This window comes from Cebidichthys violaceus, unplaced genomic scaffold (genome assembly GCF_023349555.1).
Source record: "Cebidichthys violaceus isolate CVI_PGR_0920_01 unplaced genomic scaffold, fCebVio1.0.p SCAF_14, whole genome shotgun sequence".
In the NCBI taxonomy this organism is placed as follows: Eukaryota; Metazoa; Chordata; class Actinopteri; order Perciformes; family Stichaeidae; genus Cebidichthys; species Cebidichthys violaceus.
This window is the reverse complement of record NW_027176307.1, coordinates 32219-257174: the sequence shown is the minus strand read 5'-3', so window position 1 is coordinate 257174 and position 224956 is coordinate 32219. Positions and strand designations below refer to the sequence as shown.

The 224956-nt window shown below is 43.0% G+C and overlaps 8 protein-coding genes across 11 annotated transcripts; 4 read left to right on the top strand and 4 right to left on the bottom strand.

Moving 5' to 3' along the window:
- Positions 1 to 9593: 9593 nt before the first annotated feature.
- Positions 9594 to 15497, bottom strand: LOC137870885 (cytosolic 5'-nucleotidase 1A-like). Its single transcript, XM_068708339.1, has 6 exons — positions 15299 to 15497; positions 14974 to 15141; positions 13021 to 13150; positions 12761 to 12883; positions 11778 to 11962; positions 9594 to 10980 (listed from the first exon to the last, which is right to left on the bottom strand). The coding sequence occupies exons 1-6, from the start codon at positions 15410 to 15412 to the stop codon at positions 10615 to 10617; spliced, it is 1086 nt and encodes a 361-aa protein (XP_068564440.1). The 5' UTR covers positions 15413 to 15497; the 3' UTR covers positions 9594 to 10614.
- A 6874-nt stretch (positions 15498 to 22371) lies between these two features.
- syt14b (synaptotagmin XIVb) lies at positions 22372 to 31744 on the top strand. 2 transcript variants are annotated; one of them, XM_068708337.1, is made up of 7 exons: positions 22372 to 24173; positions 24394 to 24531; positions 25541 to 25779; positions 26651 to 27088; positions 27872 to 28052; positions 28360 to 28416; positions 29084 to 31744. In XM_068708337.1, exons 1-7 carry the CDS (start codon positions 23291 to 23293, stop codon positions 29398 to 29400), a joined length of 2253 nt encoding a protein of 750 aa, XP_068564438.1. In that variant the 5' UTR covers positions 22372 to 23290; the 3' UTR covers positions 29401 to 31744. The 2 variants fall into 2 exon arrangements, with proteins under 2 accessions (XP_068564438.1, XP_068564437.1); XM_068708336.1 differs by having other exon boundaries at positions 25538 to 25779.
- Positions 31745 to 33977: 2233 nt separating this feature from the next.
- Positions 33978 to 58861, bottom strand: extl3 (exostosin-like glycosyltransferase 3). Its single transcript, XM_068708335.1, has 6 exons — positions 58678 to 58861; positions 37989 to 40599; positions 37214 to 37341; positions 36169 to 36313; positions 35923 to 36051; positions 33978 to 34867 (listed from the first exon to the last, which is right to left on the bottom strand). The coding sequence occupies exons 2-6, from the start codon at positions 40122 to 40124 to the stop codon at positions 34658 to 34660; spliced, it is 2748 nt and encodes a 915-aa protein (XP_068564436.1). The 5' UTR covers positions 40125 to 40599; positions 58678 to 58861; the 3' UTR covers positions 33978 to 34657.
- A 587-nt stretch (positions 58862 to 59448) lies between these two features.
- riox1 (ribosomal oxygenase 1) lies at positions 59449 to 64573 on the top strand. Its single transcript, XM_068708203.1, has 15 exons — positions 59449 to 59546; positions 59761 to 59907; positions 60115 to 60254; positions 60409 to 60508; positions 61180 to 61293; positions 61634 to 61740; positions 61848 to 61955; positions 62198 to 62232; positions 62433 to 62611; positions 62994 to 63098; positions 63188 to 63329; positions 63476 to 63596; positions 63780 to 63879; positions 63969 to 64055; positions 64321 to 64573. Exons 1-15 carry the CDS (start codon positions 59463 to 59465, stop codon positions 64378 to 64380), a joined length of 1629 nt encoding a protein of 542 aa, XP_068564304.1. The 5' UTR covers positions 59449 to 59462; the 3' UTR covers positions 64381 to 64573.
- A 42-nt stretch (positions 64574 to 64615) lies between these two features.
- On the bottom strand, positions 64616 to 66409 carry LOC137870759 (NADH dehydrogenase [ubiquinone] 1 beta subcomplex subunit 1). Its single transcript, XM_068708202.1, has 3 exons — positions 66302 to 66409; positions 65270 to 65414; positions 64616 to 64798 (listed from the first exon to the last, which is right to left on the bottom strand). The coding sequence occupies exons 2-3, from the start codon at positions 65407 to 65409 to the stop codon at positions 64762 to 64764; spliced, it is 177 nt and encodes a 58-aa protein (XP_068564303.1). The 5' UTR covers positions 65410 to 65414; positions 66302 to 66409; the 3' UTR covers positions 64616 to 64761.
- Positions 66410 to 66602: 193 nt separating this feature from the next.
- Positions 66603 to 75736, top strand: cpsf2 (cleavage and polyadenylation specific factor 2). Its single transcript, XM_068708334.1, has 15 exons — positions 66603 to 66728; positions 67098 to 67264; positions 67358 to 67517; positions 67621 to 67726; positions 67826 to 67955; positions 68052 to 68167; positions 68552 to 68739; positions 68891 to 69181; positions 69340 to 69440; positions 69777 to 69980; positions 70086 to 70238; positions 70384 to 70606; positions 70844 to 71158; positions 71860 to 71994; positions 75179 to 75736. The coding sequence occupies exons 2-15, from the start codon at positions 67116 to 67118 to the stop codon at positions 75269 to 75271; spliced, it is 2364 nt and encodes a 787-aa protein (XP_068564435.1). The 5' UTR covers positions 66603 to 66728; positions 67098 to 67115; the 3' UTR covers positions 75272 to 75736.
- Positions 75737 to 86516: 10780 nt separating this feature from the next.
- Positions 86517 to 120175, top strand: slc24a4b (solute carrier family 24 member 4b). 2 transcript variants are annotated; one of them, XM_068708333.1, is made up of 17 exons: positions 86517 to 87656; positions 94324 to 94431; positions 104901 to 104977; positions 107325 to 107399; positions 107493 to 107577; positions 107755 to 107858; positions 108318 to 108392; positions 108502 to 108527; positions 109302 to 109355; positions 111439 to 111533; positions 114502 to 114671; positions 114943 to 115078; positions 115546 to 115712; positions 116070 to 116184; positions 116771 to 116883; positions 117053 to 117118; positions 118035 to 120175. In XM_068708333.1, exons 1-17 carry the CDS (start codon positions 87494 to 87496, stop codon positions 118182 to 118184), a joined length of 1779 nt encoding a protein of 592 aa, XP_068564434.1. In that variant the 5' UTR covers positions 86517 to 87493; the 3' UTR covers positions 118185 to 120175. The 2 variants fall into 2 exon arrangements, with proteins under 2 accessions (XP_068564434.1, XP_068564433.1); XM_068708332.1 differs by having other exon boundaries at positions 114937 to 115078.
- Positions 120176 to 130057: 9882 nt separating this feature from the next.
- On the bottom strand, positions 130058 to 167068 carry tmem121ab (transmembrane protein 121Ab). 2 transcript variants are annotated; one of them, XR_011102739.1, is made up of 3 exons: positions 166708 to 167068; positions 131233 to 133122; positions 130058 to 130864 (listed from the first exon to the last, which is right to left on the bottom strand). XR_011102739.1 is itself a non-coding variant. In XM_068708201.1 (2 exons), the coding sequence occupies exon 2, from the start codon at positions 132236 to 132238 to the stop codon at positions 131300 to 131302; it is 939 nt and encodes a 312-aa protein (XP_068564302.1). In that variant the 5' UTR covers positions 132239 to 133122; positions 166708 to 167068; the 3' UTR covers positions 130058 to 131299. The 2 variants fall into 2 exon arrangements, 1 of the variants encoding a protein (XP_068564302.1); XM_068708201.1 differs by having other exon boundaries at positions 130058 to 133122.
- Between the last annotated feature and the right edge of the window lie 57888 nt (positions 167069 to 224956).

Sequence of the window (224956 nt, the reverse complement as noted above, 5' to 3'; positions counted from 1 at the left end):
GATGCCAGGACGGCAACGAGAGTACAGCCGAGCCAAAGTCAGTGTGTTGGGTTCGAGTGTGTGTGTCTTGGGTTAGGGAGGGAGCGAGAGAGAGAGAGAGAGAGAGAGAGAGAGAGAGAGAGGCGAGTGTGCTGTGTGGATTCTGTTGCAGGGTGTAGTTGTGTGTGTGACTGGCCTTATTGTTAACAACGTTAGCCTTGATGATGTGTGTAGGCTATAGCCTAGCTAACGGCCTTGGCTTACATCCATGAAATCTTGTATATTGGGTGCTGAGAGCTCAGCATAACACACTAGGTAGGCGGAGCTCCCGATTGCCACCAGGTGTTACTCACACTTCTCATGATGTTACCCCAAAGTATTAATCTGTTCGAAAATAAGTCAAGACTTTTCTTAAAAGCTGCAATAACTGACTTTTTTGGGGCCGTTTAGCAGCAGTGCAAACAAGCTGTGAACACAACACTGACATATTATCACCCACTGATGAAGCCGTTAGCAAACAGTTGCCTATTTACACATCCAGCAGATACGGAGCAACAACAGCATTCATTTGGAGAGGTTTTTTACAGCCACCTGACAAATACAAGTCCAATAGTCTCTCTCCTTTTAGCTCTGTTTTAGTGAACATGCTTCACTAGCAGTGTACAGTGGGTTTCTGAGAGTGTTTTCACTAAAAAAAAAAAAAACAGCTGCCTGCTGCGACTGTGAACAGAGAGGATAAACTCATACAGTAAATCTTTTTTTCTTTTCTTACACTAGAGTGCGTACATGTGCGTAAAAGTATATGTGGGGATAAGGGCTTGTTTGCCGTGTTTGTCTTGCAAGACATGAACATGAACAGATTGTGAAAACAAATTGACAATAAAGGCTGAGTTTCTTTATATGAACATATCTTCCTTTTGAAACTTTTTGAAATATTCTATGTTATTGTGTGGATTTTTCCTGTATGCTTTTGTTAAAATCTTAAAACCCCATAGACCGGATTAGACAAAGCACTAGTAACAATATGACTTGCCCATTTCTTCCTGTACCTCTTTACGCTCTGAATAATAAAACAAAAAAGCCCTAGAAAAATCACTCAAATCATCCAAACACTTGATTTATTCAGGCATCCCTTCAAAGTCTATGAGAAACAATTTCGGCTCCAATCATAACATATGTTCCGAGGCCTGGCTTTGATTAAAGTCTGGGATGACTTTCTTCACTCACCATGTTGATGCCCTTGGGCAGAGAGGCAGATCTGTAGGGGTATGTGGGGTAGTCGGGATGAAACTCCAGAAAGGGACTCGTCATCTTAAACCCTTCACAGAACTGTGGAGGAGGTGGAATCACGTTTTTCTCGTCTATCTCCAGCTGTAGCGGTGTCTCGGCTTTTACCTCCAGGTCAACTGTGTCAATGTCCGTCTCCAGATAGGTTTTCTCCGCCGGGTCAAGGGGAGTCTGCTTCCTCTCGAGTAAAGAGTCCCGCTGTTGGGCCATGGAGCAGGGTGGCCTGGGGTTCCACTGTGTCACCGCTTGAATCTCGTCTTCAGGCTCAGGTGAACTTGTGGTGGTGAAGCCGGAGGGAGAGACTTGTTTCCCAAATGCCTGCAGGCTGTTTGGATCAATCACGTTGGATGTCACCTCATCCAAGAACTGTGAAAACTTCACTTTGGCTACAATCTTTTCCTCCCGCAGACATTGTAGTTTTAGACTTTTAGCGCTGCCGTGGGTCCGTGTGGAGCCCCTCCCCTGACACAGCCCACCCCTCTCTGGCAGTGCGTGGAGTTTGTTGTGGTTGCTGCCTCTGACCTGCTCCGCCTGTGGATGAGCTCTGCCATGAGGCCCTCTGAAGAGACATTCTGCAAGCTTCCTCCACCTTCTCTCCTCTCTCAGTCGAGTTTGAAACGCTTCCTGGCTTTGCCTCTTGATAGAGCTGTGCAGGAGGCAGGTGACCCCTGAGCTCCAGCTGTACAGGCTGCCGGTGCCCTCGCTGCTGCATCCTGGGCTGCTGCTGGCGGCACTGGGGCAGGATGGCTGGCCGGGGGAGGACTGGTGATATGAGGGGCCTATCACCTCCTCCAGCCAGACCTGATCGCTCAGAGATCCGAAGGGGGCCCAAGATTTAGGCGATGGCTGGCCCGGCTTTGCTCTGCCTCTCTGGGACAGGGTGCAGGCTGTGCTGCTTGTCCCGTCCATCGGCATGAGTCCTGACTGCATGGATGTGTTCTTTCTCTAATTGTTGCAATTGGCAGATGATCCATGGTCCAGTGGACATACCCAAATTGAAAGAGTTCTACCCCAGTCTCATTATTGTGCAAGCCTGACCTAGAAGAGATCCAATACATTTCACTCTAGGCTGAACAGATGGCCTCCTTCAGTGCCAGAATCACCCCCTGCGATGTCAGGCAAGGACATCCTTGAGTTAAAATTGAATGCAGACAATTATGGAGACATCATATTAGGTCAGTCTAGCAAACAAACAAGTTTTTTGTGGGTTTTTTAACCCACAAACAACATATTATCCTCTTATCTTCGTTCTGAGGCCAAAGTCAAAGACAGAGAATTTCACAGCTTCTCTGCAGTTACTCTGCAGAAGCTTCAGGTTTGGATATAATGAGAGGGAGTTTTAGCACAATCCCAGCAAGTGTCTTTGCTAGTCGGGCAGAGCTTACTCCTAGGGTGCTGTTCTTAATTAGACCGTCCATTGAGAGCAGAGCAGCAAAGCTTTTACAGATTTTTTCCAGGTCAGTGGTCGTAGAAAAGCATTGATCCAACAGAGCACATGACAGCTGACACACAGACACACAGACTAATGGACAGGCTTGTTGAGTAATGGAATACGATAATCGTATCAATACCTCTCATTAACAGAGCAGTGGTGCTCATGCGAGCATTAAAAGACATAGTGTATGTCTGAAATGGAAAAATTTTCTGTAAAATAATTACTGACGGCCTGTCTCCAGTCCTTAGGACGGTTTACGTGCTCTATACTAGCAAATAATCATTTTTCCCAAAGTTTCAAAATATTCCCTAATGTAAATAAGGTACTAAATAAGGTGTTTATTAATATTTTTACAAGTTCTTATTGATTCCACAATCTAAAACCACTTTCAGTTTCAAACATAGAGTGTATATTGTGACTATCTAGTTATTGAAAGACACTGATAAGATCACCGTAACCCGTGACTCAACCAGACTCCTGAGCTCATTGCCTCCTGGCTACAGCTGTGTTCTTGGTATTGATCCTCTCGATCTATCGCTCAATGACAAAGTGAATAAGTGTACGTCCCAAAATTGCAAACTATTTTTTTGAATGACATACATGGAATTCGCTTTTGTACAGAATCATAATGATATTTTGATTCCTACTATACACATATAATGGAGTACATACATTTGTGCATTAACACACACCAGTCATGCACGCACTTTTTTTATCCGGGACTACAAAAGGTGTAGTTTGCTAACTTAACCTAATTGGCCATAGCTGCTGTAAAATACACAGCTTCACATTTTGTTACGCTTCGGGATCTTTTCCTCATTCTAAATTGAATCATCTTCATGATATGCATGCAATCTGTATTATGAAGACACGCACTGAAGCATGTATTCATATGGGCATACTGTAGCTCTAATGTTCAGCAGTATTCAGGTGGTTACATAACTCCATCCATAACACCTCTGTTAGTCTGCGCATGGGAGGAGTGAAAGAGATGGGGATTGGCAAGTGAATGGCAGCAGTTTGACAGAAATGAAATGCCACATATCAAGCCGGGCACAGCAGAGGCTCCTTAATGTAAGCCCCTAAACTAAAGCGCAAGTTAAAAAATGAATGCTTGTACGAAATCTGTACTGGAAACGAAGGCTCATTAGTCTTCGAGAATATGCAACAGGAGAAACCACCAAGTGCAGCATCCAGCGTTTTCTTCCTGTATTATTCCACCACAAAGACGCCTTCACCATAATAATCTTTTATACTCCAAGCCATTATGATCTAATTTGATGTCTGACCATAAGATCACAGAGGAGACCTTCAACTTGTCCTATATAGTCTTCACTTGGATCAGACCGGGATAATGTACTGTACAGTGTATATTGTCATGCAGGAGCCAGACTGTTTCGGTCCCCGGAGGTGTCATTAGCGCCGCATCTGATATGTAGGGTTTGAGCCATGGCTGGATGGCCTGCTGTGCGCATGCGTTCCTCCAGACTTGGGCCCCACAACCCGCCTGCTGCTACAGCCCAGCCGGCTCACAGGACACCCAGGGGACCACCCTGTCTGGTACCAGGGAGAAGCTCCAAGCCTTCAGCTCACAGACACATCTCTATATAATTTTCTCTCCGGTCCATCCTGTTTCCCTCTTCCTTCAGGCCCTTTCTCCATTGCGCTGCCATTTCTCACCATTTTCAGACTTTCCAGGCAGACTCGGGCCTCTTCTATGATGAATGTCTTTAATAATCTCTTTTCAATCTCAGGAGGAGGAGAGGGGTGGGAGCCAATTTAGAACTATCGCCCTGACGGGAGAGACAGTCAGCCCATGGCTCCCGGAAGGTAATGGTGCTGAAATGGATTCTTGCTACAAGCGCAGAGGTGGAGATAATTGGTGATGCTTGCTTGCTTGCTTGCTTGCTCAGTGGTTGCACTGCACTTTCCCTCGCTGGCTAGTTGTGTGCCTGCCCGGCTGGGCTGAGCCTCTGCAGGGGCCACGGTTTCTGCGTCCCTTACTAAGCCTGGAGAGCAGACTAAATGCCACATCTGATCAGCTCTGGCCATGAAGAAGTATGGCCTCGTGCCAGTCAGCTGTTTCTATGGCAATGCGTTTTGTCTCTGCTCGGCCTGCTCTTCTCATCAGATCAGCTGTCTCACCTGTCCACACAGCCTCACGCTAAACACCGGTTGGACACAAGGTCAGTTTGATGCTTCTTAAAAGTCAGTTTTACTTGTGGCTGAATTACAGACAAAAAAAACAACCCAGCATTGAACATATATTAAAGATGGCAATGACATAGAGCGGGCCAATCCCTTCCACACAGAGCAGATTCATCTAAAACGCTGGAAGAAAATGTAATTTTCTATTTCCACTCTGCACCATTTAATGTTTTTACCCTACAAACTGATAAAATGTGTCAGTGAATTAATAGCTTGTGTGAGAGGACCAGAAAGCCCGACCTAAAACTCAAAGCAATGCGCTATCAACAGAATCACTGCCTCTCTCTCCTGCTCGTCCACCGAAGCAACACGCAAAGCAACGTTTGATTTCAGATTGTTGGAATCATTACCAGGGAATCACTTAACCTGTTCCCATCTTTAGGTCTGCGTATCGGATGTTCGTGTATGAAGCTTACTAACTGTGTCTTGCACCATAGCCGAGCCCGTCAATAGTGGCTAACAGGTGCGCTTATGAAAAGCCAAGATGAGGAAACAGCGTGGCGTCAGATGCAGCATCAGTAATCCGTCTCATGCAGAGACACTTGTCAATGCCTCCGGACCTGCGGGGTCGCTTTCAGAGAACCACACTGTGCAATCAAATGAGAATGGACTAAATTGAATAAGGGCCAGCTCATTCTGGAGGTGTAGAGATAGGTTTCCTGGCAATCGTTGCAGAACACACAGTAAGGTGTGCAATAAAATCAGTCAGACAGCAATTACAATAGCACATAATGCATACCTGCAAGGGCGATGAGCATCTGTTTCAAACAGGAAGCCTGTTAACACAGGCAGAACCAGCTTAATCATTACAAAGCATCAACCAACCCCCTCTGTGCTACACCATGGACGTCTTAATATATAGCTTTAACTTTTGTGGGTTTGGAGTAGATGTACTCTAGATAATATTTCTATAAGGACTGCTACTGGGGAGGGGGACCAGCTGACCTCAATACATGTCATTATCATACCACATTTCTCTGTCAACAGAGCCTGTCATATCACTGTGTGTGTGTGTGTGTGTATGTGTGTGTGTGTGTGTGTGTGTGTGTGTGTGCTCCACAAACTCAGTCACACAACAAATGGTCACTGTAGCAGCATTGTGCCGCAGATTCACTGAGTTGTTATCACGAGTGTGTTGACAGACTTCAGAAACCCCCACTTAACAGAAGAAGAATCAACGGTATAGCGGCTTTTCTGTGATTTCTGGGAAGTCCAGTCCAAAAACTGCCAAAAATATACCAAAAACCCCCCAAAAACATGTATTGTGACCTTAATTTCTAATGTTGCCAGTTTAATAGGTACAGCCAAATAATCAAGTTTGACCAAATATTACAATTCATCGTGAGGAGAAAATGTATGTCAGCGCCAAATGTCATGGCAGCAAATATCCATGAAATGTGAACAACACATCCTCCTCTGGACACCATGTATAGGCTGTCTGTTGTATTTCAGTTGTTGAGACATTTCACTAAAAACAAGATGTTATGGCGGCGATAGAGAAAGAGTCAGCAGATCACAAAAGTCATTATTCTTCATCCTCAGAGGACCACGAATGTATGTTTAACATTTTATGATACAACCAAGTTGTTGAGATATTTTAGTCTGAGCGGATCAAAGTGGAGGACCGACAGACCAATATTGACTTCCAAAACGCCACACAGTCAGTAGCGTTTCTGACAACTTGAATCCACAAAGCTTCTGTACATCAACGTAAAAAGCTACAGTATATTAAATAGATATCAATTATCTAATTATGTTCAATAAATATTCCCAAGATGTTCTTTAAGCAGGCATCAAGGCACCCACCAAGGTAAGGTTGGCCCAAAATTACTATAAAAAACAATCTACCTACAAGTTTTTGGCCACCAACCAAGAAAACATTTTTAGAGCAAATTGCTTGTCAAGAAGACGAATGTCGCAGCAGAGTATGAGAGTACTGTTTCCGTGCTTATTTTCCGGTAACTTTTCTTGTGGTGTCCTCACACACACACACACACACACACACACACACTTACACAAAGAAAGGGTGCCAATTATAGTAACTGTGTGATGAGGTTTCTCATAGTGAGGCCCATGCTACCTTTGCCTCTAATCCTTTGTTATTAATTATATCTTCAACAAGCCTACACAGTTCTTGTGGTGTCAGCACCGAGTATCCATGGCAACAGCCGGTTGGTCCCCGCTCTCAGAGATGCACACACACACACACACACACACACACACACACACACACACAGACACAGACACACACTCTGTTGCCTGATAAAACCATGATGCCTCGCTGCAAAGATGCTCTACTGACAAGATGAATAACTCAACAGTAGTGAAATATAATAAAGATAAAATAAATCCTGAGTCTCACAACCTTTTCCTTCACAGAGTCTTTAGGCAGGAAACAATATTAGCTTCCATTACCATAGTGACCGAATTAATAAAGATGCCTGTTGCTCAATCCAAACATTGCACCTCGTGAAAGAAAGAAAGAAAGAAAGAAAGAAAGAAAGAAAGAAAGAAAGAAAGATGATGAATAAAAGATCTCTCCTTCCTGTATACCCAGAATGCCGTGGGTGGTTGGTTTTAACGCGATACTTCAATACAAATTTGAGGTATTTTATCATTTCCTATTTCAAATCCACCATATATGTTGTACGTATATGGTACGTACAACATATTTGACTTAATTACTTTAAACGTATCAAAGGACTCCATCACACACATTTTGTGTGAGGTCACAGTCCATAGAGTTTGGGAACAACTTGTTTAATTTTTAACATGACTTAAAAGTATTTTAAAAGCTCATTATAAGTCTTTCAATGTAAAATCTACTGAATACCACATTGTAAAAAATTACAATATTCTCTTCTGGCACATAAGTACCCAAGAAAAGTACCTTCACCACATTTCAGAGGAAAATATATTTTAACTTATGTTTGACACTACTAAGCTACATTTAACTAGAATTGGGATTTTATTTACACAAAAAAAATCTACAAATATTTTAGAAAATATGATACATTGTTACAGATCAACCTAACGTTACCAAATAGTATATTAAAACCAACCACAACATCAAAATGCTAGTGGCACATTATTGAAACAATAATCCAATGATATGAGATATAATACTGGAACACTTTCCTCAAATGCGTAACGTCACGTCGATGCCTCAAGCACATGTTGCTAATTCAACTTTACATTTTCAGTTGAAAGGGGAGACTTGGGGGAGTAGTACTGTAACGCAGGAAAAAAAAGGTGTTTAAAGTCATTCGTGGCTCCGCAGGGAGCCGCGCGAGACAATCAATTGCCTTGAGTGATTCATTGCCTTGACTCAGTCAGTTGATTCAAGACAAACGCATATGGAGGTATGGAGTTAGAAAGAAGTGAGTTTACCAGGCTAGATTAGCTGCTACTAGTTTAGACCACAGGCTTAGACACATCGGAATCGCGGAGCCAACCGTTGCAAGTCGAGTTGTTCTAAGTCCTGGGTGTTTATCTACAGTCTATGGTTTATACACAGCCCTGGCTCTGTAAATGGGAAACAAACAAAGCCACACAATACTACTTCAGCCAATCAGCAACAGTTCGTGCACAACACAGGGGAAAGACCATGGATGTATAAATACAATGGCAAAGCGAGAATAGAGAAATAAAGAAAAATGCAGTGGGAGCAACAGGGGCGTTAAATCTATTATTATTTGTTTGGGTGTTGAGTTCAAATATCAATAATCTTTTTTCAGAATAGCTGACTCCAGTTTTAAGCAAAGGATCTGACAGTCAACATACTTACTTACTTAACTTGCTATAAATACTTTATGCAATTTGCTATTTCTTCAGTCCAAGAAGGATAAACATCAGATATTATTAATATATCTGGGACCACACTCAGGATAGCTCATTAACTTCCAATTAGGCCTAATGCTAGTACAGAGAGAGCAGAGTGATCTGCATTTTATTCTTGCTGTGCTTTGCAGTAATATGTTGGTACCTGGAAAAAAAAAGTGGGCCGAGTGGGAGCTCAGTTATTTTCAAAAAGGGGTAAATATACCTCAAAGCATTGTGCATTGTGCAAGTAGTAACATTGTTTTTGTCTGTTTTCTTGAAATATTGTAATGCTTTAATAATTTGAATCCACTGTGATCTGTTCTCTTTTACTTTAAAAAAGCGTTTACACAGAAAGTGTGGTTTCTTTGGTTGTTGCTCCTCTCTGTAAAACCCTGATGTAGTTAAACAGGAGCTCTCTCTTGTGGCAGTGTTTAAAGCATCATGGTGGACAATTTCAGCTAAACAGCACCATCTACTGCTGAGATGAACAAAGAGCACTGGTGGAAAAAGGCTACTCAGATTCTTTAAGTTAAAGTGTCAAAACAACAATGTAAAAGTCCAATATTCAAAATGAAAATGCAGAGAAGTAGCCTATTATCAGAAAAAATATATTATGTAAATAAAAGTACTTGTTCTTCAATAAATGCCTCTTGTCACTGATATATTATCATATCTTACAGTATTAAATTGTTTGATGATGCCTCGATATGCATGTAGCATTTTATTGTTGTAGCTGGTTTACAGATTGTATCATAAAATGGACAAACTCAATTAAAGTAGAAGCACCTCAAAAATTGTAGCTAAGTACTTGAGTAAATGTACTTAATTACTTTCCGTCACTGACAAAAAACAGCCACTGGGGGTTCCTCCACATTCCTTTATTCCTCTGCACTCAACACACAAAGGCTGGATAGAAACCGCAGCATAGGAAAGTTAAATTGTGCACACATCACGTCATCGTGTACACGATTACAATCAGTTCAAAAACACCACACGATCCGTCGGCATCACCGGACATTTACAAACAAGTGTAACTGTAGATCTCCACAATGATGTATAGTTATGACAACATTAAAAATGAGCAATATGAAAATACATCAAATTCAAATTTGAAAACGTGAATAGTACATGTAGTCGGTCCTATATAAAAGCACTATAACGTGACAGAAAGGTGTCGTTACAGTGTGCTGCCTGAGAATGAGGTACAGTGTCCGAGCATAAACAACTCACAGAACACGAGTATTAAAAGTTTGAGGAGAAATATGAAGTCTAAGTTTGTGTGCATCAACAACAAAGAAAAACAGCGTAGTGTTCCCTGTAAGCCACAGACATTCTACCCTTATAAGTGCTCCTTTCAAAATAATAGTTGATACTAATATGCCCCAACAAATGAGAACAGTTAATAACAGAATGTTGGATATTTTGAGTTGAAATTGGCTATTTCTACCTGGCTCATGATCTTTAAGTTTATTAAAGAGCCAATGCAGAAAAACAACTACAGCCGATATACAGTATATTCTCCCACCCTGGTCGTAGTAATTATGCCAAAGGACCAATAGCTAAAACCAAGATACATAAAATTACATTTGTATAACACTGTAAAGAAAATGACGTAAACGCATATGTAAATGAGGAAAAAAAAAAAAGCTCTCTCTAAAGGTGAACAGGTACACAGTAAGTGCAGTTAAAAGGCCTCACAGGCCCCACAGTCGAAAATATTTTATAAAACCCCCAAAAATAGAAAACTTTGTCGACGGCATCAACTATTAATGACCTCAATCCTTTAAAACTGCTGGTATTCTTCTAACACATACATTTTCATAGATGCAAGATTGTATTTTGGAGCGTAGTGGACATTCAATATTTCAACCGGTTTCAGTTTGTTACTTTTGTTTCGCAGGCTGCTCAATGAGTTTCCCCTTGTGGTACTTCTGTCCGATCCCGTAGGGGACGTGTGCCGATATAGTTCCCAGCTCTCTGGCCCCCTCGATGTGGAACATCTGGTCGTCGAAGTAGATGTGCGGTTTGATTTTCTGCAGCAGGGGCCCTTTGGGAGCCCCGGCCAGGAAGAGAGCCTCGTCGATCTCCAGGCCCCAGCTGCGCAGCGTCTTCAGGACGCGGGCCCCGGAGCTGGCGGCGCTGCGGGCCGTCACCAGGTAGGTTCGGATGGGACAGTTCATGCGCTCGTTCTTGGCGTAAAACTTTCTCTGCAGCTTCCCCAGAGCCTCCAGGAAGCACTTTAAGGGACCCTGAAGGTGCCAAATAATCAAAGTTCATTTAAAATGTAACACGGGGACGGATAAACAAAAAGAGGAGAGAAACTAAATGCACACACACAAGAGGGCAAACAGGACTTTAAAACTCATTTAGAGCCAGCAGAGCGGGTTCCTAAACCCTGCAGACATTCTCCAGAGCCTTGTTTCACCCCATACAGGTGTTATTCTAACAGCTATTAGATTTGGGTTACTCATCTGTTCAGTTTGTTTGCATCTTATTGTCATTACTTTCTTTGCATTTTGCTGAATCATGCGTTATTTATCTCTCCTGTCACTTCTGTTTCCTGGTTTTATGCTTATGTATAAATGTGAATAAATAAAAAACTAAACTGTTTGCATGAGACGAGTCCCCCTGAGCACTGTATTAGGACTCTATCCACTGAAGGCAGATACATGCGGATGGAAAACAATGATTGTGGCCTGTGCATTTTGAGAGTATATTCTTGTCAACGTTGGAAAGCTTCTGAATCAGCAATGCGGCCATCACAGCCCAATGAAACTTTCCTCTGAAGCCCATAAAGATGAATTTGTTTAAGACGGTGAATGGCAGAGAAAAACACTGAATCTACAGTATTCAAGAAGAATTAACTACGAAGAAAAGAAATCTGTACGATTTGAAATAATTCGATTGGAGAGGAAGGCTCAGCATTGGATAACACAACTGCCTTATAATCGTGGAGATCAGTATGAGGCTGTGTTTGTATCGGTATGCTCTGGATACACATGAGGTGCCAGTGGTCTTAAAGTACATAGAAACAGGCATCAGTTACCTGTGCGAGGGGTTTGTTCACAAACTCCTTCTCGTGCTCAAAGAAGGAGTCCAGGCCCTGTTGCTTCACGATGATCTCGGACTCGTCGGAGAAGAGGACCGCGTCGCCGTCAAACGCCACCCTCAGCTCCGTGTCGCTCAACTCATTATCCACTTCTTGCATGAACATTGTGGCTGCAGCGATGCCTGACGGAGGGGAGGGGAGGGGTCGGTCAGAAATATGCTTCGGGATTCGCATCCATCGCTGTGTTTTATGGAGAAAGTTTGATACCCGGCAGCTGCAGACGTCCTACTTTGATAACGTTTTAACGGCCACGTTAGCGTCAGATTACGGATACCTCTGTCTTTCACTGAAGAGATTCAAATGTTTATAACACAGTTCAGCAAATGTGGTCTCACAGCTAACGCAACGTTAAACGAAAATTCTGAAAGATTTCCACAGAGAAGATAACGTATCTGCGCTTCGACTGTAGGAACTAGTTCCTTAAGGTCTGTGGATTATCTTCAGTAACCGGGTCATGATTTTATAGAAAGAAACATTGCTGTTGAGTTTATCAAATGTGGGGGTTTTTTTGGCACTTTGAGCACCAGGAGCAGAGAACCAGCAAATGTTTCGCGATTTTGCTTTCGATCGTCAAAGTTTTCCGTCAACTTATTCCAGCACTCCTTCTGAATATCAGTGTTTCATACGAGTTTGTTTCGTGTGTATTTGGACGACAGGGACCCGTGAATCACGCGGCCGTCTCCAACCAGCTCCTTCCTGCTGCACAGCGTCGGGTCGAGGTTTCCCTCAACAGCGTGAATGAGTCACACACACACACACACACACACACACACACACACGCAGAGTCAACATGCGAGTGTGTAAATATCAGTGAAGCACCAACGCATCTCGAGGCTGCTGAAAGCAACTCATGCATCAAAACAAGGTTGTGCGAGATAGAAATCAGCGTTACATAACCCAACAGCAGCAGCATCACTTACCTTCCTCTATGGCCTCTCCGACTTTCTCAGAGTCCTTGGAGAGGTACAGGTTGGTCATGTAGGCCTTCAGGTAGCCTATAGGACTTTTCCCTCCGGTCATACAGAACCTCTCTATGGTCAGATCTGTAAGTATAAGTTGGACATATGTGAAAAAGAAGTCCCCACCCCCCCCTTCATAGCGGGTAAGTGCCGTTTTTGATCGTGCCTGTTGCAGCAGAGCGCTAATCGATCAACAATGTCTGGTTTAAGGAGCAGCGTACCGTAGTGATTAATGCTGTTTATGAGGCGCACTCCAACCTGGGCGTGGTTGTTCGTCATTAAGACGATATCAAACAGCTCCTCGCTGTCCGGGTAGAGCTTCCTCAGTCGACAGTTGACGTTCATCAGCGCCTGCGTGAGAGGGCGTCAAAAAGCCAGGATGTTGCTTCAAGAGTGTCCAACATGAGGTTACGACACAAACATTACAACATTGTGCCACAGCTTTCTTTCAATTAAGCTTTTTAAAAAGGAACGTCAAGGCACTGAAACGACACTGCAACAAAGGAACGTGCTTTATAAACCACGAACGCCTGCATCAGGGCGTTCATGTGCATCTTTGTATGGACATGCACGACGCAGCTGGATACAGACAGATTAGAAATTGGCCGGGCCGATAAATCACATGATGTTAGCTCACCACAGATATACTGGAACCAGCCTGCAGTGAAGTAACAAAGCAATATGTTTGAGGTAATTTGGAAGATGTGATGCCTTGACACAGTTTGTCCACAGAGAGCACTGAAACATTTATTTTTCCAACTGTTATCTGAACATATCCTGTCATAATTCTTATTAAAAAAAAAAAAAGATTAAGGATCTTTAATTAAAATGTTTGTAAAAAATGTGCCAGATTTAACGATCAAGTATCTGCCTTAAAAATGTGATATTGGTCGGACTTTACTGCTGACATCACAAACTATCAACACATCTAATACAAAATTGTCTAAAAATACAAAACATACACAGCTCAGTTTTTAATACTGTTTTGATTTGATGGTCATTTTGGAAGCTGTAGTGTGATATTACATTTTACTGAGGACTGTTTCTGATAAGTCATGTCCACCATGATCATAATAATGAGAGTATGCAAATTATTGAAAGCAGCTTTCATTATAACCTATTATTATTCAACAGCACCACGAATTACAGCCTCTGCAATGGCCAACATGTCGAACCAACACCTCTTAAAATAAAAACTATTCTAACCTTCATGAAGGTAGGATTTATAACTGGACTTTATCTGTTTTAGTGTAGTGTAGTCATTTACAGGGATTAAATGAAGAGCAAAAAACGTTTCCTTATGGGCTGACATTGTGATATTTGCTGGTAAAGGAAGAACATGAGCGATGGAAATGACCAACGAGCTCCAGTGACTCATTGATCACTTTATATCCAACGTACTGTACAAGCAGGATTACTTTTGGAGAAAGCCAAACGATGCACTAAACCCACCGCGTCTGTTGCCAGCTGTGGTAGCAGGAACGTATGCTGTGTCACTGGAGTACGAATACAAGTCCATTTTACTATCACTCTTCTCCTGATCTATCCCAGGGTGACAAACCTCCGTGAAAAAGTTGCTGAACACGTCCAAGGTTGCACAATCACAGGACCTGAACATCATTCAACCGGAAGTTGTACAGTAGTTTTTCACCTCCTTCAATCCTAAAGATGTCTGTATTGTCTGGCTGAAGAATGGTGTGAATGAATGACTTGTATAACTGAAGAAGAACTTTTAAGGCAAATAGTTTTTGATAGGGATTTTACTAAGTTTGCCCTGGCACTGTGCACGTCCTTCTTAAACAGACATGTTTCACTTACACTTTACAGTTTTATGATTGTACTGGATCTGACGGGGCCAAAATTCAAATACATACTTTTACTTGACTTATTGGGATGTGGCCTGATGTGCAACATGGCTTTCAACCCACTCTATAGGTGGATGCATGGGTTTAAACGGACTCATGTAGTCCATTATCCGGACACACAATAGTCTTTTTTTTTTTTTTTTTTTTTTTACAAAGGGAGTTTTTCCTGGTGTTGGCCTGAGGCAACAACGTACATTCAGGTGACGCAATAACGTTACATTCCAGGAACCACGCCCTGCAAACGGAGAGCGTACCGCAGGTTAACACTACGGGGAGGGGAGTGGGGGTCCAGGGGGGGTCCAGACCTACCTTGACGAAGGGGAAAGCGGCTCCTGGCTTCAGCGGCTCTTCTTCATGCTCCACCTGATAAGCCACGTACTTCTCCACTCCTTCGTCCACGTAGATCTTACTCTCTGCCACCATGTTGAAGAGGGTGCGAGACGACACTGCGATGGTGACAGCATACCGGGGTTTGGGCTGCGAGTGGATGGGAGGGGACGCAACAACAACAACAAAAAGAAAAGTGCTATTGCAGCCTTGTTTGCACTTAGAAAGTAACAAAATTGTGCGCAAGAAAGCATGTGCAGCTAACACACACGATCACGGTAATACAAGGTTTCAGCACAATACTCACAGGTCTCGGCTTGTTTGTTTTGAGGTTGTCAAAGAAAGCTTTGGCCGCGGCCCAGTCTTTCTCCTCTCCGCTGTCTTCAGTTGGAGCCGAATCGTTTGGCTTGATTTCACTCATTGTTGTAAACTTCGTAAGTCCTAAAACGTCCCGTTTAAATGAGAGGCAGCTGATGCTTGTAAACTTTGCGGAAATGTGTTCAGAAAAAAAAAAAACCGGTGGTGTGTCCACGAGTTGTGACGTCGGCGAATCCCTGGTATTTGGTTGGCTGGTGAGGGAGAGCCCTCCCCTGTCTACACGGTTCAGGTTAATTTTGTTTTGATGCTCTTATTTATTTTATTTTGCCCTTTAGTTCAAATTAAACAAAAAAAAATGCAACAGCATACTATTATAGTGTGCTTCCCTTATTCCCAGATTTAAATAAATATTGTAGGAGCAATACTGGATATGTAGGAATACATGTTTTGTTTCCCCTTCTTTCTTCTGAAATGCATAGTAGTAATCAAGTAACAAGAAACTAAAAAGACTAAAAACTAAGAATATATAATCAACACATCACCATCATCCCCACATATAACCAGTGGTGGAACAGGTTCTCAGCTCCTTAAGTTAAAGTCCCAATAGAGCAAAAATACTCTGTTATGAGTAAAAGTTCTACAATCATAATCATTCTTAAGTAAAAGTGCAGAAATATTATCAGTAAAACGTACTTAAAGTATCAAACTAAAGGTATTGTGCAGTAAAATGATATATTATCATATATCACATTAAATTGTTAATCCTGATGCATTGTAGCAGAATAACAACAACTGCATTGGATCAGTAGAGGCTCATTTCATCCTTTTTATCCCACAATTTGAAAAATATGTTGAATATTAGGCCTAATAGCTAACATAGTGCCCCTGATATTAAAATAGCAAATGTCTACGCACACACACACACACACACACACACACACACACACACACACACACACACACACACCGTCCACTGGCACATGAATGATCGCCCTCCTCCTCCCTCCTCCATCACACCCCCAACACTTGGTAGAGTCCGGGACGGAGCATCATGGCGATTGACGGTAAGTACTCGGTCTCAGGTGTCCTGCGGGACTCGTGTGAAACTTTACTCGGGACGGAATGAGAATGATGTTTGTAAAAAAAAACAATAATAATCATGTTTTAATTCAGAATGTCTGTTATGCTGAGAGCAGTTTCTGCTTTAAATTACGCCGTGCCGCAGTGCTCCGGAGCTGGGACAGCTAGCGGCACGAGGCTGATGCTGTGAAAGTGCGGACACCCGCGCTGATGCAGGAATGTTGTGATCCCTTCATGGGATGCGCGCGTGCTCTCTCAGCCGCGTGAAGTGATGCTAAAGTGGACACGGATGAAGACGGTCCCGGAGCTTTTGATTGACCCAGTCACGTTTGTGCAACAAATATTCGATTGAGACACGCCTGTGACAGAGATTAAATATACAATAATATGAATATTTATTTAAAAATCACAGCAGGCTGCTACTGAGCGTCACATGACAACTTTCTTTTGCCACTGTGAAATAACTACATCACCTGGCGGATGCATATGGTGTATTGCTATCGATAATAAAATAAAATAAAATAACGGATGGAGTTCGAAAAGCAACCGCTGTTGTCAAAGAATCGTTATTTTTCGTGGATGCACGTGCAGTTGACAGTCTCGCTAAGCTGCATGGGTAATGTGTAGGCTACAGTCTCCTCAAGGTTTTAGTGAAAGTGACCGGAACACACATGACACCGAGCAGCGACAAAAGAAAAAAATGATGCAGTCAGCGTGAAGAGTAGGCGCGTGCCTTGCCCCTGTCCCGTCATGGGCACTGTTCTTTATTATGTCACGTGCAGCCATACGTGCAGCAGTGTTTGTTGATACACGTCACCTGAGAAAGAGAGAGCGAGAGAGAGGAGGGGGGGGCTTTATAAAGACATATCGGTGACTCACCAGTGGTAAAGGAATAATATACTTTATATCTGCTATATACAAATACTCAACCTTGAATTAGCCCATATATTCACACAGCAATGGTTTATTCTTAAAAGTTAGAATATATATTATCATTCAAAATATTCCCATCAGACTACAATATGTCTTCAAAGGTATTTAACCATCATCCAGTGGGCTCCATAGACCACAGAGCCCTCAGGTGCTTCATTCTATCGTTCCAATTTTTCAAGAATTTATCAATCAATTTGCTCCTAATTGCATCATATCATTGTTTCTGTCTTAGTTCGTGCTTTTAAAAAAACATTATATTGGGTTCTTGGGAGACCCAAGTCAAAAGCACCAAATTGCAGCCTATGCAGTTTATAGGTAGATACAATGTTTGCTGTGGGTCTTAACTTAGAGTATCACAGGGAGCAGGGGCACTGTGTCAGTCATTTTAAAGAGACAGACGCAGATTTCCTCATGGACTCTTTATATTTTCCTTTTACACAATATGAAAAATCAACTGCAACTTTCGTAAAATGTTTAGGTTTGTATGTAATTGTGTTGGTAGGATGAAGGTGAAATGTGAATCCAGTTATAGATGCACTTTTAATTTATTTCCTTTAGCAAAGTAAACGTGTCAGAAATCATTTTTGGAAGAATCACCTGAGAATAGATTTCTCTCTGAACTGATTTTATTTGTTTGATGGCTTCAAAGAACAAGCCGAGCTATTTTTGCAGCTTGAAGCTTTCGGTTTTACTTTAACCAATTACAACACCATCGCCACGAACAAGCGGTTCAGTGCTTTGATATTTGAAACATATACAAGTAGAGTTGGCCTACTCAAAAAAATATATATATATATAAAATAATCTTCTTCCCCATATACTGTAAAAAGCCCTCTTGTAAGCATACCTTTGATTTGAAGGATCTCTGTGACCAGTGTTAAACTGATTGCTTTTGGCAAGCTTTCTGTCAGTGAAAGAATAGCCGAGAGGTTCTCTAACATTTAGTGTCCAGAGAGTGTCTGTCATGCCGTGTGACACAAGTCGGCCTTTCTCTGCCTCTGTAGATACCTGAATCATTAAATACTGAGGTGACGAGCCAAGAGAGATAGTGTGTGAATCAAGTGATACGAGCGTCAGTGTCCCTCATTAAGTCAAGCCTCAGTGGGATTGTGAAGGAAATAATGGAGTGGAAATAGTAAAACCTTCGTGTATTTCCAGATAATGCAATGAGATCATATTAGCTGGTGATAATTAGGTGAAACATAACTTTAACTGATGATATCCAAACCGGTTGGGACATCGAGTTCAGAGGTCATGACTTTGTTATTTCAATCTGGGAATTTAATGTTTTCAGCAACTAGGGGAGAGTTTACATTAATCGCACACCCGAGTATTTTTTAAAGAATGTTATTTAGATTTTTATAAATAAATTTGACTACTTGTACACCAATAAACACATACATGAATTATTCAGTATTCAGAGAACATTTAGACCTTCATGTTAGGAAACACAATTATTCCTGAATTATTGCTTCTTATGAAATATGCATTGACGTAATGGTCACTGCATTTAATATGAATAATGTATAGCATGAATGGCCTTCATCACAGTTATGACCCATTCCAACAGATTCATTCCATTGAAAGATGAGTTCTTCTTTTAAGATGGGTACAGATAGCTTACAGTGTGAATGTCCACGCTGTTTTATTAAAGGAATACCTAGACATCTTATTTCTCCCTCTTTCTCTACCGAGAGTTGGATGAGAAGATTGATGCCACTCTCATATCTGTGCATTAAATACTGTATGAAGCTGGAACCAGGAGACTGTTAGCTTAGCTTAGCATAAAGACTGGAAGTAGTAGGAAACAGCTAGCCTGGCTCTTACCAAAGGTGAAAAAAAAATCCCAACAAGCATCTCTAAAGCTCAATAATAAGTCCATAAAGAACAAAACTCCCCATGAAAGAAAAACTGGGTATTTTTTTCACTTTGGCTTCCGTATGCTTGTAGGCTAGCTGTTTCCTTTGCTTCCAGTCTTCAAGCAAAGATAAGCTAAGCTAACCGGCTCCAGGTTTACATTGCTTTCACAAATATTTTACAATATTTTTTTTCCAAATACCTCCCATTTATGGCACATTTATGTTAACTTGATGTTCAGAATTAACCATTTAATTGGATTGAGCTTTTTTTTCTCTGTAGGTTCAAGCTTATCAGTTTTATAGTTGTTGGCAAAACCATCTGCCAGCCTCCCTAACCTGAGGCATGAACATATGTTTCTACCGTAGCCTACATGGAAATGGAATCATATTTATAACTTCTGACTCCCAACTTTCTCTCTCTCTCTCTCTCTCTCTCTCTCTCTCTCTCTCTCTCTCTCTCTCTCAGGAGGGGGGAGGAACTGTGGTGTTCATGAGCTCATCTGTGCTAGACGAGGTAAGGCCATGTTTCACGTTGCAAATTTGCAAAAGAGCATATTTTTCATGTTTGTTTTCATTTGGAGCATTATGGCGTTGGTGCTCGGCTCTACTCTTCGCTTTAAAAGCACAAAGATTGCCATGTCCAAACATTCAGCTCTATTCCTGTGAATTCTCACTGAAGTTTGGTGTATCGAAAGTGTCTGAATATGGACTTCACAAAGCATAACGTCTGCGTGTGAATTATGCATGGGATATCAAGTTTTGGTTTACTTCAGCAAAAGAAGGCAGCTGTGTGTTCATGATTTATTCAGCGCAGAGGTTTTGTTTCGTATCAGAAGTCCATGTGTAAGCAACATTTCCACATTGCCTACTTACTTTTTAAACAAGCATGCCCTACAAAGTAGAGCCAGGTTAAGTGTGCACTGGTCTAAAAACTTAAAAGTGGGATAAGTTATTACATTAGTGAATTAGTGGCGCTTATTATGCATCACAGCAATGTAGAAACACAACAGAATGATTTGTTTCTTTTGTTTTTATGTCACAAACACATTTGATCTAAATGAGCTCACGTTTCCTCCGAGGTTATTATTAATTTGCTGTTTGCACGTTGACTGGCTCAGCGGCTGTGTTTTCATGTTTATTAGTCAGCTTACTGGAGTCATTACCTCGAAATAAAAAAACAAAAAAGCTGATTGAATCCCGAGGCTCATTTCAGAGTCCTGGGTTCAGCCTCTGCTCATACGCCGTAAAAAAAACCCCCAAACAGATTAATTTTCTCGTGTGTTCTTTTCAGACACACAATTCGTACACGCACACGTTGAGAGAGAAAGGCCAGAGAAAGGGAAAGGGAAGTGGCTGAGGAGGATCCACTTCAATCTGTTCAGATAAACATCAGGTTTTCCTGAGAATGATGGGTATTATATCGAAAATAACCCGACGGCAGGGTGAGCTGTTTCTAAGGCTTGCTGCCGCTCCACTTTCCAGTGTACATTGAGGGAGGCCTCAGGTTACCTCAGGTGCCTAAATTATTCAGCTGTTGTTGACATTTACAGAGCGGGGGCCATGTATGAAGCGTTATCACACCCGGGGCACAGGGCCACGAGCTGTGTATATTTCGGCTGCAGAGGTCATTCTGGCACAATCGACACACACAACTGTCTGCAGTGAGAGTTGATACATAAGCCTGACAAGCGCTGGCCAGGGCCTGGGATTTATTACATGTCGGATTACTTCAGAGCAGAGACTACTTTGTTTTCCCCTCTTCTTAGATCGTTTACTATCTATAGCAGCAGAAATACTGATAGTGCATTTTGGGAACAGCTGGCTTTAAAGAGGATATTCGTTTGGAGAAGGTAAGCCTCTGCCGCCATGTCGGAGCTTCTTATCTCTCTCCTGCTTCTCTTGCCATTCTTGGGAATTTAGCATTCATTACTTTGGCAGTCGGCAGCAGCACATAGTTGTCAGGCTGCAGTGGTCTCTGCCTGTTGCCATGGTGAAACAAGTCCATCCGTAAGTTCAGTCTGTAGTCAGGAGGGTTGAGAAACTATGTCTCTCTTTTTTTACTCTCCTCCTCTCGCATTTGTGCTCTCAGTACCAGCGCCAGTGCCCAGCATCACACGAAGGAGACCGGCAAAGTGAGCGACTAGCTGGTGAACACAAGCTTTTATCAGTTGAAGAGCCAGATATTTTAGATATGGACTAACATTCGTTGGGTGGCCAGGTTACTACCGCGGTAGCAGGCTAGTTATCTGGACATGATAACTTCTGCAGCACATGGGAGAGCAAACACACACTTTAATGGATTCCTTACAATTAGTTTTTTTTGTGGTTATAAAAAGAAAGAGACACCCTCTTCTCCAATGTCTTTAAATGCAAAGTGTTGCTCTACAGCACCACGCTCACCACCTCAACATGTGGAGAAGTCCCCTGCTGCCCTTCCCGCTGTGGTCTTTAGAAACAGCCCACGGCTCACGCCTGCCGCTTTCTTCAGCTAAACTGCGTCGTAGCGTATTAAGTGCAGGCCCAGTGCGGTTTGGCTGGTTTACCGAGTCTACGTTTCAGTTAGATACAGCCCCTTTGAGGCTCTCGTAAAAATAGCACATCAGCAGCGCAGGGCTGCATGGTTACATGAAGTATGGTTGGCCTACATACACTGCTGTAGATTGTATCTGGTATAGCCTTTGAAGTGGAACAAGCTCTGACTGTTTAAAAGCACAATAGCTAATGCTGACCCCCCCCCCCTACTGACGAGGCGACATTTCAGGAGTTTGATTACAAAATGAAATGCGTATCATCAGATAGATTTATTTGTGGTATCAAAGCAGAGTTGTTTACAGCCTTAAACGCATTCTTTTTTTTGTTTTTATTTATAGCATGTTTTTTTTCTTAAGAATAAAGGACTTACATTTCCATAATCAGTATTATGTTTGTCTAATTTTTTTTGTTTTCTCTTTTCTTCTGTCTGCCCCCCCCCCCCCCCTCTCTTCTTCCCTTCCTCTTTATTTCTGTTCTTCTCCTCCTTAGTCTCTCCTGAGCTTCTGGGTGTCCTGTCTTCCATTGCAGCCTTCATGGCATTGATGGCTCTGTTTTTTCTTTACCTCAGCAACAAGCTGTCAGCGGAGAGTCCGGCAGGTCTGTCACATCTCAGTGGCTATAAGAACAACAAGCCAGGTACTCAACACACATACTGATCTACCACAGTGGCTGCATTTACACACAGGGTCACTGGCTCATTCAGTGCAAAACATTTCCTTTGAGTGAAAAGGTTGCTCTTATGCAGATTATGATCTGCTATGCAGTGCTCCCAAACTCAAAAAAATATCCAGCGATAATATACACAATATGTTCCACCATAAGTGGGCTCATTGTATGTGTGTATGCTCAACTGTGCTGCTGTATATCTGACTGTGTATTTCTCCAGAATAAGCCAAAGTACGTGTTCATGTTTGTTTGATTCATTCATAATTCAGATGCAGTTCTTATGAACAAACAATGATAACTTCAGAGCCACCATTTCCACAGATGATTTGCCTCATTACAGTATAAGCCATGCAATATTATTAATATTATAAGCTGCTTCCATAACAGGACAGTCGCTACTTTTACTGTCTCGTCAGATTAGCTCACCAATTAATAAAGGCTACAATCAAAAGGAGTGCTTCCTCGCTCCAAGAGCCTCGCTCCTCCTTCCTCAACGATGGCTGACCTTGATTTTATTTCTGGCTCACGGGCCGGAGGAGCGGAGGAGCGGAGGAGCGGAGGAAGCATAATCAAAGCACCCAGAGTCGGAAATGTGAACAGAGTTAAGTGGAGGCTTCACTCCTGACCGTAGAATTGATATTTTCCTTTCTTTTTGCAGTGCAGCATTGATTAATGTGCATATTATTATCATACTGTTATACTATTCTAATTTACAGACACTGTGAGAAAGCTCTTGTTACCAAACATGTATTATAATCTTTACAATCCCCATGTTGGCTTGTATGCTCCTGTTGATCTCAGCACACACTGTGATGCTGGCGCTTCACCCTTCTAACGACCACATGTCCGTGTCAGTGCCTCTGATGAGGTAATCTAGCGGCCAGCGCGGTGACAGGATCCCCGGCTGAGAGATGGCCTTCTTCAAGAGCTTCCAGCAGAACCTCCCATCTGTCAACATTTCCTCCCTCCTGGACTCGGTCACCAGCCGCGTGGATGACCTGGCCAACGCCGTCAGCGACGTCACGTACGCTGTCAGCGACCAGCTGACGGAGCAGGTCACCACTATCATCAGCAAGGTGCAAGACGAGGAAGATGGCGAGAACAGCGGCCAGGAGTCGGGTCAGATTTCCACGGCACAGGAAGGAGGAAGCAAGGCCGGCAACACAGCCTCGAAGACCAACCAGTCCGGTGATGCTAACGAGGCCGAGAGCAACCCGAGCCAGCTGGAGTGGGAATGGAGGGACGGATGCTGGCGAGTGAAAAAGACAGAAGCCGAGTTAGCGGAGGAAGAGAAGAGGAAGAAGGAGGAGAGGGAGCTGCAGGAGAAGAGAGAGCAAAGGAGAAAAGAAAGGAGGGAAAAGCAGCTCGAGAAAGAAGCCATGGCACAGAAAAACAAAGAGGAATCCCAAGATGGAGAGCAAGAAGAGGAAGCCGACGCTTTAGAGAAAAAAGACAACAGTAGTGGACAAGACAGAAAGGTGAGTGTCAGCGGAGACAGCTCCACCGCTCAACCACCTCCATCGCCTGGTGCTGAGACTGAAAGCGGGTCGTCGAAGCAGAAAAAGCCGGAAGATGAAGAAAAGGTAGAGGCGGCGGACAGCCGTGAGAGAGAGGGAGATGACGAGGAAGAGGCCGAGCTGTCTAGATCTTCCTCAACAGTGAAAAAGAAAAAGTCTGACAAGAAGAAGAGGAAAGGAACAAAGGAGAGTTCGAAGAAATTGGAAGAGGCCTCAGATGTGGAGGAGAAGAAGGAGAAAGGGAAGAAAAGCAAGAAGAAAAAAAAAAGAAAACAAGGTTAGATGGTGTGCTGCTTCCATTTCACCTTCTGGCTCTCTTCTTCTTCTTCACTCTTTGGAATCCTAACCTGAAGTTCTCACCCTAAAGACTCCGCTCTCCAGAGTGCTGTGTGCCAGTTTCAGCATCTGCATCTTTGTTCTTGCCTCACTGCACATAATATGGTTTTGTATAAGATAAATGAAATGTTTGAACAAGAGTCTCTGTGTGTTCTCTCCAGAGGGAGTTTTATCAGACAGCGAGGAGGACAAAGGCCCCGAGGCTGTGGCCCAGCAGAACACAACTTCTGCATGGAGCAACGCATGCAAACAGTCCACTGAGCAGGGAGGCTACAGCAGTGAAGCCTCCAGCGAACGGGGTGAGAGCGTGCATTGTTCTACACAAAACTTTATTTAACCAGGAGAGGTGAGCGGAGCGACACACACACACACACACACACACACACACACACACACACACGGTAGAAACTAAAGGTTACAAGAGACACACTTTGTAATGAATGAGATCAAATATGAGGGAAATAATTAAAGCTCATAACGTAAAATGATAGCGTAAGATTGATCGCAATAATCAGCGGTGGACGAAGTACTCAGATATTCTACTTTAGTGAAAGCAGTAGTACTACAGCAAAGACAAGTAAAAACAAGTAAAAGTCAGGCGTTCGAAAAATCTTACTTAAGTTAAAGTACAAAAGTATGAGCATCAAAATATACATCAATCATCAACTGCTCTGATGTTGAAGCTGGTAAACATAGGGCTATAAGCAGTCAAGTCTTTATCCATAATAAAACATCATCATTTATTTGTTGATTCTATTTTGGCTTATTTATCTCAATATATATATAATCTATGTATATATAACAAAAAATAGAATTATTATAATTATAATATATATATATATATAAATAAACACAATTTACCTAATACCTCAAAATTTGAAAATCTGAATTTGTTTTTATCTCAGCTTCTCAAATGACTGATTCAACACCTCAATTTAAAATGTGTGTATTATGGTTAATACCCTTATTCAAGCTTTGTCATAATATGTTGTATTCATCTTTAAACTCTCAGAAAGAAAGCAAACAAGCATATTTTCCAAAATGCCGGGGTATTCCTTTAGTTGTCGTTAAAATTTCATTGGACCTACATGCTGATCACACACAGTTTGAACACCTTTAGGCTGTTTCAGTTTACCAGGATGGGCTCGCCTGTGGGTCCGGCACAGTTTAAGAGGTTAACCTGACTCTGCGGTCGACTGTATGCTGCATACTTAATGAATATTTCTGCCGAGCTCAGTATGTCTCCAGTAACGCACCTCTCGTATCGCATTCCCTCTGCATCCCGCTCTGTCACTGTCGTGAAAGCAGCCAACAGGATCCAGAGAATAAAGAAGAATTCCTCCGTCGGTGAGCCCCAGCCTCCCCCGTACCAGGACGAGGGCCCGGCGGCACGCGTGTCCTCTCGATCCCGAGGGGTCAGGAGGGGGTCTTCCCGCTGTGCCAGTGAGGCCAGTGAGGCCAGTGTAGACCAGGACACCGAGAGCTACCTCAACAAAGGCTGTGAGGAGGACATACCCAGTGACAGCACCGCTGTGCTGGGACCTGAGGTGAGATCCAAGCTGCTCTATGTTCTTTAACCAACTCGTTATAGTTGTCTTAGTTTATAGTAGAAATGTATTTATATTTAGTTTATACCCCTGTAGTTCACCATACCTATTGTATAAAAAGTCCTCCTTTTTTTTTACCAATTAATAAGATATTAATGTTAAGACCACTAGTGTAATTAGATGACTTGTTCACTGTAAAAATGTTGCTATGGTTGCAGTGTCAGCTACAGTTCAAGTCATCTTGACATAAGGAGCTGTAAGGGTGGGTGGTTGGGTGGTTTAAGAAGGAAACAGCATTGTTATAGTTTTCTACAGAATATCTTGATATCAAATCTGACCCAGATCCAAGAACTATAACCCCGAAGGTGCAATATGATGGTTTACTTTTCAGTAATACATCACAGAATGTATCGGGTGATTCATTTGAACATTAAAAAACAGGTAAAAATTGGACTCTCAAAATATAATTTCCTCTGTAGCTTGATGATGTTTGTTGTTTTATCAATTTATAGTACTTGAGGGGCATTCATACGCTTTTTCACCTCTCTTTCTATTGTCGAAAACATTCTCTGACCTGTCATCATCACAACAAGAGAGGGAAACACAGCAACGTTTCAATGTGTTGGGACATAAAATCATTTTTTATTTTTCATTATTATTTTAGTAGTTTTGATACTTACACAATGTACAATCAGTGCCAGAAAACTAATACAAAACACAATCTTCCATTTTAAATGGTATTCTTTTATTGCCTTAGGCATATGTATTGCCTAATATTTGACCCACGTCTCTTGGGGACTTAACGAAGCTCCCTCTAACACTTCAGAGTCCCTCCTCCTTCATACCCTGATTCTCTCTCTCCTCCGCTCAGGACGGCTCCGGTCCTCAGCTCCCTACTGCCTACGAGCCAGAGCCACTGGCCAAATACGGCACGCTGGACGTCGCCTTCGAGTACGACTCCGGCGAGCAGTGGTTGGCAGTCACCGTCACTGCGGCAACAGACATCCCCGCTCTCAAGCAGACGGGCAACATCGCATGGCAGGTCCACCTGGTGCTGCTGCCCACCAAGAAGCAACGGGCCAAGACCGGCGTGCAGAAGGGTCCGTGTCCCGTCTTCACGGAAACATTTAAGTTTTCCAGAGTGGAACAGGAGGCCCTGGGGGACTACGCCGTTCGCTTCCGCTTGTACAGCATCAGGCGGATGAAAAAGGAGAAGGTCCTGGGAGAGAAGGTGTTCTACCTGACTAAGCTCAACCTGCAGGGAAAGATCGCTCTACCTGTCACCCTGGAGCCGGGCTCAGAACTCACAGTGAGAACACTTTGTGAATTTCTATCTTGCACTGTGCGTAGTTTTATCTGAAGCAATACATTCGTCTTTGGCTGCAACTGAGGACATTTTTCATAATCTATTAATCCTCTTCTTCTTTTCTCAATTTCCCTTGAAAACTCTTTTTAATGTCTTTTGTTCAAACCAAAATAATATTCAATTTACAAGGGAATACATAAATCACATTTGAGGAGCTGGAACCACAAATGTTTGTCCTTTTTTTTTTCAATTATCAAAATAGCAAATTTCCTGTGGATTGATTAATCGACTCATTTTTCGGTTTTAAATTAGCTGCTGTTCAAACACGATTCAATTCTTTTGTTACAGGAATAAGTTTCACTGCATCATTAAAAGCACTTTATCAGTGAGACCTTCACACAAAATGTCGAAAGATATCGATCATTAGATGGACGGAATAAACTATAAAAAACAATATTAGCACAGAATCTTCTACTTTCAGTACTTAATATATAGTTGCATTAAAAACAGTAGTGCCAGGTTGTCAGGCAGAGAAGAACATTAAACTACATGAAGCTAAGAAATCTCTTCAAAAACTCTGAGGCTGTACTTGAACTGAATGTTAAAAGTTTAGCATCTAAACATTTGCTAATTTGCGCAAAGATACAGTCAAAGTACAGCTAGATGTAAAGCCAGTGGATCAAGAAATGCTTCGGTCATTCTGAAGGGGGAATAAAAGTCTGCGCTATATTTCATGGCCCATCTAGTGCTCGTTCGACTAACTCCCTGTGTGTTTCCTCTGGCCAGGGTTGCGGCTCTGTGGTGAGCGTTTCTCGCAGTGCGGGAGCTCTGTCCTATCGCTCTACTGAAGACTCTTCCTTGCCAGAGATCCTCCTGGGTCTCCTCTACAACTCCGCCACGGGACAGTTATCGGCCGAGGTCATCCAGGGAAGCCACTTCAAAACCACAGCGTCCGACAAACCCGTCAGTACGTACCAAAGCACCCGAGTTAAATCGTTTTCATTCTTGGGGTTTGTGCCAGCTTGGTTTGAGGTGCTAAGTGGCGATGTAAGTCCTCCTAAGGCTTCCCCAAAGTGGGCTGATACACTGAGCAATTGTTTTGACAACACAGATGGGCAAGACTCCCAGCAGCTAACACATTAAGCCATAATGCTGGAGCAAGTGCTGCTTATCAGAGTTCCCATGAAAGCTGATCTTCTGGTGTGCATCACAATCTTTAAACTGCTTCCTGTTTTTCTTCTTTCCACCTTTGTGTGCCGTGGTGTGTGCCGCAGACGGTCTGTTCTGTTGTATAAAACACTTCGTAGGGGGGCAGCTTTATATCATGAGAGGTAAGTCAGCAGTGGATTACTAATCCAATCAGTGTTAGGAATCTTTGAATCACGTGTTTTCACCCCAAACATCACATATTTGCTCCGTTGGATTAAGTTCTGTCAATGCGCAAATAAATTATGAAATTTGGAAACCTCAAAATATTTGGGTAGTTTATCCAAATTCCAGAGCAACACATTTTTTTTCCCTCTTGTATCTAGTTTTGGTTTTATTTGCTACTTCTACTCAAAAAAGTAGAAGAAGTTTCATATTTCACCCACAGATATGAGAGTTGTATCGATTTTTGATGTTTGAATTTGAGAGACACTTGATGATACGTAGCTCGCTCTACTCGTTGATCCACCAGGGCACCCCTAAAATGTCATTATCAATGCTGTAAGCACCATCTACGAAACTGAAAATCTCAAACATCTCAGAAATCTTTCAAAAATATACACAAACAATGTGTGTTTGTGTATATTTTGTGTAAGAGCACCGGTCTTAAATCCTGGTCTTCACTGAGTTGTGGTTCAGGGTTACTTCATTGCACTGATTCTGCCTCCAAAGTTCAACCTGTTCTTTGATTAATGCTCAAGAAAAATGAAAAAAAAAAAACGTTTGTTGCAGCACTTACATCCCACCACTTGATGGCACTCTCTCATCGCTCTCTCCCACACCTCCCTGCAGACACCTACGTGAAGCTGACCATGCTGGACTCAAAGGGGAAAGAGATGTCCAAGTGTAAGACGGCCGTGTGCCGCGGCCAGCCCAACCCCACCTACAAGGAGACCTTCTTGTTCCAGGTGGCGCTCTTCCAGCTGTCCGAGGTGTCTCTGGTGATGTCGGTGTTCTGCCGCCGAAGCAGCATGAGGCCCAGGGAGAGGCTGGGCTGGGTCTCCCTGGGCCTCAACAGCACCGGCGAGGAGCAGCAGAGCCACTGGACAGAGATGAAAGAGGCGGAGGGACAGCAGGTCTGCCACTGGCACAGCCTTACCGACACATAGGAGGACGACTTAGGAAGACTGACATTGACAACATTCCCTGGACGGTCGGAGTCTGTGGGGAGCAGGAAGCACCTTGTGTGATGTGTGTGCGCGTGTGTGATATGTGTATATGTGTATATGTGTGTGTGTGTGTGTGTGTGTGTGTGTGTGTGTGTGTGTGTGTGTGTGTGTGTTGCATACAGGTGTGAGAGCGGGCATGGGTTCCCCGGTCTTCACTGCCAGGGACGTCATGCATTAATACCCTTTAATCTGCAGACTGACTTTATTGGTGGAGGTGGAGGTGTAAACACCAGCGCCAGCCTTTTTTTTATTGACACAAGGAGGCAGACTGAAAATGAATGATGTTATAATTACTGAACATACCAAGAAACAGAGGGAGGTTTTCCAGTAATTCTGCCTACAGCAAGATCAGCATGTACACTGTTTACAGGACAATGTGAAGACACTTCCAAACATTTCCCGTCTCTGAATCTTGGACCAAAGAGCTCGGTCCGTGACTAGCAAGACTCCTCCCCGTCTCTTCTGGGCTTCTCTGGACTTCAGCTGCCACCAGCATACCAGACATTTCTCTATCAGTCACAGCCATTGACAGAAGAGAAGGCAATGAAAAAGACTGTTACAAAAGGGCCTATAACATGCTGCAACTATGCTTACAAGCAATGCTTTGTACAGTTTGTTTACATGCACATGACATTATGCAAGATCCATTCATTCGGTTTCCCCTTTTATGTTTTTCGATTATCAGTCAAGTGGTTTACCGGATTTGTGGGCGTCTCTTTAGGGTATGTGCTGCACAAAGACAGCTTTCTTTTTCTTTTTTTTTCCTTGTGGTGTTGCATAACCCGGTACACTATGCATCCGACGCCACTTTCAGCGAGAGGAATGAAATTCTGTCTTGCGCTCGCCCGAGAGTCTCTTACAGAATTGGACACAGCTCCGCATGCCACCGGTATCAAAGAGCAGCGTCCTCTCCTTGTGTAATACAGATTGAGCCTGTTTCACCGTTCAGCCTTCTGACAACTCAGCCATGTTCATTCATGTAGAAACACGGTGCTTCCTGCTGAGGAGGAATATGCAGAAGCCAATTCCTCCTCCAGTAAAGCTGGCTGTCTCTCTGAGGACTGAGGCAGCGCCGATAACAGCGGTGCTGGCCGTGAATTGAGCTGGAGTGGCAAAAAGAAATTACTGCAAAAAAAAAAAAAGAAAAAAAAAAAAAAAGGAAATATTTTCTGATTTACAAGTGAATGGAAGATGGATTATTGAATAAAGGCTATAATAAGTTAAAACGTCCAGACGTGTGAGGAATCTGGTCTTCTGTTATCATCTGGAACAAAGCCAGTCTTTAACTGTCATCATAAAAATTAAAGCTATGAGTCAGAAAATCCCCCCAAAGACTTCTGAAGGCTACACAGCCACACCCCGTGTCCCAGTCAAAAAGTAGGAATACCTCCCTCATCTCCCTGCTGGCTGAGGCTCAAGGGTGTGGGATGCATTTGTCTTGTCCTCATCCCAGTGATGTCACATATGAACCCCCTCCTCTGGGTTTTTTTTTTGGGGGGGGGGGGTGCTGCAAACCACACCTCGCTCCGTCAGTCCTCCCGCAGGGCCACATTTCTTCAAAGTCAAATTGTATTCCTTGTAAAATGAATGCAAACCAGATGTCGAGTGTTGCTGCCAGATAAACAATTAGCTTTTGCCGGTTGCTAAACTAAGAATCATGAAAGTCTGAACTACTTTAAAATATATATATATATATATATATATATATATTACATCCAGCAAAGGGAAATCTCACACGTCCCATTAAACTGAAGCGTGATTGACGTTACGAAGCTGTACGCCATTATCTGTTATGAATGTTGTCGTCACTACCACATTGCATTGTGGGATATTTATGCAGGGGTAGTGTACAGTCTTTGCATACTGTAATATTTTGAAATAAATAGTATGCAATTTACGAACAATTAAGGTTTCGGACTACCTAAAAATCCCACATGGGCCTACTGTGTTAGCATTCTTAATATTGTTAGTATTGGAATGTAAGTGTGTCCCAAAAATACCAGGATGTGCCACTGCATCTGGTCACATTTAGCATGAGGCAAGCGATGATGCTTTTCTGGCTATTCTGACCCAACATGGATGGAATAAACAACACATAACACATTTCTTAATAGGTTTTAGAGGAGCTGGTGGGCGATCTCATTTCCTTCAGACTAAGTTAGCCGTTCCTATTCTTCATGCTAAGCTCTCTAGCTGTAGCTTCATCTTCACCAAGCAAACCACTGTTAACTCGACAAAAAAACAAACAAACAATTGAACAAGGCAGGAAGAACGAGGCCATCAGTCAAATAATGTTTTAACAATGTTGAGAGTTTTTATTTCCATTAATCTGGCCTTCAACGGTATGCTTGACGCTATCATCAGTCAACATCAGTCTGGCACAGTGCGAGCAGCGTTGCAGGTGGCTGGAGCGTCGCCCACGGTCGTGGATCAGACCCAGGAGCACATAGTTTCACAGCTCCTAACACCTAGCAGGGGATTTTATCCTGCTCTGGGCCACGGAAAACCAGCTGTGCCACAGATCCTAGATGAGGGGGGGGGGGGGGGGGGGGAGACCGAGGACGGGAGGAATGGGAGGCTTTGACTTCCAACACACCAGCTGACCCCATTTACGCCCCAGGACAGGTTTAGTCAGCCAGGTGATTATGAGGCCCCCAGAGCTTCAGTAAAAGTTTTCAGGTGTGACGAGGTTTTGGAAACAGGCTGTTTTTTTTCCCATCTCTGGTGCAGCAGAAGTGTCAATTTGGATTTGTTTCAGCAGTACGGCCATTTTACATCAGTGTAATTAGGAATTTGGCTCGTCATACATCCCGTTTAGCTAAACATGCCTAATCAAATATTTTCAGATTTCACTGGAGAGGCTGGAGAGCAGCAGCAGCAGCAGCCACCTGGAGCAGGTAGACGTTTGGCTTCAAAAGACACTTCTCTGCTTGCCAACTGACTGTTGCAGAAGCTCAGTTAACGCTCTTCCGTTTCAGGTCGACCCTCCTAACGATCGTCTATAAAAACACATTGGTCTGCCCGAGCGCTGCTCTCAGGTCAGTTAAGCTCCTCCTCAGGCATTCAGTGGCACCAGCGGGTTTTCCTCGGCGAAGAAATAAGCTCACGGCTCAGTCGGGTTGGAACCTCTTTTGCGATAAGGAATAATAAACTACAACGTCTTGTCATTTTATTGAATGTGTCATTATCAGTTTTAAAAAAAATCTTTTTTTTTAATAATATATTCAATAAATATACAGGAACCATAGACTTATGGGAGTTTCTGTGTCATAAAAGCATCCTCACAGTTAGAACCTTTTTGGAGGCGGAATAACAATAAAAAGACTAAACTTATCCAAATGTCTCTTTTTTAAAAAGGAACTCGTTCGGTTGATCGTTTTGTTCAGATTAGAGGTCAAATAAAAGGACTTTGGATTTATAACACATGATGGGGAAAAGGCTCCAAAAAGGATCGACTCCTAAAGAGCACCATGCGGAGTGGATGAGGGTGTACCAGACTGCATCCGGTCAGCAGCCGGTCACACTGTGCACCCTGCAGACTGTGCTGTAAAGCAGCAGACATCGTACCTATTTGGCAAAGAAAACATTCATCAAGCAATGGTAAAAAAAAAAAAAGAAAAAGAAAAAAAAAAAGAAAAAGAAAAAGTGAAACCAACACGGCGACACGGTAAAGTGACGTTTCTGTCTGAGCTGGGGAAAGAGGTCTATACAGGCAGGTGACACAACCATGGCGGGACAAATCTTATGCTTCTGTCTCAAAGCCGGAACTGGCAATATATTAAGACAATAGTTCAATAGGTGATGCTTATTTGGTCTCTGGTGGAGAGTTAGATGAGAATATCTGGAAACACAAACTTGTTTTTTGTTTTGTTTTTTAACGCGTAAAACAAACAAGATGTTAGTCAGTGAGCTTCAGCGGTTCCTGTTTCCCGGTCCGAACGCTAAACTAAGCTTCGACAGATTTTAGAGAGGCGAAGACTCTCATCTAACTCTCTGCCTGAAAGTAAACACGTTTATTTCCTAATACGTCAAGCTATTCCCTTTCAACTCTTTTTCTTCTTTTTCTTTTAAATCCATAATCCTAATAGTACATTTAATCGTCTTTATAATTACAACACATTTTGGCAGCTGTGATTCTTGACCTTGTTGCACTTCAGTAAGGGGACATTGTAACCGTCGATTGGTTAATATTATTACATTTAAACATGACTACTTCAACCTCGGACCAGTTTTACAAACATCAGTAAACGCCTTATAGCATTAAAAAAAACAGGCCTCAGAGAGTGCAGATCCTGTAAGCAGAACAAAAATGGTGGCTGGTTTTCATGACAAATTTGAGGCATTATGGTGACCGCTGAAGAGAATTCCTTCTGGAGAACGTAACACTGCTAAACATGATCGGGCCGACTCTTCAGTTAAGGTCCTGTCTCGTTTTCGGACCAACGAGCCGAGTGTCTGATCTCCCACAGGCAGACGTTCTGGAAAATGTTCGTTCGACAGATTTATACATTTAGACATTATTTAAAAAAAAAAAAAAAAAAAAGAAGAAAGATTGTTCAATAAAATACTTCTGACCATCAGTGCTTCTATCACGTCCATGTACAAGAAGTACAGTTTGTAACTGTTAAATGGAGAGGAAAAAAAAGAAAACGCAGTGGCGACCGGGTGCTGCTGCCACTTTTGCTCTACTTACTGAAACTGTCAACAAGCTGCTGGGCCGAAACGCAGCCCGACATCAGTCTGTCAGTGACTCGGTAACCGACAGCTCCAGTCAGGTGGAGTTTATCGCGGGAGAGTTTCTGTACACTGCGTACAACCGTCCTCTTTCCTCAGCAGGCCGGTGAGAGGTGCGAATGACATCTGTAGTGGTTGATGATCGAGCGTGATTGAAGAACGTGAAAACGGAGGAGGGACATCCACTGGAAAGGCTTATTTTGTTGGCAGTGGTTCCTTTCAGCTTCCACTCCTCAAATTGTGTCGAGTTGTGGATTAGACTACCAAGCCAACAGCTTTTAAGGTTAACTTGTCCCCCCCCCCCCCTCCCCCCCTTTCCTTCTGCCCGTTTATCCAGCAGTCCATCCATCCTCATGACTGCTCGCAGTGGGAGCTGCTGGTCTTATAAATGCTTCCAGTCCTTCGGTCCTCTCTGCTTTTTTTTTTTTTTTTTTGTCTCTTTGCTGGGCCACTCAGCCCGCTGCTAGATGAACTTGAAGCACTTGGTCTTGTCGTGGGGCAAACGAGTCTTAAACAGCACAGAGTCCACGCGAAACTGCGTGTACAGCAGTGGCATGTAGCCGTACACCTTGACGAAGAAGTTGATGCACTTGTGGCGTTCGTGGAAATGGGAGTCGTCGTGCGACAGGGCCTGAGGACAGCCGGGACAGCGGAACGTCCAGCGAGACGTTACCTAACACGGACAGAGAGAGAGAGACGGTCAGTCGGGTTGTCATCTGTGTTGTTATTGGTAGTATTAGTAACCTTTGCCAAACTTGTTATCAGAGATCGCGTTATGGTTGCCAAACACGTCATCTTTTTTTTTTTTTGCGATGTTAAAAGTGAGAACATACTGTGAAAAATTCGACCAAATATGTAAGCTTGTGAGCAAAATGGGGTCATTAAGTCATTAAAGGGTAAGTTCGGTTTTATTTCAACCTGGACCCAATGTTCAAAAAGGTTTTTTTTTTTTTTGCCATAATGTTGTTAGACAATAATTCACTTTTAGAGAACGTACATTGAGGGTAAGGAATAACTCCGAGTGATTAAACTGCAGCGTCATCCCTCAATGCTGGACCAATTTCCAAAATTGGGGATTATAGGGTCCAGGTTGGAAAGTACTGAAGTTACTGTTTAAAACTACGTAAATGTTGAAGAAAAAAGACAAATATCCCTAAAAGCAGAATTTGATTGTTGTGAATTCATCACCAGTGACGCATGAAATCAATCGATTTGCCGTTTTATTTGGGCTAAAAAGAGAAATACAGTCCGTCTCCATTTAGGCCTCCACATTCAAACTTGCCCCAAATTCATTATTCACAAGGCTTATTCCTAACAGCGAATTGCTGTCATGCAACACACTCCATCAAAGCAGTCCTTAATTCCCCTCTGAAACACCCCTGAATATTAACGCGCCACTAAATCAAAAAGAACTTAAACTGAGGGCTGCAATAACATTTTTTTTGCTCCAACAGCTTCCACGGCTGGATTGCTATAATTATTTGTCTAGCCAATACGCTCAGCTGAACAAATGTCCTTCCGATAAAAATCCAGTGGACAAATCAGGCATAAAGCACCGATTCGATCTTGTGTTTTGGATTTATCATTTGTGTGGAATATTGGATACGTCAGTTTGAGTAATGGCGAGGCTAAGTGGGCAAAAACATAAACACACAGGGCCCTGAGGGGGGGGGGACACACAAAGTTTGCGGGTGCTGAGCTGAGCACAGCATGTGCTCCGTCACTGACCTTGATGGGTGGTTTGCGGGTGATGTGAGAGACCAGGAAGTTCATGGCGATGTCCTCGCAGTTTATGTAGTCGTCCACCATGTCCCTGATGGCTTGGGGCATCACGTAGGAGTACAGGTAGGCGTAGTACTGCAAAAAAAAAAATACAAGACGAGTGAATGAGACGGCCATAAAGATCGATTCAGGTGAATGCTGTATGTCTTTTGGTTTTTTGTTTTTGGAGTGGTGAGGAGTATAAGATCTGACCTTATGAAAGAAAGCAGCTCCTGTCAGGACCATGGAGAGCTCACAGGAGTAGTTGGAGTTGTACAGCCAGGACTGGTGGTTCACGTCCCATGCGTGGTACCTCCCGGGGAAACCAACGATGCGATCTCTGGCCTCACGCCACACTCTGCGACACACCGCAGAACACAAAGTCAGCAGAATTCCTCCTTTCAAAAATCGAGTAATCAAGACGTGAGCGGGCAGAATGAATCAGTGTTTGTCCCTTTGTTTCTTTAATGGTCATTAGTTTGGTTTCCATGTGTCTGTCTGTTCACATCCATCTGTCTAAACTTGTAATCTACTGTATACAAGCAATGTGACAACTATTTGCCTCTTGGGAGCAATTAAGTAACCACTGTGTTGTCTTCTACTAGTAGATTTAAAACCAAATTGTCCCCCTCGGCTCATATTTACACATAATGGAGCCCAGTAACTGCAGGAATGTTTCAGTTAATTAGATTAGATACTTGGGAGTTTCTTCTGCAGACACAGACGACGCAAGAAATTTCAAAAAGCAGTCCAACGTCTCAAATGCGAGAGTCAGCTGCTGCGTAATGCTTCCTCTTTGGGGCGAGAGTGGAGGCGAGGAAACATTCCTGGGTAATTCTGGGAGAGTTTGAGATAATTCATGTCAAATGGAACCCCCCCCCCCCCCCCCCCCCCAACACCCACCCACCCACCCACCCACCCACCCACCCACCCACACACACACACACACACACACACACACACACACACACACACACACACACACACACACACACACCTTGCCTGCCTGGACAAGCTGTTACAGCACCAAGTTGTAGACGAGTCTGGGAGAGGCTCAACATGCTCTTTTAATTGGTCTGAACATGGCCTTCACATTCAGCTTATCTAGCTACAGTATAAGCAAATTAATCATGACTACGAGGAAACACGGTTCCCTTTTATTAAGTGGTTGGTTCGGTTTCTCAAATTTTCTCTATAGGGTGTTTCTCTTGAATATACGAGTCCCTCGGGCCGCGTGCATTCGGTCACCATCACTGACCTGAACCCGAACATGATCTCATCGTGGCGGAGATGAGCGTCGTCGTCAATCGACAGGATGGCCTCGGTCTCCACGGCGTCCCAGGGGAGGAAGCGGTTGTTGAGGCTGTTCTTTTCTGTGCGGACAACCTGCGGGCGCAGAAGACAACGGCGTTTCTGTCACACATTTTTTAGAAACGTAAAGTGTAGTCGAGTAACAGAGCTCTACTTTTAAAATTGTTCGTGACTGCATATGACTCGTGATTAAACTGCAGTAAGACTCATCTCAGCGCAGAGGTATTCCATACATGAGGTCGTCCTATAATCTAGGTTTACATGTGCCCTACAGAAGCAGTAAATATGCTGTACAAGCTCAGTGCCAGGTAACACCAAAGACTCGCCACGGAATCTATTTCTTCAGCTCCTCTTTCACAGCGCACCACATGTCCCCGTCACAAACTAATGGTGTGAATATGAACCACATGAATATTTTATTTTTCAGAGCTTAATTCAAAAAAAAAAAAAAAAAAAGCACAAATTGTATTATTCATGGATGTCAGACTCCTGCGCGTCTTTTTAGTGAAGCTGCTGGTAATTGGTGTGGACTCCTGCAGAGTTTCAAAGAGGCGCCGATCCAAACAGCTCAACGTGATGTACTTCAGCTTACTTTTTCTTTTCTTTTTTTTCGCACTTCAGAGAGACAGGATGTGACAGAGATGTATCCCTTGTAAAAGAAACCAACACCATTTAGATGAATGTGTGTACATTTGTTGAACTCTTTCTGGAGGAGCACTCACCACAATCGGCAGGCCGATGTCTGGCCACAGCAGGTCGTCCGACGGAGGCTTGGGTGAGTTCCACACCACCACTACCTTGTTGAGGTACGGCAGGCCGTTCAGTCTCTCCAGAGAGTTCATCAGCACCTCCTCCCTCTCATACGTCAGCATCACCACGGTGAATTGTTCTCGGGGCACATTTCCTCCCAGAGCTGCCTGAAACTCCTTCCCCGAGCCTCCCGTACCTCCACCGATGGGCCTAAAACCAGTACCTGAGCCGAGGAATTTGGCTTCGGAGGGCAGCACGGGGTCCAGAGGAGTGTGAGGGAACAGGTGGAATGGCCCCGGGGCCCGGTTCCACGTTCTATAAGTCTCTGCCGCCGTGTACGTGAAGTTGCGGAGGAAGCGTGGAGAGGCGTAGGGGGGCTCCGTCTCGACAGGACCCAAATCCAGATCCCCATTGTCGGCCAGGTTGGCGTCGGTTCCTGCCATCTTCCCTGCTTTGTGGGGGATCTCGTGGGCGGGCTCTTCTTTGATGGGCGCAGCAGGAACCTGGATGCCGGTTCGGATGCTGGCCAGGAGGGTGTTAAGAACATTCTCCGTGGTGGAGAAGTAGGTCTCCCACAGAAAGCGGCCCTGACGCCTCATCGCCAACATGTCGTTGTCTGATAGGCTGCGGAGCAGGAAGTGGAGCTCTGTGACGCGAGGCTTGGGGACTATAATGGCTGCTTCACTCCAGCGGATAAACTGGTGATATGGTAGTCTGGAGTGGTCCCCCAGCACGACTGGAATGGTCCCTACCTCGAGGGCCTCGAAGAGCCTCATCCCGCAGCCCGCTGAGGCCACCAGCTGTCCGTCCCCTGGAGCAATAACCAAGCCAAAAGTGGAAGCCTTGAGGACCTCCAGCCTGTCCTCCCTCTCTCCACAAAGAGCCCACTCGGTCGGCAAACTCGGCTGTGGGTTCTTGCAGGTGAACTCTACCAGCACCTGATCCAGGTGGCTGTCCTGCACCGCCTTTAAGGTGCCGATGATGCGATCGTCGTAGTCGGCCGGTGGGTCTCCTTCCATTTCCTCCTCGAAAGACTGAGGCGGCGCCTCCTGTAAGCTGCTCCTCAGTGACTCCACCCTCTCCCCCTGGAAGGTGAAGAGGTACTTCCTCTTTACGGGAACTTGAGGGGGCACTTCCAAAAAATTTGGCTCCGAGAGGGCGTGAACCAGTGGGGAGACGACCAAGTCAAAGCCCTCGCGGTACTGCTGCTCCAGGAAGGTGGACTGAGCGACCGCCGCCCGGCCTGTGCTCACATTATACAGGAAGTTCTGTGTCATGGACTTTCTAGAGAAATGCACCAGTACATGATTGTGTCCATCGGACCTCCAGTGAGGGAGAGCTTTAAGCTGCTTCTCCAGCTCTGAAGGTGACGGCGGCGGGGAGGAGGACTCCTGCAGCTCTCCTACCAGCACCAAATACAGACAAGCAATGCTGGGGTTATCGGTTACATAAATGTTGCTCTTGACCGATGCTGCAAACGCCTGCTTCACCAGCGGGTCGAGATAATCCGCCCATGGATAGGAGCCCGTGTCGTAGACGTACACGGGAAACCCAGAAGTAAGAGGGCAGCGCGCATAGTCGAAGCAGGAGCGCAGGCGGCAGGAGCGGGCCGACTTGGGCGGCGGCAGTCCCGGGTCCTCCTTGTCTGGCAGCAGCCTGACCGGTAGTGATAACTTGGGCTGGTTCTGGGCCATCAGTTCTTTATAGGAATGCTCCGTCTGGCTGATGACGTTCTTCAGCTGCAGCAGATCCTGCTTGGCGCTGTCGATGCTCCGCTTGCAGGCCTCGATGCGCAGGTTGAGTCGGGCGATCTCCCCGTTGAGCTCCTGCCTCTTGGCCTCCAGCTGCAGCAGCTCCTCGCTGACGGACTCGCGAATCCGGCACAAGTCCTGCACGTGTTTCGCCTCGCACAGTTCGCCGCCGGGCCGCGGCCCGAAGATGCGCTTGTCGGGGCCCCCGGCTTCGTCGATGGTCGTGAGGTAGTAGTGGGCGATGAGCGGGAAGAAAACCAGGATGAAGAAGAGCATGAAACTCAGCCAGGTGAGACGCACGCGCCGCAGGACCCACGGCTGGCCGCCGGCACCCCCCCCACCGCCGTTACGCTGCATGGTTGACTCTCTCAGTCTGCTCCTCGCCCAGCCAAGGAACCGTTGCAATGGGGATCAGCAGCAGCCATGATACGACCTTGTCAGCAAGGTAGTGGGATGGATACTAAATCATCAAAGCTGGGCTGTGGCTCCGTCCTTGCGTGAAAGTCATCTGAGGCTGTTTACCTCCCGTTAAGAGTCCTGTGGGTATTGGCTAGAGGTTCAGCCTCACCTGTATTCTAAAATGTACTCTGATGCGTTACTGCCCACACAAACCAATGCCATTTCTGGTTCCAATTCTTCCAAATCTATGTCAGAAAACAGTCCCGCGTCTCGAGAGGGGTTCCCCTCGATGGTTGATGAAGGGAGGGCATGGCTGCTCACAGCGCAGTGAGTGAGCCGGTTGGGACAGTTGCTTCTACTTGGGTTGTGCTCATTTTTCTGGCCCCCTTGTCAGGAATCCCTCTGGAGATGGGGCTTCAAAAATCTAGGAAACCTAGGAGAGAAAAACAGAAAGGAAACCCAATTAGTGACAATGATTAAATCATTATCTGTATATCAAAAGGGACTAATTAACTATGAGAATGAATGAGCTGGATTTAACAGGTGGAACCCACAAAGCAGTCTTATTTATTTATTCTGAAATGCGACACGGCTCTAAGGTGAGGTCCACAGAAACATTTATTTATAGTCAGGCCTTCCACAGTCCGCCACCGTACACGTTTCTTTGTAAAACAAGCTCTGCAGCTCCTCCACTGCATTATGTGCACGGTTGCTTAGTCTAGGAGAAATCCTCAGTGTGCTGCAGGATACCAGAGGGTGTATCTTTTTTTTTCCCCTTTCAATTTCTTGTCTTTCCAAGTCATAGAGAAAGAGAACAAAAACAGGGGAGAGCCTTCACTAGTGAGCTACACACACACACAGCAGGCGAGCCAACACCACCATCACCTCCAGTAAATCTCATTAAAAAGGCCTCTTCTGCACGCCGACCTCATCACTGACTCAAATTACTGCGCATCCCTGATAACGGTCCAGAGAGTGATGTGGATGTGGCTCAGAAGAGTAAAAGGCTCAGACTACTTTACTCTTGCCAGCTTCCTCACAAAGTTTTCAAGATGCTCCAAAAAGGCCAACGGAGGTGAGCTTTCAGGATATAAAGGGCTCGAGTCCCCTTAAACAGGCGTGAACGTCACCTAAAGAGTCTTACATCGGGAGCGTAATTAAACAAAAAAATAAATCGGCTCAGATCGCTTCTTTGCAGGGAAGCCTGCATTCTGAGCTCCACAGCTTTATCAGACCCGCAGCACAAGCCTGGAGGATGTTCGACAGGCCAAGTGCCAAACAACCCTTATCAAACACAAGCGCTCGCCCCACAATGCCGAGCGTGAGCCTCGATACAGCAGCGCCGCTCAGTGACGCGGTCGCGGAGGCGAAAAAAAAAGGAACGCAGGTGGTGTTTATCTTTTTTTTTTTTGCCGACATAACAGCTCCTCTTGATAAGGATTTTATTCCCACGACTGGTGCATTCAAACCCTCTACGGCTGTAACGTTTTCATTACTGCCAGGTTGGATCAAAACGTAGACAGATGCCATCTTTAAAACAAACATAGAGGGGAAAAAAAAGAAAGAAGCCATCTCTCATTCTGTCTCAGTCAAGTAATCATTTCTCCACGCCGCCTCCAGGGGACGGGCACTTCTGATGTTTAGAGATTACTCCCCCCCGACTCCTGAAAAACAGCATCTTGCAACACAGCTGGCATGTGTGTGTGAGTGTGAGTGTGAGTGTGAGTGTGAGTGTGTGTGTGTGTGTGTGTGTGTGTGTGTGTGTGTGCGTACGCCTGTCAAGCAGAGGAATGTAGAAAGGTACTGTCCAATCACATGGCAGCCACGTGATTTCCTCTTGCCTAAAATGACCGCCATCCTGCTGCTACTTGCCTCCTTGTAGCTGCACGTCTGAATGCACCTTAAACCTTCCATACTATCAGGCTACATGATGTTAAACCTGAAACACGGCTTTCTGCTGGCAAACACAGCGCAATGTCAAAACACACCTCTGCCTACATATTTTCTTTTTCGCAGTAGGATTGAAACAATTATTTTCATCATCCACCTCATCGATTAATAATGAAAACTATAATTCACCAGACCCCCAAGGTCTTCACCTTCATTATTTTGTTCAAATAATAACACAAAACCCAAAGATATTTCATTTACAATGATATATAAAGTAGCAAAGCTTCAGATTTGAGAAGCTGAGATCCGATGATGTTCTGCTTGACAAATATGACAGAAACGAATAGTCGAATATCAAAACAGCTGGATGTGAATCCTTCAGTCTTAAAAATATGAAAAATGCTCATCGCTGTTTCCAAGAGCTTAAAGTGCCGTCTTCAAATGTCCAAAACCCAAAAGATATTCAAGGATGGAAAAAAGAAAAAGCAGCAAATCCTCACATATGAGAGGCTTTCTCCTGTGATGAATGACTTTAACGATGAATCTATTATTGTTGATGATTGATTTCCTCGCTATCGACTAATCATTTCAGCCCTGGTGTATAAGCTTGATTTAAAGGTTGCAGATTCAGCGCCGCACTAAAATACCTTCGAGAATAACTGAAACGTATTGCCTTCTGAATCTGCAATTATCGCAAAGTTGCGTTTCCAGCAGCACTAAGCATGAATACTTCTGGATTAATCTGCATTTAAAAACACCACCACACCCTGACCAAGCTACTGACCAGAGGCCGGCTTTGCCAGAACCGGAGCATCCCGGGTTACCATTAGATAAGATGCTCTGGTCCTGAACAGAACCTACAGGCCAGAGGTTTTTTTAGTGACGTTAGACAGGAACATGTACAGTCAAAGCTCTCCCAGGACACGCGACCCTCCGAACGCTGACCCTCGTCCTGCTGCTTCGTGATGCGCCCGAGGTGCAGAGTGACCCGAGTGGCGGCTATCGCAACAGTCTGATTAATTGCTGCATGACTGCCAGTGTCACAGGAGTAATGGCAGACAGATGTTGGCAAACGCTGTTGCTGGGCCTAATCTGGAGCCAACAACACACGCTGGTTTAGAAAGTTCCGCCCGTGGCTGCTTCTGGGAAACGGAGCAACACACACACACACACACACACACACACACACACACACACACACACACACACACAAGGATAGAAACTAAATCTCAATCTCTTCGGTTGTAGCTTTCTAATCTGCAGAATGTCTCCTCTCCGCTGCGGCCGGCTTAATCTGACTGCTGTTTGCATGGAAAACACACAGGAAAGCATCGATCGCTCCGGATTTACTTCGTGAGGGATCAATGATAATGCCGCCATTACCTACCGCCGAGCTGCGAGGCACTTTGGTGTTAAGCACCTACAGGGCTGCCGTTGGAGCCATTTTCACTTGAAGGCTTTGGGCACAAGTGCAAAAAAGAGAGAGAGAGAGAGAGAGAGAGAGAGAGAGAGAGAGAGAGAGAGAGAGAGAGAGAGAGAGAGAGAGAGAGAGAGAGAGAGCGAGAGAGAGAGAGAATATATCTGAACTCAAAGAGAGATACTGATATGTCCTTGCCGTCACCTTTCACAACACAGTCTGCATTGACAATATTAAATGAAGCCACGGGGGAAAAAACAGATGTTCCAATGCCAATTTTTTTTCAGTTCGGATACCAGAGAATCAAAAACAAACAAAAGCATATCAAGAATATACGGTTGCTGGTGTTGAAATTGGCGACACTAGGTTCTCCCCTCAAAACCAAACCCTTGCATTCTTACATGTAGCCGTATTTACTGCTATCGGAGGCATTTCTGATACTGGCATCATAAATGAAGGACAACCAGCGCTTCACCCGGCTTCATCTTAAATAAAAAGGTGCTGGAAGAATCAAAAAGCTCAGACTGGTACCATAACAACTCTACTGTATGGCTGCAGGGAACAATTAACACAGATTATATTATTCTCGGCAAATATTCTGCCCCACTGAATTACATCCTTACATATGATGACTAATCTGTTTATCATAGTGTAAATACTCCAGTACTCATACTGAAAAATGAATGCAGATATGATGTAGGACCCATCCCCCCTTTTCAGAAGGCTAAAATCCTGCAACACGTTCAAATCAAGCGATCCGTGGTCTTTTCAGGAGAAGCTAAAAAGCACAGCCGCACCACTGATGACCCAGATAAAAAAAAAAAGCCTTTTGCTCGACCATGGTGAGCAGCACTGAGCAAGCAATGACTTAGTCAGCAAATTACCGGCGAGGCCTATGAATAACGCAGACTGTATTAGTCTAGCAGCCTGTTAATTTGATTTAGGAGGTATGGAAACTGACGAGTTGCATTTAACGCAGGTTTGAGTGTCAATAAAGATCAAGTTCTTCAGTCAGAGAGCGTGAGAGAATGTTGGGGTGTGCAGGCACTCAGAGATGCATCGTGTTGGGATTAACACCAAGAAGATTTGGGCAGAATATCTTCATCCGAAGTCAAAAAAGAACGAGGAGCTCAGAGCCCGAATGAAGCAGCGAGACGCTACTTTCCAGTTCCCAGACATTTGAGGGCAAGCGCTTGTATAAATGTTTGAACAGTCTCTCTGCACACTGGCTTTTCTGAGGCGGTCCTGAAATTCCTCTCTGAAGGAACGAGAAGAACAGAAATGACATCCGACTATAAACGGGCTTTTACTTTACGACAATCAGCGCAATTCCGGGGGTCGCATCTCGTGTGGGGAAGGCGGGGAAAGGCGGCAGCAGCAGCAGCTTGTGAGTATTGAAGTTTCTGTCTGAGTGATGGTGGTTTTTTTCACGTGTCTGTGAAGCATCTCACTGAGCTTTTGACAGATCGTAAGACGAAGTGAGGGATTTTAAAAGGCTGACAGGAAGATCACACAGCTTGTATTTTTAATAAGGCCCCGGCTAGCTGGGCTCAAAGACGGAAGGTACCGCGAGGGATGAAATATTAAGAAGATGGATCTTTGAATTTCCTTTTAGAAATATCTTCTTCTAATGATAAGACGGACTTCAAGAGTGATTTTCCACACCGAATGCTCTCCTCCACGGCTTAATCAATCAGAAAAATGAATAATAAACAAAGACAAACTGTCATAAAGCAATCTGTAATTTATCAGTCAGCCTCCTTCGTAATCAATTAGTCTGGTTGGGCGTCCTAAGTGGAAACACTGAATCTTTTTCTGATATATATATATATATATATACTTTTTTTTTTAATGGTAAAATGACAGAATCTAAAGCTTTTAGCTGAATGCTCACATCCTCATGCTAACTGGCTCACAGTGACAATGCTAACATCTTATTTATGTTCATCTAATATTTGCTAATTAATACCACAAACTGCAGCTGAGGCTAATGGAAATGACGACACTTTTGCAGGTATTTTGTCATAAATCAAAGTACTGAACAAACTGATATTTTTGACCTAATGATGGTGTACTTCGTAAAGACTCACAACACTGAAGAAGGCTAGTTTTAAATATCTGTTTTTACTCTTCGAGATTCATCTTGAGCCCAAATTGGCTCTTGATCGAGTCTTTGGGAAGCAACAACAGGACAAGAAAGATTTGTGTGTTTGTTGCACAATGACTGTCGGGATATTTCAATGAAAAACAAAAGACTTGAACCTTTGTGATGCCACTGGAGCTGAGCAGGACTCATCCTCTGGGGACCAAGAATGTATGAACAATATATTATGGCAATTTACTGAATAAATTGTTGTTGAGATATTTGACAGTGACTTCCAACTTTCTCTCATTTCAGTCATGGATCTGAGACACAACATAGCTGAGCCCACATGTGCCACGAGTCACAGTACATCCAAACCACATGGTCCAAAAGAACGCCGCCAAAGACGAAAGGTCTCTCTCTTGTTGTTACAATGCAATAAGTCAGCCACTCATCACTTCCACAGCCGCTGCAGGAAGGTTAAATATACTGTAGGGACCACTTATCGTAAATGCAGAGAAATCAATAAGAAAAATAACTTAGTGTTCTTTCTTTCTCTATAAATAAATGTTCCGCACATATATTATATTACAATAGGTGTTTGAGGGCAGCGAGTGTTCCTCACTTGTTATTTTTTAACCTTTTCTAATGGATTTTTTCTTAGCTGGTCAGGGTTGTGAATCAGCAGTCACAGTCATAAATTGTCTCACTAATGATTCCATTCTGTCACCAATGATCAAGCTGTACTAGAGCTGTCGATTGATTGGTGTGATTGCAGCCTGTGCTGTAAAATAGATTGTTATATGTTTCTAGCAAAAATGCCAAACCAGTCCTTATTCTAGCTTCTCTGATGTGTAGATTTGCTGCTTTGCTCTGTTTGTTTGTTTTTTTAAATCTATTTTAAATCGAATAACTTTGGGTCTTCAACTGTTTGGACAAAACAAGAAATTGGACGTTTTCACCTTGGGCTTCAGGCCCAGACGTTTGCTTTTACATATTCATTAGTTGCAGCCCTAAGCTCTACTCTTAAGTAGAACAAAGACACCAGTAAAAGAAAAAAAAGCATGTGAATGTTTTAAATCCACAATACACACCACTGTAGCTGACTGCAGCAGCGAGCACACGGGGCTCTGGAGGTGATGCTGCTGCACTTCAGAAACTCATCATGGCTTCTGGGACTCCAGGTTATCCTGATGCATTTCTCCCCTTAAGGGGCTTCTGGCTCATCGCGCTTTGCAGACAACCCTTCAAATAATTAATTGTGATTTCATGGAGAGGATCGAGGTAGGGCACTCCCCATGGAGGTGAAGGGGTGGGGGGGGGGGGAAGCAGCTGCAGGGGAAAGCACAGTCATAGGGTTGTGTGAGGGGAGCAGCTGTTTCAGCCACGGATCACAGCTTATCTGCAGACGGCTGACTGAGCCATCTCAAGGACTTTTTATTTTTTTTACTAGTAACAGAAGTGCCTGTAGGGCTGTGGAGTCGTTCTCAAAGAGTTAATGTAAAGTCAGAAAATGTGAGTCTTATTTTAGATCTAAGAATCTAAGAGAGAAAAAAAAAAAACGATGTGATAGTTGGTGCTGAAACAATTAGTTGGTTCACAAAATGCAAATAAATCGACAGTTATGATGATTCACTTATTTATTTCTTCTATCGCTTATATTGAGAACAGGTGAAGAGAGGGATCCAGATGTTTACAGAGATTGGGAATTGCCATTTTTAACAATTCCCTTGCATTTTAGAGTTTATAGGGTCCGCATGGCAAATCCTAGAGAAGGTGTTGAACATGATGTTTGATACTCGGATTGAAACACCAGGTTTATGATCGATGTCTGCAATGTTAACCCCATTATGACCTTTTCTTCGACGAAAAGCACGGTTGTATTTATGAACATTAACTACACCTGCACTCCACCAGGAGGAGGCCCTGGTTTGTGCATGCCGGCTCACTGAATAGCTTGTTGGGACACTTAATGGAACTGAGCCATCGTTAATATTACCAGTTTCACCTGTGCTTTTTAAAACCAGGGTAGTGTGCATGCTTCTTTTTCTTCTTTTTATTACATTTTTAGACCTGGCCTTATGTGCTTTCTCGAGAACTAAACACTTTGCCATACAGGCCAAATTAAAGCGATTTAGTTCATTACAGTTTAAATAACGGCATTAAACTTTAACCTGTATCAGCACTGAACACTTCCCAGAGATGCTGGTGGGTGCTGCTTCCTGCTGCTCCTCTAACGATCCAATAATGCTGAAGAGAGGACAGCGAGGTCGTTACGATCACCGGGAGTGTTTGGTACGGTGATGACCCGGCGCGCGAGCAATTAAGGTCGCCCTCTGCGTTGACCACTTCCTGCTCAGTGCAAAAGATACGAGTGTGTTCACCTTTATCTCTCAGAGAAGACAAAGACACACGGAGGCAGACAGGAAACGCACCCTTCACTGGAAACAAACATCACACGACGCGTCCGTGTATTTATAACTTTTATGAATACCATTTTGCAGGGCAGAGACAAAGAGAGGTAGCCAGATAAAGAGAGAGAGAGAGAGAGAGAGAGAGAGAGAGAGAGAGAGAGAGAGAGAGAGAGAGAAGGAATGAGTTCATAATGACAGATGGGCCTGGGTGCCTCCCAACCTCCAAAGCTCCTGCAATATGACAAAGATTACACAGGAGAGCAATTCAACTAAGAAAAAAAAGGTGCCCATGTCCTTGCGGGGGGGACATGTTCGACTTTTAAAAGACAATCCAAGGTAAAACATATAGAAAAACATGTACCCGGATAATTCTCCTGGCAACGTTATCACAACTGTCGACCAACCTGTCAGCACCTTCAGAGACGAGGCTCTGTGTTGAGCTGGGAGAGTGAAAACAAACTAAATGTATCGCACTGGCTTTGCAGCGAGTGCTAATCTGTCACTGAAGCCTCTGCTGTGGAACAAGCTGGAGGCTTCATCCTCCCCCCCCCCCCCCCCCCCACCACACACACAGGGGTGAGGAGAGAGAGGAGAGACTGTTGGTGAAAAACTGAGAGTGTGACGGCCAATTAGAGTCAGAGCAGACGTACAGACACACAGGACTCCCTCGTTTTTCAGCACACAACAGCTCACACTTTGCTAATGAGCTCCAACTGCAGAAAAAAAAAAAAAAAAAAAAAGGGATAAATTTTTAATTCTTGCTTGCTTTGTCCTTTGCCAGAAATTCACACAGTAGGCAAAAAATGTAATTGTGTGTCCTTTGGTTTCCCAAAACTGGTTCATTAGCATCGTTACTTTGCTCCTCCCTGTAAACAAAGGACAGGGTGAGCTTGAAGCTGGTTTGCTCCCTTTCATTTAATTACGGCTTTACTTCTGTTTTTAAAGTCAAATAAAATTGAAATTGGACTGAATCTATTTTAACCAAAGTGCACTAAAACAATTTGTCTATTTTAATGTTTTGTTTTTTTTTAAAAAGAGAGAAATACAGAGAGGTGAATGTGTTGAAGTTACAGAGTGAAGCTGCAGATGTAGGTGAGTTCAGTGAGCAGACTCTAGTAGGCAAGATTCACGACGGATTCTTCCTAACGCGGTGTGAAAGGCAGCGTTTGACGAGCATTTCTTGGCTTCTCCAATCCCTGCACAGTCTGGTGATACATTTATCTTTTGAAATTGTATTTACATATGAGCTGGAGTGCTAATGAGGTCATTTAATGGAACTATGAGCTCACATTGAGCATGCCTTACGAGTCAAATGTCTTTTTAAAGTGTCTCTGTTGAGGGTATTTCCTACAAGTTCTAGAATGTCGTCTACATCTGTAAAGGGAACCGCAGTGGCACTAAGGCTTAGACTGACTGAGGAGGATTACTTTGGACTATTTGATATTGATTTTTGACGGAGCCTCTCCCAGCTGCTAACAGACTAGCTAACGGGCTAGCTAGCGAGCTGTACCCAGCATGCCGTTCGGCGGTGTAATTTTATAAATGTACAATTATTAGTGTTACAAATTGTTTATGTGTCACAAACTGTTGTGTGTCGTGGTGTTGCCCTGTTAAAGAGAGTTAGTTGTGGGTTATTAATTGTTGTGTTATAAAGTTATAACTATAATTTAGGAGTCCCTCTCAATACACAACTAGCGTTAGCTCCGACCGTAGCGCTGCTCGCGCGAACATTATATTTAGCTGCCTATTGAAGAGTTACAGCAGTTGTTTCGGCTATGCACCGGTATGACGGTGTACGAAAAATGTATATCATACGGGAAATTTAAACCGGTATACTGGCCAGCACTACCTCCTATCAACATGTAATTTTCAGTAGGGACGGGGATGAATGATATTTTGGGACATGAAAATGTTCCAGCACCATTTCAAGGACACATCGTGTAAGTTCAAATGTTTCAGTTGGTTCCCCAAAAGGTATTAAAACTGTGCCCTGACTCAACTCACGGCTGCATAATTAACCTAAGATTAAATGCAATCATGATTTTTGGCTTCCCACAGTGAACATGACTGACTGTGATATTGCTGTTTAAACAGCGTGCTCCCGTCATAGAAGACTCAGCTGCATAGCAAATCAAGCGCTTCCTTATTATTAATTAATAATAGTCTTATTTTGACGCAAACATCTGTACAAGTAGCTCAACATCAAAGCGAAAGCGGTGCTCCGTTTATTTAAATCTGAAAGTGCAATAACGAAATATTGAATAATCATGATAAATAATAATGATCTCAAAAAAGATAAAAGATAATCTTGATTATCATTTTGGCCGTAATCATGGAGGCCTAACTAGAAACTGGTCTCGTTTCTCTGCAGAGTAGAAAAAGCTTTGTATTAACACTAAAATCTGCCAATATTTACTGAACAGCTTCAATATTCTCACATATTTGATGTTAGATGAACCAAAGTTCAAACAAGCTTCTCCTCCTTGTCCCGTTATAAGACATTTTACACAAGATATAAGACAGGGAATTTCTGTGCTCAAATGCCTGCAACTGGTATTTGACCCATTCATTACAAAAAATCTAATTACAGGCTGCCACATGGTACTCATTTAGCCATTCACGTCTCCATAATTACTTTAGGCTGAGATGAAAAGGGACATAAGGGTCTGAGACTACAAACAGGCCTGTGAAAGACTGGCAGAAACACATAAAGCGTCACGTAAAAACAGAAACTAAAGCCAGATTCAGGATGAACATGGCTGTGTTTATTATTATCATTATTATTATTGTTATTGTGTGGCTACTCTGTGGCTCAAGTAGAATGTTATTGCCTCAATACATTTTCATACTTGTACTGATCTCTTTACATCTATTGATGTTACTTTATCTCAAATAACATCTCAAACCAGAACTTAATCACATTGGACACACTGTAAAATATGGTTTTATTAGATTTTCTTCTTGGGTTGTAAGATTCAGGCGATGAAATCCAAATTTCCCTCATTGATCAATAGTCTTTTCCTACTTCGGCAGGATATGCAGTGTGGATTTCATGTTAGCATTTACTGCTTTATAATTATACTCTGATTTCAGCCAATATAAGACAGGTTGTCTGCGTTTTTCAAAGCAGGTCTATATAAAAGTGGTCATGCGACACAAATGCAGAGTTAAATTAAAGTAAATTCCTTTCACGAGACGCGATGTCACAACTTTGACGGTCAGGGTCAACCTTGATTAGTCGCCTGGGCTATAATCATGTTTAATCTGGAGCAAAGTGAATCCAGCAGGTCACAACCACAAGAACTTCGACGGCTCAAAGCTACAACAGTTTGTAGACAAGGAGCAGAATGAGGGCAGGAAGAAACAGGAAGAGTCCTTTTGTATTCAAGAGTGGAAGCTCATTGAAAACATCAAGTTCACTACAGAGGAGAGTCTGAGGAAACCGCTTTCTTTCTCTCGGTGAAGCAACATCCAAGGTAAATTCAAATAAAGGCACAATGTCCATCACATCCTGTCTTTCTATGTATAGGTAGGATACACAAACGGTTTAAAGGAGTACATGGAGGATGAGAAATCATAGACGCAACTGAACCTCCTCATCTCCATATTCTTTATTTCCTGAAGCCAACCCAATTTATTTATTTTGCAGGGACAATGCACACCAATCAACAGTGAAACTGTAAGTATTAGCTCTGTGGGAAAGATCTAGTACAAAACTGGCAAAATAGGAGATTTAGAGGAAAGCTTTATTGTCACTACTTCAATGCGTTTTATACACATTTGAATCATTTGAGAATCAGTTGATGGGTAAAACAACCAGTTCTGAATGTCTGAAAAGTCGAGGTGCGCCACAATGATGTGAAAATCTCATAGGAATCCAACACTGCCACAAAGCATTCCTGCCGTGGCCTAACAAGCAGAGACGTTGGTGTGTTGGCTACCACGGTATAAATGATGCGGCAAAGTCTCTCACTGGGGATGTCGTTGAACACCGAATCACTTAGCAGTTCATTTAACCGATTCAAAATATATTAACTGATAATGAAGACGAGGGACGTGAGGTGTAACTGTCAGAATATGATGTGTCGATTTGCTGTGGCATGCAGTTGCACCACGAGGTGGAGCTTCCTACTTTTTAATGAGATTGAGTGATTGGTTTGGTTTTGTGGCCCCTCCTCCGAAAAGGTTCACAAAGTGTAAATAAACGCACCTCCATGCCATCCGCAGAAGCAATACGTTGCAGCGCGCCTCGCCCTGCTCTCTGAGGCCCTCCTGTTGAGTGTAGCACACAGTTGAGAAAAAATTCCACGGAGTTGTTGTTTTGGTGGCTGTACAGTTTAAGCTATCTGAGGCTAACGCTAAACATGCATCTTGAACAGAAGCAGCTGCTCCTTTAACGCAGGCTGAGGGCTGAGTGTGAGGTAGCAGGACTCCACTATTACACACGCTTCCAACAACAACAACAACAACAACAACAAAAGTGATCAACCGTGTGAGCGACACGCCCCTGCTGAGTATGAATGCATTTTAGCCGTGGCAGTAAATGGACACATAAGGTGACATCATCGTTTGGGACATCTGTACAGCTGAGCAGCGGCTTCCAGCTGCTAGGCTAACGTTAGCTACAGTAAAACCAGTCAGACTGAAGGGGTTGGGGTAACCTGGTTTACATTTATTTGATAACATTACAGATATTTACTGTTGAAGGCTACAGCAATTGTGATTAAAAGTTAATTGTTAAATATGTCCAACACATCTGGTCTGATCTAATTCATATCCTCCAATGAAGCTTGAAGTTGCTGTTTGCTGAGTAACACTGAAGAACACAATTGTCATTATTTTGTGTTTTTTTAGTTTATCATTCAAGCAACTTTGTGTTTACTTAACCTGTTCTTATGACTCTTAATGTAACCTTCTCTGATTTTGTGTTGAACATCTGTCAACACGACAGTGATTAAACATGGAAAAACAGCCAAGTTATTTCAGAAATCATTAATGATTACCTGATTATTGATTGTTAAGGCGGCCGACTATCAGGGAGACAAATTTGCATCTCTAACTCTGACGGTTGACAATTTATAGCGTCTCACTTCCGTATCGTAACAGTGTCCAACCCCAGTCAATACGTGGATCATTAAAGGAGAACGCAGCAAAAAAAATAAAAATACTCCACAAATGTTAAAAGGAGAAAAGTTTGTAGCCTTTGCAATTCTGAATACTAAGTTTTGTTTAACTTTTCAACATATATTTTTACAGTTTTCAAGTCAATGATGTCATGTGTTGCTACACTGTGGAACAGATTATCTTATTGGATGGGGTGTGTAGAGGGAGAGAAATGTTTCATTACAACTTGACGGACACTTTAAAGAGGAACATACCAGTACCTTTACTGGTGTGATGTGACTGTGAGCACATTGGGAGACCGGGGACAAATAAAACAAACGTTATCCTCGGGATCACCGTGGCGAACAACTGTCTGCATACGAGAGAGAGCAACAGCTGTCTTCACCTGTTATCATCTCAACGTCTAGAATGTTCCACAGATAAAAGTCTGCCACACAAAACAAACATGCGACGGTCATATCAGGGCCCTGGCGTTGAGCGTTTACAGGTGAATGGAAGAGAGCCATCGTTAGTGTCATGACATACACCTGTGTTTGTCCTGCTATGATTAGTCTAAAAGTCTACTGTGAAAAAAAGCCGATTCGGAACAGAACCCCCCCGCCCCAGTATGTCCTCAAGTACACCTGCTGGTTTGCAGGCAGCGACACTTCCTCACTTATTTTCGTCAGTGTGGTATTACATCTAGAAATGTCAAAAAAAAAAATAAGTTATTGAGCCGTTCTCCTCCGTCTGCCCTCGAAAACTTGCGAGCAGCCGAGCGCTCTCAGCAGCCTGCAAATGGAAGTACGGCTCCAAATATTTGCCTCGACGACTGACTCCAATTCTGGAGGCCTCTGCCAATTCCCTCTCCCAGCATTAACAACCGCAGGGCTAGTTTGTAATCCACGATAATAGTCTGTGTCTGAGGAACACTCACAAGTAAGTTAAATCCATCGAGACCCGTCCTCATTCAATAATAAAGCCAATTTAAACATTTCACTTTGATGTCACTTGCATAAATATCTGGCAATTATTTTGTAGATATGGAACTGTTTTGAAAAGGATTGACTATGGATTTGAGTTAAAAAAAAGAAATGACACAGCTGACCCAAGACAACTGAATAACTTACAGTACATGGACATCATGAGCGAGGCATATGGAGAAGAACGTGCTCTAGTTATTTTCGGCATATTGCACTAAATAGTATAGTTTCTGCCGTTAATGGCTGCAACTAGAAGTTTATTTATTAACCAGTTTTTATTATCTTATTAATCTATTGATCGGTTTCACAATCATTCTAATATTTAGTCTATGAAATGTCAGAGAAGAAATGTCCATTAGAGGTGAAACGTCTTAAAAAGTGTTTGATTATTCGATATAATAACAGTATAACACAGGTGGAAGCTGCTAATCCTCCGTGTTTCCTTAACAGATGACAAAAAAACGATTAAAAAGCTCATCAACGATGTTTTTTTTATGTCCGCCGATACATTTTTTGGCTCCACTATCATACGTTTTATTGAAATATTGTGCTTATAAAACCCTTCCTCCTTCAACCCGGCTTCCCCCCTGCACACACACACTCTACAGAGAAAACAGCTAAATTAACACACAAACCCTGAAATCCTGCCCTCCTAACAAATAAATCCTCTTGTTATCTCCCCACAGCAGCGGCAGCGGCCTCGCTCGCCGTGTCCTTCTGGGAGCTCTTCCTCTCCCCCTCCTGTGCACGCTGGCGTCGACCGTAACAGATTGACTCAGCCCGACAACAGCTGCCAGAACCCCGCGAGCCTCGTCCTCCAGACACTGATGGATTGTGGGAGAGGAGCCAGGGTGATTAGCCCCCCCTGACACGAGAGAATTATTTGCAATGTACCACCCCAAAAGAGATCGCACCTGAGTGTCAGCGTAGGGCATTCGCACTACTTTCAGTCGTGTTGTTAGCGGCCAATCAGCCGTACAAAAACGCACTGGGCTTGAAATCAACGTGTCAACAAGTGGCAAGTGATTTTGTGTGTGTGTGTGTGTGTGTGTGTGTGTGTGTGTGTGTGTGTGTGTGTGTGTGTGTGTGTGTGTGTGTGTGTGTGTGTGTGTCACTAGTCAAACTCCTCTCTTGTTTAAGAGAAAGTATTGACAATCAAAATATCCACTTTCGCCCTGCAGCTAAGTTTATTTTTAACTGCTTCCTTCACATGAGGCACTTACCTTCAACTTGACAGTGACATGCACTGACTAAGGCCCGCTGGAGGGAGGCAAATGGTGCTTCTATTTGAGGAAATATATATCGCCGCTTGGAAAATGAATTAGCTGAGAAATCCTACCGCTCGACTAGCAGTCACGGCAGGCAGAGCTGCTGTTTGCTTACTGTGCCAAAAAAGTAAAACTAGTCCTGCCATCTCTCTTTTCCCAGCATTCGTCTGCTCCGACTGCCACATCTGTTCCAGTCAGTACTTTCATTCACGCCATCCGGTTCTCTCTTGCGTGTCGCAATAATAAAAAATACAAACAGAAAATCTTGCCGTCCTTCAATGAACGTACAGAGCGATCTGTCCTAGGTTAATGTAGCCGAACTGCTCCTGGCTCTTAAAGCAGATGTTCATTAGAGGAACACTCGGCTGTTCAAGTGGAGTTAAACCTCGGCGCTTTGTCAGACGAGAGCAGGACAATTTGACAGAATGCAAGTCGAGAGTCGGGCGGCTCGATTCGATGATTCATCCAGACCCTCGTTACAAGGACGTGGCAATTAACGGCCGAGCCTCAAAGTTCAACAGCACAGTGCAAATTATTCTCGCTCTGGACCGTGAAACTTTTAAAATCGGACTAAACCCACAAATCAGGGCTGCAATAAAGAAACATACTCCATCCCTGACACCTCTGCTTTTTCCTGCTATGACCATTCTAAATGTCTTCCATGTCTATTAGAGTAGAAGGATTCATTGATGAGTCTCAGGCCACGCCCACACCTTCTGTGGACCGTTATCAGATGATGCCTCACTGTCACACCAGACTAAGAACAGGTGTAACTGCTGACATTAATAATGGATGCACTTCATTTGCACCTGCACTAACTGACCTTTCTACATGTGGGCGGTGGGGAAGGTCCGCTGTTTGGTACAGCTACCTGCTGGGGAACGACCATAAGTGAGCTGTGACGGTGAATCAAAGCTGTCAAGTTCAGGCCGGAGAGCTAAACAATGATGTGAAATTTGTTTTAAAAAGGCCAAGAAAATGCCTTTCGAATTGCTATCTAGCAGCTCATGGGATTTCTTTGTTGTATTTCCAACTATTAACATCCTTCGCAAGACAAAATATTCTATTTTATTCATTATAACAGCACATATGTTGCCACTGGAATGGAATCTATATGAAAAATTCTGAAAATGAAAGCATCAGGCAGGCGTCCAATTATTAAATGAGGGCAGCACATCTACAAGCATCTTACCACATAATGAAACGCTGATTTTGCAATTATTCTTCATTGTGGCATTTGTTAAATACCGTGTGGCCACAAGTGAAAAAAAAAGAAACGCCCCTCTGAGAAAAAGATCAATATCCTCGTCCTCAATGGGACTCATAAAGTCATATTAATGCATGCTGTGGTCTAATCTAACCTAACCTAACAGGGGGCTTCTAATCACACATTTTTCTATATATATTAACAAAGTAATAACTATAAAAACCCATACGACCATCTTAGCTTTGGATAGATCTACATTAACCCCCCCCAAAAAAAGTCTTTTGCTTAGTTCACTGTATTACATGCTGCTGTTTATATCTCAGCACAGAACAGAATGCCTCCAACTACAAACACCCATCTGAAACCAAACCAACGCTAGCATCTGCTGCGATACGTTCACAAACTGTAGCACGGACTTTAACGACGAAAACTACAACCTACACCACTCTCTGGGGTAACACAGACACCGATCTAATAGTGCACCACAAATATAGCTGACAATATAACAGGAAAAAGAAAAGTTGAATCTTAGAACGGGAGTGAGGAAAGAAGATGCGATCCAGACAGTGATTAATCTGACTCGACATCTTTGACTGCCTCTATACCTCAGGTGAGTATTCTGTGTTTCACATAACCAGTTCCTTTCAATTGCTTCTTAGTTTTCTCTACATCATCAGATTCAGGACTCCACATATGTTCCTGCTCAGAGACTTTATTTTCCCCACCAAGTTTCAGGCTTTGAGATAATAAATAACAACAACAACAACAACAACAACAACAACATCTCGTACATTCAACTCATTATCCGTGATGCATTATGTGTTTTGACAAAAGCATCCCAGTAAAAAGAAAAGCACAAATCCTGCTCTGATGATGCACACAGCCACAAATACGCTGACCACACAGCTCTGGTATGGCCGCCGTTAAGTGATCAACTTTGGGCTCAGAAATCTTAGTGGAAACTGATTTACTGGTGACTGAAACGTGTCGTAAAAGAAAAGCCCCTGACAGGGAACCTCAGTGTTCCCACTAACATCCAAAGCATGAAGGCTTAATAGAGGCTACTGGAGGCTGGCTCACGTCACTCATCTCTTATTCTCTACCTTCAAGTAGGTTGTTATGGTCCAATCTTGGGTGTTTCTGATATTTAGTCAACTCTCATTTATACAGGGACAAAATAAAACTTCTCCTTTTTACATTTTAAACTATATTATATGGAATCAATACAGTATGAATGAGCAAAGTCAAAGAGAGCAGCGATACCTGATGATCTCCTCTATGAGTAGATCAAATACATTATTACAGTTATTGCTACCTTGCTCAAAGGCAAAGGCACAACGTGACTGACAGAGCAGAATGTCAAACGTGTTATCCACATTTTGAGAGACCCTAACCTTTGTCCGACCACAGCAAATAGATCATGCATTTCCAAATGCTTAGCTCAATAATGGAGTCGTCATTAATAATCAGTGTTCGTGTATTATTACCATGTGTCGCAGAAAACAATCGTCGGACTCAAGATGCTCGTTGTGGTTTTCATAATTTGTGCGCATTGTCATGCCAGTGTTTATGCTTGCCAATAATCAAGTCGACATTTAATTGTCCGTTTTTATGAATGGAGTTAGGCGTGACATTTTACTCATTATAAGAGAGCGGCACGTTATGGGGGTTGTGGGTTTGAAAATCCACATTAAAGAACATGTTGGGATTCCCGACATGTGTGGCAGCCACATACAGACTGCTCATAACGTCGGTCTGTGTCATGCAAGTGAACATCGCGGTAAAGCACCGACCACACCGGCTTTTGGTTGACGTGTGCCTCAGCCCGTGATCAAAGCAAAACAGACTCACGACTTGCAGCGGCTACGGAGAACGACACAACTGCACGAAAGTCTTGATAAAAACTATCAACCTTTTATATTCACACCTGTTAGAATATCCCGCATCTAAAACACAATGCGGACAGTGGATCCCACGACTACTGTGGTGGTTAAAGACCGGCGGGGGGTTGCAGGGGGAAAGACACAAGGGGCCATATGTCTCATCTGGCCAATTAGCTAGCCTGCTAGCCAGCACACGAACATAACAAAATGCATTTGCTCTCAACTACACTGGCAGACCAGCGTTAGCTTCGGTCGCTACTCACCCCAGCAGAAGAGTCGAGGACGTCCTAAAAAACGGAGTCACAGCCGCGTGGCACGTTTGTCAAACCGTTAAAAAAATCCTGCTGTGCTGAATTTGAACGACTACAGTCACCGGACAAGCCTGCGGTGTTGCTGCGTTTTTCAGTTCGCACCGCTCACAGCACCATTAAAAGCTGCATTGTTGGAGCGACGGCTGCACAAACAGTGCCGACAAGCGCGCCGCAAAGAATTGTGGGAAACGGTGTTTACTAAACGTGTCGCTCAATTACATGAATTATTGGGGGAAATGCTCCACCAAGTGGTCAACGTGGAAAACAAATACATGTATTTATCATTATGAGGTGTGTGGGAATTTGTACCAGAAGAGCTTTCTATATGAAATATAATATTGAAGAAATACACTTGAACTTAACGTAAGACATGTCGTATGAAACTAATGGAGGCTTTCATTTTTTTTAAATGGCAGTACATTTTGTAATTCTCTCTGAAAATATATAAAATATCTATATATAACATATATATAATATAAGATACAGGATGTGCTAATATGAGTACAGACACAAAAATCTTCTGTTTGTTAATATTAAGCAAAATATCTGTTATTTCTATAAAAACAATATTTTTGATGACAGAACGCCCAATAAGCTCCTTTTAGTCCCGAGTGAGCCGGAACTTGTAGTGCAACACTGTAGGCGTCAGTAGTGAGTCCGTTCGAGAGCAAATGTACTTAAATAGCCGTAAAAGAAGACTCGCCAGCAGTCGCAGGCTGATGACGCGCATTTTGAAAATGGAGAGAAAACACATGTCAGCTTTTGCTTTGTATCAAACGTTGTCAACAGACGTGCCTGCTGCTACGACGCCTTCTCGTCAGGTAATGTTGGATATTATTGAAATATTGTGGCGTAGTGCTTGGCGCTGTGCTCTGCGATAGACTCCCAGCAGCAGCAGGGGCAGTGCTGACACTAGCACAGTCCCTCTGATAGAGAGCTATTGAAACCATGCTATCTGCTCTATCATTGCTCCAGGCTAACCATGCATCTATGTTCACTGTGTTTAGCCTTATGGTCACTTGTATGATGTTCTAGGTGGCAGATAAGAAGAAAAGGAAAAAGGAGAATGGGGCCAATAAGGTCCACACAGTAAAAGCTCAATTAAAGCCTGAAAGGAAGAAAATGCGAAAGAAGCTCCTTAAGTCTCCACAAAGAGAGGAGAGCCTTAAGGGAATTGCAAAAGTAAGTTTGTACCTGCTAAAAAAAGATGGAAGCCATGGGGGCTATTTTCACATCCAAGAAGTTATGATCTGTTAATCTGACTGTTAACGTTATTTTTCTCAAATTCTTAATTGATGATTATTATTATTATTATTATTATTTATTTTGACGCTAAAACAACCATTCTGTTCAGTTATGGTTCATGGAGTCTTTATGCTTCTGATGCAGGACGAGGAGAGCGTAGATGGAGATGGTGAGGCTCTGGATGCTTTGCTGGCCGACCTGGGAAAAGTCAACAACAGCAGGGAGAGAGCGAGCAAGCTGTTCCAGTGGCTCATCAACCCCATTCCTGCCAAGGCCTTCTTCAGGTACAGATGATTGTTTTGGCATGGTCTCTCTCAGTGCACAGACTATAGATATATCTATAGATCAACACAGGTTGTTTTTTTTTAACCCAATATTACAACAAAGCAGACATTTTGCATAATACAAGGTGTCATCTTTTTTTTCCTCTTTCCAAAGAGAAACATGGGAAAAGAAGCCCATTCTTGTTCAACGTAAGAATTCCGATTATTACAAGGGACTGTTCTCCACAGCAGAGTTTGATCGCATATTAAGACGGGTAAGGATCTGAAACATTACCTCATCCGTTCTTACTTTATTCATAATTTCCATACCTGGTTATGTTGTCATTGAGACACCACATAATTATTATTATTATTATTATTATTATTATTATTATTATTGTTCTAGTAAAAATGAAGTAGGTACTGTCCTTCATTTAATGTGGGAATGTTTTTTTTTTTTTTTTTTGGAAACAATTCAAAGTATTGGAGACTGGTTACATAAACGACAATGCAATAGTTGTGTTTATTAGGACACTGGTCTCCACTTCCAAAACTTGGACTTGCATCGGCAGGATTTATTATCACTTCAATGGATTGCTCTCCGTTGGAAGAGTTAGAAAAACTGATTTTGCTGAATGGTTAACATTAATGTGGGACATTAGCTCTTTTGGCTCTGTAACCTCACGGACCAAAGATTATCATGAGAAGTTGTATTTTAATTGGTCTCATTTTTCATACAGAGAAAGAAACATAATAGGAAATCTATATTCTTATTAATGTGAAAATGAGCCGCCTCATTTTTGTTGTATATTATGTTTAGTTTTTTTTCATTTGCACCGTTAATCTTCATTATATATATATCAAAGAGCATAATGCAACACATTATGCTCTTTGATATATACAATGAAGATCTGTCTGACTGAATGTCTGCGTTGTCTGATTTAAGGAGGATGTTCAGTATGGAGTGAACCTGGACGTCACAAGCTACACTAATGGCAAACGGGAGACACACAACCCTGGGGGGAGAGCTCTGCCGTTCACTGTGTGGGACTTCTATGAGGTAAGGCCACACTGACGCAACCACCGTATTTCCATACAGTCTGTGATTATTACTAGGATTCTGTATTTTTACATTCCTTTATAATTGGACCCTTTGCAGCATGTTGGCTGCACTGTCTGTCTCTATGGGGGGATCATTATAGTTTCTTCTCACTTTTGAAAATTCCTAGGACCACCTTCATTAAAAAGCAATTGGATGTATGTTTATGTATTATTAAGCAATATGTTTTTTTTTTGTTTTTTTTTCTATTCTGCAAGCTAAAAGTGATTTTTGCGTTAAGTGCATTTAAAGTATCATTGCACCATCAGCATGTAATCGTCATCGTATCGCCATTTCCCAGAGCGGCTGCTCCCTCCGCATGCTGAATCCTCAGGCTTTCTCCTCCACCGTCTGGAATGTGCTGTCCATCCTCCAAGAGCAGTTTGGCAGCATGGCAGGAGCCAACGTGTAAGTATTTAGGACAGTAATTGTCTTAGATATTCACTTTGGATGCTTTCAGTAACTATTCAATCTGTGTATTTTATTTTATTTTTTTGTTCTTTCTTTTAAACCAGATACCTGACTCCACCTGGAACACAAGGCTTTGCTCCACATTACGACGACATCGAGGCGTTTGTGGTTCAGCTGGAGGGGAAGAAACATTGGCGAGTGTACAACCCCAGGTGAGACGCAGCAAGGAACCTTTTTCAAAGAGCAGCATCGAGTTAAACTCAGAAACTAGCAGATCGTTTCAACATTTTGAGATGGAACACATCAAGTCATGTGCACTTTGTAGCTAATCCAGTTTTTGCGCTTTACATTTACCTGATACCTAGTAGTTTGACATAAAGTTAGTAAATAAGTGACAGATGATTGATTCCACGAAACACTGAAGTTGTTTTTTCTGACTTTTTTTTTTTTATAGGACAGAAGATGAGGTCCTGCCTGCGCTTTCGAGTGGTGAGTAAAAAACATTTTTTTTTATTTATTTCATTCATAGATTTTTTTTTTCTTTTTCTTTTTTTTTTCTTGTGGAGTGAAAAAACATTTATCTCAATTTGGTTGGAAACATAAGTTATAGCTATATTTGTACTGTATGCAGAGCCATAAAGCGGACAGCCGCCATTTCTCAGACGGGACTGCTCTGTGTTTCACTCCAGGAAACTTCGACCAGACAGACATCGGGAAGCCGATCCTGGAAGTGGTGCTGGAAGCCGGCGACCTCCTTTACTTTCCCCGGGGATTCATCCACCAGGGCGACTGCCTCCCAGATGCTCACTCCCTCCACGTCACCATCTCCTCCTTCCAGAAGAACAGCTGGGGGGATCTGCTACAGAAGGTGAAACTCGCATGTTAGCAAAGGGCAGCATCAGTGCAAGGGTACATTGGCACTTTTTCCTGATAAAACATTACAGGCATAGTGCAATAACCGATAGCATTTCCCTCATGATGCTAATGTGAATTAACCAACAGCCGCTTTTGAAAGCTTTTACACGTTCTTCCTGTTGAGCTTTTATAACACGTGTGCTGCAACAATCTATCGAAATACAATAGAAGGATAATTCTAATCATTTTGTTGTGCAATATTCCAGTATTTATTTTGGCTAGGAATAGTGCAATAGATGAACAATACAAGTAACCACTTTATCTATGTGTTCATGTTGTATTTTTGAATTTACTAAAGGTCTTTCCACGTTTTTGAACTACCCGCTTTTTTTCAGGTGGCTCCAGCAGCATTGGAAATAGCAATGGAGGAGGATGTGGAGTTTAGACAGGGCTTACCTTTGGATTACCTGACGTACATGGGAGTCCAGAACTCTGACAAGGTAGTTCATCAGTTATTTTGGATTTATTTGTCACCTTTTCACCAATTACCCACTAATGACCTGTGTCCTCCTCATGCACACGTGTATAGGATGACCCACGCAGGACAAAATTCTTTTCCCGAATTGAGGTTCTGATGAAGAAGCTAGCAACTTACTCCCCGGTCGATGCTGCCGTGGATCAGAAAGCCAGAGACTTCCTCCACGACTGCCTCCCTCCCATGCTCACGCCAGGTATATGATGTATACGTCAGCTCTGGGAAGAAACTTTGTTTTCAGTTCACTTGTAGTTAGTGTTAATGATTGTAAATCGAGTTGGACAGCCTGAGATGCATTCAGTAATACTTCTGGTTGTAACGGTTTAATGCCTTCTCCCACAGAGGAATTGTCCAGCAGTGTGCAAGGAGCATCTGCTAGGTGGGAGTGTGGGCAAGTCATGGATGTAGGCGCACAAATCACTACCCAGACCCGAGTCAGACTTCTCCGTGCTGGATGTGCCAGGTAGTACAACTTTTTATTGCATTTCAGATAATGTTCACAGCAGGCAGGTTTGGAATGGTCTATTCAAAATGTGGAGTACAGTGTCTTTGGCTGTATGTTGTCAAGAACGCCTGATTCAATGATCCATTAAAGCAGAAATGGAAATTGTCAATGTACGGTAACTTCTTTTTTTTTTTTCCCCAGGTTATGCAGTGATGGAGAAGCTGTTAATCTTTACTACACAACAGAAAACTCCAGAGTTTACCACAAAGAGGAGCTCAAGAGTTTTGAAATAAAAGCAGAGGTAGATTGGAAGATGTTTGAAAATCATTGTTTCGTATTTGGTGTCCCAACGACGTCGTCACTGATTAACAATTGTTCTTTTTCTTTCAGCACACAGATGCCATTGAGTTTCTGATCCATTCATATCCCAAATTTGTGACTGTAGGAAGTTTCCCATGCAGTTCTGCAGAGGACAGGGTATGTTGTTGTGCATACGGTCTGTGCTGCTACTGCACATTCAGGCATACTGTATCTGTGTACAGCCGGGTTTTAGAAGGAGGGGGGTCTTTCATTTATCAATTGATTACTTCTGGTAATAGGTCTTCCTACCCCTTTCTTAAATATCCTGAGACGGATTAAAAGTCCCATTTTAGATATGTATTCTAAATTAATATTTAAGCCTCTGTTTTTGTGAAATCAGCTGTTCCTCATGCTTCTTTTTTTTCTTTTTTTTTATCCCCAGATCGCTTTGGCTGACTTGCTCTTTGAAAGGGGGATTATCCACACTGCAGAACCTCTGTAGTGGCCACAGATTCTTCAGTCACGCTGACTGCATGAATAGATTGCCTCTGTACAACATAATGAAAAAACACTTCTTTTCCCCTCCAAGTAGTCTTCATTAGCTCTACTGAACTGATCACGCTGAACAACCCATTTGTGACTTTTCTCTCTGTTTAACATCAAATAAATCAGTTTTTTTTTTTTAAAGAATAAAATGGTGTAATGTGTTATGCAATCAATCACCAGCAAGTACCACATTATTTTGATGAGAAAGGGCATGTTTATTGTCTGTTGATACAACTGAAATACATGGATACAGTCTTCTTAAATACTCTGATTTGAGGGACACCCATCAGTCATTCACACCACAGATGACGGGACACATTATCCAGGTCGGGGCAGTCTACTTCCAGGTCACCTCCTCTCCAGGCTTCAGCTCCCTAAAGAGAACAAAAGTCAGAAAGTTGCATAAGCTTTTAACCAGAGCAACACTGCCATTATATGACCTGCTTAATGTCAGGCAAGTTTTTGAAATGTTTATCAAAACATTTAAAAAGTTAATTGTACTCATGTTTTACGTTTATAGGTCCACTGGCAAATTGGCATGGTAAAACACAACTAGAGGCTTTTGGGTTCCATTTCTAATGTTTATTTGGGTCAAGTGGAGTAACTGTATATTGGATAGCTGGTAGTTGAGTATTGCAACACCAACCACATGTTTTCCTTTAATCACAGAGCATTCTGCTTACTTGTATTCATAGTAATTAGTTCAAAGTGGAGGTGAGTGGGTTTGCAGTAGCAGAATCATCATCACACAACTTTGAAATAAATGTCACTGGATCTTAATCCACTGAAAACCAAGGGTTTAACTTTAAGACAGAGCGAGGAAATAACTTTTTTTTAATTCTTACCTGCTAAACAAAACACTTTTGTTCCTGAAAGCTGTCAGCTTCTGGTCCTGTTGTTTGTCAAGGTACCATCCAATCACAAAGCCCATGGGCACCAGAATGTTCACCCAATGCTCCCGGGCGAGTGACACAAAGTTAACCATGGTTCCTACAGAAGTAAGCAGAAAACACATTGTAACCTAAATTCTGTGGCACATTTTAAACCCTGATCAAAGACTGGGTATACTAATATTTGCATTTGACACAATGACACTATTACAAAATGTACTATCACATTAATGATGCCATGCATTTTGAAAGGACTTTGTCCAGAGTTACTGTGGAAAGGGCCTATACTTCTTTGGAACAAAAAAGTGGTATCACAGGTATGCACAGTTAGTTGAAATAATGAGTAACTCAAAAATTAATGACGTAATATGTTTCCCCATCACATCTGAGGAACTACACAGGAGACAGGACGACCAATTGTTTTAGGAAGGCAATAGTTATTTAGACGAACTCGACACGACGTGTGACACTAAAGCTACTGCAAAAATAAAGATGACTGATATTCTGGTCATATGTACATTTCTGATTTGGGATTGATTGGATTACACAACTAAAACCATATGTGACAAATCATGATAGGTGATGACAACCTCTAAAACATTGTTTTTAGCCTTTGGACGACCTCATTTGCGTGGACATAATTTGGACTGAGAGAAACATAATGCAGCGTGTTATTTAGTCATTTCATTGTTGCTAACGTTTGTCAGACAGCGCTCTGAGCTAATTGGTGTGAGGTGAAGGTAATCTATAAACCTCATGTAATACAGTTTGATATTGCACATTGTAATTTATATCCAAACAACGCAGACCACTGCAACTGGTTAGCTAGCTAATCGGTTAGCTAGCTAGCTAGCATTAGCAATGTGTCAGGTTGTCGTTGAGAACGGTTTCTCAGTTAAAGCAATTGTTAGCTGTTTAGCAAAATCAACATCTTACAGTTCAATGATTGAAATATCAAAGACGCACAACGAATATGTCAAATATTACCTTCTGTTTACACCAAGCCGTGGTCTTTAGCTCTTCACTCAATAGGCAGAGGACATTGGACTCTACCAACTGTGACAATCGACGGTGTCATTTGAACAAGAACAAAAATGTAATACCTTAATGTCTTTCATCATGGGTAATAATATCAGTTGCAACATATTAATAAAAACATTTTCAGCACAGTTATTAAACCATACTACGATAAAATGAGCATTTGGTGTTAAGACGTAAAATAGTTTTTGTATTAACACCGCCGCACTTGGTACGCTCTTTTGCCCTTTCACACATGATGCAGCGGTAAACATGTCTGCCAGTCAAGTGTGCACTGTAAACGCTAGCGAAAATGTCTTAATGTTGGAATTATAGAACATTTACCAATTGTGTTTCTATATCAGCGGGAGGAAATTAGATTATCTCCTATTGAGTGGTAAGTTGCACCTTCCTTTGCCGACCCAAGTCAGTTAACGTTGCATCCACAAGCTAAGTGTAGCTAGCATGCTAAATAGACAGGCTGCCGGCTAACGGTTACTTTGTTAACGTTGCTAGTGCGAACTAGCTGTGGATAGCAACCAAACTGCTTTACTTTTCTAACGTACTTGTCAGCCACATATTAGCCACATACTTAACAACCAGTTAAGTGTCTATTTTTGTAGATTGAATTAATTGAACTGAATGAGTGCTCAGTCGTCGTCAAAGTTGCACAGAGCCACACCACTTAACGCTGGTGATTTAACTTAGTTTTGTTTATTCGTTGTGTGGTAAGCATAACCTCTTGCTAACTTAATTTTACTTTCAGCGCGACACCTGAAGAAATATGACCTCCATTATCAAACTGACAGCCGTATCAGGGGTGCAGGAGGAGTCGGCCCTCTGTTACCTGCTGCAGGTGGATGAATTCCGCTTCCTCCTGGACTGTGGCTGGGATGAAAGCTTCTCAATGGATATCATTGATGCTATGAAACGGTAATCGTGGTATCAATCTTCTAAGTCCATCACTTTCTCCCCCTCTGTTTTGCAAATTCAAACAAGTGTGTGATGTCCTCTTTTTCCCTTCAGATACGTTCATCAGGTGGATGCTGTGCTCCTCTCCCACCCTGACCCCATACATCTGGGAGCCTTGCCATATGCTGTGGGAAAACTGGGTCTAAACTGCACTATCTATGCTACAATTCCTGTCTACAAGATGGGTCAGATGTTCATGTATGATCTATATCAGGTAGGACGGGGGTGTGGGCGATGCACTGCATGTAAAGTTATTTGTTAGAGCTTGATCGCATATTTACCAATGATTTCTTAATCATTTCATTCTTTCCGCTTAGTCTCGAAACAACAGTGAAGACTTCACACTGTTCACCCTCGATGATGTGGACTGTGCTTTTGATAAAATCCAGCAGCTGAAATACTCTCAGATTGTCAATCTGAAAGGTGAGTTAGTCGCAGACCCGTTTAGGTCGGGACAGGAGTCACCACTGTTTACGTATCACAGACACCCATGTGTTTCACATCTTTCTTTTGACCTGACAGGGAAAGGACACGGTCTTTCCATCACTCCACTTCCAGCCGGTCACATGATTGGAGGCACTATTTGGAAAATTGTGAAGGATGGCGAGGAGGAGATCGTTTATGCTGTCGACTTCAACCACAAGAGAGAAATGTGAGCACACAAAACATTGAAGTGAAATTTGGATTTGTTTAGTTTTTAGCTCGTCTGTTAGCTCATGCCCATTTTTACTCCGTTTCTCGATTCTAGACACCTCAACGGCTGCACGCTGGAGAGCATCAGTCGTCCGTCTTTACTTATCACAGACTCCTTCAATGCTACATACGTGCAGCCGCGTCGCAAACAGAGGGATGAGCTGCTCCTTAGTAAGTAATCCTCTCAAGACTTTTAAGTAGTAATGTCTGTATTTAACAGTATATTTACTCAGTTGAATTCATTCTTATTTAACAAGTATTGCAGTCATATTATAACATGTCTTGTGGTGTAACAAAATAACCATGTAATCCTGCATGTAATTCAAGCAAGCAAGTTGTCATTTAAGTTCTCTCTTTCTGTCCAGTATTAGTTTTGTCTAATATTGTGTAAAGAATATCGGATACTGTTTGGTAATTTAGATCCTTGCATCTCAAAGTAGTTTGTTGAAGAAGGATTGAACTGCATTTTGCAAACTGCCGATTTTTCATTTATTATGATGAGAATTTTTTATTTTATTTTTTCAATAATATTTGTATATTTTTTTTCTCTCGCAGCCAATGTAATGGAGACCCTTCGTGGTGACGGAAATGTCCTTATTGCCGTGGACACAGCTGGGCGCGTGTTGGAGCTGGCTCAGCTCTTGGACCAAATTTGGAGGACAAAAGACGCTGGACTGGGAGCCTACCCACTCGCTCTGCTGAACAATGTCAGCTATAATGTGGTGGAGTTCTCAAAGTCCCAGGTATCAATCGTAGATTTTTACTCTTCAGAGGATATTGTACTGTTCCTTCCTTGTGACCTTTCCCAGGATAGTTCAGATTCAGAATCACTTTGTTTCCCAAATACAACAGATGTACACAATTGCATGAACTTAATCCGCTTTGTTTCTGAAGGTGGAGTGGATGAGTGACAAGCTCATGAGGTGCTTTGAAGACAAGAGGAACAACCCCTTCCAGTTCCGCCACTTGACCCTGTGCCACAGTCTGGCAGACCTGGCGCGGGTGCCCAGTCCCAAGGTGGTGCTTTGCAGCCAGCCAGACCTCGAGTCTGGCTTTTCCAGAGAACTCTTCATCCAGTGGTGCCAAGACGCCAAAAACTCTGTCATTCTGACGTACCGCACTACTCCTGGAACTCTGGCCCGCTACCTCATTGACAATCCTGGAGAGAAGATGTTGGATCTGGAGGTGAGACCGGCGGTCACAATGCTGATTTGTCATGACGGGGGGGGGGGGTTCAGATTGTCTCTTTATGCAGCGTTTTCCCCACGAGAATCTCTGTTCTCTCACATTCCGACTCCTCATTTGCACCATATATCCGCCTTTCACTCTTCTCATTATGACAGGTGAGGAAAAGAGTGAAGCTCGAGGGCAAGGAGCTGGAAGAATACCTTGAAAAGGACAAAGTGAAGAAAGAAGCAGCTAAAAAACTGGAACAAGCAAAAGAGTAAGTAGAAATAGACATGGGTCGACTGGGTGCTCGAGTTCGATGTCTCTTTTTCGTGATGCTTTATGCCTGGTGGCGAAACAAAACCTGTAATTTATTTTACCGTCTTTTAACGGCTAAAACAGGAAGTTATGTAAAAAGCCAGCAGAAATGCAAATGGTGCTCCAGATTGCAAATTTAAAAGAGGCTATTTAAATGGAAATCTGTAAATGGGAGATGAGTCACGATACTTTAAGGCAACATTTACACGCTGCAACTGAGCAACAATCTGTTGCTTGTCCATGGAAAAATGAAACCTGTATGTGTACAGTTACTGTGTATTTCATGCGCTTGCAGGGTGGATGTTGACTCGAGTGACGAGAGCGATATGGACGATGATCTGGATCAGCCAGCTGCAGTTAAAACGAAACACCACGACCTGATGATGAAGAGCGAGGGGAGCCGCAAAGGCAGCTTCTTCAAACAGGCCAAAAAGTCTTATCCGATGTTCCCCACACACGAGGAGAGAATCAAATGGGACGAGTATGGGGAAATCATCAGGTGCTAAAACCTTTAATACACGGCAGATCGTATAAAGATGCATACAGAGAATTTACACCGGCTGTTTGACGCCATCATCAATAAGCCGTTATTGTTCTTTCGCAGGCTAGAGGACTTCCTGGTTCCTGAGCTGCAAGCCACAGAGGAGGAGAAAAGCAAACTGGAATCCGGGTTGACCAACGGCGATGAGCCCATGGACCAGGATCTCTCTGTGGTTCCCACCAAATGCATCTCCAGTGTAGAAAATCTTGAAATTAGGTCGGTGATCCTTTTTAAATCCGTTTGCCTCTGTGACAAGAACTCCGCAGGTTTTAGTTTCCAATATGTCTCGTGAGGATACTAAACAATGTTTGACAATTCAGCTGAATTCACAAGCTTTGTGCAAACTTAACTCTTCTTCCAGAGCGAGGATAATGTACATCGACTACGAAGGTCGCTCTGATGGCGACTCCATCAAGAAGATTATCAATCAGATGAAGCCCAGACAGCTGGTGATCGTTCGTGGGTCGGCGGAAGCCAGTCTGGACCTGGCCGAGTCCTGCAAGGCTTTCAGCAAGGACATCAAGGTCTACACGCCCAAACTGCAGGAGACCATCGACGCCACCAGTGAAACGCACATCTACCAGGTCAGTAAAAGGTTTCATCTTTCTGATGATTGGATTTACAGAATTGTCGTACGTAGGTCTATCGCGTGTCCTTAAATGTGTTTAATAGATTCATGAAGCTAAAATATTCTGCTGTGAAACCTGATAATACTTTGTCAGTTGACAATTGCTGAAAGGTTGATGTCTTCAGCAAAGCACAGAAGAGAGCTTCCATGACGGGCGAACGTCTTCATCTTGTCTCATCTTCTCGCGGTACAGGTGCGGTTGAAAGACTCCCTGGTGAGCTCCCTGCAGTTCTGCAAGGCCAAAGACACGGAGCTGGCCTGGATCGACGGCGTGCTGGACATGCGCGTGGTGAAGGTGGACACGGGCGTGATGCTGGAGGAGGGTGTGAAAGAGGAGACGGAGGACGGCGAGCTGGCCATGGATGTCGCCCCCGAGCTCGACATCGACCAAAACGCCACGGCGGTGGCGGCGCAGCGAGCCATTAAGAACCTGTTTGGGGAGGACGAGAAGGAGGTGTCTGAGGAGAGCGACGTCATTCCCACGCTGGAGCCGCTGCCTCCACAGGAGGTAAGGCATCATTGTTTACGAATGTGAGTTTAGGGGTTTTGGGAAATGTGTTTTTCCCAGTAAGCTCAAAAAATTCTCTCCACCCTGCTTGTTTTTTTTCTACTGAAAAATGTAATTACCTTGTTAAAAATTCTTAAGATGACTCCCTTTCCCTGATTAACAGAATATATGAATATGCAAAGATTTTCATTTCAACGGTTTAAGTGCCGGTCAAAAGAAGTCTCCCACTTCACTGAGAAGCACATTCCCCTTGAATGACAAACTGGTGTTATTTGACCGTGATTATCTTCCACACTAGTCATGCTCATATAGACGCCTATCAAACTCAGACTGAAGGTGAGCACAGAGAAACTTCCCCCCTTCAGCACGTAAATGTGCAAACAGCCTTCTCGCGTCAAACTCATCAGCATAGACATCGTTCTACTGAGCGAAGGGCAAACATCTAAACGAATCAACAATGAACTAAAGGTAAACAATCTTTTTCATGCGCTAAGACTCCATGTTGTCAGGAAAGAGTTAGCCCAAGGTGAGTCGCAAGGAAGAGCTGTCACCAGACAGCCGTTGGGCTCTGATTGAGAAGGCATTATAACGCAGTTCCACCCTTATGTGTCCACAAGGACATATAAGCAATTCAGACAGCCCTCAGTCTAAATGACGCTCTTCTTCTTTTTTTTCTTCTTTTTTTTTTGTTCTCCCTCCAGATTTCTGGACATCAGTCGGTGTTCATCAACGAGCCTCGCCTCTCCGACTTTAAGCAGGTGCTGCTGAGAGAGGGCATCCAGGCCGAGTTTGTGGGAGGAGTGCTGGTATGCAACAACATGGTGGCCGTCCGCAGGGTGAGTTGTCCTTCCCACTGCATAGTTGATATATAGCCAGTTTGAATGAAATTAAAAGCATGTGAATTAAAGGACCTGTACAAAACACTTAAAATGATTAGTGGTCCAACAAATTTAAAGAACCTAAAAAGCTTTTGGATCATCACAAAAAAGATATCCTCTCACATATCCTGGATGTAACCTTCAGCCCCAGAAACACACAACCATTATTTACGACTGCAGCAAATAGGCACAGATTAAATACATTACCAACGATGTGAGTATTTATTGCCTCAGGTTCAGTTGACGGCGAGCCGTACAGCTGAAGAAGACGTACTAAAACTGTTGTAAAGCATTGTGACACATTGAGCTTCTCTCTTTGTTTGGTGATGGACTGCCGGGCAAGTTGTTTTAGATGCCGTAAATACAGCAGCCGAGTCTATACAGTAATATAGTACAGTAAACACAGCAGCCGAGTCTATACAGTAATATAGTACAGTATATACAGCAGCCGAGTCTATACAGTAATATAGTACAGTAAACACAGCAGCCGAGTCTATACAGTAATATAGTACAGTAAATACAGCAGCCGAGTCTATACAGTAATATAGTACAGTACATACAGCAGCCGAGTCTATACAGTAATATAGTACAGTATATACAGCAGCCGAGTCTATACAGTAATATAGTACAGTAAACACAGCAGCCGAGTCTATACAGTAATATAGTACAGTATATACAGCAGCCGAGTCTATACTGTAATATAGTACAGTAAACACAGGAGCCGAGTCTATACAGTAATATAGTACAGTAAATACAGCAGCCGAGTCTATACAGTAATATAGTACAGTAAATACAGCAGCCGAGTCTATAGAGTAATATAGTACAGTAAACACAGCAGCCGAGTCTATACAGTAATATAGTACAGTAAACACAGCAGCCGAGTCTATACAGTAATATAGTACAGTATATACAGCAGCCGAGTCTATACAGTAATATAGTACAGTAAATACAGCAGCCGAGTCTATACAGTAATATAGTACAGTAAATACAGCAGCCGAGTCTATACAGTGATGTAGTACAGTAAACACAGCAGCCGAGTCTATACAGTAATATAGTACAGTATATACAGCAGCCGAGTCTATACAGTAATATAGTACAGTAAATACAGCAGCCGAGTCTATACAGTAATATAGTACAGTACATACAGCAGCCGAGTCTATACAGTAATATAGTACAGTACATACAGCAGCCGAGTCTATACTGTAATATAGTACAGTAAACACAGGAGCCGAGTCTATACAGTAATATAGTACAGTAAATACAGCAGCCGAGTCTATACAGTAATATAGTACAGTAAATACAGCAGCCGAGTCTATACAGTAATATAGTACAGTAAATACAGCAGCCGAGTCTATAGAGTAATATAGTACAGTAAACACAGCAGCCGAGTCTATACAGTAATATAGTACAGTAAACACAGCAGCCGAGTCTATACAGTAATATAGTACAGTATATACAGCAGCCGAGTCTATACAGTAATATAGTACAGTAAATACAGCAGCCGAGTCTATACAGTGATGTAGTACAGTAAACACAGCAGCCGAGTCTATACAGTAATATAGTACAGTATATACAGCAGCCGAGTCTATACAGTAATATAGTACAGTAAATACAGCAGCCGAGTCTATACAGTAATATAGTACAGTACATACAGCAGCCGAGTCTATACAGTAATATAGTACAGTACATACAGCAGCCGAGTCTATACAGTAATATAGTACAGTAAATACAGCAGCCGAGTCTATACAGTTATATAGTACAGTACATACAGCAGCCGAGTCTATACAGTAATATAGGACAGTACATACAGCAGCCGAGTCTATACAGTAATATAGGACAGTACATACAGCAGCCGAGTCTATACTGTAATATAGTACAGTAAACACAGCAGCCGAGTCTATACAGTAATATAGGACAGTACATACAGCAGCCGAGTCTATACTGTAATATAGTACAGTAAATACAGCAGCCGAGTCTATACAGTAATATAGGACAGTACATACAGCAGCCGAGTCTATACAGTAATATAGGACAGTAAATACAGCAGCCGAGTCTATACAGTAATATAGTACAGTAAATACAGCAGCCGAGTCTATACAGTAATGTAGTACAGTACATACAGCAGCCGAGTCTATACAGTAATATAGTACAGTAAATACAGCAGCCAAGTCTATACAGTAATATAGTACAGTAAATACAGCAGCCGAGTCTATACAGTAATATAGTACAGTAAATACAGCAGCCGAGTCTATACAGTAATATAGTACAGTAAATACAGCAGCTGAGTCTATACTGTAATATAGTACAGTAAATACAGCAGCTGAGTCTATACAGTAATATAGTACAGTAAATACAGCAGCCGAGTCTATACAGTGATGTAGTACAGTAAATACAGCAGCCGAGTCTATACAGTAATATAGTACAGTAAATACAGCAGCCGAGTCTATACAGTAATATAGTACAGTAAATACAGCAGCCGAGTCTATACAGTGATGTAGTACAGTAAATACAGCAGCCGAGTCTATACGGTAATATAGTACAGTAAATACAGCAGCTGAGTCTATACAGTAATATAGTACAGTAAATACAGCAGCCGAGTATTTGCACGCGGTAGCTCAACTACATTACAGATCTGTTGGAGATTTAAATTTTGGTGCAATGGTTAAACTTAATGTTAATGTGGCACACTGATTAACAAGAAAGTTTGAAAAATGGAACATTAAACACAAGAGAAACAAATGCAGCCTGTTAAAGGAGGATTCAAATATAGCTACATATGAATACATCTCACCTCCAGAAGAGACCCGCAAAAAAAAAAGTAACTAAAGGAAAAGTTGAGAGTGAACCAGGATACCAACAACAAAATGCATAATTGACAAGAACCTAAAATAGACACAACCCAGAAAATGAGATCAAAGAGAACTGAGACTTTTAAAGGCGCGTGTGCTATTTAAGAGGGAAAACTTGGAGCGGATGGCTTCATTAGAAAGTCTGTGAACTTCTGTGGAAATGAATTGGACACACATTTATTTTGGAGGTCAGCAGTGGGCTGTTAAGTGCTTCCAATGCTTAAAAAAGGGGGGAACCGTGTCGCACAAAGTGTTAATGAATGGACCCATGTGACCTGTGCTTCTTTGTCCAGACGGAGGCCGGGCGCATTGGCCTGGAAGGCTGCCTGTGTGACGACTACTATAAGATCCGGGAGCTGCTGTATCAGCAGTATGCCGTGGTATAGCAGCAGCAGCAGCAGCAGCAGCAGGAAGAGGAGGAGGAGGAGGAAGAGGAGGAGGACACACTGCAGAAGAGCATACAGCGGCAATACAGAGACGATCCTTCACGAGGACTTTACCCAGAGGACAGGGGTGTACCACACTCTGCCTCATGGGCAGCTCCAGCTGTTTCACTGCAAACCCAGTTGTACATTTTCCCTTTTTATAGTTTTTCCAGATAACGATGTTTGTTTGTTTTTTGTTTTTTATATGACTGTTAGTTTACCTCCATAAAGTGAGAGGCAGATGCTTTCCCTGGACTGACCTCTCTGTGTGTGAACAGATACTACAACTCCTCCCTCTGTACAGTAACGTCCTGATGCACTGGATGAACTAAAGGATGTGTTTCCCCCTCCTATTCTGTCATTAAATCCTTTTCTTTTTTTCAAATATGCTTTGTCTCAGATGTCAACAGTTATGGCTGGGTAATGGACCTCATTACTTTTTGAGTAAAATGGGAAAGAATCAAAAGTTAGCATCAAATTCTTGATCCATCAGCTTCTTCACTCGTTCCCTATACTGTATAATAGACATAGACATGTACTCTTTAGTGAGCACTAAATTGAGATATTGGACACTTATAAATTATGACGTAATTTTCGCACCAGCATTGACGGGTGTAGTGTCACACTGTGATGTTCTCATCCATCTGTAAAGTCGTGTCCTTGTCATGGACTACTTTCATTATTGGAATTTTTGAGAGCAGTATGTGGTGGATGTTTCACACTTCATTCCAAATATAATGGCACAGGATAAATATATACTACAGGTAGACTATTCCACTACTATAAAGCCGTAGTGTTGTACTTTGATCATATTTTCAGGTTAACAGGAATTTTTGGTAATTTTAGACGGAATGTATTGAAAATGTTATTGTATGGCCACTTGTGCCACATTAAGAGGATGCTGCTGTGTTTTTATTATTGCACTTCCATAGAATTAAGGGCCCAGTGAGAGACCAGAAGCAGAGGCTGGAGTGTCCTGAGTTTTAGCTACTAGTTTACATCAAGTACTAAAAGAAATGCTGGATCCTATGCTTCCCAAAATGCATCTTTCATTCTGCCGTTCCCGTCTGATAAACGCCCAATCCTCCAGCTTGTAATGCAGGATACATTCTGTGATTCGATGTCTCACAACCAAACCAAACTAACCCTGATGACATCATCAGAGTCATTTTCTCTAAATTGACAAATTTCCTCCGGAGCCACAAGAGAAAACTGTTTGCCTAAGAGGCTAAATAGACCTCATGACAAGTAAACTTGGCATATTTTGCGCATTTTAAAAGTGAATAATCCTCAAACTAATCTATTAAAGTATCATTTTCCATGCAGAAACCGTAACGAAATGATACCCTGCTCTGTCCAGATTAGATTATTTTTATTTTTGCATGTGCTGCATTTATCAACACACATTTACTGCCTGCTAGTTCAACTAGTTAGCGCTGCAACACCAGATGGAGACATTTTTCAGCTGCATCTAACCGGCCCCTGAATACCCATATCAAATCTGCCCATGCGGCAGGACCATCTGTAATACAGTGGTGAGATGACATTGTCCCTGAAGAGATAACTGGGATTGAATATAATTCTAGCAATAAAAAAATAAATAAAAAAAAAACCCTCCCTGGCTGCTTGTGACAGGGTAAAAAAAAATAATAATAATGAAATGGTTCAGCAGTTTGTTTTCTTATCTTTCTCAGGCACACATGGATATACAGCCTCACCTCTGCTGTGCTCCAGTGAGGTCTAACCAGCGTATTAGGAAGTCGGGGTGATAAGAGGGGATGTTGCTGCTGTAGAGGATGGAGGGGAAGGCAGGGTGTCACTGCCGGAGAGATGTGTCCGCTGCAGCCGTGGTGGCACATTGACTGGGTTGATTAGGTTTGCAGCGCTGTGTGAATCCCGGGGGAAGATCCTTAACACGGGCAGCTGTGGAACGCCACTTTTACGGACAGACCAAACACCCCCCCCCCCCCCCCCCCTCGCTGCCTGCCATCCATCCCACAACTCTTCATCACCCAGAACTCTCCCAACATCACATGTGCAGCATAGTGGTGGAGACTCCTCCTACACTGATAGCCTGTTAAGCAATCACTGGGGGCCGCACACACACACAAGTAGGACAGTGAAAGCAGTGTGTGTGTGTGCGTGTGTGCGTGTGTGTGTGTGGGGTGATCATGCACATGGTTGGAGGAGTTACACTTGAGCACTGATGGCTGGCTGACGTGCAGGCCTGTTCTTACACAGTTGCATAACATACAGTTTTGCACTTTAGAAACATTAAAATTTAAATGCTCTTTTTTAATCCGTGGCTCACACACAGAGAGAGACACACACACACACACACACACACACACACACAAACTTTCATGTTCAGAAAGGCAGAAACGCCTCAATGTTGCCTTTTATTCCCCACCCCACCAGAAACCTCAGTAACCTGTGACAGACAGAAGCTGAGTGAGAGATAGAGAGAGAGAGAGAGAGAGAGAGAGAGAGAGAGAGAGAGAGAGAAGAGAGAGAGAGAGAGAGAGAGAGAGAGAGAGAGAGAGAGAGAGAGAGAGAGAGAGAGGAGCTCTTCTGTGCCACAGAGCATGCCAGCCCTGCCCAGTCACTGCTTTTCATTTTGATAATTGACCGGCAACGCCAGAAATGTCCATCAGCTAATCCTCTTAGCTTTCATAATGCTGACTCTGTCACAGAAGCCCCTGTTTTAATGTAACGAGCAGCTAAGCCCAGAGCACAGGGCAGAGTCTCCCTGGGGCACTGAGGCTCTGCCCCCTGGAGGCCAGCGAGAGATCTGCTCTCAACTCAACAAGTGACCCCCCCCCCCCCCCCCCTCCCCCCTTGCCTACCTGTCAGGCCACATCTAATCCATAAATCCATAACCTGGCTCCGTGTTGACCACCCCTCCGCTCTTCACACTGTACTCACTGGCACGAAGCGGTGCTCCGAAAGGAGAATCTTGGTTGTGTGTGTGTGTGTTTCCATTCATCTGTGTCGACTGGAGGATGAATGAATTTAATCCCTTTTGAATTCCCGGTCTACTCACTAAGCAGACCACTTAATGCCAATGACATCAATGTAATAATGCGAAAAGGGGACGAATTTCTATGAAACCTCACAATATTCAAACATAGCATAAGGCACGAAAATCCCATGATATACCCGGCACCGAAAATGGAATGTGTCACTTTGCCCAAATGGACATCACGTTGAAATTTCTGGAGCTTTGTTTTCGGTTGTTTTACAAGCTTAAAGCAAAGGTTGTTAATGAATGCAAAGCAGTCCTTTGAAAGAATTGCTAGATATTTAATAAATGTGTTGCATCTCTTGCCTCCGCACTTTTAACGTCATCGTTTACACTCATTGTTATGCTTTTATCTCACCATCTGAGAATAATAATATCAAAATAAAGAAATTATAACACCGTGCAATGTTTTAACACTCAAATTTCAACACTCATGCCAGTTTTGTGGTTGTAATTTCGAGTCTGAGACGTATCGTTTATTTCTAAATGTAACCGGCAGATATTTCTCTAAAGATCAGTTTGGGTGGAGTCGCCTTTTAAACACTCTGTTCGTTCCCTTTTCCGTTTTCAGCCTTTTTCATTTTGTTCCCCACTCCACACATCTTAATTCCCTTCCGAGGCACTCGCATGCTTTCTCCTCTATCTCTCCCACAATTCCTGCCTCTGTGGCTAATCCTCATGTGCCAGCATCTCCCTCTTGGTAATTGTCCTTCAGTAAAGGAACCGCTCCTGCCCACCCTCTCTTTAAGACTCGCACAGAAAGGCTGTGTTGAGCAGGAATCCTGAATTACACCATTACGGAGGTGATCCTCTTATGCAACCTGCTCTTCACACCCATCCACAAAGCGGGGACGCTCACGAGCACAAATCCACGAAAGGCTCTTGCTGCCAGATTATTCACAGTCCACAATACTGCAGCTGCCATGATTCCTTTTTGATGAAACAATGCGCTTTGTTGGGCGCATTCATGGCTGGGACTCATCCCGGCTGGCTCCCCACTGGCACAGACATGTGGGTGACTTAGCGATCATGTGTGTGTGACTGGATATTTAGGACAGATCACATGAGATTGTTTTACTTGGCTTGTGTACAAACAGCGCATTCTTCTCCTCCCAGAGCAAAACAAACCTGACCAGTTGGTTGTCTGTAACTTGAGGCAATGGGATCAGGAAACACGTTCTTGGATGAGGGCAGCATCCGCCTCGGAGCAAACTGCATTCAGGCTGACATGTGGTTCCAGCCAGTCAGCAGAATGCAACCTGGCTGGCCTGCTCTTTCCGCTCAGCACATCAGAGGGAGCCGGCCTCATCCGACGTGACATCGCTGACACCACCTTGAGAGCGATGAGGAGACCCTGCCGATGATTAATTCAAGCTCTGGAAAACACGACGAGGATTCGCTCCCTGTGTTTACCCCCGCAGACGTCTCTCCTAAACTCAGCGTGACTCTCTGGCATGACACGCGGTGCCGTGTAATAAAGGCTGAATCATCTGCAGTGAACGATGCCGACGTGAAAATGAGAAGAGGCCCGGACCGAGGAGTGAGAATCCAGAGAAGTGACTCAGCGCTACAACTGTTTATCTTCGTGCTGTTCGGTGGACATGCCAGCACTCAGACCTCAAACAGAATGTCCAAATTATTCCGCTTGCTTTAACTTTGTAGCACAACATAAAATGAGCCGCAACGGACAAATAGGGACAAGGTCCAATCAATTTTCTTTTAATGCTTTCTGTCACTCACATTCTCTTTTGAGGCCAATTCTAGCCGTCTCGTGCCGGATACAATAAGAGCCAGAGCTGTAGACTTGAGACTTGAGCCAGGTTTAAGTCACAGAAAAAGCGGTGACTTAAAACTTGACTTGGCTGACCTGTGGGAGAGTTGATATACTTGAGACTTAACCGCCTAAAGACTTAACATGACTTGAGACCTGAGAGCAAAAAGTTCTCAAGTTTTTACCTGGTAAAATCAGTAAAAAAGAAAAAGGAAAATCCCGTGAATATGTAATCATCAGGCATATGCATTTCAAGAACTCAAATACGTAAAGCCACTGTTAACACGTGAGCCTGGAAATCCCATTTTGACCAGTGTATGTGTGATAGAATGATATCGGCTCAAAGATCGACCCATTAGCTTTCTTTGAATACACCTCATAGTCATCAGCATAATTGAGAACCAAGACTGTGATTGTCCCCTCCCTTAGACCAAGGCTCCACTCACGGCTGAATTAAACCTATACGGGACCCCAGACCAAAAGTGGGCTATGGGCCCCTACTGATGACCCCTCATATGTGCGTGTTAGTTTGTGGTTATTTGATTAATGAAATGAGATAAGCTGATTAATAAAGGCTTTTAAAACTACATTTCAAATTAGTATCCCCTCTGCAAGAGATGCCTCTCGATTATGTAATAATGCAGATGTCACCGCAACCCAAAGGGATTTGTGTCGTGCTTTTTGTGCTGCATACTGTATTACCAAACAATTTTTTTTGCAATTATTCAAACTACCACAAACACAACGTGACCCTGGAGCCCCCCCCCCCCCCAGTGGGTTCCTGTATTCAAATGAGATAAGTGAGAAAAGCCAAATGGGGGTTTGGGGTGGAGGGATGTGAAAACTGAGTCAAAGAGGAGGTGAATTATACAATTTAAAAAAAATGTGACGTCTTCTGGGTTATTTTAGACTTTAAAAAGCTCCCTTCAGAGCCACAGCAGAGAGGACCCGGCTGTTTTTCACAGCCTGAGCGGTACTCTTCATGACAAGCTAGCTCATCTTCATGTGTAAAAAAAAAAAGGGGCGGGATGCCACTTTAAAAACATTTCTGATAACTTTTCCATCAAAAAAAGCACGTTCCAGTCCCCGTGCCTGCTTATGAATAATGCCACTACGACATTAACAACTCCTACTCATCCTCCTACTACGCAGTGCCTATAACTTTTGTGTCCAGCATGGAGGTGTGCAGGGTGAGGAAATCACACAGCAGGGAAATCTACTGGCTCACTGACTTTATTGCACACCCTTCCACCCCCGGCTCCAAGTGAATGAAGGAACTCACCCTCACTTGCCCTCTGTTTTTTGAGACCGCTGCTTGCCGCATTAATATAGACTTTGCAGCCTGAGCGTTCCAACTTTGACGCTATCTTTCCAGAATGAATGGGCCGCATGTTTCTGCTGGCATAACCTCTGTGCTCAGTCTGAATGGGACTCTCCACTATTCCTTGCGAGGGGAAAAGACGGCTCTTTGCCTGCCTACCCTTTCTTTTCTGCTCTGCAGACAAAAGAATAATGAAGTTATTTATGTGCAGCTCAATTACAGGAGGCTGAGGCTCTCCGATGTAGCCAATCACACGGTCCTGATGCTCATGCTCAAATGATTAAAACCATTCTTAAAAAGTCAAATAGATGTCTTGGGTCCAGGGGATGAAGGATGTTTGTAAGAGGGAAGTAAGAAAAATGGAAAGTAAGCAGGTTTGGACGAATTGTTAATAGAGTTTGTAACCTGAATAATGAAAATTCTAGCATTTTGTCATTAACAGAGGGTGGACAAAATAACGGGACACCCTGCAGTTTAAAGCAGTCCATGCAACACCGCAAAACTACAGCCTCAAATTGAACGTGAAAGTGCATTCTCGCCTTTGAACGGCAAAATTGTTAAATCAAGGTCCATTTACTTGCTTCTTCTGGAGCTTTCGACAACATCTCACACTCACCATTAGCGGATACAAGCAGCCACAGAGGTGAATGACCAATTTCTGCCACCATCTCAACAAAAAAAACAAAAAAAAACAAGATGAGCTAGCATATCGCATGGCTACTGTACTGGATTGCATAATATACAACAAGTGTCCCATTTTGTCCGCCTCGTGTAGCCACTGAAGCACCTACTGTGCACCTCTCGGGCACTTATCATGCTCATCGCGTTATGAAACTGAGGTGTTTTTTTGTTTTTTTTGGGAGAGATAAAGAAATAGATCGCAGCCAGAAGGAATGAAACACACGCATAAATGAGAAATGTGCTGTTTTCTGCACGTAAACAGCACCGCATGAATCACAATGTTTGGTGCAGATGCCGGCCGTCTTGGGTTGGCTGAGTTGCCTTATGTTGACGACAGCTGTATGTATGGCTGAGTTTTCATGTCGTGGAAGATGAAGAGGGCCGTGCAGGAGATGGCCGCTGCCTCTAGAATACACAGATTAGACTCTCTGTTGCTCCTCTCTGTCCTGTTTACTCTTCACACCTGAGCAGGCAGACAAATAAACCTTGCAGTGCTGCCACAGAATGCTCAACGCTCACGATTAATATTTCATTTTTCCTGCAGCTGACTGAGGAGCTTATGCAAGGAGTAAAAATCAGCAGGTCTCCAGAGACATTTCCTGTGTGCGCGTGTGTGCATGTACGCCAAGCCTGTACTGTACTATTAGTACCAGCCATTGGCTAAAGTGGGCTCTGCTATAAAAACGAGGTTCATAGGGGTCTTTCTTTCTCCATCTGTTTACTTGCTTCAGATAAATGGTGAAATATTAGTTACAGTGCCAGCAGTGCAATAATTGAAGGTGTCACGCGTTCTTTTTTTGGCTCAGTGGTCACCTCTATCCACCGCAAACATTACTCAGCAGAATCAGTCCCACTTATACATGGGATACCCCAGCGTTGCGTCGCCACGGAAGGACGTGCCCTTTTCTCCCTTTGTATCATATGAACATAAACAAAGACAATGAAAAGCTATGTTTAGAGTTATATCAGAGTTTTTCAACATTTTTGAAGGCTTTGACTTGGATATAAAATATCTTTATCTGAACATTAAAGAGGCAAAAACAGGACTTGAGAAAACTATTTCATTACAAGGTCCAATTAGTCCTTCAAATCAAACAAAAAGACGTACGACAACTTCACTTGTCAGCTGTCTTTTCCCCAAGATACTCAAGAGTTACTTTGAAGACATCATCTTTAGGCAACCTAGATGAGAGCGATGGGACAACAACTTCCTGTTGTTCTTTTGAAATAGAACCGTTAACAGTAACACAAATTGAGAAGAGTCACAAAGACATCAAGTTCGCCATAGCTAACATTAGCGACCAAAGGCTAAAGGTAAAGCTATAGCAGCAAAAGTGCATTTTATTCATCATTTGTACTAGGAAGGCTGTGTTAAACAACTATCAAATGTCACATAGTCCTTCTTTAAAATGCTCATGAAAAAATGGAAATTTAAATATCTACAATTTCATGACGACTGGGAAAAAAAAAATCTATTTGCTGATGGAAGATTCGGTGATATGATCAAAATATCAAAGAACCACTACTAAATAACCAAATGGGACAATTTGAGGGTTTTTTTCTGTCTTTCAGTCAGCACTTCAAATTGTATACCTCACCACGCTGTAGCTATGTGTTATTATTGCAAATAGCAGTTGACAATCATTCACTATCTGGCGACATAGACTCATAGCTTCATTCAGTGCATAACCATTGCACCTCTGAAAATCCATCCGCGGTGCATAGTTGAAGTGGGACACACTGTCAGTACTTGATTCAAAAGCCTATACATAGTAAATACAAATCATAATGTAAACTGTGCCCTGCTCCTGCTGGATCCCGATGCATTAAACCAGTGAATAAACCACATGAATCATCGCAGCACAAATGCAGTTGGAAGCTGACATGAGCAGCGCTGAGTCAATCGTTGTGCAACACTCACACAGTTCATTGTTAACACCCTTGACATCAAGTCATTAGCGATTCCGCAGTGCAAGGACATGACACATGCTTGGCATTTATATGAAACAACACATTCGCATTACACCGACTGCTCCTTTCGACATCTGCCCACATTAAAACACTCCTACAAAAGGCCAATCTCTCACCGTCTCCCCGGGCAGCTAAAACCGCCGTTCACACACGTTATATCGTCTCCGCTGCAGATCGGCGGCCGTTCGCCGGGTCCCCGCGGTAGGCAAAGGAGGCCATGTATGTATGTTTGACCGGGCCAGGGAGTGTAAAGCAGTGGCTAAATCTCTGTAAGCAGGCCCTGGCACTGCTCCCCAATTGCCTGCCTGCTGTGTGGACCTGGGCCTGGAGGGGACTAATCCCTTGGCAAGGCCATCGGTCACACATGTTGATGTGTATGTCTCTGTGTGTGTGTGTGAGTGCGCGTGTGTGCGTGCGTACGTGTGTGTGTGTATGCATGCAGAAGACCCAAGCTGCAGGATGAAGATGAGACCTGGCGCCAGATTCAGAAAGCCCTGTCTAATAACCTGCAACCCCTTCCATGCTTAACTAGCAGCCTTCACACAAAGTCTTGGATGCTCCTCAGAGATGAGGGGCAATGTTTGTTGGAGGTCTGCCTCGTACTGTACCGACAGGGACAGCCCCGCTCTTACATAACCTCAGTCTGTGAGAGATTGCGTCGGAGTGTGAGCCCTTTGACCCTTACATGCTGCTCGTTTTTTTAATTTATTTATTTTTTTGCTTAAGTGGGCATGTAAGAGCTGACACGCTGTTTCAACCTTGTCAACCTGTTGTGTGGAGATGGACAGTGAAGGTGACCCGCAGCAGGCCTGGAGCCAGCTTCTGCACTGCAGCCTCACAAGTCCCCCAACACATGCGTGTGCTGTTTGCAATTCTTAAGACAACACTGCAAGGAATAGTTCGACATTTTTGGGAAATATATAGATTTTCTCTCTTGCTGAGGATTAGATGAAATGATCGATACCACTCTCATGTCTGTCAAAAGCACCTCTAATACACATGTTTTATTATAAACACCTAGAAATAGTCCAGCACATGTACTTCTTATACTTCTGTCTTCTAAGGATTAAACGAATAAGATTTAGACGTGTTGGCAGGCAGAATTTGTTAGCCTCAAACAGAGCTAAGCTAGCTGTTTCCCCCTATTTCCAGTCTTTATGCTGAGCTAAGCTAACTCCTGAATGTAGTTTTCTACTTAAAGCGACAGACACAAGAGTGGTATAAATCTTCTCATCTAACTCTCTCTAACTAAAGCGAATACGCATATTTCCCAACATGTGGAACAATTTCTTTATAGTTATTGTAGGTGGAAACACTTCTTTCAATCTATTAAAGTATTACAAGTCCAGTAGTGGGAAGTTAATTGTTCCAGCAGCAGTCTAAACATACAGCTGGGTAATAACAGAGGAGATCTGCATTAGAGCAAAACAACAGGGCTTTTCTTCTGCACACTTCTGCAAAATGTGCTTTTCAAACAAATGTGAATCTCTCTTCTATGTGTTGTTCAGGCAGGACACAAGAACGACGGATAAAACAGATAATATCTCTGGAATATCCCTTCTGTTTGTGGCGCATCATTATAACTGGCTACTTATATCAAAGTACAACGCCCAGTCGCACATTAGTCACTCCATAGAACGTGCACTTTTGGCGTCCAGGGAACATAACTGTCCAATTATTTCCTGTAACACGAAGGCACAGCTCCAGGTGACAGCTAACACCAAATAATAGGTGAGCAACGACACCTGAGCTTCTCCAATCACCTGGAGCCTCCAGGGCTCCACGGAGTCCTCGGTTGGCCTGTCGGGTGACACATTTGCAGGGCTGCCGACTATCAAACACTAATTATGGGTGTAGTGGAGGCGAAATCCAGTTCCACTCAACATTCCACTCACGCTGACATATACGCTTGTGGGAAACTCACGGCACATAAAAGTGAAGTGACACTCGCTGATATTAATGCTTTCTCAATATACAGCAGAATTGACCCCCCTTTATAATGGTAATTGTTTGCCTTATGATCAATGACTGCAGGACATATTTACCCACATTTAATTTACTACTGCCACACTGACATAAAGGTCCCCATTACATTATTCATTTATAGTATGCGCAGGTCTAACAGCTCTGTTTGTGTGAAGCAATTCTCAGAAGGGCAAAACGTATAAACTATTATAATCTTGGCCAAAAAAAACCTTTAGGCAACAAGAAATTTCATGGTTCTAAATTTGAAAAGGGAAGGGGGGGGGGGGCAGACGCTGATGCCCGTGAGCCTGAAGATCTATAACCTCAATTATTCTGCATGATATCAAAATGAGGACAGCAGGTGACTCCGGAGTCATTGAAAAGGAGGACTGTGTTCGGGACCCAGAAACAGACATTGGCTTTGGTTTCATAACAGCAGTGGTGGGATACGCGTGACTCGTGTTGTTTTTGTGCAGCGTGATAGGGCATGCCTCGTCGCGCACACATCCAACCTGTGCGTTTGATTTTCACGGAGACGCGCAAATAACGTGAACAGGTTTCCACACCCCGCAAGGGTCCAGGTGTGATCGATGAGCAGCTGCCCGGAGAGTGTTTTTTTTATTATTATTTTTTTTTAAGGCGGACAGAAAAAGCATGTTTTTACTGGCCGTTCGCACATGCAGTCCTCGGGAAAGTTAAAGGGGCCCGGTCTCACTGAAGGTGGCAGGGCAGCAGCTGTGAGCAAAGGAAGCTGATGGTCCTCTCTCTCTCTCGTCAGCGCTGCTTTTCTGCACTGAGGAGGGATTCGTGTGAAGGGGGAGGCGCCCCGAGCAAGGCGAGCTGCACGACTGCTGGCCGAATTCGACAATTAACCTTGATGAACGCAGATTGCTTTCACTTAACAGGCGCAGGTGCGTGGAGTTCCCGATGCGGCGCAGCTGAGCGAGTCCACGTTTATGTTGCCGTACGCTGACGCATTTTAATGCCAAACACTGAAACTACACGGAGAAAGGATATTGCAGCTGATGGTTTCTTTCTTTTTTTTTTTTTTTTTGGAGAGGTTTTTTTTTTTTTGTCACGGGACAGGATACGTTGCAATGGGAGCCCGTCCGATATCCATCCTCGTGCAGAAGCCGAATTCAGGAGCGTTGCTTAAGTGATTTGATTTGGAGACCCTTATCGGAATTTGACCGCCGTGTCATTGGACAGCAGTCACGGTCCCGGCAGCTTAGAGGCATCTTCTGAACGGCCGAGACTAGAAGAGAGGAGGGGGGGGGGGGGGAGATACAAAAAACAAACTGTCCGCTTCACTACTCTCCATCTGCGCCCCTGGACGGCTTGAAATGAGGACCTCAACCCGGCTGTGTTCCGTGTGAAGAGGCAAGCGGGGGACGGCAGTTTCTTCGGCTCTCAAGGACGCAAAGAAGTGGCCGCCGGCCGGGCTCCGGAAGCATGGAGCGGGACGACACCGACACCGGGAGCGCGTCCAAAAAGACTATAATTGCGAAGATATTCAAAGTTCGCAAGAGGAGGGAGATGCTTTTCGTCCAGGTGTGCTTCGTCTGCAGTGTCCTCTTCGCGGCGTGGGGCATGTCGGCGTTGTTGACCAAGACAGGTGAGTGGGGATGGGAGGGGTGGGGAGAGAGACTGCTGAGATGCACCGGGGGCACAGGGAGCTCTGGACGGAGCGGATCTGCAGTGAAACCATGTACCCACGCGCACCAACAGTTCGGTTAATTGTAATCCCAGAGCATCGAGCCCAACACACAGGCCCACGCGCTCTCGTGTCAAGGGCAGGGGATCAAAGCGTTGTGTCCGCTCGCTTGTTCAAATCAGAGCAGGTCCAGAAAATGCGTGCGCGATGCCTCCGATAGTGGTTTTCTACCCGTTTAGATGAAGTGTGTGTAGTTTCTATTAATATGCTGTAAAAAGCCCAGGATGCGTTCGGTGTTTTGTTTTTTTTGGCCCAGCACACTCGGTAGCAAAGAAAAAGTCCACTGCACAGGTTATCGTCAGGTTACAGCATGATTCTTTTATCTCGGTGTTGGATACATGCGTCTGTTTGCCCGTATGTGCCGCAGTGTGCGCGCGGTGGCAGCGGCACGTTTTTTAATTTGAAAGAGGGTGGCTCATAATCACGGCACACGCACACCTCACGCTCCACATGCACACGGCGATCAAGTAACCGATCCCAGAACGAGCACAATTTGGTTCGTCTGCGCTTTTTTTTTTTCTCTCTCCCAAATCTGCCTTTTTTTTTTTTTTTTGGTTTGGCGCCAGACATATTGTCGGTCACACTACACTGGAGCTCAGGATGGTGGTTAGCGCTGGCATCATCGCGTCTGGCCCGGGGCTTCTCACACACACACACACACACACACGCGCACACACTGGATCACCTCAATCACGCTCGAGCATCATCACGCTTCCAGGTTCCGCATGGCCATCGAGGGATCCTGATTTTACGCAGAGACCGCTGTAGCTTATTTAAAGATGATATGCGGTGGCTTGCATCATGTTTGTAGCTTGATGCTCGACGTGTGCGCCGAGCAGACACAGCTCGGATGGCTGATCATGCGTTATGCGTGTGATGTTATGCAGGCACACACGCGCACACACACACACCCACCCAACAACATGCACACATGTCGAAACTCTCACCTCAGGCCCGTGCCAACGCTGACACGCAGAGCATCCCACACAGCCTCACATGCGGTTATGTAATCTAACGAGCAACCTTGACATTTTGCTGGTGAAGAATGATATCTGACACACACCACTTTGATCAGAGGTTAACTAGACAACCCCCCCCCCCCCCCCAGCACAGTGCAGTTGAAGGGAACAATAAAAATGTGCCAACATGAATTTCGCAGTCTTGCTGCTTTTTTATTTTTTATTTTTAAATCAGGAGTTATTGCAATATGAGCAGGGGAGAGAAGAGAGCTTGGTCTTTTTTTCTTTTTCTTTTTTTCTCTCAAAGTGCTCCTAACCCTAAACTTCAGGTCCAAGCCCTGTCCTGGGATCAGTCTGTCTGCAACCACTTAGGCCCCCCTGAGCTGAAAGCGGTCGTAAATTTCCCCCAAAACTACTGCCTGACTGTAGATCTCTAACTGACGTATCAGGAGTTTTATTAATTACATTAAAAACAACAAGAGGCTTAAAAGATTATTCTGAATGATATCATAGAGGCGAGTGCAAATCTCTTATCTCCAAAGGCAGGCACTGGGAGCCAAAGTAAGCCACCCTCTGTCACTAATGGCTTGCCTTTCTTTTCTTTTTTTTCTCTTTTTTTTCCTCTCTCTCTTTTTTTCATTTAATCAAGTCCTCCTGACCCACACGATGATTGTCATGTGGGGGTATTTGACAGAAGGCGTTTATTGTGAATTTCATCCTGTTTGACCATACGGTAGCAGCGGTGATGATGATGATGATGATGATGGTGGGATTTCAAGGTGACATGCAGGAGAAGTGTTTGTATAAGAGATGATCAGAAATCCCCTCTGCACCCACGAGACCCAAAGCTCGCCATTATCAGATGTGTGTGTGTGTGTGTGTGTGTGTGTGTGTATGTAATTGAATAGCCTTGGCCTTCTCATCTTTCGTCCGTCACAACATGGGACACACGCACACATTCATGTCACAGTGAAACCCCCCCGTGCCATGTGTTTGCCACCCGTTTTGATTGATAGTAGTGCGGGGGGAGTGTTGCTGCGCTGAATGGTCCAGATGGATGGGATTTGATGTACTACTCCTGGGTTACATCTCCGTGAAAGAGGGGTGGGGCGCAACATGCTGTCGTGCATGCTGATGGGGCTGCGTGCAATGGAGCTGCGCATGGGGAAGACTAGAACAGGTGTTTATGAGAAGAGGGGCAGGACTCGACTCTGACAGGTAGCTGCGGCACACAGACGGTGATGGTCTGGAGGGGGGGGGTCAACGCACCCGAATAAGGAGAGCATCTTCACCGCACGGTAGATTTAATGGATGCTTGTCCTTGGTCCATCGCCCTGTTGAGCTGACTGGAAAGAGCTGGAGGTTAACAACTGCTGTCCCTCTCCATAGTCTTACTCAAAATGTGCTCACAGCCTTTTTTTATATATATATTTTTTTATATCCCATTTGTACTCATTTTGTTTGTTGTGCTCCAACGTAGCAAGTAGATTTAATATCTTTTAATGTAACTGCAGTTGTCAGAATTTCAGGTTGGCCTTATTGCCACATTTAAGACGCATCTATAAATTAGGCTAAATTTAAGACACACAGAATGTTAACCTTCATCAACGATGAGCAATCTATGCTGGCGACATCTTCAAATGTTTTTATTTTGTCTTTTTGGACCAACAGTCCCAAAGATAGAGGACTAATAAGAAATAGTCACATTTAAGAGACTGGGACAAGACAATATGTGGCATTTGGATTGGGGGGGGGGGGGGGGGGGGGGGTAACTATGAATTACCTAAATTACTAAATTCACTGAGGCCTTATCACTATTGTCATAATGATATTTTAAATTCAAATTGTAACGCGTCAAAATGAATAATAAATGTATAGCCCAACTTCTCAGACCTCAAAGTGATTTCCAATTGTTGACATTTCTTATGAGCCGAAACATTCAGTGTTTGAAGATAAAGATACGGTGGCTTTGAATTTCTTTTTTTAAGCTCAAGATTCACTTTGTTGTCCCACATTGTAGAGCATTTGGATTGGGCTTTCACCAATGCAGCATCCACAAAAAAAAACCCTTCCAAATTCATCAATAAATAAACAGAAACAAAACACTGTTGGTTTCCATCTCAATTTCATCTTTTATTTTTTCAATCTGCTGCTGTTTAGATTTTGTATTGACGTAGGGATACGACATTTTAAATCTATTCAGTCGGCAACGTTGTGCTCCGTGTGTCGCACATGGGATGGGTCGTTATTATTTTTCTTGGCTTGCCTTTTCAGAACAGCCTTTTGGTAGGTCGACTGCAGGGATGGAAGCTGTCCTAAACCTTTTTATCTTCAATGAAGTCTGCATGGCGACCGCAGCATTGTCTGTACCTCTACTGCGCGCTGAACGGGACATGAACAGCTGACCTAGTTTCAATAGATTGATGATTTTCTGAAACAGTTTCAGAACTACAGAAGTCAAAGCAGCCGGTCTATAGTCGGGTTTCCTTACAGCATGCTTTGCATTACTCAGGTAGTTCATGGGCCTTATCGTCCTCGTTTAATATGGGACCATGTTTGTCTTATATTTCAAAGAATCCCACCGTTTTTGGGGTGTTCATTGTTGAGCAATGAGATTTTCAAACGTCTCCTCCTGGCGTTCCTTAAATTCCTCAAGGTCCCTGCTCCTAAATGCCATTTATTTTTTGAACTATGGATTTTTTTTTTTTAAATGTCTTTGGGAATAGAGAGTTTTTGTTTGGGTCCATAGTTGTCATCTTCTGAGTTAGGACATTGTCTCTGCAGAATTTAATACAGTCTCTAGTGGCGTCTGTGGCCTCCTCACAGATGAAGCTGTGAAAGTCGGTACAACTTCCAATGCCATCATTGTCCCAGACATTCTATTTTTATTTCGGGTTTACTGTTTTGAGTAAGGCCTTGTGGGATGAAATTACATGCACATTATGATCAGAGTTGGCTAGTGGGGGTGAGGCATCGGATGCGTACGTTTTAATGTTTATTGAGAATTCTGCTGAGGCGAGTCTTGCAGTCCACATATTGCTTAAATGCAGCGTTTCCACGTATTTGTGTGTTAACTCTTAGTTTGTCAACTATGCTCCTGAAAGTGGGCATTGCAGAGAAACGAGGATGACGCTGAAGTTGGCTCCCTAATTGCAGCTGCCGATTCAGAAGTTGAGGGATTCTTGCCTTCCATTGCTGAGCGACCAATGCATGTTTGACGTTTTAGAGGCAGGGCTCCTTCAAAACCCACCACACTCAGACTGGTCAAATCCGGACTAGAGACTCTTTCAATCACAGTTTTCCGAGTTGTGAAATTGGCAGCATGTGTGCCAACCACCGGTGTCCAGAAACTGTTATGTAACTTTTTTACTTTATTTACAACTTAATTAAATGGAGTGACTCTTGGCTCGAGTTCCCTGTCCACCAAAATTCCACTGAAAGTCCAGTTTTTGAGATTTCCTGCTGACAAACTAACGAGGGTTAATCAGGGGCAATCAAAACCTCCAAGCTTCTTCACGACACCAACACTGCAGTCATTCAACATGGAGACTAAGACAATTAATCAACGTGAGTCATGCCCACAACAGACTGCAGTCCTTATCCAACCCCCAGCCTCCCTACAAGTCCCGACAGAAATCAGTGTTTATCGTTTTTCATTTTCAGATGCTCGGCAGGAAGCACGCAGAGCCCCGAACCCCCAATGTTATCACAGGGACACAGAGACGCATGCAGTCATTTTCACAGAATCATTCTTTTAAGAACATAAGATGTCATAGTTGCGGTCAAGCGGTTCTACGCATAACAGCCTGGAGAAATCGCATTTAGATGGACTGTCATGCAGACTTTCCCAAAACATGTAAACGGTCCGTTTTTCCGAACGTCAAACAGCCCATGTGCTCTACACATGACTCGTATTGTCAAGTATGACAAAGCGATCATCTCTTGGCACAGTGTCCACATGTTTGAATCCCTCCCCTGGTCTTACATTGGACAGTGTTTCATTGTGAGCGGACAACGGTAATCAAAAAGGGGGGGGGTGAAACTGAGCCGGTTAGTAAAGGAGAACAGTTTGCAGTGATGACTGGATGGTTTGGTGTTTTTTTGGATTGTAAGAGCTGTGGGCAGCAGCTGCACTCGCCTTGTGTACAGTCTGTTTGTCCAGCGCCTGCTGATCATCAGGCTGTCCAACTGTACCGGATTAAAAGCCATTTAGTGACGCCATTTCGGTGTCGGTACGCCCAAAAAATAGCGTGCAGTCCAGGTAGATGACTTTATTCAAAGATTAAGTGAAAGGTTGGAGAGTAGACAATGATTAACCGTTTTTTTTTTTTTTGTTCATCCGGTGGGCAGAAACACGACTCCTGCTTGATGTGTAAACGGGCTGCTCAGATTCACCAACACAACCTTTTTAACGGTAGTAACATCTTGTTCTTTGTGTCGACAGCTTGTTCACTGCCCACAAACGTTCAGTTTACAACATTCAGTCACATCAAATTTGACAAAGATATGTACTGAGTAGGGACTGTTTTTTTTTTTATTTTTTTTTTTAAATTTACATCACACTAGGGCTGAAACTGTTAATCAGTTAATTGATTAATCTCCACAAAATTAATCTGCAGTTCTATTAAGTTTTAAACCGGTTTCCTTTTATCTTTCTTTGATATTAAACTGATTATCTTTGTTTGGTTTTTGACTGTTGCTTGGAAGAAAAGACAAGCAATTTAATGACATCATAAATTGTCGTGTGTGTGTGTGTGTGTGTGTGTGTGTCTTTCGGACCTATTCACATGGTCATGGGAGACATTTTCAAACTCGTGTGATCATGCGAGTCCACTGCTTCAAAGTCTTTCACCACCATTGTGTAACCTACAACGGCAAGCCAGACGGAAGGTAATCTGAACAAGTTGTACACAAAATAAACAGACAATCTGTCCTCAGGGTATTCCCTAGAGAACTGCTCATAATCGAGAATTCAGCAACACTGTGAAATCGTCCTGCTGCAAGTTTCTGCTGTCAAATCAACGTTGCGCTTGTGTGGTGACATCTTTATGAAAATTTGTGAGTTTTTTTTTTTTTTAAACGCCGCTCAGGTTGTTGGTGATTTTTACATAATAGATTTGGGACAGCGGGTTTTTTATGTCCTCATTACGGAGGCTTAAGAGCATTTTAATGAAAAATGAAAGTTGTATGCTCCTCCTCCCACTCTCCCAGCCCAAAAAACCATAATGGCACAGCAGCTGCATGTTGATGTGTTATTGCTACCGCCGGAAAAGAAAAAACGTCATGTCTACACAAATGAAAACTTTTAACGGATTAAAGAAAAGCCACCTTATTTGGATTAATGACCGTGATCATGGATGTTTTGGGTCATAAAACATGCTTTTGTGTAAGAGCAGCCATGTTAGTTTCCCTCGCTGTTCTTCCAATGTGCAAAATGGAGTTTCAAGGTTTCCCTGCGGCGACAGAAAAGGCTTTTAAACCGTTCCGGCGGATCTTCAGTATTAACCTCCAACACGTGCAGCAAACTTGCATACTGCAAATTTTAGATACTTTAATTCATGTTGAATGGATGATAAGCGAAGCTGTTTTTTTTGTTCTGTTTCCTGCAGGCCATGGGATGATCGTGGAGGGACATGCGGACATTGAACACTGGGGAAGACGGCTAATGGCTTCGGTACCAGACAACGAAACGGAGCAGAAGAACTGTTCAGCGCCAGGTATGCCATTAAAGATCCACTAATTTCTTTCTTCAGCAGAACCGCCATGAAAATCCCGCTGCACACTAACCTGCTCAGCACTAAATGGCAGACAAACAAAGTTAGCGACTATCTTTATTTAGAAGCTAAAGAGACCGATGTTTCCCTCAGGATATATTCTATATGATTTCTAAGATTTGATTGTCTTTATGCACCAATGAATGCACACGGCATGACTAATAGTCATAGATACACTGTTCTTGACAACTATGGGTATGTGTTCCAAGACGATCAATGAAATTGTAGGAAAAAACTCCCAAGTAGCACCCAGTAGTTGAGGAGTTTTTGAGTTTTTGCTATGCTACTTTAATTGGGCCTCTATTGTTCTGACTGGGTTTTAGAATACTTGCGCTGCAATAAGCACTGAAAGGGCTATTAGAAGGGTCAGGTATTGATTATGTTACAGCAGTGGTACACTTAAAGGAAGCAGCATTCTCCTATAGTTAGTTATACCGGACTCTATGCTGACAGTTCCACTGACACTGCTGACATCTGCATCAGGCAACGCAAGAAAAACCCATTGAAGCTACGTTGTTCATGATATTATTGATTTGAAATGTACCAGCAGCAATGGCAAGATGTCAGTTGAATTGCCTTGTGTTTTTACTACATCTGTTTCTTTTGAGCTTTCTGTGATCACCACATGACTCGCTGAGGAAAGCTCTTTATTCGAGCAGCAGGTTCAGAGGTGATATTTATTGGCAAACAGGATTTAGGGACTACCTGCTCTCCCCATTGAGAAAAACCCTCAATCTTAAGTCATGTCGTGGAAATGTATATATTAGAATATTAAATGAGAGCTCTTGAAAAGGATTGTTTCTGCCAAAGAAGGTCCAACTCGATATTGGGAATTGTTTTACTATTTGTGTTTGGCTAGCACACAAAAGATGACACCAGGGTGCAGATCATTGTGGAAGTAATTTCTTAAAAATATTTTTTAGTTTTTTTGACCCAGTACGGACTAACTGGCTATGACTTCATGACTGGTCACAGCAGGCAGCATCCCTCAGGGATTAATGAATCATTGGTGCCGTGACTTGCTATTGTGTTTATACATAAACGACCAAAACATCCCTTTTTACGCCGCTTGATTTGAACTATTCATTACTGAGACCATTTGAATATCACAGTGGGGCCCTGTTGAAATGAGCACCAAATGACAAGATTATGTGCTTGAAGTTTTCCTCCTAATCCTTCAGGATTACCTTTTCTCTTTTTTTTCCTCCCATTCAAACGTCTTCTGCACCAGAGTGTACTTCACATTCCACACATTTTTCACCGGCTGCAGTCCTCCTTCCTCCGATCCCACCACTGCTCTGCCCCGTCACTGTGAGCCGATCATATGACTCTTTTGTTCTTGGGTCATGGTCTTGTGAATAATCCAGTCATAGATTTCAGATTTCAGGCACCTCGGATGACCAGTAGCTGTGTTTGGGCCAGTTGTGGCCAGTATGAGTGACTCTTATTAGAACTGGGCAAGGCTTCAATATAGATGCACATTTTTTTTTTTTTACTACATTGATTTGGCCTTGACAATATATTATTCTGCAAAACAACTCTTTAACAAGTCATTTAGACTTATAGACCAAATTCTCTTAAATTGGGGGAAAAAAATATGACAGTTTAGGCCAATTATACAAAATATTTTTCTTATTTATTCTGCTCTTTTTATTCCGGAAACAACGCAACATTTCTAAAGTTGTTGAGGGGAAAAAGTAATCCAACATTGATCACTTGAAACGCTTTTCTCTGTCTGACTCTGTTCATGTTGCACTTGTCAAGACTATTTATTGCTCATGTTTCCCCATCACCAGCTGGACAGATGACATGAATCTAAATGGACGTTCATGGTCTTTCTAGTATGACAAACGTGTTTACCATCAGCACATTTGCCGAGAACTGAAAAGAGTTCTCGGTTTCCAACTCGCACAATAATTCCCGGTGCAGTTGTTTGTCCATACCTGATGATCCAGCAGTGGACGATGCCACTGGTGTGCCAAGCACTAACCGTGGCTGGACCCCCGCTCGATTGGATGAGAATTATTATTGGAGGCTTTTCGTTTTTATGCTGAGCGTGTGCAACATCTGAAGCTCAGTTTAATTAAGCCGCCGTTTGTGGGCTGCATAGATTACACTCGGCCAGCTTTGGTGTCTCTGCCTTTTCCTCCTCATTATTTCTGTGATCAGCGAGGGAGCCCTTTTCAGGGTTCACAGGGTGCTAATGTTGTTTTTGCTTGTCCTGAAACTTGTGCCGCTAAGGCAGCCATTCATCATAAGTGCCTTTTTTATTGGTCTTTCAGTAATAACTCCTGGAAAGCACAAGGTGCTGTCCAAACTGTTTTTGTTGTGCTCCTGCTTGAAGGGGCTGATGCAACCCTATTTAATAGTCGCATGCAGAACTTTAGATGCATTTTGTCCCTGGTAACAGGCCCATGACGAATGGAACAAATGCACTCTCACTTTTTCACCTAAATTTAACAAGTAACTCTGTGGATTGAAAGTGCTGGCAGTTTTATTTCCAAATCAAAATGTTTTATGGTTTCTCCAAGGTTGCACAGGAAGTGTGATCACAGATGTGTTTTGCTATTTGACTTGAGGTTTACTTGGGGACAGAGAAGATTAGATTCCCCATTTTGGGATCGACTGATGCCAACTGTGGCGCAAAGAAAATTGAAGAAGAGGGAGGGGGGGGGCAGAGCACCGTGGCTAATGTTCTGTGGGAGGAATAATTTATTTTTAATAAAGATGCTGCTAATACCATGTCTTTAAAACTCCCCTTGAGTGGCCTAATTGGCCCGGTGGAAGTCGACGACGACGACAGCAGCGCAAGAAGTAGACGTGAACAAACAAAGCAAAGGTTTTAGTATGGCTGGGTTTGTACTATGAAATAATCCGACAGGATTTGATTTGTAGTGGTTTTAGATATGCCTCTAATCCTCCCACGGGCAAAGGGGGTGCACATGTTGCATGTTTGACTTTAACAGTGGCGTGGGTGAGGAGGAACTGTGGGTGACTGTGGCCCAGAGTGGAATTGTCATCCTGTAAAAAAAAAAGCTTGCTGTGTTATGGTGTAAATGTTGTGGAGTGTGAGTTCTGCTGCGGGCGAAAACAAAAAGGCAGCATCCACTCGTTTGCCTAAAATCCTGACTTTCATTTCTTGGAGGGGGGGGGGGGTGGTATGGTTGGGTTTGGGTAGGCAGGAACTGTGGCGGCAACACGATGGGGTGAATCTGCCAGCGGGTGAAGGCAGCCAGTCCACCGTTGGAATGCGAGTTCGTCCACTCCAGGGAAACACCAGAAGGAGGCTTTTTAAAAGGGAATTACACAAGCGGGGATTATGCTGCTGTGCATAATGGAAACTGACCTCGCTTTTGCTTCTCGCTCGCATGCCAACGGTGGAACAATGCGGAGGAGCGGGGGCTCGCAGGCACGAGCACCTGCACAGAGCACTTTCCGCGCTGCCCAGTTCAAACGCGCCTGACCTCTTTTATGTATGTCACATTCTGTTCTGCTTCAGATTTGCAACCTCATACATTTCCATCCCCTTCTGCTTTTGGCCGATATAAACCGAGAAAAAGGGACATTAGGTTTAAAGGAGTGTGGGCGAGGCAGCTCTCTGCAGATCCATACCTCTCGCCCCTGAGGGAGCGCTCGGTACCCATTTGTCCAGTACACAGCTGAATGCGCACGTCTCACAGCGGCGTCCCCTTTAGGTTATTGGACCAGGTGTCTTCTGGTCCACCAGCTTGGCCTCTTTTCAGCAGCGACCGCTCGCTCATACATGAACACGGTCACATAAAGGGCTGAGGGGAATTCATGCTAAACGTGGAAGTGCAATAGGTATGCAAGTGTGTTCATGCAGGTGAAATTGCGTGTGTTCGAGCATGTGAGAGCAGTTGTACATGTGATGTTTGAGCATGTGAAAGTATCGACCTAACAAATGGATAACCGTGGGTGTGTGTTGTAGGTTAACCCAAGGCCCCTGCGCTCTTAAGAAGTTATTGTTTCTGTGTGACACAGATTTTCTGGCTACTCGTGATGTTATGTTTACAAGAATGGCTGCCGTTGAGTCATGCTCTTCACTGATGTCTGCTGGAGTAAGCTAATTATCTAATCGACTAATAATGACCCCGAGGAATCATTCTCCTCTGAAGAGTCTCTTGACTGCTGTACTGGAGTGTCAACTGTATTCTGTTAATGACTTGGCTGGTGTGGGTCGGTGACAGAAGGTAGCACCGGGCCCTCGGCCAAAACATCATGCTCGCATCATAATAATTTTATTCGGCTGTTTTTTAACAAGTAATGACATTGTTTTTCCTCTGAAAACATACTTTGCACGGCTCCATATCGGTACGTTTTGTCCAGGCCACCGCAGTAGCCGTGTCGGGTGGAGACTTGCCCGCCTGTCTTTCTATCTCTGGGACAACAGACGGTACACGATGCTGAGCTCCATTATGTAACTGCTCCATAATATCTGGAATATTACCAGATTATGGAATAATTGCACAAATGTAAAGAATGGCTGTCATGCTCTGGCTTTTAATACGCCAATAAATGAAGGTTATCTGAGCAGATTTTTGTATATGCAGAGAGACTTGTGTGACCCGTGTAGAGACGATATTTGTACGACTTGACATTTTAAAATGTATTCAGTGCTTTAAATATCTGAACTTTACTCACAGTAAAGCAGTGCCACAACAAATCCAGGGAAGTATACTCTTGTTTATAGTGCATGTAATTATTTTCTTTGAACCCCCTATATGGTTGCACCGTTTCCCAAATATCTCACATATTGAATTGGGTTAACTGATATCGTTAGAATCCTAACTAAAGTGGCAAAGCACAAAGTTTAAACCGTGTTTTCATGGAATCTGCCAATCGATCATGACTTTTTTTTTTTTTTCTAACAATTGCCAAATTGGTAGCAAACATTACAAACAAGCTTAAATCATTGAATTACTTGCATTATTTGATGTCCTGTGCATATGGTAAACATAATTTTGGCCCTCTGTGCACACTAAAGCCACCATTATTGACTCAATGAAATATGTATACCTTGCATGCGAAGGTTGAATTATGTAATACATACTGTCTCTAACTGTCCACACTTAAGGAAGTGACGGTAGCGCTGCATCTCATCAAACCCTCCCAACACTTGTTGCCAATAATTTCTTGCATAAGCGGCACAGTCAGGTGTCCAAACAGAGAATCCAGGGTTTATTTATAGATTTTGTTGCTCAGCCTCTGAACAGGACCTGTTTTTTTTATTTTTTTACCTCCTGCCTGTCGTGCCGGTGCAGACATCCCCTCACTCTCGCTCCCTTCTTGCCTCCAAAACAGACTGCAGCCCCACGCAAACGCAACGGCAGCATAGATACAAGTTTTACTTTCCGATTTGTACAATCATGTAGTGCTGGGCAAATTAATTAATTAAAACCTTAATTTACGGTTTTAATTTCCCGTATGATATTCATTTTTCATACACCGTCATACATGCATAGCCGAAACAACTGCTGTAACTCTTCAACGGGCAGCAAAATATATTGTTCGCGTGAGGAGTGCTACGGTTGGAGCTAACGCTAGTTGTGGTTAAGTTATGGTTATAACGCAACAATTAATAACCCACAACTAACTCTCTTTAACAGGGCAACACCACGGCACACAACAGTTTGTGACACAAACAATTTGTAACACTAATAATTAGTTAGCTAGTCTGTTAGCAGCTGGGAGAGGCTCCGTCGCTACAGTAACGTTACATTAAAGAACAGAAACGGGCGATGCAGGATGAACAAAGACAGACCGGTGATGCACCGATAGAGTCTGTGCCCAAGAGAGGAGCTGTGTCTGCTGTTTGGAAGTGTTGGTCCCGCTACAGACAGTCGAGAAAGACGGGTTCAGAGCAATGATTAAAACACTGGATTCAAGGTACGTCTTACCGGGGCGAAAATACTTCAGCCAAACTGCGATCCCAACATTATACGAACAACACGAAGCAAGCTGGAAGCGGAGCTACGTACAGTCGCCACTATTCTACAACAGTGTAGGTCAGTTTATAGTGTTTATACAACTATCTTAAAATTGTAAAACTTTAAGTTCTGTTTTTATTACACTGCAGTTTGCACAATAAAAAATGTTTACGTATTCTGCAACTGTTTCATACATTCTGATTCCTTCATATATTGTAACATTTTGTGGGACAAAGCCTCTAGTAATCAAAGCCTTTATACATGATGACATGTTCTATATTCTATGTACTCCTAACAGTAAAGTAAGCCACTATAAACCTATATAAAAACAGTCAAGGGAGAAAAATACTGTGAAACCGCCAAAATCTTAAAAAATACCCTGATACAAATTTTCGGTCATACCGCCCAGCACTACAATAACCTTTTGTTCAGCAGAACACGCTCCATTCTGATAGCAGCTTCCTCTGCGCCATCTTAAACATATTTACCTAAAGATTTTTAATTTCTTGTGAGATTATTAACAAATTGGCACATGCCGTTTAGTTCAGCAATGTCTTGTGAAATGATTACAAAAAATGGTGAATAACGAGCAAACTCTTTTCAGAGCTGAAGCAATTGAACGATTCACCGTCTGACAGAAAGTTGAAAAGTGTTTGTCTTATTTGTGTGCCAAACACTCCTCAATTCCAGTTTCTCACTTGTGAAGATTTACTGCTTTTCTGCTGCTTATCTTTGTCATATCGGGCCGTTAACTGAATATCTTTCAGGTTTTTAAAGCTTAGTCTGGTAAAACAAGCAATTTATCGCACCTTGGGCTTCAGGGAATTATCAAAGGCAATTTTCTATATTTCTTTCAAAAATATAATGGCTTAAAATGAATGTATTCATTTGTTTTTTTGTAGCCTCAAGCTCTTGGCATACATGAAGCTGTAACCTGTAGATGTTTGGTCGCTTATGCTAGACAAATTATTTAAATGATTTGAAAGTAAATATTGTAATTCCTTTTCTGTCATCTTATGATTTCTGCAACAAATAAATCCACAATGCATCATAACAATTTCCCTTCTAAATCCTTAATTTATGAAAATTCTTCATTAGCAATAACCCCATGACATCTTCCATCTAGTTTTCGAGGGGGTCCTCAACGACAATTATACAAACACAAAAATCAAAAATAGCAGCAAGATAAGAGATACCAAATATGACAAAACAAAAGAGAGAAATAGTAAGCCATACAAAATCAGGAGGTCATACTCAAACGGAGCATGAAAATTGATCATTGTCACAGGTTATAGAAAAAGCATGATCAGTGATGGCGTTACTAATAGTCATAAGACATAATTAATGTTATGCACCACCCGCCATGACAAACTCCTTGTATTTGCAACATACATTGGCAATAAACGGATTCTGATTATGGACATGCACAACTGATCCAACAAGAGACATTTCTGTAAAAATGATATGTAATTCAACTGAGCTGCATGTTAATTTATTCCATTTATGGGCCTCATTTGAGATTCATGGCTTAAGTAATCTGTCTGTTTTCCTGCTCCTGTGTGTACGTCCTGTCCTTGTGTGGGGAAACGGCTGTGGAGGCATGTCCACGTCCGGTTTGACCTCAGCAGGGAGGAGATGCAGACGAACCCTGTAGACGCTGTCTGCCCGAGTGTTTACAGGGACGGGGAGGTGACCCCTGCCTGCCCTCTGCTGTGCCGGCGCCCTTTAAACACCTTTTGTGATCACCTATTTTTAACTCGCTCTCAGCCAGACCTGATTGTGCACAGAGGCAAGGGTCTGGACGTGTAACCAAAGAACATGGATGGCAATGGCATTTAATTATTGATTAATGGCAGACCTGCAGGTTTGGCGGCTGAACATGGAAGCAGGAGGTGAAAAGGCTCGGACAGCAGGAATTTCAAACTTGATACTTTCCCCATGGTTTTATGTTTTTCAGAAGCATTCGAAGCAACCTTCAGCTGGTAGAATGTTTGATTGTGGGTGTTTGTCGCTGAGGTATCAGTAGGACTTTAGCCTACTGTATCAGCATCAGTTTGTTTTCAGTCACCTCTGAGGGCACAGCTGACAAATCCTGTAATTGATTGCGCCTTAGCTTGAGGCCGGCGGCTTTCCGACACGTTTCATCCAGCACATAAACCTGTCAGAAGTGAAATGAGCTAAAGCCGCCTGCAATAGTCAATGTTGCTGTCAGATCCCAATGTCAGCCTGGTGTTCTCCAGATTGTCATTATATTCGAGGTCATAAAGACATTACTTGTACTATTATTTTGTCCTCTAATCAGTTGCATTTACTTTGTCATGAAGGCAGTCTTGGTGCTACAATGAGACGCCAAAACTCAAATCGAGGCCGGATCAAAGAGCCATGACACAAAGAGACGGTCTGAGATGACATAATGGAGATGCAACGTGAAAACTGTCCATGTATGTGACGTAAATGAGTGAAATGCATCAGCTGATTTGAGTGGGCTTGGGACCACATACTGTGGAGTGTCTGATTTCCCTGTGCAGTGTTCCAAATGCTGCGCTGATTCAGTCATGTGTGCACACTCCGCCGAGTATCATAAAAACAGGCAACGGTGGGGATGGGACAGATGCAGTGAGAAGTCTCAGGTGAGCGCTGTTCCACTTCACGAGTCCATATGCGACAAGGGCCCAAAGCTTGCCTTTATATTCAACCATAAACAGCGTTTTTTCTGCTGGCTCAGACTACACTTGGGTATTTGTATTTTTCGAACAGTCCCATCTACTTGATTATTTCAATGTTGGGATAGCAAGGTCCACCACTTTGACCCAGACTGAAATCTTGCAACAAGATGATGAATCCTATAGATGTTGATGATTCCTTAACTTTTCATGTAGCGCCACCATGACATTGACATTTGTGGTTTGAGTGGCAAACAGAAATTTGGTCCCCATCAAGATGAGCTGTTGGTCAACTTTGGTGCTCGGCATTGGGTGGAAATACTTGACCGTCGGCCACAGCTGTACTGTTTACTGCTAATTCGCAAATGTTAGCATGCTAACACTAAACTAAGATGGTGAACATGGTAAATATTCTACTGGCTGTTATTGCGAGGACCTTTTCAGCATTCTCATTGTGAAAAAAAACAACTTGGCAACCCTAGCGGACCAGAAGAATGTTCTTTATTTCATCAAGGGGATTTACAGAATGTGTATTTAAAAAAAACAATAACTCCAGTTTGAACAAGAAAGCTGGATCTTTATCAGTTCTCCACTGAGAGCCAGACGCCAAATGATGCTGCACCTCCAACACAAACTTAAAGATTAAAAGTGCACAACAAAATGAAACGGCAACCAATTATCACAGTAACAACATATCGCCACATACACAAGAGTAGAATTTAAAACCTGGGTGACTGCTAGAACAGTTGAAACCACGAAACTGTAAAAACATCAATAAAAACTCTGATGCTAAAATCTTCATCCATTGTTAGCAGGCTGACATTAGCATCAGCTATCACCGATATGCCCAAGTACAGCCTCGCGGAGCTGCTGCACCACTGTAGACTTTTTGCTAGTTTATTCTGCACTATAAGTCTAAATGTAGCATGGAGATAGCTGTAACTTGTGAACGCAGCATGCAAGGTATGTTACATGCTTGTTTAATAAGAAACGAGATGTGAGCCTGCAGCTCGGGGACCGACGGGAACGGGTCAGCCCGAGGCGGATCGCCCCAGATGCCGGGTCCCGTCGGGGCGACGGACAGCTTCTGTCTTCGGCCAGGTGCACTGTGGAGCGGTTGTGCTCCCAGAGATGTGGGCCGTATGGTGGCACCCTGATCACACTGTGTTCCAGCTGGAGCTCTGGTGATGGATGATGAGTCCTCAGCATGGATGCTTTTTTTTTTTTTTTTTTTTCCTTCTGCCTGCTTGCTTTAATTCTGTATGACTGCAAGCTCTTAATATAGCCCAGGCTTTTACATCAGGTTTTGAGAAGATGTGATGGTTTATTTTTTTTTTTCTTCCTCCGTGAATAGGTATGAAGTCATTGGTTGCCGAGGGGTGTGACATACTGCAGGCTGATTTTCAGTCCTTTGGAAATTCAAAGCCCTTGATGTTTGAGTTTCCAGATATTTTTTTTTTGGATGATGATCACAGGCTGCTATTTAATTTGCATTTGAACCTTTCAGGCTGCAGTGGCCTGTTTTTAGGTTTACACAAGTGTTTGTTGCTGTTTCTAATACGTATTAGATGACGAAGTGTGATGAGGTGGAACAAGAACAGCCAGGATGACACTCTGATCGGTACCATGACCAAACTAATTCGGTGTAAGCAAGCTGAACCGACGGGGGCACACCAGGCCCGCTCCTCTGAGACAGACACCCATCATGAAGTCATGTGGTCCTCTCTGGGTGGGTCGGGGACATGTACCGCGATGATGTGCCGCTCTTGTGTGGTGACCGTGACATTTCCTCTCTCCTCAGCAATACACGAGTTCCCCAATGACATTTTCACCAATGATGAACGTAAGAGCGGGGCCGTTCTGCTCCACATCGCGGCGGTAAGAGGACTTTTATTTTTAATTATTTATTTTTTTTTAGAAGCTGCTGCACCTGCATCTCCCATCACACCTGTCCCCAATCAACACTTTTAGTAGAGCTCAGCTGGTTGCAGGTGGATTTAGAAGCTTTTTACTTGGCAGACTAATTGCTTGTTTTTAGCTTTTTAAAGCCGGAGAGGTAAGGTTGGAGTCGCTGCATAGTAGCAGTTTTTGCTTAGCCAGAACGTACGGATGCCACATAGGAGCTTTTTAATGCTCAAATGATTTTACACACAAATCGGCATTCACCCGATTTGTGCAAAACAAGCTCCTAGATGTGAACTCTCACACAGACGAGAGGACGATGTACAGGGAAGAAAGACAAATGGGTAGAACAGTTCAGTAGTACTTTGAGCGTGGAGGTTCATGTCCTCTGTAATGCAGATCTGTTCTGAGGAAGGCCATGAGATGCAAACAAAAAAGCTCTGGGAATAGCCAAGTAATTGCACTTTTTAATATTTTATGACAAATTGATCTTAAATTATTGAAGCCAAAGCACAACCACATTTGACAGGGTGTATAGTATAAAGAAAAAAAGGCCAGGGAGCAAATAAGTACAAGAATGTAGAACTAGCTTTAAAGTCAGCTGATATAATCCATGTCGTTTGAATGCACATCGGAACAGCTGCAAAAACTACAAGACCTCATTAATTTCATTTTACAGTTCTGAGTGTCGTAAAGCGATGTCTCTCAAAGGAGCGCTTCAACTCATGCGTGCGTGTGTGTTCATAAATATGATAGTGTAACTCTGACGTTGGAAGTATTTTTAGTCCGAGTTGAAGTTTAAGAATGATTACATTCATTAGAACAACGCTGAGGCCTTTATAAATGCACATTTGCCTGTCCAGGACATGTGTTTATCTTGTATGAGCTGCTTCTCCACATGACAAACCGTTATTGTCTGTTTAGTCATGCTAAGCTCCAACTGACTTGACCTGTGGAGTTCAATGGAGTTCTTGGGTATTGTTCAGCAGGAGGTAATGCTCTTCATGCTGGATTTAACTGGCTTTAAAACATTTCTTTTAGTCAAATGCAAGTCAGGGCTGTAGGATTTGAGGTCACGAGGCTCCCCCTCATAACACATTCCCCATCCCGCTCAGAACATTTTGACCAGAATGAATTGGACATGAATGGAAATTTGATATCTCGGCATGAAATGTTGCTTCAAAGCCTTCTCCACACTGGGTGTAGAAATGCTGAGACCTTAAATAATGTATTGTTTTGTTGGATTAAAGAATAGGTTCACACAGTTTCAAATCTTGTCACATAGTGATAGTCCAAAAATGTTGTTACGATGCCTCCGCTGCAGTTCGGCAAGGTGAACACAGGGAATTGTGTACTAAAAGGACTAGGACGATGTGAAGCTACCTACCGGATGTGTCTAACTCTGACTAAAAATCGATGCCATTTTTGAGCAGAGCCAGTTTGAGCAGAGGTGTGAGAACTGTAGTACTTTGCCTTCACGGCATGGTTAAGCACTTCTCACCACACAGATTACATTAGCGCGGAGATCCCCGCCTACGACGGTACTTTAGACAGTAGCAGCTGAATCTTCTCTCTCGTTCTTAATGAGAACGTTATCACGATCACTGTCAGGTTTTGTGTGCCCAAGTTTGGTTTCACTTAAAAGGTTAGAAACGCAAATAGAAACGTTCATGACCGGGACATGAAGAGTCTTGTGTGATTTGAGCGGTTCAGTAAGCTGCTCTTACACTTAAGTGTCTCAAACTGAATGTTCTACACTGAAATTTGACTTCTTATTGTCCTGGCTTCACTGCTGAGAAGAGTAAAATATGTGTGTGTGTGTGTGTGTGTGTAGGGGGGTCTGATCATACTGCAGTCCTGCACTGCCCCCTGTGGATAGCATAGAGCAGAGCACCGCTGCTAGGGCTGCCCGGCCATGATGATGTCACAGCTGATCTATAATTTATAGATCTCTCCTCAGCTACCCCCCCCTCCACACACACACACACACCCACACCTCTCCTCTCTCACATCTATCCTGACGGATCCTGTAGATTTTTTTTTCAAATTGCAAGAGAACAGCTTGTTGCTGAATTGACATTTGAATTTAATGCAGGCACTATTATAATTGGATGCTGTGCTTTGAGATTCCCCTTCACCCGTCCTTTAGCTGAGAACATCTTGCTCTGCCAAGGCTCTATTAACTTTGCTAATTTTTGCTGATTTAAGGATGTATCCACACACACACACACACACACACACACACACACACACACACACACACACACACACACACACACTCTCACTCTCTCTTAAAGCGTAACTCTACCGTTTCTGTCTATAGGCGCTCTACATGTTTCTGGCCCTCGCCATAACGTGTGACGAATACTTTGTGACGGCGCTGGAGAAGATCTGTGAGGTACTTGGGAGTTGCAGTCTTTGATTTGTCAGCGTTGACGTCGCACAGTGCCGTCGTTTGCGTAAACCGGACGTCTTTGCTTTATTCCTGCAGAAACTTGATCTGAGTGAAGATGTTGCAGGAGCCACCTTCATGGCAGCCGGCAGCTCTGCGCCAGAGCTTTTTGCTTCAGTCATTGGTAGTGACACACACACACACACACACACACACACACACACACACACACACACACACACACACACACACACACACACACACACACACACACACACCTACAGTATGTGTATACACGCAGACATTCCCAGATGGTTGGTGTCTCCGCTGGCTCTGATTGGCTGCCTCTCCACGTGTGCAGGTGTCTTCATCACCCACGGTGATGTGGGGGTGGGAACCATCGTTGGCTCGGCGGTCTTCAACATCCTTTGCATCATTGGTGTCTGCGGGATCTTTGCTGGACAGGTGTGTGTGTGTGTGTGTGTGTGTGTGTGTGTGTGTGTGTGTGTGTGTGTGTGTGTGTGTGTGTGTGTGTGTGTGTGTGTGTGTGTGTGTGTGTGTGTGTGTGTGTGTGTGTGTGTGTGTGTGTGTGCTAGAGGGAGTGACTTACTGCTCCGGCTGCATCTTTCTGTTTATTTATAGACTGCAGAGCAGCACATGTGTAGCAGACGTCTGTTTTCTTTTTGTTGTTTTTTTTTGCTGAAGGGAAACAAAGCCATCTGCTTTTAGTTGGCTTTCTCAAAAATGGTTTTAGCAGAAATGGAGAACTAAACTCTGGAGGCGTAAATGAATCATAAATCAATGTTTCGTCTGTAAGCTCTTTCTGTCAATTAAGTTTGTTGGTTAATACCATATGTATGAGCCAAAATGCTTCACAGAACCCTACCACACAATGATCTGTGCACTTTTCCCTTTTTAAATCAGGTGGTGATTTTGACCTGGTGGGCAGTTTTCAGGGATTCCTTCTACTACACCCTGTCTGTTTTGGCTTTAATTGCAGTAAGTTGGACCCCATGCATTGTGTCATGAAACCAGCCTATCTTTCTTCTTTGAATGACTTTTTTCTAATCCAAGTTTGATAAAGCTATGTTTTCCTTTTATTTTTCAGTTCATCTACGATGGGAAGATAGATTGGTAAGTTATTCATCCAGTTTTGCTTTAAAAGTGTCCATATTTTAAAACGGGAAGAAAAAAACATTATTCCCCCTCTCATGATTGGAACACTAAATTGATAAGCAAGAAAACACCCTTAATCACTTCTTCACACTCAATGACTTTGATTATGTTGGTAAACTTTAATACAACTTTAAGACATTGCTGCACCTCACATTGACTTGGTGTTACACTACAATTTATCGTTGTCCTGTAATTGTTTCTTGTGGTGACAGAAGTCATTGTTCAGCAAAAGTTAGTCTGTAAGTGTATAATCACCTGAAACTAAGACTATTCATGTTTCCATTAGCTTAGAATGAGCCCTTCATATCTACATAGGGAGCAGGTCCTCTTCATGGAGTCCGACATGTTGCACCGCCATGTTTCTACGGTAGCCCAGAATGGACAAACCAACCACTGGCTTAGAGAGAGCCTGTTGTGTTTTTACCTGAAGGCCACCGTAGTCCTCCGTTGTGAAACTGTGGTAACGTGAGCTGCTGAGTGCAAAGCCGTGCTACTGCCATCCACCTTCTGGATGACTGTAACACCATGGCGTTACCACGGTTTTGTACTCTGTGGCACACGTTTAAAGCGGTCTCGGAAAGGGCGGAGTGAGCGGAGGGGTGTTCTGTTGGTTGCAATGTACAACCTCACCGCTAAATGCTACTGAATCACACACACTGATCCTTTTTTGCCGTTTATTTTAAGTGTTTAAGTGTTTTTTATAATTTAACCCTGTATTTGTATCCTCACCAGGTGGGAGAGTTTGATACTGGTGGTCATGTATGCTGGATATATCCTTATCATGAAGTGAGTTCTGCACGTTTTTTTAAACCTTTTTTTTTTTAATCTCGGTTGTTGTTGTTCGAGCTGATTGATAACACATTCCCACTGCAACAACCTGAGTGTAAACCTGGGGAGAGTTGCTATAATTCTGCGCTCTAATATTTATTTATTTTTTTTTTTTACTTTATTTGAGCATGAGGAGAGCACTCGGTAGTTTCACAAGAGAAGAGTGTGTTTCCAGCTGCAGCGGAGGGTCTCATTCATGTCCCCTTATCCCAGATGTTAGAGAAAGATTAAGCTCACGTGCCTTCTGGTGGAAACTCTTTTATAATGCGAGTTCACACAGTAAGGACACAATTTAACATTTTCTCATTTATGGATCTTTGACAAATATGCTAGATATCAGAATCGTTATTAATTTGATATAATAATGCTGCACATAGGAAACTATTAAAGTTAATTATTTGGAGGATTCTATGCATTTTGTTTTATAAAATTGCCCCATGACACTTAACCTTCTGACTATTAGAATCAGAGTAGGGGTTCTTTTTCGCCTGTTGTCTGGGGGATAGTGCATCCATTCACGTGATTCGGTTACAATCGGCCCCGTAAACGTCTCGTCCCCCGTCTCATTTAATCTGTTACCTTTCTGCTTGTATGAGCAAACTGTTTTGCACAAAATACAGACTCCATCTATCACGACACATTTGTGTCCTTCATAGTCCAAACTGCATAATGCCAGCCCACGTCGTCCTGCGCCGCTGTCTCTGTCCAGCTGGTAATCTGTGTTGCAGTCTGCAGCAGCCTGCTCTCTCCCTGCCATAAGAGTTTAATCTTTCTCCCTCTGCAGTGGCTAAGAGCACGGGCTTAACCGGATCACTCCTCTCCTTTCTCATTTGGAGGAAAGAAGTGCTTACTGTATGTGCTGTCATATGTCTGCCCTCTCCCAAAAATATCCGCTGACCACTTTGGGCTGTTCCAGTCAAAATGGTGTAGAGTGGGTTTTATATAGCTCCACCGGAGCGCCGAGGTGACCTTCCAGGTCTTGGCTGTGATTCTTTTTTTTTTTTTCTCCTCAAATAGCATACGCGCTGCCAATTGTGAAAACGAATAACAGAAAATGCAAGAGTAAAAAAAGAAAAAAAGATGAGCATTTGTTTTTGGATATCATTAGTCAAGAATACTTACTGTGATGGTCTTCAAATGCAGCCTTCGGAGGTTGCGACCACTGAATTGGGACACAGCTAATGGCATTAGAAACGGCCAGCCTGCTTCATTTTTCATGGTTTGTGGTTCTGTGTGTTTAGCTAACGTTTTCAGTCAAGCTAGCTAGCTAGCCTTTTCTCTTTTTTAATTTTAAACTCTGTTAAATATGTAAAAATGAGTGTAAATCATAAAACAGTATTTATCTTTTACAGCCTTTTGCCAGTGCTGGGCTTTATCAAACTCTACAAAATCTAAGAATCACTATAGTTCTAAACCCTCAATTCAGAGGAAAAACTTAGCATAAAGTAAAATGTGGAATTAAGATGACATTGAATTTGAATATCCTGCAAACTGTGAAATACAAAACATTAGTTTTCACGTCAGCTTTTGAAGGTGTAACCTCTGAAAGGGATGGCGCTGTTCTTTAGATGTTGCCCGTGTTACTTTGCACACATTTTGTTCAAAGGCAGCAGAAGGGACTGTGTATTTGTAATCCATTTTTATGTAATGGCACTCAGATGGTCTCATTGAAGGCCCTTGTTGCATATGAAAGCCTTGCGATTGGCCCCTGGGAACACTTTTTTTCCCTTCTATTCTTATGCAGAGCGGCATATTTCAGCCATTTTTCATACAGTTTATGCTGATGCAGTTTTTCAGAAATTAGGCCACCTTAACTGTAAATTCACTCTATACAAGTACGGATCGTAAACAGGTTATTTTGGCTAATGATACATAATATATATTTCAAACAAGTTGGAGCCTTTCATCTGAAGCTCATGAACCCTATTCGCAAATGTGAATATTGATGCTCGATCTTGTTTATTTCTTTCCCTTTTGGACCTTTTTGTCTGAATTATTTCAGTAGTTCTAATTCAGGGATTCTGTTCCGTCTGGTTACTAGATTCAACACCAGCATGCAGAGATTTTTCATGGGGACGAAGTCGAACAAGAACGTGGCAAATGGTAACGCTGCAGCCAGCAGTGAGATGGAGGACGGTAATACTAGTTATGACTATGTTTGGGATGACGACCCGTCATTGCCTTTAATCTCACCAGGTAAGGTTAATCAGACAGGCTGGGAACCCACGATTATTCTGTCAGAACATGAATCTGATGTTTAAATGGAGATATATAGACGATTTGACTTTGATTCTCTGGAAGACTGTGGTTGTTTCCTTCTGTTAGAGAGGATGTGGCTTTAACCGTTGCCCCTTTCTGCTGGACTTTTTCATCTTCTATGGTATTCTGCTGACATTTACATATAGGAATAGTTCAACATTTTGGGAAATATGCTAATTTGCTTCCTTGCCAACAGTTGGATGAGAAGATTGATAGTTTAGCCTACGGACTGGAAACGGATAGCTCACCTGGCTCTGTCCAAAGGTAACAGAAGAAATAGTCTGCCACTTATCAGCTGTGGAGCTCAAGTTATTGTTTACACTTCATAAAAAAACTGAATTTAACAAACAAGATATTTAATGTTAATATTGAGCTTCAGATTTTGTCACCAGCAGGTTTCCCTGTTCACACCCATTTGTTCTTATGCAACAGGGTGCTAAGCTAGCCGGCTGCTGGCCGTAGCTTTTTATATTTAGCAGACGGACATGAGTGGTATTGATCTTCTCAACTCTCTGCTGGACTGCATCTCCCAAAACGTCAAACTGTTCCTTTTTAAACATGATTCTGCAGAATCCCTTTCCGAAAGGTCAAGAAAACGTCAGTCCTTTTTGACCTCACAAACTGCACTACCTGAAGAGAGACGCTTCGTCAAATGTCTCCCTCTTACTTTTTTTTTATTTTTAAAATTCTCCTTGTTCCTCCATTCATTTTCTCTGCCCGCTAAGTCCTCTTCTGAGTGATAAGCAACTGAAGCTTATCTGAGCATACAGGGGGCACAAAATGAAATGCTCTCGTTTTTAAAATGGGAACAGCATAATGAAGATGTTCTTTATCTTCCTTCGGTAATGCAGTTCAATGTCAGGGGACTTTGTTGTCTTGGGTTTCAAACTTATTAAAAAAACTTCTTGATAAAATTTGAAATACCATCTTTAATGTCACATTTCCTCCTAAACACAGTTCTTCACTAATTGCTTTCCTGCTTTTGACCTTTTCAGAAGTGTCTAATCGGTGACATTTAACCCCTCTGAGAGAATTAACCCTTCCCTTTTTGGCTGCATTAGTCTTAACATGCCTGTCTGTTTAGCCTTACTAAACTTATTCTTGCTTACCGTCAACAGTGTTGTGCTGCTGTGTGCCAATTCTTTCTGCTTGCATACTACTTTCTTCTGCCGGTCTCTGGGGCGTAGACCCACTCACTCCTGAAGTGGTAATGAATTTCACAAGAGGAAATGTTTATGCCGGCTCTGTTTACACAGTTAATTTATGTGCACCCTTGCATGCATAATAAGTCAGATTAAGGCAGAGTTAAACTAATAAGTGTACTTTTAGAACTTTTTTTTTTTTATTCCCCATGCACTGAGTCTTATATCTAATTGTGAGCACCGGGCAAATGAGGAGTTATAGGATCCCAATAAATCATTTAAAGATGCGTAGTATTGTCGCAGCACAAGTGGACTGCCGTTTGTTTGATGTGTCGGACACCTGTGCAACAATTTGAGATAGTTGGATCAAGATCAGAGGTTACGTCTTTCGTGCCATTTTGAAATCAATCATAAATATTCACAACTGTTAGGCGACTTCAAAGCTGCACCAGGCAATTTGGGAAAGCTATTTGATGTTCAGTACCCAGAAATCATGTTAACTCAGCTGGTGTGTGTGTGTGTGTGTGTGTGTGTGTGTGTGTGTGTGTGTGTGTGTGTGTGTGTGTGTGTGTGTGTGTGTGTGTGTGTGTGTGTGTGTGTGTGTGTGTGTGTGTGTGTGTGTGTGTGTGTGTGTGTGTGTGTGTGTGTGTGTGTTTATACCAGAGGGTATGGGCGGGGGGGCAGGCGTTGGTGAGTCCAGGGGGGGGAATCCCAAAGAGTTTAAACTCCTCCATGATATGAGGATAGAGTGAAGTGAAAGAAGGAAGAACTCATTTGGGACCGTTAATCTACTACTCCATCACGACCGGATCATTTTTTTTTTTTATTAAGTAGCCTCATCATAACTGAATTAGCTCAAGCCCCAAAGTAGTATTTAGGCCAAGAGAAGTTTTTCTGCCGGTCTGCGTGAGTCTTGTTCAGGTTTACATACCGTACCTGTGCTACATCCTGCCAATCTACGCAGTCTTAACATGTGAATCTCTTCCACGTCGCCACTAAATATTTCATATCTACTGAATGATTAAGTGTTCGTTTATGGCGTCATCTCACTTCCCTCATTACTGCGGAGACAACTTGCAACATAAAGGCGCCAACATCCATTTTCCAGGTCACTTTGTAAAAGATGAGGGAGTGGCGCGTAAGGAAGAGTGATTTCCAGAGCTTTGGAAAAAAACACCCCGACCTGTCCAGACGAGACATTCACATTTTTTTTTTTTAGGGGACGTTGTTGCTCTGAAGTTTTGATTTGTGTTGGTATAAAACTGCCCACGTTGTGATTCAGGGTAATGGGAATGGAGCGTGTTGACATAAAAAAAAAAAAAAATCTTGCCTGGTGCAGCTTAAGCTCCGACGAGGTGACAAAGTAGCCCCTGTTGAGCGGCCATTAATATTCCTTAGTGTCTCGGGACACTGTAGTGCGTCGGACTACAAAGTGACACTACAGATGTTTATAGTACAGTATCTCTTGACGGCTCTTAAGTTTTAATTAGTCTTAAGGATGCTCCAGCAGGGACTCATTTTTCAAAACGGTTCACGGTCAGGAAGTACGATGCACTTAAATGAAACAAATAAAGTAGAGTAGGTATAAATAAATGAAGACACAGTGCTATGTGTTGGTGTGCTGGATTGATGCCCAGGTAATTAAGTTATGATTTTTTTTTTTTTTTTTTGGTATATTTGCATCATATTCCTCCAAACCTCAGTCAAGCCCACCAAGGCTTACAGCCGTGGATCAGTGGTGATGGTGGACGAGATCATGAACGCCAGCCCTTCAAAGTTCAGGTTCCCGGAAGCTGGCCTCCGTGTCATGGTCACCAGCCATTTTGGACCCAAGACCCGTCTGCGCATGGCCAGTCGCCTCATCATTACAGAGGTACAGCCTGGCGTCGTTGCCCCCAAAAAGAGGATTTAGCTGCTACTGCTATGTGTTGAGTGTCTTCTATTTTCAGCTTTGCATTTTTTTTTTTAAGCCCTAAAGAGTATCCTTATCTCACTGGCACAGTTTACATGTATTTGTGTTTTTCATTTCAAACAAAAATGCATAAGAAATATGGCGGCGGCACAGCAGTCAAAAACAGCAGCAGCAGTGTGTCTGTCTGCTCATGTGCTCTTTGACTTAGTTTTTTTCTTTCTGAAAGCGCCAGAAGTTGGTCCAAGCAGCTAATGGAGTGGAGACACAAGTGATTGACGGGAAGGTTGAAATCGAGAATGGAAACGTGCCAGAGGACAAACCCAGCGAAGAGCCGGAAAATGAAACCATCTCGCCGTTTCATATTCCAAGTATGCAATTTGTGTATTTACACAATGAATGTGTGTAGTTCAGCAGACTTGGATGCATTCTTTACTGGGTAAAAATGACGTAGGAATAATCTAAATATTTTTTTTTGTAACATCTTAGACATTTCAGACGTATGAAAACAATTTCATGTCCTCTTGTATTGCTCAAATGTCAAAGAAAAATGCACATGTTGGCACTTATAACAGATAGTGGACAATATGTCTTCTTACAATGACTTTAGCAATCCAGTTGCTGGAAAGATAGATTCACATAATTGAAGAGGGGAAACCAGATTTGATTATGACGTGCAAAGATTTGTGGGAAATGTGGTCTACAGGTTATCATGATAAAATTTGGCGGAATGCCGTTTAAATTGTACTTTTCTTGTGTGGCAATAAACTTTACTTTACACCATATTGCTAAAGAGCGAGCGGCTAATCGCTTGTGCCAATGTGTGCTCCTGCTGCAGGGGGTATTGGCAGCAAGTTGAAGTGGCTGATCTCGTGGCCTCTGCTCCTGTTGCTGTTCTTCACCGTCCCGAACTGTGCCAAGCCTCGCTGGGAGAAATTCTTCATGCTCTCCTTCATCCTGTCCACCATCTGGATTGCCGTCTTCTCCTACTTTATGGTCTGGATGGTGAGTGCGAAAGCAAGAACTTACTATATTTTCAGAATGAGGCATTTGCCAGGACACTACTTTTTTACTTAAGTCTAGTAGGGCTGAAATTATGAATCGGACGTTTTCTTTGTCATGGGAAATTGAATGTCTTTGGCGTTTTGGTTGTAAAAAATAAATAAGGGAAAAACTTCATCAAGGGCTCTAGATGATTGCAATACACATTTACTGGTGGATGCAACAGTGTTGGCATAACTGTTATTGAACTGTTAAACATTTGCAGCTAAGTCGGGAAGCATTAAACTTGGGTATTTGGTGTTCAGGTTTGACGAACAGAAAATGCTATTCTTGAGCTCTGACACTGTACATTTCTCTCAGGTGACTATAATTGGCTACACTCTGGGAATTCCCGATGTCATCATGGGCATCACTTTCCTGGCAGCAGGCACCAGCGTCCCAGACTGCATAGCCAGCCTCATTGTGGCTCGGCAAGGTAGACCGCTCCCTCTGAAACGGTTTTAGATTGCAATTTCCTCAATGGTATTTAATATTAGCATAGTTACTATAAATAACACGGTGGAGAGCCGGACGTTGATATTGCCTGATACGCATTTTATATCACTAGTCCTCCAGGACCTTTTGTGGTGAAAGTGCTTTCTGGGATGTTCCCTTTCCGAAGGCGATAGAACATGGATAGAGAACTGCATCTAGATATTTAAAATCTCTGTATTTATTGTAAGCAAATGGCATTATCATGCGTTTTAGCCATAATTGATCAAACTTACTTATTTGTTGGCATTTACAAATCTAGTGTGACATACTTGGCGTATTGATCCATAAATGTGTTGTTTGCTACATAAGAATAAGAGTTGAACAAGTTTGAACTAAGCATAGAAACGAGAGGAAACGGTTCGGTGTAGTCAGCTGAATAAGGTTAGGGCCCTCGAGAATATCAAAGTACAGAACAGCAAAAAGTTTTGATAAAAATGGTTTATTCAACCTGAAAGTCTCAATGAAAATCTTCCATATCCGTGCTTAAAGTTTCCTTTATGAAATGGCTTCTTTTGGTTTTGTTGCAGGTCTGGGAGACATGGCCGTGTCAAACACCATTGGCAGTAATGTGTTTGATATTCTTGTGGGACTTGGGGTTCCCTGGGCGATACAGACCATGTGCGTCAGCTATGGATCATCGGTAAGGAGCTTGTTTACCTTACAAGAACTTAGAACTTGTCGTTGTTGTATCACTGTGTGCGTGTTGGCGTAAGAAACGACCACAATTCAGTTCCTCCTTCTCTTCGATGTCGATTTGAAAAAGTTTGAGGAGCTGCGGGGGAATTGTTGTCCTCTCTTGTGCGTTGCAGGTGATGATCAACAGTCGTGGCCTGGTGTACTCGGTGGTGCTTTTGCTGGGCTCTGTGGCCCTCACGGTGAGCAATAGTTGATGTTTATGCTGCAGTGGTCCCAGATGTTCACCTCTCCCTGGAAGACGACTTGTTTTTTGGAGTATATAAAGTAAAAATCCTTTCACATAGTAGCCAAACAGGGATGCTATTTATCTACCATCACTGACTGATTATTGTTATGCAATAGCGACTGAACCAAGTTATGTAATTGGTTCATCAAAATGTAAAAAATTCAGTGTTATAGTGTTATCCTTCCTATGAAAGGAGGAGATAATGAATACATTTTTTTTTTTGGAATAAATGGAGATTTGGATATTCACACTGCATTCAATAATTAAGTGGAATGTGAAACTCTTACTGGGGAAAAAAAAATAAACCAAAATGACCCAAATATGTCTTTATTGCAATCAACTCCTACTTCACGATGCGGCGTCAAACAAACATGAGTTTCAACACAGTTGGTAAACAAATGTTAAACTTCTATAAAAAAAAAAATGGTATCAATTACTGCAGTAATTTTAGTTCGTCCATGCTTTTTCGACCTTGGCATCTCAAATGAGTAAATGAGCCAGCTACAGAAAAATCTGTCTGATGGACACACTGCTGTAGCAAAAATGCCTCTTGTGGATCACAGTTTTAGGATGAGATTTGCATAATGTGTGTGTTGGCTGCGCAGTTACGGTGCTATTCAGTCAGATCAGGGTGCATTCAACATCAATTCTGCTTTGTTTTGGTCCATATTATCACCTCTTAACTCCAACTACTGCGCATTCAGATGTCATTTGGAACTTGCGAGATCCAGCGCGTGCCTCTCTGATGTGTGTGTGTGTGTGTGTGTGTGTGTGTGTGTGTGTGTGTGTGTGTGTGTGTGTGTGTGTGTGTGTGTGTGTGTGTGTGTGTGTGTGTGTGTGTGTGTGTGTGTGTGTGTGCACGTGCGCAGGTGCTGGGGATCCACCTGAATAAATGGAGGCTGGACGTGAAGCTGGGCCTGTACGTCCTGGTGTTGTACGCCATCTTCCTCTGCTTCTCCGTGATGATCGAGTACAACGTCTTCACCTTTGTCAACCTGCCCATGTGCTTTGAGGACTAGAGCACAGCAGCATGCCTCCGATACCAAAACCTCAACTGCTCCCATAGCAACCCCCAAATCTTTTTCTCTCCCCCCCCCCCCCCTCCCAAGTATACTGGACCTATCTGCAGACTCTTTTTCTCCTCTCTTGCGCTCTTTCTTGCAATCCTTTTAGTCCCAAATAGGAATCTCATTTCCTCAAGAGGCAGTACACGCTGTAAGAGTGGACTTCATTCTATGTCTCTAATTTGTCCTCTTGTCACACAGTGCCGGTCCTTAATTCTAATTATTTCAGGCATTGCCTGTTATTGCAGGAAAGTCTTTAGTTATTCTGTGCGCCTGTTAACTTTCTACCCATTTAGCATGCCTTTAGATGTTGGGGACCTCCAGAATCATAAGTGCCCCTGTTGATTGTTGGTGTGTGTTTTCACTGTTTTCACATTGTAGATTTCCGCTCCATTTCCAAAGCCTTTCCACAAACCAAAAGAGTTTGTGACGGGGGGGGGGGGGGTGAAAAAAACAAAAAATAGATTCCTACCAAAACCCCCCACATAGAGATAACTCTCCATGAACTCGCGCCTGAAAATAATTACAGCCCCTCCCCCCCCAGCACCCAAAGAAAGAAGTACACTCCCTCTTCCCTCTCGACCCCATGGAGGAGGGCTTTGTCCTCGGCAGCTCCCCTCCTCCAGCCTGGACCCCCACTCCCCTAGCATGGCCTTTGGCATCAGGGAGCAGATACTGTTAGCTCTTCACTTAACTCGCCCTCTGCAACTCTCTCCTCCACCCTCACCTGCTTGATCAATTCTGCTGTGTTTTCTTACAAAAAAAAAAAACCGAAACAAAAAAGACGTTTTGTCAAGGACACTTTTGTGTCGAGTTGTACCACAGTCCAGATCGGATGACTGTGAGGGTGTTATGCATATGCAGCACTGCACAATGTAAACATGTAAACACTTTTTTTTTTCTATTAATTTTTTCAAACCAAGGTTTGTCTAGTGTGAAATACAGAGAAGAGCAAATGTAGGACATTGCCTGTTTTTTTTTTTTTCACTGAAACAAATTGCACATGGAAATGCTTTTCTTGCTTTTGTGCTGTAAGGAGATTTTGCCACTCGGAGGGGTGTCTGGCTGGCGGTTGCGACTCCAATCCAGCGTTCTTTTTCTTTCGGCGATGGGTCAGTCCACTTTTCCCTCTGCACAACTTTAGAAAAAAAACAAAAAAACTGGCTCTAGATCTGTGGGACGCATCGTATTCCTGTCATCGTCAGGTGACTCGTTGTCATCTTTAGACGGCAGCAGCATGGAGAGATAGTTGTTTTAAGGAAAATGCAAAGAAACCAGACGGTTCTCAACACTGACTGTCTGCTATAACACCCCCCTGGCCAGTAGGGGGTACCGCAGGCCCTCTACCCAGGGCGGGGGTGCCAACCACAGCCGACGGTTATCAGGGAAACTCAGAGATGGACAGCTCCAGCAGATGGCGATGGTGATGGTCTCTTGATTTTGAGTTACATGTAGATATTGCACTTTAACAGCCGTCCTCTCATTCTGAATCAACTAGTGCTTCCTTCTGTGCGTGTGTGTTTTCAGTGTGTGTGTGTGTGTGTGTGTGTGTGTGTGTGTGTGTGTGTGTGTGTGTGTGTGTGTGTGTGTGTGTGTGTGTGTGTGTGTGTGTGCGTGTGCGTGCGCTCAGTATGGGCCCACGCTACGTTTCCCACACTGGGCGCTCAACTCTCGAACAGTTTGATTGGAACCTCGTTAACACCATGAGCACACCCGCCTCTGTCTGCAGTGCATGCTAGGACATTAAATGCAGCTCCTCCACAGCACAGCAAAAGGCTGAGGGCTTCTTGGGCGTCTCCATGGAAAAACCGCCCGACCCACTTTACAAAAATCGGCAGCTACGAGCTACACTGCAATCCAGACATTTTGACATCATGCAAAAATGCCCGCGAGGAGGCCCGCAAGTGAGGTGCAGAGACTTACAAAAGTGCATGGGGGGGGGGGGGGGGGGGGGTGTTTTTAAGTGTGGAGAAATATTCCTCTGCCACGCAGTTGGCAGCAGGCACTTGTATATGCAATCTCAATTTAAAGAATTCTATGTGACGGAAGGCCCCTGCGAGGCTGCCATATAGAGATGGGGGATCCCGTGGAGATGTGACGTCGGTTTGTCTCGTAGTACTTGTGTGAGCTCACAAGTGTGTGTGTGTGCGTGTGTGTGTGTGCGTGTGTTTGTTTGCGTTTGTGACGGCCGAAGAACTGAGCCCAAAGGGTGGACCTTTTCTGGAACGGTGGCTTTGAGGGATGTCCTACACGCTCTCCTTTCTTTCCCCTCTTTCTCCACTCTTGTTCCCACTTGCACAAGGGCATTAACTCTCCTCCAACCCGAGCTGAAGGAGCAGAGGGGCAGCAGGGAATGGATGGATGGATGACTTCCCTCCACCGCCCTGGGGCCGTTGTCGCTTTTCAAAGAACATGGCCGGGAGCAGACTTTAAGGAGGACTTTAAGGTCAGGAGGTGACCACACAGGGCCTACAGACTCCTCCACACGGCCCACTGACGTCCTTGTACGCCTCCTTTCCTACCCCTAAACCCTTTCAGTGGGTCTTCTGTACATACAGGACCTAATTTTGGATGCTTTTTGTGGAGAAGGCACGTCTGTACTGTACTTGAGTTGATTCAGAATGTGCAGTGTTGAGGTATTTATTTTTTTTGTATTTTCTTTCATGTGTATATTTTTGTTGCTCTGTGTGGTCACGTCCTGGTTGCCAGGTTTGAGCGGTAACGCGCAGCATCTTGTCCTCATCTTGACACACGTTCTCACCGGTTGTCCGACTCTCATCTTTGTTAACAAGTAATTTCTTTTTGAAAGAGGGGGAAAAAAAAGTGTAGAAATCAGATGTCATACTTGTCATTACTCTGCATAAATCCAGATTGTATGGAAATCCAGTGTACAAAATAAGCGCACATACTTTAGAACACACACTTTAGAAATGGCAATTGAACACAAGAGAGGACCGGTATGTATTTCTTGACTGAATGCGACCTGATGCACTGTGAGCTCAATGTGATGTGGGAGTTGTTTGTCAAGAATAATACATGATTAAAAAAAATATATTTAATGTAAAGTTAGTTACTATAAAACATTACTGAGGACATCTGTGTAACTTATATGAATGTATTGTCTTGCTATACTGGACATATCCAACCAATGCATTTTACTGTAAAGCAATAATGTGAAGAAAAAAAAATAAAATGGCAAAAATAATTCATGTACATTTGTCTCATAAGTTCTTGGATCGATTGTGAAATGCGTAAATTAAATGAAGCCATTTGGACATGTAGCTGCCGTTTTTTGTTTTTTCCCAGCATGCACTCATGTTTTATGTTTTAAAGGACTCTTTTTACCTCATATTTTAGATGAAATCAATAGAGGAAGTACTGTACTTCAGTACATTTTAAAGTACTTCGGAGTATTTCCATTTGATTCATACTTGTACACCACATGGTCTACCCCACTAAACGTATTTCACAGCTGAAGTTGGTAGATACTTTTCAGATTTTTAATTAAAAAACATGTTTTTTCTGCTTTTGATATTGAAAGTCTGTCGAGTACACTTGAGTACTTTTACTTGAGTAATTTAGTATGCTACTTACATAAAGATGGAGAGCTTGAGAGAATTTTGACTGGTTAAAATTGAAGCAGCAGATGCCAACATGCCCGACTTTGTTTCTTGTCCAAAAACACTGGATCCTACATTTCCATAATGCAACTTCAGACTTTATAAAGCTCCTTCCAGAGCCACAGAAGACCTCATAAAACAGCTTGAACAAGCTGTAAAGTGTTCCACATGACGTATGAACTGAAGCTGGAGCCTCCCTTTCAGTACAATTGTAGGACGTTTTGCTTTGTGTTGAAAATGATCTTTCCTCTCACTAAATTTATAATTGTAGAACAATTATCTCCCAACAATCCTGTGTACTAAAAACAGTCTTTTCTGTAATCTATTGTAATTCCTGACCAAAGAACAACACTGGAGGAAAACTTCAGATATGCTGACTCGGAGCCAAATGACACGGTGCAGCTTTCACAGTTTTGATCTGAGCAGTTTAAAATGTGTAATAATATTTCATGGTGAAATGACCCTTAAGGTAAAGTTAATGAGTTCCATGTACTCCTTACGGCTACTCCGTTGCACCAGCAGAGATTGAAATCCTTTTTCAAGAAAAGTAGTTTATGTCCCCTCAGAAACTCTCTAATATATTCTGTCCATATCACCCTGGTTTGATTGCGTCCTTTCTTCTTTCGTGCTGCTGGCTGTGCTTTTCTTCTGTACAAAAACTCACTGCTTTTTAATTAAAGTTCCAGCATCTTCCAATCACACTCAAATATTCACACTCGGCCAATGTTTAAAGTAATACTTTGCAACAATACTTTTAAATTACGGGATATGTGTGAGATCAGACGGCAAATAAATCATCTGCGGTTTGGTTGAAGCGCCTCCTGAAAACAATATCTAACTGAATGAGTCCTACTGCAACAGCCTGTATTTCTCCCTGAGTGAATGATGAATAATAATTGATTGGTCCTTACTGGAAACTTGTCTTGTGTGATAATCAAGTTGAAGAGCACTGACAGGGTGATTGCAAACAATTTGTTATTTATGGTGACGGCAGGCAACATGTGAAGAGTCCATTGAGAGGCGAGTGATGTGAAAATTCATGTTTTGATTGCGTCTTGTCTCCATCAATCTAGATTTTTTTTGTTGTTGTTTGTTGTATTTTCAGCACCAGCAGGGGGCAATGTTGCAACAGGATTCATGTCGCAGAGAAACTTTGTAACTGGCTCAGCATGAAATGAAAAATGGAGCTCCTTTATCCAAGTAAGACTCTGGCAGTCTGTGAGGAAGTTTCAAATATCAAAATGTAGCAGAGTCAAACCATGACTGGAATGAGTGTGTTCTGTATGATTCCCTGCACATAAAACATACTGCGAATCATTTGCTGGTGATGGATGTCCACATTCTTCATCAGCCAGCAGACAGGCGGCCATCTGGTGAGACCAGCATGGCACGAGCCGGCTACTGGGGCTTCTCCCTAATGACCCACCCTCTTGGCTACCGCGCTTGCAGTTAACAAGCTTCCCTGTCAGCCGTGATCTTGTGCACTGATGAGTTCCTTCTCTGCCCACCTAACAAGCCCGTTTGGGCAGCTACTGCGTGTCTCCCGTGAACGCCGGCTTAGTTCCCCTCCACCATTTGCCGTGCCACATTTAGAGACAGGGCCCACGCATCCCGGCCTCCACATATATACAGCACAGCACCGTAATCCTGCTTTGGAAAGTTGTTTATCTGTTCACCCACCGCCCCCGCAGTTACAGTTTGGGGACATTTTCTTTCCTTGTTTGTGCCTTGCCAGTATTTTTTTTCTCACTCCACTCTGCAGTTTGGGTAAATTGCTGTGCTGCAATGATGGATGGTGAACAAACTGGGTTGCTGCTGCTTGCTGCAGTCCCACGTGAAGGCATCCTGCGCTGCGAACACAAGGTGTTGTGGGTCGCCCCCTGTTTTCTTGACTACTGGTTTGTTCGGCTTTCTTTGGTGAGCTCTGAGTGTGCTTTTTTTTTGTTTGTTTTTGTTTTAACGAGTTAGTTCAAACGGCAAAACAAACATTTACTATATTTATTTGTTTATCCATGGAGACAGTTTGGGTTTTGAGATATCGTCTCATATATTTCTGCCTCATACAAATTCAATGGAAGTAAATTGAATTTTATTGTGGCGCTCACAGCAATATAAAAACAACATTAAAAAAAAAAAATCTCTCCCCAGAAACAATGTCCCGGTTGCTGAAGATAATCCACAGACCTCGATGTGAATATTTTTTTTTTTACTGTTGACTGAAAGTATTTTGGATTTTTTTTTAGAATCGCTCTAATCTCCCTTTCTGACGTCTAACCCTCGGAGGTTTGGGAAACAGTGTTCGTAAAAGCAGATGTTTGTCTTCTTGCCACCTTGCCTCTTATCACAGATTGCAATTGTCAATGGAGGGTGGTCAGTTCAACCACACAGTGATTTTGCCCTCAAAAAAATGTTTTAGGTGCAATAAGAAGTACAATTGACCCAATAGTTCATGAACAAAAACAGTGATTTCATAAGAATTCACTATCACTTGAGACAAAATGAGTGTGGATGGTTTGTTGTTGGGCTGGACTTTAAGTAATGTATTTTATTACAAATGTTAATGGGATTTTGAATTAGATTAGAAACCCACAACTAGAATGACTCTTTTTAGATTGTTGTGACCATTTAGTTCATGATGCTTTTCAAAGTACAGCATTCAAACTGACCCAGCATATCGATCACGTTTTAAAGGCAATTTTGTGAACGGTACTCTCAACAATGATCTTGTTAAGCTGCTTCTTTTTTTTATTACACCCGGGTACTCTTTTCAAATCTGTGTCTCACCTCATCTTTTTCTTCAAAATCCACTGGCTGAGTGGATTTAAAGTCTGTAAGCTAACAGTCCACACTCCGTAAGTGGTACCATCTTTCTCCATTACCACCATGTGACCTTTCCCTGGTATTTAAACCAACTTTATAACTAGATAGAATTATAATAAACTGAATAATGATGAGGACAATGACATTATCAGAGCTGTAACCCGTGGTCGCTGGCTGTTGTCGGCCTTTTTTCTTTAGCAACTCAGCCAATAATGAAGCCACTTTTTTTTTTTTTTTTTAAATAACACAGAAATCAAGTCATAAACTCAGAGGACAGTCAGCTTTTTTTTCCACATCTAACAGCAGGACACTGGACCAGGATGCCCGCTCAGCTTTCATTTCTGCTTATCTTGTTTATGGCAGTCCCCCACAGCCTGCTCCCTTGTGCATTGTGGCTCAGTGATTAATCCATTCTGCACACGCTGTACACTTCACGAAGATAACACAATACCTTCTTATCTAGGTATGTATGAATATTAAGTAGTCGGCCCCCGTTGAAGGTAACAGTGTGCAATGGAGACTGATAGTTTTGATAAGACCCATCTGGAAAACTCAAGTAATGGTGAGTCATGCAATGAGTCCTTTCATCAAGGTTATGGTGAGGATAGTGTGCCATAGATCACTGAGTGCTGTGGACTTTTGTTTGGCTAATCCACAGACATCCATCATTACGAGAACAAATGTGTGTTGGAGGGAGTCCAGGCTTTATTGTCGCCTGAAATATAGATTCACATTCAGAATCAAATCTCATTTTAAATTAAAACAGTAAAACTGACTCAGATACATTGCTTGGTATTCAGGAGAAAGCATAATTAATTGTATTGTTATCCATAATTAAAATGTGAAGTTTCCTCAATTAGTGAATGACATTTTAAAGATAAAGCTGGAAAAGGCAGATTAAAATGAAATCATTACTATTTCCAGTGTGTGTGTGTTTTGCTATGTGCTTTTCTTTCTTGACAGTTAAGTTGTCGATAGCGTTTGGATGTTTTGAAATATTTCTGTATGACAAACATAATCAGTATTCATTTAATTATATTTCATTCATTTGACTTGTTTCACATTTTCTCTCGTGTTTTTGTTTCACCGTCACATCTTTTTCACATTTTCATTACGTTCCCCCCCCCCCCCCCGTTTAGGTGATGCATCTTCTACATTTCAAACTCTATGTATTTCGATTGCAATCTGTTCTATGTGCCCCAGTTCTACGGCAGTGTTTCGTTTGCGTCAGATTCTGCTTAGCCTACTTGCGTTAAGCTTCATGAATTACTTATTTTGTCCCCTTGGGGGACGAACAACAACCTGTAAATGCAACGTTGACCTATTATCACGCAAAGCATCATACTTATGCTTTCAAACTGTTACATTTGTAGCAGCTGTGGAGCAACATCAAGCATTCGTTTGGAGCTTTGTTTCTGGCCACCTGACAAACGTAAGTCACATCTTCACTCCTGTTTCCAATTAACTCATGAGGAAGAAGTATCTAACTTTTTCTAACCGAGAGTTAAATGAGCTTTGCATATACTTCAGCTTTAAGTAAGAACCAGGTGTGATTAATAGTGTAACACACATACATATACATATTATTAAAGTCTATAAATCCGATTACAAATCATAAAAAAGACGCTCCTTGTAATTATGGAACTTGCCTGAGATTCATCACGTTTTTAAGTTGTATTCAGTATCAAAGTGGGGAAATTGCAATCAGAAACTGCTGATAGCTGATTTGGCAAACTTCTAATGGCGCTTATTTGACAAAATGCAAACAAATTAAGCCTTTAGAAATAATGTTGTTGACAGCTAGCTCACTGACACCGTGGCGTGATTATACTTCTGTTTGATGTTGGGCCTTCCAGACCCACAGTGTCACACTTTAAAAGCCCTGGCCTGGAGTAAGACTGCACAAATTGTCATGGAGAAGCTTAGAATATGCAGCTATTTATAGCTGCAGATATGTCATCATCACTAACTTTTGGCAAGAAGTTTGTTGTTCGTTGACCAAGCTTTCATTGGGGCAATAAATGTGTTGCAGTTTTATGATAGAGACCCAGTCAGAAAATTATTTTCACATCGATTACAGTGAGCAGGGGGTAGTGCAGTTGAACGTGTGTGTGTGTGTGTAGCCAATGAAACTATTAAGGCGTGAGAACATTCAGCAACTTGTGTGAAGCAAAGAGAGCAACTAAGTGGACAAAAGCCTGCAAGTCAGCAAATCCGAAGGCTGGTCAAGAGAGAGTCTTTAAATCTGGAAACGGCTCCCTCATCTGATTGCTTCTGATTTAATTTAGCAGAGACTAAGTGCTTCAGGAAGTCATAGATACACAGTAAATCAGAGGCGGGGAGAAGAAGAAAAAAGGCGCCTTTACCGAGTTATTTCATATGGAGAGAGCACAATTACATTCCTGATGCACATGCCTGATTTATGGATGAGTCTCTCTGTCAGAGGGTCTCTGGAAAGGTGATCTGTTCCAGAGGCAGCCGCAGGTAATTTATTCTAGTCCCAAGTTTGCCATTTACTTTCTCCCCTTCAACCACTTGCGCTGACAGGATTTATTCAAACAATCGTGGCGTTATGCTGGAAGCCTAGCAATGAGCCGTGATCCAGACCACAGCAAAGATTTGGTCTCAGTCACAGACATAAAGGCTCTAAATAGCACCAAGGTCTGGTTCTGTGGCTCTTATTCATACTGGGTAACAGTTTCAATTAAATACTGGACCTGGTTCTCCATTTCCCATTCTCTATAAATATACATTTCGCTGAGTCTACTGTTTAAGCGAGATTTAATAATGTGAGTCGCAGCAGAGAGCCAACCAGGCCATACTTAGGCTTCACTATCTCAGACGTTTTGTCACCTCGCAATGCTGCGTTTAGCTCCGTCAGAGTCAAAGATAATACCGCCGTCATTTCCACATTTACACTCATAGCATACAGTGAACAAATCATTTTGTGGTGCATGAGGTGTGTAATTAGATTTTTAAAAAAAAGTAATCAAAGTTGATGTTGCACGGTTGTCAAAACTAGATTACCTTCAGCTGTATAGCTAACAAGTCTACTCTAAACATAGAGACCTGGATATGACAAGAAAGTGTGCAAACCAAGGTGACACGGTTTTGAGGGATTATTTAATAGGGTGCAGTTGATGATATCACTTCCTGTGGGTGGCAGATGATTGACAGCAAACAGTGTAATGTAATATTAATGTGAAACAAAGCAAACAGCAACTGATGGGATCCTTTTAGTCCAACAGCATATTATGTAATGATGCAACAGTGATGGGTTTGAGACCATTGAGATCATACAGTTGTCAAATTTCAAGGAACTTGGGTCTTATTTTGTAGTTTTGTCCATTGTTTCTATTGGTTATGAGAAATACATACATAATCCTACACAGCAGCTAGATATTATGCTACAGACTAATATCGTAGTAGTGTACCGTATGTACAAAATAAATCCCTTTTAATAAATGTCTCTCCTGGTCCTGGTAGGATCAGAGAAAAGTTAAATTATTCCAGGAATTCAGAGATGAACCGAATTAATTATTCTCAACAGGAGAATTATGTCTTGTCATAACGTCCACGCCCTAATCTCACTGGACACGTGGGTCGGCACATTTGGGGGTCAAAGTTTAATTAAATTGAACTTTTGCCACAAAACCTGGCATGAAATCAGGGCAGTAAGCTTGGAAATAATGTCAGTGCTCTGCTTAGTGTTGCACTTCTGACGTTAACAGACATATTTTTACCGTTCGCCCTTGTTTTCTTGGCTTTAGTCTTTGGTTTGAAAGCTGCATGATTGTCTGACTACGTGTTTTTTGCTCTGATCTCTTTTTAGTGACGTCGCCATGTTCCCAGATCTCAACAGTTCACTCGGTGAGTACACTGTGTATTATTACCGACAGGAATCATGGCCCAAAACTATGAACCGGAATGATCCTGAATAGCCTGAATTCAGGAATTATCTGGAAATAATAATCTATTCATTATGTTGTGTCACTCTCAACCGTTTACTTCAGTAATGGCAATGCATGAATAAACACATTCAAATAGAATAGAGATAGAATATAACATGTATAACAAACCATATAAACTTCCCTAAAGGCTCGAAGAAATCAACGGTAGGAAATCCACTGCAAATAGGAGCAACGATGTCAGATCAAATTCATACTTTTTTAATTTCACATGTCGGTTATTAGGCCTCATGGTGCAGAGTCACTGTAAGACAGGAGCTGAACTGAAAAGCAGACCACCAGGATGAACTGGATGTACCCGGAGAGACATGCCTCAGAAAATACTTAACGCTGCACCACCAGCAAGAACAATTTATATCTTTGTACAATATAGATTCCAAGAGATGAGGCAGTTTGTGCAGATACTGTAAGCCCCGAACTGATCCTGCTCAGTCACTTTAAACGACCGGTTGTTTGACGAGCTTGAAGCAACGGTATCATGGGACGTAAGAAAAGCTCCACTTCATTGTGCATACTTAGTTTCTTGCAGTGCTGTAACTTTCTGAACAAGGTTTTGAGTCTTCCTCTCTGTGTATTTAGCATATTTTGCAAATACACTATAACTTGGGTCTTGAAGCAATTTGCCAACCGAGCACAATTTTGAACAAAAATAATATTAAGCTGTCGGAATAGCTGTCTTTGCTGTGCTGAGAATAATTGGCGGTGGAGTGAGCAAACCTACTTATGTCATTACTCTGCCCATGGTGTGGTTTTACCCCTGCAAATCAGGAGACCTTAAATTAATAATAGCTTGAATGGTAAAAAAAAATGGAATGCAGTCATATAATATACTGTATCTTTGTGAATCATATTATGACAGTTTGTTATGGTCTTTGCAGTCCAGTTATTCTGATTTTGCTCTAAAAATGTACTATATTTTGCTTGAAAAGTAAAAAAAAAACCACACAAATAACACTCTGACGTTTAACGCTGATGGAGTGTGTCTCTGTAAGCTGAGATCAGCAGTTGACCTTACGACAGTAAAGGGACAGACTGTCCTCATGTGTCTGACTTCTCCACCTTCAGTTAATGAAACTCTCTATGGAAACAATAAAGAGCGCCGGGAAGAAAAGGGGAGAAATGATCAAAGCAAAAGGTTTATACATTTTTTATCACATTTGCGCGGCTGTCAACAAAGTAGAGAAGCTCTGATTACAACACACAGAGGAGTGTTGACTTCCTTCTCTACTCAAGGAGACATTGCTCCACTTAATCTTTACATAGCCGCTGTTCTCTTGCTGCTAGATAAATGCTCTGAATGTCGTATAGAGAACCTTTATATACTTAATAAAAACGATTCCAACGACAATTTGGAAAAAGAAACCAAGCTCTCATCATTATTCTTTTATACATACTTTTATTAAAACATCATTGGCCTCCATCAAGGAAAGAATGTACATAATAATAATAATAATAATAATCATAATAATAAACTGAATAACATCAGAAAAAGTGTTTTCTGTTTGTATGTTATAGTAGTTCTGCTTTATCTTTTGTCAATTCTTCAGTGAGGCGTTCTCTGGACTCTCTGCATTCTCTGACTTCAAGGCTTCAGCTAGTTTTAGAGGAATGTACAGTACAGGAAAACAAAACATATCTTACCCCCATCATATTAGTTTGTTTTTTTTTGTGTTTTTTTTTCTGACTTCACTACATATTTTGTCTCATTTGCTATTCATCACACACATCAACCACTCACATCTGTTCCAAAAACGATTTGAAATAACCCGCACCTCCTGTGGTGAACATGGACAACGTACGCTTGCAGGCACACACACACACACACACACACACACACACACACACACACACACACACACACACACACACACACTCTGTAGACTAGTGTGCGTGTGCTTGTAGACACGCGCACACGCACAGTAAAACACACGCTCGGATGCCTGCAGTGGGAGGTATAGTGCTGAGCTCTGGTGCTTTAATCGGACCTTTTGGCCGTAGAGTGTCACACTGACCGAGGCGGCGGCTTCCACAGAGCTCTTTTTCTCGGGCAGAACCAAACGCGGGAGGAAAAAGCATTCGTCTGCCACCGACCTTGCTCTAGCACAGCACAGATAGCCCCGCCCATGACTGACCCGTGTCACTCTCTCCGCATCTCCTCTCCATCAGAGCTTCACGCTGAGTGGCCCGTCCTTTGGTGCTGCAATTGAAAGGAAATGCCACAGATGCACTGTTGGGGGAAAAAAAAAAAAAAAAAGTGACCTTTTTAAAAAAATACAAGATGCTCACCGAGGCGGGACCAACTGTCTGTTTTACACAACGTAATGTCACCGGGCTTTGCACTGTGGAGATTGTCTCTACTAAAAGTTTGAACTTTTTTTAAAACTTCTGAAACAATTAAAAACACAATGGCACGATTAAAAACCTTTTTGACTTGATTTCAAAGTCTGCACGCTGCACTCAGAGTCAAGTGTAGGTTTACAGTATGTTCTGACAGGCAGGTGATGCTGAAAATCTCTTTTATGGTTTCACAGCAGTTCATGTGGGCTTGACAAGTGCCGAGTATCATCCTGTCATGCAGCTGATTTCTCTATCTACCTCCACTGCCGGAGCTTTTCGTAAAAAGCGGTCCGTTTCTAATGGCGCTCAGTCCACCGCTGGCTGGTCATGTGTCGATGACATCCTGTACCGGCGAAGGTTCGTGGGGCAAACTAGTGGCGTTGGGCAGCGGCTGCGTGTGGCTGTTCTGCTGCAGCTCTAGTGCCATGGCGTTCTGCGGGTGGGGGAACTCCTTCACCTGCCTGCGGTACTCCAGGAAGGTGGACGCCTTGGTGGCGATCGCGACCACGTTCTTTCCCACGAAGATGGTGGAGACGCGGCTGTCCTGAAACAGCACCATGTTCACGCCTCGTATGAGGATGGTCACCACGTTTATGGTGACCAAGCTCAGAACCGGGTACAGCATCATCTTCTGGGGCGACATGTGCTCCCCCTGCATGCTGATCTCGCTGAGCGACACGCAGGGCAGGATGAGCAGCAGGATGTAGCAGTAGAAGAACATCAGGCCCTCGGCCCAGATGGGCAGGCCCGTCCGCTGGGGCTCCCACAGGTTGGCTTGGATGTCCAGCAGGTCCAGCAGGTCCAGAGCCACCCAGAAGAGACGACTCCTCATGTCCTCCTTCTTCCGGAAAGTTCTCACGTATTCCATGCTATCCAGAGCCACTAGAACCAAGTATAAGCCTGGCACACATACAGATAGTAACAACGTCAAAGCCTTCCGGGCCACCGTCTCCAAACTCTTTCTGTCTGCCTTGCAATTCTGGAAGACAAAGTAGAGCTTGATCTCCAGGACGAAGATGTACAGAAACCAGAGGATCATGGCGTATCCTCGCCGGGCGGTGCGCACCTCGGCGCCGACCCACACTGCCACGTATCGCAGCACTATGAGGAAGCAGACGTCCCCTACCAGCACTATAATACACACACCGATCTTTCTGGGACCCTGGTTCTGCTCCACCAGGTAGGCGTCCATGAAGGCCATGCTGGTCATGATGACGATGGTGGTCAGGCACACGTGGCGTTTGTCTGGGGGTGGCAACACCATGGCGAGGGCACCTGCTGGCTCTCACTCTCAGTTCCCAGCTTTTAAAAGCAAAAAAAGTAGTCCAGAAGGTAAAGACGACACCGTGTCCTCTCCACACCTTTACGGCTGGAGGACAAAAAAAAAAAGTATTTAAGGTGGTCTGACAGCTCTGGTGTGCAGAGGAGCAAATGTCTGACTCGTGTGTCTAATATTAGAACAGTACTATAAGTCGCTGCACTAGTAGTCCATAGAAGAGGACGCTTATTGCAATGTAGAAGCAGAGCAGTGTGTGGAGTCGGTGGAGAGATGCTGGCTGCTAATTGCTCTCAGACCATGTGAAAACAGGAACATCACCTCGTTACTCAACGCACTTCCATTGATCCGCCTCGGCGCCCCGAGCATGCAGCTAGAACCAACGGCTCTACAGCTGACACGCCATGACTGATAGTCATCCACACGCACAGTCAAGTGAGGGAGAATACTCTTAGATCCGGCTCGGTCTAACGCACATGCGATGGGATTGCGGGACGCGGTGCTGCAGTGTCGAAATGTTTATGGAGGGCTTTATTTCTGTACGAGACGGTGCAGGAAGCAGGAGTTGTATGGGCGCCCGTGCTGCAGCTCAGCATGTGCGAGGAATCCCTCTTCGGATACTCCTGCAGACGGTGGTGCAGTGTGTGTGGCTCCTTGCAATCCTGCAGTGTGTGCGAAGGGAAGCGGAGGAGAGAGAGGAGAGGAGTCTGCAGTGGCCGGAGGCCCCCAGCCGCCATAAATCACAGAGACAGTAGGTCAACGGCCCATGAGGCCTTGCGTCCGACGCCAGCATCCCTGGGGGGAGGCTCTTACATCGGTTTGAAGATCCATCCTTCCCTCCTCCTCTTGCCACGTGCCAGCCTCTCCACAGCCTAGAAGAGAGAGGGGGGGAAATAAAGAGGAGAAGAGGGGGGAGGGCAGAGGAAAAGGAGAAAGAAACCTGTCAGCACTACTGGGCCATATAACACAGTTTTCATTGCCAACGGGCCACCACATATGAGGAGCCAAGCAATGTGTCAGCTTGGCTTAAATGTAGCCTGTTTCACTATCGATAGGGCAGAGCACATTGCACATGTTCCACTCAGAGTGCTTCAGGATGTCATTACCTCTCTGTTGTCTGTGGTGTGCCACAAGACATCTGGATGCATAGCTAATATGCTTTGATGGTTATGTTATTATAGTCAGCATATTTGGGACCATAATACCCAGTAGTCTAATTTTGGGAGTTGGATTAATTGAGGATTTATTACAAGTACTTGTAGTCTCATATAGTAGCTAGCTGCTCGGCACCTCTTCTTCTTTTTACTGCATTGCTTGGCATTCCATTTTCTTCTTAGGCGAGAGTCAGTCTGGTGCACTGTATGCTTTCTAAACTGAAGCTGGGATATTGTGATTGCAGTATGTATGCAGTAGATATTTTCCTGGAGGATTATTAGCCAGTGTTTTCCACGGAGTGTCCATGGAGACCACATTTCAGCTGTCTAAAACGTGTCAAACTAAATTGATAATTACATTCCTCATGCTTTATTTTTGCCTTCAATTCAAGCTCCACTTTCAGTCTATTTTGGCTGGATGATGTTTCAAGGTGTTTCTGTTTTGACCTGTTTAATATTCCAGCTGACGTGTGTATCGAAGCGTGTGACGGGTTGGGTTGGGTCGATGGGGGGGGGGGGGAGGGTCTCTCATCAACAGTCCAGTCGGACGTTTACAGCTCTTTCCACAAGAACTGTGCAGATGCCGAGCGCTTAACTCGCCAGCAGGAGCCCACCTTGTGCGCTGGCCTCGTCCATAAATAACCCAGCATGTCTGAGTTATTAGCATAGATGGCGAACAAGGCTGGGTAAAAACAGAAAGTGAAGTGTGTTAATTGTGCAGACCCATCTCCCTCGGTTGAGTCTGGCGAGCTTCAGGAGGAACTAGAATGTATCTGTTGCTCTGTTCATTTCTGTCGGCTCCTCCCGTCGCTGGATCCTTCAGGCAGAACACAAATAAATCACATTTGTGTTTCTGTCAGCTGAGGAACGTTTCAAGTCAAGATATGAATCCTATAACCAAACTTGTTTTGCTAAAAAAATGGGACCGAATGTACATTTTGTGGGCTTCGATGCTTCGGTGACAAGTATTCGACGATATTTGAAGGTTCGACGGGGATGGGGGGGGGGTGGGGGGGGGGGTGCACTACAGGCTATTCTTTACAGAAATTGCGTCCCCAAAAGGTACAGGCCGGCTCACTGTAGGGCAACTGTATTAATCTCTTTTACACATAACGCAACACGTCCTACTCCTTGGCAGCATCAGTCACCTCTCCCCCTTCATTCTGTTAGTCAGTCAGTGAGAGATAGAGGTCTTAGTCAGATACAAATAAATACGTAAATATTCTGTTGTCAATGCCAACATATAGGCCCGAAATAAAATACATGGCTTTGTCGAGACTCTTCGTCGATCCCTGACGCTGTGTTTCAGAGCCCCGGACAGCACAGTCACTCTACACACAACCAGGGCTCTCCATCTGAGAATAACTCATAATAATTCACGTTGATGCATAATGAATATTGTGGAGTTACTATTCCTTATTACATCAGCTTTTTGGGATTTCTTTGAGGTTATACATATATAGAAAACAAAGCAAAAAAATCCTGAGGCATTTGATTATTGATTTGGACATTGATTACCATGGCAAGGGTCAAGGCTTCGAAGCAAGTGGTTCAGTCTTACTTCTGCTGAGGTTTTCAATTTAATCATTGATTGTCTGTCCTTTTTATGAGGTCATCGCCCCAAAAAATACGGGTGTGTCCTTTGTGTCCGGCAAGTGGGAGTCCTTTGAGTGACAGTTCTTTGAGCGCAGTGAAACATGTTGTTTTGGAAAGGCTAAACACCAACAAATACGGATTGAAGCGGAATATTTGGTATAACTTTTGAACTTTTTTTCTATAAATGTTGACTTTTGGTCTTCACAACGCTGTGAAATGTTTGGATCACACCGGTCGAAAACAATCCTACGCAGCCACCACCGGAATCTAACAAACAATATAATACTGATAGGATAAGTGGAGCCTACTCTTCCAAAACACAGGGTTCAAACACAATAAATAGACATGCAAATATAAAGAAAAGAGAAGCTGCCCAGCACTCAGATGTCGGTTCAGAATTGTAATTATCAATGTAATGAACTATTCGGTACATTCCTAGTCTCTACAGTGTGTCGCCATCCCAAAATATTCCACCATTTTCACAAAAAGTGCAATGAGGGGAATTATAGTTGACATACAGACTCTGATATTAATACAGTTCAGTCTAACTCTCTGCACAGGTTGTACCTGACTTGTTGGTTTGCCACAGCTTATTTCAGTATTTCTCAACATATCTCACTTTGATTAAAAAAAAAGACCTGACAAGTTCAAAAGCCTTCGGTGTGTGTATAAACATAAAATATTGATCTGCAATGGGGTACTCCAGTGACTTATTATTGCTTTCGCATAAAGAATATGTGACCCACATGAGACGGAGCAACAGGGAGTGCCCCACCGCCGTCACCTGCGAGGTTAATGCTTCGGATCAACAGTGTTTGACATTAACAGAAGGCCAAAGCTTACATTTGTGCCATTTACAGATCAGTTCAGAAAAATAATTTCTAACCTTTCAGTGATATTGATTGGATCCATTTTAAAAAGCTAATCCAGAAATGCATTACAAGTGGTCTCCCCCCCCCCCCCCCCCACTGTGTTTACTTCTTTAAACCAAAGGCTTCTATTTCACTCTCATTTTGACGAACTGAGCTCTCGATATGAGAGTTTTGAGCAAGTGATAAATAAACATGAGTTTGTTTTCAGCTGGGCTGAGTGAAATCACCAAAGCAAAATGGGCTTTTGAGGTTTCTGAATGAGATCCAGAGATTGTGGAGAGGTTATTTTCCATTAGAAAATGCCAGCCTCGAAGAGCATGAACCCAGAGAGAATATACAGAAACAAGAACCGCAGAGCTGGAATGGATGCATCGTGCTGTGTCATTGTGCTATAACCTTGTGTGTTGAAGAACAAAAAAAGAACATGTTACAGCGAACAACAATGTCAATGGAAGCCCAGATTAAGAAGAACATGACATGACGCGAGCCTCATTTGTAATCCGAGCATGAATTTGAATGTTTAAAACCCCATTATGTAGAACAGTGCCTAAGTAAGAGATTAAATTCATAGGATGGTGATTAATTGACTGATTAGCAGAATGCTGTGGATCATTAACATGCTATAAGGAAGGCTGATCCCACATATACAGTACATCACATCATTATTTAAATATATATTAATTATAAAAAAAAAAAAAAAGACTTTGAGATTGTTTCCCTAATTAACGGATTACATCCGGCGTGATAATATGAGAGTGCTAAATTGGATGGTTTGAACCTCCCAGGAATTATGACTACAGTTGCGAAACATAGATCCCAAGATGTCATCGGCACGATTTGGCGCTAAATGGGCGTCCCCTACGAAACAAGAACCTGATGAACTTTGGCAGTAACAGACGATTACTGATCCATTCTGTCGTATTTAAAAGGGCCTTTGTCTGCGTGAGATGATGACAGAAGTGCTTTGCATTTAAAATGTATAAATCGAGGCTGAAAGATTAGCCCCATAGAAATAGAAAAAGAAAAGAATTTGCCATTGATTTGTGATTTGACAGCTGTGACGACGATCATTTCACATCTTTGCTTGAGTTTTTTTTTTTTTTTTTTTCCCTGTGAGAGCACAAGGCTCTGTGTACTGCACGCTGTACATTTCAGCTTCAGTTACAGCATATTCCTTTTGGTGTACCATACAAAAGGCAACATGGAAGGCTTTGCAAGGGGGAAGGCTATTGCTGTAGCTGTGGTCAAGGCCATTATCTCTCTTATCTCTCTAAGCAGCCAGAGTTTCCTTCTCAGGCAGTTCTATTAACTGTTAGCCTCCCTCACTGGCCACAGGCTATCACGTGGATCACAACAAGGACGAAGGCCGGGGCAGAAAGTGGCATTCTGCTACTTTTTGGTTTGTTTCTACAGTTGTTTTTTAAAAAAAAACGAAAAAACTACAAAAGGTCTGTTCGGGTCAAAGAACTAGAACAACGGTTAGAACAGTATTTTGGCACAGAATCCTTCCATTCTCAACAATGTGGGGAAAAAAAATCAATCAAATGCGTATCGGTTGTTAAAATGGTGCTTTTTGTGCTGCTTTTGCACGAAAACAGTTTCCTTTCAAGCGCTGACTTATCTTAATTACCTGTGTTGTTGCTATTGATGTTTGTCTCTTTTGACTCGGGCTCGGAGCTTAAGGATAGCAAAGCCTTACGAGCTTCAAGAAGCTTTTCTTTTAATACTGAGGTGTTCTGACACTTCATACACCTTGCGAGGGCTGCGAGCTACCACTTGTTTACAGCAGCACCGTCATTTCATCCTGCAACTGTGGATGGTGCGCTCTTTTACCTGTAGGCTTCAAAGAAGACTGGGATATTCGTGCTTTTTGGGAAGCCGCGCTGTTATGCATTAAATGTATCGCATTACTTGCCAAACTCTGCGTTCGCTCCACGCTTCCGCTCTCAATTTCTAATGCCTCAACACCCCAAAGGATGATCAAATGTTTGAGTCAATGTCGGCAACGCCGCGGGGGGGGTGGGGGGGGCGTAGATCTCCGGAGTGGTCCGTTTTGTTCGATATTTATGTCAGGTTGTCTTCATTAGGGCCAGAATGAGACCCATATGTCGTCTTGGCTGCGAGCCATCTTCATCATCTCGGCAGGTGTTCTGCGCCGTCCTTTGTGTTACAGTCGGCGCTCGGCTAGCTTTTGGGAGAGGTGGCAGATTGCTTTGAATTCGCCCAGCACACAGAGCGCAGCGCAGCTCAGCTCGGCTCGGCTGAGCAAACGCTTGTATACACACAGAAACTGTGTATATACACACACACACACACACACACACACACACACACACACACACACATGCACTCACATGTACATGTGTGAAAGCTCTAACACACACACACACACACACACACACACACACACACACACACACACACACACTATTTCCTTGCCTTTAAGGTTAATTACAGGAGGGCGATCTGCAGGTCACGTCTTTATCCCATCTTTCACATCCTGATAACGTTCTATAGCCACACACTGATCTCGTACATCTTGTACGGATTATAACACTGCACAGTATCATATCCCCAAATCCTTGAATACATGTTAACACATGTCTGCGATAACCGACCTGGCTGCGTTTGAATATGTCAGCATGATCCCCTCCCCGGCTGCACCGACGAACGTGCGCGATATCTCCCAGGCGCTCGGCACATTTCCTGAACATGTTAAAACCACTAAACTCAGCCGCCCTAATAGGGCTTAGCCTTGTCTGTGGTGCATTATTCACAGTGTGTATCTTCTGCGTCTAATGGATCAGTGTGGCGCTGTGTGAACAAATTCTAAACACCTATGTTCAGGATTTTTGTTGTCTATTTTTGGCAGGTTTAGTCCTTTCCAACCTATTTTGTGCACACCGCTCAATTAGTCAGAACACAATGCGCAGGGTGCGTCTTACATGCTGCTCTTAGATTCCCATTCTCTTGTTTTCTTGTTATCGCCGCAAAATACGCTTGTAATTGCTCATGAGGTTGCACTGGGTTAGAATACTGACGGGGGTCTGAAACCCAGAAGAGGGCCGTGTTTCGTAGCAGTGGTTAAGCTCATTTTATCACCCATTATTGTTGATTAAGGCTGATCCTCACTCTACTTTGCCATGTCACATCGTGTGTGTGTGTGATAAGCACCGAAGGTTCATTTCACCACATAACTGTAACTAACCCAATCTGTATTCGGGCTGTCGGTGCTTTTAAATAGCCGTGGGTGTTGATCAAACGCTGCCGAAATCAAACGCGCTGCACCACGACAAAGGATGGATAGCTGCTGTGCAGGGTGGGCTCCTATAATGGCCATTGTATAGGGTTGGATGTAGAAAGCAGCTTCCAAAGCGCTTTCCTCCAACTTGGCCCTCAGCGGCAGAGACGGGGGCCTTTCAACATGACAGACAGTGTCTTTTTCTCCCCTGCCAACTCTCAAAACGGCCATAATGTGCGCAGTGTCAATCAAAGTGTATTCTTTATTCACAAAGCTGGGGAGAGGATCAAAGGCACCATGACACAGTGAGTCATCCTCAATGTGAAGAGCGGCCCTCTGACATCCCACCCGGCAGTTAGTCACTGACACAGGGGGGGTGGGGGGGGGGGGGGGCAATAGATGACTAGTGGCCCAACGCATACACAAGAGACGAGACTCTCTTGAAGTACTGTCCAAAGAGGATGCTGTTTAAAGTAGCTGCGGCTGTGGAACGTTTAACCTTTTTGTTTGAGGTTAATATCTAGAAGATCTCTGCTTCGCTCTCTTAAAGCGACGAGCGTTAATTGCAGGCGTGTTTTTGGATCTCACTTCCCAGAGAGCGCCGCTTTTGTCCCGCTTTTGTCCCGCTTTTGTCCCGCTTTTGTCCACCGCAAGTTCAAGGGCTTTTATCAGTGCGCCATAGGCTCAGTCACCATTGTGCTACCTCATTCAACAATAGAGGGCGACTTAGCAGACATTTATTCAAGTGAAAAGTGTCCCGATGGATAATTTAAAAAGCGTATCATTTGCATTTTTTTGCGCAACAGGCAGTTTTGGAAAAGGCTGATATCATCAAGTTAATACATTGAGTTACTGTACTGTACAGAGAGCCCCTTACCACTCTAACTCAATGCAATCTCTCATTGAATCCTGGGTTTTACCATCTTATGGTTCTCATTGGTTCTCAAAGTCTGAGACTGTGGACCGAACCTCAGAGAGAACTTGGTGAAAGGTTCCCCCTCAACCTCCTTACTTTAGTTTTGCTCAATGAATGGATGCCTATGGGATTTTTTTTATTTTTTACATTTTTTTTTATGGTAAATGTTCCACTGTAGGGCTGCACCTACAATTATTCTTTTTTTTAATGATTACGTTTTTTCGATAAGTCGATTAATCTAACGACTAATTTATCAAATATCGCAAATATTGTTTTTTTTAATTCCCAAGTAGTATAACTAACATATAATACACCCAAAATAAATATCAGAAACATGTCTGATTAACATTTTCATATTATATTACCTCGAATTCATAAGGATTGATGTGAGACATGGATTCATCTAATCTCTGTATGTCACAGCAACCCTTTCCTTGATCTGAAAAAAAATCTTTAATTTTACTTTTAAAATGGTTTCATTACGGGAGTCATATGCAGTTAAGATAATCACACGACACACGCAAATGTGTTTTTGCATCAGTGCGGGATGAGGGAAATAAAAAAGCGTACGATAACAAAAGTCTCTGACGTTAGTCTAAGCCATTTTCTCACTCATTCGCGGTCGTTAAAGTAAACAGAAAATATAAAACATCTGAATAGCAAAGTTAGATGACGCATGTTGTACACGTGAAAGACTGATCCCAGCCTCTTCCACACAGTGAGGCATACAGGTCATCACTTAACACTGGTATTGGATCGGCAGCTGGTATCAACTGAAAGCCCAAAGTGGGATTGGAGCATCCGTCGTCTTGACAAAGGAAGGCGCAAGAGCAGTATTGCTGGGAAAAAGCCATTTCCAATCTGCAGAGTTTACGGAGCACCCCATTGCTGGGTCGCTGTCTAAAATACTACCGCACTTTAGAGGATTGTGGGAAATATTTTTTTTTAGCTGCAGCTTGTTCTCCAGGGGACTGGCTTTGACTGGTGCGCTGCCACTTCTTGCGACGCGGCGATGCACGTTATGCAATTCACGGTATTTTTTAATACGTAGCGTACTTAAGCTCAACTCCACTATGGTTACCAGCAAACCTTCCCAACCTTTTTTCTTCGAAGCCCCCCCCCCCCCCCCCCCCCTACCTGTATCTAAGAAAAGCTGAGCCCCCCCCCCCACCCCCCCTAAAAAGTGAGTGAGTTTGTCTGTTTTTATCAAATCCACTTTCTTTAATAAATATGACATGTCAGTTTTGTCGACATACAAAAGTTCAAACCTAGGCAGCCACCACTGGCATTTAATTATACATATAATACTGTTACTGATATTTACACTGTGCACAAACACCAGGTTTAAACAGAGTACTGTGTCGTGCTATTTGTGACTGAGGACGAATAAAATCTATATTTTTAAATAGTTTTATATACAGACTTTTGCATAAATGATCCAGTGTGTTAGTGTGTATTGTGATTTTAGTTATACATGTGCAAATCATTTTGAGGGCCTCTGAGCAAACGTCCTGTGATCTGCAGAGTTGCTGATTATTTCTCTGTGGATTCATACAAGAGATCTTTTTCACATTTGGTGAAGTCATTTGAGCCATTGTTCATATAAAAATATTGATTACTGCAGCTTTGAAGATAAAGAACAAGATGTTCCGCCAATGCGACATGTCGTTTGAGTTGATTGATGCTCACCTAAGAGCCGATGAAGACCCATTTTGTCATTGTTTAAGAGGACAAAATGATGTAAACCCAGTTAGAAATTGGGACCCTAACCCTAACCTCATCTTATAAAGGGAAATCCCACTCAGTTTAAGAATTATAGCACGTCTGATATTTCAGTTGACCTACAAAATCCACTTTAATACCCAAAAAGTGCTTTAGCCTCTAACGCTTCTGTCAGCTCTGATCAACGAAATATAACCTCATCCCCTCACTTTCTTTTTTTTTTCTATCAAAAGTTCCAGATTGCAGTCGGTGAAGCAAGACCACATATACGGTAAATCCCAGCTGCATTGTTTCTGCCTTTTTGGTTTTGTGACTTAAACTCGAGTAATAACAATTAGGAATCGGCTGAATAATTAAGTCTAGCTTCCTTTTAATCCCTTCTGTTGGAAAAAAAAACAAAAAAAACACACCTTCAAGCCCATACTGTAACTACCCCTCACACTGATGATTGGATTGTCCCTTCAAGTGATTGTTGGACCCCCCTTTAATTTTTCAAATTGTCGGCCACAAAAGAGCATAAGGTGCCGCAGTGATTACCATTACCCTCATCTTTACACACACACACACACACACACACACACACACACACACACACACACACACACACACACACACACACACACACACACAGACAAATATCTCTGGCATGGCATTGAAGCTGCACTACGGTAACACACTATCACGCACTCCTCTAGCTTTTAATTCACCCATGCAAGAGTTTAACAAGCATATTGATTTGCCCATGCAATCTCAGCTCTCATATAAATTTCTCTAATGATAATTTGGATGTGTGTGATCACCCAGGGACAGAAGTGTTTTTTATCCAGCGGTATTACAGTGAGATCTATTTGATCTTTGTGTCAATAACCCCCCCCCCCCCCCCCAGCCAGCCACTCCCCCTGCCCAGTCTTCCTTTCTCCCCCTCCTAAACCTGCTCTTTTGCCATGCCTTGCAATTCCTCCTCCTGTGTTCACTGTCGCCTTTTCTAATCTGGCCACCCTGAGGGAGGAGGCAGCCATACCTCATTCCAGTCACGCTTCCTTTTCTGTTTGCTTTCCGTCCCACTTGAGGGTAAAATGACTTCCCAAAGACATCAAAACCTCACAGGTCCTTTCAGTGTTATCATTTCCGTATTGAGTTTACTGCAGCAAATAGTGGCTGTAAATGCAGAGTTGCACAAAAGAATCCTCTATAGTTCTATAAGGTGGTGTTTAGCCTAACCATTAAAGCTCACTTTGTCTTCCTTCCCCGGTTTGCAGAAAGCATATGGGTGCTCCGGCAGGTAAAAGGGCGACATCAGTCACCTTCATGACCGTCCTCAGAGGGGGAAAAGTAACCAAAGGAAAACAGAGCAAGGAGATGAGATGGAGGGAGAGAGGGAGAGAGGGAAGTATGCAAGAGAGCAAGGGTTTGCTGCTCCACGTGACTGAATAAAAGGCAAAAGAGATGCGATACAGGGAGACTTTGAAGTGCTGCTAATGAGCTGGGAGTTAAAACGGATAGCTTTGCAGAGGAAACAGATTTAAATATTACCAGTCAGGGACTCAGGGATGGGAGTGAAAACCAGGCAGAAAGAAGAAGAAGAAGAAAAAAGTCCCTTTCAACAAGTTATTCAATCTTGCGTTCAGTTATAAAAAAAACGTATTTTCCATGAAGCAAGTGTAGAAAATCTGATGATGGTGAGAGAAATGTTTCCCATTTTAAAGACTGATTACAAAGTTTTTGTTGGGGGGCATTTCTACTGTATTTGATTGAGAGAGAGAGAGAGAGAGAGAGAGAGAGAGAGAGAGAGAGAGAGAGAGAGAGAGAGAGAGAGAGAGAGAGAGAGAGAGAGAGAGAGAGAGAGAGAGAGAGAGAGAGAGAGAGAGAGAGAGAGAGAGAGAGAGAGAGAGAGAGAGAGAGAGAGAACATGCTTTTTTACATCCGTGAAGTGACACCAGGTATTTGACTAAATGTTTGCAAAACTTTGAACGTGTCTCACAGGCAGGGTGTTTGCTGAAGGCGACACCTGCTTTGTATGATAATGAAATGGAAAACGGTAGTATTCTCGGGATTAAACAATTGTTTGCCATGCGGCTCGCTGAGGAGTGTCACATTTCTTGGCAAGTGCTTCCGCTGAGGTGTGTTTGGCTGTGATTCTCAAGTTTCGAAGTGCTGTGCAACTCTGAAAGACAAATCCATGCAATTTGTATTTACTCAGTGGAAGCAAAACAGAAATAATTGTACAACTGTGGTAATTTTACTAATGTTGTTAGCTGGACATGGCTGATATTCTCCACACGGCCAGTCATTTCCCTCAGGCCTTATAATGAGTTGTCTACTAAGGTTTTACAAGCAATTATGAGCTGTGCCATTGTGAACAGACTTTGGTAGCTTTTGGCATGTTGTTGTGAATCTGCGGTTTTGATGGGTAATTCATGTTGATGGCATAATTTGTCTGTATGATGCAAGGGTGAGGCAGTAGCCGTTCTGCTCTCACATGCAGTTATAGCAGTGTTGGACGAGTTACTTGGAAAATGTATTGAAATACTGATATATTACTCCCTAATGACCGCACAGAGACTGCACTCCAAATGTCCACTGTGGGTGAGTCCTCACTGCGGGGGCTGGGGTTCTGATCTGTCCCGCAGCACTTTGCTGCATGTCGTCCACTCTCTCCCCTTTTACTGTCTCTGAATGTATGATACAAATAAATAAAAATGAATCCACAAAGTGTAAACTGATAGAAACCCTTCCATGAAATTCCTGGCAAACAAATCGACTTCCCTAAAGTGTCAAAGGAAAGGAGCATTACTGGTATTAGTAGCTGTAATATAATAAATGAATTAACATAAAAAAAACATGACACACAATGTTATGAAGTGATGATGGTTACTACGCATTTGAAATCTGAATTCACTGCTCACTGGAGTCGACTCTTGAGAGTGCGTCGTATGAGGGGTATAGGGAAATGGTCGCGTGACATGAAGCGATGTCCTCCATACTGTAGCTCCGCCCATCATCAAAGAGAGGCCTAATCCCCGGAGTAACTAAAAAAACCCACCTGTGTGGGTGTGCGGAGCCTTTAAAGGAGCTGTATTTAACCGCCGTTTGCTCAGCCGTCGCCACGTTCAGAGACGTTGAGACGGAATCAAAAAGCTCCCAATCTCGTATTTAGCACGTTTAGGGAGCCAGTGTTACAAGATGTCAAGATCCTTGATTGATTTTTATTTTCAATTATAGCTCACTTATTGCATTATGTGCACATTAAAGAAAATAATCACGTCACATCTAAAATGGGTTATTATGGAATGTGCCACTCTATAGAATCAATAAAATAATTTCCTTGCACCATGAATTCATTACTGCAGGGCAATTAATTAAAAACAATTTGTACTGTTGTGCGCTCCTTAGACCTGTCGACCCAGTGGGCTTTGTCAATTACGCCGAGCATCATTGACGTCCACTTTAAGATAATAGCATATTGTGTTGCTATTAATGCAGGCCTCTCCTTATCAATTTGGAACATCTGAAGCCACGCATCTAAAATGACGTGAACATCAGGTTGTCTGATGTAAACAGCTCTAAAGAGGCCCCCAAGCAGATGGGGCACACTAATAAACCTCTGTTATGTCATGCTCCTCGAACAATGCCATGCAGCAATTTACAAACAACAAAGGAGAGGAGCCATTAGGAGAAGCAATTCAAATCTGAGGTATCAATTATGTGACTGCGAACACTTAACGGTGCAATGCAGCCTGTTTTTAAGATGTATGTTACATGTCAGTTGTCAACATTTTATAGGAATATGTTGCTTGATTATGAGCGTCAAGGGGCTGAAATAACACACTGCAGTACTTATTACTCTTGACACAGTTTGCATAGAGAGCATTCAACAGGCTGTTTATCTGCCTAAATCATGAATACATCTACCTCCTAGTTTACATTACTGTCAAACGACTAGTTTTATTTTACCGCTAGCCAGCTGAGAAACTCGTCAGCTGCACCAAAAAAATTCAAATAAATTGGTTGTTTGATGTACGATATGCAGGGATGCGGGTTAAAGAGGGGTGACATGCCGCAGATGGACCCCTCCATAGGAAATATTAAAAAAAATACAGAAATCCGTCATCAAAGCAGACTGTGTTCATAGTCTGTCACTTGAGCTTTGTTTATACTCGCGCAATCGCTCCGAACATGAACGGAGGCGTTAATTAATACTCTATGCGCTGCATTATTCTCCAAAAACTCCAGAGGGCGTACGAACAAAATGAAGTGTGAGGAATCAAAAAGACAATAGGTATGCCCATAGACTGTAGGTGGAACCGGCAAAAAGCTGTAAACCAACCCCCACAATCCAGAGGAAGAATTGTAATTACCTGTAAAATCATATCTCATATTCATGGATTATCTTATTGCCTTTGTACCAGCCCTGTAGAGAAGAGTCAAGCGTGCATTATAAGGAAACGAAGGTTACATTTCCTGTAAACTATTTGATTTGTCTGGCAACATGTATACTCAAATGAAGATTTTTAAGACCACCTGTTTCTAAAGCATTTAACAGTGTGAGTTGGCCTTCTCTTTACAATAGCTTGGATATGGAGTATTTATTATATATCATGGATAAAGGCTTGGATATGGAGTGTTGCATGTGGCACGTCAACAAACAGCATAGCCTTTTTCAGTTGCGTGGGTGAAGCTGAATACAAAAGAATGACAATTTGCAGAAAGAGCTGTCGAAAAAACAGCCACGTTCCAGATGTGCCAATCAAAAGGATGCAGGATGCAAACAAAAGAAGGCATAACTGGCGGGTAACTATCATGAGTCACAGTAGTAGTTCGACATAATGTGCTGATTGAGGACGCCTAAATTACCCGTGAGATTTTAATTAATGAGTTGTGTTTTATGCTTTCGTAATGGATATTAAAGATAATTCTAGAAGAAGATGGAATATGTTGAATCAACTATAATACATTTCTGTGATACATTAAGTCAAATTTGCATCACTGTGGTTTGACAAATTTCTTGAGCCATCGATCTCCACCAAGACAATATCTATTCCACGTTCTGGTGTTGTATAATGTAGCCATCATTTCATAAGAAAAGTGTTCTATTTTAAATAAACACAATTAGATTGTTCTTCAGTGTATCCGTTGCTGAAAAACTTAGCTGAGAATAAAATAATAAAATTACAAAAAGGTGCAAAAAACCCATCTCATGTCCCAGTCCTTCTCGAGGTCTCAGAAGAAGCTCGAGGGCTTGTTGAGAGCTAAAAAGTCAATTTGATCAATCAGAAGAACCGCTTGTTTGAATGAGAACAGCCTCCATCTGTGGAAGTGCTTTGTTGCTGTTTAGCACACGAACGTACCTCCATAGGCAACATAGAGTGTATGAAAGAATTCAGTTTGAATGTGTTCCGTGTTTTCAAATGTGATTCTGCCTTCGAGCCTTTATTAACAGATTAAAAGCCCCAAAAATTAATTGAGAATTAGCAATTCATCAAAAAGTTATTGGCGGCTTGGTCTCGCCCAAACTGGGTCCCAAATCATCCAGGCTATGGGCTCCTATTTCAGCAATCCTATTTTTCAGCTCAGAGAGGAAGTCGGTGGAGACGCACTGTCGCCTTTCTACTGTAGTTCTTTTTGAGCTTCACAATGTCCTTTGACAGAGGAGGAGCCCTATTTAACTGCCTCCTACATGACACGCAATTTAGTTTTTGCTAATTATAGGGTACGTTGGTCATAAATTATTCCCTGCTCTTTAGCTCTACCTCACCCCCCTCTCTTCCATCATACACGGGCAGAAACACACACGAACCACAAACTTTACCCATCTGCTGATTTTTCACACTGAGACTGAACGTCGCACACAGTGGGATGCCGAACGCGGACTTGGGGGGGTGTGTGTGTGTGTGTGGGGGCTGAACAGCTGAGAGAAAAGCGAGAAGGGGAGAGCAGGCGAAGAAACGAGAGCAGGGAAAATCCAGCAGTTCATCTCTCCCCCGCTGTTTAAAGCCATTCATAAATACTCGAGCCTTCACTCTGCCGCACAGAATCGCAGATTTCATGAGACTCCAGTGCCTCGGCATAACACAAGCAACGCTTGGATTTATCGGCAAAAGATGAAAACGTGAAATGCGTGTTGACAAGAGGGGAAGAGTAGGAGTCAGAAAAAGGCCGCGCAAAAAAGTAGCCCGCTAACAGCAGAACATGCTAGTTCTCCAATTATAATAATGAGACATTCACACAGCTGCTATATTCAGTTTTGAATTCGAAGGCTGAGTGTCCATATAGCAGACTGCTGCATTCACTGTCGTTTACAGTTGGCTGAATACACATAATTATGTTTAGAACATGTACAACATACATTCATCATGATGTTTGTCTTCAAGGGGCTGAATGATGGGAGATCACTAAAAATGTTTCTTTCTTGTTTTGCAATAGGGTTGGAAGTATTTACCTTGTTGACAAATACCCCCAGTATTATACTTCACATTTATGAAAAGACATAAATCACGTTATATTGTGTGCAGTTTTGGCTCCTTATGCAAATTCCCAAAAAAAAGTGTGGTTGCATGAATTGCGAGCTGTAGTTGTACGTTCCCAGATGGTTGGTTTGGATGCGCGTTGGTGTTCTGTATCCCTCGCCTGGACTACGATGACTCATGTGTCAGGACATAGTTGGAGAGTAAGCAGTGGAAGAAAGATTTTGCCTAAAATGCGATAATATGAGTGACAAAAACAAAAAAATACACATACTTTTCTTCTTTCTCTATTTTTTTCCCCCTCTCTCTCTATGTCTGTTCATAAATGTTGTGTATCCACGAGGAGGGAATGCTCCAATTCTCTCATTTCTCTCCTTGAGTGAGCTCACATCACCCCCTCCCCTGCGTCCTTCTATCTCTGCCTCCATGTCTTTGTTGTCCTGATTGGTCCCTTCTGTCACAGAAGTCTGTTTGACCTGCGCTAAGGGGATACGGACGCTGCCCTCCTCACCCCGCACAGAGCTAACAACATTCTCCTGCTCCCTATTATGCCGAGCAGTCACGGTGCTCACTTCGCTCAAGGTTATTCATTCAAGGCTAGGCTCACGATGTCCATGCGTACAAAGCAAAGGGAGGGAGAGCGAATGCTCGGTATCAAAATTGAACCTCAGCGACGTCCAATTTATGACTTATAAAACGATAATGCACAGAGGCCACCGAGGAGCCGAGCAGCATGGCATGTTTAACAGAGCGCGTTAAAACCAGATTCCTTTGTTGCTGGGGCGATCTGTCTCCTGATGGAGACTGGGATGTGATATTGAAAAACAGGGCTATAATGAAGACCTGGCTCCCTGGAGAGAAAACACTTGTGGCCAGTTTCACAGACATGGATTAAGGCTGGTCCTAGACTAATTTGCCTTCTCGGCGGATGTCTCTGTTGAGAAATCTCTTTAGTCGGAGACTCTGTGTAACAGGGCCCCCTGTGTCTCACTACTGGACTCTCTGGCTTTTCTCTCTCTTTCTGAACGCTTCGAACCAACATGGACTTGTTCCACGCACTTTCCCAACCCCTCTACCTCTGGTCGAGGACTCCAGATTTAAGGCCTTAGCGGAAAGCACAAGACGTACGGCTCTGGCTTATTCATCACGTTAAATATCCCTTAGCCTTCCGCTCCCTCGCTGTAGATTATTCAAATGACGGCTCCCTCATATTTGGAATTAGGCTGTAGACATATCTGCTCATAAATTAGCTCGATCCGACAACACACTCCAGCTGCAAAGAGCTCCCTGTGATGTATGCCCCTGTGTGTCGTAATGTACTATTATTCCATTTAGAACATGCTAGTGGGCGCCGCCGCCTGTGTCTGCCACCCAGATTAGAGTCGTAAAACTCGGTGCCGAGATGATGTGACATTTTGCCCGGGCTGTAAAAAATCTCAGCAGCCTGATTGTACTTTCACACTGTAAATTCAAAGCCTGGAGTAAGTAAGCACTGAGTCAGGCATTGTGCATGCTAATGATATGTTCAAGGTGTGCGTATACAGTAGGAGAGGGTGTGTGGGTCTGTTCTCGCCTCTGTGTGTGTCCCGTTAACTCAAACGCATCCTCTGGTGACGTTTGCACGTGTGTATTAATTTATACATGCATCATTTACGGCTAACAAGATGCATTAGGGCATCTCCACTCTCCTCATGAGTGCATTCGGCCGTGACGGAACACGTGTGTGAACTACAGACGATGGTGTTTGCGCGACTGTGTGTTTGCCTCTCTGTCCTACATGCGTGCTAAAAAAAACCAAAAAAACAACAACCTGAGTGTGAATATCCACGGTGCTCACTCGCGCTGTATGTGCGCCTGTGTCAGCATCTCCACCAATCCGTCGGGTGGGGCGGCGGCGGGGTTGTACGAGGGAAGGAAAAAAGGCACAATGAATGACATTGACAGGCAACGTGCTGTAGAACGTCTCCCCGTTCCAGGGACACTGAGCTGATCGCTGATAGCAGATGTGTGTCTAATTGCGGAGGGGTTGGGCGCCCTGGATACGTCTCTGTCTCCTCTCCCTCTCTCTCCGCCTGCCAGGAAGCTAAGCCCCCTCCAGAGCCCCCAATCACTGCTTCTAATTAGAGGCCTTATCTCTGTCAATCACTGTGCCTTTCGCTCTCCTCTGCGGCCCGTCGCGTGGATAACGGGGGGGGGGGGGCGACGGGGACTGGCCGGTGGTCACAGAGGACGACAAAACTGAGATAGACTGGGAGGAGACGGGGGAGAAACGCTAACGGGAGAAGACAGAGGGATGTGTGCTTGTGTGCCGAAGTTTGAATGCACTGTGCTTGAACAGGTTGTGTCAAAGTGGAGTGTAAGAGAACATCCATCCATGTAGATTCGCTAAGCTCCTCCGCTGCAGCAGTTGGAGGTAGAGTGCTTTTTCTCAATGGATGTGGTTATCTTAGCTAAGCATGCAGACTGGGCGGCAAGGACAACAGCTAACCTGGCTCTTCATAAATGCGATTATTTACAATAAAGCAGCTATTTATCAATAGTGCGTGATGTCATGTACTGCATCTCCCAAGCCCAATAGAAAAGCTGTGGGGGATATACACTTGCACCTATTCACACACACACACACACACACACACACACACACACACACACACACACACACACACACACACACACACAAACACACACATTCATACACTGATGGCAGAGGCTGGCATACAAGGTGCCAACATGCCCATCAGGCTTTAATCTAAATATTCATTCGCACACATTCATACACCGATGGCACAGTCTTCGGAAGCAATTTTCGGTTCAGTGTCTCGCCCAAGGACACTTCAACATGCAGACTGGAGGTAGTGGGAATTAAACTGCTGATCTTCCGATCCTCTGCTCTGTCCACTGAGCCACATGAATGTATTAATTTATCTAAAAAAACCCCATGGTATTATTAGACTTTGGTGAGAGTACCTCAGACCCCCAGGAGGGGGCGGATTTATTTATTTTTCTTCTACATTTTAAAATGAAATGGATCTATCTGGTTCTATTTTGTCCTCTAGCATTGGTGGACTCAACTACAACTACATCTCAGAGGGAAATATTGCACTTTTAAATTCATTACATTTACTTAAGAATATTAATAGTTAGGCTACAGGTTCAGATTCTTCTTACAAAGTTATAATCAACTAACAAACTATTATCTGTTATTAAGTAGTATATAGCCTAATTATTAATTCTATAAAGTAGTTTAAAATGACCTAACCATGCCATTCTGCATAATATAAAGTATATTTTGATGCTAATCCTTTTTTACTTTTACTGAGATGACATTTTGAATGAATAGGTTTTACTTGTCTCAAAGTGTTTTTACACTGTGCTTCAGTAAATATTTTAATCATAAAAATATCACTTCATCGGCCATCAGACGTCAACCTCCATTTTCTCATAACTCACGCTCATTTTCTGCAGTTATTTCCATTGATTACATTTTCAGTTCCTATAAACCTCATCGCTGTTCACCTCAATGAGGATTGAGATTTTAAGTTTTATCACCTGTATACTTATGACTTCGAAAAAATGAGATAACTGTTAATAAGATCAGCACATTGCAGAGGTATGTGAACAGAATACACGGGCAGACGAAGGTGAGGAGGTGAGGTTAAGTAGAAGAGATTGAAACAAAAGGACAGATGTGTGGCAATGAAGCTTAAGTGTGGGATAAGAAGGAAATATTAGGCCAGAGGTGAAAAAAGGGCTTGAACATGTCCAGAGAGAGAGAGAGAGAGAGAGAGAGAGAGAGAGAGAGAGAGAGAGAGAGAGAGAGAGAGAGAGAGAGAGAGAGAGAAATCCTCTCCCTATCCCCATCTCAATGTCTCTCCATGCAGGTTCTGTCTGGGCACCCTTTCAAAATCAATTTAAGAAATTACCATTCAGCCAGTGTTCCGTCATTAGGATTTTATAATTTCATCTTCCTCCTCCAGTGCCTTTATCCCAGAGCCCCTCAGTTCATCTCTGCAGCACAACCCCGGTGAATAATTAACCGCGGCCGTGAGCAGAAAGACGATGAGCGACACAAGCGTTCTATCATTCACACACAGCTGCACACCTTCTTCGGCGGCAGCGCGCTTTTAAATCTCTCTACGGTTTTACTTTAAATCTGACATGCCATGTCTCCCGCTCGCACGCTAACATGCCAGCACTTTGGAAACACAAACACAAGTTCTTACACACAGGCTCAGGCGGCGAATATGTCTCACACATGCACTCGCATTCACCTTATCATCTACACAAACACACACACACACACACACACACACACACACACACACACACACACACACACACACACACACACACACACACACACACTCACTCGCTCACTGTCTGTCTCCTCTGCCCTTCCTCTATTCCCTAAAGGCATTTTAGTTGAGGAGGCGGAAATAGGTGGGGCAGGAGGGTTTTGGGATGGTGGGGGGGGGGATGAGGGTGTAAAAGCGGCACCTCGACCTCTAAGATCCCAACGTGACACAGAAAGTTGGCACGCCTTTCCATGAATACGAGTTGAAGTAGACATGCTGGGAGGCGGAGCCCTCATCCGACCTCTCTTGTCTGCAGTGTAAAGCTCAACAAGCCAGAGTGAGAGAGAAAGTGTGGGGGGGGGGGGGGGGGGGGGCTGTTGGTGGTGGGTACTGGTTAGAAGTACACCAGGTGTGCGTCCCTAACCGGGGCTTGTAGCCTTTAGGACCAGATATGTGCGAAGGTATTTCATGACAATCGATAGCGAGGCTCAATCGCATTCTCTGTACTCCGGCTATTCCCAGACCTCAGAGGCCAACTGACTCTTTGTTCAGCAAAGGTGTTTACTCCGGTGCCATTTGGTTAATAGGCCTGTGGTGTGTAATATTCTGCAGCAAATGTATTACATTATGTTCTGCTGACGCAGGTCCAGCTGGCAATGTTTGCTAATGTTGTTCGACGATGTTTTCGCATCAATATAAAATAGAGGAATTCTGGCCTGTTTAACTTCTTAACACCAGCTCAAAGTGTTTTTATTATTGTTTTTTTTTACCACGGTATCGAATTAGTTATCGAGCCTCGTGGAATTGGTATTGATATATAAATGTCTGGTACCTTGACATCCCTCCTAGCAGCTCACGGCTCGTGGTTGTCTGTTTTATTGTTATGTGGTTACTGCTGAACAATTATTTGATGGATTCGGGTACATTTTGTACAGACGTTCATGTTCCCCAGATGATAAATCCTACTGACTTTGGTGATCCACTGTATTTTCATTTAATTCCTTCAATGAGGCAACATTTTAATTTATCACAATATCTTAACAGTTGCAAGATGGATTGGAACAAATTGTGATACAGCCATTCATGCTCCCCAGAGGAGGGATCTTAATTTCAACAAGAGGGCAACATTTGTGTCAGAGGAAAATAGTGTTGACAAATGTTTGGTGGATTTGCATGCAATTCATGTTTTCTATTAAGATCCCTCAGCTGATCCCTCAGCTTTTCATAGGGTCATCAAAAGGGAACAATCTGAATGTGTCCAATACTTTGGTTTATCTGCATACAATGCAAAGTGTTAGTACACTTGCAGTTGAGTACTTAATGTTTTTAAAGGTAACAAGACATGATTGTATTTATACAATGAAAGATAAACCGAAGCAGCTCTGGCTGGCTCCACAATCTCTGGAAAAGCTACCGATTGGTTACTGTCTCTGTCTGGAGCCAGAACATCGCAGAAGAAGGGAGACGTGCCAAACAAATAATAAAGGATGCAATCTGGGAGCAAATCAGGAGCAGCTGGCAGATGTGTATTTAAATCACAACCCTCAGTTCTGATAGCAAGTTAGAGGAAACCAAAAGTAATAAAAAGTTGAAGTGTGAAATATTCGCTTTCCAGTTGGCATGATTTCTGTGAGTTGTAATGGGCAACACTTAAGAGGAAAACAACCAATTTGCAGAAAGAGAAAATATGTTTGCCTAAAATATGGATTTGTCTGGATATTTAGCTGCCATTCTTTTTTTTGGCATGGAAACAGGATAAGCCTCGGTGATGTGGCGTGTGGAGATGAGTGTGTGGGTTTAGGGTGACGATGTCAGTCTGACTGAATGCTCTGCTCTCACATCACATACGGTGTACTTAGTCAACACTAGTTACAGGCCGCACTAGTTAGGGCTGTAGGAAAAAAAAACAGTTGAAAGCGTTTTTTTTTGGTTTTTTTGACTGCTGCAAACTAAGTGGAATTTACCGATTGGAAGTGACACGCTATCTTTCTTAATAATGCGCATTCCCTAAAGTGTTGACTAATTGGAAGCATTAAAATCTTGACACCGGTGGTTAATTTGTTTCCTTGTGTTTTATAGCGATCATTTGTCCCATCGGAAAGCTCGGATGAAACACGAGGTGATTACGCCAGCGAGTGGAGTGCAGATGGAGTGCAGATGGAGTTGGAGCCGGTTGAGCGAGACACAGGTCAGCATCTCACACTTCCCCGAAAAAAAACCCCCTTATGTCAACATTTGCTGACGTTGGTTGCCGCATGGAAATACAGCGGCCGGATGGTCGTCGCGAACGAGACCTTTTTGAACACTCCGAGACCTAAATTGCAGAATTGTCAGCTTGACCTTTTCCCTGCTCGAGGAGAACGCAGTGAAATATCTTAATTAGAAAGAGATGGAGTTGCTAAGAACACACATTGATCAGGCAGAAACCGCAGCTGTGGAGACAGGGCTGTAAGGAGGGAGAGGAACATAATGCAGCGTTGTTGTCGGGACAATAACCATGAGTCATGTTAGTCTGCTCTGGAATGAAGAATCGAGTGGCTATCTGTGCAAACTAGTTTTTTAATACAGACGCAGAAGACTCCAAGGCCACTGGAAGAGAAAACTCGCTCCCGACATCATAACAGAATTTCAATTGATTGAATTCATTATATTCAGTTTAAACTTCAAGCACAAACTTTTACGCAAAATATACACTTGGTGCCATTAATGTTATATATACATTTATATACAATAGGTCCTTTACAGAGATAATAAAGTGGTGCTGAACTGCTTTATATTGAGAGGTTTGTATAATGTTTTGTCCACCCCATTTCCTTAATGAAGACCCAAAACAAAGTGGTGTGCCTCATTAAGTTATTAAACTTCTTTTTTGCTTGACTGTTTTCAAAATGGTGGCTGGGTCTCGAGTCATCTTTAATCAACACTGACAGTTTGATCTGAGTTAGCAAGCCCCGTTGGTTGTGATTAATTGCGCTAATTTGCAAGAAGTTTGGATAACTTTGGATAATTGGGATTATCCAAATTCAGATCCGGCGAACGGTCAGTCAACTCGCCATCATGCAACGCTCGGCCGCATCTCCTGCTCTCCGTAGAAAATGAATATCCATCTTCACACACATCAACATATCCAGAGCATCTCCACCTTAACCAGGGGATGGTTGAATGTTGATATTTTTGCTCATAAAAAGGACTTTGATTAATAAACAAATAGTTCATCATTTGTATTCTGTTGACTGACTAACTGCGACATTTACTAATCGTTTCAACTCTAAGTGCGTAGTGATTTTTTTCATAATTACATTTTCTTCAATAAGTCTTGATGCACAAAGCACCAACAATCTCAGTAAAGTAAAGTAAAATCATATTTGATTCATGTTTTCTTCATTTTTGTTATACCCTGAAGTTTACAGTTTGCCTATTTTAAGGTGTTTGTTATTGTCAATAATACTTATTATTTGCATTTTCTCTTCTACCTGCCCTTTATTACCTCTTTCACTACTGTACTTTATCTCTGTGCCAATACATACAGTGAACTGAACTCCCCCGGTGGCCTACTAGGAATTGTTAGTGTTATGCTCTACCCATTGAGCTCCAGCACACAGACTCACAGGTTCCCCAGTGCTGTCAAGAGGGCGGACATGTCGCTAGTAGCTTGTCACAGTTATTTGACAGAGACCTTGTAAAACTCAGTGAGTCCAGTGAAGCAAGGCACCAGTCAACCTCCGATTCACCTCCTCTACTCCTGCTGACCGGCTCTGATGTAAACAGAGTGCCAGAGCGCAGCACTTGTTTGACCAATACAATGTGCTGTCCGTCTTGGGCTGTGATGCAACTCGGCCCCCTCGTCCAATCCCCAGCCTGCACTTTTGGATTTCCGTCAACTTGCATCACTGTCACTGACTGCCGTGATGGGAATGTGAGCATTTGAATTTTGTTACACTTCAATTATTGGGGAGAGATTAAGAGCTATATGAGATTTATTTTTGGGCCTGACAGCATTCAGAGGGAAAACCAACTGGAAGGACCCAGATGCTGCCGGTTTCGTCAGAAAACTCCAGAGAGTTTTTGAGGTTTAGATAAAAAAAAAAAAAAGTCATTCATCACTTCAAAGTTTATGCAGTTTCGAACAGACGGCTAGGGGACGTGGTTGATATTGATCTGTTGAGGCTAGGAGTAACGTTCAAAGGCATCGGGCTACGGGGAGTAGGCTGCTCGGGTTTCATTAAGTGTAAACATTTCCAAGAAAGAAATAGCTTGAAATGAGAGAAATCCAGGGAATGGGAGATGAGGGAGAGAAACAAAAGCCAGCGAGAAAAAGAAAGGGAGAACAATTCCTTGTTTTGTTTTTTGTTTGTTTATTTTTTAATTCCTCGAACCATCTCTTTTGCTCTGCTGCCAGCTCGGGGATAGACGAGCGCGTTTTGCTGGATGGCGGAGCTGTTCAGCCTCTGCGGTGGCTACAGTCCCCCGTCTTTGGCTCTGACATGAAACTATGGGCAGCAGCCCCCGGCCCACACTGCCAGAGCACTGTGTGGACGAGGATGAAGCACCCACCACCACTTTAGCTCCGGTTCCAGTGACAACACCCACATAAATGGCCTATATAGGCTTTTAATAAGTGTTTGAACAAACAGCCACTTGCATCTGCTTTTTGTTTGATGCGTTTCAAGGGCATAGTAGTGTCTGTTTGGCAGAGCGGGCGTCCACCTGCCGAAATGCATCGTCGGGATGATAATAGCGTTTGACTTCGATTGAGGGCTTTGCGGTGGGTAAGGCGTGAATTGTTTTATCTTTGTTTATCAATGTTTTTCCCATGGTTTTTCGGCTAATTGCGGAGCAGAGTGGCTCGCAGAATGCCTATTAGTGCCGTGCTGAGTTGAGAGACAGGCCAGTGGGAGGAAAAAAAAAAAAAACTGCTCATCGCTGAAAACAAGAGAAAGACACGAGCGCTGAGAATTCTCTTGTACGTTCCTTCTCAGCGTGCACGGGCGTATGCATGCTGGTGTGTATCAACACACACACACACACACACACACACACACACACACACACACACACACACACACACAGGCGCAAAGAAAACAGGAAAAGATAAGAAGGACTAGCCTTTTGTATTTGAGCCCACACACAGAAAACGAAGCAGTACACGTGAGAGCACATCACTCCCGGGTGTGTGTGTGTGTGTGTGTGTGTGTGTGTGTGTGTGTGTGTGTGTGTGTGTGTGTGTGTGTGTGTGTGTGTGTGTGTGTGTGTGTGTGTGTCTGCATTATCTTCTGCCTGTTGGTGCTGCTGTTTAAGTGCTGCTGAGAAAGAAGGAATGAAGGGAGAGAGGCAGGGTAGACAGAGAGGTGAGGAGAGGAGAGATAGAGGAAAGGAGTAATAAAAGAGCGAGGAGCAGTCCTGTATCCCCCCCCCCCCCCATCCCAGGGGCAGTGACACAGCAGCAGCAGCTGCTTCTGTCTTTTAGAGCCACAGTCATATGAAACAACCCCCCCTAGCAAAAAAAAAAACTACCAGTAGCCTAATCAGTCCACCGGTCCTGGCCCTCAGTTCGGCTGAGGAAGTCTGACTTTTCCCCTCATCAGTGTTTGATCTGTATCGTTGCTGACACGCACAATAGTCAACTGCAGTCGCTACACACAAGCAATTTTGTCCTCAGGGGGCAGAGGGGGGGGGTCAGATGGCCCCATATCGCAGGGTTAATTCCCTGCCATGGTGGCCACCCTCCTGTCCCTCACAGAACCAGTGAATTTGTGGAGGGCTGGCAAAAGGTCCGCAAGTTACAAACGAGAGGGGAGTATGGGGAGCTGTACGAGAGAGAGTCTGAGACATGGTCTGTTGGATCACTGTTCTCTCTCTGTGTGTGTGTGTGTGTGTGTGTGTGTGTGTGCGCGCATGTGTCTGTATGTTTTTATGTGGTAATTAAATCATGAGAACCTCTGTTTTTGGAAAACTGCACAAGGAGCTTATGGACTAGCTTAGTTGCTGACTCTGTGGGCCTGATTTAATTAGAAGCAAACACGCATACTGTAATTACACACAACCACACCTGCATCGCACAGTCGGCTCGGACAAAGGTTGTTCAAACAGTGTTTTTTTTTTTTTTTACAGGAACAGTTTCAACTTGCTCTAATAAGCATGCTTAGAGGACGCTCTAAGCATGTCTCTCTTAATGATGCTCCCTTATTATCTACTGCGTGCGTTAAGCTCGGACAGTGCTTTATACAACCTTCGCTCTGATTGTTTCTGTCCATTAGTAAATAGATAAGCAGTGCAGCAGGATACTGCCAGCACTATGTGTTGTGGCCACTATAATCATAATGTGATGTCCTCCAGCTGGGTGAAATTTGCCCCATATGTGCACATATGTAGACCGTTATCCAACTTTCTGGACCGTAGTCAGTTAATAAGGCAGCATAAAGATGTAGCATAAAGATGTAGACATGCGTGCAGTGACACATCATTGCACACACACACACACACACACACACTCTCACACACGTCTGCAGAGATAAGGGACATCTACACACTCACACAATATACAAATACTCCAAACATACGCAGACCCTACACTTGGCATTTAGCCGTGTCTGGCTCGCCTTGCTTCGGGGCCCCCCGGAGGGCCAGGCCCTCTTGTCACTCCAGGACCCTGATCTGAACCTAGCCGTCACTTACATGCAACAGAACGCCAGGAAAAAATAAAATGTGGAGTCCTACTGTGAATTATGATGTCTCCCATCTTTTGTGATGCCATTTTCCCCCGGAATTGTGACCTGTGATTCCCAAAAGGTTTGAACCAACAGATGGGTGAAAAAAAAAAAAAATCACAGGAAAAACCCACATCAAGGATCTAACTAAACTATTGGTCGACCGTGACCCTCCAGTACATCTTTAACGCCTTTTGTCATAATTTCCACAAGTCATTGGAGCTTTATGGAGGGATGAACACCATTCTTCAAAAATATATCCCCTCACTTATTTTTTTAATGACAGTAAAAGAAAGTACCGTTTAACCGGTCATTCCAAAATCTCCCGTAATTATTCAATTGAGTTGACATCTAACGACTGCAAAAGTCTATAGCTTATCATCGCTGTCCAATGCAACACCTTTCAGTCTGTCAAGTCATGTGGAGTAGATAATCAATTAATGTAGAATATGTGCAACTTATGCTCTAAACTTGTAGCTCCCTGCTAAGCCGAGCACAGTAGACTACCCCCCCCCCCCCCCCCCCCCCCCCAAGGTGATGGTAGCCTCAGACCCGACAGGTGGTTGCTCGCTCTTCTCGATGGGGCTTTTGAAACGTAAGATGAACAGAAGTAGTGCCAGCAACAGCAACAATAGCAGCGAGTGATAGCATAGCTTTCAGGTGAGAGCCTGTGTGGCGGCAGGCATGGCAGCAAAGAGTGAGCAGAGCGCTGTCAGCTTAAGTACAACACAGTGGTCGACAGGGTGCTTTGGATACATGTCATCCAGTGAGAGGAGAAAGCCATGTGAGTGTAGCGGCAGGCTCGAGTTGGCTGCCTTTAAACGCCTGCTCTCAGGTTTCGCTTTATTGTATCTCCAGTTGTAGTGCTTTTAAAATGTTCAGATGAATTGAAGGATTGAGTGTTGAGGAATGCATTGTCACAGAGCTGAAGACAAAGCTTGTTTTCTTATCCTTTCACTCATTCAGTGACCCCTTGAGTCGCGTATGGAGGCATCTGCATTCGTCAAGGTTTCTCCGCTCACTTATTCTGTTTTTTTTTTTTTTTTTCTTTTGGAGTGGAAAAGTGGACCAACAGAACTCCAGAGCCAAATAAGTGGATAATATCATTAAAAACGTTCCACTCTGAAATGCTCAGTTTACTTTCCTCACCATAATAATGTCAAATTAGAATAGATTTGATGCGAAAAGTGATTCAGGGCTCTCAGAGTCTGAGACTGGTTGACACCTCGTTGTCACTGGTACGTTGCTTCTCACTCACTTGCAAACACCCACTGTTAAACCCTTGACACACACACACACACACACACACACACACACACACACACACACACACGCGAAGAAATGCACTCGTACAGAGACGAGACACACACTTACCATCTGGCACAGGTGAACACACTTGCACTAACGAGCCCAGAGGATGGAAATGAGAAGTGAACACATGCAAACAGGAGCAAAACATATGATTTATTTCCTCTGCCATAGTATTTGAAGCGACCAGTAACAAGGCCGGTATATTGTGACACCCTCCTCATGCATGGGAGCATGTATGCGCATATATGAGTTCGCACATGCGGTTACATTAGTGTGGATGCTTGTCATGCTGACAGCAGGCGTTTAAGCCGGTACGGTTACGCTTGTTGAAAGCTGTGTCCTGTAAAGAGCTTCCGTAAAATGTCAAAATGTAAGTGGAGCCAACACACTTCCTGTCCCTGCCTCTCGCCGACATGAAGCCATTGAGAGCTCCGCATGAAAATTGGTTTACATTCCTACTTAAAATCATTATAAAGGAAACCGTCTCTGCGGGATAATATGGCAATCTAATGTTTATGGACACTTAAATCCTCTGGAGCCTCCAGCTACAGTACATAACCTCGCCCTGTTCAATCTTTAATGTGATTTTGGTGCTGGTCAAAGCCGCTACCGCTGAACCTCGTAGCACATATACACAGCGGCAGAGCAACAATAAAATGCATGAATAAGATATGAGATCAACATAGAGATGTAACACATCTGATTTCTGTTTGCCTTCACGCTGCATTGCCCACTTCACACTGAGCTGAGCAAACACAAAAATAGATAGATATATAGATAGACACGCTTCCCATATGACCTTTTTATAAAAGCAATTATTTTGAATGTTTTATGATCTTCAGCTTCTAAAGTTAAGATTTGGTTAAGATTACGCAGCTAATACTGGGCAGTAGCCCCCCAATGAGGACACTGAGGTCATGTCTTGGTAGATTTTGCACTCCAGTATTTGCAAAACCCTGCCTATAGCCCTACAAAACAATAACTGGTTCAAGTTAGAAAAAGATTGCCTCTGTATCACAAGAGAGGAGAGGCATTCTTAGCGTGACCTCGGGGAGTTGCTTCTCAGGAAAATATTTGAGCAAACTTAAAATGCATGCTTTTTTTTTTTTTTTCAGGTGAGGAACGTCACAGACAATCTTCCAACTCAACGCTGCACATTTGTGCCAACAGTTACAGCTAATGTAGGAAGCCATGTGCCCTGCAAGTGTGGGCTTGTTGTGGTGGGGTATAGTCATGTGAGCTATATCGTTGCCATGCGTAGATATTGTAAAAAGTGGGAATAGATAGAGTGCACACATTCATGCATGCCTACATACATACATAAATACATACATACATGCGCACAGTAAATGCATATTTGTTTGGTTCAGTGGTTTAGAACAGCGAGCTGCAGACATCGAGGCATGCATCTGGAAAAGACAAGACTCCTCACTCCACCACAGGCCAGGCCACTCCACTTGAGCTGATTGATTTCCCATCAGTTCTGTATCCCTGATAACTGCATGCCTGGAGGGCTGCACTGGTTCCAATATTTCACCGCTATACACCCGCACAGCCACGCTCTGTTTAAAACACCCTTTTTCAATGTGTGGAAGTAGGTGCGTGGGTATATGAGTGAATGGAACTATGGAGGTGTACGTGGGGATAGGTGTGTCTGTGTGTGTGTGTGTGTGTGTGTGAGAGGAACAGCACCAGCAGATGATGACGCGTGGTAGCGATATGCCAAACATTTCTGCATGTATCGAGGACAAGACGTCTCCAACAATCCTCCACAGAAGCCGAGTAGCAAGAGAATGCCCACAGCCAAAACAGCGGTAAGGAAAGAACTAGCTCTAGAAATGTTATAATACTGTAACATCTACTCGTCTAACTCAAAACGAGCAGCGATTGGTCAAAATCCACACGGACAAATTAGTTTTTTTCCCCTCACAACGCTTTTTCTAAATTCTAAACGTCCAGTGACTCTATTGTGACTCTGCTTTTCGAGTTGCTGAGCAAATTGCCCTCTAACAGAGAAACTGCCATTTAAGGTGGTAGTGATTTTTTTTTTTTAAGCGGATCTAATCATACATTGGTTCGCACTGTGTTAAAGTGTGGTACTGACAGAAAGATAAGCGTCTTATCTTCCACTCAGAGTAATTTGCTTCTCTGTAGGAATAGCAGCAGTGACTGAGCTCGAGCTGTGACCCTTGCCTAGGTACCTTTCTAAATTTGTATTCTTACCAAAGCCATTATGCTTTTGCTGTGCATACTATTATTTTAGGATGCTGCAGACATTTCAAACAGCTCGATAATTTAAGGACCGTTTTTAGCTTCTTTTTTTTTTAGATGTGAGTGTTATGGCTCAGGTAAACCGGCAGAAATGCTTTCACCGCTGCCTTGTGACATAGAAAATGTTTTTTCTTAGAGGCCGACTTGGATAAAAGCTTGATTATCGCTTACAAATACAATCTGTTTTCTGGCTTCCTCAAGGGAAGCTTACAAACTGTTTATTGAATGGGTTCGATTTTTGAACACTATTTTCTTGTCTGCTTTTTAAAAACCTCTGCTTCGTGCAGAAGAAGTCATGGAGGAGTATTTAAAGAACTATTTAAAAATGTATACATGCTGTTCTCACCTAGAAAGAGTGAAACCGTTCTTTGACCAATCACTATCACGTTCTGAGTTTATACCGTTAAGTATGTAAAATTGTATATCTCAAGTCTGGCTTTCCTCTGGAGCTTCTGGATGCATACACACTGTGTCTGTGTGTGCATTTTGAATGTGTAGTGATTAGAGAGAGAGGCAAGCAAAGTGATGCCAGTTTTTTTTTTTTCCCAACTGCTGTGCTTACATTAGCATAGATCATGCAGCAATCCATAATACATGGCTCGTTAACAAGGTTGGTATTTTTGATCCATAATCAAGGACTATATTTTCAAAGAGTTTCCAGAGTTAAACATATGATTGCTGCAGGCTGCTTTCCCCCCTTCTGCCACTCCCAGGCCACGTCATTGTACAGTATGGCAGCTATTGATTTGCCGTGCCATTCGGCCATTGATTGGAGTGGACGCCATTATGTCGGCGAGATTATAGCCCTCCGAAGCGCAGGGATTCTGAAGTGGAAAACCAGTGACTGAGAACCCGAGGAGATGAGCTGAGTGCTCGCTGCATCAGGTACAAGAGCAGCTGTGTTTCAGCTAATGACATAGAGCACGGCACAGGAGCATACAGCTTAGCGTAGCATGGCACAACCTTGCCCAGAGTAGAGCCTAGCACAGCAGAGACAGAGCACTCTCGCTTCTCTCATTTCTATCTGTGCCAAAGGGAGCTGTAGAAACACACAGGGGAGTGAAAAATCACATTGACTATTCCGGACACACAGGTTTTTTTGTTTTTTTTTATTGATGCGGCTCATTGCGGCCCAATATTTTCTATGACAGCCGTTGCCTCCCAGATTGTCTTTGGTTGATCATTCGAATTGACCACAATTCGCCATGCGGTGGGATGAGGGGGAAGGGTTTTTTAGAGGCCTGGGATGATTGGGAAGGGGGGGGGGGTGTTGAGGAGTGAGGAGAGTGAGTAGAGTAGGCGTTCGCTGCCTCGGCCCAGCTCACTGGCTTTCAGACCAGCCCATCATGTATTTATAGCAATATTGAATTTAATTGCGTTTCTAGCATGGGGCCTGAATTTTAAGAGACCCATAAATGGCAGAACATGAAACACTGTGCCATGAACATGTAAAGTGCACCCTCGTGAAAAGCAAGTCTGCAATGTGTGTAGTGTAAGAAAATCTACAGCAGAGCCCGACCCACTGTGTCCTGGAGGCCAATGAGGGCTTGTAGCCGCTGACCCTGAGGTTGTATGCTGTGCCATGCTTTTTCAATGAGGCACAGTTTGACAGTGCACAAGTTAAGAGACAACCCTCTGTGTGGCAAATGGCTCTTAAAGTGGCCTTGCTTTTTTTTTTTTTTTTTTTTTTTTTATGGCATGAGAAGTGACTCTAGCTAAATGCCATGAATGCAGTGTCTTACCCTGAGAGTTTCATTTGTAACAAAGAGAGAGAGGCAACAGGCAATTGAGTGGCCTGCTGCCCTCTGTAGGGTCACTTTTCAAATTCAAATCCGCGGTCTGTTTATTGGATAATAAATTGAGCATGGAAGATTAATTTGCATTTGGTTCATCATCCCCATGATATAGAGCAGCAATTTCTATAGCGTCCAGAGCTTAATAACTCAGAGGCAAAACTGGCATATTAAAAAAAAGTGCTTTCTTTCTTCTGGCGACACTGGAGTCAAAGCCCCGTGGCAACATCTCCGCTGATTCACACGTCTCGCTTCCTCCCGCCTAAATTCTTGTCACTCACAGCCTGAGCCGACATATCAGACACAGTTAACGCCGTGCTGAGAGTTATCACACATTCAGTGTAATCAAAAATCCTAATGAACATCATTAAAATCAAGGCTTTAAAAGCCGAGGCTTACATCTCTGTGGGTTTACACAGTCAGCGTGTGTGTGTGTGTGAGTGTGTGTGAGTGTGTGAGTGTGTGTTAAGGGCTATCAGAGCCTGTTAATGCGCCGCAGGCAAAAAGCATGGGGGTCACCTCTTATTCAAAGGAGGCCTGACTCTGGCGTTTTTTTTTTTCCTGCCTTTACATTCTGAGAGTGATTTTTTTTCTTCGTGCAAAAGAGCTGCAGCTGACAGTTCAAGGGATGCATGGAGCGAGCATGGAAACGGACGCCGCGAGGTCACATCAGTCCGGTAACCAAAAGGTCACATGTTTAATCCCAGCAACAGCTCACGCGCAGCTCGGATTAAAAGGGTGTAGAAGAGATCAATTCTTGAACATGACAGTATTTTGCCAACACAGGGCTATGACTGTGCCTTATCATTATTTTCATTATCGACTAATATGCTGATTATTTTCTTGATCTGTGTTTAAAATATCAGAAATAGTGAAAAATTACAATTTTTAGTCCAGCAACTATCACGTGATACAAAGAAAGGCAGCAAATATTCAAAGTGCATAACATGGAGCTACAGCATTTGTGCTTGAAACAATGATTCAATTTGCAAAATAGTTGCCTATTCATTTTCTAAGGAATGATTCATTGATTTATCACCTGAGCTCTCGTTATGACTGATGGTTTCCAAGATGGTCAATCAAATATCTTGTAAAATACCTATTTGTAAGACCCATGCTTCCATACATTATAATGATAAACCTACAAGATCATCTTTTGGACTTGGTTAAACGCATGTCATAAAGCGTTTAACCATGCAGCAGCCATGTTTCTGAAGTGCCATTGAGCAAAAAAGACGTAACCCGCAGGCTATACCCACTCACAAGGAATCAAGCTGGATTAATAGCAAAAAAAAAATGTGATGCAATATAAATGTGTAGGTTAAAGGGGAGGAGCGTCTGTCTCGAGCTCATTATCAGACATTCAGTCTGAAATACTGGTGTGGTGAGGAAGCACGCGGGGGTCGTGAGGGTGCTATATTTTCTTAGTGACTCCGAGCGGCTTCCTGCGCTGGGGGTGGTGTGATCGTGTGCGTGTGTGTGTGTGTGTGTGTGTGTGTGTGCACGCGTGTGCCTGTGCGCGCGTGTGGGCCTCAGGACATGGATGGGCTGCCTTTTCCGCGCAGACTGGAGGCACGAGCCGCTGCTGCCTGGGCACGCGCTGACTCCTCAGAAATAAACAGCTGCTTTAAATAAAACTGACGAGAGTGAACGGAAGCTGGCTTTATAGGCTATAACTCATGATGATGGTAATAGCATTAATCATAATGTCAAGCGATTACTTTAGCTCCTTTGCCACGTCAAACTACGTGCATTAGTAGGTGGCAAAACGCCAACATGTAGTGGTTAAACACGGAGAAGAGCGGCGGGAAGAGTCACAAACTAGACCGTTAGAAAGTGTCAGCATTGATGACACGTTTCCTTTAAACTTACAGGCTAAGAAAGGCTGAATTGGTTTATTTATTTGTTTAATTCACCCGACACTTAATCCTATTTGTAAGGTCTGCCTTGTAGATCTATCCTGTCTCGCTCTAAAGCAGCGTCGAGACAAGTCGCAGCACGTTCAACAAATTGTGGAAGAGTGTTTTTTTTTCTTCTCCCTTGTAGCCTGCTGTTTCCGACTAACACGAAGACGAGGGGGGCTAAAAAAGCTGCTGTTAAACTCAGCTGGCTTACCTCCGGTGGACGGTTAGTCGCTGTCCCTGGTGCTGAAACGCTTAGTCTCCGTCCAGGGTGCTGGTTTTCATTGCTGGCTCCGGAGACGCTTTGTAAATCCGCTGCGAAGAGGCGTCGAAAATGCCGGTCCAAAAAAAACACAAAAAAACTGCTGCTTCCGCCGTGAAGTTACGTTAAAGAAAATCCCATACCCAGGCGCGTGTCCGACACAAACACACACAGCGCGAGATATAGAGCGACCGTGGCTCAAAATTAGGACTTCAAATGTGAACGGTGGATCTTAAAAAAGGGCAGCTCGCTGGCTGAGCCGCTTTGGCAAGTGTTGCTGCTGAGGCTTCTTCGCTAGTTGCTCCTTCGTCCGGATAGCCTCAACCATCTCTCTCTCTCTCTCTCTCGCTCTCTCTCTCTCTCTCTCTCTCCCCCCCCCCCTCTCTCCCCCTCTCCCATATTCTCCTCGCTCTATCAATCACTATTCAATTCAAATATATTGGAGTGACAAGAGGGAAACCGATAGCCTCCAGTATCCTGTAAGCTATAATAGACACGAGCAAATGACTGCCAATAGTTAAACAGAAATCATTTGGAATTAGCTTTACTGGCATTGATGTGATAAAGAAACATTAAATTAATGCAATTGCACTGTGCCAAACAAAAAAATGTGTCCCTGCTGCATATATGTTATAAGATGAATGCAGATGTACATTTTCTCTCTCTCTCTCTTACTGGCATGCGCCCAACCCCCCCACCCCACCATGCACACACACACACACACACACACACACACACACACACACACACACACACACCGGGGAACTGAATTGAATTTATGGGCAATTTGCTTATGTAGAAGGAACAGCCATCTGTTTCGGGCCCCTCCTGCCCCGTCATTTTGTCTTTTGTTTTCAACAGAGCAACAGTTTTCCGCATAACATTCAGCGGTAAGTTATCGTCAACAACAGGGATTGCTCGCAAAAGAAAAAACAAAACAAAACAATGTCATAATTCATTTCACAGCCAGATAGCCCGGATAGCAGTAGTGGAGGAATTAGTGATGTCATACTGTAGGAGGAAATACCTTAGTAGTGTTAGGTCACTGTGAACTCACACGGTATATGGGAGCAGCAATACTGGGGTGGTTCTATATGAGATCAACATGAGTTTAATATTAAAGTATAGGTACGTATATATCGGAGTCAAAGCACAAGACACTACAAATATGATCTATATTACATGATACCATAAGGCATGAATCTGCCTCTATGCAAACAAAGGTCATAAGATGAAAATGGAATATCATGGGCTCATTATGCAGTAAGTGGCATCTCCTGTTCCAGAAATAGGAGATGAAAGTGGAAACATGACAAAGCGCACTGCAGTTGTAAACAGATATAATTGTATGTTATTTCTTAATAACTATAACTACTTTGGACATGTATAATTAGAGGTTGGTGTATGAATAGATATAAATGATGTCTTCATAGGAGAAGTAATAACTGAATGAATGTTATTAAGAATGCCGTTATATCTGCTTGCAACAAAAGTCCAAAGTATTTACAAATTGACCTGATGGTGCGCTTGATGACAAGTTATTAGGCTTCATCCTCTGGGGATCATGCATGTCTGTTAATAAGTTCATGGTAATCCATCCAATAGTTGAGGTATTTCAGTCCGGACCAAAGTGATGGGCCAACTGTCCGACCGACTTTGCCATCCATAGAGCCGTGCCTCTAGGGTGCCTAAAAATATGCATGATTACGGAAACCCACTGTCGAATAGCTGAAATATATTATCTATATTACATTCTACCATAAAACATTAAAACACCATCACGTAAGATAGGGACATAAGTTCACGGTTGAGTGCAAGGACGCATTATAAGTGGCTATCTTATAGCAATATTATAGGAATAATGGATGGAAATTAAAAAGGAAAAGGTCACTTGACATCGACACAGTATAAATATGTATAGGATTATTACATATGATGCCATAGGAGGGGGAAAAAAAACACCCAAGCACACTGTAGAGTCCCGGTCGAAGTAACATATATATATATATGCTATGGGCTAACTATGTCCCTGTAGGGTTACACTACGTATACTTTTGCATCAGGGATTTGGCAGCCTCCTTCCCCATGGAGGCGAGGAGTCTGCTCTGTCTCATTAGCTTTCAAAACCACATCTATAGTGACTGCGCACAGCTACTTCAAATCAAGTAGGCACAGAAAAACCCTTCTGCACTTGCTTGTCAGTTTAAAGTAATTCAGAACCCACACATACCGGTATCACATTAAAAGCAATTTTCAATGATTAGGGTTTCCATAAGCCAATCAGTGCCGATTAGACTCGGAGATGGAGGGAGATGTGAGGTGACTGTCGGAGTGAGCTTTGATGGGGGAGATCAGAAGGTTAGTCCTCTCGGTCTGAGTCAAAGTGAATGTAGGATGAGAGGTGTTAAATATTGAGAATCCCCCCCCCCCCCCCCTTTCCTCCTCTGTTAGATCTCTAGCTCCAGCTTCAACGTTATGTAATTCATTTTTTTTTTTCTCCTTTTTTGGGGGGTGTGTGAGAAAGATTGTCCTCGGGCAGCCAAGGAGGGAAGGTTGGCAACATGATTCATGCTTTCATCATACAGGGGTGAGGCGCACTACAGTCCGCTGAGGCTACCTGTGTGACTCAAGCAGGTTTTAAAGGCGAACTATGTAAGATCACGTCACCTGCTCCAAAGAAATACGGGGCGACGTTTCACCTCTACTACTCGGGCCATATTGTGTCAATTTATAGACATCTGTCATAAAAAAAACCAACTACTAACAGCAGGGCAAGAATACGCAAAGTTCAACCAAGCTGATGAAACTCAGAGAGCCAGCCACAATAACACTGCTATTATATAATCTTCTTGTGTGGCGTTGGCCTACAGGTTGCATTAGCCATCCTTGTATGTTTTGATAGTCCGTTTTATTGGATTCATTCCTAAAGGGTCTCCTCTGCCACCCTGCCAGGAGAAGTTCATGCACCGTCTCTGGGAGATGGACCCAAATGCAGCCGGCACAAACCTCAGTGCCGGTTTGCTGATTCGGCAAGGCCAAGTCATTCTTTCGTTTGTGTCGTTTAGGATTTATTCTCATGAGCAAACCATCGAAATGCACACAGACCCTGTACCTTTTCAACGTGATTGACAAAGCCCTATACCTTTCGTCTTCTCATGTTGGACCAACCTGTGGAACAAACACAGGACTTTCACCCAGCAGGCCGCTGTTTGTGGCTAGTCATTGAGCATTCTCATTTCAGAAAATATCTCTGACGTCTTTACGTTAACACTGTTACCTTTTCACATTCTGTTGATAACGTTAGTTCATCTTTTGAATGTTTTAAACTGTAATTATGGCCGTATTTTACAAATTGCCCTTTTCAAAGTTCCTGAGAAAACCACTAAAAATGATACAAATGGTTTATTATAACTGAGCATTCATGAAAAGGAAGCAGCAGTTGTGTAACAGTACAAATCTTACTTACCACTTACCAAATCAATCTTTGTATTCACACAATTCCAACACCTGCTTGTGTGCAAACTAATTTACTGTATCACGTGGTGGAAGATTAGGGAACTTATCTCTGGGTTCCTCATTAGTCTCAATTAGGCAGCATGGACTGATGGAGAGTATCACGAGTATTACGGCCATTTACTGTACATCAAAATATATCTGTCAAACATTATCTGGAATGTTTTACAACAAATATGCTAGTAGCCAATAAAGTAAGAGCTAGAGTGCGATTAGCTGCCGACCTTGTAACACATCAGTTTCACAATCACTGCAGCATGATTAAGATGACTGTGGAACCGTGTCAACACCGAATCTAGGATTCAGACTTTGTGTAACAGAAATACAAGTGGATCGGCACATATTTAGCACATATTGCCTTAAGTTATAGTGACACAGCGGCTAATGTTGGTGGCCCTGTGTGTACATACAAAAGGGTTTGGTCTTGAGATTACATCTATGCGATGTTTGCAGCCCAGTGATTAGATGTGTGAACTTCGGACTCTGGCTGTGAAAAAAAAAAAAATGCAGTTAAGTAAAAAGCTCAACATTTCTACCAAATTGAAACACTTGAATGAAGGAAAAGTGCCTCATAATTATACTCAAGCACATAAATGGGTAATTGCACTGTGCTACATTCCACCAAAACAACTAAGTGTCTATGTGGACACAAAATATTCACACCATGATGTTGTGTATGAGGAAAACATAATTGCAAAAATGTCTTCATCATTTATCATCAAAAAATGATTGCAGTGTTAGACTAAATGGAAATAATAATGTATTTGAGTTTATTGTAGAAGGTTGTCCATGGTCCCACTAAGTTGAATGTATTGATGTGTGCAGTTTTAGTTTCCAAACAACATTTACTGTCTCTGTGTCTCAAAGTATCACTAGTTGAGTAGTTTATTCTGATTACCGTGCAGTTTGAAACAATAAGTAATTAGAAAACGTGCAAGCCTTTTGTCACATTAAGTGTTATGAAGTGATGAACTACAGAGTGAACGAGATGAGATAGTATTCATATACAAGTCATATTCAGTCTGATTTCAATAATTCAAACCCAAGTCATCCATCGCTCTTAGTTTGAAAAAGTAGTTTACTCCTCAAAATCAATTTCGTCTTTATTGTAATTCTAGATTACGAGACTGAACATTGAGCCCAGTCATGCAGAAACACTTTTTAACACATCTATTGATTTCACTTATCCATTTATGTTGCTGCTAAAATGGTCTTTCATTCATTTTAACTAGCTCGCAAAATGATTTAACATTAACAAAATGAAACAGAACTGAAAGGAATTGGTCTGTTTACTGTGTGCTTTTTTTTTTTTACTGTGTAATTTTCATGGAACCAAAGTCAGTTTAGTCAAACATCTTCACTGTTTACAAAACTTTTCCTTCTTCTGAAAATGCCACATTGTTGTGACTCTTTGGCTGCAAATGTTGTTGTTTTTTGTCACAGTAATCGTCATTTATTCAGAAAGAGGTGCTGAACGTATTTCACTGCTTAATTAAAGAATTATGTTTATTTGCACTCTACTTATGATAACTTTAGTCGGACAACACAACTCTGCTTCCAACACGAGTTCTCCCTTCAGAATGTTTTCTTTGCCTCCGTCTCTGCAACACACAAAAAAGCTGTGAAGAAGCTGTAGGCTCTGCTTTTCTTGCACTTTCGTGCTTTAAAATATTCTTGAGTGCTGCAGCATTTGTGCATTTTTTTAACTCCCGACGCGCACGCTGTGACAGCTGCGAGCGACCCCCCGGTGACCAGAGGCGTTGAAGCCATGGTCTCCCCTGGCCTGGCCTAAATTTACTCGGGTTCAGAACTTAGGTCGAGGACTCAGGAGCCCAACAGAAACTGGTAAATCTGAGGTTAGTGTTTCAGTCAGTGTGTTCGTGTGGACAGCAGCTATATTCCACAGTTCCAGCCTCTATAGTATACCCATCTGCCACTGACCCTCGTTTTGCCAAAAGACCAATTGCGGTTTTGTGGCGGCCAGATTAGTCTGTGGTGACATAATGATTTTGTCCCACATAAGGGTGATTTGACATGCTCTGCTTGCCTGTCTGTTGCTTGCAGGCTCTGCAATCCGGCACTCTGCCTCTGCCTCATTACTGTCAAACACATCAGGAGATGGTTCCTCCGTTTGGTGCACATTAATGCGCGTGTATGTATGTGTACCCGCCGCCACGTTCACAAAAATCTCCCTCACTTACGTGTGTCGGTTTTCATGCAGCTCTTTTTAGTGCGAGTCTGTTATTTGTTCTCATCTGCATGATTTCTACTTGCTTTCCATTATTCATGTTTTCTCCACACACAACTTGCTTTTTCTCGCTTTAGGGCTTTTTCTCATGTTAATCTTTTATTTTCCCGGAGCTTCCCTTCTCTTGTTTGCTCTGAGCAGTGCTTTGATGTCATGGTGCTGGCCCAGCCCAGCTGTCTGGACCAGGTGAGTTAGGATTTATTCTTAATAACCCTTTAAAGTATTTCAATTCAGTTGAACTTGAATACTTTTCACGGCCAACACTCTAAATACATATACAACTTAAATTATTTGTGTTGCGCTTGGGAACATTTGAACCAAATCAGAATAGAGTCAAATAACTATTTAATAATAAAAAAAGAAGCCCAGAGCAAAGAAACAAAACCTTGAAATCCCCCTTCAAAGTGTCCTGGTACTTTACTTTTTGGCTCATTATAATCAATATGCACACCGACATCGCTATGGATTGATGTTTCTACAGCACTCTTGTTATTTAGGATACCTAATAAGGTACAGTTGAAACTTTAATGACCCCCATGGGGATTTTGGGCAATGCAGTGTAACAAAATGTAGCAATGCGGTGGAAGGAAAGGGAAGGAGGCTTCAGCGCCGTGCTTCTCGCTTCTTACAACATAAAGCACAAAGTACACCCTCTCATGCATAATGATCATGGAGGTATAAAATGTTGAGAATATAGATTTGTGCTGAAGATTGCCATTTACAGATTTCTGTTTGGATGTCCATGCGTTTTGTACCGCTCATTTTCACCTCCATGTGAACCTCTTTCATGTCTTTTTTTTTTTTAAATTATCTTTTCTTTTTTTTTTATCAAAGGAGTGATAGAGGACGAGAGATAAGAGGAAGGTGGCAAACACGGTAAATCATTCCAGGTAAAAGTGGCCGTAGTGCAGGCGAGGCTGCCGAAATAGGTCCGATTCCCTCCCTTCCCGTTCCGTACGCACCTCCTCCTGCCACCGCCGCCTCCCCCTCGGCCTTGTGCGTCTACCTCGTGGCTCACTTTCATCTGCGCTGCACTATAAACAGAGCTTCTTACCATTTCAAAGCTCATACCTACCTGTTGCGTCTCCTCTCTCGCCCTCCCATCTGCAGCGGTCGTCAGGCCAGGCGGCGCTGACGCAGTGGGACTGGACCTGAGCGCACAGGTGGTGGGGATTTTGGCCAGGGGTATGGCGTGTATGAGGGATGGTAAAGCCCCAAGAGGGAAAGCACAGCGGCATTCAAAGTAAAAGAGAATTATACGTAGCGCATAAAGGATTATTCTCCATACAGTACGGCAGGTAAACAGTGAGGTGGATTTGAACAAGCGCGCGGGCCGACGCGTGTATCCTCGGCTTGTTTATAGTCAACGGATGTGTAAATGTGGGAGGATTTCAGTGAAATATGCATGGATGTGGCAGCGTGTCATTATGTGTGTGTTAATGCATTTGTGTTTGCATTTATTAGGCAGGCATTTGGCATTTGGAAGCCAGCTTGGGGGCTTTGAAGCATATTGTGTGTGTTTGTGTGCACAATGACGTGTGTGTGTGTGTGTGTGTGTGTGTGTGTGTGTGTGTGTGTAGGTGGGGTATAGTGCATTAAAAGCCTGCCTGGCACACTCTGCAGAGAGCCAGGGGGCCTGTTCCAAGATAAAACTAGACTTAGATCAGCATGTTGAGTTTTTGGCAGAATTAGCTTCCTGAAATATAATTTGCATATTGATTGTATCTAATAAAGCTCAATGTAAAAAAGCAGCATTGTTTCTTACTGTCAAGCGACTAATATCTAGCTCTTCTCGCACATATGGCTTCATGAATATGAATCCTTTGTTGCAAAACTTGCTTTGGCTGCGAGTAACTTTGACGGCTTACCAACATTAATCCTTATTCATATTTATGGCCTGTTGTTTTATGTTTTTTTTTTTCCATTTATTTCTTATATACATGCTTTGGGCAAGATAAGCATTTCTTGTACTGTGCTAATAAAGAAAATGAAATTGAATTGCAGGGATGCAATTGAATGGACGTGTAGGATGAGAGGGAGACTGAGGGGGGGGGGGGAGGGAGGGAGTGAGATTAGAGCAAGTGAATGTAGGGGGAAAGAGAGAGGGATTAGTAGAGGGCAGAGTGAAAGAGAAAGAGTATTGCTCTGCCAGGTGAGCTGTGAGGTGAGCCAAAGCTTTCAGAGATTATAACAGACCGGTCACAGGTCAATCAGTGGGACAGGTTGTTAGAAACTGTGAGGCTTTTCACCTCCCACAGCTCGATCACTATGGTGACCCAGTGCCAGTTTGTGCCTCATTACCTGTACTTGGATCAGCATGTTCTGAAACAAGTTGCTGAGGAGGGAGGTGTGCAGCTGATTGCAGGGATGTTGATGGATGTTGATGGAATGGTGTGGAACGGGATTCGGGGGGTGTGGGGCGGAAGGGGGGTGAGGGGGGGTGAGGGGGGGGGTGTGCATGAAAAGAGAAGGGTTAGGCTTTATTTTTTTGTTCTAGCACAACAGATGGATGGCTGGAGTAGTTCTGCTCAGAAAATGCGAGGTTACGAGAGCTTTGCGAGCTGAAAGGAGCGCTGACCGCCCTGTGTTTTGTCTCACAAAGCCCCTTATTTGTCTCAACGGTTGTAACATGTAATCAATTCAATTTAAGCTATTGTATTATGCTAGTGGACAAAAAAAAGGGACTTACGGATAAAGCTGGCGCTATTGTGTATGTTTTCTATTGTTAGCAAATCCAATGAAAAGACCAAAACCGACAATGCGTAAGTCCGTCTCTCAATACTTGTGCCTCCTCTGCCCTTTCTGTGCAAAATCAGCCCAAAGCCCATTCGTTCTTGCTGCACATGAAAATCTTTAAAGTTCCCCTCAAGACTTGTTTTGAGACTTATGCAATTAATCTGTTGGAAAAATCTTCTAAATCTGGCCCAAAAAAGTTTGATGACCTTGTTAAAGATGACTACATTTAAATGGACCGTTCACCCCCAGATCACAAATACCTATTTTTCCTCTTACCTGTAGTACTATTTATCGATGTAGATTAGTACATTCAGCCTACATTACTATTAGTAGATGCAAGCGTTCTTCTTTGTGGTGATACAGTTGGCGGGTTTAGTTCAGTAGAAAGAAAAGCTGCATGAAACTGCTGACATCAAGGTCTTTGAATTATCTTGAGGAACTTGAGTAAAGGATTTCTGTAAAGAAACCTTGCTTTTGAGTGTTTTGGCCTTTTGAGCGCCAGCAAGGTGTAAATAATTCCATTCTATTCAAGTGAAGGCAGACATCTCTACTGCCTACACCTCCAGGCAACTCATACCAAAACAGATTGAAACAAAGCACTACAGGTAAGTGGAAGCGGGTGAACTGTCCCTTTAACATCTAGTCCAAAAATCCAGAATCTATGACTATGCAAATCCTGCTCATTTCAACAATTTAACTACTGGGCACAAAATATTTCCTCCTGCACTGAGAAGTCCGCTGGTGCCTCGCTCATGCAAATTGCATATTGCACTAACGTCCTAAACTCAGATTGAAGTTGAGTCGAGTAAAACGTTCCTCCTTGAGCGGATGAATGCGAAGAGAAACTCGGCACATACCTCATTCCGTACAGTTAAGTTCAGACATCCAAGTGAAGTAACAATAGGCAACATATTTTTTTTTTGTGCGGAGGGGGACTTTAAAAATGGGTAGTGAATGTATATTTCCATTTGCAGTGTTTCTGCATCTGCAATATCTGCATAGCAGGAGTAAATACTGTTTTATTTGATTCTATTTTCAGCCTCAGATTCAAACGCCTGTATATTTGGCACCACCAGGACGGTGTATGTGTGTACAATGACCATGGTCATGGTAATGACAGAACTTGTCGCCCAGTGATAAGTTGTCTATCACTGAGTTTTTAATAGTTTTTAGACAATTGAGCTGTATGGTACAGATGAATAAACTATATCAGGGTTTGTCTGCAAAGACATATTTGTCAGTTAAAATCATTGTTCAGTTTGGACTTTTTGTTGACAGTAACAAGAATGCACAAATGTTGCCACACTTCTCCTTTAAGCTTTGAAGGAACTTAATCACTCTTGCAAACACAGCTACAAAGGTGGGTTGTGCTATGCTGCATGCCAATTAGCAGTGGCAATCCCAAACTGTTCATTTTCCCTTTTATCCCTGGAGGTTAGTTTGATCTTTTGTCCACTGTTCCTGTTTGTACAGTAAGTGCAGTTCATCTGTCTTTGGCATTTGTTGTCATGGCAGCTGTGATTACGCCCTTGATATTAATGTAGCTCTGTTGTTTACTGCCATGCAATATAACGGCTTTAAAAAGTCATTGCTTGACTCCAGTCCTTTTCTGACAGACAAAAGCTGCAATTAACCATGATTCAAGATGATATGGCTTACCTTCGACTTCAGATTTAGTTTGACATCATTTAGTCACCTGTATGTTTCACATATAAGCCACAACAGACACAAATTACATTTTCAGAGTGAAGCTTCCTCACCAGGTTCCCTTCACGGCTTGGCCTCGTCTAGAGGTCTGCCTTACTTCTGTATGTGGCTTCAAATAAAGGCAAGGACGCCTGATGAGAAAAACACATATTATAGATTATTTACCAGTGAACAATAAGTCTTATTTTCTGTTCTATTTGGTTTGAAATGGAGTTATGATAGAGCACAAAAACGCACATATAAATGCAATCCGCATACTGAGAGCCGTCTGGAGGTTTTGCTCTCTCTCTCTCTCTTTAATAGTAATCCTTTGCTTCACATTCTCTGGAGCTTCACACACAGCATCCCAGACAACTTGTTTGATCAGCCTCCAGTGGCGTGAAGGTGCAGCCAGCTAAAAACCTGACCCGAGCAAAAGGCAGGCAGCGCGCTGATATGATTGTCCCATTCTTAGCGGACCATGATATCTTTGCAGTGATGAAATCTTGTGTAAGACAGCTCAAACGCACAGTTCCCTCATCATTACTAAGACTAATTGGCTTTTTTCAACAGGCTTTCATCTCTTGGATTGATGCTGTTTCTTTAGATTGACACTCGGATTGCAGTTTTGCCTGGAGGTAGAAAGACTGTTTAATAATTTGGCTCTGGATGTAATTAGTGTGTCTCTTGTATTTCTGCTGAGGGGCTCTTGAGCACAGCACTGAACTCCAAGTTGTTTAACATGTATAAAAGGTGACTCGCTAGGCTTAAGACATTTATGCTGAGATGGCGATGTGTATGTAACAGGGAATGACATGTTGAAAGACATAATTCAGTTGCCTTTTTACATGGATATTAATGCAAAGTCATTAAGCCTCTAATTTGTTGTTAGTTGGAACGTTTGTAACCTGTCTTTATGCTCTTTTTAAACAAGCTATTGCACATGGTGCAAAGGCATTCAGGTCCAACTCCACTTTTGCCAGTTAAACAGTGCATACTCTGGGCACAGAGTGAGGTTTAATGGGCAAAGGGGTAGTACTTATTCTCCTAATTAACCATAGGTGTGTTTCAAACCAATCTGATTGTCATCTGCCATGCCTTCACACGGCGCATTGCTATTTTAATGGCGTATTCAGCAATTTGGAGAAGCGAGCGTCTTTCTGCAGTGGAACCAGATCTGCTCAACCCCGAAGTGAAAGCGCACAAGCGTACATGTCTACAGGAGCAGCGTACCCTCTACCTCCGCCATCTCCCAATCCTCTGTCCCATCAACGACTATAACAAACTATTATACTGAGCAGGAGGAGCGATCCTGTGCATCGCTGTGTGCCTAAATACTAATGGAAAATACTGGGCCAATGATTTTAGACCAGGTTTTGTTGCTCAATGGCACAACTGCTTTCGGCCAACGATGCGCCTGACCGCACCTCATTTTAAGACCAACATGCTCATGGGCGCAAGTACATTTTGCAACTTACAAAATGGGAAAGTGACAACTGTGTCTGTCTGAAAGCAGCAATGACGGTTGTTTTTTTGCTGTGTGCAGTGCTAGCAGCGCTGTGTGGCTGCACTACAGCAGTGCTTTGAGTTTAATCCTAACACCAGCATGCTAGCATGCAATAGCAATAGCATAGTCAGTATGTTCGCATGCTAACATTTGCTGCTTAGCACAAAACACAACGTGCAGCTGAGGCTGATGGAAATAGTATTAGTTTTGCAGGTATTTGGTCACAAATTGAAAGTCAGGAGATTGCCAAAGTCAGAAATGCTTCATCCTCTGAGGACCATGAATGTCTGTAGTAAATACTATGGCAATCGATTCAACAGTTTATAGGATATTTCTATCAGGACAGAGTAGGCTAATCGACTGGCATGCCGCTAGCGAGACTAAAAACCATGCGCACATTGTCTTGGTTCCGTCTCCGCCCTGTGTTCCACGGAAATTGAAATGAATTTGAGCATAATTTTCAAAAGTATCACAAAAGAGCCATTAAATATCCCCAAACGGCTTGAGCAGCAAAATCTGAGCATTTTGAAGAGAAGCTCTTCTCGCTGCTGTAGTGTGAGGCTGCCCATTATCAGAGAGTAAAATAGATGATAGAACGAGATTAATAGAGGACTTTTGGATCCACAGTGCAATATTATTTCTGCAAAACACTCATATTATACTCGGGGGGTCATCAACACTGACAATGGAGGTGAGCAGCTAAGGACAAAAAATTAGTTTTGGTTTAAACTATCCCTTTTAAAGTTACCGATTCTCAAGTGACCGGTTTGTGTCACTGCCTCGCTACCAAAGCTGTACTGAAGTAAAGTGAAGTTATAATTTATTATTTATTATTACTCTTGTTCTAAACTTAAAAATGTATTACTAAGACTATATTCTTTAATAATAAATACTTTCTGTGGGGATTTACATTTCAAATGACATCCAGTGAGGATGCTTCCCAGTATTAAAAGTTAATGTTGTGATCTTGCAAACCCATAAATTAGGAAGGCGAATCAACAGAGACTAATTGTATATTCTAGAGGAATTACACCCTAATAAATGTATATTTCATTGGATTCCTCCCTTCATTTGTGAATTTTATAAACTCAGGGCCTCTTAAGTTTGACAGCAGCTTTTGATTTTAGACGCAAAGTCAATTCATGTCCAGAAGTCATGAGTTAATGGATTCTATTGACTCTGCGGCTCACATTTGCTTGGCTCATCATAAATCATACAGTTTGAGAGCAGCAAAAGAAACTAAATGTCTCTTACTTTATTTGCCCATAAACCTTAAAGTAATGTTAACACCCAGCATAATAAAAGCTCGTTCATGCAGCAAAGCCTTTTTCCAAAACATCTTTGTGATAAGGGCTATTTGGAATAATGAAATGTTTAGAAATTATGGTTCTCAGCCCAATTAAACTATGAAACTTGCCCGCTTTATGAATTGTTGTTCTCGATCTAATTTGTGGTGTAAAATGAATTTAATTGCATGTGTAAACCACCACAACAGCTAATCAGAGCAATATGTTTTTTGCTTCTCAACATTTTTTACTCATTATGCAAATCCAGTCACGGAACAGAAGCTCAGACAAGTTGCTGCTTAATTACTTCCACCTATAAGAGCATCGATGCGGTTAAAGTAGTGTCAAAGGTCCGAGGGCTGGTTGAACAGACAATGGAAGGTGTTGCAGGTGAAATAAATAGAACGGGAGCAAAGAAGTGAGGGCTAGATAAAGGACAGCAAGAGAAGATGCAAATGGAAGATAGAGAACATTGACGTGGAAGTAAAAGAGTGTCGAGTTCCTCGTCATACTTGCTTCATCACGGGGTTTGAATCAAGATGTTGACCTTCATGTTGTGCTCCTCTCTTCTACATTTCTCACACTGAGTCACTCTGGGAAACTTTGTTTTAATTATACATCCACCATTTGTTAAAGTTGGGATGCTGAAAATGTCTTAATCATTTAGTTCCATCTCTGCTGCAGTGGTATTTTTTTCCACTGCTTCTCTCAGAAGTCATGTCTTTTTTTTGATATTGATATTGATGAAGTTGGATTTTTCTGTAGGCGGTGGTGTTTTCTTGGTCTGTTTATCCAAGATGGCTATAACTGTAACATGAAGTACCTGCTGGAAAAATGAAATCTCTCTTTGTTTGACAGAGAAGGACTAACCCGACACTCATAACAGATAACTTCCATAAAAAGATTCAACGTTTGTTTTAATTGACAACTATTTAAATTAGCAATTCATTGTTTAAGTTGTTTTTTTTCGACAATTTCAGCTTCTCAACTGAGAGAGTGTTGGTCAGAATAAACAATAATTTTTTCTAATTTGTATTGGACATTTCATAAACCAACCAATCAATAATGAAAATGCCTAATTAGTTGCAACCCTATATTGAATGATAAACTCAGAATTCATTCAATGATGCATATCATTTTCCTTCAATTTGTATTTTGGATACAATGTAGCTAACGTTTGTTGACGTTTACAGCATAAGTAATATGAGCACTTAAAATGATTAAATTACACCACCTAGCTCTTTCATTGCTCTACCACCGGGGAAAATTTGACCTCCGTCTAAATGTCTTTTGGATAAATACTCTGGGCCGATATATATATATATATATATATATATCAGCCAACATTAACTTATTGCAGATCCGACATGTTGGTATCATTGAACATGTCAACTGAGAAGTAACGAGACAGAGATGCCAAAATGTGTCTAAGGTAATTAAGTGTCACCAGTACAGTGTGTCCACAAGAGACTTGACAAGTTTATGACTCAGCTGAAAAATGTTCCACTCAGTCTGTACGGTACTGCAGGGACAATCCTGTAAAACATAATGTGAGGGAATCCTTCAAAAATGTCTGTTTGTGTTATGTGTTTATGGAAAAATCTGACTGATATCTCAGTATTGGATTTTTTTCTAACTCTGGCCTACAATATATTCCACTAAATATCAATCACTGGGTTTAATAATTCTTATTCTTGGTCATATTGAACTTTACCCTTTCCCAATCCTCACATTTAAACCAAACGCATTCATGGTCACAATTTAGAGATACAAATTCATCTGACCCTCAAGCTTTGTTTGTACTCTACCATAGTGTGAGGCGCCGCAGATGGCGCGCGAGCTCCGAGGATGCACAGAGGCCTTTATGCTCAATGCGCCGTTCGTTGCATTATTCTCCGAAACTCCAGAGGGCGAACGAACGAAATCAACTGTATGAAAGACAACGAGTGGAACCGGCACAAACCAACCTCCTCAATGTCAAGCAGGGAATGTAATTACCTGTAAACTCATATCTCATATTTATGGACTACTTAATGGCCTTTGTACAAGCCCTGTAAATAAACATATCAAGCATTACATGCATTATAAAGAAACGAAGGTTGAATATCCAGCAAACAATTTGATTTGACCGGCAAAATATATACTCAAAGATTTTTCAAGACTTTCTATTTCTAAAGCATCTGAAGACAAATTGGCCTTCTCTGTATAGTCCCTAGACATGTACAGCGTCGCTACCACTCGCAGACCCTCCATGCACAACGCACAGGCCGTGATTATCATGCCTCAAGCCCGCTTCACTACGGCGAGTATAAACTTCAAGTTTCAGACTTTGAAAGGAGGCTGATGCAGCAGAAGATCAAATCTGGACAAAAGATGCAAATTCAACAAAATGGGAAGGTTTACATTCACAGTATATCTTCACAAACTTAAAAAAGAGACAGTTGACCTGGTTAGGCTGAAGTAGGAGACAGGGCCAGGAGCAGCGGGTTGGCAGCCAGCTCTCCTGTATTTGCCTTCCGGCGTTAGTGTGATAGATTTGCACAATACTCAATCTCTGACCTTTCAGTCTTGCCATAGCAGCAGAGAACGCCCACATTTCCCTCTGTCTCCTTCCCTCCATCTCTACCTTTCTCTTCTCATCCTCTTGAGTCTCCTTTCAGAACCCATAAGCGGCTTGAAGACTCTCCTTTTTCCCCCCCGAGCGCCCCTTTTGCACCTCTTTGTTTCCATTAAAGGAGGGTTTGATCTCGTTTAACCGCCGAGCTCCACTGGAAGAAGAGCAGAAGAAGAAGATGCATGTAAGAGTTAGCTCAGCCACTTTTTTTTTTTTGGTATATTGCATACTCCCTGATAGGAGGACACGCAGGCTGAAATTCATGGCTGCCTGTAATCACGGCAGCTCTTCTAGGAGGTATCAAAAACAAAATAGCAGCTTATTTCTTGCCAACTGTGCTTCTGCTTCCTGCTTTTTTATTGCACCCATTTTTCTGCTTTCCTCTGCCTCTGCTTTTCTCTTTCACGTAGACCATATTCTCATTATTTATCACTGTGCCTCTATCACCTACCTCTCTGCTTAGCCTCGCTCTCTTCTCCTTTCTCCTACCTTCTGTGCCACTCTCTCACTTAAAAGCAAGGCTGGGTGGAAACTCTCATCCCGGTACCAGTGACCCAATTACTCTAAGTTGTCCCTCCCTGGTAGGATGTAGCTGTGTCCCTCCCTAGAGACTCCGCCTGCAGCACACAGACGATCCATCACTCTCCTCTGCCATCTCCCTCTCGCCAAATTTATTACTGTCTCACACACACACACACACACACACACACACACACACACACACACACACACATACATACACAGGCTCAGAGGCATTCACATAACCCCATATGCACGGATGCCCTCAAATGCTCTCAAAACCAGACTTGCACATCAATAAAGCAGTCATATGTATGATTTTAGTGTACATGCATTTGTATACGCACACTCGCATATAGTTGCATAATTGCTGGTGGGCGTCTGACACATGTTGACAATTATTTATTTTTGCTCTGACACCTCATCACACCTCCACTCTTTGTATAATCCCGTCTGGGCTTTTCACAGTCCTGTCACCGGAATTTGATGAAGGGGGCAGCCGTCATGGCGGCAGTGTGCAACCATTAATTTTGCTGAAATCAGCCACTGCTGGGGAAAAAAACAACCCTGTTCAAAAAGAGGTGTCGGCAGTTAGGGTCGCATGGAAAGGGGTTTCGTTAATCTGTTCGCAAGAAAGCTGGTAACTGCGATCTATTACAGTTTCTGTAAAAACTGATTCCAGCCCTCTTCTTGTAGTGATATTAATGAAAAATGACGACGTTACTCTCAAGTATATTTAAAGGAGAACACGCTCTTCGTCGTATTATAGCACCATAAATTAAATGAATCAAATTACCTGACAGTTGTTCAATCACCGTAATCATTAGGCTTACTGTATAAATATAGCATTAAATCAGCGTCAAGCTTTCAACAACAAAGTAAGTCACTGATAAAAACTGCTTTGGTAAATTATATTGATCACTCTGCAGTATAATCCATTGTATGGGTAAAATCTGTTTTGCTAAGCAGCTTAGACGGGCATTAGTACACACTCTCATCAACGACGTGTAGAGGACACAGACCGGGCTCCTCTGATCACACAGTGACCAGTTTGGGGATGTTGTCCTTTCTCAGCAACTGGCAACTCTGTCAAATCAGCAAAGGAAGGAAGAGTAAATAGGTTGTGTTGGGGAAACATGATTATCTTCAAGCAAGAAACTAGGCCAGTCAATAAACACTAATAGATTAGTAGAGACAACCGCGGATGGAGTCCCATCTCTAACTCTGGGCATTAGTTTAATGATCAGGAATGCTGAAACAGGCTTCGCTTGGGTTCAGCCAATGCTTTGCCTGCGGGACCTCTAATGGGTCCAAAGTAGGTTTCAACTTCTGTCTCTCAGTATATATAGGTGTGTGTGTGTGTGTGTGTGTGTGTGTGTGTGTGTCTGTCTCTAATTCTCTCTGTGTGTGTCACTCTTCCCTTCTGGCTGTGTAGCTTCTTATGCTCCTTGTGGCTCCCGGGCTCCATCGTGATTGACGGATGCTGAGAAGGGAGGCAGAAGGGTTATCAGCCCATCTGACAATCAAAGCCTGCTTAGAGTAGCAGCACACAGCCTGGCGCGGGAAATAGGCCCAGAAGCCGGGAGGAAAGAGGTACTGAAGTTTAATGGATGTTTTTAACCCTTTTTGCCCAATAAGGCTGACAAAAACACACACACACACATCTCCTGCCTGCACCCTACTGTGAATAACGTGAGGGACTTGATACATTCAGTGCTGGATGTATCATGGCCAAGTGGCTTAGAGATGATGGAGGACAACCCGTTGAGGTCTCAGTATGGCACCTCGACTGATGTGGAGGGCCCCAGGAGAGACAAACTTGCTGCTACATGTTCCACCAGCATGGCATCTATCCAAGCAGGTGGGTTGGCTGAAGCTTGGAAATGTGTCCCGCTGAGCATAAACGTGGACCGAGCAGGGGGTTGTGGCCAAGAAATCTGGTTATCTCCCTGGAAATCACATCTATACATTCCTTGCAAAAGTGGTCCCCTGGTGCTGGACCTACTGCAACTCTTTTTTCTTCTTTTGTCTTCCTTTCATTGTCCACCTTACCTGTCCATGGCTGCCCACGGCCGAAACAATGCATTTGGCAAAGTCCTCCTGTTGTGTGGATGCTTTCCCTGGACAAGTTGTCCTCTGTCCACAGGCCAGCAGTCTCAGCCATGCATCCAGGTACAGCATTAGTGGTTGAAACTGCATGTGACGTGGTTTCGTCCTGAAGACATGTTCTCATACGTAACGGGGTCTTTATGGTATGTGGTTCCACTTGCCGTTATCCAGTAGTATAGGCTTGTTAGCTCACAGGCGCACTCTGTCAGGAGGTAAATGTCTCTAGTAGCTGTATTATTTTGACAGCTCAGGAGAGATATGCCTGAGGTAGGTTGTTGAATGTCCCCTGTATGAATGTGATAATGTAGTGACTTATTGAAATGCTACTTACTCAGCATAACGAGTGGATGCAATGCATTTTACAGCGCTAAATTCATATGATATGAAATGGAAGATCTTGTTGTTGACTCTTTTATAGCGTGTTGGGTTTGAGGCTAACTTTATGACTGACCAGTACATTTGTTCTTTCCCTGTTCAGACAATAAGTGGTAGCACAAAAACAGATGCAGCCCTCCAGGCAATGCAATGTAGATTGAAGAGGTGTCTTAAAAAAGCTAATTGCAATAGCTTCTGGCTGCACTAAGTTACATCAAGTTACACATACAAAACCATTAAGGCTATAACAGGCACCAAACCGATGTATAAAATGTACTAACTATCGCAAAACGTCAGGAATTATGGTCAAAATGTTTCCATTAGGTTCAAGAAAGAAAAAAAAAATAGAATATTGTTTTTCTGTCATTCGTGTTTCAGCCAGAGAAAGATGCTAATGTGCATTTGTGATGGGTCCAAAAACACAGAAGCTATAAGACTTTCTTGGCGCACAATGCGGCCAGCGAACAACGTTCATTGGAAGGAATGGGGCAATATTTGGAACGTGATGCATTGAACACAGAAACAGATTAGCATCTCCAAATGTTCTTGTCCCACGTACAAACAAAACAAATTTTGATTGCGCCTGTTGGCCATAAGTTCCACTTTCTTTCAGCCACAGACTTTAGCAGGACAAATAAGCTAGGGTCAAGCTTACCACTGTTAATCTAGTTAGAAGAATGGTTAGCAGGCTTTTGAGAAAGAAAAAAAAAAACACAGTTGATGAGAAGCCAGAGCGGTGAACTTTTGTGTTTGATTGAAAATGTCTGGTGTGAATCTTTATGAATAGAATGCCGGTTATGAATCATCCCTGCTGTCACTAAAACACTCACACTGTTTTGTCATCTGACGTGTTGACGTTATTCCCGGAAATCTCTTAACAGGACAAAGAAATCCTTCTTGAATCTTTACATCCAGCATAGGTTCAATTCAACACCAGGCGGTTTACCCTACCATCACCCGCCTGAAGGTGAGAAAATGTTTTTAGTCCAAGAATATAAAAACCTGTTAAAGCAGGGGTGTGAGAAAACCTGTGCCAAATGTTATATATCCGTAATCCAGTTGGGAGAAGTCTTACTCTCACTTAGACCACCAATGCTGCCCCCCCCCCAAATACTCTACGGTAGATCTGACGGTAATCCTCTGGGCAGCTTTTCAGAGCCCGGCTCTTTATTTGGTGCTCTGAAACATCATATCACATTTCCAAACATTTTGCGTAGTGAGGTCCTCAGGGCGCAAATTATGTCTCCTAAGCACAGAGGACTGTTTTAGTACACACTGTGCTCTCTGTGGACACTAACAACATGGGAGTGATGGCGACTGCTGGCTGGCTGCACAACAAATTCTGTTCCAAAAGCCTCTCCGTGACTGTTCCCTTTACCTTTTTGTTCTTCCACATTGTCCTCTCTAAGCCACAGCCTCATGTATAAAAGACGTTCGACCTTTCTTAGCACGCTATGGTGGTCTGTACCAAAAGAAAAAAAAAAAAAAATGGAAGCGATTATGCGAGCTGGGTTAATTTGATGTTGTGACGGAGGTGTTCAAAATATGGTTCACACGCTCAAAGTTTGTGGGTTGTGTGTTTGTATTTCCGTGGGTATGCTCACTAAATGAACATGTGTGGCATTTTCTTTCTGTGTGTTACTGCGTGTGCACTCCAGCACTGATTGCACGGAAATGAAAGCTTTGCATGTTCCTTTGTGTGTGTGTCAATCTATCTAAACGTCAGCATGCCAGTGTGTGTGTGTGTGTGTGTGTGTGTGTGTGTGTGTGTGTGTGTGTGTGTGTGTGTGTGTGTGTGTGTGTGTGTGTGTGGGTGCGCGCCTATGTGTGTCACCGTGCTCCTGCTCAGCAAGACAAAGAACCCATTGAGTCATTGCGTGAGACTCCCATTACAAGCAATAGCTCCTATTTTCAGAGCTCCCTCGCTCTCATTACGGGTTCTCACTGCAGACAGAATCTGGCTGACATTTAGCCATTATGCTCTGCCACCGTCCTAGCCTGCCCCAGCTCTTCTGTACTAATCGACTGTGTTAACGAGCGGGTTAAAGACCATGGTAGGCGGCATTAATGACGGGCCTGTGAATACGGCGAGGGAAAGGAAGCCTTTGCGTAAATGGAGCGAGCGGGGTTCAGGCCGGCTCAGAATCGGGGGAGAGGGTTTAAGCCAGGAAACCGGGGGACTTTTGTAAACTCTTGTGAGGATACAGAGCAGCGCTGGCCATGATCTCAGGAGATTTTAATGGGGTGCTGCACCATCTGAGAGTCACAAAGTCCACGGCAAAGCAATTAACTCGGAGGCACTTGATGACCTCGGCGCGCAGGGGAGCAGAAAGCAGTGTGACATTTGTGTCTGAGACACGCAACTGCCCTGCTCTGCTTCTGAACATGATAATTTCTCTTGTCAGGATGTGATTAAATGCTCCGGGCTCGCTCTGGTACACCCCCCCCCCCCCCCCCCCCCCCCTCCTCCCCTCCATTATGGTGCTCTGAGGGAAATAGACATGATGCCAAAGCCGGCGATGTTATCCTTCAGACGTGTCCTCTCGAGATGCTGTGTCGCTGTACGTTAATGACGAGCGTCATGATGCTCTTTAAAGGTCTAGGAGTGTTCTGCTTCTCTCCGTTACGTCCACAAGGCCACCACCGTCATTTAAAGCCGTACACTGGTATGCGACAGAATAGCTGGGAGCGAAAAAAAAAAGTGAGTGAAGTGAGAGAGAGAGGCACAGGGAGGGAGGGAGGGAGGGGATGGCTGAGCTGACTGTGCCCAGTCACCATGGCAACCCCTTTGACATGCAGCTGCCATACCTGCTGACAATATCGAAGCTTAACTCAACCATTTACTTTGTGTCTTTGTATAAAAGACGCACACCATCAAATATGAAGACAGAATATATATATTTTTTTTAATACATATACACAGTATTCATGTGTGTGGCTCTTCTTTTTTTTTTTTTTGTCAGCCTGCGGGTTATTAATGTACCTTGAGTGCTTGCAGTAATTATGTCTGAGAGCTGGTGTTTGGCGAAAAAAAAGCTGCTTTAAAAGGAGTTTTCAGACACACCTCACTGGTAATCACTTTGAATTATGTCCATAGTTATAATCGGGGCCCCGGCGTATGCATATGTGTGCTTAGTGTGTCGAGGTGTGCGCTCTCCGGTGGAAAAAGTAAAGCTTCGGGGCAGATTTCTGAACTAAATACACCTCTCATACTACCAGAATGTCCTCCTGTGTGTTGCTGCTCTGTGCTGAGGAGGTTGGTATTTGATATAGAAAGCAGGACGGTCAGTTCTCTGTTGTGCTGAATGACCAGCAGATAGTGCCTGAGGTTAGGGGGACATCTTTACATCCTGACAAACTGTGACGAAAACAACCTGCGGCTTCTCCACCTTTGGGGCACATGCGCTGCATAAAAAGACATTCTTGCATATCCTTGCCACATTGTACTGTGATTGTAATGCATTGTGCATATACCATGTGCACGCATACTGGATTGCAACCTGCACACACACACACACACACACACACACACACACACACACACATACATACATGCTGACAGACAGAAGTGGTCTCACTGGGCCCCCTCAACACCTTTAAAAAACACCTGCAGCGATGCTACTCTCCTCTGGGCTGTGCAGAGCTGCTGTGTTTGTATTTTAGTAGACGTGTTGTTTGGCCCCAAGAGATACCAGCAAGCCAACACACACACACACACGCACACACATACACACACACACACACACACACACACACACACACACACACACGCACACACACACACACAGACATTATATCCACACACACACAAACATGTGCACACACATGCCAATCAACTTTTGAGATTTGAAACAAACAAAAAAAAACTGCAATAAAGTTTATGAACACAACAATGAATTAATAATGGCACTGTCAAAAGCAACTCTCCACTCACGCCTCTGTATTCAGCCGAAACGATTCTCACCTCCTCGTCACTCAGTCTCTTCACACGAGCATCGGGACCCATGCAGAGACACGAGTAGCGTTGCACTTTCGTTTATATCTCTCAAAACGTTGAGGCAAACCAGGGGACTTCAATTCAAATGTCAATAATTCCTCTCTGTGTCATTCTTCAGACAATAGTCTCAGTAAGGTTGTGGCCATATAGTGAATTGTCAAGTCTTGTGAAACGACTGACCACACAAAAGGATTTTTAATTGGGTTTGAGGCGAAATTAAACATGTTTCGGTCCATTTCTGTGGCTGTGCAAACGCTTGATTCTCCTTAGAAACTAGCCGGTAAGGTGACAGGAACAGTACTGGAGATTAGTGAGTAGTCATTGATTTTAGAAGTGAAAACTCGTGTGTGACAGACACCTCCTTTTATCACTGAATACCAGCTTTCTGTTTTTAATGGAAACAGGACAGTGCACGCGTAGCAGAAGGTGTTACTTCAACAGTTATGGTCAGAAAGGTTGATAGAGGTTGAACATTCACAATGTATATGTGAAAACAATCGTCTGAGGGTTTTCAAAATTTAAATACTAACATTTAATCAAATATGCCTACTGTCAACTTTACCTCCTGTTTTTCGGGGAAAAAACTAAAACAAAACAGAACTTTACTATGTCGAGGATGTGTGAGACAACAGAGGAGGTAAAGTAAGAAAACAGGGAATTAATGTGTGGATTGGTAAGAATTAAGTTTTTTTTTATTTGTAGCATTATTTGTACCAAAAAAAATGTCCCTTTAGCGATTAAGCGATTGTTGGCCATTAGCACGTTTGCCGTTGAAACAGTGTCTCATGGTCGCTCAGGTCACAAGGTTGACACTTTGCTCGGTGAGCTTTTTTTAAGTACCGGCTGCCAGAGTTAAGAGAGTCACTTTAAAAATGAAATCCAATACAATTGCGAAGTAATTCATCCCAGTATCACAGTATTGAAGTAACGGGATTTTGGTAACTTTCCATTACTTTTGAATTCCCTCCACAAGGTAGTCCCTGTGAGCAGAACAGCAGAATAAAAAGTAGAAGTTAGAGAAGAACTGTTCTTCCACTATTGTTGTCTAGTAATCCCCATTTTTATAAAAATGTATTGGTATTCTGATTATGTCTTTTTATCTGTACCTGTAGGGAATACAGTTACCTTTTTTGTATCCTAATTAGATAATTGCTTGTACGCCTGGTGGCTGCACTCAGTTTGGGGGAAAGCACTGGTTTGTTGTTGGTATTTTGGTACAATGGTATTGTGTTAACCTGTAAATTAATAATGTTTTCTTGTTGAAGCACAAAGTGCAGCCGAGGTTGATGGGAAAATGTCGAGAATGTTGAAGGTATTTCCTCCAGTGTTGGACTGTTCTCAACGCTCCTTGAGTTTGGCTTGAAAACAGCAATGGAAGATGAAACACTAACAGGAAAACCACTGGGATTTGCAGTATTCAGGCGTTTTTTTTTTGTTTTTTTTACTTTATAGCTTCGTAAAGTCTGTTGCTTTCATCTAGTTCCTCAGATTCGGACAGATTTGTCCCACAAGGCAAAGGGCGTGGACCTTCTGACAGAAGGTACTGCGTGGAAAAGGTAAGTTTATGAGCTAATATTAGCTCCTGTCAGCTAACAGCCAACTCAACACATTTATTGGCTGAATCTGCTCCTCTGCGGCGCTCGCTGAATTTGATTCAGAGCCTCTTTCTGATAAACAATTTGAGACCAGGATGGATACATATGACCACAATAACAACAGCAATATTAACCATATAATCCCACAGCGTCCCGTGTCAGCAAGAATCAGAGGCTTTTAGTCTACAGGAAGCTTAAGTTTTCTCATTACATAACTTTTTTTTTCTACCAGTAGTTAAGATGCACTTAAGCTAGAAATAAACATTTGTAATATTCATGTGTCTGTCATTTAAAACAGACGATGTGTGATATTCATTTGAACAGAAACAAATGTCTTGATTTCCGACTAGAATTCTATTAGATTAGGCACGGTACTTGATACGCTTGGTTTTTGCTCTGATATTATAACCTTCAGGGAGACTGTCTGAAAAGGATGTATTCCCTGAATGAGTCTGAATAAATTTAGCAGCAATTTTCCATCCCATACAACGCCGCAATAAGACTACAGGGAAAAGCTCTCAAATGTGGCAGTTGTTGTTTTCACGAGCATGTTAAAAGCTTCAAGTGTTACGTCAAACCACCTTGATGCATCTGCTGTGTCCTCAGTTTGTTTGCAACATCAAAAGAGAACCAAAATGAAAATACTGGGTGAATTCTACCTTGAAAAGCTGAACATTCACTGAGCTGCTGCTTCAAATATTCCACCTGCAAAGCAGCAGGACTGGATTAAAAGCATAAATAACATGCATCAATTACTGCTGTTCATTCCTATTATACCAAAGCCTTGAGAATAAATGTAAGCGTGCACACACACACACACACACACACACACACACACACACACACACACACACACACACACACACACACACACAGAGAGACAGGTACTGAATGTGCGCTTTGTCCCAAAGCAAGAAAAGACGAATGCAGAAGCTTCCATCTATATGATATACTGTCTGTCTGTACGGAAAGTGTGACGTTCCTGAAGATGCTCGTGGGATCCGCCGCGGCGGAATGGCAGAGTGAGCGTTTGCTATTGTTAATCATTTTTATGTCTTGTTGTGTCTTGGTCTTTTGGCAGTTCGGTGTCGCTCATTAACTTCATCGTTATTTGTGTTGCTCAAACGTAAGTACATTGCTTCAGTCAAGCTAATTTAATTTGGATATGATGAAGGAACAAAGAGAGGAACAGAGACGGAGAGAGTCAGGAAAAAAAAAAAGAGATGGAGACAATATTTCTGCCAACAATAACTCTGACAGACTTGAGTCTTTCACATCTCTGCTGACTTTGAAAAGTCATGATAGGAATACTGAATATTCACATTCCTTTTCCATTGGGTGTTGGCGACTGCGCCTGAAACCCTTCAGACTTGACACTTTCAGCACCCTATGTTTTTTGCTGTTGAGGCGTTACGGTAACAGAGATAGAGGGTTTTGTTGCAGCTCATTGCATAATGTCAATAGACAATTAGGCATTTACTGGTTTCTACCCGCAAGCTAATTAGAGCTACGTAATTAGCGGTGGGAGAGTCTTAAGTGTTCCCAAATGGAGCACCAGATAGCCACTTACGCAGCGCTTTGCCTCGGCCTCACACTCCAATCACAGCCCTAGAGACACTCCGACGAGAACAAGAGGTGCTTGACAAAGCTCAACGTGGCATTAAGTCAGGATAAGTGGTGTTCCGCAGTGACAAGACAGCGCCGCTGCTTCGGAAATTTTGTTTTGGCCAGAACTCAGAAACAAAGTCTTCAACAACTGAAGGACTCGAAACTGTAAAGTTTTACTCTGGATATTTACTTTTGGAGTTTTCTCTGAGCAAGTGTCTTCTCTGGATTGACAGTTCATATACAAACATCTGAGTAAAAGCTGACTACACATTTTTCAGAGATGCCAAACACAACTTTTCTCAGTTACGCATTCCGGTCACGCTCATCCCCTTGACCTCACCTCATCTTACAACTCATCTTGCTCCTTTTGAATGTCTCCCTTGGGTTCATTTCAAAAATGCCTCATCTCTTTTGCTCTGATGGAATTCCAGCTGTGATGCAAGATTTTCCCAGACCGGCATGTCTCTTTGCATCGCCCTTCTCTCTCTCTCTCTCTCTCTCTCTCTCTCTCTCTCTCTCTCTCTCTCTCTCTCTCTCTCTCTCTCTCTCTCTCTCTCTCCTGCCTTTACATCCCTCTGTCTATCCAAACGCGTCCTTGTGATGTGCTCGAATCAACAATTCAGTCACATCCATCCTTTGCTCTCTGTCTCCCGTCCATCGGTCTACTCGGGAGGCTTCGTCTCTTTTGCACCAAATGGCAAATTCAGGTCAGACAGACATCAAATATATCTTTAATGGCAACTGTGAATGAAAGTAGCATATATGTGAGACGACATTTTTGACAGAGCTGCAGGTAATGGTTACTTTGACTGCTACTCAACTGGTGCTGGTTATTGGACATTTTAAGGAGTCAGGACTTAAATGCATTTGTAATACTAAGGCAATCCCTAAATAGATAATATAGTATATTATTTCCACACTATGCAAGAGATAATACATTCATAAGGAAATACAAATTTGGTCAATGGGTGCATACATTTTTAGCATTATAGTCAGTTACAGAAGTAGAGGAATTGTCCTACTACAGCCTCCTTGAAGTGAAAATGAAACGATAAACAAAGCTTTTGTGCACCTAATGTACTGTAAATCAATGATTGACGGCCTTTTCCAACTTCTCTCTTTTCATGTCCACATATGAGCCAAGATATACTGCTCCCAGAATAAGCCTTGAAGGCACACCTTCAAATGTGTGAAACTAACATATAAAAGAAATATTGGATCTCAGGCAACAGGTCAATAGTAGATGTGGGACATTTGGCACCACTGCCATGGCTGTGAGCAACCACAATAGATCAATTTTGTGGTTTCCTGAGCCTGTCCCCCCCTGCCCCCCCTCCCCCCCCCCAAGACGAGCAACAACATCAGTCATTTCAGCAAACACAATACATTCCCTGTGTTTGTTTCACAATAAAATCCCACAAGTGATTTGCTTATGCAAAGTTTTAAAATGTCTAACAACAGCAGCTGCCCTGCTGCAGACTGCAGTAGAGAAAAGAAAAACAATGCATGAAAAGCTAACTTTTTCAGTGCTTGTGCACAAACATTTGGGTGTTTGGAGAGCCTACCAACCCACAAACTATGAAATACGACAACCCAGTCAGTTTTTTTATGGGCTTCCATGGATCAGAATACATGTGATTCGACAAGCCAAACAGATTTGGCTCCTATTCCTATGTCACATGCAGGCTCATTACAATATATTTTTTGCTACTTTGGGCTGTTATAATTGTATCTGCAGCAGTTTTGGGGCTTCTGGTCTGTGCATGAAAGTCAAATTAGATCCATTATCTGCTGATATAGATATGGTTGAGTTGGGACGGTTTTGTCAAATGTTATATAATATATATATATAACTGTTAAACTTGATGAGAACTTCTACTGCGTTGAAAAAGTTTGTCTGAACAATGATGGTTTGAACTTGACATGAACTTTCATGCAGATCGAAGAAACTAATCAGGCACTGGTGTATACATGATTGCTGTGAAGGGTGTCTATATATGGACTAAATCACCTCACAGTGTTTTATTCCATATGAACTAATGATCCTCTATTTGTACCAGAATGTGGGCCTGTACAGGTTTTCTCCTTCCTCGGGTCTCTTTTATCTTTTTGTCAATCTCTCGCATTCTCTGTCCTCTTTGTCCTCTTCTGATGGATTGTCCTCTGTCTCTCCCATTCTGTTTAATGCCATCCACACTTGTATTGAAACCCTTATGCCAGTGATCTACACTGCCAGTGGCTTGGAATCAATGTTATTTCTGAGCAGAAAAGGGTTTGCATTTGGACTCCGGCTTCAAGCGGGAATCTGTCTGCTCCTGATAGAAGCCTCAGCCTCACTTGTTATCACCAGACACTTCATAAGTGATTCCCAATTGGATGCTTTCCTGAACCGGGACCCCGGAATCAGATTGTGAATAACTGTGACACAGCAGTGTCCCTCCAGCAGTGTGTTTAAACTACTCTCCCTCCTGCTGAACAACAGCAACCTGCCAATACACCCATTTAGTGTTTGAAGAGGGGACATTTTCTGTGTCGCCTTCCTGGACCCCAAGTCCTTATTAGTCTCATACTGAAGTGTCAGTGAGCCTCTGTTCTCCCTTGATGGTCAATCAAAGATGCACCATGCTGGTACTGCTGCCGGTAAATCTAGTTTACTTCTGATTCACACAAGCTGGGTTTCCATCCAAGAAGTCCTCTGAGTTATACAGCACAGCATGCTTTTGAAGCATAGTGGTCTTTTTGCTTTTTATCTAGCATGCTATGTATGTGTAAATGTTGACCAGTTCATTTGGATTACGTGAGTTGGACACGCGTCTGCACTAGGAAATCAATATTGATCAATCAATATTATTCAATATCCCATTGAATATAAACTTGAATATAAACTTAAATGATACTACAGCTACTGTGCATATTTTTTTACTTTCTAAAAGAGGATAAAAGTAATTTTGGACACAAACAGTGTAAACGGTGGTTAAGAGTGCAGCCTCTCAATTGGCATTTACCATGTCAGTGGTTGACTGATACCTGAGAGCAGGTGTTGTTAAGCGACAGGAAATGCACTTGTCATACTGTATAACCTACGATTGTTGCTACATGGCATTGTTTTCCTCATACGCAAGCCAACATAGCTTTGTACCATTTAACATAACTTAACTCGGTCACCTTACAACATTCAACATTTGGGAAGAGCTATAATGCTGTTAAATTTGTGTTTTACTCAAAAGCTAGCAAGAAAGGCTAACTAACCTCTCCTCAGTAAGTACTTACTGTAAGTACTTACTCAGGGGAGGCTAGCCTCTATAGAGGCTAGTTAGCCTAGCTTGCTAACAGTACCACAAACTTGACTATTATTTTTTGTTTACATTGCCAACCAGTGACACTTGAGTCATGAACATTAAAATGATGAACTCAACCAGTTTACGGGTCTAACAAAGTAACATTAAGCCGACTATTTAAACAGTTTCCAAATCAGATAGCGAACAACTGAAACTCTTGAAACTCGTGACAATGACCACAGACAACTTGAATTGGCAAAGAGTAGCAGAGGTCACAAATAGAAGCTTTCTGAAAAGGATAGACACTTAACACTATACCTTTTAAACAGGTTAAAGCACCAGTGTGTAGGATTTAATGGCATAGCGTTAAGGTTGCAAATTGCAACCAACTGAATACCCTTCCGCTAAAGATAAGAGTTTTTTGACAACCGCCACTAGCTGGTGCTGCAGTAGTGCAGCCGCCATTTTCCCCGCCAATGAGTCTGTTGCCATGGATGTATAAATAGATAGCGAGATTTGTATAATATTTTGTAGGCTGGATGTCCCTTTCAGTCCAACTTGGTAGAGGAGTAGCACATGTGCGGCTGCACGCTGATGTTGCATTGGAATGACTAATCAGTTTTCACTTCTTAATAATGTACGTTTTTTTGTCTTTCAGGTGACTACACACTAATGAAACCGTAGTTATGAATATGATATTCCATTTCTGCTAATAGAGTCCCCGAAATCCTACACAGTGGGCCTTTAAAACTTGTATTTATCACTATAATTGCCCGAGAACTGATTCAAAAACGCATTCTCAATATTGAAGTATTGGTATGTTGTTGTTGTTGTTGTTGTTTCTTATCACACAGCTGGTATTTATGGTCGAGTTAGAAACTTTCTATCCAGGGCCCGAACACAACAAGTATTCTGCTGGGAACAACACAAATCAAGAAGTACTGATCAGTGGACCTGTTCCATTGTGTCAGATGCCATGAACCCATTATATCGGTCTCACGAGTTGTCCACCAAGGAAATTATAGAAGTAATTTCCCACAGCTTACTTTGACACATTATATAAATCAAGCCCAGCACCTCACTTAAGACCCACGCATGAGCATGTGAGAACCCTAGGACCAAATGTATCTGCAATTTGTGAGAGCGACAATCATTTGTGAAACTCGATGCTGATTGTGATCTGCATGTAGCAGCTCTCAGCAGTGTTTGGAGTGGAAGAGGCCCCAGGTTACCAATGTGATCTATCTACTTGTTAAAAGTAAGCCAAAAGCAAGAAACCAGAAACACCTGAGCATAGCGTGATGGTAGCCGGCTAACCCATAAATCTCTTTGTGTTTCAGGCGCCAGGTCTGATGTTTGTGCCAAGAAATCGATGCACCCTAAGGTGCAAAGTCTGCTGCTCCATGATTTTCCCAAATTCCATGATGATGTTTTCCAGCACAAGTATAATGTCAACAGTTTCCACATCGGCAAAATGTAATTATTCCTGAACCTTTGATTAGAAAACCTTTTGATTCCTACATTCCGTATTCCGTCTTAGAACTGGAGGCTTGAAGAAATATTCAATATCCACGACATACAGTTAAGGAAGCATGTTATAGGAATCCGAAGAAAATGTTCTGAAGACAAATGGCCTACTTTATATTCTCTTATTATTTGTCTACTCCCTTCACACATGTCTGTTTATTCCTTTCCTGCCATCTCTTCTTGCTGTCTCTCAATCTTCCCCTCTGTGTTGGATGATGAGAGGAAGGAGTGGCTGCTGTACCGGCGTGACAGAGTGGGGTTTGCTATGCTTTTTTGTAGCTGCTCCAGACCTGTCAGTCAGTCGCCTGGGGAGGTAGACATATAAAAACAACGAGACAGGAGTGTCACACAGGATTGAGCCGTCACACACAGTGAGGAAAGACTTCCGTCATCATTTTCTGTGTTGCACACAAAAGGTCACACAAAGCGGGACTCAGATTTACATGCTCAGAATGAAAATCCTCCATTTTTATGCATTTATACAGGAAGTGATTTCTATCATATTACCATAAGAGAGTTTGACTTCTTTCTTTTTTTAACCCAGAGACTGCATAATCAGCAGCTCATTCGCGGGTTCTCCTCGTTTTTTCTCTTCACTTTCTAATACCAGAAGTTGTTTTTTTTTCTGAGATGTGCTCTTTGCAGGAAGACATAGTTTTTTACTTTGATAGTCAAAGTTTTTTATTGCTGCATCCGATTCGAAAGAGCTGAGGTGCATGGGGAAATAAAATCTGGGTGAAAATCAGTTCAAACCAGTCTGGTCCTTTTCTATTTCTTGGTGAAAATGACTTCCAGCTTGAATGGACATCTCTTACATGGACTGTGTGTCCTTGTGTGTATGTGTGGGATACACTGTGTCTTTGCTGTGTGTTTGACAAACATGGCTTGTCTGCCGTGACACTGATAAATGGCATTGCTCGTTGAGTAGCCGCTCACAGAGACTCAATCCCTCCTGGCTGTCTTTGCTCATTTTTTCCTCCTATTATTTGTGTGGAGGGCCGACCTCTGTCTGCTCGAAGACACTTCGTCTGCACGGAGCACCAGTCCTGTCACCTGGCTTCATGGTCCGCTCCCTCTCTAATTTCTTCACACTTTGGACATTTTGGCTTTCCATTGCCATACAAAACTTTGCCACACCCGATCATTTTACATTCTAAGGGCTTGTAGTTGATAGATATTGCACTGCTGCTTGGTTGTCTGACAGGCGTTTTGTATAATATGATGATCATACGTAATCTTGAAACTGAGATATGAATTTTCCTCACTTTTTGTATAAGAAAATATAACCCATAATTACTTTGCAATTTTTTTTCCCCCCAAGGAACACATGTGCTCCCAAGTTGAAAACTTTAGACGTGCATAAATAACTTTAGGGACGCAATGACAATCAATTTTTTTTGTCCTTAAAAATGTGATGAGGGCTCCGACAGCAAATCTATCAAATCAATTAATATTTTAAATTTAAATCTATTATAAAAAACAGTTTGCAATGACTTTCACCATCGAGTAGTTGGGTCTATGTTACGTTGCAAGACACGTGCTGCAGCAACGTCGCCGTGGGGGCTGTAAGACAGTGTAGCGCACGTGATGAATTACAGGAAATGAGACTCCCTCATCTCTGGAGTACGCTTTTGAAAAGTGGCGAGGCAGAGACTGACAATACAGCGGAGAAAAACGCAGAAGCAAATGCACAATTACAGGTTGAAATTTAAGAACAAACTTACATTTTTAAATGAACCTGAAATGTCAACACGACACAAATCAATGCCGGAGATGGCAGATTTAGCTCAAGCTATAATTAGCTGAAATTAGGTAGTAGAGACACCGGAGTGTAACGTAACGTTATTTTTAATATTTCATGTCAGCCAGCGACAGTCGAAAGTGAATCCTTCTTTTCTTCACAATAGAAATCAAATATGATAATGGTTGGAATGAACGTTATTCATCGAGCACTTTTCATACAAGAGACGTAGCTCAAAGTGCTTTGCAAAAAAGCGAAACATTTAAACAAGGACAAATGGAGACTAAAATTAGACAATAACAAAGGCAGTAGATGCTAAAATATACAAGTAAATTCATAAAACTGAAATTGTTTATCTGGTTAATAATTGATTAAGTAAGTAATGAGCAACAGATTAATTGATTATCAAAATAGTCGCTAATTGCAGCCCTAAAGGGATACAAGGAGGCATTTACAAGCAAAACCAGTAGCACACTTGTAGTTCCCATCGTTGATTGTAATTGGCTTTAGCCAGTTGTATGTTGGCAAAAAAACACACTGTCAAAACTCATAGCAACAGGTAGTCATGTCACCTAATGTAGGGGGCGCTTTCACAGCAGAACAATTAATAAAAATGTTGTTTTTTTGGTCGATAATAGGCCTCTTTCACAGCAGACGTTTGGCTTGATGAAAGGCACAGGTGTTACGAACAACATAAAGATGCTTCTGTTCTTATCAAGTGTCCCAGTAAGCCTCGACAGGGTGACAGTTAGCCAGCATGCACAATCATGCTGTCAAACACTTTATTATTTACACCTGTGCTTTTCTTTCTGACCTGTCAAAATGTCCTGTGTAAAAAGCTTCCAATTATGACCACTTAAGCACACAACTCGAAACAAAAATGTACACAGTATGCTCTGACTTCTCCGCAAAATTGAATTTGAGTTATTTTAATTACAGTACTACAGTATTCTGTTTACTTACTGGTCTACTTAATGCAGTGCGATTCCATAGTCCTTGGTTAACTAAATCAAACTGGTGAGAAAGGAATGCTAATCTGGGAACATGAATAGGACTGTTGTGTTTAACTTCAAAGACATTATTGTGTTACATCTCCACCAGTGCTTTTAATTAACTGGGTCAAGGACCACATCTCCACTCCATTGTGCTTGTTTGAAAGAGGCTGTTATGAATAAACATGAATCAGTTCTGCCTGCGAGGCCTTGTCATGTTATCTGATCGCAGTCACCTGGTTCGGAGAAAAGCGACAAAATTATCCTTTTTTTTTTACATTTCCAGACATTTTTTTGTGGCTAGCTGGGGGTGGTAAATGTGGAGACAAATGATGAGGCATCCTTCTCTATAAGATGGGGGGTGGGGGGGAGGATGCTTCAGTCATTATTCAGGATGTCTCTGTTGGCTTTTAGATGCATAAGTGGCTCCTTTTAAAAAGCCAGATGTTGTTTCTCTTTTGTAACCAGAGGGTCAGAGAATGGGATGAGCAGAGGAGGAGAGAGGGATTTGGAGAAACAGACTGTGAATAAAGGTACCAGATAGATGGACCGATACAAACTGTACACAGACAAGCAGCTGCATCTAATCCCCAAAGAGACGGGGGGAAAGGGAGAGGATGAAGGGGGGGGGGGGGGGGGGGGGGGGGGTTCAGCAACTGCCCACTTCACTGGCAACTCTTCTCCTCTGATCTGCCATCCACTGGCTCATGTTCGGGGCATCCATTCCCAGAATGTGAGTCCAGCCGGCCAACCTTTTTTTTTTTTGTTCTGCATTTGCCCCTTTCACATTCAGTCATGTCTACAGCTAATGGATTCATTCTGTACAAGAGTTGAGCTGTCTGCAAGCCGATCCTGCAAGACGCATAATTCACCTTTAAAATTCACTCAAATTCAAAGTGTATAATCAGTGTAAACGCAGGCAATCATGCAGTTTCAGTCCTTTTTTGTGTTTCGATGTAAAATACTTCAGGCCAAAAGGATTTTTAGCCAGGTAGATTGTATATAATGTCATTAGGTTACTACTTTAAGGGAGGTGTATTTAACATTCTGAACATGAATACAGCAGCAAACAGCTATTTGCTGTGTAACAATCTTGTAAAGCAATGTCGAGCTTAGCAGAGAATGAAGTCTCTGTTGTCATCTGAGCTTGTCTTTGCTCTGCTGACATAGCTGGACTGGCTGCGCATTTAGTGCATGTGAGCACGCCCCACTGGTTAGCTCACGGTCACATGCTCTGCCCCGCTCTCAAATGACGGTTCCTACTGATAACGGCCGACAGAGTCGTGGCGAAAGCATAGCACCTACCCTCCAGTTCCCCCTCAGCTGAACACTGTTTGCTCTGTCAGCCCCTTCGCCGTGGTTTGCACTGTTAGCGCCGCTAGATAAGAGCTCGCCGTCAACGTGTTAGGGGCTGTTGAGAGGTAATATTCCATCTTAAATGTGCATATATTTATATTATATAAGTAATATGTGGATTAGGAAAATGACTGTTTTAACTAAACGAAAAAATCAAGTCACAAAAGTTAGTTTTGATCTATTACTGGGTCGATTCTGGTGGTACAGATGGTGCACGGTAAAACAGTTATTAATTAGTTTACACAGTTTTTTTTACCATCGTTGTTCTTTGCTTAAGTAAATCCCAAGGCCTTTCTCTCTACTTTCCATCTGCCCCTGCCAGTGGGTAAAACACTGTGATTTTTCATTTTTCTTAACAAAATTAAGAGTTTACACAGTCATTGGTGTGTCATTGCCTGTGGGGGTTCGGGAGCCCATTTCCTCATTTTTATAACATTTGAGTATAAATGAGAAATTAACTTTTTTTTCCCCCCGCCTCCACCCTTGCATAACATACTTTCTGCAGACATGACTTTGTCCAACATTATTTCTGTGTAATATGAGGGCCAGCTGGTTATTGATATGAGCTGAGGAGCAGGTACAGTGGCTGGGTTAATGAGGGTCAGAGCCACTGGCTGTCAGAAAGCTGAAAGCAGGGAGGATCCAGTATTAACACAGGTAATTGTGGCTCATAGCCTTCGGCTGCCCTCTCCTTGTGAAAGACCTGAACCATACCAATGGCCCTGTCTGGGACCATCTCATGAGGTCTGGACCGGCATCACTATTCACACATCGCTTTACGCCTGATGGCGACTTTAGTATGAGGCACTGAAAATACAAATCAAATCACCGTCGTAAAGGGTTAAGGGTTTGTCAGTTTTAGGCACAAAAACAACTTTTTTAGGTTTTGCGTTCAACGTTTGGTTTAAAAGAAGTACTTCATTAAGGTTAGAGGATCCTGATTGTTGTGGTTAACAGGTGTTTCCTATGTTAAAGTCCTATGTTTTGTACTATGCTGTCACCTTACCTCGTCTTTCCTACGGCTGAGAGCGTTGATACATTGTCGTTTTTTCTTCACAAGAGTGTCTCACGTTCTGCTAGTTTTGCTCATGGGAAAGTAGTTATTAAAGAGTATCATGACAGATGTACGATACAATATGGTTTGTAGAGAAATAAGTGCAGTTCAGTGAAATGTTAAATGGACTGCAGTTTGCTTTGCACACACTCACTCACGCATTCAATGCATTGGTCTAACACACAAGGAGATATCGGGGTCTTGCTCAAGCACATGTGGACAGGAGCCGGGAATCAAACCTGTGTTCGATAGGGAACCATCTGTACTAGCTGAGCCACGGCCGCCAATAACCGGAATGCTTATTGGCGGCGATTGGCTGTTGTTTTTGCAAACTACTGCCTCCAATTCAATGATGACGGTGGCTCTAGCTAGACAAGACAGCGAGACCAGTGCTGGTACTTTCTGTGAATCAGCTTTTAGACAGAAACTAGGACAGATCTCTGGTTATTCCACCACCTAACTAATTACTGGAGGACCTGGGACAAGCCTTCTCCCTGAGAATAACCTGATGAGTTAAGGCTTCAAAGACCTAATCACATTTTATTATACGGTGCACTGCACAATGGATGGTTGAGTACACCTTTAGCATGTAGGCATCTCAGTGGAGGATTTATCAAACCGGAGAGAGAGCCACATGTTTCTGCCTCAGCCCCTACTAGAGGTCTGTGCTGAAGCCACCTAGCATGAGTTGGCCATGGAAGGCGATAACCTTTCCATTGTCACCAGAGCAGACACTCAAGGCAAGACAGAAGTTGACCCCATTTGTCCCTTAGCAACACAAAGTGGAGTGAAACAACCCACCATTGTTCAGGGCCCAGCTATCACTGTAAAATGGCCATTTGTGACATACGGTATGATCATATTGTGCCAGCAGTCAGGCTTGGAAAAACATCGCCTGATATCAGACAGATTTGTCAACTTGTTGCACTCTTTTTTTCCATGTTCAGTCTGACATTGCCTCCACTATAATCAATTTCCATGGGGGATTTGATTTTTACTGAACATTACCTAGAGACTAAAGTATCTCCCTGAATGTCACGTCATTTCAAGTCAACAGGAGATGAGCTGCCATGACAACATACTTTGTGCCGGTGTATTGAGAACACATGCTGCATGTGAAAAATATAATTTTTTTTCAATGAAGGGGGTCAAATCAAATTCAAAACTATTATTCTGCTGCCCAAACGAAAGAAAGTCCATTGAGTGAACATTCAGAGATGTCGGGGTAATTCTCCCAAATAGACCCGCCGTGTATTCTTGGAGGATTTTAAATTACTTGTAAAGAGACAACCGGAGTTTAACGGTACGGTTACCGCAAATGAGGAATGCATGAGAAGAAGAGGGACCGTGATACGCCAACAAAGATGCCACGGAAAAGAAGTTATGCCACAGTCTCAACCTGGCGTTTGTTAGCAGTGTGACTCATAATAAACAATACATTCTTCCCAGGCATCAAAGCAGAGTGCTGTTCCGTACTTTTAATCGATTTAGAACAGCCTCGATAGCAGCATCAGTGTCGTCTGTACCAGTCTCCATTGTTGTTATTATTACTCCTCGGTTCCGGCGCACAGCTGAAAAACAGCTTGACAACAGTGTTAGTACCGCCCCTGGCTCTGATTGGCTTATCATTATTCCCCCTGCTGTGCTTATTTGTTGATTACTTTTTAATCATGAATCCGGATCATGTCACGATGCCAGACGAATCATTGGACTCAAACTTGGTGGAGTGGGCGGATTCAAAGGTCTGGACCCTGAAGGAAAAAATTGTGGTTAAAAAAAAAAAAAAATGTATTAGGCTAAATTCACATTTTTATCTTTCATGTCTGAGCCCCTGCTTCGCTGAGCTTACTGCTCTCCAGGTCCGGAAGTACGAGTGTTCACGAAGCCAAGAACCAATGAAGATGATATTAGATAACAGACCACCCATTATTTTTTCAAAGGTAACACACACACACACACACACACTCATTCTTATCTGTCATCCTCCAACATATGTCTACAATGTACACACCTTATCAAATCCCAGCAGACAGAGATTAACTTGATTAAATGTATTTATTTATGTTGCCAGTGATATAGCAGAACTCCAAGTGTGTACCTGTGAAAGGCATGCTGGTGAAAATGTGATCATGAAGAAACTGACTTTTAGAATATATATTTCACTGGAAAAAGAATATGGACAACAGACACTAATGCATTCCATAAAGCCACAGTCTCTCCATAGCTGAAATGAAACATTCATCCAAATCTTTGTGTTCACACTCGCAGACCTGCTGACAGATGAATACTGCATCAAGAGAGTAAAAGCACAGCCGAAGATGTGTTTCATGCACCATTCTCTGATTTACATTTTCTTGTTAGCTGTCAAAGCTGTCTTATTCCCCATGGTAATGTGGTTTCAAAGATAATGGACGAATATTGTTTCAGCAGAATAAAACGTCCTTATAAAATTTAGAACTCATTTTCGACCGAAGTTGCTTCAACAAGAACTCCAGAACAAAATTTGAAATATAGAACTGCATAAATGCTGTGGACATCGACAGAAACCGCTTTAATATTCCTCAGTATGATAATAAAATGACTGAATTGGCAATTCTCGTCATTCTATGAGAGTATTGTCAAGAGTTTTGTCATGCAAACCCCAGAGACAAATAACTAGATCTACTGACAACCAATGATTGATGGCTTTTGCATGTCCTCTTCTTAAACACAAGTTAAAAAAGAATTAAAAAAAGATAAATTGCTTATTGTCAATTGTGTCATTTTAAGGAGGTAATGTGGCACTACGACTTAGATTTAAACATACACACATACAGAAAACTGGTAGATTTTAAGCTTCACTCTCCTTCTTGTTGTGGGAGCCATTTCACAATTGGCCCAAGGCCTCTGGCAGACAGCGTGTCATCATAATTTGCCTCTACTTGTGCCTGCTTGGCATCCCGCTCCAAAAATAATTAAGAGGGGCAGGCCCGTTTGATCCGTGGCACCTGGTACCTGGTTTTACCCGGCTCCCGAGAAAATTGAGCTGCAGCCGAACCGGAGGGGGTCGCACAGTGAACTGGGGCGCTATCGACAGAAACAGTGGGCACAGGAGGGCCAGTAACGGGGCCAGTGTAAAGAGGTATGGATGGTGTCACTGAAGGCACTATGTGAGAGAAGGGCTCCATGCCTGAAATGTGCAACAGCGCTAGAGAGCATCAATGGACTCCAGACAGGGCAGACAGGCGAAAGGTATGGCGCTGGAGTCGTGTAGGCTGGATCAGTCGTCAGGCGTGAAGCTAAAAATGTTCACAGCGGGGAGGCCTCAGCAGCTACAGGTGAATTACAGCTGGCGTCTCTCAGGTTGAAAACACGGGTCCAAGAAAGACAGTATCTGCAGGAAGAGCTGTCATCTTGTCACAGCTGACTCGATCTCCTGGAGAAAAGAAGTCTTTTTTTTGTTGTTGTTCTTCTTCTCTATCCTTTTAATACCAGTCCCTCTGCCCACGCCAGTTTGATAGCAGTCAGTCGATTTTTTTCCCCGCTTATGTTTGTGACTCATGAGAAGGGATCTGCAGGGTACCTCGCATCTACAGCGCTGTGTTCCTGATCACTCTCACACCACCTGAAGTAGCTCTTCAAGAGCTTTTGAGTACACCTGGTGCTAAGAGCGCTTTCTAAAGCCAACATTTTTGTCCATTTTAATTATGAATTGCCATTGCTTTCCTTGGCAAGACCCGCCCTGCGTAGCCGGTTGAGGCAGAGACGATTGGTTATGCGTTAGGCGTTGACCTAGAGTAGTTAAGGTCAGGATATCCCATCAGTCAGTGCGTAGTACCTGAACAAATCAGGTTACTGTTGCCTCGGCGATCATGGACGCCGAGCCAAGTCCAGTCTCAAATGTCTTGTGGTTGGAATGAATGTTCTATTATCTGGGTCTGCTTAGAACAAAGCATAGCTATATTTCAAAAATGCTCTCCTTTACCTATCAGCATACAGAATCATCATTGATTCATTGTTTGGTATATGATCACTGTAAACAGGCTATTGCATTGCAGTATTAAAAAAAACACACACAATTACAGCTTTCCTTTAAAGTAATGAAATGTATTTTGCCCCTAAAAATGGCTATAGACTAACGTTACTCAGGGTAACAGGAAAATATCAGTTTGAGAACAACTGTGTTTTTACTCTGTGTCTGCAACTAATGACAATACTATTTTAAACTCTCTTCAGTAACTTGCAGTATTATTACAAAGGACAGGATGTCTGCAGGTCCTGAAAAAGTCAGAAGATTGCTTAATCAGCACACTTGTTCATGCACACCCCCGTAATCTATCAAACGTGTCAGAACTGCCTTTTTTGAAGCATCAGAGCACAAATACTCATCTTTTTATCTTCAATAAGGAGTTTTTCCTGATGTCCTCAAGCCCTAAAAATCTATTTTATTTGCATATTTTTACGTCTTGAGAGGTTTTGTTTTGCATTTAGTTATTTGTTATGTATTTTTTCATTTTTCTTTGTCATGCATTGTTTGTTTTTTTATCAGACCCCCATTTAGTTATTGTCATTCGCATGAAATCACAATTCTGTGTCACCGGCCTAGTTTGCAATTGATTTGGTTTGTCCCTCACATACATGCTTCCCATCTGAAGACTTCTAGCAGCATTAAGGAGCACTGCTAGTGGGGTTAGCGAGCGTTGCCAGCAGCCGAGAGAGAAAGAGAGAGAGGGTGTGTGTGTGTGTGTGTGTGTGTGTGTGTGTGTGTGTGTGTGTGTGTGTGTGTGAGAGAGACACATTACAAACATTGTAGCTGTCAGTAGATTTGCAGTGTGTACACAGTATATCTGTTGTTGAATAAATGCCACAACTACTCAAGTCTGAGGCCAAGTTGCCGTGTCTTACTTGCCACTTGCTGATTAAAACAAATATGGTATCATTGAATAATTGATCAAATATCGTATTGTGATGAAACTTGTGATTTACACCCATACTACTATATTCAGTGCTGATAAAAAATACACTTCTTGCAACCAGTGGATGGATAACACAGTAGTGTGTTCCATTAAATCTTTATTAATCATATTATTATTATTGTCTGATTTTAATTTTAACCTTTTTCAGTTTGCCAATACGAGTTTCTTAAAGCCAAAGCTTCTTTCTTCCCCTTTCAGTTTTGATTCCAGTGCCAGTGTGCTTTAGTTTAATGCCGAATTATCAGTTCCAAAATACTGGTGACACAGGTTTAGCTTTATAAATTCCATGATTCAATATATTACCATGAAACATCAACGAGGTAAAAATATCTGAATTAGTAATGCTGTATTATAAATGCACGGATGACAAATTTCAGCTAATTGTGTTCTTTTGTGCTTGTATCGACACGCGACGCTCTACTTTTACATCAGGCTGGTACCGGTAAAGAGCAGTTAAGTGATTGAACTCTTGCTCATGTATGTCGTCATGATAGTCGTACGAGACAATTCCACCTGACATCCTAAAAGGCGACACCTTCCGTGGATCTGATTTACTGCCACTTTGCATGTTCTGTCCCTTGGTAGGCGATATGTGTGATCGCTAATTAGTTGAGGCGATTTCCTTGTCTGGATAACATTTACATCCTTGCATCAATATTGAATGACTTGACAATCCATCTGGTTCCCTCTGGAATGCCATTTCCACAAACGTATATTTAGCAAAAGTGATTTCCTGCCTTGAAAAATGTTGAGATTCTCATCAAGTCGCAGGCTTGAACAGCTTGTGTTTAAGGTATTTGAATCCATAATTTGCAGTCAGTCCCTATGGGAGCCCTATAAACGTCATACCGCCACATCTATGTGAGGGTGATAGCGGCGCAGAGTCGCTAAAAGGGAAACCAAATGCAGCCTGCCTTATCACATCAAATTACTTATTACTTGTAATCGCGAGCAAAACTTGCGGTGGATAGAGACAAACAGCTGTTCATGTACTGAGCAAGAGAATTCACCCATGCTCTCTGAAGTCCTTTCTCCCAATGTCGTCACTTTTTTTTTAAAAATCATTTGAACGTATGCAATAGCTGAAATGATGGATAGACATGACCTCCAGTTCCCTTTTCCTTCACATGTAGACAAATACACACAAAATACACATTCACCCTTGACTCCACTCCAAAGTAATTTACAACTGGGACGGCCGCCATCTCTGAAATAGCCTCTCGGTGTGTTTGGATGAGAAACGGCACGCATAGCTGCAGCCAGAGGATACATGTCTGTCAACAGTGAGCGAAACAAAACAAATAATCTCTATTAATCATTTACAACTCGTTCTCATCAATTATGTATACGGCCTGTCATATAGCATGCATAGACATGAAGGTGTTGTGTCAACAATGGACTCTTGCACGTTCCGTGGAGCTTTGACAGGCCACCCCCCCCCCCCCAGCTGTGAGTGTCAGTGTCAGCTAATCAACCCATCTGTATCCCTTTCTGAAACATATTTTCTCTGGCTACGATTCTGCTCGACCGCTTTCTTGGGGGGGGGGGGGATTCAGCAGGTTTCGTGCAGAGGACGAATGTTTAATGCGCTAATGGACCTTGCTCTGGCAAGTGTGTGTGTGTGTGTGTGTGTGTGTGTTTGTGTGACATCTTAGAAAACTCTCTGTTGCTCCAAATAGCCCGGCAGAGCTGTACTGTACATTAATTGACGATTTGTCAGTTAATGTAGCTTGTCTTTGTTGCAGGGATGCCTTCAGAAGCTGTCTGTGGACTCTCGGCTGTTTTACATTCTCTCATCTCACCACTGGGGTTCTCCAGAGCCCTTGTAGTCCCCATCACAACGACGGTACGCCACCTTTAGAGCTTCTTTGGTGACAGAATTAGGACGGCTCTGCCGTCAGCAGCATCAAAGCCAAAGCAAGACGGAGATGGATTAATAAGTAAAGAAACGTGTGACAGAAACAAAGGCTCCCAGATCACATAAAGGCTGTAAAGTCACCTGGGGCCTCGAAGAGGAGAAGAAGTTTTCAAACCTGTTTGTTTTGTTGCACTCGCTCAAAGAGTTCCTATGCATGAGCGTCAACCGTTCAGGAACAGCAGGAGCAGAGGAGGGAGGAGGGGGGAGGGGCGGGGGGGGGGGGCACTGCTGTAGCTGGCATACAGAAGTTTGAAGAGCAAGAGTAGGCATGTGCGAACTCACGCATTCACCCAGCATGCCGCTGTTCATTATTCCACAAATCTGTCAACTCCCACTGCTGAATCATCGTGGCGGCGCAGAAGGAGGGCGCCCAAGCGCCATGTTGTTGAAACAGCAATTTTTGATGTTTGAGGACAGGAATGGCTCATTGATTGTAGGAGGGAATTTCAAGAAAATGCATTGATATGCATGAGACTTCAAGTGAGTAAGGATGAAGCTGGAATGATAGTCTACTCACGATACATTGCATTTACATTTTCCTTGTGTATTGCCCTTTGTCTTCACTTCACACTTGTTCCGTTTCCTAATTCTCTCCCTATAATTTCTATTTCTCCCATGGATACGTGTCCCTTTGTCTCAGAACAGCCTGTACAGTCTGACGCTGTCTACAGCACCTTATCAGTCATAACTGCCACAGAAATTCTTATCGCAGAATTTGAGGCACCATTTTGTGGCTGAGGCTCTCGTCCTTGTACCGGAGTAGAATACAGCCGCAAGCTCCAACACTCTATTTACACTGCAGTCAATCACGCTAAAGTTCAACACTATTTTTTTTTTAATATATATATATATATATATATATATATATATATATATATATATATATAAAGCACAGCTTCTTTTTTTTTAATTTAAAATATGTTCTGCTCGCAGCAAGAGGTTTTATCTGATGCTTAGAAGTTTATGAGGCATCACTGTTTATCAGCTGCTATCTGGTGTTTAAGTATAATCTTTATGACATCCGAAAAAAAACGCCGTGAAATTTACAGAGCGGGGGTAAGGTCACCCTGCTGATGGGCTGTGGCTAACTGCTCCCGGAGTCGATTGCCTTTCCAGTGCCTCGCGTGGAACGACCAATCGGAGATTTGACCCGCCCAGCTGCTCGTGTCATAACAACCCAGCAGCTTTCTCACGGTATATTACCAAAAGATGCGGAAACAAACCCATGAATGAACAAACTCATCCGTTGAAGTGCAGGCGCTCCTGTGCTGCTATGGGATGGGATCGTAGCGCTTTATGTAGTCTGGGCCCAAAACACGCAAACACCAGTCCCACACCTGACATTTGGTGACCCTGTAGTGAGGGAGCGGCGTAATGAAGCTAGCTCTGCTCCCTTCCTAATCTGGTCTGACAGGTCCTGACTTCGAGAATATGATTAATGTGCGCCGCGGCTGCGTCTGGACGCATTTCATGTCATCGGTAATATCACCCCGCTCCGAAAAATGAGGACCCAAATGTCATAAATTCTCGTGGCACGTTGTCTATATCCATTAGCAAACAATTTATTGCAAAGGTGAGAATCTTGTTTTGATTTTCTCATGCGGCGCCACCGTATCTATCAGTCAGCCGGCCCCTGAGCCCTGATGTGCCACGGAAAGTCAAAAGAGTGATAGCCTGAATCCAGCTGCCATGAATCAATCCTCTAGTATTTGCTCATTACCAGGTGGTTGTTTGAATTAGGCTTTTTCATGGGACCAGTGTGGTTTTCCCTTGAGGAAGCAGTGGGGGGAAGCAACCCGATCGAACATATGGCCTACTGTATGTGAGAGCCTGGAGTCTGTTAACTTGTGTGCCCGTGAGTAAAGCGAGTGTTTATGACTGTGATTGGTCAGGACCAGGATGCAGAGCTCAGAACAGCAGTGACCGTCTCAGGATTCATGAAATTCACTAAACTCAACTCGAGCAATTCACAAAGTCTGATCCAAGCTGTGAGTTAGCAGATTTATTTTAATAAGAAAAAGTTTCCTATCTCACTCTCTTACTAATCTCCAAATGTCTTGTTTGCTTGTTCTTTAGTGAAATCCAACCCCAAGGACCCATCCTGATAGAAACACACTCACCACCAAACAGGCCACCTTGATGCGTTTTGCTGCTATTCAATTCCAGTTCTTGACTGTTGACTCAACAGAGCTTAGAAAGTCTGAGTAAACAAAGGGTTTGAAAAGGATAATGTAGCACAAATTACAGCCGAATCACTGTTGATATTTCACAGCGTCGCCCTCCAATCCAACTCACGTAGACACTGCTTGGCCCCCCTCCCGGACGACTCAGCCTTAAAAATATTCTCATTCACTGCACGATCCACGGTCGCACGCGTCTTAATCTGAAGAGACGGTTTCATTTCAGCTCGCTCCCGATAACCTTCCCATTCATCGCTCCCCACGTACACCTTCTGCGAAATAGAAATAGAAATGAAAGAAGATGATTTCAGTGGCTTTTTCATAGATTTAGCGGGAACAACTTGAGAGAAGTAGAAAAAGGGCTAGAATGAGGAGACGTGCAGAGTGAGAAATAGCTGCTGTGTTTGGCTCTGTGGCGTATCGGGTTGGGAGTATTAGAGCTGGATCTTATTGTGGTCGCTGTCTGGCTGGTTAAAAACACAAGGAAGCAGCCTTTCAATATTGGTGATGAAGTGAGGTAAAAAAGAATGATGCGTCATGACAAATGGACTGGTTAAATACCCCACTCGCTCTATATCATCTTGTTTAAAAAGCAATCAGTTTGCTTTCCTGTTCTCAAAGACAAACCCCGAGGGAGCATCCAGAAATTTAAGAGACAAATGAGGTTCAAATCGGAAATGAAATAGTTTGAGAGGAAAGTAATGAGTGGACCCCGCAATTTCTGATGAGCTTTATGCTGCTGACACATTTCTGGTAGACTTAATATAGAGTGCTCATAGACTGTAGTAGTAAGAAGCCCTGTGGAGACTGAAGGCCTGTAGACTCTCTTCAATTTCTCTATTGTCTCTTTGAATTAAAACATAAGGGAGACTAATAAAAAGTGACCTTGATATAAATGTCATTGCACCATGTTTGCGTTACCATGGAAACATTTCCGTCAGATTTTGTCGGCTTGTTAGTTGGCCGGCCGGCAGTTTCACGCGGACCGGATTAGACCACAGTGGTGATTTTTGAGTATTCCTGTTGTATCCTCTCCTAAGGGGAAGCCTTAGTAAGGGGGGGCTGTGACCTCGGGAGTAGAGCCAGTTGGGTTTTTTTAATCACAAGGTTGGCGGTTCATCCCCCAGATCCTGCTTTCCACACATCAAAGTGTTCCGTGAGCAAGATACTGAACCCCAAGCTGCTTTACAGCAGCCCACAGCTCCTATATGCTTAGGATGGATTAAATGCAGAGGTCAAATTTCATGTATGTATTTCATGTATGTGGCAATGAAAATATAGTTCATGTCCCATAATAACTGCAGCTCACCTTTTTTCCCTACCAGTGGGGCGACAGAGCAGGGAGATGTGTGTTTTTTTTTTTTTTGTCCTTAGGCTGCCAGAAATGTCAGCAGCACACACCGGTGGTCACCAGCGGAGGTGGCAGGAGGGAGGAGGATGGAATGCTGATGAGGAAGCCGGTAGCAGCTAAAGGATGAGGCTTATGGCACATACACGCCCCCAGAGGAACATGTGTAAACAGTCACCGACGGCTGAATGCACACACATGCGCGCACACAAGAAGTCACTGTGCAGGGGATGAAATACACACATAGTCTGACCACCGAGGCGCCAGTAGCTGCAAACAGGAAATCACTGATCTGTCGTAGAGAGCGGCTGAGCAGACAGAGCTTCTGAGCGAGCTGACCTTTGTTGCCGCACCTCCGACCTTTTTGCGGATCACCTGTTCAGCTCAGCTACATCTCTGGAGAATGTTTGCTCTCTCAAATCACTCACAATCCCTTCTTAGCAAACACAAAAGAACACCGGCGTGTTGCTGATGCTGAGCGTAGACCGTATGGCTCATGAAGATTACATGAATCTAATTAAGAAGATACAAGAACCACCAGCACCATCACAATCGCACTTCCTTGGATACCTCAGACTGAATAAAAGCTTCAGAATGCATATGTATAAGAGTAAGTAAAAGAGTAACCAGTGACCCAAATTCTGCATGAAAAAAAAACAAACACATGTGGTCGATGGGTGATCGGCCATTCACCTGCTAGCTAGCTAGCTACACACTTTAACCTTCTTATTTTACCCCAAACCATGACATTTTCCTAAACTTAACAAAGGAGTTTTCATAATGGACGTGTCCTATAGCGCTGTGGACACACAGATATGGACCTACTTGGACACAACCACAAAGCGTATGCAGATGAGCGTGTGACGTTATCTGGCGGCTTTTAGCGACTTTTTGGAGCTACTGCTAGCTACTTAATATTGAAGTAGCTAGCGCTGCTAGCCACACCATTCCCGAACATGACTACCATGGACAACTTGAAAACTTCACAAGCATTTACAGTCTTCAAAAACATGCAATTGTGTCATAAAATATGCCAGCGGTTATTCAAATGTCGCTCCTCATTTTGCGAGATCGTGTGAGCACTATTTGCAGGTACATGCTTGTCCCACAGCGTTATTGGAAATATTAAATTTAACAGACTGACACAAGGAACTCAGGTAAACAATGGGCTACACAATCTGCAGCATTTTAGTGAAAAATGCATCGTCCATGGGGAGGATACTCTCACAGATTTGTCCAACTTTTGCTAAGGGGAAAACAAGAAGGGATAAGTGAGGGTCAAGCAGGTTAAAACGTTTCATCATTGTATGTCCCAAATGTGGCAATTTGATATCAAGACAGATGGTAAGTACATTGATGTTGTCTAATTAGTGAGAGAGGGTTGTAGCTAATTTTGGGCTAAACACCCCTTTATCTCTACTTCTACAACCCTCATTAGTGGACTCACAAGGTAGATAGACAAGAGCCAGTTTTCCAGTAGAAAACCCATAACAATTACAGCTTAGTGTTTTCTTCACCTTTCGTTAAGCCTCATTTTCAGCCTGGTTCCGCCTCCAGGGAAATCACAAACAGTCCATAAATTCACACTAACTAAATCTGTTAATTACGATGTTTGTTTCAAGTGGCAAAAAAATTGCTCACGTTCACACTCTCTCGATCTCAGCTCAGAGTTGTTACTACTGTACTTTGTGAAGAAGAGAGTTTGTAAAATCAATAATATCCCCCCGATGAGCTTCTCCTCTAGTTTCACAAGTAAAACTAACTTAGAATTCGGAACTTGTTGTAACCCAATACTCTGTCTGCACCAAGATTACTCAGCTCTTAAATATATCTCATGGTACAGGCTCGAAACAAAGCCACCCCCTCGCTGTCAGGTCAGCTGAGTCTGTACCACATCAATACATTTAAAAAACACTTTTGTAGGCTGGCGTTTGTTTGTTGCTTCTGATTCCTTTCTTTTTTATTTGTCTTTTTAATGTAGTTGTGTTTGTTACATCGCTTTTATTGTTGAGTATCTGTTCATGTTTTATTGTGTCGAGCACTTTCAATCTGCTGTTCCTGAAAAGTGCTTTATAAAAAAAAAAAGTGTACTTATTTGCGAAAACTCTACTCTGAACTTGTGAGGTGAATAAATGGAATCCCATTTTCTAGCACAACGTCCTTGCACACACAGATATGAGCTTAGTCTCTGTGACGTCCCCCCTAGGTTTCTGAGGAGCCTTTCTGAAGCTCAAATTGGGTGTCTCCGTCACCATCAGTGACGGTACAACCTATCCCTCTCTCGAAAAATGGGCAAAGACGTGGATCTTTGGTGGAGCTGAGACGGGCCCAGGTGAAGCTGGAAGCTAGCTGCACCCACCTGTCACTAACGGACACACCCATAATTATACCTAAATTCAAGCCTTGGTATAATTAAAACAAGTTAGTTGTATAAAAATTCGCCCTGCGTACTTTTGTCATGAATGGGAAAATTAGGGATAGAGATGAAAAAAACGCTCTTTGTACCAGGCTGTAAACATGGTTGTTTCTGCAGTAAAGTAGTTGTTTTTTACGTGGGGATTGCCTTGATGTGTCCATTTGATGAACGGCAGTATTTATTTAGCACTTTGAGTTGGCTTCACTTCTAAGCACCGGGGTATGCGGCTCGCCTGCTCATCACACATGACACATGTTCATTATGTGGCCCCGCCTCCCTGATTTCCTTCCTGCATTCCTGCCGGTCTCATTGCCCGGCCATCGGCTGCCTCGTTGAGCTGTCTGTGTACCTCTCATCTGTCTTTCTCCTCTTAACTCACTCCATCTCCTTTGCTGTAATGGATGCTGAGACCTATTGATTTTCATCCCGGCTACTTCTCATCGAGCATCTGGCTGTCTCTTTCATTTATGCTGTGAGCGGCGCAAAAGTTTTTTTCTTTCAGGTCAGTGAAGGAGAATCAATTACACTACCTATTGTATTTTAATGTTCAAATTTTTAATTCAAGAGGTGACATTGAAAGCTCGTCCGCAGCATCCAGCGGAGGGGATTTTCTAAGTTTCGTTGCGAGGTCTCATTTTAGCGTCCCTGCTGAGGATCTTCAGCTATTAGCTCCCCGCTACATGATGGGACAGTGTGGAGATAACAGACCATTTGTCCCTAAAGCACCTCATAAAAAGCCTCTAATGTTGTTGTTCTCCCAATTAATCCAAAAGTAGTTTTAAATCACCACAAATTGACACCCTTGAGCGGAAAAGGTCCTAGATGCACTTTAGAACACAACGCCTCGACCTCTTTTCCGCACTGCATGTGGTAACGAGGGGAAATTGAGCAAAATGTGTTTTTAATTAAAAAACAATAAAGGGGCAATATTTCATGCCTGAAATACATTCCGAGATTAACCAAAGATGCAATAAAGAGCGGGTAAGTCAACAAAGTCACAAAGCGAAGGGAGTGTGAGACATTAATCAGGTCGTCAAGGGGAACGCATCATGACAGTGTGTAGTATCTAATTACTTGACGATCTCTCAAGTCTTGGACCCTGAGAGGCAAAGTGGATGAGAGCCGCACAAGCCCAGCTGCCGCGCTGCCGGTCGCCTCTGGGCTCTACGTGTGAGCACTGTGATTTTTTTTCTGGTGTGCTGCAGCTCAGTGATCATTACTCAGATTGGGAACAGATACTGTAGCCTGGCTGGGGACTATTGACATGGGTTATTTTTACTGTGCAGTTTGGCTTGAGGGAAAGGATAATGATTGTACCACACATTGTAATTCTAAAAGGCTTTTCTTGTTGCCCCCACACTGTGGATCAGAGGTTGTCCAATTTAACCAACCACTGAAAGACACATTTTTACTGCAATATCTAGTGAACTGTTGAACTAACAATTTGAATTGTTTGATTTTAATGTATATCTAAAGATAAAGAGTGAAATACTTAATTAAATAAATTTGTCCCTGCACAAAACACCTTTTGTGCGGAATTGTGTTATTATGCGTAGATAAAAACTACATGTAAGAGAGCAGAAGTCCCAGTATGTAATGGCACTCTAATGTAAAATAAGACCAGTCCAAATATGGTCTTACTTCAAAGCAGGAAGAGGTGATGTTCTTACAGCGAAGCATCCATTTGGTTCGGTCTGAAATGTTTTCTTCTCGTCGTTGTTTTCTCTTGAATTTAGGAGGTTGCCAAACAAAGTGAGATTCAATTTCGGGTTATATGTAGCAAGAGCAGTAATATATACTCCCCCGTTCCCTCATTCCTCCTCCTGTCCAGCAACAATATGAAATGGTTGATTACAGCATGGAATGTATTTCCCAATTCACTGCAATCCAAGTTTGCACAAATTGGGAGCAGTACAGTAGGTGACAAAAAAAACCTAACCCACGAATGATGGTCTTCACAACGACAATTCAAAACTATGACTGAATGTCAGTGAATTGTTGGAGCACAGACCAACTGTCACATTTTAATTTCTGTGTCATTTAAATTGAGAATAGTATCAAAGGAATATATCTGATAGAAGAGTTGAAGCCACCATGTGGAGTTGTTGGGTTAACTTAACTGTACCCAGTTAAGTTTATCTACAGTGTTTTTCACCAAAATGCATTGTGGGAATCTTTGAGGGCTTACAGATTTGTTGAATGGAGACCCTCGCAGTGCTTTCACAAGACCAACATTTACTCTGTTTTAATTGAACCCCTAGTGCGGTTTGTTTATGCAGTTCTGAACGCAAAAATCGTACTCTGGTGCAGACCAAAACAACCGAGAGCTGATCTTTCCAAGCGAATCCTGGTGCTGTTCAATTGCAGACAGAACATAATCTGACCCAATTGCAGGAAGTGAACCAAAGCGCAGGGGATTGTTGAGATGGACACAGGTGAAAAGGTTAACACAAGCCGGACTTGGACTTCTGCAGAAGTATGATGTTTGCTTGACAACCAGAGCCAATGAACACGTACTTCATTCATTCAAGTCGTTCAAGATAAACTGGAGGAGAAGGGTTTATGATGGTTGGAAACCTCTCCTTGCAGGAGTCCTCGGACCCCTCCCTCTGATGTTTCTTTGAGCAATGAAGTCGCACCAAAAAGTCAGCTGGATCCGGTTTACAATAAAAACGTATTTAATAATTCACAGAAGCTAAAAGACAGTTACAAACTGAATTACAATGTCGATACTAAGGATTCGAGAAGCCGAGTTCAAACACTCTCCCATCCAACAGGCCGACAACGCCAGTTAGCTGTAAAATAGGATCGCCAAGAACTAAATAACTTCTCTCCGAACAATGTTTTTATACCCGAAAGTCAGTGGTTTACTTTCAAAATCCAGTATTAGCTTCAGTGACTGGCTGAAATTCAATTGTCTCCTCCTGGCCTCAGACGATGCTCACTATGATCTGGACAGTGTCTGGATAGTGTCCGCTGGTCCGGCCTGTCCACCTCCTCGTAAAACTGCGTGCACCCGACACCCTCGCTTCACCACGGTCCTGTCTCCACTTGATTCCACTCCAACTCATCTTAACTCCATATATGGTCATGATAGAGCTCTGAAACCCTCGCTTTTCCTCTCTACTCTAAACATTCAGTAACTATACTTCTAATCTAATGCATTCAATGATTATGATTTTATGGTTCAACACTTCTGTAAGTAACATATGGTACACATATACTATCCTCTAGTGAATATACTGTAAACATATGATACATTCCATAAGGGAATATTTTGTGACATTTCTATACTTTATACTTTCTTCAGGTGTGCTTTTAATCATACCAATATACTTCTAAACTTCAATTCCTCAAAGGTTTTATGCATTTAGTAGATCAGAACCAAGTCAAAGTGAAAAGACTTTGGCCCCGCTCCTTTATACATGTCTGTCAACAAACACTTTTTTTAAAAATGTTTTAAACCGAACCAGACTAAATAGAAAACAAGCCAAAGTTCAATTTCACTCTGATTTGAAATAGCAAAGTAGACTCACCTCACCTTACCTTGCACAACACCCTGTTACACAGAACCATCTGAGAAGCCGTCATTGGAAACAGTTTACACAATGGCAGGCACTTTAAAAAACATATAAATAGGTGGCAGGTAATTGAATGAACCATCTATCAAGTCAACTCTCACCGGGAGAAGAGCGAAAACAACCTTCACATGGAGTAAAGACTTCAGTGCCAATCTTTGCACTTCTTTCAATGAAGAAATACTCTCCAGTTCTGATATATCTGATGCTATAGCAGCATCTATAATAATCTCTTCAGGAGCGAAGGAGCGTGTCTCTGTGGCGTCTCGCACACACCTATAGTCAAGCCTGTAGCAGCAAGTATCTCCTCACAGGATGCTGATCAGCCGGTCCACTGGCTTGACAGACACAAACTATATGATCACGCCATTCTCGTGTAATCTGATGGCATCGCGAGAACCAATATGTCGTGCAAGTTAATGTGAAAACGCGCTCACTTTTAAAACATTTGCAGAGCCAATGTGTGGAGTATTTCAAAAACCTGCATTGCAGACAGAATTTTGACAGAATTGGCTGGCATTTTCTGTCACCAGCTTCTGCCGGTGCATTGAGGCGGTTTTTTTGGCATTTAAACGCCACCAACTGTCTTCAAACAGTCAACATTTAATCGTTCATAGCCGTTACGACTGGCAACTCTTGTGCGCAGGGTGAAAAGTTGGCCGTTGTAGAGAGAGGCGAGATGCAGCACTCGCGCATATATGGACAAAAAAAAGAAAAGCTGGCTCAAACTTTGCAGCACTGTACTGTGTCAGCAAACGTAACATGTGACGATTCTCAGAGCCAGTAAATACTACGCTTGATGTTCACAGTTATTACAGCAGCAGAAGGTTTAATAACCCGTATTCTTGAATACCAATATCATCAATAATCTCTGGTTGTACATTTGAAACCAGTGGACGTGCACAAGACCAAAGTCATAAAACATATCTCTTCTCTCTCTGTTTATTGTTTCGTGAGGACATACAAGGACAGATGCACCCACACACACAAGCACACACACACACACACACACACACACACACACACATGAACACACACACAAACCATTCTAGTTATCAAGATATACTACATCTGCTGGGAGAGTGAGTGATCTGTGTGTGTTTGTGTGTATGTGTGCTTTTTTTGCTCGATGTCTCTTGCTCAGGCAGTTGGCCAGAGCAATTTTGCCAGAGTGAACAGTGACCTTTGACTCCATTACAACTGATTGGATTGGTCCCCCCCCTCCGCCCCTCCGCCCCTGCGCCGCTGGCCAACTGCCCGCACTACACCCTGACGCAACTTGGGCCACACACTGCTTCCTGTCCCCTCCACTTAAGCCCTCCATCCCTCTCTCCACCTCTGTGTTCCTCTCTCTCACCTGTCCTATTGCAGCTCCCTCCTGCTACCACTCATCCATCTCTGCCTCTCTCTTTTTTCCTCCGCCGCTACTCTTTCTGTCCTCCTTACAAATCATCCTGGATGCCTGGATGTCTTCCTCGTCCATCCATCTCTATCTTTAACCCTCTCTCCTATCCCTCCTTCATCATGCCATCCCTCTGTTCCTGTTCACACCTCTACATTTAAAAAAAAAAAAAAAACTGGCCAAAAGTATGTGGACACCCAAACATAACAACCATATTTTTTGCTAAACACCTCATTCTTTTGCCACAATACTTTGGCGCTTGGGTGCAGAGAGTTGCTCCCATTCAGCCAGGAGAGCGTTAGTGAGGTTGAACACTGATGTTGGGCAATAAGACCTGGCTCACAGTCTCTGTTCCAAAATATCCCAGAGGTTTCGGTTGAGATCAGGGCTCTGTGCAGGCCGGTGAAAGGGAGGCGGTAGCTCAGTTGTTAGAGCAGGTGGGCCTTTAATCAAAGGGTCGGTGGTTTGATCTCTGGTTTCCACACGTTGGATGTCCCTGAGCAAGGCGATAAACCTTAAATTGCTCCCCATGTAAATGTCAAAGTAGCTTTAGACCAAAGCAAATAATGCAATGAGGCCTTCCCCAGACTGTTAACACAAAGTTGTCTACAGTGTAAAATGTTGTATGTATGGTATTGGGTAGCAGTGCAGTGAAACAGTATCTTTATCTTCTGTGATGTGTTTTGATACGTATGATACTTTTGTCCCCATGTTAATCGTTCAGTTATCTCTTGGTATAGGCCAAATTGTGAATATTTTAATACCAAAATCCCTCTCTATTCTCTTTCTGCAGAACATACTTTTTTTTGATGACTCATCTTGAACTGGCCATGTCGTCTATTACCCTCTTGCCTTTCTTCCTTGTTTTTTTTTTCCCTCCTGTGACCTCCATCCCTTCCTCTTCCTCTCTCATCCCAGTCTCTCTGCATCTCTCCCCCCTTCTTCAGTTCTCTCTTTTTGCATCCATTATCACCTTCTCTCTCTCTCTCTCTCTCTCTCTCTCTCTCTCTCTCTCTCTCTCTCTCTCTCTCTCTCTCTCTGTGTTCAAGCTCATAGCCCATAGCTTTGCTTCTTGGTTAAGGTCACTGTCAGTTTACATTAACCGTGGTTCAGTTAATCCATCACGCACACTAAGTCCATGTATTCCAGCACACAGAAACCAACACAGACATTTTGCTCTCATCAGGTGTGCAGTGTCACATTCTCAGTCCAAAAGGCCAACATTTAAGGTTAGTGTTGACGTACAAATCACCACGGAGTCCTCTCACACCTCTCTGTCGTTGATACATATCTCCTCTTCATTCATCCGTCCCTATGTATTCCTAATCTTATCAAACAGAAATTTGGCTGACATGAACACCAGGTCAGGATGATTGAATGAAGTGAAACAAAATGGATTATCAGGCTACACATATGGTCAGTCAGACAGAAGGCCACAAAGTCAATAGGCCAAAGACCAAAAACATGATATTGCTGTTATTGCTGCAGTAAAAGATGTAGGAGAGTAAAAGGAGTTGTTGGTTTAGCAGATGTTTCTCAGGAAATGTGGAGTTTACCTGTTTGTCAAAGTACTCTACTTTTACAAAAACCACACCACCACTGCCATCATTTAACTACTGAAGCCTATTGAACTATATAGTCCTTCAGATTGTTTAGACACTTAGCACAAATATGAGGCTTGAGGTCACTTTTGAATAATGTCAGTATGCAGATGTCCTTCTATGTAAGCAGTAGAAGAAGGAAATCGCCTTCCTTTAGAAAAGGTGTTTGTAAAGAGCGTCTAAATGAATCACGGAAGAAGCTCTGTTATGATCGTCTTGAATGCATTTCAAAATTGACTGACCTTGATGCTTCTGCATATAAAGAGAAACACAGAATCTCTCTGCCAGATTGATACCAGTAGGAGACTTTCAGAAGCATGAAGGTGACGGTTTAGAGCCTGTGGGAGAATGTGATTGAAAAGCTTGGATTATTTTATCATTCAACTGTGTGTTTACGCCATTGTTCTGTGCTCTGGGGTGTGTTTTGTGTACAGTAAAAATGCGGCTGTATAGAACTTAATTTATGTATATAATAGCAGGTAACCAGGCGTTGAGCTTGTGAATTTGCTCTGAACTTCTTTATGTCCTTAAACCATGTTTTTGATGTATTATTCAACGGTGAATTCAAGTAAAGATTCTAAACTATGTGTGGGTGCATAAAGAATGCTTCTGTATATGTGTGTCAGATTTTATTATTCACCTCTGAATTCAAACAAAGCTTTTCAAAATATGTCTGCCCACGTATGCATGTGTGTCCCTGCATGGATATGTGTGTGTGTGTGTGTGTGTGTGTGTGTGTGTGTGTGTGTGTGTGTGTGTGTGTGTGTTGTATTGTTATTCACTGCCCAAAGAGTCAGCCTTGAGTTTATCAATTGTGGACTGTGGCCACAAGGGCACCGTTAATGAACCACAAACTTCGCTGCTATTACTGAAATTAAAAACGTGGCGTGAGCTACATGGTAATGAAAGTGTTGGCCGCTCTTTGACACGGCTCCAAAAGGACAGAAAACAAATATCAATTAGCCCCTTAAATCCTTTGACGTGATTCATATTCTGAAGCAGCTGGGCTGGGCGGGATGGGTTATTTTTCCACCTTGGCCTGACAAGCCTTTTGTTGGGAGTAAATTGCAATAATAATGAAGCGCTAATGGCAAAAAAGTGCATTTGCTGATAGCTGTCTAGTGATTTTTTTTGTCTTTCATCACCCCATGTTCGAACAAACCGCCGCAAAAGGCTCCTCTACGATGCCCCCGTGGTAGATTTACTGTGATAAAGTGCCCTCTAGGTTGCCGTTAACATTGAAAAAACATGATGCAATGCCACATAAGTTACCCTACATGCTAGAAACGTGCACATAGAGACGTGCTGGTGCCCCAAAGCACCCTTCAGACAGTCTTTGTCTGCCACTGACTCAGTGTGTTTGCATGCACTTTAGAGAGTACTCTACCAGTTCAGCATATTACTCGCATAACTTTGCCGGGCTCAATAAACAGTTTTTTTTGTTTTTTTTAAAGGATCAAAATCAATGCACCAGAAACCCAACACATCGCCTTTTTCATTCTATGCATTCCTCTTCCTTGTCTATTCCTCTATTTCTATTCAACTCCACACCTTGAGAATGTTTTAAATTTTTCAACCTCTTGTCTTCAGCCCCCAGCAGACGCTGGCTTATTAGAGTTTTCTCTCCCTGAAGCCACAAAAGGCTTTATACAACTCTTTTCACATATTTAGTAGCACTCCCAGTGACCTGACAACAGACTTTGATTTGTTAAACCGGTGGAACTCCCCTATAAGTAACCAGATTCCTCAGAGAACCCAGGTTACTGGAGAACGGAATGACAATAACTTTTGTACATGTCAATCTTGTTCCCGAAGCACACGCATATGTACATTCTGTGATGATTGCGATTCCGCCGCAGCAGAAACCATTAGTGCGTCTCTCAATTAAGAGAGAAGCTGTGCACAATTACTCACTAGGCACAGCAGCCTAACTTCATTGATTATTTAAATGTTGTTTTTCTTTCTCATGCATTTTGAAAAAAATCACAGCTTTATTAATTGATGACTTTCACAAATGTCATTGCGTCCTGTCACTGCATCTCAAAGTAACTCTTTGTGATTTGGACTCGTTTGCATAGAAAGGGGCAGATGTTGTGCTGTGTGCATATTACCCAATTCAAATACATGCAAACAGCACAGGAGCACAGAGACGCTATCTGCTCTGCTGTACAGTTAGGGTGCGCTTCACTCTTTGAGTTTCTTTTTGTCTTACTTGCACAGGTTTGTTTAGCGGCCGCAAAAGCCGCGCAATGCTTTTGTGCGTTGCCGTACATGGCCAAGAACACACACACACACACACATATACAATCAACCTGTTGCTCCCACATTTGGGGAGCAACAGGTTGCCTGTATTGTGATGAATTTCATTCTATTTGAACAATTTATTAATTAAACGTGGTCAACATTCCTTTTCAGATGTTTCGTGATCACTTCAGACTCTTCTCTATTTTCAGATTAGTGTGGGTCGTTCATTGAAACATGTAACTGATTATCTTTATGCTGCTGCCTACTGACATGATTATAAAGCTATTGTTGTCCAATGTTTGCTCTCCAAACGTCTTAAAATGCACATCAATCTAATAAGAGAATATGTGCATTGATTTCAGGGAAACAAAAAAAAAAAGAATTCTAGGGCGATGTCTGGGGGTGTCTGAATGTTTTTAGTTTGTTTAAGGACCCCTGTGTGTGTGCCCATGCTTTTCCATAAGAGCCTTGTTTGAGTTTTTACAGTGTGTGCTTTCTGGTCCGTGCAGTGCTTGTGGAAGTTATCTCCAGCTTCCTTTTTGAATTTGCCCTACAGTCTTTGACAATGCCCCGACTGGGCTTTGATCACCGTCCTTCCTCTCGTCTCCTCACCTCACCCTGCTCTCTGACATCCTCTCTTTCCTTTGTTTTTTGCCATCTTCCTGTCTGTCTCCATCTACATCCTGCCACCTTTGTCTTTCTCCCTCGCCCCTGCTTCATCTATACCCGCCCCTCCTGAACCTTTGTGCTTCTTCACTTTTCATTGACTCCCCTTTTTGAACTTATTCTCCCCGGTGGATGAGAGAGAGGTAGAGAGA

Bases quoted from the DNA above. Each gene is read 5' to 3' on its own strand.
- LOC137870885 (XM_068708339.1), bottom strand. From the start codon at position 15,412: ATGAGTGAAATCAAGCCAAACGATTCGGCTCCAACTGAAGACAGCGGA. The intron at 13,151-14,973 runs GTAGGTCTGGAC...CCTCTCACGCAG, and splicing joins CCGCTTTCCCCTTCGTCAAG to GCGCTGATGAACGTCAACTG. The intron at 11,963-12,760 runs GTAAGTGATGCT...CCCCTCCGTCAG, and splicing joins CGGAGAGGCCATAGAGGAAG to GCATCGCTGCAGCCACAATG.
- syt14b (XM_068708336.1), top strand. From the start codon at position 23,291: ATGGCCTTCTTCAAGAGCTTCCAGCAGAACCTCCCATCTGTCAACATT. The intron at 24,174-24,393 runs GTTAGATGGTGT...TGTTCTCTCCAG, and splicing joins GAAAAAAAAAAGAAAACAAG to AGGGAGTTTTATCAGACAGC. The intron at 25,780-26,650 runs GTGAGATCCAAG...TCCTCCGCTCAG, and splicing joins CCGCTGTGCTGGGACCTGAG to GACGGCTCCGGTCCTCAGCT.
- extl3 (XM_068708335.1), bottom strand. From the start codon at position 40,124: ATGCAGCGTAACGGCGGTGGGGGGGGTGCCGGCGGCCAGCCGTGGGTC. The intron at 37,342-37,988 runs GTGAGTGCTCCT...CTGCGCCCGCAG, and splicing joins ACATCGGCCTGCCGATTGTG to GTTGTCCGCACAGAAAAGAA. The intron at 36,314-37,213 runs GTCAGTGATGGT...GGTGTGTCGCAG, and splicing joins GAGATCATGTTCGGGTTCAG to AGTGTGGCGTGAGGCCAGAG.
- riox1 (XM_068708203.1), top strand. From the start codon at position 59,463: ATGGAGAGAAAACACATGTCAGCTTTTGCTTTGTATCAAACGTTGTCA. The intron at 59,547-59,760 runs GTAATGTTGGAT...ATGATGTTCTAG, and splicing joins CTACGACGCCTTCTCGTCAG to GTGGCAGATAAGAAGAAAAG. The intron at 61,741-61,847 runs GTAAGTATTTAG...CTTTTAAACCAG, and splicing joins AGCATGGCAGGAGCCAACGT to ATACCTGACTCCACCTGGAA.
- LOC137870759 (XM_068708202.1), bottom strand. From the start codon at position 65,409: ATGGTTAACTTTGTGTCACTCGCCCGGGAGCATTGGGTGAACATTCTG. The intron at 64,799-65,269 runs GTAAGAATTAAA...TGTTCTCTTTAG, and splicing joins AAAAGTGTTTTGTTTAGCAG to GGAGCTGAAGCCTGGAGAGG.
- cpsf2 (XM_068708334.1), top strand. From the start codon at position 67,116: ATGACCTCCATTATCAAACTGACAGCCGTATCAGGGGTGCAGGAGGAG. The intron at 68,168-68,551 runs GTAAGTAATCCT...TTTCTCTCGCAG, and splicing joins GAGGGATGAGCTGCTCCTTA to CCAATGTAATGGAGACCCTT. The intron at 70,239-70,383 runs GTCGGTGATCCT...CTCTTCTTCCAG, and splicing joins GTAGAAAATCTTGAAATTAG to AGCGAGGATAATGTACATCG.
- slc24a4b (XM_068708332.1), top strand. From the start codon at position 87,494: ATGGAGCGGGACGACACCGACACCGGGAGCGCGTCCAAAAAGACTATA. The intron at 108,393-108,501 runs GTAAGTTGGACC...TTTATTTTTCAG, and splicing joins CTGTTTTGGCTTTAATTGCA to TTCATCTACGATGGGAAGAT. The intron at 108,528-109,301 runs GTAAGTTATTCA...TATCCTCACCAG, and splicing joins TACGATGGGAAGATAGATTG to GTGGGAGAGTTTGATACTGG.
- tmem121ab (XM_068708201.1), bottom strand. From the start codon at position 132,238: ATGGTGTTGCCACCCCCAGACAAACGCCACGTGTGCCTGACCACCATC.